The sequence below is a fragment of the Sparus aurata genome, chromosome 18 (genome assembly GCF_900880675.1).
Source record: "Sparus aurata chromosome 18, fSpaAur1.1, whole genome shotgun sequence".
NCBI classification, from domain to species: Eukaryota; Metazoa; Chordata; class Actinopteri; order Spariformes; family Sparidae; genus Sparus; species Sparus aurata.
In genome coordinates this window covers 8,344,027-8,632,384 of record NC_044204.1, presented here as the reverse complement: position 1 = coordinate 8,632,384, position 288,358 = coordinate 8,344,027, and the positions used below count along the sequence as shown (strand labels likewise).

Sequence of the window (288,358 nt, the reverse complement as noted above, 5' to 3'; positions counted from 1 at the left end):
GCAGAAACAGGCTTCAATCGCTCTGAAAACCTCAAATTGACAAGCAAAGACTTCTGACTGAAACTAATGACAGAACAACTGAAATCATGATGTAGAGGCAGTTTATTCTGAATCTGAGTCGGAAAATTCTGATGAATATTTGCCACAGGGTCACGCTGGAGTTGTGGGTGTGTCTGGGGATCCAGCTCTCCTGCATGATAAAGATGACTCGTCTGATAAGTCAGACTCAGTCTGATAACTCAGACTCAGTCCAGTAGACTGAGTTAAAATGGGTCTTACTAGAATGAGAATGCCCCCACTCATGGCAGAACAAGAAGCCATAATATCCTGAGGAGCTGCCCAGGCCCAGGTGGCAATTCTCGTTCTAGTTATGTGTTAAGTTCTATTTTATTTTGTTAGGTCACATTTCACCAGTTCACCACAATTTTGTAGTAGTTGTTCTCTTGTGTTCAGTTTCATGTTTACTTCCTGTCTTTGTCTTTGCTCACACCTGTCCTTTTGTGCCACACCTGTGTCTTGTTGTATCGTTTGTTGATCCCTGCCTCCTAGTGTCCTACCCACCAATCTGTGTTCTCCTCACTCCCCCTCACACCTGCCCCCCCCCCCCCCTTTTGGATTTTTCCTGTACTCTTTTTTTGTTTGTATAACAGATGCTTTGTTCAAACTTTCTCAGCCTATGGTCTCTGCATTTGGGTCCACCCACTTCACCACCCCCAAAACCTGACAGTATGTGTATGTGTTACAAAATGACAATGTTGCAAATATTATGTACAGTAAGTAAGTAAATAAGTGTTTGGCCCCACTCACTGATAAAGTAAATACTTGAAACAAATTATTATCATTATTATAGTATTAAGTCTTTTAATAATAAATCACACTTGGATGAATGGGTCATTTTTGACCCATGTGTGTAAATTTGATGTAGTAATATAAAAACTATTTTTGTGAATAAAGTATGAAAGGAAAAATGGAAAAAATGATTAGTGGTAATCAAAAACATGATATTTAAAGAATACTTGGAATATTAAATCATAAAAGGAATTCATCTCAAAAGATAGAAGAAAGAAAAACAAAGCCAGCATGAAATAACCTTGGAAATGAATGTGGGTCATTTTTGACCCATGTTGTGCAACAGAAGGGGTGCACATATGTTGCGCATCAAAGGGTTAAGCGGGACAATTTTCTCTTGGGCTAATAACATGTCAAATTATAGGGGCAATTATTCATAAAACATCTGCACCATCATACCATGCAGAAATCCACACAATTCCATAAGGTTCGCTCTTTTTCACTCAACTGTGTAAGGTAATAAGGATGTGGATGTACTGAAAGTATTAAAATCAAGGCTAAGGTTAACCTTAATGTAAAAGTTAATGTTAGCTTACGCCAATTGTTAGCTGCTAGCTGGGTAGCAGCTAAGCTACCTTTGATCAATTCGCGCATACAAATCTCTTACCTGATCAATTTGAGCCAACGATTCCTAGTCTTTGGATCTGAAGGGAACCGAAAGAAGGAGCAGCCATTCCTGCTCGAATGAGTAAATTCTGGAGCAAAACACACCAGCATCTTGCAATACCTGACTTCACCACTTGACAGTTGACAGTGGAGGGAAAGGTTGATGACGTGACGTCACATACGCAACATGTAGTTTTTCTTATCGTTTTTGCTCTACAGGCTTTAACTGAACAGTTGCACAATAAACTGTCAAACTCTTGACGTGAAAACATATCATTCAAATCCACAAACAACATTTGTGTAATCCAAGGCATATAACGCCTGGGACCAGAAAATAATTACTTTCTGTCCATTGAAACCCATGTAAATTCTACGATCCACCGGAAAGGGTGTGACTTCGCCACTCTATTAAACTGTTATGTTCCTGTTTAATAAAAGAACAATAAGAAAGAGGAGTGGGATGAATTCAAATTAGCAAACATGTTAAAAAGAAATAAGCCGTAAAAGAGATGGGTGGAGCAGAAAAATTAAGGGCAAGAAAGAAAAAACGGTTAATACAGGATGCAGCCTGATGCTCCATATTAACAGACTTTTAGTGGTGGAGGGGTGAAGGTCAGCGTGGCTACAGTCCGCCAGGCCAGTGAAGAAACGGGATCCAGCAGCAGACCCAATGCCAGTATGTCGGGCTGCTCCTGGTCGGGTTGTAATTTCAGGCCCGTCGAGAACTCTAGTTTGTGTTTTTGGATGTGTTCAGGGCACACAGAACTAGGCTCAGGGCCGGTTTTTGCTATGGGCAATGTGGGTGACCGCCCAGGGTGCAATCAATGTGAGGGCGCACGAGCACCAAAACAAACAAACAAACAAACAAAAATTGCCAGTTTTCTAGACTACCGCCGCTCATTTCCCTTATAGACTAGCAGGAAGGGCCCTCAGATGTTGAGGTACCCCTACCCGAGGTAGAACAAAACACCACAATGTTTTTTTAAATCTTCAGGGTCTCCCGTTCATGAAATGGATTGTTGTGAACTTTCATTTTGGGGCAAAAAGGACCAAATCCATGAATAAAATGATGCATTTCATAAACTCAAAAAGAGCAGATTGAGATCTCCCCAGAGGGTGCAAAGGCCATGTAATGCTGTCTTACTTTTCAAGGGAAGCTCAGATCCTGCTCAAATTTCGTATGTGAGTAGTCAGGTATCTATTGCATATGTATCGACAAAAGTTATGTTTAGTTGATTTAATTTGTGTGCTGTAAACCATAAAAACAGTGATACAATAGGCGGAAATCATGAAATTTAGTGAAATAACATTTTACTTTTTTATGTATTTAAAAATAAAGGGGTTTCAAGTAAAATTCCTTCTCAGTTAAGATTGTCTAGCCCTGCCTGAAAGAAATGCATTAATTCTTGAGTGTTTGTTGGGGGTATGGAACCACAATAACCTCTGAAGGGCAATGTGGTTATGAGCAAAATAGAGAACCATACTCAATTGCACTAAGAAATGTTCGGTTGTTTTTCCATGTGTCTCCCTCGACAATTTTGATGCTCATAAATGCCGAGCACATCTCTTCTAGAAGGTTGAGATGTGTATATTGCAGTACTTTCAACATCTTAAACCTGATTATTATGAGTGGAAAGTTATGATAAGTTTTATCCAGGGAGAAGAGATTCTTTCTTCCGAATAGGGGAAGGGCAAAATAAAACAATGTCATTTATTAAAGTGAAATTCTCGCCAAAAAGCAACCAAGGCTTTATTTGCGATTGAATATGAGTCAAACCTTCGTGTAAAAGCATAATTACGACACGCTTTTAAGATTTACTGTAGTTGGGTTTTCGTGAACGTTAATCTTGAACAGGAGTGCCAGGGGCACTTTTACGCCAGCATCAAAATCTCTATCTTTAAAACACTAAGAAGGCTCGACACAACATGAAACTTTGCTCATAGTATCACCAGGGTCTCTACACTTGAGCACTGAGAACATTGTTTGTGTACACAGAGTTTATGAAAAAGACGGTTTTTGAACTACTCACGTTAGCTGCTGCATCTCTGGAGCAAAGTTACACGTTGTGTCGAGCCTTCTTAGTGTTCTAAAAATAGCAATTTGGATGCCATCGTATCTCTGTCCCCGTTACTCACGTTCAAAATCAACGTGCCCGAAAACCAAACAACGGTAAATCTTAAAAGTGCCTCTTTCGTCATAATTATGCTTTTACACGAAGGTTTGACTCATATTCGATCACAAATAAAGCCTCAGTTGCTTTTTGGCGAGAGTTTCACTTTAATGGAAATCTATTTTGATAAGATTCACAAATTCAGTATTCAGAACTGTCTCTTCTACACATTCAAAAAGTGTACTAATAAATTGATTTAGTTGGGAATTACAAGCCTCTGAATCCAGAGAAGCGCTGCACATCAGGATGGGAAGCTTGAATGCTGAAATGTTTTCTAGGTCGCAATAACCATTAAACAAAAGCTAATATTAGCAGTCCAAGAAGTTCCTACATGTGGCTGACGTTACTGTTTCATAGTGTTACACTATACGACAATGAAGGCCTGAATTAATTCTAAAACATCAACATACATGTTGACACATTGGAAGTGAAACATACTGAATGTAGTCTAATCAAACATTGACATTAGCTCTGTCAGATCTGCTGTGTTTATATATCATTAACTTATGTTTGCGTTCAACCTCTTCATAGGAAACAGCATGTATTTCACACCCAGGCTTAAAAAAATCTGTCTGAGATGTGTGTGTTGATTAATAGTGTTAGGCAAGTTACTCTAAACATGTAATGCATTATTTGTTACTTGTTACTGTCATTTCAAAGTAATTCGTTATAATATTACTGTCTTTGAATTGTAAGACATCATACTACTATTGCATTACTTTTAAGTTACTTTCACCAAAATTCATAACCACCAACACTGAAAACAACAGTTTTTGAAATGGCTGGCCATGCTGAACATGTATTGCAGTGTTAAAATTGAAACATTTGGGGTGCACTACCTTTTGCAGTCCCATGAGAAGTCAATATGTGTCAAAACGTTTTGTATGTCAACACCTTGGTCTCTATTAATATAAGGGAAAGCTGATTGCACCATACATTTTCTAAAAGCTTATGTCCTCTAGATGTGATTAAACATGCATGATGCATGGACATGTCCCACCTTCCTTTATGTATCAGGAACAGTACATATTCCTATAATGCATCTACATTTTATTGAAAGTTTCTGAAATACACACATTGATTTTTTTCTGATATATAGGAAGATATAATGTTGCCTCTTTTATTTTTCAAAAATGAATGCAGAAGAAAGCACATCCTGCTACTTGGCCCAGTTCTTTAATGGGGATGAAAGCTGCTGAGCCTGTTTTCTCTGCTCTCATGCTCACCGCTCTTGATATTTCATTGAAGTACTTCGGCTATTTCGCGAGGTAGAGAGATCTTTAGGTTTCGCACACAAAGTGCACTTAACAATAATGTTCTTCGCATCCTTGTCTGTGACGAACTGAAAATAATGAGCATATGTCCATCTCAGGAATGTAGAGTCCAACTTGTCTGCTGCTGCAGCCATCTTCTCCTCAATCAATAGTTCTCTAGCACTAACAGGTAGTAAACATTTGTGTAGATTTTTTCTCCTCTGCTAATCTCGTGGTGTTGGTGAATTTGTATTTAAAAAAAACACACCACTTAATTTCAGGTTTAAAATGCATTGTAACGCTCATTACTGAGATTTGTACCAAGTAAAATATTACCATTTTTTTTTTGTAACGCCTTACATTACTGCATAACAGCAAAAAGTAATGCATTACAGTAATTGCATTACTTTTGTAACGCGTTACTCCCAACACTGTGTATTTAACATTAACGTTAGCTAGGAACAATTAAATGCTAACATCAGCAGTTGTCTGACAGAGGCAAATGGTCAGTTAGGTTGTTTGATTTTGAATAAAAGCCTGATGTCCCTCTAGATCTTTACAAAATGTTGTCCTTTCAGTCACTGATCAGTCAGGAAACAGCTTGTCAGATTCCCTAGAGTATATGTTTTGCTTCCTACCCTGTGATTTCAGAGGAAAATGACCGCCATGTGAATACGGTCCGTAGCAGACACGCTTCCTTAATGGTGTAAATGGACCTTCATGTTTGCAGGAAATATCCAGCCCAGTCTCTCACACTGTCCCCTTGAACAGTCACCAAAACCTGTAACTTTAACATTGCAGAGCTGGTCCTGTATATTAACTTGCTCACAAAACTAACTAACAAACTACCCTTTCACACAAGTGCAGTTGTTAATGTGGATAGTTTTACTGTGATTTTAACCTTTTTTAGTGCTTTTTCTGTGCTGAGTGTGCTTGACTTATGTCGAACTTCAACTTTCTTGACTTGGAAAATTATCTTTTGAATTGACATATCATATGAGTAGTTCATGGCACAATTCAAGCAGGATCTAAAAAATATTTCTCTCTCTCCAATGACTACCACACAAAGTTTTTTCCAAATAAGGACCCATGGGGTCCCCCTGGGCAGTTGTGACTTTGGCACTCTCTAGTCTAAGCAAGAACTTACCTGTTGCATTGTTTGATTAAAGTTGAATATTAATTCAATTCATTTAGAATGGCAAACACGTGTACAGTCACTTAAAATGAATCCACACCTGCCAGCCATTCAGAATCAAGAATTGTCTATTTAAGTCAAGTAAGTAGTCAAGTATTAATGTCAAGTATAGTTAATAGCAGGGGACCTTAAATCGATCCTTGTGGAACACCTTAAACAATTAAATGTGGACTTGGTGTGTGTATTTGTGAGCAACTACATCATCACTGCAGCCTCACAGAGAATGCACTCTGATGACTCCATCATCTTGGCAGATGGATTTGAGAAAGGTGAGGAGGTGAAGAGTGTTTGCAAAGCAGGTGTCAGCATTTCGACATCACTGCACAGTGATCAGGAGGAGGCTGACACAAGAATGGTGTTGCATGCCATACATCTTTCAGAATCATATTCTCGCATCATTGTTAGGTGTGATGACACGGATGTGGAAGGACTGCTGATTTACTATGCAAGCAAAGGAATGTTTGGCTCGTCCATAGTGTACATGCATGCAGGCCATGCAATGAGAGAGAGATATGTCCCCATCAACACCATATCTCAAAAACTTGGAAAAGACATGTCAAGGTGTCTTCCAGCATGTCACGCACTCACTGGCTGTGACAAAACAAGCAGTTTATACAGGATAAGGAAGAATACAGCGTTTACCAAGCTCAAGACATATCTCAGTGAGCTCAAAGATCTGGCCCATTTTGGACTCTCTCCATGCTTGGAAGCCTCTTTGCCAGTAGCAAGAGAATATGCACTCCTGCTTTATGGAAAAAAGAAAAAAGAAAATGGACGGATGTGCACTACCTTGGATGAACTGAGGTAAGGAAAATAAAAGTACACACAGGTAAACATCCTCCACATCCATCCATCCCCATCACTCATATAGTATCATGACAGTGTCCCCTTCATCCTTGTTAGTTACTCAGCACTGTATTCATGTATGGCCCCCAAATTTTCCAAAACACATCTTGTTTGTTGTTCACTTTAAAGATCAAGTGTTCATAATTTGCTATCTTTGTCATCTCTGTTAATCATTCACTAAATAGGATAACTTTTTGTTTTCCAGTGCCTTAGTACGGTCCTGCAGCTTGTGGAAAGGGCCAGTCTGCACCATAGAGTCTGTTGAGCTGATAGATCCACCCCCTCTGTTAATATACCTAATATGCAGAGTGCAGGGCTCTGTATTAACTCTGTCCTGAATACATTATTTAGAAATATGATTACATTTTCCCATAAGTTCCATGTCATCTGGCATTCATATAGCATATGTATGAGTGTGCCTCTGCTCCTATCACATCTCCAACATATATCCGAGTCCCGTATTTTCAGTCGGGCCATCTTACAGGGAGTCCAATAACTCCTATATATACGTATATAATAACCTTATAAGTATTCAACCTTATCTGGATTTCCCTGGATGTCTTATACCAGGACCCAATAATTTCCTCCCATGTCGCCCTAGTTATTCCCCCTCCAATATCCTCCTCCCAAGCTCTTTTGAGACCATCCAGTTTTGATGGGTTCGATCGTCCCATAAGACTATAAAATCTTGATGCACCGCCCTTAACCAACTGGCTGCCTTGAAATAGTTCTTCTATCGCTGTTTGAGGTGTAAGTGGAAGTTTCCTCTTTGTAGACATTATACAGTTTCTTAATTGAAGATATTTCCAGAAGTCCTTTTATGGAACTTTGTACTTGGCTGATATTTGTTCAAAGGACATAAAGACTTCGCCCTCAAAGACATCCTCAACAATGACAATTCCTGCCTCCACCCGTGACTTCCAAAAGATAGTTTTTTTGCCCACCTTCAGTAGCTTATTATGCAAAAGACATGTCCTCTTAGTAGAAGAGGGCTTCTGCCCTGCAACCTGGTGTGATACTCTCCAAGTTTCCCTCGCAAACTCTAGCAATGGGTTCTTAAATGGGATTTCTCCCCCTGTTTGTGATATGAAAGCCTGTATTGGGAAAGGTTCAGTAAGTTCCTTCTCAATAGGGACCCAACCTGGAGTTTGATCTCCTAAAAGATTAATTTTAGACAGCTGACTAAGGGAAAAAGCATAGTGGTACTAGTCCACCTACGGCCAGTGGTGGACAGTAACGGAGTAAATTTACTTGAGTACTGTACTTAAGTACATATCCAGAGGATTTGTACTTTACTTGAGTATTAGATTTCTTTGGTACTTATTACTCTTACTTGAATACATTTCCAAGACAAATATTTTTACTTTTACTCGAGTTAATTTTTAGGAAGGCTGAAAAGTACTCGTTACTTTCAGGTCTGTTCTTTTTTTTTTTTTTTTCTAAAATACTATTGGACACAAGCTGTGTTTGTCAAAGAAGGAAACCTATCACAGTGCATGCTCTCCACTGGGATCTACGTAAAAGCGGAAATACGTCATCCCTCCCCATAAGGATACCACCAAAGTAGCCACACTCTCAACTGCGTTTGTCAACACAAAACCGCGACAATGGCTGCATTAGATGTAGTTTTTTGTAAAGCAGTGATTCTCAACCAGTGGTCTGGGGGCAACATTGGTCTTTGAGGGGGTTCCAGTTCCCAACTTAGCTAAATGATAGAGAGTTAGTTGGACGGTGCAGGTTCATTTGGTTACAGTTTTAATGATTGTTAATAAACATCTGCATCTGCAACATCTGCTGTCCTCCTGTGATCCCATTCATTTTATTTGTTTTAATAGGTGTTTCTGCAGGCTTTATATAACATTGTGGTTCTAAAAGCAAGCACATCAGTGCAGGTGGTTTCAGAGAATTCTCAGAAACAAGAGTTAAAAGGTCCTTAAATTCATTTAGAAAAAATTATAGTAATTCATTGATGTGAAAAATAAGAAATGTACTCTTACTCTTACTCTTACTTTTACTTAAAGTAAATTTAAAAGCATGTACTTTTGGATACTTAAGTACCTTTAAAAGCAAGTACTTTTTTACTCTTACTTGAGTAACATGTCGACGGAGCTACTTTTACTTGTAAACGAGTACATTTTGACCAGTAGTATTTGTACTCTTACTCAAGTACTGGGGTCGAGTACTCTGTCCATCTCTGCCTACAGCAGACTCAGACCTCCATCCTCCTTAGTAGCGAATACCTTTGTTCTGTTAAAAAGAGCCCTTTTACCTGCCCATAGAAAGGTATCTACAGCCTTATTGAACCTTTATAGTAATGGTGAAGGGAAACTTAGAGGCAACATGTATGTAATGTAGTTGATCTGTGGGATGGTTATCATTTAGAGGATGTTAATTTTACCCAACAGAGACGTGGGCGTGGACGGGGACGTGACATATGACAGTCGAGGTCACACATTGGGTCCAAATAGAATAAAATAAAATAAAATAAAATAGATCAAATAAATCAGAGCTGAGGAGTCACCTAGGAACGTCCGGAAAGATGGCGGCACACTAGACGAGCTCCTGACAACCATCAGCTAATTACATAAATTTGGAAGCATACACTCTGTTTGGGAACATAATATTAGTGGCCTCTACTTATGTAGTGTTATTGTGAGTAGTTGACCGACAAATTTCAAATTCTCGGCGAAATGGCAAACAATAGCAAAGCAAAATGAAAACAAGAGACCCTGGTACTGGAAGAAGTATTGATGAAAATATGTTCGAGGAAATACGAAAGATGAGCGCTACTCTACAGGTGGTGGCAGGGGATGTGGTCGCCATTAAAGAAACAACAAAAGAGTTAAAAGACTCGGTGGCTAACATTCAAGAGAGACTTGGAGAGGCAGAGCAGAGGGTATCGGACATAGAGGATATGCATGCAGGGATGGAGAAAAACATGGAGAAATGTGACAAGAGACTAGAAATACTGTGGACACGTGTGGAGGACCTCGAAAACAGAAGCAGGAGGAATAATGTCAGGATGGTCGGACTGAAAGAAGGTAAAGAGGAGATGGGCAAAGTGTCTCAGTATGTGGAGAAGATCCTGTATGAGGGGCTTGGTCTCACTGGCAGCGGTTTTGAGATTGAACACGCCCATCGGTCTCTCGCCCCCATGCCCGGCCCTAATGAGCCACCTCGGACCATCATGATATGCTTCCTACGTTCATCAGCCCGAGACAGAGTGCTACAGGTGGCTAAGGTGAAATGTGGAATCGAATGGGATGGCTGTAAGTTGTCTTTCTTTGAGGATCTGACGAGGGAGCTGACAGAGAAAACAAAGGCCTTTATACTGATGAAGAGGCGCCTGCAAGAGCTGGATGTGAGACACAGGCTGGTATATCCTGCAACGCTGATCTTCACATGGAAGGGACAAAAGAAAACATTCCGAGACAGCAAGGAGGCAGAGAAGTTTATGCAAGATTTAAAATAGAGGACCACAGGACTTGATACTGAGAACATGACGAAGTGTGTGTGAACCTGTGGAAGTAAGGTAACTTTTGTTTTGATGGTTTTGTCTGGCCGGATGGTCGTGTCGCCTAGGAAACCACTGACGTGCCTCATGGACCAAGTCAAGTTTGTTTAGTTAAGTCCATGTTCAGTCAGGACGGGAGGAGAGGGCTTAGCAACAGTAAGTTCTGGGTTGCTTCGCTCGGGGGTTTATTGTTTTTGTTCATGTTCGTTTTTTGTGTAAAGACAGTGTATTTGAGTTTGCTTAATTATGCTCTGAACAGATTAGAGAATACTTGTTTTGTTAAAATAACAACCATGACAGATAAATTGCAGCCACAACCTAAGTACTATTACAATGGATGGATGGGATGATTGACAGGAGCAGACCCAGGGGTAGATCTTCACCCAAAGATAGAGCTGCAATTAAGATGCTGGCAGAGGACATGAATCTGGTAGATATATGGAGATTAGTGAACCCACGTGAGAGAGAATACACCTTTTACTCTCATTGCCACAAGTCATATTCAAGGATCGATTTTTTCCTGATATCAAAGACATTAGTAGGTTCAGTTGTGAACTGTGAGATAGGTGTCATTGCCCTCGGCGACCATGGCACAGTGGAGTTACATGTTGACTTGAACTCAGATAAAGTAAAAAGGGGTCGCTGGAGGCTTAATACCATGTTGCTGAAGGGTAAATCTTTTAGTGATGCATTATCAAGGGACCTTAAGTTATTTTTTTAAACTAATATTGGCTCCACAGAAAAAATATCCTCTGTTTGGGAGGCATCTAAGGCATTTATAAGAGGGAAAATCATCGCCCACTCTTCAAAGGTGAAAAAAGAAAACAGAAAGAAAGAGGAAAGGTTAGACCAAGAGATACGTAATCTGGAGAAAGACCTGGCAAGACAGTATTCAGATCACTTATATCAAACCATATGCAATCTGAAATATCAACTACATGATATATATAATAAAAAAGCTGAATATGCTTTATTCAGACTTAAATCTAATTTTTATGAAGGAGGTGAAAAAAATGGCAGACTACTAGCTCGGCAATTGAAGCAACAAGATAATTCTAGTAACATTCCAATGACTAAAAAGGGCAATGGGGTAGTGACTTCATCAAAGGACATCAGCGAGGTTTTTGAAGAGTTTTATAAAGACCTCTACACATCCACTTGTACGCCCGACACAGAAGAAGTAGAGACATTTTTTGCTGGTCTTAACCTACCTACTATCTCTAATGAACAGAAGGAACGGCTGGATGCTCCCATAACAGAGGAAGAAATTAGAGCTACTATTCTCGCCATGAAAACAGGGAAGTCACCAGGAATGGATGGCTTCCCGGATGAATACTACAAGAAATATATTGATATTTTGACCCCAATCCTACTTAAGGTGTATACAGCACTGGAAACAGGCACTCTGCCGGATTCATTTAACAATGCATTAATCACTCTCATTCCAAAAAAGGACAGAGACTCATCAGACCCAGCTAATTTGAGACCTGTAAGCCTTCTTGGTGTAGATTTTAAGATCCTGACAAAGACACTGGCATCACGTATAGAAAAAGTACTACCAGACATCATAAATGGTGATCAAGTAGGATTCATCAAAAACAGGTCCTCAGATGATAATATGCAAAGACTTATACATCTCACATATATGAGCCGCTTTAGCTCGGTTCCAGTTGCAGCCTTCTCGCTTGATGCCGAGAAGGCTTTTGATCGGTTGGAGTGGGGGTTTCTTAGGTTAGCACTCTCCAAATTTGGATTCGGGACTGTTTTCTGTAACTGGGTAAAGATACTTTATTCCAACCCAAGAGCAGCTGTTCTCACAAATGGGCTTATATCAAACTTCTTCTGCCTTTCCAGGGGAACTAGACAAGGCTGCGCCCTCTCCCCACTACTTTTCACGATAGTATTAGAACCACTGGCCTCAGCAATAAGAGGTAATGTGAGAATTAAGGGTGTACTTGCAGGGGGGAGGGAGCACAAGCTGTTCATGTATGCGGATGATATTTTAGCAGTGATAACAGACCCTGCCGATTCTCTGCCGGTGTTATTAGAATGTATTAACACATACTCCAAAATGTCAGGTTACAAGATAAATTGGCACAAATCGGAGGCCATGCCTTTATCAAACACATGCCATTCTAGCTATATTACATCATTTAATTTCAAATGAATGCCTTCAAATATGAAATACCTGGGTTGACACGGAGCTGAGCTGGATCAAAATTGAGCAGGAACTGGTAAGCCCCTACAAACCTCTGGATGTTCTCTCACATGGTTCAACTACTAATGGACATGATTACTCTTCAAACCCAGTATTGGCTCATTCCAAGGCGGTATGGAGAGAAGTACACAGGATGTGTGGTGTGTCACACTTAAGACAACCATATGCCTCTATATGGCACAACCCTGCCATACGGATTGGGAAAAAGACTGTTTACTGGAAACAATGGCTTGTGAAAGGAATATGTGATGTAAATGACCTATATTTTGATGGAGTGTTTATTTCCTTCTCTGAACTGAAGCAAAAATACGATTTGGAAAGTAAAGATAATTTCTGGAAGTTCTTACAAATTAGAGACAGTATAACGAAGGGCCAATTCACTCAAGACAAGAAACCAGTGACGGAATATTTGGAACTACCTGGTATAGCACATAAAGCTGTTTTACAAAATCTTTAATGGGTTACAGAAAAATATATGTAAAAATTTGAGACTTGCTTGGCAGAAAGACCTAGGATGTGAGCTGAATGATGAAATCTGGCTAAGAATATTATCAAATACGGGGAAATATATAAAAGAGGCTAAGGGGAAATTTACTCAGTACAGATTAATACATAGGTTTTATTTTACCCCATCTAAGCTCTACAGAATGGGCTTGTTGGCTAATAACCTATGCTGGAAATGTCAGGAGGAGACAGGAACATTCTTACATGCTATTTGGGAGTGTAAATGTATTAATCCATTTTGGGAAAAAATAATAGAATATATAGGGAAGTGGGTGGGGCTAACGATACCTGTATCACTAAGACTATGCCTATTGGGGGACCAAAGAGAATTGCCCAATATATCAAAGTATGATTTGCCGGTGATAAAGTTAGGGGCTGTTACAGCTGCCCAAATAATTCTCAGGGTGTGGAAAAACCCAGCCCTTCCAGATTTTAAAAAATGGATGGAATTAATGTTGGAGGCTGTATCATATGAACACATGTTAGCTAGAATCAATGATGATGTGGATAACTTCAAGAGGTCATGGGACCGCTTTCTTGCTTGTAATAATGTAATGACACTGTGAGGATGTAACTGACTGCATTGATATCAATATAATTGTGGAATGTTTACAGTGGTTGTTTTAAGTATGAGCATTTACCAGGGACCTAGATAAAAGGAACACTGTCTGTTTATATGTTTAAACAAATGAATAAATAAAAACTTTAATAACAAAAAATAAATCAGAGCTTAAAACGGCTAACCTGTGTCCGTCAGGTGTTGTTGACCTCCTGTGTGTTGTACTGTGGTTTTCATGAGGCTCTCGATGACAGAAAATCTCCCGCCTCTTCTGGTGAAGTAAAAGTGTGTCTATTATTATCAACCACCACTTTCAGTATGGCCGGGTAAAGCATGGCGTAGCGCAGTCCCTTCTCCTGAAGCCGCTTTTTCACTCCATCAAACTTCTTGCGCCTTTGTATAATGTCCTGTGACAAATCCTGTAAAAAAGACAGCCGTTTTCCTCGCCACTCCACTCACTCCATTTCTCTGGCCGCCCGTAGCACTGCCTCCCGGGCTCCGGACCTCAGGAAACGCACCAGAATGTGTCGGTCTCTGCTCCCTCGTTGACCGGTTCTGTGTGCCGAGTCGATCTCAAAACCTGGGCTCACGTCAATGCCCATTGTTTCCGAGAGAAGCCTCTGCACAAAATCTTGAATATCCCAACCTTCGGCCTCCTCATTCACCCCCACAATACGGACGTTGTTGCGGCGGCTAGAATCCTCCAGATATATTATTTTCTCCTGTAGCTGCTTTATGGTTTTTACCGCCCCGTCCACTGTCGCGCCCACGGCCTGGCCTTGGTCTTCTAGCGCCGATATGCATGCCTCGGCTTCAGTCATTCGAGTCCCTAACTTCTCCACCGCCGCTTGTACTGCATCCATGCCAGATTTAAGTCCAGTCATGTCGGATGCAATGCCTTGTATCAGTGTTTAAATGCTGGCTAGTTCTGCTATAGCAGTGGTTCTCAACCTTTTTTCAGTGAGGTACCCCCTGTGAAATATTTTTTCAGCCAAGTACCCCCTAACCAGCGCAAAGCATTTTTAGTCGAAAAAAAAATGACTTAAAACAGAGCGCTGTGCCATCAGTGTCTGATTTATTAAACTTTGGAACTGATAAACATGTGCAAAATTCAAACATTTGAAAAATAAAACAATTTCACACATTTTAAATGCTAATAATCCGTAACTAAATGTATTGCAAATATTTCTCATCACTTAAATGTAGTGATTCAAACTAATGTAGTGAACACAGTGACCATATAAACATTTAAAACTATAAAATGAACCCTTTAAAACTCCATAAATTTGCAAAACACTGCTCATTTGTAGTGGTCTCTCTTGAACTATTTGAAAATGAAAAGATATCACTAAAACATTTTTTTTTAAATGAACTAATTATAAATAAAGATTTGTGCACATAAAAACAATCATCAACATAAAGTGTTCTCTTTTGGGGTCATAGCTAAGATCTGCTCTCAAAAAGAAATCATTAACTTAATTTTAAATAAAAGCAGAAATTGCTCAAAATAAAAAAATAAAAATGTTTATTATCTTAAAATATCTTTTTAAGAATCAAAAAGAAGACATTTCAACATTACCAACTGTCAACAGTGAATATTGCACTGAACTGAGTGTTTTTGCATTTTGTGAGACATTTTAGTGAGACACTTGGGCTTGTGCTTCACTGAGGATCTTGTTCATTCTTGGTGGCAGGGAGGCAACTGCTGTGATCAAGCTTTTCTTCAGGGAAAGTCTGTTTCTCTGCTTTGTTTTGATCACAGTCATTGCAGAGAAGGAGGCCTCACATCAATATGTGGAGGCAAAGGGTAGTAGCTGCTCCAAAGCCTTCTGTCCCAGGTCAGGGTGCTCCTGCTTCACACACACCCAAAACTGAGTTAGTGTGAACATGGCAAACTTCATCTGGAGGCCACGATCAGATGACACTTCCAAGAGTTTCTCCTGATAGGTGACAGGGAGCTTGCTTCGGTTTGCTTCAGACAAGAGAAACGGGTTTCTCACCCAATCCAGCTGTGCAGATTTCTCCTCCATGTCAGGAAAGTAGGAATGAAAATCCTGAATCAACTTGGTCAAATGTCCCACTATGACCAGCTTGACTGGAGCTCTGTCCACATCTTCACTGCATAGAAAATCATCCAGCTGAGGAAAGCAGGTGAAATCCTCCTGTGCACAGGCACTTCTCCACAGCTCTGCTTTCTTCAAGAAGCCACCCACCTTGTCATACAGGTTTAAAATGCTGGTGTCCTTGCCCTGCAGAGCCATATTCAGTTCATTCAGTTTGCTGAATATATCTGCCAGATAGCACAGCTTTGCCACCCAGTCTGTGTCCTGGAACAAGGTGGCATGGGGAGATCTGTGCTCAATCAGAAAGGCGTGGACTTCGGATCTCAATTCCAACAGCCGGTTGAGGATTCTCCCTCGAGAGAGCCAGCGCACTTCTGTGTGCAGCAGTAGTTGTGTGTGTTCAGCTCCCATATTTTCGCAGAGGCGGCGAAACAGGCGTGCATAGTGGCCTTGACTTAATGAAGTTAATCACTTTGATGCTGCTGTTCAAAACATCGTGTAACACAAGGCTCATTTTCTTGGACGCCAATGCCTCCCTGTGTATGACGCAGTGAGTCCACATCACGTCGGGGTTTTCTTTTTTAATGCGCGCTATTAGTCCTTTCGCGCTGCCCGTCATTGATGCTGCTGCGTCTGTACAGATGCTGCTGCAGGATTTCCAGCTCAAACCGTTTTCACAGAAAGCGGCATTGACAACATCAAATATATCCTCTCCTGTTGTTTTCCCCTCCAAACTTTTGCAGAATAGTATGTGCTCATAAATGTCGTCAGTATCAATGTACCTCACAAAGGCAACAAGTTGCGCATTTCCACTGACATCTGTGGATTCATCCAGCTGGAGTGAAAAAGAGTCGCCAAGTTTCCCCACAACTTGTTCGACAATGTCTGTTCCCATTCTATCTACTCTGCGGCAAATAGAGTCATTTGACAAAGGCACAGTCTTTAATTTCTCAGCCGCGTTTTTGTCCAGCATAGTCTCAGCCAGCACTACAGCCGCTGGAAGGAGCAGGTCTTCAGCGATAGTGAATGGCTTCTTGGCTTTAGCTACGAGCAAAGACACTGCATAAGAGGCCTCCAGGGCTTTGGCTGATGTTGTGGAGGCCTTCCGCATCGTGTCTTGATAAGATCTGAATTCAGACAGTTTCCTCTTAAAAAAGTCAGGTGGCTTACCGACGTGACATCCATGTTTTGTATTGAGACGACGCTGCAGACGTGCCGGCTTCATGCTACTGTTAGCTAGTTTCTCCCCACAGAAAAAACACAGTGCCTTGGGTGGGTTGCAACTTGTGGACGTAAATCCAATCAAAACATAATCTTCATGATACAGCCGGAATTTTGCCTGCTCTGGTTTGGCCTTCTTTGCCACTTGTCCCTCCGTGTTCTCAGATGAATTCCTTTTACGCTTCAACCACGACTCCATTGTTTGAGTTTTGACAGTGATTGACAGGTGATGCTAGGTGGCATATGACAGGTTGCGTCGAACCATCCTGGTATGGGGGAGACTCTGGTTTTTAGGATAGTGAAACTGAACTTGTACTTGTATTTTCTTGAAAATTTATTAGATGATACATTTTAAAGGATTTTTGCATGGATGCAACTTTTAAAATATATTTTAAAATCTCAAGTACCCCCTGGAGTGCCTTCACGTACCCCCAGGGATATGCGTACCCCCATTTGAGAACCCCTGTGCTATAGCATCTACCTGTGGCTCTGAAGTCTGAGAGGCTGCCGCCATACTTTCCTCCGTCTTGTCGTGCATCGACCGGTTAACCTGGCTTCTCAAACCGTACTGTGTGAGGGTTTTTTGGACTGACTGCATGCCTTTTGGTATTTTTACTCAATTACTCCCCTGTTTGCAGTGTGTAGATTGTTTCAAACGCTATTTTAGGAGGGAGGGGGGAACAGCTTACAGAATAATGACTCTTTGATATTTTGGTGTATCCTGTCTTCCCAGGACAGTGACCCTTTGATGTAACAGATGGGACAGTAAATGTCATCTTATCTAAGCTTGTGTATTTTCCCATGTGGGGTATGTGCCCCCTCCTGTGGCTCTTGTGACACCTCAAGCAATGTAACAATCTCTCTCCCTCCTCCTGTCACATTTGATAACAAAAAGGAAGACTATGTAATTTTCTCACATTCCTCCCTTTTGACACAAAGAAATTACACTGAAAGTTTCAAAAAATAGCAAAGGAAATTTTTAACAACTACAAAATGTTTACCGCTGAGAGTTTTCTACTGTGAATAACATTAAACAAAGACACAAAAACAAAGACTCAAAAAAATCCATTAAACAATTAATCTTAAAGAACAGAATTATACCAGCTCATCATTTGAATCCAGGCACGTGCACACATAAGACCCAAGGGGTGCTTGAGCCCCTGCCCTTTTTGCCTCGTATTATAAAGTGCCCTTTTTGTGTGTTTTTTAATGAATACATAAAATCCTGTTGTGCAAAGAGATGTCAAAAAACGGCGGTATAAAAATGCCACGGTTATCTACCTTACTTATTTCCTCATAATATGGTGGTGTGTGTGTTTGTGTGTGTGTTCTCTGTCCGCTGCTCCGCTCTGTCCCTCTCTATTAACGGTCGCTACTTTCAAATTAAAAGCCCCCCGGCTAAGAACCAAGTTCTAAACACCAATGGGGTGCAATGTAAAGCTCTTATTTTGAAGACAAAGAGAGAGAGAGAAGCCGCTGCCTCATCGAGAAGTGAGTGACAGTGGAGCGACTTGAACCTCTGTGAGCTATAGACCATTAACATAACTTCCTTGTGGGGGCTAACAAGTCGTCTTCCACTTATTCAACGTGCTTAAATATGAGTCATATTTCAGAAGAATGTCCATTTGTGCTTGATAAGCTAACTACTATAATGAGAGAGAGAGAGATAATAATCTAATCTGACAGCTGTCTGTGTTGCTGTTTATCTGCCACAAATCTTAAACTTCTTCCAGATATTGAGTTCACTGTGACTTTGCTGTTATAAACATTGTTGTTCTACTAACATCCACAGTAGCAGTCACAGTAGTAATTTCTTGGTTTTGTTACATGTTTAGATGTGTAGCCTGTATTTCTAGTTTGCACTTGCCCTCCAATAAATAGCCTGATAATATACCAGTGTTTGATTGCTTTTTAAGAATTGCAGCTGAATTGCATGTCTTCCAAACCTCAGTATTATGATAATGTGAATAAACTCATGTTGACAATAATTTGTTGACACAAAAGAAATGGCAGTTGCACTCACAGCCACACAGGATACACAGCTAAGTAGTTAGCTTTCAGTTAGAACTTTGTTTACTAATTTTAAGTTAATCTACATATTGTGTTATTAAGGCCTGAAAATAATTTTGCCGTGCGCACATACTGCCCTTTTCTGACTTTGAGCCCCTGCCCCTCTATAATCATATGCATGTCCCTGTTCCTAGATATGGAAGCCTGTTTCCGCCACAAAAAAAAAAAAAAAAGAAAATCCCAGTGGTAAGTCATAATTATGAGATAAAAAGATATAATTATGAGATAAAAAGTCATAATAATGAGAAAAAAAGTCATAATGAGATAAAAAGTCATAATTATGAGATAGGGCATGGGCTGCAGGAGCATGCTGTCTTCAGAGGTGCCAGAGATGTACTTTCTCACAACAGATTAAGTAGCAGCTCTTATTCTCTGAATTCTCTTAATCAATTTGACACGGAAATGGATTGTGAGTACATTGAGGACTATTTTAAATGTGGCTTAACCAGAGATGAAATACTTAATTTGCTTGCTGAGTCACATGGGATTGTACTAAGCAAACGCACCCTTGAAAGGATTTTAAGCAAGAAGCAGCCCTGGCGGAGAAAGAATAAAACCGATGTGGCTGAGGTGGCAACCTTCATTGAACAGCAATTAGAAACATCTTGTCAGTGTCATGGTTACCGATGGATGTACCAAAAATGTTGGTTACATGGAATTGTGACTGACAGAGAAACAGCTCGATATTGCTTCAGCTATTGGATGGTGAAGGCGTTGATCTGAGGTCAAGAAACAGACTGCCAATACGTGTTTACCACAGCTGTGGTCCAAACTATGTATGGCACACTGATGGCTACGACAAGCTTAAGCCATTTGGAATTGCAATCAGTGGATGCCTTGATGGTTTTTCCAGAAAGCTGATATGGCTTGAAGTTTATAAAACAAACAGTGACCCAAAGATCATCACTGGCTACTTTATGGATGCTGTGATCAATGCTGATGGATGCCCTGTCAAACTCAGACTAGATTTAGGAACAGAAAATGGCCATATGGCTGAAATGCAGTGGTTTTTGCATTTTCCTGCAAACCAAGCTGAAACAGACAGTGTAATCTTTGGTCCAAGCACTGGAAACTAGCGAATTGAACGATGGTGGCTGATCTTGCGAAGTGAGTGTCTCCATTTTTGGATAGACCTTTTTGACAAACTGAGAGAAGATGGCTACTTCTCAGACAACTTCTTGGACAAATCCTTGATCCAGTTTTGCTTCCTTCAAACAATACAGGTACAGTAGTTCACACATTATGAGATAAAGAATGGCTCAATAATAATTTCAAGAGCCACAAATGATCATGTGTAAAAAAGCAATTGCCTGTGTTTGAGCAGAGAAAGATTAATAAGTTATGGTTTTGGTTTGCAAAAACAATGTGGGTTGTGGTATTCCAAGTAGCTCTGCATCAAATAAGTAGGCATTATTTTAGAATGTACCAGTGTAATAAAAGGCATGACATAATAGTGTAATGGCCCCTTTACATTTAAGGTTCTTCCACTTCATATTGGTAGCTGTGAGAATAAAACATTCATTGCGCTGCTGCAAATTGTGTTTTGCAGTTATTAATATTAGTGTGCTAACCCACCATATCATGATCAGAAGACAAATCTTAACAGTCAGGACTACTTGACTTAGACAGTAGTCACCAATGCCTAATATTGATGTACACTCTATATTATGTGACTCCTAGGAAGAACTGAATGAGGTTGCACTGACTTAGAACAACCAGAGTCCGTCAAGGCCACAGCTCACGATCACCCCATGGACCTCCCTCCATATTGCATGCTGTCCCTCACCTGTATGGAGGCCAAGATTGCTTGCACCATGTGGACCTGGAGAAGGTTCAAGTGTGCCTTGAAGGGTGTGCATTTAAGGACAGAGTATTATCGGACATTAACAAATGATGTGTTTGAAACAGTTAACCTGTATATTGAACTCAGGCAGTTGTTAAACAATGAACTAGATCATTAACTCTTTTTTTGTTTGTTTCCTGTTTCATTCTGGGACAAACTGAAACTCATGTGAAACAAATATGTAAACATACACAGATTACTTTGTTTTTTTTACATTGACAATGTGTAAGAACTGAGTAAAAATGCAAAATCCACACACGTATGTTTTAACTCAAATGCAATTTATTTTGGTACCCTTCAGTGCTAAATTCCACTTGTTATACTGCAGAGTTTACCTGGTGTAAAGTGGTGTTTTCTCAGAAAGAACAGTGAAGCTGGTTGTTATGTGTGTGCTCTGGGGATTAGATGAATAGCAAGTGCTTTCAAGTTTCAACAAACACACGTTGTAACTGTAAAAAAATGGGGGGGGAAAAAAAAGTGTTTAAGGAAAAAGTTCCTCAATTTTTCTTTCATATCCCAAATTGCTCAATACATTCTAACATGTTCTCAAACAACCATAAGTAAGTTACCTGCATTAAAACACACCACTTAAAGAACATGTTCTCAAACAAACAAAAAGTTCAACAAAACAAAAGTGGCAAAAGCAGCAGACAAAGCACAGCACATCAATACTGTGACAGGTTAAACCATTATAACTGTAGTAGTTCCTTCATAAGCCAAAAGTCCAGGCCTGTAGGTCAGAGAGAACTTGAAGCGACCAAAAAACAAAGCCCACCTGGCCTGGTGAGGGTTGAGTCGTCTGGCAGTCTGGATATACTCCAGGTTCTTATGATCTGTCCAAACCAAGAACGGATGTTCAGCCCCCTCCAACCAATGGCGCCACTCCTCCAAGGCCATCTTCACCGCCAGCAACTCCCTGTTACCAACATCATAATTCCTCTCTGAAGGAGACAGACGACGAGAAAAGTAGGCACATGGATGCAATTTACCGTCCTTAGGGGAGCGCTGAGAGAGAACCGCTCCAACCCCAATGTTGGAGGCATCCACCTCAACCACGAACTGAGAGGTGGGATCAGGCTGGGTGAGGATGGGGGCAGAGGTGAACAGGTCCTTAAGCCCCTGGAACGCGCTCTCCGCCTCAGTGGACCAGGTATAGGGTCTGTCAACAGAGGTGAGTGAAGTCAAGGGTTCAGCAATACGACTGTAATTCCGAATGAACCTCCTATAAAAATTAACAAATCCAAGAAACCTCTGTAGCTGCTTCCTGGACTCAGGGCGAGGCCACTCCTGGACGGCTTGGACCTTAGCTGAGTCCATCTTAACCTGTCCGTGTGAGACTACGTACCCGAGGAATGAGACAGTGGAGGCATGAAACTCACACTTCTCGGCCTTGGCGTAAAGGCGATTCTCCAGGAGTCTCTGCAACACTTGCCGGACATGCTGGACATGTTCAGTGGGGTCCTTGGAAAAAATAAGAATATCATCCAGGTACACAAAAACAAAACGACCCAACATATCTCTAAGGACATCATTAACTAGGCACTGAAAAACAGCTGGAGCATTCGTAAGCCCGAAAGGCATGACCAGGTACTCAAAATGTCCCAATGGCGCATTGAAAGCAGTTTTCCACTCATCCCCTTGTCTGATACGCACCAGGTGGTAGGCATTGCGCAGGTCCAATTTAGTGAAGACTGTTGCCCCCTGGAGGGAATCAAAGGCAGCAGACATCAGAGGTAGAGGGTACTTGTTCTTAATAGTTATGTTGTTGAGGCCCCGGAAGTCAATGCAAGGTCTTAGACTCTTATCCTTCTTGCTCACAAAAAAGAAACCCGCCCCTAGTGGCGAGGAGGAAGGCCTGATGATGCCAGCTGCCAAGGAGTCCCTAATGTACGTCTCCATAGCCTCCCTCTCAGGTTTGGAGATGTTATACAGGCGGCCTCCAGGCAACGTGGCGCCAGGTAACAGGTCGATACTGCAGTCATATGGCCGATGGGGGGGTAGGGACAAGGCCTGAAGCTTGCTAAACACCTCTTTGAGATCATGATAAACAAGGGCACATGATTAAGGTCTGGGGCGTCAGGGCTAGAGCTAGGGCTAGTGATGGGCTGGGGCTGAGCTGATCTAAGGCAATTAGCATGGCAGTACACACTCCAGTTAATGATTTTGGCCGCAGACCAGTCTATATAGGGATTGTGTTTGGTTAACTATGTGTAACCGAGGATAACAGGCATGTAAGGTGAGTCCAAAACAAAAAAGCTAATATCCTCAATATGATTAACAGAGAGCTGGAGACGGACTGGGCAGGTCTTGATGTTCACTCTGGCCAGGAGTCTGCCATCCAGGGTGTTAGCCTCCAAGGGAACCTCCAGAGGCACCGTGGAGAGGCCGAGCTGTTTGACAACAAGAGAATCCAGAAAACTTTCATCTGCCCCTGAATCAAAGCCTGCAGTGTAATGGACTGACCTTTATGGGAGAGGGTAATGTGAAGCGGGGCTCGCTGATGGGAAGCTTGAGAAACAGAGGCGCGACTCGCTAGGACGCTTCCTCCTACTAGCAAGCCTGCCCGTTTGACTGCCGCTGGGAGCAGGTGGCGATGTAGTGACCGGGCTGGCCGCAGTAGAGACAGCTGTTAGTTCTTCTGCGTCTCTGACGCTCCTCCTCATCCAACCTGTAACGACCCAGCTGCATGGGCTCGGCAGCCGGGGAACTCTCCCTCCTGGAGACGTCCTGAGGATCTGGAGCAGGGTTAGGGGGTGCGGGGCTTACCGAACTAGTGGAGCGGGGAGCCCGGGAGCGTTCGTAGCCTCCAGCCTGGCGTCTCTCCCTCCGGCGTTCCCGGCAGCGGTTGTCAATGCGGATAGCGAGTGAGATCAAATCGTCCAAACTGGAACTCTCTGGGTAAGAGATGAGCTCATCCTTCAAAAGGTCAGTCAAACCATTAGAAAAAACAGCAGAAAGCGCATCATTCCACCCGCTTTCCACTGCTAAGGTGCGGAACTGAATGGCGTATTCGGCCACACTGCGACCCCCCTGTCGCAGTGCAAACAACCTCTTAGATGCATCTTTACCTCTTATAGGATGGTCAAACAGCTTACGCATCTCCTCCGTGAATGCGGCGTAGGTGGCGGTGACCGGTGACTGCTTCTCCCATGCAGCAGAAGCCCACTCCAGCGCTTCACCTCGGAGGAGCCCAATCAAATAAGCTATCTTTGACCTCTCAGTTGAATAGGTGCGGGGCTGTTGATCAAAAACGAGTCCACATTGCAACAAAAAGGAGCGACAATGGCCGAGATTACCATCATACCTCTCAGGTGCGGGAACCCAGGGCTCCCGATCGGAGGCGGAGACTGAGGAGGAGGCGGCAGCCGCAGAGGGTCCGGGCACAGAGGCGACGCTGGCTTGTGAGCCGAGTTGGGCTCGAATGTCAGTCAAACTGGTGGCAAGAGTCTGTAACCCAGTTGTGATTTCTCTGAGGGCCTTACCATGTTGTCCTAAAACAGATTCTTGATGGGTTATGGCTTGACGTAGTCTGTCCAAATCCGCTGGGTCTGTCATGGCCGGATCGTACTGTCAGGGTTCTGAGGAGGACCCAGAAGCAGATCGGACAAAAGGTTGAGTTTAAACAGTTTATTTGACAAAGAGTGAAATGGTGAAGAACGGAGAAGCTGGCAGGCAAGGGTCGGATCCCAGAGATGTGGAAGGTCCAGAGAGTGGCTGGCTCACAGGCGGCGGGGGCTAAGCGGGCTGGGCTCCAGGGCTGACTTCCTGGAATGATTCCTGAGGCAGAGAGACACGGTTAGTTGCAGACACGAACAGATGGCAAGAGACCGGCTCCGGCAGGCTGAGGCAGATAGGCAATCAACAGTAGCAACGACAAAAAACTGGCTGGAAAATGCGGTAGCATACACAATACTTCACAACGATCCGGCATTCACTGCATGTGTGGCTGCTCCTTAAGTACTGCAGGGGATTGATGAGGAGCAGGTGTGGAGGTGACCTCAGCCAGGTGTGTGAGCATCCAGAGAAGGACACGCCCCCGAGCACTGTCAGAAAAGTGACAAACACCACAAGACACAACAAAAACACCTAAACAGACCTCATGGCCGGGGATTCGTGACACAAAGATGGTCAACCTCTGCCAAAAAGATGTAGAGCTGGGAAGAAACGAAAACGAGATTCAGCTACTGGTTGTTTTTTTGGGGGGGTTTTTTCATCAGTAGTTGCATTCATTATTCACTGAGCAGGTTCTAAATGGATATTCATATTTTTGCAGTTTCTTCAGCAAGCGTAACACCCTCCTGTGCTCCGTCTACCAACACAGCTGAAGACACTGTGACTATCGAAAATGTAGGTGTTTTTTCCCTTAATACTTGTTTCCTCATTTGTTGTGTGGTAATTGCACAGATTTACCAATGCCTTCTTCCCTTTTCATTTTCAGACTCCCTCATTCAAGATGTCCGAGACCTCTTGGGAAGTGGTGCTGAACAACCTCTCCCCTCACACTGGAGGAACAGGCAAACTTCCTCTCTGGAGAATTGGACAGTGATGAGGCCCTTCATGGTGAACAATATGTTGTCATCTGAGAAGCCCAAGGAGGGGGTTTGCCATCATTGTGGACACAAGGCTGCAGTAGTGATGTGTAGGGACTGTTTACCGTGATCACTCTACTGCACAGCCTGGGACCTTTCCACACATGAGGCCCTGGTGCTTCATAACAGAGCATCCATGGTGGAGGGGTTCTTCAGACACCTGCCTCCATCCACTTTTGTTCAGCAGCATGGGGGAGGGAAATTCTCCTATCACGAAAAAGGTAGTTTTTAAGTCTCTGATTATATAGGCTGTTTTACATTTTACACAAAACCTGGTTTACTCCAACAAACATGCTGGATGAAATTTTGATTGATAGAAACAACTCCCTCACTGTTGAGTTTTTGGTTTCATTCACTCTAATATGTAAACTAATTCTGCTTTTTAGATTGCATGTTACCAATCGTTCCTCCCTGCTGCGACTGCTCCACCAGGCAAACAAGCTTTTCCAAGGGAAAGCCAGTTATTTTAATTGGAATAAATGGTAACATTTCTTTTTTTATTTCTTCATATTGTGTTTTTTGTTTCTTGTGAACAAGAGATAATTGTTTTTCTCTGAAATTTCAGGAAGATACAACCTCTTCCTTCCTTGCCAGTGACCATAAGTGATCTGGTTGAAAGTGGTTACTGGCCAGCCACTATCAATTTTGAGACCTTGTACATTGTGGACTTGTTCACCACGTATGAGGATCTAAAAATCACTGCCCCAGGGATGTCGAGACAAGCTTTTGTCAGCATGCTCGAGTGTCGGACAAAACTCTTTGGCAGAGTGAGTGGATTCATCATTCAAGTTATCTTGTTTGGTTCACCTTTTAGATAACTGATTCATTGTTAGGACTTGTTCTTACAATCCCCAAAGTTTCAGCACACATTTCTTGACAGAGCCCTTTTTTCGTCTTGACCATGGTCTGAAGCCAACCTTCGAAACAGTAACTTACTGTTTTGTTTTGTTTTTTCACTTTTGCTCTCAGAATGGTAAGATATGTGGGGACACAATGCAGAAGGCCTTCCTCGAATGGGCCTATGCCAGATTTGAGGTTGACAAGCTGTCTCAGGTCCAGCATTTTCAGTGCCCTGCATGCACACCCTCCATGTTGGCAGCTGCAGTGGATGGGAACCGCAAATTATATCGTTTCAAAAGCCAACCAGGGTGTGTAACATTCATGTACAATGAAGTGCTATTGAGCCACAAATTACTTTTATACAGTAAATGTAACCCACATCTCTGTATTTCTTTCAAGACCTGATGGGTTTTTTGATGGAGTCTTTTTGGCCAGTGATGCTGAGGTGTCCTCCTTTGTTGATCACATCCATGGAACAACTAATAATAATAATAAATAATAATTCATTTAATTTGTATAGCGCTTTTCAAGGACCCAAAGTCGCTGACAGAGATATAGCAGACACTTGTAATACACAGACACACATGTAGTAGACACAGATAATACACCAAGTAGCAAACAAGGATAACAAAAGACAAAGCATGACAGGGAGACAAAAGCAGTGGTGGGCATGGAGTAGATAATGCTGATACAGACAAACAGACAGAAACAGGTACAACAATAGTTAAGAGGTTGGGGGATGGATTGAAGAGCAATGGGGGGGGTGATGAGTAAGGAGAGTGGAAGGAGGGGGGGATCAGGGGGAGAGGTCAGGAATGAATGTAGTTATGGGTAGGGGAGATCTTAGTCTTGTGAGAAGAGGTAGGTTTTTAGGCGGGATTTAAATGTGGTAAGTGATGGAGAGTCACGGATGGGCTGGGGGAGAGTTCCAGAGTCGGGGTGCAGTTCTGGAGAAGGCTCTGTGTCCGAAGGTTTTGAGTTTGGATGGTGGTATAGTCAGAGTTAGAGAGGAGGAGTATCGGAGGGCTCGGGAGGGGCGGTGGGGGATAAGGAGGTCAGACAGGTAGGGTGGGGCCAGGTGGTGGAGAGCTTTGAAGGTTAAGAGGAGTATTTTGAAGTTGATGCGTTGTTTGATAGGGAGCCAGTGAAGGGTGTAAAGAACGGGGGTGATGTGTTCACGGGACCGGGTGTGAGTGAGGAGGCGAGCAGCAGAGTTTTGGACCATTTGAAGTATATGGAGGGAATGAGAGGTGATGCCAATGAGGAGGGAGTTGCAGTAGTCAAGACGTGAGGAGATGAAGGCGTGGATGAGGGATTCAGCAGCAGGGGGGGAGAGGCAGTGTCTGATTTTGGTGATGCGGCGGAGGTGGAAGTAGGAGGTAACTGGACATGTAAGCTAAATTTATATTTCTTCATGTGTAACACCACAATTTCACATTTTTATGAATGCTTGCCTGTTTTTTTCAAAATTGAAAGATTATTTGGTTTATTTAAGTAATAGAGCAGCATTACTTCATCAAATACCATGATTTACAGCTTATTTTGGAAAATGTAACTGTGTAAATGTCTGTATTTGCCTTCATCTGTTTAAGAATCCAAGGAAAGGGAGTTGTGGTGCGGGTCAGTGGACCACAGCACGAGAGTCTGCCAACAAGTCTGCAAGCAAACTAGACGAGGAAGGTGTTGAAGTCGCTGTCTGCCGTCATGGGGTTTTGCTGCTGCTATGTTCCGTGGAGAAATATTTGCATAACCATTATATCTCCAGAAACAGCTAGCTTCACAGACCGTCCAGTTTTTTTGCTCTGATGTGGTCTGCAAATATTGGCCATATCTGCAGAGAGTCGTGGACCACTGTCCAGAGTTGGAGGACTTGCTGAACATGCGCCCATTTCTCTCCATCATGCATGCAAAAGCGCATTCATGGATGTGTGAGGTAATAATGACAGTTGGATATATTTCTTACCATTTGTACCACACATGATGATTGTCTGTCCTCTGCCCCTACTTTTTGTTTTCCAAATGATAATATTCATGTTAATGTTTTACAGTTAAAATGGGGGGGACGCAATCAAGAAGGAGCTGGAACAACAATCGGGGAGGAGGTTGAACAGGTTAACAGCTTCCTCTCCCGAGCAGCAATATGTTCCAAGTGCATGTCAAAAGCCGGTAAGCATTTTTCATGTATAGTTGTGTCCAAATTGAGACCACAAGCCAACATATTTTTTGTTTGTTTTGAGTGTAGCACTAGTTTTTATTATCATGTTTGGTCTTCAAGTGGTTTTGTCAGAGCTTTGAGGTGTGATTAGGGTCGTTCTCATGCTGCAGTATGAATCCTTCTCCACATAGACCAACCCGGAAGGTGTAGCACCTCTCTACAATAGAGTGCTTCCTTGTGATCAGGTGGAGTCAAATCTCTGCAGGTGCCAACTCCGGAGAAGACTAACAGCACCAGACTTAAAGGAGAACTTTGGTCGATTTAAACATGCAGCTTCATTGCTCAAGCTACCCTTGACTTGCCAGTACCGAAGACGCGAACACATTCGGTCCAACCATTACAGAGCTCTGTGAACGGAGACTTAGCATTGACAGCTAACAGCATGGGGTCAGAACTTTGCACTGTGTTTTAAGCGTCTTATGCTCCACATCTCACACCGAATGTTATGCAACATCAACAGACACCTTAGCACACAGCACTGTAGCGTGTATGACTCAAACTGAATAAAAAAGTAGTTAAAACAGTGTGTTTGGAGCTACTTACCTGTTTGTTGACATCCGTGTGTTCTGGTAGCTAGACCAAACTAGTCAATCCGTCGAGCGTGCACTTACTCCCTCACTGGCGGAGACGGAAACGTAATCCAGCATTTTCGTGTTTATGTTCATAATGTACATGTCCATGTTACAGCCTGTCATGAGCCATGAGCCTTACAATAGCCTGTTAAGCCTGTTAAGTGCACACTCGATGGATATACTAGTTTGGTCTAGCTACCGGAACACACGGATGTCAACAAACAGGTAAGTAGCTCCTTGCACAAACACACTGTTTTAACTACTTTTTTATTCATTTTGAGTCATACACGCTACAGTGCTGTGTGCTATGGTGTCTGCTGTTGTTGCATAACATTCGGTGTGAGATGTGGAGCATGTTAAGACGCTTAAAACACAGTGTAAAGTTCTGACCCCATGCTGTTAACTGTCAATGCTAGGTCTCCGTTCACGGAGCTCTGTAATGGTTGGACCAAATGTGTTCGCGTCTTCGGTACTGGCAAGTCAAGGGTAGCTTGAGCAATGAAGCTGCATGTTTAAATCGACCGAAGTTCTCCTTTAAATATTTCCCATATTCCCCCTTCTGAGAAGTGGTTTGAACACTACTGCTCGGCCTTTGCGCTTTAGAGTTACATGTGTAGGTGCTCCCTTTGAGAACAATTGTCTAGTCAGCACTTTTACACTGATCAGGATTCTCTTTATGATAATTTAACTTCTGACACGTTAATTAAGTGTATGATCCTTTCCAGGTTTATGTGACAATATTAGAGAATGATAAATGTAGTATCTGACCTTTGGTCCTCACTGTGAACCTAAATTACTGCACATACATTGTGTGTCAAGTTCACACAGACACGCTGACAATCCAGGAAAGTGGCTAGAACAAGCGAAAGGCAGAAAACCTTGACCGGACACTGGCCAAAAGATACATCAAGGTACTAACTAGGCAAATATATATGATAACATTTTTGTTTTTAAACTGTCTCTCAGCATTTGTTAACACAGATATTTCTTTCAGACAGACTGTACAAAGGATCACAGAGGCAACAAAGGACCTAGAGAAACTCGCCGCTATCTCTACAGCAAGACACAGTCCAGCAGTGGGTGCCTGATGTTCAGCAGTGGACCTCAGGGAATGAAAAAAATTATTTTATTGCATATTTTAAAGAATCATTTGGCTCTGCTCTTGTGCAGGGGATCTGAAAAGAGGCTGATTGTAAACTGAGATGGGCATTAATTAATTTGTTTGTTGTCGTCTAAAGGAGCAACAATCCAAAATGACCTGCAGAGGACCATCAAGGGGCTACATTTGGGCATCAAACAGCGAAAATTTCAACTGTATCGTCAGTCTGGTGAGAGCGGAAAAGGCCGCTAGTAATGCAGATTTGTGAAAAAATAAATCCACTACTGATTTTTACATAGTACAAATAGCAAAGCCATTTATTTACAGTAAAAACATGTTTTGAAGTAGGTTTACCACAAGTCAGGGCAGCATACTGAAAAACTGTCAGAATCCTAATAAAGTTGATTGCAATATCCAAATATTTCCAATATTTCTGCAAAGTGCAGAGATGTCCAGACCTACCAAGTGTGTCCTCTATTTCAAAAACAATATGATTGTTTAAAATAGATTCCGAAAATCTATCCGAAACAATTTTTCAAATCATAACGAAACTTGTGATGCAAAAATGATCACACAGTATCTGTCACAATAATCATAACACATAAATGCATATTGTGAAGCCTTATTTTGTATAGTGCTTTTGTGTAGTCATCGTGTGAGTGCACACTCATTTTGTGTTTCTCATTGTAGGTGGGAATAAGCGAAGGCATCAACTAAGAAGAAAGATTGCTGTTGAGAAGAAAGCCTTGGAAGTTGCCATCAATGACCACAATGCTACTGTGGGGGAAGTTGAAAAACTCCCTCCTCCCAGTGAACTCCTCGCTGTGGACAACTACTTCTGGCCATGGGAATTTAAGTACTTCCTCTGAAATGCAGTGAAGAAGTGGATGTCAGAAAACTTCCTGCTCCTAAATTCGGAAAAAACTGAGATGCTGGTCATCGCCCCCGCCAAACAGAGACACCATGTTGACCAGGTGACCGTAACTCTCGACAACTGTGTTATTTCTCAAAGCTCAACCGTCAAGAATCTAGGTGTTACTTTTGATTCTACACTCTCCTTTGATCAACACATCAAAGAAATTACCAAGATCGCCTTCTACCACCTGCGCAATATAGCTAAAATTAGGTCCTTCGTCTAGGCTTGATTACTGCAATGCCTTATTTTCAGGTCTTCCACGCGAGAGCACCAAAAGTCTTCAAATGGTTCAGAATGCTGCAGCCAGAGTCTTAACACGTACAAGAAAATTTGATCATATTACACCAATCTTAGCATCTCTGCACTGGCTCCCAGTGCATCTAAGATCAGACTTTTAGGTGCTGCTGATGACATACAAAACTGTACACGGCCTTGCCCCGTTGTACATGTCAGATCTCATTAAACCATATATTCCAACTCGGGCAATACGCTCTCAAAATTCAGGGCTCCTGATGGTTCCCAGGATCAAAAAGAAGTCAGCTGGCTGCAGGGCTTTTTCCTATCGGGCTCCTTTCCTCTGGAATAACCTCCCAGCTGACATCAGACAATCTGGCTCTGTTGACGCCTTTAAATCTAAACTCAAAACTCACTTCTTCGATTTAGCCTTTAATTAGCCCTGATATCAACTGTAAGCTTCTTCAGTGGGTCGGTGTCAGTCTCAATGAGTTCCTATACTACTAGAGTTACACTGTGCTGCCGACGAGAAACAATCTGTTTATTCTGATAAATACTGCATTTCTCTAACCTTTGTTTTTGTTTTCTTTTCCCACAAGCTGCAAGCTGTGTCACTCTCTATAGCTTTCTCCTCCCCTCCTCTTCTCTCTCCTACTTCTCTTTCTCCTCCTCCCCTCTTTCTTTCAGGCTCCCTTCTGATGGACCAGGCCCCCTGGGACCATCTACTGTTCCGGGCTCCTGCTGCCTTGAAACACAGACTGATCTGGATCGTCACACCCCGGGCTCTCCTGGATCATTGCTCTCCTCTGCTTCACTATCTCCTCATATCTTTATTTCTGTAAATCTTGATGCCTCTCTCTGTCTATTACTAATTATCTTGTGTGGCCTGCCCTCTTCCAGGTCAACATGGTGGACAGGAGGTCGTCTGGCTCGGGCTCCACTTGGTGATGCCCCGTCCTGCTCAGTCGTCTCCTGGTTCCACTAACATTGCATAACTTGTATCAGATCTTCTGTCGATGTACCTGTAAACTGTGAATTGTTGCTCTTTTCTGTACACGCAACATCTATTGCATGTCTGTCCGTCCTGGAAGAGGGATCCCTCCTCTGTGGCTCTTCCTGAGGTTTCTTCCATTGTTTTTTTTACCCTGTTAAAAGGTTTTTTTTTCCATCAACATGTGAAGTTTTTCCTCACTCGAATCGAGGGTCTAAGGACAGAGGATGTTGTTCACTGTACAGATTGTAAAGCCCATTGAGGCAATGTGATTGTGATTTTGGGCTATATAAATAAAATTGATTTGAATTTGATTTGAATGGAGCACAAAAAAAATGTATTTGACAAGGTCATGCTGCTGGCTAGACTGACAGAAGAAGAGGTTATTGTGGTTCGCGAAGTCAAGCAGCACATGGAGTACCTGAGGAGTGTTGCTGGAATCATTGAAGAGTTTACCTTTCAGCTCACTGAAGACACCAATGGGAAATGTAAGTACAATAAATAGCTAGTCTTTTTCTTCCATTTGCTTCTCTGGTAATCACTTGGCTCATTTCTTTTTATTCTAATGTCACATTCTCAGGCAGTACAGAGGGATTAATGGAGAAAGGACGTGAGGGACTGCTCTGTGTGCTGAAGAGAAGATTGTGTGAAGTTGAAGCAAAACTGGCCGAAGCACGCACAACATACAGAAATATTCTTGGACAGCAAACCTTGTCCTTAGATGACTTCTCTGAAGAGGAAGACTTAGAGAATACTTCCTCAACTGATGAGGAACTGGGAGAGTAGTTATTAGGGTGTTATTAGATGTGTATGACTCTAAGAAGATGTCTTCACATTGTGCTATTTTACTGCTGTTGTAAGATTTCTGTGTGTTTAGAGCATGTACTGCAAATTCCTCTGAAACTGTAAAAAACAAGAATGTTAGCCCATTAGTCCCCACCCTCTGCCCCAACCCAATAACGGGTGATTCACAACTGTCAAACATGACAAATTACCTTGGTCTTTTTTTTGTAGCATTACATTTTTCAGGTCAAAATGTATTTTGACCTACATAGCTTCAGTGTAGTTGTTTTTGTCGTTTGTATATACTAGAGATGCACCGATCGATCGGCAACCGATCGCAATCGGCCGATAATGCCCCTATCGGTTTTGATCGGAGTTCTCAAAATAGATCAAATCAGGCCGATCAGATGACGTTTCAATATGACAGTGCATTAACTGCATGCAGGGTGGGAATTTCACAGCGGCCATGGCTGCTGTTACCCCGCACTTTGGCCTTGATGCAGCATGAAAAAAAACTAATTGTACGGCCACAGTGGCCTCTGTGCCCCTGGCCCGGTCAGTGAAGCGGGCTTGCCTTTAATTAAGCCACCCGAGTGCACAGTAGTCACTCACAGTAACTTCAGTGAGTCCGCGGTTCGCACAGGTGGAGTCTCATCATCACGATGATCTCACGTTAAAGCCTCTCAGACAGCAGCAGCGTCTCAAAACAGAAGAACAAAACTTACAGCACAGTGAGCGAGCGCAGCCGGTTTTGACATGATACGTAACTGACTTATGTGGTAGGCTTTAGTTTGGTAAAGTTGGAAATATATTCACAGATTCGAACTTCCCGGATCAATAACTCATAAGTGAAACCTTGTTAAAACACAAACGACGGCTCTTTCCTACCGTAGTGAGGTAGACAACGAGCTACAACCTTATTTTCATCTAAACGAGCGGCTGGACATTAAAGTCCGTGTAAAGCGGCAAAAAAATTGTGTTATGAGTTTGTCACACCAAAGAAACATGTATCATTGACCACTGAGCCAAATTTGAAAGATCAAAAAAATTGTTAAGTATATAAAATTAGGTCTCAAAATCATGGAAAAACAAGCACTTCTTTCTGCTGTGAAACGCTGGGGGCGTGTCAGTTAGAGGCGCTGGAACCACGCCCATACGGCGGGGGCTACACGTCATGTTAATGATGTCGGTGTCTCCCCAGGTGTTCCCCAGGTGTTCCCCTTGTCTATCTAAACCCGCGGACAGTTTATAATCATATAGATGCTGTTATAACGTGTAGTGATTGAGATCCTGACCCACTAAACATCCTGGAAAGTGACGGAGTGAAGTTTTTCGCGCTAAATTACATAATTATACATAATCACCATCAGTAAACAGGAAGCTGTCTGACTCTGTCACTCGCGGGGACGGAGGCTGTTTTCTGGGGGACAGTTTCCTGTAGTCTCGGTCAGGAGGGCTGGTGGTCGCGGTGATTTATTTTCGTCAAACACTCGGTGAGTTAAAGTCTTGTGACAAGCGTGACAGACGCTGTTTTGTGAGCAGAAATGTGAGGAAGAGTCGGGAGGACAGGTAGGGGACGGACAGGAGGACAGACGCTTCTCCACATACAGCTGTGGTATTTGTTTTCCTCATATGAGTTGCTAAAGACAGTTACAGTTACTACGTTACTTTTGTTCGGTCCTGTAACGTTGCTTTGTGGGACATTTCTCTGTATTTAGTTGAGTGAAGGACCTGTGCAGTTATCAGACTGTCAGACCGACACGCCCTCGCTCCGCGCCTCCAGATTATCCGTTCACACTGGGACGGCTCACCAATAATGCGGCCTGATACTACCGCCACATACCGCCGGTGGGACCCACCGTCAGCGGGACGGAGTGGGTCGGCTGCAGCTGCAGTGGTGGCGGCGGCGGCGGCCACATTATGCCGGTGGGACCCGCCGTCAGTGGGACGGAGAGTGTCAGCGGCGGTCAGCAGCGGCCACATCTCCTCGTTGGCGGGAGGAGAGGATGCAAGCCGGGGACAGAGTTGACCAGCGTCAACGGACTCCCCCGTTTCCTTACGTTGTCATCCGAAGGAAACTTAAATAAGATAACAGCGCCGTCACCCTGCACACTGTGGCATCCAGGAAAGATGCAGAGGATGTGGAGGAGTCATGACTGGTTGACTGGTTAGCTAGCTGCAAACTATTGTAAGCAATGCTATCCGAGACTGGAGAGCGAGTGGGAGAACCGCTGAAGCTGACGCTCTGAATGTATTTATAGCACTTCCGCAGCAGGGCCGGGTTTATGCAAATCATATGGCTGCGTTACGTAACGCGGCCATGATTTGCATGATTTCTGACCCGCCCATTAAATCCTGAACACAGAAATGTTGAAAAACTGTTTGTGAGCCTAGCTCCAAAATTAAATTCTACATGGCCGAATGGCTTTTACATGTTTTAAGTAAACACATTTATGACCTGTTTGATGTGTTTAGAAGAAAATGGCTGATTTTGGTTTACACTGACTTTAACTCTGGTCTGTATGATCAGCGTTTTAGCTTTGTTGTGTTAATCTACTTCAAATCTGTTGTCACTATAATTAGCATTACATCTGCTAACGTTAGCTTTTGAACACAACCAACTTTGTTTACAACGCTTGAGCCGTGGGCTGTTACCCAACCATCGTTGGCAACAGGAGCCTCCAGTGTTAACGAGCAGGAGGGCCATTGTGGTGAGCTGGGAAGTGGGTGTTAGCAGCGGATGTTAACCGCTACCGCTCGTCAAAGTTAGCATAACGCTACCTCATCACAACGGCCATCATACTTGTTAAGTGACCAGTCAAGGCTCTTTTGTCGGTGACGGCTGTGTATGGGTCCGTGGCTCCAGCGCTTCACTCGGACTATAGTTATTTTTCTTTGCGGTGCTGCTGCTGACAGAGACGTGCCTGCACTTGCTAACATCTGGGACAGCTAATGGGGCTAGCAGCACAACCAAACAAAACAAAGCAAAATACCAATATACAGGCGGGAGGAGGGGGAGCTTCAGACACAGCCACGTGGGGGTTCGCAGCCAAATGCATAACAATTTAGTGCAATGGAGTTCTGAGTTCAGTATTGTAAAGCTTTAGTTGGGTGTTTCTAAATCAGTCTTATCCTTTTGTCAGGTCGTGTTTGGTCCTCTTTTGAAAGTGGAGTGGGGTTTCCAGCCCTTTGGAAGCCACCTAAACAAGGTACAGATTGTGACCTCATGCTCCTTTGCACACACCCAGTCAAATAAATTGTAAGACTAAACTGACTTATACTGCATCTGTGTCTACAGATGGCTATGAAAATGAGAGAATGGCGAAAACACCTAAGAGACATGGATGAACTTCTACGTTATAACAGCGAAGATGGACATCAGAGCATTGACATTAAAATCGATGTTGTGGCTGGGAGTTGTAGCAGTGTAGTTGTAGCAGTGTGCCTGGGACCCCACACAGTTTAACAAGTGACAGCGTTCCTGAGACATCACATGGTTTTGATTTTGACACTGATGTGGACTGTTTGTCCACTGACTCTGAATATGAACCAAATGATGATGAAGCCGAAGTGATCAGCAGCCTTGAAGATGACCTGAGACAGTGGGCTACAGACAAAGGGAATGTGTGTTTGAAAATTAACCATTTATGTGTGGGAAAAAAAAGCCAGATTTTTGTTTATTTTTACAAGATGAATCTGGTAAGCCCTTTAATTTTTCTGTGTTCAGTTTGATTTTTACCCCAGTGTTCACACTTAAAAAATAAATAAATAAATAAATAAAAATATAAATATGTATATGTGTTTAATTGTTTTATATTTTAATTGTCCTTATGTTTGTACATAGTCACTCAGGACAAACCCTATTTTTGTAGTACAGACCAAAGAGGTGTAATTTTATTTATTGTATTTTACCACTTTGTTTTTTTCAAACTTAATTGAGGGTTATGCAGCCTGCTTTTAAGAAGTAGTAGCCTAGTAACAGTGGCGGTTCTAGACCAGTTTTAATAGGGGGGCCAGGTTGGGGCCGGCTTTTTTGTTAGGGGGCACATACAACCCAAAAAAAAGGATAAATCCCTCATTCAGGCAAAGCAGTGTTTACAATTTCAGCAATTTTGATTGGGTAGTAAACTGCTGAGACACTTTATTTCTGCCTTTCCCTTCAGAACAAAATTATTGCAAGAAATCTGTCATTGTATTATTAATGCAGACTCCCTGTCAGGGGGGCCACAGGGGGGTCCAGACTCAGAGTTACGGGGGCACTGGCCCCTGTTGCCCCCCCCCCCCCCCCCCTAGAACCGCCCCTGCCTAGTAACTAGTATTTCTCAACTGAATCCTGGAGATTGGATTGTGATTTATTATTTTTAACAGCATGCCACCTTCTGAAATGGGACTACATTTATGCATAGAAACTAGAAGCAGTACAGTGTAAAAACAATGTCTAATATGAGTTCTAATTTGACGTTGAAATGATGTCCACGAAGACCATATTTGGACTAGAAATAGCTCCTGTACGGAGGTACTGTGGATGTCATAAATGGACATTAAGTGTACGTCGAAAAAAAGACGTCGTCTGGAGTAACAGTCTGCACCTTGAGGTGACCAAAATTAGACATGCAAAAATGACTTGGAAAAGACGTAGTTTGGACGTCTCTCTGCGCAGGTGGAGTGGACGTCATAAATGGGACGTAAAGTATACGTTGAAAAAAAGACGTCGTCTGGAGTAACAGTCTGCACCTTGAGGTGACCAAAATTAGACGTGCAAAAATGACTTGGAAAATACATCGTTTGGACGTCTCTCTGCGCAGTGGGACCAGTATCTTGTATACGCATTTAAAAGCAGCACACCCACAAGTTAATGCTGAGCTGCAAAGCAAGCGGAGGGAGGAGGAGGAGGGAGCTCACCAAACCTGAACCAGATCCCTGGCACAGAGACAGACGTCACTGTCAGAGGCCTTTCAACAAAAACCTCAACAATATCCAGGTAGTAATTTCTAGAAGTGAAAGTTATTTCCAGCATTAATTAATGTTGTTAGTGTAACTGCTAGTCAACGATGTAATATTAGCAGAGTGCTTAAACTATTCATCATATATTCAGACAGTTGAAATAAATCTTAATTGTTTTACTGGAACTCAAAAATATATGCTTATATTTAGATATATAGCCTACCTCATACCTGAAGTATGAATATGGCAGAGTATAATTACCCTTTTGTAGCTGTTGAAGGAACATTAGTATTCCTATTTAGGCTTCATGCAGATAATTTAATTATGTTAGATATTATTATCTTATTGGCTAAAATCTTTGTCCTGTGTTTTATTATCATCATAATCATGATCAAGTCAATAAAGGCAAAAGTACAAAATCATTCAATGATCAGTAATTTTCAAAGAAAAAGTATCAGTATCGGTATCGGCAATACTGTCACTGTAAGTACTTGGCATCTGATCGATACTAGAATTTGCAGTATCGCCCACCCCTAACCCACACCTACCGCTGAACCAGCCCCAGTAGGCCTACCCACAACTGAGGAAGGAGGTGAGCAGCTCTGTGTTGAATCAATCTATTATTATGGAGAAAAAAAAAAGATAAATTGAAATTAATGAATGAAGATCATTCTGAAATAAAAACACATAGTCTGTATGTATTTCAGAATGATCTAAATGGTTTAAAAAGGATATAGCCTATAACTTTATTTTGTTTTGTTTAAATTTAGCTATCACTGAAACTGAACTATAAACTCACTGAAATACTATGTTTGGTCAGTAGTTTGGGACTCTCACCCCTTGCTTTGCAGTAGGAAAAGGGGAGAAATTTTCTGGTGCTTGCAGACTAAGTGACTGCTCTCAATCCAATCAGAGAAACGTTAACAATATTAAATCGCAACGACCATAGAGCCTCATTTATGTATTTTTTTCCACCCCAACTCTAATTCCACCATGTACAATTTTGGAGATAAATTGTTATTATTATTATTTTTAATAGATTTTTTTAAACAAAATATAAACGTATATAACAAACTTAATAAAAACAACAACAAAAACATAATGTAAGACAGCATACAGTTTTTACATTGAGTGCAGTGGCTGGTCTAAGTGTGTGTGGGGGGGGGGGGGGTGATGTGCATGTTTGAAAGAGAAATTGTGTGGTATTGCTATAATAGTAATTTTGGAGATAAATTAGACCTAAATGCAGGGCTACAAGAGGGAGACAGTGAGCAGTGGGGTACTGGTTGTGAAAATCACATTTTCTTTTGTTATTTTTGATCAAATCACTGACAGTAAAACATAATGGTGGGAGGAAACCTGAATCTTGTGATGGTGATGCTATTTCAAACGGTATTACAGGAAATTCTATATAATTCATGTATGTCATGCATTTGTAATTTTCAGGTAATTTAATTTAAGAGAATTTTATATTTTAACCATTAAAGTTGCAGACTTGCAGACAATGAATCTAAATTCCATTGTATTCTGAGTGTTCAGTGCTTCCCCTACCAAGTAACTGTCATGTTGTTCTTTTCACACATATAGAAAAATTATAGTCAAAAATATCATTAAAATGCACAGTTTATGTAAACAGCATGACAAATTTTCGTCGGCCTCACGCCCTACTATATTGGAACCCACTAGTATTTCTTTTCATGGGGCCCAAAATCCCTGGCAGCGTCCCTGTTCATGCTGGAGGCATAAACCAGTTGATCGTGCCCGACCACCTCTACCACAGCCAGCAGCACCGACTCCATCAGCACACCGGGCCCAGGGACCAGCCTCACGCCATGTTGGAGGGACAGAGACGGCGTCTCGGCGGAAGCCATCTCGCCTACCTGGGCGCCGACTTTCGGCTCTTTTTCAAACTTCAGCCACTAATAACAAAAGTAAACCTTACCTGTACATGCACAATAAAGAAGAAGGAAAAGAAAAATAAAGTTAAAGCCAACAGAACAAAAGAGAAAGAAAAGCGTCCACACCGCAGGCAGCCTCACTCCCAGAGAGAGAGAGAGACCTTATTTTTAGAATGGCTGTGTGCTCACAGTTGAAAGCCGCACAGAAGGTGAGCTGGAAGTATCAATTATGTGTCATTACATGAAGTAGCCTACATAACTGACTTGCTCTTGATAACAGCTCTGCATTGTCGTTAATGGCTCCATGGAACAACCCTAAACAATTTCACCTCCGGCCAGGTACTGTGAAGCATTGTGAGACACAGTTGGCAGCGACCGATGCTGATTGAATAGAGTCCTGATTGTATCAGTGTAGAATGCACACAGTGCACATGAGGGGCTCAAAATCAGAAAAGGGCAGTAGGTGCGCTCGCCAAAATTATTTTCAGGCCTTAATAACACAATCTAAAAATATGACAAAACCAAGAAATGACTTCTGTGACTGCTACTGTGGATGTTAGTAGAACAACAATGTTTACAACAGCAAAGTCACAGTGAACTCAATATCTGGAAGAAGTTTAAGATTTGTGGCAGATAAACAGCAACACAGACAGCTGTCAGATTAGATTATTATCTCTCATAGTCTCAAGTAGTTAGCTTAACAAGGACAAATGGACACTCTTCTGAAATATGACTCATTTCAGCACGTTGAATAAGTGAAAGGCGACTTGTTAGCCCCCACAAGGAAGTTATGTTACTGGTTTATAACTCACAAAGGTTCAAGTCGCTCCACTGTCACTCACTTCAGCAGCGGCTTCTCTCTCTCTCTTTGATTTCAAAATAAGAGCTTTACATTGCATCCCATTGGTGTTTAGAACTGGGTTCTTAGCGGGGGGCTTTTAATTTGAAAGTAGCGACCGTAAATAGAGAGGGACAGAGCGGAGCAGCGGACAGAGAACACACACACACACAAACACACACACCACCATATTATGAGGAAATACGTACGGTAGATAACCGTGGCATTTTTATACCGCCGTTTTTTTGACATCTCTTTGCACAACAGGATTTTATGTATTCATTAAAAAACACACAAAAGGGCACTTTATAATACGAGGCAAAAAGGGCAGGGGCTCAAGCACCCCTTAGGTCTTATGTGTGCACGTGCCTGTGTGTGATAGTACCAGCACTTTCACACCGAGTGTGCCCAAGTTGAGGGTCCTCTTGCAGAGCACACACTGCGCTTCAAATTCATTAATAAGTATGGCTTTTAACCAACTGAATTCTTGTCGTTCAAGCCAACATTGGTTAAATTTACACTTTCCCACTGTTGTTGCAGATTCTGCAGTCGAAAGTCTTTCCGGAACTGGTGTAGTGTCCGGGGATAAATTCCAACCATTAGCAAAATTCCACTTACGTTCCTGGGTACTTCAGAAAGATGAACAACACATGGAGCTGACTGTGAATCTCACCAACAGATTTCACCAAAAGAAAAAAAAAGGCGACAATGCATGCGGTAAATTAACATACATATTTAGGACCCACCTAAATGTATTTTAAGACCTATAATGTAATGGATGACAGTCAATTATTCTCAGGGACTGAAAGATGCTTGGAGTCTAACCATTTCACATCCATCCAATAACCCTTTACTTCCAGGCCTATATTTTAGCCATCAGCTGAATCTCATAAAACTTTTTATTTCACCTCCCATGTACAATAGACAAAGGCCTCAAAAGCATGTCAAGGGTTGCACAGGAGTGGTGATTATTCCAAGTATTAAGCCTACTATGACATCCTATCAGAGCAACTGACTTCAATGTATTTATCTTAAATCACAGGATCAGTCAAATGCTGCTCCATAGCATTAAAGTAAAGGGAATTTTGAATTGAGTCACATGGTCAGTTGCTCCCGTGATGCTGTTGCCTGAGGGCCTCACATCAAGCTTTAAAAAAAGGTGGTGTCTTCACTGAAATAACTGAGCCACCGGCTGATTGTTTTATTGTATCCTGCAGCATCTCTGACTGAAAGTAGACCAAAGAGCCAGAATGGAGCACCACCATGTTTCAGCAAAGAATGGAGTAGCTGATGAGAATCAGAATGCAGACAAGCTGTCTCACTTTGAGAAAGCCTATACCACCGTACCGAGTGAGCTAGGAGTAGACGTCGAGGAGGAGGGCCTTCTGCGTACACCACTACGTGCTGCCAAAGCCATGCAGTTCCTCACTAAAGGCTACGAAGAAACAATTCAAGGTAAGGACACCTTTTCTTTTTGAAACCGAATACTACTTAAAACTTTCAGTAGTGCTTAAACTTACCATATGAATTTTGAAAATAAAAAGGACAAAGTTCATTTTGCTGACCATTATACATTTTGTGACTACCCTACAGTAGCGCCATATGTTTAAAGCCCATCTGGGGTCTCATTTCTGATTTGCAAAACAAAAGAGTCCGTCATTCTGTCACTTTTGATTTCATCCTTTGCTCCAGTATGACAGAGAATGAATATCTAATTCACAGATATCTTAAACGATGCTATATTTGATGAAAACCACGAAGAGATGTGATCGTCAAGGATATCGACCTGTTTTCTCTCTGTGAACATCACCTGCTGCCCTTCTTTGGCAAGGTAATTATTCAGGGTCATTGAATTTCAGTCAAGTGACTGCAAATATTGATATTTGATTAAAAAAAAATATGCTGGATAATATTAAATTGCCAAGATAAAGATATACAGATGCCCTAAATGTGTTTGTTTTTTTACATAAAAACACGTTTGTCAGTGATCTCTTTCATATCAAAGTTTTGGTGGCACTTTGCCTTCAAACATACCATTCCGATGTTTGTTTCTGTAAATCATCAGCTGACCTTCAAACAATACCAATTTATCTTTCATTGGCTTGAATAAATTGATGATATTCATGTCTAATTACTACTTACAGATACTTTTGTTCTGATCTATCATGTATTATAGACTGTATAGAAATATATATTAGTTAACAAATATATTGATAATATTTTGTTTGAATGTTCCAGGCTCACATAGCGTACTTCCCAAAACACACGTTTCTCTTTCTCTTTGTTTTTTTCAGAATTGTTGAGATCTACAGCAGAAGGCTTCAAGGTAAAAATGATTTTAATGCTTTGATACTTAATACTATTATGTATTCCTTTGTAATCAAATATTCAATTTAATTTTGTGACCATTTTTGTGTGACTTGCTACAGTTCAAGAGCGTCTAACCAAACAGATTGCCTCAGCCATCGCTGAGGCATTTGAGCCTGCTGGAGTGGCAGTGGTTATTGAGGCTGTGTGAGTATTTTGTTTTTTATGTTTTTTTTTTCCTAATCTCTAAAAGAACATGAAACAGGGTTCATAAGGCACCTTCATTTATCCGGCATCTTATTTCTTATTTCTGATATCTAATAGGTTCAGTGCAAATCATTGACGTGCTCTTCGAAAATTTACGGCAATTTACATTTTCGCTTCTGTGTCTTTCAGCCTGATGTGCATGGTGATGAGAGGAGAGCAGGAGATGAACACCAGTACTGTTACTAGTGTCATGTTGGGATCATTTAATGATAATGCCGAAACAAGGAAGGAATTCCTTGCCCTCACAATGCAGAAGTGAAGCATTTTTTTTACATCAGCAGACAGGTCATCTGTGATGATGATAAGCGACAAAGATAAGCAACTTTTCAGACCCTCTTAGCGACTTTATTTCAAAAAGCGACTAGCGACAAATTAAGCGACTTATTTAGATCATCAGGGGAAAGGCGACAAATATATATTATATTGTAATTCACATGCTGCTCAGAGTCATTGCAGTCCACGGCTCCTCTGCAGCAGCGCCGGGATCTCTCCCCTCTCACGCGGCTGCGTGAAAACTCTGTTTTCATCTGTTAATTCTTTGACTTCTTAATCTTTCGCAGTTCCACTGGTACTTTACCAGTGATAAGATGCTGAGTCTAGATTTTCTCTCTCACTCTTTCTCTCCAAATTAGGATGTTCCTCTATCTTGTAAAAATGCACATAGTTCATTTGATCTTACATCAAATATGCTTGTCTCTGTAGTAAGTTTAAGATAATTTGGTGAAGATTTCTCTATAACCTTTTGTATATATGGCTTAAAATAATCTCCCCCTCACTGCATGAGACTCCAGTAAACTGTATGCAAATTGGTACGTGATTACGTGATTAATATGTAAATGACGTATGACGTCACCTGATGACTTTTGGAGCTAGTGTTAGCTACTTTCATTGGAAAAGAGTTGGCAACACTGCACAGCAGCCTCGCACACACAAACTAGCAGCGGTGAGCTGCAGCAATGGCGAGTCCGGAGGGAAAGTTGGCGTTTTCAAAGTGGAAGTACAGACACTACTTTAATCTATTTTGTCTACGTACGTTGTAAGCAACTCTAATCTAATGAATCATCTCTCAACGGCACACGCTTCTACAAAACTAGTGGCCAAAAACACCTTTGTTGACACTGTTGATGATGACAGCAGGCCAGGTGTGGCTAACGTGAGCTCCGCTAACAAAGAAGGACTCGGAGCTGTCCAAGTAGCTAAAGCTGCATTTTTCTGCTCCAGCTTCACAAAATCTTGACACCGACTGAACTGAATGATAGGCAGGTATGTTGTTGAGAACATGCTCCTGTTATCAACAGCTGACTCAGACTCCTTTCAGAGCTGTCACTGGCGTAAAAAATATCGGGAGAACAGGAGCTGGTCCGCCAGAAAGACATTTTCTTAATACATGGATGCCGAGTACGTTAAAATGAATTCCCTGGTAACTACTTACTTTTATAGTGGTGTAATTCCGTTACTAAGTCAGTTACTTTTTGGAAGAAGTAACTAGTGACAATAACTAATTACTTTTTAAGTTAAGTAATGTGCCCAGCGTGTGTGTGTGTGTCGCTCAATAGTATAAAACGACTCAGGATCTGTCCAATCTCCTGAAGGGGCGGGCCAATGATGGAACCCACGTGACACGGATACAGGAAATGAGCGCTGCCCGCCCGCCGTCTCTTTCCTCAGCGTCTCTTGTTTGGTTCCGCGCGTCTTTCAGTTGGCGGGTATCTGTTGCTGTGGAGCATAGACCAGAGAGGGACTACTACTTTATCGCTCATTATCGAGAAAATGTCGGACTGGACCAGAAGCAGACAGCGCGAAGCTCACAACAGCGAACACAAAAAGAGGTGAGTGTTTAATTTTAATGTTGCACTTTCACCTCCTTTAAACAGCGTTATTACGAGCTTCCATTGTGTGTAGGTCCTGGTGTTGGTTTAGCTGAAGTCCGTGTTTCGACTGATATCTCTGTGAGGTAACTGGACGTGTTGCTTACGACTAAACATATCTACCCTTCTGGTTTTAACGTTGTAAGTTAAGCGAACGCTGTAGCTGTATGTCCATGTTCCATTAGGCTTAAATGTTTGCTTCTCCTGCGAGTGCCTGTTAAACTACTACTGTAAGTTACTGTTTCTATCTAGTAACGAGTTGCTCCTGTTTGGGGTGTTGTCGTCACATTGGGGCACACAGCCTGTTCAACTGATCGTGGCATGAGAAGAAAGGCTGAGAAAGAGGCGCTAAACACAAAACGCTGTTCGCCGGGTCCCAGTGTCCGGATAACTGAAGGATTATTTAGTTAATCACCTTGACAGGATATCATGGACAGGGCAGGTGTTTAAGTGACTAACGTTGTTAGTTAACGTTACTCGGGATACTACCGAAGTTAAATGCCCACCTCTCGACACTTAACAGTACACAACAGGACCGGCTAGATAATGAATGGATGAACAGACGGCAGGAACAAACAAACGGAAGTAAGAAGTAAGTGGCGGGAGAAGCTTTTAAATAGGGCTGCACGACACGATCGCGATCAATGGGAACGATCACGTTTACAGCACAGTGTATGATTCCACTGAAAAATCTATTAAAAGTCTGCTGATGTGACGTTTGTTGGGGTCTGTAGCAAACAAACGAGTTTTTTACACCAAGAGGAAAACATTAGTTGAGCAGTTGGACAGTACTTCATTATGGCCTGTCTGCCCCCTCACTCAAACAGTGGCATCTTCTTGTGATATAATCCAGGTATAATAAAATGCAAGTAATTTCTGCATTGAATGCTATAGGTAACTAATGCACTGATTGGGTATATATTACTTATTTTGTGCTGTATTCTTTGGGTGGTTTGGCTTATGTTAAAATGTTCCCTTACTTGATCTGTTTGTAATAATGATCTCTTAAAATGAGGACACATGTTAAAGCCCAAATCTTTATTGTGTCTTCCCTGTGTTGCAGCCATGGTATGTCCCGGTGGTCCCAATGCAGGAAGAGAGGGGTCGATGGAAGCCTGCGGGCCGACAAAGAGGCTGATGGTAGTGATGGGGGAAACGGTGTCCACAGTGACGGCCACTCCGACAACAGACATGCCAGGTAAGAGTATATACCGAAATATAAATACCAACAGTGGAGTGCCTGAGGACACTCTTAGGCCAACGTGGAAGAGAACCGGGCCGATGCCATGGTTCTTTACCATGTTGGCCATTGATTTTTGCAGAAATAATCTTTGTGACAAACAAAAGTTTCCGTTACTTCCGCTAAATTCAACAAGAACATTTTTACAAATGAACATGTCTTTTTGAAGCACAAATGCCATTGCCAAGAATAAAAAGCTCAGTTTAGGCTATAAACCACACTTTTTGTTTTCTTAATAGTTTCACCACTCCTGAAAGCACAGGCCCGGTGTCTCGCTGTGGCAGACGGGATGACTGGGGCAGCCAGGTGGACGATGACGAGATGAGGAGAGATGTACAAAGAGACATGCACCGGTACGCATAAAGGCTTGTATTTTAGATTAGACTTCGATTTTATCTTTAAGCCATTCGAAACTATATGTATTTAGATTGACTCCCAATCTTCACTGAGTGTATGTGTTCAGTTACAGGAGGAGGATACTGGGTACAGAAGGCACCCAGAGAGAGAGAAAGGCCTCCTCTGGCTCTTCTGGAAGGTATGTCACCTCTCATTCTGTCTTTTATGATGAATATTAATTTTCTGGGTAATCATTGTTCTCGGAATGCAGGTCAACATGCTGTGTGTGTGTGTGTGTGTGTGTGTGTGTGTGTGTGTGTGTGTGTGTGTGTGTGTGTGTGTGTGTGTGTGTGTGTGTGTGTGTGTGTGTGTGTGTGTGTGTGTGTGTGTGTGTCAACGTTTGGTAACCCTGTCCATCTCATGCAGCTGTGACTCCAGAGATGGAGAAAACATGGAGACAGACGAGTCTGTGCTGCTACGACGACAGAAACAGATCAATTATGGCAAGAACACACTGGCCTACGACCGATACGTCAAAGAAGTCCCAAAGTAGGTCCACACAATACACAAGCACACCATACAGTTTTGAAACTATATAATGAGCACTAGACATTAAAGTTAAGTAAAGTGCAAAGAGTAACAGTTTCTCCAGCTGCTTCCTCAAAGTTATTTTTTACAACTGAAAGGACATTTTTGTTGATACAGAGAGAGTTACCATTGGGTACCACTACCAAATTCCAGGTACCGATACAGATGGTTTTCCATATAGCAAGTCCCCGGGACCAGCAGGTGGTCATTTGCATTTTACATTTAGGGAATTTAGCAGACGCTTTTGTCCAAAGCGACTAACGGTATCATACATACATGCATACGCTGATAGCCATGCAAGGTGCCGACCAGCACATCAGGCGCAGTTTAGGGTTCAGTGTCTTGCCCAAGGTTATCGAACCAGTGATATTCCGATAACAAGACGCTGGCTCTACCCCTGAGCCACAGCTGCCCCATTTACCCCAATTGACTGGGAGAAATTCTGTGGGTCTCCAATAAAATTTGCCCTTTCTGACTTATTGTAGTGTTAAACTCGTGTTTGATGTTATATGGTTATAACATAGCTTTATTATTCTATGTTGAAAATATATCTGAAAATTAAAAAACAAAATCACAATTCTGACACTGGCCCATATATGGCTGCCCCCTTAAAGTTGAGCCAGTCTTCAGTGTGGCAAATAATGCATATTCTAATAATTCCTTGTTGATAGTATGCAGTTCATATCCATTGGTTTCATACGAAAAGAAAATGCTGGTATGGAATTCCAGACGCAGGCTAAGTTTTGGGCAGTCGACTCACACTGTCTCTCTATAGTGTTACTGTAAAGATGTACACTCGGATACCAAAATTTGGCACCGGTTGATTTAACTCGAAACGCTACTTGGTAGTACCGATGTACTGCGATCAGTTTATTCAAGTGGCAAGTCCTTCCAACAATCAGACTACAGCAGTCTACAAAATAAAAGCTGCATGTTTAAAAAACATAAACACTACAAAAACAAAACAATGATCCATCTGCAGTGCCTTACAAGTTTGTTGTAATTTACAATAAAATTGTTTTCACATGGCAGCTTTAAGAAAAGGCATTTACTGACTCTGCTGCACGCACCTCTCTGAGTTGGACAGAAAAAGTTTACAGCGCCTCCTCAGATCTTGGCTGATTAGCTGGGCTTGTTGTTATTATTTATGTATGCAAACATTAGATTTAGGTGAAACACATTTAATCATCAATGATGATGTCATCATGTTTTGGGAACTGGTGTGTCCAGAATTGTAAGGGCTCTGTGTAGCAATGTTTCTCCCAGATTGGGGAACTCTAATGAATTTTTAACTTGTAGTGGGCCCCAGTCTAGACTCCTATAGTTAAAAGAAACTATTGTGAGCGGTAGAGATGGCTATTGTAGGAGTAAGAAATAAAGGCCTTGCTGCTGGTGCTGTCACATGTTGTTCTAAAGAGTAATTTACAAATTATTAATTTCACTTTTTCTTTCCAGACACATGCGTCAACCAGGTGTTCACCCAAAGACTCCTAATAAGTTCAGGAAGTACAGCCGTCGCTCATGGGACCAGCAGATCAAACTTTGGAAGGTCAAACTGCATGCCTGGGACCCCCCAACAGCGGACAGCCAAGACAAAGGCCTCGATAACATGTAAGTAGATATTTGGTTTTCAACAAGAAACAGGTCACCTGAGGCCTAATATAGAACTGACAATACACATTCTGTACAGTCCCAAACAGCTGTCAGTCATGTTCATGTGTGTGTCGCTCCTTCCTCCAGTGACGAGCTGGGTCTTGACGATGTAATGGACATTGAGCTGGACTTCCCAACCCTTTCAGACTCCGAGAGTGCCCCAGCCTCTCTCACAACACGCAATCATTCTTTGGAGGTGAGTTTGTTTTATTTGAGTAATTGTAGCACATCTGAAGCTGAAACATCAACAAACACATGTTTGTAACTGCAGAGAAAACGGTCAACAAACGGTTGAGTTTTAATCGCCTTAAAACCCTGAAGAAATCTATTGAGTTTTCTGCCAGAAACTACAAATAAAAATGTTACATGTGTGTATTTGAGGAGTCCATGATTTCTTGACAGTTCCCTAACAATCACCATTGTTCAGGTGATCCCAGTAAAATAATTCAATAATATAATAATGCTAACCCTTACCTATTATGTATCTCTGTGGTGTGGAAAATGCTTTATAAACAGGGTTTATTTTATTGACCATATTTGCTTGTTCTCTCTTGCTCAGGATGAAGACTGTATGGGTACTCCAGTTAAAGTACAGAAGACAGACACCACAACAGAACCTGAAATTGCGTAGCTCCCCCCATCTTCACACACATATCTCAAATGGTTTTGGTTTATTCCTCACAGCCATCTACGTTACCCAGAGTGACTCTGTTCCAGGTACCAGCTACTTGATTTGCTTGACGCAACGCTGCATCTGCACAGCATCACAATTCGTCTCAGCTGTCAGTTATTAGTTCAGCACTGGAACATATTTACTATTCTTTCTCCATTTATATGGGTCCTTTTTAATTTGTAGGTTGGGACGTTTTACAAATGACCAATCTACTCAGGGAGGTTTCTATTATGGCAAGATTTTACATTGCGTTGCATGTTCCAAGTTTCATTCAGTTTACAGGGTTTAGGATTTGGTGTAGCACTGATCTGTGGTCTGCTATTTTGGACATCAGTAGTGCAAATGTGAAAGCCTGCTCATACCTGCTTAATAGACTGCAAAAATACTGACTCAACTAGCTTAACGGAGACAGGCAAACCAAAGGCAAATGTTTTTCCCTTTATGATTCATTTTGACAACATTGGGTGTATTATTTTAAGTTCTAAGGAGAATTACTTGAGTTTGGTGGGGCTGTGATTTGTTTTTACATAGGCTGTTTTTTAATTCAAATGTTACTGTTTCCTATTGCTGTTTCCTCTGTGAAAATTTTCAAATAAAAAAGAAACAAACTTTGAATGTCTCATTGTGTTTTATGACCGTGGATTATTATTGTGTCTGCTTTATAATAGAAATACTCAACGCACCATTGCTTCCGGAAAACACTTGTGTTTATGATGACCAGCCCTGTAAATTTACCTGAGAACCAAAACTAATTTCACGTCTGTTGCTCCTGCTCTGTAAGGTTTCCTTAAAGCACTGATATGAAATGTTATACCTCGATTCTTTAAAAGGTTAAAAACACGATTCATGCCTCATGATGGAAAGTGACCTTACATCATTAAGCAGAATAACTCCTATATGAATATATGAGGATATATGAAGATCTCTACAGAAGTTTATTGAAGCAATTGAAACATTAAGGTTAGTTTCATCTGATAATGTGTCATGTGGGGGTTTCTACTAAGCAGTTCAGTTTGTTGCACATCAGACGTAATAAGATTTGGGTACGACACAGTTTTCCAGGGGTAATAGTCTCCCACTGAGCCCCCCAAAAGAGCTGTAAAGAGATGTGTATTTCTGCTTCTGTCGGAGGGGGGCAGTATTGCGCACACAAGTGTTCAAATTCCCTGAGTTACAAGGTAGAAGTAGAAGGGAACCGAGAACGGAAAGAGGGAAAGAAGAGAATTGCACTTTACTGTTACTGTAAAGGTTACATTGATTCGGATTTGAGAAGGAAACTGACTGGGGACCATGCTGAGGGCTTGTCTGAGAGGGGCTAATGCCACAGCTCGGGTAAGACTCGTGTCTGCGCGAGTGACCGCTCCTTTCCTACAGTGAGCTAACGTTTCATGTCGGCGTTATCGTGTTGTCATTCAGTGACCCTGGCTCAAGGTGCCATAGCGGATTTTTATTGTGAACAATATTGAATCATTTAACTTCAAATGTTTCCTAACTGCCCCGACATCCTACCAGGCTACGGCTCTTTATTCAAGGAGTCATCAGAGAGCCGATGAGAAGAAAGCATAACGTCGGCGCTAGGTGGTTAGCTTCCAATGACAGATAGCCATTGACATTTGAACCAGAGGCGAGCTAAAGCTAAGTTAGTGAACGTGAGCTAGCTAGTTGGGAGGTAAAGCCACACTTTATATACGAGCTCACAAACACACACTACTGTCGACCTTACTTCTTTTTTCTTCTTTTTTTTATTCAGTAAATGTATCTTGAAGCTTATACGTTTAAAGCTAACGTTTCTATTTTATAAATATAGCTAATATATCAACATTTACGTTGGTTTCAGTTTTAAAAACAGCAACATTTTATTCGTATCTGGTTAATGTCAGCTGCAAGATGACTGATCTGACCACGTTTTCTGTTGAACCCAGCGTCTATCCGCAGCTCACTGCAGACCTGTCAGAGTCATGTTTCCTCAGTGAGCCCTGCAGACCGGTCATATCACATGGCTCACTCACGTTTAACCGACAGGCACAAGCACACACAGTAAATAGGGGCGGCTGGAAAAACTGATGCTTTGCATTCACTGCTGTCTCTGGATGGACAGAAATATACAGCAGGCCTGTATAACGCAATAATACGGCCTGTAGACACACATCACAGTATGATCTTTGTATGTTGTGATAAGTAAGCTTTGCACTTTACACTTACAGTTGTTCAATGTACAGTTGATCTTGGGACCTGTAACTGCATTGAAATGGCTCCAAGTGACTTTCCTGACTTGTTCCAATCAACAGCGTTCCCTCTCAGATCCACGCTGAGCTCCTTAGACTTTCCCATTGTAGTGATTATGGCTGAGACTAATGGCTGTTTCAAACAAGCCCTATTAAAATGTCATCAGCTGTCATTACGTTACACTGTGATTGTGGGGACTCGTGTATTCATGGAAACCAGATACTGCATTTTAGACTGTGACGCAGAGATGTACGGGTATTTGTGTCGTCACAACCCCGATCTACACAGTAACATTTTCAGTGCAACAACACTGCGCGAACGAGCTGTCTGTCTGATGCTGACTTTACTTCTCACTCCCTGTGTCCGTATCCTGCCTGCTTTTTAGAAGAACTTCGGGAGAACCCGTTTGACCAATGTGCAACACTCCCGGCACTACACTTCAGGAGAGACTGGGTAACACACACACACACACACACACACACACACACACACACACACACACACACACATTATTCAAAGATGAATTAAGGAATGTTTCAATTGAGTCATATGGACAGCTCACTCATTAAATGTACCCTTCATAATGAGGGCGAAGCATTGGGTACATTCTGTATTCCATTATTTTATATTTCCTCGCCCACTGTCCTTGCTTGAACTGGGAGTCGCTCTGGTCCACCACCTGGCGGGTTGTCCCAGAGCTCTCATCGGTGCTCAGAGCAGCGATGGAGAGGATACACAAGAGCAGCCTTCACTGAAGTCTTTTATCAGCCAACACTCACCCTTTATTGGATATCAGTCATTGATTGTGTGCAGTGCAGCTGATCGGTCTGATCTGATGCATCACATCATCACTGGAGTTTCAGTTGTAAAATTTTAGAAATAAATGCCAGTGTGCCTCTGAGCAGGACACAGTGCACAGTATAGATACAGAACGCCTCTCATTCTTCATGCGCAGGTGCTTGTTGAACGGGGAACAGGTGACAGAGAGAAGAGCTGTTCTTATCTGTTACCTGTGTGCCTGTTTTTACCACAGTGCTCATCTATGCAGACACAAACAGACTGTAAAGCTGACTGACAGTTGATCCAGCTGTGGTCACCTGTCGCTGTCATCGGAAAGAAAACATAGTTTCATGTGATGATTTTCTTCCCTCCATGCGTCCTCATATTGACTGCAGATTCATGTCTGTTGTTTGCTGTCCTCTTCCACCACAGTGGCGCTGCTAAGGTGGTTGCTGCCGGCTTGGTGACAGTAGGCGGTGGCATTGGAGGTACGGTACTCTACGCCAAATGGGACCCCAAATTCCGATCAGCTGTGGAGAAAAATGTTCCATATTCAGACAAGCTGTTTGGTTTGGCTTTGGGACCTGCTTCTCAAGATGCCGGCCTCCCCATCAGGAAACAGGTCAGGATTGGTTCACAGCATATTTTGACCAATGCGCTAAGGTCAGCCGGATGTTTTAACAATACAACAGGGTGTGAAAGAGAAAATTCCACTCCTTAACAGAGCTGGTAAATAAATCAAATTACTTTAATTTACAGAAGTCTATCTGTTCTCTGGGCTCATCCTTGCATATTTTAACAGAGTGTACCTGCTACAACAAAAGAGGTCAAAATTCAGTCCTTTCTTCACTAATCTCTACAGTGCAGCATTTCTCTACAAATGGAAGTAGAAAGTATTTGATTGCACCTTTAAATAACTGGTTATATTCAGTCCACGAAACATTCAGCCAGCAGCGATGAATATCAACACTTTCCCCAAAACAGATTATTTTAATTTCCTTGAAGCTTTACTATTTGAAAGTAAATGGATAAAAAAAGTGTCGTTTCAGCTCTGAAACTATATTTAGCAAGATTTGTGTCACTCGGTTTTTTAATGCAAGACCAAATAACTACATTAAAACTACAGAGAACATGTGTAACATTTGGTTACAAGGAAGTGAAAACTAGTGGAGATATGAATTTTTGAAAATGACTTCCTTTTATTAATTTGATTACTGTAACCATTCAGCAACAACTATTTAAATTATCAGTTTTGCAAAAGTTATTTAGGTTCTCTTGGATATTGAAAAAAAAATATATAGGACTATTAAGCTTGAACTTAAACAGTATTTGGATTACAGCAATAGGATTTCACAATGTGCCATACATTTTATAGAAGTTTGCAAATTCATTCTTCTTAAAAAAAAATCAATGCAGGAACTAGGAGGCCCCAGTTGAGCCCTGTAGTGACAGCTTGGGAATTGCTCTGTTGTAATCAGTGCTCAAGCAGCCTCGAGCACTGCTATGCTATGGATTCATCTGATCAGCTCTTCTGACGGGACTTTATAGAGACCACCACTCAAAATATCGGCCAATCACTCAGAGCACCCATACTTGCTTTTGTTCTATACCTAAAACATCTATGTCACAGACTTTGTGCAGAACTGATTGTCATATGTGACTATTTACAAAAACATCTTAAGACCCCAGTTAACATGGCTGCTGTTGTTGCTGTTAAGATGGAGCTGGCGCAGCCTCCCTCAATGATGGACAAACAGATGAAGGCCAAAACCAAGTCAGAGAAAAAGTCAGAGAGTCCAGCCAAAGAGACAAGTCCTGCCACAGCACAGCCCACACAGAGCATAGAGGGTAAGTATGGAAACGAGGGAGAAAGACTGAGCCATAAGATCTTATTGTATGGTGTTATTGTAATGATGAATTTGAGTTTTGCTGAAAATGTCAATGTTTTACGTGCACTCTGTTGTCTGTATGCACCCTCAGAGGTTTCTCCGGGTAAGCTGTCTTCTATCACATAAGCTTTCCTGTAGAATGCTGTGCTCCTGTCCCTCGCTCTAGAGTAGAGAGCTGAAGAAATTAAGGGCAACACACACAGAGAGTCCGTCTCTCTCTGACAGTCTCACTTGTGCTTAAGACACTCTCCTCAGTGATGAAGTCGTTTAGAATACTGCCAAATAATTTCCCCAAGTTACTACCTACTGATGCCTCTTGTAGTTGTTGGGATCAAATCTGTCTCCATTCTCGAAGAAGGGTTTGATTTCAAGACCTTTCAGTTTTTCTGAGATCCTCTGCTGGAGTTCAAGTTCTTTATCTGTCGCTTTGTAATACACACTTGGCATCCATAGCAAAACATTGTTCTCCTAAACAACAACATTCAGCAGACAAGACCCATAAAAACAAGGTCACTAAAAGAAAGAATACATACAAAGTCGATAAGTGTATATAAAAGAACAGATATGTGAAAAGCATTCATGTGTGTTTTTGGTTAACCCGAGAGGCCGCTGTGATCGTGTGCTCCTGCCCAGCAGCTGTTGGACATCCTCCAGTGTGAAGTTTGAATGGACAGGTGTATGACAGGGGGAGGGCTCTCAGCAGCTCATAGAAAATAACGGGTGTGGATGTTGTGACGACTGTCATCCATCACTGATGTGTGTTGCCCTTGAGTCCTTTAAGCGATCAGTAAAATAATTGGCGACTCTTCTGGCATTTGACTAGTTTTCCTTTTCAACAAAGAGAAATATGTTTGTCTTAGTCTGTTTTGGCCTTCTTTAACTTTACGATTGGCGTTCTTTAAGTCGTGTTCAATCACAACTAATCAATCTGATAATGTAAAAAAAAATAAATGAACACAATTACTCTTTAGAACTTGTGCAACAAAATCAGGAATCTCAAAGCCAAATTATTTCACTATAATTTCAGAAATGTAGTGTTTGCAGTGATCTCATCACTTTCTTTAGGTTGTGCAAAGCAACCGGCATTGTGTTTCATTGGTTTGTTCAAGGGGCCCATCAAAGGTCAACAGGTTAAGTTTTGTTACACAGGCTCACATACAAACTACACGTGTCTTTCTGTATGTGTGTCCCATCCAGAGGCTTCAGCAGAGGCGAGTCATATTATCTCAGCCATAAGTGAGGTCCCATCAGTCCCTGCTCCATGTGACACTGAAGCAGCAGTCAAAGGTAATATCATTAAGCTGCACCTGTCCAAACTCTGATATGTAAAAGTAAAAGCTCTTTGGATATTATATTTAATATCTACATGGACACATGTTTTTATCTGTTAGGTAGAAAAAGCTATTTATTTGATTATTACAGTTGACAATGGGTTGATACTGACATAGTGACGGTCTCTGGAGCTATAGATATTGCTATCAGTAGAGCCTTTGATTGTAGACCTTCTAGAGGTAAATCACAAAATGCACCTGTAATCCACATAAAATCTAGCAAGGTGTCCGTGGGTCTACAGTGTGTACGTGGCACATTACTATGGCAGAGGACATAAGTGTGTTTATGTTGTTTCCAGAGTGCAAAGAATGCCATGACCACGAGGATACCCCAGTGACAGCAGCAGTTCTTCCTGACACAGAGTCTCCTGCAGCAACTGAACCACTGAAAGAACGTCCAGTAGAAGAAGTGACGGCTAGACTGGCTCAACAGGACCAGGAGGAACAGGAAATCCTAACATGTAGGCTGACGACAACAACAACAACAACTACAGCACACACACACACTGTATAGGATAATCGGTTATATGGTTAATGGGAAATACTCTATCAGCTTATTCTTTTATATACAAAACTGTTGATATTATAAAACATTGATAGAGGTGATGCAAAACATATTTTTCTCTCTGTGCAGACATATTTGCTTTCTTCTAGCCTTTTTTTCATAATTTCTTCCTGCATGTTTTCTTCATAACTTACTGTCACTACCACAGGTGGTTGTCACACACACCCCTCCATAAGACACTTGTAAACCAATCCCGTCATTCACCTTTTGTAAAATGTTGATGTCATCCAAAATGACACAGTGCTGTGAGGAAGTGGTGAGACTGGCCTGTCTGAGCTGGCAGCGTGGCGTCCATATTCTTTCTTTTGCCATGTTTAGTCTGTGTTGGTCGTATTTGCGTATGTTTCTACATATTCCTGGCAATAAAGTCCTGGTAGACTTTGGTAATTTGAGTTCTTGGGACTGTTTAGTAGCTGTGATAAATCCCAACCGGTCACCCCAATACACTACACTTCAAATCATTGAAAGCAAACAAACAAACCTAACGTTGCTTTTTAAGTTACTAGTAAAATTAAAGCTCAAACAGACAGCTTTTTAAAATCCCCCCTCCTAGTGGTGTTGCTGTTGGCACTGCTGTTGCAAAGACGATGTTGGCAACATGGCTACTGCTTGCAGCCTCGCTATTGACCAAAGCAAAACACACCCATCAGAATCTCAGATTACATCCTGATGTCAGTGCTGTGAAAAGAAAGACTTAAACACTTTGCAATCTATTCACGGATGTAATAATATATTATTTTTCTCCAGCCATTACACTGTGCAGTTATTATTTACTTTAGGATGATAAGTTGAAGCAAGAAAAATTCTATTGTCAGTTTGATTGATTGTACTGATTTAGCATTATGAAGCTACACCTCTTAGATATGAACATTCCTTTGCATCAACTCTGAATTCTCTTCTTCTACTCCTCTGATCGTTCTTGTCCGACTGTTTTGCAGCTGTATCAGCCACTCTTGAAGACTCACTGTCCAACACAGCTAAAGCTACACTGCAGGCTATTGGAGCGCAGGAAGCAGCCCTGCAGGCCATCACACGGCACACACACAAACTGAAGGAGGCTATGGAAGCAGAGGTACGGTACGCAGTAGAAATAGATTATAATTTTGTGCTCAAAGTTACTAAATTTAGGCAGCTGCTATAATGGAATAGTTATGATTAAGGGCTGCAGGATATTCACAAAACATTTATTTTTACTTTCCTTAAATGGAAAATTCAATTGTGTGTTCACAATAAATCATTCACTGTTAAGTAACATTGTCTGCACCAGGTTACAGGACCTTCTCTCACTCTTACTCAAACAAATCTCAGAATGAAGTGCTCCATTACTGGACAGAATCCAATTTAAAATGAAGTGTTGTTAAACTCTCTCACTTTATCTAACATGTTGTGAACTAATGTATCAAGGGTCCTGTTGGGGAAACGGTCTAAAGTGAACTAAAGTCGCCTTGATAGGCATTTACATAGTGTATAGCGGAAGGAATCAGTAATAGAGAATAAAAAGTAGGCCGCTCTGGTAGAGACATTTGAGCATCCATATTGTTATTTTAATATATTGTCAAAGAGCAGGCGCACGTTATGAACCTTGGCTACAATGTTTTATTTCCCAAAATAAAAGGTGCAACAGATCTTAAACAGCAGCCCTTGTTGTCAGCTCGTTTAACATCCCTGTCAATGCTGTTCTCACAGTGACAGACAGGCAGCACAGGAAGGTAGAGAAAGTTCTCAGGGCAGCCATAAATGTCAGCAGAAACCCAGCAAAGACCCTCGCACTGAGCTGAAATCAAACGATACCACATAAATTAGGTAAATAACAAAATATGTTGTATCCTCCATCAGTACCAACTGTCAGACTCATTGGGGGGCAAGGGGAGTGTGTCTAAGTTTGACTGGCACTGAATTGGATATATCTCTAGTTGTTGGCAACCAGTGGCATTCAGTACATGTTGTAGTGTCTTACTAACTGGTCAGCCATAAGAGCTGGTGGTTATTAAAACATCTAGACCCAACTACAAAACTTTTCACCAGTACTTCCTGTGCTGCATTTTGCAGTTGAATGATGACACTTATTATGAATCCAGGTTCCAGCGCAGGAGAAGTCGGCCCAGTGGAAAGAACTAGAAGCTGCTCTTGCTGATAGAACTTGTGCTGTGACTGATGCTGAAACCGCTCTGCTGAAAGCTAAGTAAGACTTACGTCTAACAGCATTCACACATGTACACACACAATGTTTGTTTGTTTTGTTCCATCTAAATTTTCATAATAAGAATTTGATCTTTTGAGGTTAGGGAAGATGCTTCTAATTTCAGGACAAGAGCATCCCTGAACTTCCACCGTAAGAATAATTTGAAAGATGTGACGATCACATTAAGGCTTTGAAGATGTCACAATATGTTACTTATATTAGTGATATGGCATTTTATCCATAGAGCCCACTATTTGGCCAGACACGCACCAGAGTACAGTTTATTAATTGAATCTAATGTCTACTCATTCATATGTCATGTGAGCACACACACGTCCAGGGGAGGGTTGCTAAGCCTGCCTCTAAGTGCTGTATCGTAGACAACTGGACTATTTTCTAACTAACTAACTGGAGGGGAGTTGCAGGCTTTTAAACTCTGTGTGGGAGTGTCCTTACAGAGTCCTTAAGGACGCTTGTGGGTCATTGACCCAACTGACCTTCATGTGGGTTGCTGGGGCTAGCAACCCACATGGAACTGGAGAAGCCTGTTGGATGTGAGGTGAAACGTCTTTGGGAAACTGAATCACGTCCAGTTGCCTACAATACAATACAGCACTAAGAATAAGCCTGTGTTCCCATCCTAAACAGGACCCTGACTCACTTCAAAACGCTGCAACTGTTTTCTTTTCAGACTGTCTTTTTCCTCCCCTTAACTGTCCTGTGTCTCTCTCCCTGTAGTGAAGCTTTGGACAGTCTCAAGTCAGAGATTGATAAGTCTAAAGGGTTGAAGGTTGCTTCTGTTCGTCCGCTGGTTTTAGCGGCGGAGGAGAATCTCCATAACATGGTGGTGGACTTGGACAAAGTGGTCACTAAGGTAAGGACAATGGGCCTCATTCACCAATATCTTCTTAAGAATCTTCTTAGATTCTCTCTTAAGTTGTTCTTAAGAGGTTCCTTAAGAAAACCCTACGTCAGATTCACCAACTTGTTCATAAGCCTCAGAATTGTTCGCAGCTGTGTTCTTACATTGACGAAAGCCGCAGGAGCAATATATATGCCATTGTTTTGCCGGCCTTGGATGGAGAAATGCCACGTATAAATATGGTGGGGGGGTTACTAATTGATGGCATGTTTCCAATTTACTTGATTTATCTTAAATCATTGGCACATTTAATTTATTTTAGAATTTAAAATCTTTGTAAATTACCAAATATATGAAATAAATAAATAAATGAATAAATATGAATTATCACTGTAATATTGCATTTTATTGAACTACACAAGAGAAGAAAACACAACCATGCCAACATTTCGGCATTGAAATGTGCGTAAGAGTACTCCTGACTGTTCGTAGGATTTGTTCTTGCCTAAGAAAAAATCTTAGATAAGAAAAAATTCATGAATGTCACAATCTTCGTAAAATCTTCGTACGTGGGACTTCAGAACAAATTTGTTCGTAAGAACGGTTCATGAATGAGGCCCAATGTTTGTACATCATGTGCAGAGATCAGATGAAAAGACTTGAAAGTATAATAAAAGATTAATTTGCTGCTGTCTTGCTAAGAGATTGATGTTCAGACTGATACCACTCTCAATCTCTACGTTAGATATGAGGCTACAGCCAGCAGCTTCGTTTCATATCAAGACTGGACACATAGGTGAACAGCTAGCCTGCCTCTGTCCAAGAGTAGGGTTAGGCGATATAGCCTTAAAGTAATATCACAATATTTGGGACCAAATACCTCAATATCGATATTGCAACCATGTTGTCGGGTTGACTATCGGTACTGTCATAAAACATTAACAACAGCAGAGACTTGGGGACGATGCAGTCTGTTTGTGTACTGATTACAACACTGCAACTCAACCAGATGTTCAGCCTGCATGATGTAGCTGTTGCGCTCTCTGGAGCCACTGTTGATTTATTCATAGTAGAAACAGACTGTTTGTATGAAGCTTTTTGATTGCTCTACAAAAATAATGTCCATGTTCTTTTATTGTTTTTAAGGACACTGGGAGTTCTGCTGGCCGCTATGTAAAACTGCTAAACTCTGTCTGTGTCTGTCTGTCTGTCTGTCTGTCTGTCTGTGTGAGTAGGTGCACTCTGCACAGTCAGAAGCTAAGATTGTCTCCCAGTACAGTGAACTGGTGAATGAAGCTAAACAACAGTTCCAGAGGGAAGTAAGCAGCCTCACTCCAGAGATCCAGGCCAACTGGAAGGGGCTCAGTAAGACCTTACACACACTCACACACCCTTGGCTTACCATTAGTGTTGTGAAAATACTGTACTGTCAATATCAGTACATAGTGTATCCTCTATACTGTTAGTACATGAGATAGAATTAGGACATAATTGTGCACTCCCTGATCAAGATAAACTCCTGAAGTTGTAGACGTAATTCATTTTGTTCCTATTTTTTGTTAGCTGGTAAACTGTCAACAGATGACCTGAATGCCCTGATTGCCCATGCACACCGTCGTCTTGACCAGCTGAATCGAGAGCTTGCCGAGCAGAGAGTCAGAGAACAGATACACATTGATGCAGCACTGGAGCAGCAGAAGCTGGAGGACCAGAAAGCCCTGGAGAAAGCTGTCAGCACTGCCCTGCAGCATGTCAAGGAGGAAGCCCGGCTGGAGCAGGAGAGGAAGGTATGTGGGGGAGAGAAGGTGCTTTGTGGTTTGCTGACACTGATCAGCCAACATACAGATAATGTCTTGACTAATGATGCCAGGAGATGAATGGAAGTTACCAAGTTGTCATAGCTCAATAACTAAGTGTGTGTGTGTGTGTGTGTGTGTGTGTGTGTGTGTGTGTGCGTGTGTGTGTGTGTGTGTGTGTGTGTGTGTATGCGTGTAGCTGTCTGAGTTAAGGGAAGTGATGGAAGCAGAGATGAGGACTCAGCTCCGGCGTCAGGCGGCCGCTCACACAGACCACGTCCAAGATGTCCTCAAAGTCCAGGAGCAGGAGCTGAAGGCTGATGCTGAGCAGGTGTCCAGACATTCCATTCAATTCTACAAAACACTGACCACAAACAAGTTGCATCAATTTTTTATTTTTATTTTTTTTTGTAAACATATGTCCTGTAGTTGTTTTATATTGACTGAATTCTGTAGTATTAACAGACAAGTTGGCTGGCAAAAAAAACAGTCTGGTGTGAACTCTTATGTGAGTCATGAGGGTCACATGAGTCGAGGCGTGGCTGGGTGTTGTAGCTGCCTGTGGAGGGACTGCAGTGGTTGCTGGAGAAACACACTCTGCCTCCCCCTCATTTTGTTATTATCAAAGGGCAGATGGCTTTTGAATTTATTTACAAAATTCGCCCAGTTTTAAAACAAAACTGCAAGTACAGTTTGATGATATCGAATAACCCTAACCCTATTAAATCAGGAGATAAGCATGATATTCCAGACCCATAGTTATTAAACTACAGTCACAGTGGGACAGCTCAGTCGGAAAGAGCCCACAGGTGACATCTGATGGTTAAGCCTGCACCAGCCCTCCATCAAACAAAGCACTCGGTGGCCAGCATCAAATTCACAATAAGTAAATACTTACAATAATCAGTTGATGAGATTAGACAGTGAATACATTGTCTTTGTACCATTGTCAATTGAAGACGTGTGTCTTGCTGCAAACATTCCTTTAAAGCTCTGCTATGGTCTGTGTTGTTCAGGTCCTTGGCAGTAAGTTGCTGGAACAGGAGACCCACTTCCGTCAGCTGAGCCAGGAACAACTTGATAACTTCACTTTGGATATGAACACCGCATACGCAAGACTGAAGGGGATGGAGGAGGCTATTGACAGTAAGATAAACATGTATACACCAAAATAATAACTACATTACCCGCAGTGATTCGTCTTATTTCATATTATTGTGATCTTATAATAACATTTACACCATGTCAAGATATTTTTACATTATTCTAACAACAAACTTTTGTTCTCACCTCCTGATAACCTGTTGTTTTGTTGTTATTAGAAAAAAAAATCAGATTATAACGAGATGTTTCCATGTTATAACAAGATATACTTACTTCATCATATCTTTTCATCTTATAGCAGTAAAAATGATCACGTTAAGACATGAAACGTGATCGAGCTATCATTTTTTTTGTATGATGTAATAAAACTGGTGCGGTCAGAGATTAAACAGACTTAAACCTTTTGACCAGCAGAGGTCAGAGCACAACAAAGTTGCAGATGGCTTGTACACAGCATTCAGTGGTGGCTTTGAAAAGTAAAATGTGGTCTCTTGATGTCACATCTCGTTCTCTGTTAAACCCCGTCATGTAAACACCTTCCTGTCTCTTGAATTCAGGCCATGTGGTAGCAGAGGAGGAGGCCCGCAAGGCTCACAAGCTCTGGCTCTCTGTGGAGGCTCTCAACTACACATTAAAGACTGCTGATGCTGATGCCCCCACCATGCCTCTAGAGGGCGCTGTTCAGGCTGTGCGAGACAGCTGCCAAGATAACGACTTCGCCTTGGCGCTGTCATCAGCTCTCCCAGAAGAGTCCCTGCAGCGCGGCGTGTACAGTGAGGCCTCTCTCCGTGCCCGCTTCAACTCTCTACGATCGCTGGCACGCCGGGTCGCCCTCATCGACGAATCCCACAACTCCTTGTACCAGTATTTCTTGTCCTACCTTCAGGCTGCACTACTGTTTGAGGATAAACAGAAGGCCCCGCCTGCTCAGCTGAGCAGTGAGGATTTAGACCCGTTCAAGCTTCTGGCATATGCAACCTACTGCTTAGAGCACGGGGATCTGGAGTTGGCAGCTAAACTGGTGAACCAGTTGAGAGGAGAGGCCAGGAGAGTGGCGGAGGACTGGCTGACTGAGGCCAGACTCACACTGGAAACCAGGCAGGTAGTCAGCTTGCTGTCTGCTTACGCAAATGCTGTGGGGTTAGGAACCACCCAAGCTCCATAGGCTGCCCCTCTCATTTAGCCTTGTAATCCTTAAAGGAAGGTCTCTTTCGAGTGTCAGGTATTTGCCCACCGTAGGCTTGAAAGGTAGCTTGGTAGTGGTTGTAGCTTACTTCTGTGTGGAGGTCGGTGGCTGTACTCACCTTTGATTCACAACAGGAAGATTGCTTGATACTCACATACCCCATTTTCACTGTTGTAGCCCTTTATGTTACCTGAAGTTCACCAAGTGATGGATGTTAAGATGCAACATAAGTTTATTTGTAATGAAGCACTAATTCACTGTTGGCAGAAATTTGTAAAGAAATATGATTTAATGCACCCTCTCAATCTAGTCTTGTTAATTCAGGCCTACAGGTTTAGCGCAGCTATTTATTTCTGGCATGGAAAATGAAGCGTATCATTGATTAAAGAATTCATCATGCTGCATCTTATTTTTGTCAGTACTGCACATTACAATAAATCATCAACAAGAATGCTGGTGTTAAACTTCTTCATTCCTCCCTCACTACTGGTGAAAGGACTGCATTTCAAGTGAAGACTATATAAAGATCGTCAGCTGCAGTTAACAGCAGAGTGTGCTGCAGTCGTGGTCAAAAGTTTACATCCACTTTTAAAGAACACATATGTCATGACAGACTTCCGTTCCAGTGATTTCTACAGCTCTCATTTTTCTGTGATGGAATGGGAGGAACACATACCACATACAGTAATTCTAATATTTGGTTCAATGTCTTAGCCATTTTCACCTCAATTTGCTGTTTTTGATTTCCAAATTGAGCAGGGGTGGACCATAGTCCTTGATGAATTTATTTACAAAGGCCCAACATTTCTAACAAACAAGTATGGCTGTATTGTTGTCCAGGTCAATCCCCTCACGTCTCCCTCCTTTACTGTGGCCACAAAAAACTTCCCACAAAAGGACCTCCAGACCACCACAGTTGGTGGAAGAGGACCTGCTCCCTCTGTAGACTGGGGGCATTTTAAGATATGACTACCCAACAATTCTTGGTTAGATTAGTGATTTAGTTCCTACAAGATTTTTCTCAATGGACCTTTAAGATAAATTCAAAGTATGCACAACACAAATTAACACAAAATATATGGGCACAAAATTCAGAAAACAAGCAAGATAACGTAACTATAATATGCTGGACAGAGGAGCAAAAAACAAAAAACATTTTGAAAAACAAGAAATGAGAAACTGCAATCCCAATGAAAAAAGGATGAATCCCCACAAACCGGTCATGTGTACGTGTGAAATGTGCGTCATTGTGTAAAATAAATCGACACATAGCCTGAAATACATTATATACTGTATGAACACTTTATTTGCAAAATCGGTTCAAAGACATCCTCCAGACGAATAAACAAACACCTGTGTGATACTCTGCGCGCTCACACACACACACACACACACACACACACACACATAAGCATGATTCTTCTGAGTGACATAAATAAACACTGATCCAAACATACTCAGTTTGTATAGATTCATATGTATGTGCGTGGACAGCTTGCGGATGGAAACGTTGCAAAACAGCCAACAAAAACACGTCGTTTATTCAACCTCAACCCATCTTCTCTTCATATCAGTGCAGACTGTTCATCTGTTGGCTTCTCTGGATGGCTGTTGTGAGTGTAATTAAGGCAGCATGACACGCCGTGAGATTATTCGGTAGTGCTCCGAGAAAATCCTACTCACAGATCTATTTGTCCCTTGCAGCCTAAGGTGTGATCAGTGTTATTTACTGTCTGTTTGGACAAAATGAGCACAATATGGGAACAGGGATTGTATTTGTTGCTGAGCGAGAGTGAGTCACACCTGTTTTACCAAATGCACTTAATGTAGAATGGCACTATATTCAACGCAACCTTCAGCACAACCCAACCAAGGAACAGTGGATGAGCTCTTGTGTCCAGAGACTGTTCTCTCTGATCGAGGTCACCTTGTCTACACTGGCTGATTATGAAGCATTAAGCAGCACTTCAGCTTCGAGGCCCGGTCACTCTAGCGTTTAACACTGTGGCCAGTGGAGCAACATGTGGAATGTGAAGAAAATCTGCAAATTTCTCAGGCGCAAACTTTGGTCAACCTTGACCGGCAAATTTGTGCCAATAACCAGTGGCAAACGGCTCGGGCTGTTTCGACAAATAGTCCACAAAAGACGGAGCTGTCACAGCTGAGAAGCAGTGTCGCAGAGTTTATATAACTGCTCCACAGCAGGCTCGTACACAGCTGTGAGACAGGAGTCAGTGTGTTAACACGTCATTGTACCTCAAAATGTATTGACAATGACTAAACATGATTTAATAAGAATATTACCCAATGAACGTTTAATAAACTGCTGGTAGTTAGAAGGTAACTCTCCCCAGGTCAGTAAACTGAATTTATATCACTTCAGCTGATCACTCCAACTTTGGAACAATTTTCCTAAATGTTGATTTCTTTATTAAAGTTAGCCACCATAAATGCTCGATTCCAACAAATAGAACTTGTTGATCAAGAATCAATTTCCTATTTTTAAAGATTCCTTCTCTTTGCCACATAGAAACCAATAGATTAGTAGATAAATTAATAACAGGAAAACATTTGACATTGACAATCATTGAAGTACCTTTTGTGTAATAAGTGTGTGTGTGTGTGTGTGTGTGTGTGTGTGTGTGTGTGTGTGTGTGTGTGTGCGTGCGTGCGTGCGTGCGTGCGTGTGTGCGTGCGTGTGTGTGTGTGAGAGAGAGAGAGAGAGAGAGCCTGATTGCTGACTGTTAATTGGTGAGAACATAATTGGTTGAAAAATGTCCTTCAGTTTACTGACCTGCGAGGTTGGGCAGAAACTAAAATGAAAATGAAAATGTCACGATCAGCGGAAGTCAAGCAGGAACTAGATGGGAGGATCCTGGAAATGTATTAATGATATCACCAGCTATTATGTGAGATATGTGACCACCGTTGAAAGTGAAAGATCGAGCATTGCGTGCGTGATGCATTTGATGACACAATAACACCGTGTCCACTGGTTTGTTTCCTTCGAGCACCTGTTGCAGTTATCCGTGTGTTCAGGGACCCTCCCACACTCCCTGCGCAAAAATAATACCACAGACAGAATCAGGGATTTCGGAGGAAGACAAACATTTACTGATGATGTATTTCTCTCGCCCCTTGATATTTGTAAGGAGCCCTGTTGTACTGGTAGCGATTCTAACACTGACACTGTTTGGTGTTTTGCAAGTTTGTCCATCTTGGTCTTCATCCACAGCCATGTTAATGCCACACATCAGCTCATGCAAACGCAGCCTACAGGTTTCCGCTCTGGTCCATTGTGTTATAGAAGGAGAACATGAGTAGTCCAACAATACATTTCCTAACGCTAAGCCCGACCCAACAGGGGCCTTGACTTGGTTCTGTACTGTTTAGAGGTTTGATATTAAACGTCATATCCTGGGAAGAAAGTGTGTCATGGTCATAGTGGGCGTGACCCGGTTGCCTCTCTTGGTTTTGCCAGTTTTGCTGAGGCCGATGTACATGCCGGGGTAGACGGCTGACTCATAAGCATTGTAGTTGTTGGCCAGGAGATTCTCCTTGAACTTGGACTCATCATTGTAGTGGCCCTGAGGAAAAGGAGGATAAACAAAGAGGGACAAGTCATTATCATAATCATCAGGAAGTCATTTCTTATGATTTTTATGATTGTTTTAGTCTCTGGAATGTGAGACTTTACAGTTTCTCACTGTTCGGCTTTTGTGACTATTTGTAAGATGTGTCATGCTAGGGTAGAAGCTCTGCTAATGACAGACAGGAGTCATAATTCCTCCTTCACACAGACGTCTACATCAGACTTTAACACTGATCTCCGAGGCATGTGAAGAATGATCGGATGCTGTTTGTAATTTAGTTAGGATGATTTTGTGTGTTTATGTACTGATCATGTCACATGCTCTACAGCATATTTAGTGTTGTCTCTCATCTCTTACAGGCCACAAATTCTTCATAAGTGATAACATGGTAAAAATGATAATAATAATAATAATGATTTATTATTTTTATTATTATATATACACAATAAATAAATAAAAATAAAATAATAAAAACATGGCAAATATATAAATAGAAGACTATAATTCCAAAGTGATTCACATGATTACATAATTACAACAATCTAACATAATTAAGTTGTCACCACTGTGATTTGATAGGTACCAAGTCCATGTCAGGAAGCCAACTCATATAGTGTCACCGATTCTGTCAAGAATTAACAGCAAGTGTCACATAATTTTTTATTAACCATACGTTTGCATTTTTTTTTGTCATATCTATAACTGTTTATTTTATTGATATGACAGATATTATAAAGTGTTATCAGATATATATGAAGATATCAAAGACACCCAAAAAGTACAGAGGACATGACCTCAGCGTGCTCAGTGGTAGCTCCGGCCCTCATATGAAGAGTGTCATAATTTGAAGCCTGAGGCCGCTGACCAAGCTGCTTGACATTTGACGCAAACAGCAGTTTACAGTACAGTATGAATATATCAGTGAATAAGTGACCCTCAACAGGCACATTCCAGCATTAAGATGATGCAGTTTGACACCAGAACCAATACACTTGTTGTGGAAAACATCTGCACAAAAAGCCCTGATCAGTTCTTACCGAGCCATAGAGTTTCCCTTTGTCGCTCATGGCAATGAACAGACCGCTCCTCACCCCGTATAGAGTCACCACTCCTCTCTCCACTGGGGAAATTTCGAGAAGGCCTGGGATGAAACATGAAAACATGAAAATGATCAGCAGCAGATAAAATACGTCAAAAAAGGAAAAGCTGAACAAAAGGGAACAGTGATGATGCTTAATCAGAGCTTTTCACAGGTCACGTGATGGAGTTTTCTCAGAGTGGGACCTTGCAGGATCTGATGACAGAAGTTGCGGTTTCATCATTTTTGTGATTCTTTGCATGTGTATTCTGAGCCTCACCAAATGCTTTTTTTCACTGGATGGATTTTTTCAATAAATTCCGTGACATGAACGGAGGACATTTGCTCCATGTCACCCTCCAATTTCCTGTCTATCCACTGTCAAATAAAGGTGTCTTGCCTGATGCCTGGTCCTCCGGGTCAACCTGGTTTAATCAGTTGTAACACATATACACGGGGACGCGTGTAAATGTTGTTGACTGCTCATCGTCAGAGCATCTGCCTAGAATATTTCCCTGCTCAGTCTCTCGTGCTTCCGTACGGCCCGTTCACGCTGATGCTGGACACAGATTCAGCATCCTGCAGCTTTCTTTCTATGGTGGGATCTTTGAGGACAGACTTTAGCTTACTCTTCTCAGCTTGCCTGCATAGTATTTTCAACTCTTTCATTCACATTGAGGATATGTTCAAATGCATGGTATTAATATTAGTGCAAAAACAGTCATCATCACAGAGCAGTCTGTAGCCTGCTACCCAGGCGCAGTGTGTGCTGCTCGTGTGAACAAGCAATTGTTGACAGTACCCTGATCTGATTCTCCAGATATATTTCAGAGTTCAAATGTAAAAAGGGGCTTTTGTATGTGCATAAAGGCAGGTGTATGAGACTGGTCTCAGCTCAGTTTGGGAAGAGTGAACTTTTTTAAACCTAAACTGAGCACATCTGGCAGCATTGTCCGCAGTAAGTTGTTAAGCTGTCCGACTGCAGAGGGAGGAGTTATCGTCAGGATGAGCTCTGTGGGCAGTTCTTACATTTTGTGCATCCTGATGAGTTAGCATTAAGGTCTCATTGCAATAAAGGTAAATTGTGTGTTTTTGTACTTTGAGCTAACATGTTCATGCAAAACATGTTTGCAATCTTAAGTAAATGCTGTTGTTGTAATGAGCTGTTAAGCTACCCGTCTCTGTTGGCTTTATTTTTGTATTAGTTCGCAGACATGCAGGGCTGCTGGTCTAGTTCTGGTAAAGTTTACAAGGAAATGTGTGTGCATTTGAGTTTTGGTGGAAGTTAATGTGTATGTGCTGTAGAAAACATGTGTGAGAGGATTCTTTTTGTTGACAGCGTAACGCTGCTTTGTTTTCTGGTCGGCTTGTCACTGGACTTTGAATAGCTTCATCTTGTCTGAACACTGACATCTGAATATTTTACTGTTCCAAATCCAAGGAAAGTGAACTGTAGATGATTCCATTATATTTGCACCTTGCCCTGAGATTTCATTGTTGCTGGATCCAAAACTGAGGATAATGTTTAAAGTGGACCATGGTTCAATGATAGAAACCCAAGACTTATTTAAAACTGACAACCTTAAAGGAGGGTAAGAAGTTCAAAGTGGGAAAAACAAAGATAGTTAATAACTTGTATCAATTGTTTCTTATTTTGTTTTTTTATTTCTTATTGATATAAAAAAAGTCTTTGGTTGTGCATTCCTTTACTCTCATACTGACATAGTTTTCAACCAGTCTATAAATTAAATGTATTTATGGCAAGATTTTCAGTGGTCCCACTGGAACATTTCCACTGCTGCTAACTTTCACACATCAACATTGAGACTCAACTAATTTACACATGCTCTCAGGCTACACATGTATTTTCTCACAACAATTTATTATCATTTTTTTTTATTGCAAATGTATTGCTGATAACTGCACAAAAAAATGTACTGACAGCCAAGCATCAGCGTCTCTACCTCTTGTCCAGCTGGTTTGAAGCACAATCTGACATTCTCATTCCTGGGACATCATAATTAATGTTGCTCTTTGGATCATCGGAATTGACCAATCACATTTTTGTAATGTCATAGGCATAGCTTAGCAACTCGGGGAAGAACACCAGAAAATTACCACTTTTTTAGTGCTGTGAAAGCGTCTATGTGAACCCAAACCATGTTATCCTGAACCTAGCCAAGTATTGCTGTTGCAAGTTTTTCATTTCCCCAAACCTATCCAAAATGCGACCGAAAACTGAAGAAGAAGAAAAAAATAATAAGAAGAAATGAATAAGTGAAATTAGTGTAAAACAAATAAGCTAACAGTATGAAAATATATTACAAGTGGTATGTGACCTCTGTTCTTCAAAGTTTGACTGCTAATCACGACCCACTCAGTTACAACAGCTCGTTCCGAATGCCGTCGTCGTTTGTCTCGTGAGTCGAAATGATTTATCCAAATTCTCTCTCAAGTTACGGAAGTCTTGGTGTTCTCATCTTTCTTCACATGAAATTGTTTAAATTTAAAATTCACATTTGGACACAAGCTGGCTATTACCAGCTGTTTTCCTGATTTACATGGATATAAACATTGAATGACAACAAAAAAACTTACTGTATCTGTTTTCATTATGCACGCCTGTGATCTTCCCATTTGGTAAAACCTGAATGTGGAAGCCGATGCCAACATTACAGTATAGCCTTCTTAGTCTCTTTATCCCCAGCAGGTATTCGCCATCTCTCGCCGTCACCTCCCTCTTGTCCCAAGAGCTGCTGCTGGCCCAAAGCAACGAGCCGGCATTACGCAGGGTTTGTCTCTTACTGCTGATGACTGGGAGAGGAGCAAAGAAGCTACATAGAAGGATCCCGTACATGAGCAGAGGTAGTTTGGACCTTGATGATGACATCCTCTGTGAGCCAGTCGCAGGAATGGTAGAGGCACACAACAAATGTGTATTTACAATCCCAATTAAATGTTGACTTAGTATGTACAGAAAGAGTCATAGAATCTTTACAGCCTCGGTCTCGCAGAGATGCACCAAGAAGACAATGTCTCAACTTCTGCGCTCTGTAAAGCCCAGAGGAAAGTTTCAGTGTGCATATTGAGACATCTCTAAGAACGGAAACAAAGGGGTCCCACTTGCAAGTTATTCGTCTCCGGTTGTCCAGTTTTGCTTTCTCCCCAGGTTCAGCAGACAGACAACACACTTATATGCGCCCCATATGACATCACACGCCACCTGCTGTCTTGTTTGTCTGTGAGTCACAGATGCTGTAGAGGCACACAAACTGAGAAGCACATTAAACACATAGTGACAGAAAACATAGAGTGACACGCAAGAAAACAGAAACGTAAACTATTTGATTATTATTTCTCTGTAATAAATTAACAGATTTAATATAGATTTGATTACGTCAGAGCACAATGGACATTGTTCACCATGTCACCAGCATGTAGGTGCATATACAGTAGTATGTATAGGTGTATATTACAGAGGCTTGCGAAGACGAGCTGTGTTATCCTGAAAGACACAAGACACATTAACCCGATATCATGAGAAAACCAAATGTTGCGTGCCAGTTAATTGAAGTTAAAAATGCAAGATGAAGGATCTAAGAGGATTGATCTGACAGGGCACATTATGGATTTGATCAAGTGAGGAAAGACACTTGGATCCATTTCAAAGCAGTTACAGGTCCCAAGATCAACTGTACAAACAACTGTTTGTCGGTATAAAGTGCATGGCACAGTTGTGTCACTGCCACCACCAGGAAGAAAACAAACCATCACTTGCTGCTGAGAGAAAACTGGTCAGGATGGTCAAGAGTCACCACCAAAAAGCAAGTCTGCAATGAATAAGAAGCTGCTGGAAGACAGGTGACGGTGTCCACAGTCAAGTGTGTTTTGCATCAACATGGACAAAGAGGCTGCTGTAGGTTTTTGAATGGTCCTCCCAAATACTGACTTGAAGCCCAGTGAGAACAGCTGGACAGTGTCTAAGTCTGAAGTCTGTGCCAGGAAGCTAACACATTTAGTTGAACTTGACCGATTCAGCCAGAGGACTACCAAAAGCTTGTTGATGACTGTCAGATTTGGCCACATTTTCAGAAGACCTATAATAAATTGATTACTGAACCAAACATCATCAATGTTTTTTGTGACAAAGCAGTGTGTGTTCCGCTAGTTCATTCCCAGAAAAATAAGAGCTGTAGAAATCATCGGAACTGAAGTCTGCCATGTTACATACATGTTCTTTGCAAGTGGATATAAACTTTTGACCACGACTATAGCACACATGTATTCTGGCGATTGGATTGAGAATGACAAATCAGAAAGAGATAAATTAAGCTTTAACCTTGATACAGTTGCTCCATTCAAGAAGAGAATGGTAACAGCTGAGACAAACACAGGAGTATTTGCACATACATATTATATAGTATATATAGTATTTGCAACTACAGTATATAACAACAATGTGCTGTATAGATGTGGAAGGGCAGGAAACAGGAAGCCTAGCACCAGTAGCCAGGGAACAGGCAGAGTCTGCAACAAGGGGTGGAAAGGTAGGGTGCAGGTAGATCAAGTGAGGTTATCTGACAACCCATCGCTGTGACAGCCTTGTCTAATGCATCCATACGCTGCTCTGCTTCATGGAGCTCTTTCTGTAGGGTAGGTGAACATGATTAAGGGGGATCAAATCGTACCTCCAAAGTCATAACAGCAGCCATTATCATGTTGTTGCCAGTCGCAGTCAGGCTAACACCCGTTGACAGTTTCTGAGGCTGTTCGTCCTTTTAGGTTTATGATCAGATAATAAGATAACCATACACTGATGGGTTTACTCGAAGTTCAAAGACAAATAAAACATACTGGTGCAGAAGTTTCAATTGTGTTTTTGGGAAAAAAAACAGCAGCGCTCACACAAAAAATGGAATACTCAATACCCCAATGTAGTATGTTTATTAACTGTTGTACAAGTTTTATCAAAATCTAAGATGGCCATTGACAGCAGGAGAAGGAACTGGTGAACAAATTACAGACCTAAACTTTAGTCTGGCTAAGAGAGAGAAGCAAAAGTATATGATTTCTAAATCAGTCTTAACTTTGTTTAACATACATTTTAAAAAAAAAGGGTTTAAATAAATGTTCTTCCTTATCTCTACATGTGGGCTCTTGCTCAAGCAGTGGTGAGCCATAGGATCCCACCTGACAAATGCAATTATGGCTGCCGAGTTGCAGCCTTGTTTGGAGATAAAAAACCCAGGAGGTGAATGAGAAAACCCACAAAACAATACCAAGAATAAACATCTGTGAGCCAAGATTCTCTGGAGTTTCTAGGCAGTGTCACAATTTCCCCCACATGGCTCGGAGGAGAGTCTGTTGACAAGGTTTGATGTCAGAGAAGTTGTTGATACTAGGTTACCCACGTCATAACTTCGATGGGGTTTTCTCCCAGTGATGAGACTAGTCCTTCACATGTGTACACACATGAGCTATCATTGTCTCTGTCTCTCTTTCTGAGCCCCACATGAGCAGCGCTCTGACGCACCACATGTCACATGATATCAATCCTCCACCGCTGCTGTATTATATGCAGACTACATAGGCCAGCATTTGTTGGTATGAATCACTATGTTGTGTGCGATGTGTCTTTACGCTTGAGCAATCTGTATGCGTCCGAGCAGAAGGAGAAGGAGGGAAAGCATCCTCATTTAGCCTACATCCTCACTGGAAGAGACTGTAAGGAAGACTGTTAGCATTGATAATAATATCAGCCATACTGTATCCCATTGAAATGAGTACATCTAAACTTATCCAGATTCCACAGTGCCCTATAATTTAAAAAAAAACTTCATAAATTGGTGTGTTCTGTCTGTAAAAGCAGACCCATAAGCGGTGTAACAGTAAACAAAACTTGGTATGTACCTCAGATTAGGACATTAACGGTACTTAATGTCCACAATCTGCTGGCTCAATTCATCGGGATCCCCCCTCCTCCTCCTCCTGGGGTTGTGTCTAGATTCCCCTGTAGACACGCTCGTTCATTCAATTGCAGGGTGTCACAATGAGATGGCACTTCCCTCACAAAAAACCATATACACGACAGATACTCTTTAAACCTATACACATATTGCTCTCACCTTTTCTTTTTACTCTTCTCATTACATCCCAGTGTCAAATATTACACTTTTATTTCATTACATTTATCTTAAAGCTTTAATTATCCTTGTTAGCGTTTACATACTTTATTTATTATCATATTGTCATAGGTTAAGCCAATCAGCAGTATATGCAGTCATTAAAATTAGTTCATCCTTGCTGTTATGAACACATTAATGAATCAATAGTTCTAATGTGAGAATATACTTAACGTATATTGTCCTGATATGGACCATGTGTTTATTAAGTGTGTTTAAGCCCATGGAATGAGTCAATGAAGATCTTTATCTTCTGATTAAAACATCTTCCTCTGATGCACCCCAGTGGCTCAGCTGGTGGAGCGTGTGACTCATACACTGACAACCTGTAGAGGCCCACCGTTAGAGCCCGACCCGTGGTCTCTTGTTGTGTGTCATCACCGCTCTGCCCGTCATCTCCCAAGCTGCTGTGCCTAGAGCAGCGAAACATTTCTCCCATAACCAACTTGTTGTACAGTTTCATCTGGGTTTTTTGGCCTCAGATTTTATACACTGCAGGGTCGCCCTCTGAGTCCTTTGCTTTTCATTTCATCAGCAGAATCTCTGTCAGTAAAGTTGAGAGCCTCACAGTTCATCAGTGGTATTATCACGTTGGAGTATAAGGTTTCTTTTTTGCAGATGATCTTTGGATATCTGTATGATTAAGATTAAAGATTCACTGTCCTGTGCACCTCCAGTTTTCAGGATATTTGATGACTTTGATAGGTTTTCAGGCTATAGACTTAACTGCTATTAGTAAGAAGGCTGCCCAGATCTCAGATTCAGACTTGCCATTGTGTGTCTCGAATTCGGGATCTAAATACCTAGGAATCAGTATCAACCTTTCCTATACTGACGTGTTTAAAGCCAATTTTTATACCCCAACTTGTGCTACTAACTTGAAATTAGACCTCCAACGTGCCCTTTATCTATCCCTTTGGCTGGCACGATTCATTGTATTGAGATGAACGTAAAGCCTAGATTGCTGTATCTGTTCCGATGTCTTCCAGTTTTCTTTCCAAAGTCCTTCCTCCGCTCAACAAATAAAGTTCTTTCAAATTTCGTATAGGGAGGTAAGACCCCCAGACTGTGTGAGGAATTCCTTGAAAGGCAAAGAAAGGGTGAGCCCTCCCAAAATTACTATTGCACAAAATTGTCTTCTGGTTTCAGGCTCCAGAGACAGATTGGTGTGTTGCTGAGGCTATATTTCATATGACAGTATCACTGTATGCACTGATTACAGCACAGCTTTCTTACTCCCTGTTGCAGTTCACCTCCAGCCTGGTAGTAAGATATACTCTTAAGCCTGATTTATGCTTCTGCGTCGCGGCTACGGCGTAGCTACGTCGTCGACGCAGACCCCTACGCCGTAGCCTGACGTGCGCCTCCAAAAAATCCTGACTACGCGCCACATCGACACGTCGACACGCGAACAGCAAGGACTGTGATTGGTCCGCTCAGAACGTCATTTCAGGCAGTTGCTTCTTCTTCTGCGTCGCCTGCGCTTCAACATTTGTAATAACAGCATTTGTTGTTCAATATCCATGAGCTCCATCTCCAAAAACACCCGCTCCATCTCAGTTGCCATTGTTTACTGTCTGACCAGAAGAATACCAAGGAATCCGATATGAACCCCCCGAAACCAAACAAAGACACAGCCACACCACCTTAGCAACTTGGCGGTGAATTGCAGAACAACGCGTTCCCTCAACGCAGAACTTTGAATGCTCAATGACGGCGTAGGGTCAACGACGTAGCTACGCCGCGACGCAGAAGCATAAACCAGGCTTTAGGATTTGGATACAGTTCAGACAGCCATTCCATTTTGAGTTTTCATTGTTAAGCCCCATAAGTAACAACCACCTATTTCCAGCTGCTGAATTAGATTGCACCTTTAAACAATGGGAGTGCAACTGTAGAGACTTTCACATTAATAATATTAATAATATCTTTCCAAGCTTCAGGGATTTACTGTTTAAGTAAATCCGCTATCTTCAGGTTTCGTCTCTTCATTCAGACATTCATGGTTCCTCATCCCCTGAACTTCCTGAGACATCAAGATTAGTTGTTATACTTGAGATCCCTCTTTCATTTAAAGGGCAACATTTCTATCATATATGATTAAATCATGTCATTCAAAAATGTTTCACTGGAAAACATCAAAGCAGAATGGGAGGAAGAACTAGCGACTGACATATCTGACAATACCTGGGGCAACGCTCTGAGTATGTTGAATGGAACTTCTTCTTGTGCATGTCTTAATCTGATTCAGTTTAAAGTTCTCCAACATACTCACTAACCAGATTGGCTAAAATATACCCAAACACGGATGAAAGATGTGATCGGTGTAAGATTGCCAAAGCAGATTCGGCACACGTGTTTTGGTCAAGGTTAAGAATTGGGGGGAATGTTGTAGTGCTTCATGCAGCATTACCATAATAGGGAATGGATTTTGGGTTCAATTTGGCTATCAATAATAATTAATGATTGCATGTTTTTGTTGTTCAGATCTAAAAACTTTATAATCTGGACTAGAATTTGAAATAAAGTTTCCAAACATTGAAATCTCATTTTCATGACACTCATGAAATGTTTGTAATGAAATAAATATATTAAACGATCCAAAATACTGTAAATGTACCTTTTTTTCCCCTTTTGATGTAATACAGTCACAATAATTCTGATTCTGTCTGTTGTCAGTCTCCATCAGTTGAAGCTCTGTTTAGTGAGAGGAGCAGTCGTTCTATATTTAAAGCGGACGTCTCAGTTTGGGTTCATGTGATGTTGTTGACTGAAGAACTGAATCTCTCTCTGCTGTTTCTTTCAAAAAAGCTCATAAAATGCAAATGTATAAATATGAGAGAATATGTAAAATAACAATAGAAGAAATTAAAATGGAAACATATATTAACTGACAGTGAGCTCCATACATGTTTGATAGCTGCCTGGATGTGATGAGTTCTGCAGGTTTTCTCTCTGGGTTGTGCAGCCTGCAGCAGGCAGCAATCATCAGCTCTGGTTACATTTACAGCAGAATTATCTGTAAGAGAACCTGATGATGGTTGAGGTTGAGAGAAGCATCAAGGATCCAAATCAGAGTCAAACCGAGGACGACTAGATGGTTTCTGATTCAGCCCGATGACAAACAACCTTTTTAAACACATGCAGCTGCTTAGAATTAACTGTTTGGTTTTTTTGGCAATTGTAACTTTGATCTGACTGACCGAAGGCTTGATGTTCTCCTCCACACTGAACATGTAAAATGAGCGATGGCCACTTTTATTGAATTTGAATTGTTTTTATTCAAACTGTGCTCCCGGTCAAAAAACGACCAGACTTCCCCGCACATCCTGTTAAATGATGAATAAATTGCATTATTTATTGAGATATGATGAAAAAATCTAAGAAGATAATTCAGTAGTTGTTAGAATAAAAATGATTTAAGCGTCCAACATTCAGGATGTAACGCTGGTAAGTAAATTAGATAATTAGGTGGTTATGATAAAGTGCTTTCATGTGAGCAGATAATTAAATCTTCCTCAGTTCTCCACCTCCACACTTTTCTCGTGTTTAACAAAAATATAATTTCAATCGGAAGACAAAGATCCTAATTGGCTGATTTTAAACAAACTAAATAAACAGACTCTCTTTGTTTTCACAACTAAATAAACTGTATAAACAAACTGACCTTAAAGGTCAACATAATTTATACTGTTTTACTTTGTTTATATGTGGCGGACCCTGCCACCTTGCTATATTCAGACTTCTGTTGTGTTCTGGGACCCTATTTTCCTCTGAGAACAGCTTGTTTATTCACTGATGGAGAAAAGTTTGTATTATTACCTCACTGATATTGTACATATTAAAATTCTCTCCAAAACTATGTAGCACCTCTTTAATGTTGATTATTGAGCACTTCAGTCAGTCTGACTAAACTGTCTGTCTCTTACTGAGGGTACTCTTTGTAAATATTTGTAGATTTACTAACGGAGTCAAATTAATATTAAGTGAACAAAACAGACTCTGTGTTAAAGAAACACAGCAGAAACACCTGTTACACTGCTTCCTGTCTTTCAGTATAATACACATTGTGATCTAAATATGTAAGTGTGGGCTCAATCTGAATTGAAATCTGAATATAATCTTTCATAAAGATTGTAAATAATTTAAAATTAGTTATGTAAAATAATCGTAATTAGGCTAGTAATATGTGTTTGGATCAAGGCAAAAAACATTCAGAACATGAAAATAATGGTGCCCATAAATGAGCAAACTATGATGATTTTATCAAGTTAATATATTTTGAGGTCAATATTTCCTCTTGGCAAGTTTCAGAAAATTATTAACATTTAAAAAAGTAATAAAGTTAATAGAGAACACTACAGTTCAGGCAGTGCTGGTGCTGGTTCTGATGGGACTATATCCCCTCCAACAACAACAACAACAACAAGTGTATCAGATTACATTTCTGGCAATGTTCTGAAAGAGGAGACAGTTAGGTGGCTAGATGGTGACGGACAATATTGTGTTGCAGCTAAACGGTGAAAAAATATAATATCCATAATGTTGATTCTTTAAAGGTGTTATTGATTACATTCAGCCACTAAATATGGCGTTCAAGCTCATATTCAGGCCACAACACCACTGTTGTTCCAATCGTCTGCCCCCTCAGGTGGTTGCGAGTTTGTGCAGTAGCTAATGTTTATGAAATATTATGGTAAAAGACCTTACGAACAAAGAAACACTGGTGGTGCTCACACTATTAGCTCACTGATATCACACATAAGTGTGATATGGTCCAGGCTGAAGGAGTGTGTGTGAAGCAGAATTCAACTAATGTCAATTTAGGCGGGTAGCAAAGCAAACTACCAACAGCCTGACTACACAGAGATCACAATAACACCCAAACAGTGAGCAAACACATTGAACACATGTGCAGGGCACCAACTAGAGTTGAACAGTCCTGTGCTCAGGGTGTTCAGAATGTTCTACACTGAGACTTTTTAAAACGAGTTTTAAGATCTTCTGGATGCAGTCTGATGAGGTCACTGATCATCTGCTTTGTACTGTTTCCTTTTTGTCAGTCACCTTTGTGATAAAAGGCTAATGGCAATGGAAAAGGAGTCAATCATCCTATTTTAGATTATTTATTGCGCATTGAGTTAATAGACGTTAATTCTGTGTAATAGTGGTATAACACATTCATAATGAAGAGGCACAGCTTCCCCAGACCAACATGGCATCCATGTTGGGTAAACAGCAGCGACTCGTATATTTACTCATGAGCTCTGACAGGGTGGCTCTTTTTGCTTAATGGGGAAAAAACAACATGCATTTACATCATGTCACCACCTCAGTTTGCTGTGTTGTTAGATAATGTTGTGTCCACAGAGTATTCCATCAGTAAAGTTACTCCCACAAAGGAGCATGTTGACCTGACCGACTCACCTTCAAACTGTCCAGTTTTTGTGGTTTTTAACCTGCAACTTACTCGAGGTTGAAGGTTTGATTTTGACATTGGTGGGGACACAGCCAGTCAACCCCCAGTTATATATTTGATTGTGTTTGAATTAAGGTTGGTTTAACAGAGACGATGTGACGTCTTGTTGGCTGGAGACCTTGTAATGTGTTCGTCTTGACAGAAGCTGTGTTCATCCATCTAATGACCAGAGATAACAAACACTGTTTAAAAAGTAGGTTTGTCTGTGGAGTCCTCCCCTCAGAGGTTTATTTAGGCCTAGCAGTGAGGACCCCGACCCATAATCCTCCTGCAGACACGCCTGTAGAGGAGAGTATAAAGAGCCTGGACTGAAGTGAGCCACACATCAAGCTTCACAGAGTCTCTCCACAGCAGCTCTCCTCTGAAGCTCCACAGCCTCCAGACCGACCCTGAAGATGACTCCCTCCGCCAGCCTGCTGCTGCTGCTGCTGCTGCTCGGCCTCTGTCAGGCACATCCTTTCCAGGAGGAAGGAGGCCAAGAAGAAGAAGAAGAAGAAGAAGTCCCAGACACCATGGACATCACCAGCAGGATTCTGACCTCCAACAATGCCACCGATGAGATGCTGCTGGAAGGAGACCTGCTGGCTCCCAAAACCAGAAACGCCATGACGTGCTGGTCCCAGAGCTGCCTGTGGAGGAAAGCTTCCAACGGCTTCGTGATGATCCCTTTCACCATGAGCGGTGCGTTCAGCAGCTGGGAGAGGCAGAAGATCGACAGAGGAATGAAGGCCTTCCACAGCAGCACCTGCATCCGCTTCGTCCCCCGTCAGAACGAGTACGACTACATCAGCGTGGAGAACAGAGGCGGATGTTTCTCCGCTCTGGGCAGAACTGGAGGCAGACAGGTGCTCTCTCTCAACAAGCAGGGCTGCCTCTACCACGGCATCATCCAGCACGAGATCAACCACGCTCTGGGCTTCCAGCACGAACAGACCAGGAGCGACCGCGACTACTACGTCAGGATCAACTGGCAGAACATCGACCCCAACATGGCCTACAACTTCTACAAGAAGAACACCAACAACCTCAACACCCCCTACGACTACTCCTCCATCATGCACTACGGAAGAACAGCCTTCTCCATCCAGCACGGCAGGGACTCCATCACCCCCATCCCCAACGCCAACGTGCAGATCGGCCAGAGGCAGGGCATGTCCTACTGGGACATCGTGAGGATCAACCTGCTCTACGGCTGCTGAGAATGATGCTGATGCTGTTCTAACGCTGCTACAACCTGTGACATCACTGTTAACATGTTGTTTCTCTCACCGTCTTAGTTCAAATGTTCACACAACAGAAGTGATCGCTAATAAAGCTAATGCAAAATGACTGATTGCTATCTTGTTATTTTTCTCTATTGAGAAGATAGATAGATAGATAGATAGATAGATAGATAGACAGACAGACCAATAGATGTCTTACCATTTTACTGTGTTTATATGTGGCGGACCCCGACACCTTTCTAGCCTCAGTGTGATCTTATTTTACTCTGAGAGCAGCTCGTTGTCAGTTAATGTAGTAAATATTAAAAGTCTGAGTTTCAATTTCTTCTACAAATCTACACAATGCCCCTTTAACCCTTCCAACATCTAGTTAGAGGAGGTAAACAATCCTTCACTGTGTTCATTGAAGAATTGTCAGAATGCCATAGTTGATGTGAGTTTGTTGGAGGAAACAGCTCAGTGTGCCACAGAGAGAACTCCACACAAACTGGCTTTAGATTTCTGCAGTAGGATATTTTAGAGACTTTATTTAAAGCGTGAGCATGAAATGATCTCTCAAGTTATAAGGTACCAACACATGACATGGAGACACAGTTAGCCTATTAAACCATTCATGTTCTTCTTAACTTTTCAGTCCGATGTTCTCAAACAGTCCCTCCCTGTTTCACAGAGTGAACCTCATGTTCACAGTACACAGTTTTGATGGGTGACATTTAATTGCTCACAATGTGCAAACAACAATGAACAACTTGAGGAAGTCATAACTGGTTCAGATGTTATTGTGATTCAGCTTTTCAGCTCCACCATGCTTCCTGTCAAAGTATATCACTGTGATTTATTGTGTCTCTTTCCAGTATTAAAGTCCGTGTGAACATCATCCTCACTGTGTCTGCTCTGTAGCTGTCTTCTGCGAATTAGTTGTTATGCTCAATGTATTGTGAGTCCACAATGCAGATGCATTTTTGTCTCGTCGCTAAAAGCCACCTGAGCGTGCTCTCTGATGACGTCACATCAGTCAGAGTGCAGACCGTCTATGACGCAAGATCTGTCGCCGGGTGCGGTGGCGCGCGCCTGTAATCCAAGCTCCCGGGAGGCTGAGGCTGGAGGATCGTTTGAGCTCAGGACCTCTGAGCTGCAGCGGACTATGTCGATCGGGTGTCCGCACTAAGTTCGGTATCGATATGGTGCTCCTGGGGGAGCCCGGGACCACCAGGTCGTCTAAGGAGGGGTGCACCGGCCCAGGTCGGACACGGAGCAGGTCAAAGCCCCCGTGCCGCTCAGTAGTGGGATCGCGCCTGTGAATAGACGCTGTAGTGCAGCCTGAGTAACACAGCGGGACCCAGTCTTTATACTGTTCAACACACACGCTCGACAACAACGTGTTTATATGTTACAGCAGCTTCATCACTGCTGATTTAGCTCCTTGTTTCTTTGAAAAACCTCCACAGAGCAGCTGAGTGTGTTTGTCCTACACCGCCTCCACCTGGAGGAGAGGAGCAGTGAGCATCAGTGGCATATAGACACGAGACAAACCTGCATCTGCAGTGTGGACTCACAATACATTGATCATAACAACTATTTCGCAGAAGACAGCTACAGAGCAGACACAGTTAGGATGATGTTCACACGGACTTTAATACTGGAAAGAGACACAATAAATCACAGTGATATACTTTGACAGGAAGCATGGTGGAGCTGAAAAGCTGAATCACAATAACATCTGAACCAGTTATGACTTCCTCAAGTTGTTCATTGTTGTTTGCACATTGTGAGCAATTAAATGTCACCCATCAATACTGTGTACTGTGAACATGAGGTTCACTCTGTGAAACAGGGAGGGACTGTTTGAGAACATCGGACTGAAAAGTTAAGAAGAACATGAATGGTTTAATAGGCTAACTGTGTCTCCATGTCATGTGTTGGTACCTTATAACTTGAGAGATCATTTCATGCTCACGCTTTAAATAAAGTCTCCTAAAAATATCCTACTGCAGAAATCTAAAGCCAGTTTGTGTGGAGTTCTCTCTGTGGCACACTGAGCTGTTTCCTCCAACAAACTCACATCAACTATGGCATTCTGACAATTCTTCAATGAACACAGTGAAGGATTGTTTACCTCCTCTAACTAGATGTTGGAAGGGTTAAAGGGGCATTGTGTAGATTTGTAGAAGAAATTGAAACTCAGACTTTTAATATTTACTACATTAACTGACAACGAGCTGCTCTCAGAGTAAAATAAGATCACACTGAGGCTAGAAAGGTGTCGGGGTCCGCCACATATAAACACAGTAAAATGGTAAGACATCTATTGGTCTGTCTGTCTGTCTATCTATCTATCTATCTATCTATCTTCTCAATAGAGAAAAATAACAAGATAGCAATCAGTCATTTTGCATTAGCTTTATTAGCGATCCCTTCTGTTGTGTGAACATTTGAACTAAGACGATGAGAGAAACAACATGTTAACAGTGATGTCACAGGTTGTAGCAGCGTTAGAACAGCATCAGCATCATTCTCAGCAGCCGTAGAGCAGGTTGATCCTCACGATGTCCCAGTAGGACATGCCCTGCCTCTGGCCGATCTGCACGTTGGCGTTGGGGATGGGGGTGATGGAGTCCCTGCCGTGCTGGATGGAGAAGGCTGTTCTTCCGTAGTGCATGATGGAGGAGTAGTCGTAGGGGGTGTTGAGGTTGTTGGTGTTCTTCTTGTAGAAGTTGTAGGCCATGTTGGGGTCGATGTTCTGCCAGTTGATCCTGACGTAGTAGTCGCGGTCGCTCCTGGTCTGTTCGTGCTGGAAGCCCAGAGCGTGGTTGATCTCGTGCTGGATGATGCCGTGGTAGAGGCAGCCCTGCTTGTTGAGAGAGAGCACCTGTCTGCCTCCAGTTCTGCCCAGAGCGGAGAAACATCCGCCTCTGTTCTCCACGCTGATGTAGTCGTACTCGTTCTGACGGGGGACGAAGCGGATGCAGGTGCTGCTGTGGAAGGCCTTCATTCCTCTGTCGATCTTCTGCCTCTCCCAGCTGCTGAACTCAGCGCTCATGGTGAAGGGGATCATCACGAAGCCGTTGGAAGCTTTCCTCCACAGGCAGCTCTGGGACCAGCACGTCATGGCGTTTCTGGTTTTGGGAGCCAGCAGGTCTCCTTCCAGCAGCATCTCATCGGTGGCATTGTTGGAGGTCAGAATCCTGCTGGTGATGTCCATGGTGTCTGGGACTTCTTCTTCTTCTTCTTCTCCTTGGCCTCCTTCCTCCTGCAGAGGATGTGCCTGACAGAGGCCGAGCAGCAGCAGCAGCAGCAGCAGGCTGGCGGAGGGAGTCATCTTCAGGGTCGGTCTGGAGGCTGTGGAGCTTCAGAGGAGAGCTGCTGTGGAGAGACTCTGTGAAGCTTGATGTGTGGCTCACTTCAGTCCAGGCTCTTTATACTCTCCTCTACAGGCGTGTCTGCAGGAGGATTATGGGTCGGGGTCCTCACTGCTAGGCCTAAATAAACCTCTGAGGGGAGGACTCCACAGACAAACCTACTTTTTAAACAGTGTTTGTTATCTCTGGTCATTAGATGGATGAACACAGCTTCTGTCAAGACGAACACATTACAAGGTCTCCAGCCAACAAGACGTCACATCGTCTCTGTTAAACCAACCTTAATTCAAACACAATCAAATATATCATTGTCTCTTTAAAAATATCATCCTGTAGTGTTTCCATGTCATTTATTTGTGCATATAATTAAATAGTTGGGATGCAAACAAATACATGAACAGATAAAAATGTTGTGAACAGACACAAACACCATCTGAATACTCACAGTAATATTCTCTTTTCTTCCACACTGATCTGTTACTGGATCGATGAAGTTTGCTATAAACTTAGGTTGGAATGTGTGGAGTGAAAAAGGTAATTTATCTGGTTGGACTGTATTGATTTTGATCATTTATTTTCAGAGTGTCCATAATGAGCACAACATTGTTGTAGGAGTGCAGTGCAGATCAGTGGTGTGCCATTCAAACCTGCTGTCTACATTACTCACAATGCAACTGAGCCACTCAGAGACATCAATGGAGGACATTCATCAGGTCACATGCAGCTTCCTCTGCAGCCAAACCAAACTGTGGAAAGACTGGAAATACAGCATGAATTTTAATCATTTTGTCAGAAGAACCATTGGATGACTTCATAGCATTTTTGTATACCAACCTGATGGATTCATGTAAAGTCAGACACGTGACTTTTTTTATTGACCTACTTGCAAACACCTTCTAAGACATTTTCACAGCAGTCAGTGAACGTCAGGTCTCATCATGTTGTACTGCAGCTGTCAGGTCAAAGTGCAGATGGATGTGAAAAGGATCCACTGCATTATTATGACTTAACCTAACTCAGACATTAATAACAGAAGCAGCTCACCAGCATACACACATTAAACACCATTCAAAACTTATTTTCTGGGTATAAAACCACAGAACTCTCAAATTTCACATTTGAACCTTTTGCCCACGTATGTGTTTGTCTTTGTATGTATTGCTTTTTAAATGATCTCTTGAACCAAACTGAATATTTCATCTTCTGCAAAGCACTTCTGACTCTGTGAAGAACGTTGTGTTTAAACATGAAATATGACAGTTTTATACAATGCTAAAATAAACATTTTTACGATCAAAAATCCCTAATTCTTCTTAATATTCTATAATAGGTATTCTTCTTTTAACGTCCTCAATCTTGTGGGACTTTTTCAATCCATTTCAACATTTGACACCTAAAAGTTTTAACCGTGTAATAACGAAGTTGGTGAATGTGTAATGCATCTCTTCAGATAATCAGTTCTCAGTTTTTGTTGTACTTGAACAATTTTAGGACTTGTTGTGTTAAAAGAAACTTAAACAAAACGCTGTCTGCAAAAGATCCTTAAATACCTGCGCCTAATGTGTAATGGTAAATACTGTGTAAAGCATTAATGAGCAGGATAATAAAGACAAAGGAGTATTGTAAAGACTAAAGACAGACTGTAGATGTTTGTTTTGGTGCATGTGAGGACTGAACTGTGCTCACATGACTCTTCACCTCTGTCTCCTCTCACAGGGAGAAGATGATCTGCAGGATCCTGCTGCTCATCGGCCTCAGATGTGTCTGTGGTCAGTTTACGTTTCACTTTATTACTCTGTGATTCAATTAATAACTTAAAGTGGCCCACATGTGAGCAAACAGTTGATCAAACAGCTCTGAGACGTCACTAAACTGTCCACAGAAACATGTGTAGATGGTGTTTAAAGACTGCCATGATAAAGCTGTCAGTGTGTCTGCTCCTCACTTTCCCTCTCTGTCTCCTCAACAGCAACATTTGTAGTGAATGTGACACAGAGCTCCTATCAGGCAAGGGAGAACCACAACATCACACTGGAATGGCAGTCCCGACCACAGCTGGCACCTCCCCCGACTCCCTTTTTATCTTCTGTGAGCTGATAACTGATCACAAAGCCCCAGTCCTGCTTCATCTACGTGAAGGTGATGAGGTCCCAGAGTCTCAGGATCAACAGTTTGTAGGACGAGTCCAGTGGGACAAAGATGTCTTCGGAGATGGACGACTCAGACTAAATTTGTCCAGACTCAGGACTGAGGACTCTGGTCAGTACCGGTGTGAAGTGGAGACAAATGATGGCGTGAACTCCGGTGATTGTCGGCTCAATGTCTGTGGTAAGTTGGTTGAGTAGAAGTCAGTAGAACTTTATTAACAAGTTACATTCAGCAGCTATTTTGGATTAATTAGAGCCTGAAGAAAAGTATTGTGGATGACCACAATCCACAATCCTTCACTTCGTTCTCACAGTATGGTCTCTTTACAGCAGCGAGGCATTGGCCTGAACTGCAGAGACTGAACACAGACACACCTGAGAGACCGAGCACAGCAAGTGGAAGTTGGATCGGTCTCTACTGTGGACCAGGAGGAGTGACAGCAGCAGTTGTAGTAGTAATGATTGTTTGTTGAATTGGATTTATTCACTGTCAGTCCAGTGGGTGATGTGCATTAGGTTACAGCTCGGCAGGATCAGAGGAAACAGTTAGATCAACGACTTAATCGGGCCGCTTAGAGCCATAAGACTTATAGCGAACAACTGATGAATAAAATTAATGGAGCTGATGGAGGAAACGTTGTCCTTCACCTTTATGCTGTCCATTATTTTGACAAGACGTCTCATCAAACTCTGTCACTTATTAGGCAGATTAGAAATCTGCTGTGTGTTCACTAACATGTTTATGTGACATGTAACTGTATATATTTACATTTATATTTTTGCATTTCTATATATGATGTAATTATTCATAATGAAATATGACATGATTCATATCTCATCTCTCCTGTGTTTTATCCTAATGCCTTCACCTGATGTTCTGTTCATAATGTGAACATACTGAATAAATCCATTAATATGAGAGAAGCTGTTTTTGTGTATGTGGTTATCTTTTAAATACATCAAATGAATTCATATAGTTACATTTAAACATAACGAAAACTTCAGGTCAAACTTCGTCCCATCGGGGGGGGAAAGTCGAAAAGTTTTTCCCATCACGCACTGTGTTCTGTGGAGAGAAGAGGAACATCTGCAGCTGTCTTTATGGTTTAATTCTGATGCTTCAAACACATACTGATATATGTGAGAGAAAGCTGGGAAGCAAGCAACATGAACAACAGTGATTTCACTCTGAAGCTGTCATGTTGTACTGCAGCTGTCAGGTCAAAGTGCAGATGAATTTGAAAAGGATCCACTGCATTATGACTCAACTTAACTCAGACATTAATAACAGAAGCAGCTCACCAGCATACACACATTAAACACTGTTCAAAACTTAGGATTCACCCATCCACTGTTATATTTTCTGGGTATAAAACCACAGAACTCTGAAATTTCACATTTGAACCTTTTGTTCACGTATGTGTTTGTCTTTGTATGTATTGTTTTTTAAATTGTCTCTCAAACCAAACTGAATATTTCATCTTATGCAAAGCACTTCTGACTCTGTGAAGAACGTTGTGTTTAAACATGAAATATGACAGTTTTATACAATGCTAAAATAAACACTTGTTCAATCAAACTCCCTTTTTTGAATGTGTTTTGTAAAAATCCATCTGTATTCTTTTAACATTCTCAATCTCGAGGGATCCAACCCATTTTTTAACATCTGAAAATGTTAGCCGTGTAATAATGAAGTTGGTGAATGTGTAATGCATCTCTTAAGATAATCAGTTCTCAGTTTTTGTTGTACTTGAACAATTTTAAGACTTGTCGCGTTAGAAGAAACTTTAAACACTTTTTGAAATGCTGTCGGCAAAACATTCTTAAATACCTGTGCCTTGTGGTTAACTCGGCTAATGTTATAATGGTAAATACTGTGTAAATCATTATTTTGGGCTGTGTCTCCAAACATTACTGATGTAAACGTCCCACAGCTCACACGCTGCAGCTGCTGCAGAGTCCAGTATTAACACGGTAATCGTTTAATAGGTGAAATAAAATCATCTAGTTACATTAAGACATACATAAAACCTCAGACTTCCTGTCATCTTTATATGTCCGTACCGTAAATACTCTAAAGAAGTGTTCCACAAAAAAAAGATGTCTTCATACTCCGGTACAGTTGGTGGCGGTAAAGCTACTGATTGAAATCCGCCGGCGGAAAAAGACGAAGAAGATGAAGAGAAACTACATCGACGTGTGTACGGAAGTAACTTTAGTGAACGTCAACCGAGAATGGAAAGCCCGGAGTTAACTTTTACTTTTGCCTACATTGTGTTCGCTTTCTGCTTCGTGTTCACGCCAAACGAGTTCCGTTCGGCCGGTTTGACCGTTCAGAACCTGTTCTCGTCCTCGCTGGGCAGTGAGGATGTGGGATTCACCCAGTACCACATCAAGAGGACCAGCATTACAGTACTGGTTCACTCTGCGCTGCCTTTAGGTAAAACTGACAGCCCAACCGATATAACGACGTGGATAGAACCGAGCCAGAACTGTCACACTACCGATACCGCAGCGAAAGATACCGAACAAGCTAGTGAACGTCACAGTACACAGTTCACCAGCAGCAGCACGTCAGCAGTGTTGGATAAGCTATCGTTAAATAACTTGGGAAGGGAGGGGAGGTGTAGCGGGAGTTACATTGACCTGTTAACTTCAGTCCCATGTTCACATGCTGTTTTGACGGTTATTACCAAACTTTGTTTACAAAACGTACCTATAACTTAAATGTAAGAGGGGGGACAGTGTTGGGGGTTTGGGGACGTGTAGGAGGACATTCACATGGTTAGAATGGATGTAAACACCCCAAACTAGAGCTCAGAGTCAGCACTTCATCCCCACAGACTCTGTCCTCACAGGTTGCTTTGTACCTTTTTTTTTTTGTTTACGGTGTGTGTGCATGAGGCAGGGTGGTGTATAACCATGTGCTTTGCTTATGTCCTGTATTGTTTTTTCATCTCTCTAGGTTACTACATAGGGATGTGTATCGCTGCTCCAGAAAAGAACCTGGGATACATCCTTCAGGTTGGCCTGTCTCTATGTGACCGTCTGCACATTGATGAACACACTGGATGTCAGGCTGCGCACATGCCGTGACATTTCATTTACCATAACTTCCGATTCAGTAGATTGTGTCACGATGGATTCGATTTATTCTAGAAGATTGCTTTGTGTACATTCTAGCCTAGATTTAGGCTGTCGCAGAATATCGCATTCGGCAAAGGAGCGTGCCCACACACAAGATTCAAGGCAGAGTAGTAAGGGTAGTAATAGAATTATAGTGATTGTAGGCCAGGGCTTCACCAAGGTGAAGGCCCTCAAAAAATCTTACATTATCAGCTTTATAGGAAAAGCGTCTCCCTACATGCACATCACTTGAGCACCACTGACTTATTGTTTTTTTCACAGAAGGAAGGGAGAGGAGGAGAAAAGAGCAGAGAATGAGCCATCTTATCTCTAAACTAACGTATTATTTGGCGCTATGCTTAACAGTCAGGAGTGGTCTCCATCTAATAACATTAGAAACTATTGCTATATTACTTCACACATTCAAGAGTTAGGCATTAAAACCAAGAGGCCTCCTTTTTAGTTTAGAAACTAAAGTTGTTGTTTGTTTTTTTTCTATAACATATTTTGATGGCTGAATAAAGAGTTTTGAATACTTCTTGTCCTCAAAGCAATATTGAAACCTCTCAGCTCCTCACTCCCCTTGGAAGGGTGCTCTAGGTTTAGTCCATTCCTAGTAGTAGTTTGTCTCCAAATGCAGTCGTTGCAGCTGACACTACTGATGAGACATTCAGGGGCCGGTGTCCAAAGAGCAGGTTTAACAGTTTTCAGCTCCAGAACATGTGTTTAGAATGTGTTGAGCCAGAGCTAAGCGCATGCATCATCAATATCTCCCTGATACTATAGCCCCATTCACACTGCCCTTTCAGTGCAGGAATCACGCAGCAATACTCTGCCTCGCCGTCTGTGTGAAAGTTACAGATGTGGAGAGGGGGGAGAGTTTCACTGTGGCTCTGATTCGCCTCCATAAGTAGTATCAGAGATTCAGCAGAGGCGAGACAGCCTCTGTGTACATACTGTTGATGCACTGAAGTCTTTTGCTGTTTAAATACACAGTAATACTCAACCTACATTACCATCCAAACAAAACTTTGGGACACAAGGCACATTTTTGAATATTTCTGCCTCAGTAATAAAAAATCTTTGACTTCTTGGCATTTATCCTTCTTTCATCAGGTGAGTGACAACTGGAGAGCATTTCTCTGCTTCTCTCTCTGCCTCCAGTTGGCCAGCTGGACGCTCATCATCTACTGGTCCAGCCATCACTGGCACAACCATCCAATCAGCCGGGCCCTGCAGGCCCACGTACGGCCTCCTCACGCTGGTTGGGGCTCTGTGGCAACCAGCGTCAACAATGAGTTCAGACGCATAGATAAGTTTGCTACAGGAGCACCTGGAGCCAGAGTTATTGTTACCGACAGCTGGGTGTTAAAGGTGAGTGAGTGTGCTTATGTGCGTTCATGTTGTGTAGTGACATAAGTTACAGTTATTTGATTTTTACACAACTTAAAATTAAACCTGGCAGGCCATCCATTTTACAATGTAATGTAATTACTTACAGAAGAAATATCTGCATGTATAATATTTGCTGAATTAAAACATTAAGTGTTTTTTTAAGGGAGTCTTGGAACTTTCTCCACAGAGGACAAACAAGCAGCCTATATCATTAGTACTTCTTAGTTGCCACACAAAACAGACAGCAATGCTGTTTACAAGTAGAGAAACGTGTGTGTGTGTGTGTGTGTGTCTATATATACATTCATGTAAAGAATACATACATGTTAAAACAATATGTGGTAGAACTCTCCAGAAAACCTTGCTAAACATTTTTGAGGATCTTGCCCTCATCAGGATTGTCCCATCATGTCTCTTTCTAGGTGACCACCTATCACGTATACATGGCCTTACAGAGTGAATGTCATGTGACTGTGACAGAGTCTAGACAACACCAGCTGAGTCCAGACTTGGCCCATCCCGCACAGATCTTGACCTTGAGAGTGGACAGCATCAACCCTGCTATCAGACCCTTTGATATCAGGTACGAGTGTGCTTGTGTTTTTGTGTGTGTTTTTGTTTCTGTCTGTCTGTCTGTCTATTTGGACAGTTGAGCTGCCAGGACAAAATGGTATATGCCATGACCAACAAAGCCTACACACTTTTCCACTGTTTCCAGGCTCAATTCTACAGAGTATGCAGAGCTCCGAGAGAAACTCCATGCTCCCATCAGAAACTCTGCCAATGTAGTGATCCACCAAACTATCAGTGAACTCTTCCTGGAAACATTTAGAGCTCAGGTGGACCTCAATCAGCCGTACACTCTCCCCAGTGGACAGGTACACTACCATATGTGTGTTTATGTCACTGCTGTGGTAAACCGAAAAACCCTGGCCATCTAATCAAGTGAAAATCAATCTGAAGAATGTTTCCTCTCCAATCACAGGAGATTGAACCCTGTATTGGCTGTATGCAGGTTCTTGCAAACACCAAGCTGGTCAGACTCTGCCAAACAGAAGGTAAGAATGTGTGTGTGTATGGAAGTTACGTCATGTCATTAATCAAGAGCATAGATTTTCAGTTTGAGAGCATGATTTCATTCCTTTTCAGTGACACAGCTCCTTCGCGTGCTCAGATTTTTTCTCCTCATGCTCACATTTTGTGCTCGCACTTAAATGTCTTCTGCTTTCTTTCAAAATGTCTGCTTGAATTCAAAAATCACATGCCTGTGCTCACATTTGTCCTTCTTGCACACAAAAATTTCGCTCGCATTCAAATGTGCCCTCTGCGCGCTCAGGTCTAAGTGCACGCGCTCAGAACACACACCTGCTCACAGGTCAAGTTCTGCTCTCGGATCTCTCCTCTGCTCACGGATTTTCTTGTGTATCAACACTGTCAACCAATAAAAGGCTGGCTACTGTTGACCAATCAGATTATCCCCGCTTCTTTGCGGATGCGTTCGGTGTACTTCAAGGAGCGTCGCATACGGACGGGCACTGTTTCTACCGCGGGTTTATCTACTTCCGTCCTCCAGGCTGTTAAATGTGGTGGTTCCCTTTATTTTATGACGACTTTTGGAATAAAATATCAGTTAGTCAATACACGAGCGCCCGTGCTTTTCATTACAATAGCTACATCAACATAAAGTAGAACAATAGCGGCTCTACTTTCGCCATATTAGCCAATAGCCAGCTACCCAGGCAGCGGGATATGTTATATAGTATAAATACTAAAGGGGGAGTATGTTTGAGACGATAGTACAGCGATTAAGAACATCAATTTATGATGCTTTTTGCATCATGGGACGCTGGTTCGCATCCCGGCCCAGCGTACAGAGTTGGGTGTAAATGTACCGTATATTACCAAATAATAGCCGCATGTCAATTAATCGCAGAGTCCCCTTTAAACGCCGATGCAGGTGTATATTTTGATAAATAACCGCTGGTTCCAAATAAATGCTGGGTCTAATTCATTTATTCTTTTTTAATCAAGGAAGAAGACGTGACCACTGACACTGCACGTTTTTCTTCCTCGCCTTTTTCACGCGTTGTGCTGCTTTCTGTCAGTCAGTATCACACTGATGATCGCCATGGCTCCGGTGCAGCAACAAAATAAAAAGTATGACTTGAAATTCAAACTTTCTGTCTTAAAATATGCAGAGGAAAACTCGGGAAAACCGTGAGTGACAGACAGCAGAGATGAGGAGTTTGCAGCGAGTGCTAGTTGGATGAATCGTTTCCTCCGCCGCAACTTGCAGGAGGATGCCAGAGAATTCACAGAGAAGCTGGCGAAGTTTGTGACATTTTCATTCCGGATTTTGAGAGGAAGGAATTAAACGTCTGTCCCAAATAAACGCCTGGTCTGTTAAGTGATTGAAACAAATAAATGCCGCGGCTATTATTTGGTATTTCACAGTATGATAACTCTCCCGGCCGGGGAGAGAGACATGCATCACAGAGCTCAGCTACAGACACAGCAGAGAGGTGACGAGACGCGACTCATCATGACTGACAGGCATCAAGGCCACTCAGCGTTACCTTACTGACCCGCCCCCAGATATTTCATTCACCAAAACAGGGCCTGTGGCAATTCTGGACAGCTGTTTTTTGTTTTTTTCTTCTTTTTTTCTTCTACTTCCTTCATGGGCCCCCTGACAAACGCTTAACAAGAGATGGTGGGTAAACATACGTGATTAAAAAGGTGTAATGAAAAATACGCTATGATGATAGAGTATTTTTCATTCATTACACGAGCGAGGGTGCCGGCCGAGCCGGGATGCGAACCAGCGTCCCATGATGCAAAAAGTAACATGAACAGGAGTTCTTAACCGCTGTACTATCATCACAATCATGCTCATTCTTCAGTATTTATACTATATAACATATCCCGCTGCCTGGGTAGCTGGCTATTGGCTAATATGGCGAAAGTAGAGTCGCTATTGTTCTACTTTAGGTTGATGTATGTAGCTATTGTAATGAAAAGCACGGGCGCTCGTGTATTGATTAACTGATATTTTATTCCAAAAGTCGTCATAAAATAAAGGGAACCACCACATTTAACAGCCTGGAGGACGGAAGTAGATAAACCCGGTAGAAACAGTGCCCGTCCGTATGCGACGCTCCTTGAAGTACAGCGAACACATCCGCAAAGAAGCGGGGATAATCTGATTGGTCAACAGTAGCCGGCCTTCTATTGGTTGACAGTGTTGATACACAAGAAAAATCCGTGAGCAGAGGAGAGATCCGAGAGCAGAACTTGACCTGTGAGCAGAGGCCTGTACTGCGAAGCCAGTTTAGTGGGTTAGCGAGGTATGTTGAGTCTAAAGCCAGGCTTCCCTGTACTACAAAGGTGGCTCTCTTTTAACCCGGCTAGATCACCATGGTAACTTATGCTTAGCTCATAACCTGGTCAGAGTTTCAGCTTAAAATCGGCTATAAAAGCGCCGCTGTTTCACTGTGTAAATCATTCGGAGATGGCGTCACCATTCATTGAGAACCCGGTGGACCTGGGAGCAAGAATTATTCTGGCAGCACTACGATGTGAGCGGCTTCTTCGAGATCGCGCTGATCCGCTGGCATTTCCTGATGAAATTCTCTATGAGCGATATAGATTTTCAGCCGAGGGAATACGGAACATTTGCTCACTTATTGAGCCGAGTGTCAGGAATGCCACTCGAAGAAGCTGTGCGCTCACTGTAAGGCAAACTGTTTGTGTAGCCCTTCATTTTTTTTTGCCACGGGAACCTTTTTACATTCAGTTGGTGATGCAGCAAATCTGAGCAAGAACACTGCGTGTTGCGTGTTTGTAGTGTTCCCAAGTCATTTGAGCACAATGCTTGTTAAGGAAGGATTCTATAAAATATCTGGTAATGTAGGCTACTTTCATACCCCTCTACATCATCAGTATTACTTGCTTGCATAATGAAATCTTCCCCTTTTCATTCTTCTTCCTGTTGGCTTAAGATAGTGATATATTAAAATAAAATGGGAAACAGTATGTTATCCACACTGACAAAATGATGGGGCAGCTTGGCTACATACCACTTTGAATGATGTGTTTGTATTTGGCTCTAACTTGCTGCCATGTCCGACTGCTGCTTCCACATCTTAATAAAATGCAATATGAAATATTAATTAGGCCAACCTAGTATTTATTTGTCACAGATAATGAGCAAAGTTAATTATTTCTTTGATGTGGCTTGAATAAACTGATGAACTGATCAATGTTTCACCCGTTGTAGGGCAGTGTACACCCAAACACAAATCTTACAGGCTTGAGCGATTTTCACTGTCAGGAAGCTCTTTATTGTCATTGTACAGGGACAGTCGCTACATTTGCTTGTTCATCCCGACACAGTAATAAAAAAAAAAAAAAAACACCGAGCCTACGCACACTCAGCCTCGCTTTCAATAAAACACACACGCGCATTCTATAACTGAGATCAGTAAAATGTGAAAACAATATAGACATCATTCAAAAATGAAAAAAGATAGTTGTTACTTCAGTGTATTTATTTTTTAAATGGATGAGGGTTAATATGTAAAAGTTGCACAATGTTGAGCTTTCAGAAATTAAAACACTAAGGGCTTAATATAATATTTATCTTAATATTAATCATTGTTAACTTACGCATTTACACGGTCAGCTATTTTCTGCCAGCAGCCCTCCCTCGCTCTACTGGCGGCGACAGTGTTACTTTTTGCCGTGATTGTGTCCTTGAATTCTTCATAGTCCTGCATAATAAGAATCTGCTCATCTTGAGTAAAATATGTGGCCCGGGATCGATCCATTTTCGCACGGAAGTAGAATAATATGACGTCAAACGCCCCCTTTTACATGTACGCGCGCAGAGCACAAAGCAGAGAACCGGACTTGACAAAGTAAGTTGATAACCACCGTCGCAGTACCGTTTAACTCTGTTTGGGGACTTGGGGCTTTGTTGAGCTGCATCATGAGCACAAAGCCTGGCTATGTTGAGCCCCCTTCGCAGTACAGGCCTCAGGTGTGTGTTCTGAGTGTGTGCACTTAGACCTGAGCGCGCAGAGGGCACATTTGAATGCGAGTGAAATTTTTGTGTGCAAGAAGGACAAATGTGAACACAGGCATGTGATTTTTGAATTCAAGCAGACATTTTGAAAGAAAGCAGAAGACATTTAAGTGCGAGCACAAAATGTGAGCATGAGGAGAAAAAAATCTGAGCACGCGAAGGAGCTGTGTCACTGAAAAGGAATGAAATCATGCTCGCAAACTGAAAATCTATGCTCTTAATTAATGACATGATTTAACTTCCATATGTGTGCACGTGTGTGTGTGTGTGTGTGTGTGTGTTAAACTCTTAGTTTAACCTCATATCATTTTGATGGTGTCCAGTAGACTCTGTTCAGGGTTCGATAATCTGTTATCATTTATAATATATGAAATATGTTGGACGTTTTCCCAGTTGCACATTTTTTAACCCTGACATGTTGGATTTCAAGTTATTGTTGGATTTCAAGTTATTTTTGGGTATATTAGGGGTTGGAAGAACAGATAGTAAGTAAACAAGGGTGTGAGTGTGTGTGTGCGCGCGTGTGTGTGTGTCTTAATTTTGTGACTTTGCCTTTGACTCTGTGACTCATGTGTGTCATAGGAGCTGATAATGAGTCGGAGTGCCAGCAGTGTCACTGCAGACCCATGTGGTGTCTCTCCTGTCTGGGTCGGTGGTTTGCAAGTCGACAAGACCAGCAAAGACCTGAGACCTGGTTGTCCAGCAGAGTCCCCTGCCCCACCTGTAGAGCTAAATTCTGTATACTGGACATTTGTATGGTCCGTTGACAAAACCCATATGGAGATCCAAACTGACTTTTTCCCCTGGACGTAATGTGGAAGTGTGTGTTTAAGAAAAGACATTTTCTGTCATTGTATAAAAAAGGAAACAACAAAACTGTGTTTGTAGCAATCCGGTTCGGCAGTATTCTAAAATCTCGTCAGCAGCATTCTAAAAATTGTAAAAGAGTACAAATATATCCACTATTAAGTAAATTCTAGCCAGTAGGCAGATCTAAATAATCAGCATCATTCAACAATAAGTCCCTGGAGGAGAAGGAGAGGACAGGACACTGGACTGAACTTGGTTATAACCAGTCTATTCTGTTCTTAATAAGGAGTGATAATATAGGGTATAATATAAGAAACATTTGAAGGAGCAACTTGTTAAAATGAACCAACATTATAAACAGACTGAGGAAACAACAGTGTTGGAGTTATGTAGAAGACCTCTGTGTACTGTGTAACAGAGATATCTATTGAAGTTAGAATGCTATCCTGGACAATCCCTCTCTCATAATCACACTTTGAGCCAGCAACAGTTGATAGTCCCCTGTAGTTTCAGCTGGGAGATATATGTCTGGCCATATTCTACAGGTTACTCCTTTAAACCTCAATGGCATGTCAAATGGCACAATCATTGTGGCACCTTTGGGAGCTTTGCTTGTTTTGGGTTTTACCCAGAGAATCAAAATGAAAAAACGTCACTATCAACCTGTCACTGAAGGTGCTCTGCCGAAATACCTCCAGGGCATGAAGTCGGTGTGTGTCATTGTTCATTATAGAGGTAAGCTTTGAGGGCATTCTCACCTCAGCCACCGGCTGAATTGTGTCCTATTCAGTCCCCAAGATGGAATTTTTAAAACTCTTTTCCTGTCTGCTGTGTAAGAACCTTTCCCCCAGCACACCATGCCAAAGAACAGAGCACTCGCCACTACAGTTTGATAGAAGGTGCACAGGAGAGGCTTGCAGATGTTAAATGATCTCAACCTTCTTAAGATATATATAGTTTGCCTTGTCCCATATTTGTAGGTATCTATAACTGGAGTTTCCCCTCAGTGCCTGAATGGTAACTGGATCTGGTTTGGGCCTCTTCTTTCTAAAGTCCACAAACATTTCCTTAGTCTTTGAAATGTTGATGCCTGTGGTTTTACCAGATCCTGCCATGAAGAAGTGCTTGCAAACACAGATTTTGATACATTTGTGCCAAAATTATGAGAGAAATAATTATTTTCTGTGGAAAGAAGAAGCTGTATATCTTTTACCTATACTTCTGAAAAATCGAAGCCAAAACAAAAATATGTGTGATGATTGCAGTTGAAACAAAACAAGACAGTGAGGATAATGTCAGTGAAGCTCAGTCTGTACAGCACAGCCACACAACCCGGTCAGTCAGAAGAATCAAATCACCTGTATGAGTTTCTGTCATGGAATCTCAGGGAGTTCCTTTTAAAACCAAGTTAAATGAGAAAAAAGATCAGGCAGAGGAAAGATATCCAATGATACAAGACTTTCTACATTCTGACTGCTTCCTCAGTTATGTTCTCTTTTATCTTATTGCAAGCAGTGAAACTCCTCTCCTCCATAAAGGCTGAAGATACTGTGTAGAATCCTCCCATTAACGAATCACCCTTGCTGTGAACAAATGAAAGTGCTACAAAGATAAATAATTCATTTTTGACAACTACGATGCATCTTGATATCAGTTTGTAATGTTGGCAGCAAAAAAAAGGTTGTAATTTGACATAATTGCTGACTACACACCATAGCAAAATGCAGGCAGCAGGAGAGTTGAGCTGCAGATTGAGACTAGGTAAAGTAATAGCTGTTAATTTAACTTTTGCACTACCTTTTATTATATCCGTCTGTTCAGTATTTAATTAAGAAGTTAATAAGTGTTGTACATTAACAAAATACAAAACTGAAATTGTGTTCAGTGATAGTATCATTGATTGAAAGTCTGGTTGGAAAGTTGACATTCAGAAGTGACTGAACACCTGCAGGAGCGGCAATTATGTTTTCTTTGCTATTTAGACAGTGTTTGCCGTTTTGCTATACAGGATCTCGACGGTGGTACGGCAGTTGGAATGTGGATGTATGCTGAGGCATTGCACGTATTAATTTGCTGAGAAAGCTTGCACAAAGTTGCAAGCATATGGCCACAAGGGGGTGTTGGTGATTCCATTGGATGGATTAAGGTACTCTGACCGAGTAGAGCCAGGTGTGGTGGATGAGGTGACAGTCATTTTTTATTGATAAAAGCAATATAAATAAAGCCATTGATACACATAAAGACAAGTTAAGAACAGAGCCGGGGGCAGTTTTCAAATAAATAAATAAAATATGGAGCACAAATGAAGTTTTTGCGGTTTTCTTATTTTTTGAATCAAATGGTTTTAATGTACTGTTTCCTTTTTATAAAAACTACAAAGACAGGTTTATTTAAGTGGCTTAATTAGTCTTTGTGGATATATGAAGAAGAAAGTGCTGAGCAGGATAATATCTATTTGTGATTTTGAAAGGAACTTCCCTTTATTTCTTTTTTTTTTTTTTTTTTTTTTTATTAATACAGGTGCAAATCAACATTACAGACAAAGAATATAGTCAAATAATATATGTATGTATATATACATATATAGATAAATAACAGTAATTATACATATAAGCACGGACACTCTTCAAACCATTTAGATAAAGTGATATCATTACTATATACAATGGGCAGAGACAAATCAAAATCATAACTAATAATTCATAATCATAACTCAAACAATGAAAAAAGGGAAAAAATAATAACAATAATAATAACAATAATAATAATAATAATAATAATAATAATAATAATAATAATAAAAACATAAATAACACACAACACCTGCACATTTTATAGTCCCTTGACCCTCCCCAACCCCCTCGCACAGATCTTTCTCTAATTTTCAGACCATGCTGGATATTTCAGGTAAATACTTAAGAATATTGAATAATAATAATAAAAGGTTAAATCATAGCTCTAGCTACCTCGAGTGCCTCCTTCCTTGCATTGAGCACCCTCTGACCTGCTCCATTCATCTTGGCAACAGAGAGCTCCAGGGATAACAACTCTATTAAAGAGTAAGTCAATTGAAGCATAGAAAGCGAGTGCGGTGGTTGCCACCTAACTGCTAACATCTTTTTAGCCACTATACATGCAGAGAGCCACAGCAGCCTTTGCATATGGTTAAGGTTTTGCCCAGAATCATCATTTAATAGCATACATTTGGGAGAGAGGTCAATCTCTAGGCCGAGTGCATTGTGGAGATGTTTGACTATTTGTTGCCAGAAGTTTTGAACTGATGGACACTCCCACATGATATGCAAGAAGGTGCTTATTTGATTCAAGTCACATAACTTACAATGTGGAGAAGGAGATAACTTAATCATGAAACGCCGTTTTGGTGTTAAGTAAGTGCGATATAGAAAATTGAGATTGGTTAACTCTTTTCTTATTCTTCCCCGATCTGAACCCGAGTGGTGTTTTGTTACTGGACTTCTGTGCTAGTCACAGTTTGTCCATAACGAACACCATGTTCAAGCATAAGGGTGTCCATATGTGCACGTGGCACCAGGACACCCTAGGCCGGAGATCAATGATCGACTTTGTGGTCGTGTCATCTGACCTCCGGCCGTATGTCTTGGACACTCAGGTGAAGAGAGGGGCTGAGCTGTCAACTGATCACCACCTGGTGGTGAGTTGGATCCGCTGGCGGGGGAGGAAGCTGGACAGACCTGGCAGGCCCAAACGTATCGTGAGGGTCTGCTGGGAACGTTTGGCAGAACCCTCTGCCAGGGAGATCTTTAACTCCCACCTCCGGGAGAGCTTTGACCAGATCCCGAGGGAGGCTGGGGACATAGAGTCCGAATGGACCATGTTCTCCACCTCCATTGTTGACGCGGCTGTCCGGAGCTGTGGCCGTAAGGTCTCCGGTGCCTGTCGCGGCGGCAATCCCCGAACCCGGTGGTGGACCCCGGAAGTAAGGGTTGCCGTCAAGCTGAAGAAGGAGTCCTACTGGGCCTGGCTGGCCCGGGGGACTCCTGAGGCAGCTGACGGGTACCGGCAGGCCAAGCGTGCGGCAGCACGGGCAGTCTCGGAAGCAAAAACTCGGGTCTGGGAAGAGTTCGGGGAGGCCATGGAGAAGGACTACCGGTCGGCCTCGAAGAAATTCTGGCAAACCATCCGGCGCCTCAGGAGGGGGAAACAGTCCTCCACCAACACTGTTTACAGTGGAGGTGGGGAGCTGTTGACCTCGACTGGGGACATCGTCGGGCGGTGGAAGGAATACTTCGAGGATCTCCTCAATCCCACTGACACGCCTTCCATTGAGGAAGCAGAGGCTGGGGACTCAGAGGTTGACCCACCCATCACCCAAGCCGAAGTCACTGAGGTAGTCCGTAAGCTCCTCAGTGGCAGAGCACCGGGGGTGGATGAGATCCGCCCTGAGTACCTCAAGTCTCTGGATGTTGTGGGGCTGTCTTGGCTGACATGTCTCTACAGCATCGCGTGGCAGTCGGGGACAGTGCCTCTGGACTGGCAGACCGGGGTGGTGGTCCCCCTATTTAAAAAGGGGGACCGGAGGGTGTGCTCCAACTATCGGGGGATCACACTCCTCAGCCTCCCCGGGAAAGTCTATTCCAGGGTACTGGAGAGGAGAATTCGGCCGATAGTCGAACCTCGGATCCAGGAGGAACAATGCGGTTTTCGTCCTGGCCGTGGAACACTGGACCAGCTCTATACCCTCCGCAGGGTGCTCGAGGGTTCATGGGAGTTTGCCCAACCAGTCCACATGTGTTTTGTGGACTTGGAGAAGGCATTCGACCGTGTCCCTCGTGGCGTACTGTGGGGGGTGCTCCGGGAGTACGGGGTCGGGGGCCCTCTGTTAAGGGCCGTGCGGTCCCTGTACTGCCGGAGCAGGAGCCTGGTTCGCATTGCCGGCAGTAAGTCAGACCTGTTCCCGGTGCATGTTGGACTCCGGCAGGGCTGCCCTTTGTCACCGGTTCTGTTCATTACTTTTATGGACAGAATTTCTAGGCGCAGCCACGGGCCGGAGGGGATCTGGTTCGGGAGCCAATGGATCTCGTCTCTGCTTTTCGCGGATGACGTGGTCTTGTTGGCTCCTTCGAGCCGGGACCTCCAGCATGCCCTGGGGCGGTTTGCAGCCGAGTGTGAAGCGGCTGGGATGAGAATCAGCACCTCCAAATCCGAGGCCATGGTTCTCGACCGGAAAAAGGTGGCCTGCTCCCTCCAGGTGGGAGGAGAGTTCCTGCCTCAAGTGGAGGAGTTTAAGTATCTTGGGGTCTTGTTCACGAGTGAGGGAAGGACGGAGCGTGAGATTGACAGACGGATCGGTGCAGCGGCCGCAGTAATGCGGTCTTTGTATCGGTCTGTCGTGGTGAAGAGAGAGCTGAGCCGAAAGGCGAAGCTCTCGATTTACCAGTCAATCTACGTTCCGACCCTCACCTATGGCCATGAACTCTGGGTCATGACCGAAAGAATAAGATCCCGGATACAAGCGGCTGAAATGAGTTTCCTCCGCAGGGTGGCAGGGCGCTCCCTTAGAGATAGGGTGAAGAGCTCTGTCACCCGGGAGGAGCTCAGAGTAGAGCCGCTGCTCCTCCACATCGAGAGGAGCCAGCTGAGGTGGCTCGGGCATCTGTTTCGGATGCCCCCGGGACGCCTCCCTCGGGAGGTGTTCCTGGCATGTCCCTCCGGGAGGAGACCCCGAGGAAGACCCAGGACACGCTGGTGTGACTATGTCACTCAGCTGGCCTGGGAACGCCTTGGGGTCCTCCCGGAAGAGCTGGAGGCAGTATCCGGGGAGAGGGAAGTCTGGGTGTCCCTGCTCAGGCAGCTGCCCCCGCGACCCGGCCCCGGATAAGCGGAAGAAAATGGATGGATGGATGGATGGAGATTGGTTAACTTATTATTTAGGCTTTGTGAAGAATAAGCATAATTCCTCCAAACTCTATGCCAGTCTATAAGTGATTCAGGGCAGTCCTTATTCCACACATTTGTTATCGTTAAGGGGGTCTTCCCTTTATTTCTAAAGAAAATAATTTTATTGAACAATTCATTCTCCAGTGTTGGACATTTCCTCACTCCTTGATTATTTGGACTGTGAGGAACAAGACTGGATCCTTGGGGAGCGATGAGTGACGACACATCATTGGACACACGAGAGCAGTCTTCACAGAAGTCTTTTATCGGCAGACATGCCCCCTAATAAGCCAGGGTATCCATTATTGACTGGACGCTGCAGCGGATCGGACGTATAGGATACATCACAACATCACTTTTATAACAGAGTAAAGACGGATAGGCTTACGGATTAAACTCACGTGTATCACCATCAAGTTTTATATGTCATTGCTTTTTTCATTCACCACCAAGTAAAATTTCCCTCTTTTCCTCTCTCCTCACATGTGTAGAGTTCTCACCACACTCATCAGAAGGGGCACCACCTCCATTGATTAATTAATCGATTGATTAATTGATTAGGAGGGAAATTAATCACATCAAATGAATCAATCTTATATCTAAAAGTTGTGAATTCTGATTATATTGGCCTCTATATTATCCCCTAAAAGGAACATGGATGATAAGGACCACTAAAACTACACAGCTCAAAAGAACTAAGGGAATACTTACAGCAATCGTGACAGTATAGCACCAAGTCAGTTTGACCTCAGGGATATCAATCTGTACATTTAGGAAGCACAAGTGATTGTGAATCAGTTCCACCTGCTTTTGTGCAAATGTGTGCCAGTGACAAAAGGTGCAATGGAGAGACAAAAGCAAGACAACCCCCAAAAGGGAATGGTTTTACATGTGGTGGCCACAGACAATTGCTCTTTTCTTATTCTTCCTGACTGATTTTTTTTGTGTTCTGTTAGTGTCCTTGTCATTATTGGTATCTGCAGAGCAATTTAGGTCGCACAGGTAGTCCAGCTCCTCCAGGATGGCACGTCCATACGTGCAGTCACAAGAAGGTTTGCTGTGTCTCCCAGCACAGTCTCAAGAGCGTTGAGGAGATACCAGGAGACAGGCCGTTACACAAGGACAGGGCCGTAGAAGGGCATCAACCCAGCTGCAGGTCCAGTATCTGCTCTGTTGTTCGAGGAGCAACAGGAGGAGCACTGCCCTACAAAACGACCTCCAACGGGTTTCTTGTTTGCATATTTCAGATCAAACTGTCAGAAACAGACTCCATGAGGATGGCATGAGGGCCCAACATCCTCTAGTTGGACCTGAGCTCACAGCCCAGCACCGTGCAGCTCGATTGCCATTTGCAGGGGACACCAGAATTGGCAGGTCTGCCATTAGACACATGACAGGCATGAAAGAGTCTGGAGATGTTGTGGTGAAGTAAATACTGCCCTTGACATCATCCAACATTACTGGTTTGGTGGTGGGGCAGTGATGGTCTGAGGAGGCATGTCCTTGGAGGGTTGCATAGACCTCCATGTCATAGCCAAGGGTATCCTGACTGCTGTAAATTCCGGGATGAAATCCGTGGAGCAATTGTCAAACCTTACGCTGCTGCAATAGTCCCTCGATTTTTTCTGGTGCAGGACAGGGCCTAGCCTCATGTGGCCAGAGTGTGAAGGCAGTTCCTGTATTACAAAGGCATTGATGCCATAGACTGGCCCTCTTGTTAAAAGAGAAAGAATAAGACTAAGAAAATACATTATTCATATACTTGTCTGTACAGGTGTGTTTTTAAAACCTTTTTAAATTGTAGAAGTGACTCAGCTGCTATGATTTGTAGTGGAGGTTTGTTGTGGGACCCCACAGGACATCAGAGCAGTTGAGGAAGTGCAGTTGTCCATAGTGCCCCTGAATACTCTGTAGTAGTAGGATGAAAATCAGTTGAGAGCAGTCGCACCTAGGCCAACCCAGTTTCTCAGTGAGTTTATTAGGATTGCTTTCAAAATAAAATAAGGACAATAGTATTTCTAAAGTCTGCGCTCATTAATATAACATTTGTCACTCTAAGTAAGGCTGTTTCGGTACTGTGTTTCTTTCCAAAACCGGATAGTAATTTGTCAAATAAATTGTTTCCTAACATTATTTCTAAGAGTTGCCCAGCAACCACTTTTAAACAATTTTTGAGAGTAAAGGCAGTTTAGATATAGGACGGTAGTTATTGGGGCAAGTTTGGTTTAAACCAGCTATCAGGTTTTTATCGACAGGCTCGATACAGGCATGTTTAAAATAGTCTGGGACCAGAACAGATAAAAGTGATGCATTTACCATGTAGAAGCCAACATTGTAAATGCAATTTATTGCGATCACTCAAAATGTCTTTTTGAATAGGGTTCAAGGAAGAATGTCTTGTTTATAGTCAGCTCCTCCTGTGGGATCTCAAGGCGCTCCCAGGCTAGATGGGTTATATAGTCTCTCCAGTGAGTTCTGGGTCTGCCCTGGGGTCTCCTCCTAGTTGGCCGTTCCCTGTACAACTCCCAAGGGAGGCACCCAAGAGGCATCCTGACAAGGACCAAGGCCCGAACCACCTCAACCGGCTTCTTTCAACGCTAAGGAGTAGCGGCTCTACTCCGAGCTTCCCGCGGATGACTGAACTCCTCACCCTCTCACTAAGGCTGAGCCAGGCCTCCCTACAGAGGAAACTAATTCCGGCTAGTTGTATCTGCGATCTCGCTCTTTCAGTCACTACCCACAGCTTTTGGCCATAGGTTAGCAGAGGGTCAGAGCGTAGATAGACTGGTAAATTGATTCCGTCTCCTTCTGGTTCAGCTTTCTTTCACCATGTTGGTCTGGAGCAGCACTCGAAGTACTGATGATGCCGCACCAAACCTCTTGTCCATCTTCTGCTCCATTTTCCCATCACTCATGAACAAGAACCCAAGACACTTGAACTCCTTCTCTTGGGGACGGAGCTCTCCCCCTAACTGGAGGAGGCAATCCACCATTTTTCGGCAAGGAATCATGGTCTCAGACTTAGAGGTGCTGACCCTCATCCCGATTGCTTCACACTCAACCGCAAACCACCCCAGTGCCTGCTGGGGGTCACGGGCCGAAGAAGCCAACAAAACCACATCATCTGCAAAGAGCAGTCAGGTTCCCGGACCAGACACTTCCTTCCCAAAGGCTGTGCCTCAAGATCCTGTCCATGAAAATCACAAACAGGATCTGAAACAAGGGACAACCCTGGCAAAGTCCAACACCTACTGGGAAGAGGCTTGACTTGAATGTTCACTTGAAGAGGAAAAAACTTCCACAGGACTCCGATGTACAAAAGGATAAAACAAAGTACATTTTTTCCACAGATTTTTTTCATCTTTTTACAGGGGTATTTAAAGTCAAGTGTTCCTAATCAGCAAACTATACTACAGTAAGAAAACCATCTGGGTGGGTTCTTGATAAAGCCCCTACTGTCTGAAGTCACTTCTAGGCACAAAAGAATTCTCTTTTTCTTAAAGTAACGATAACTTACATCAGTGTTACAGCCTAAAGCTTTCATAGTGGTCTCTTTTACAGATTATCATTCTTTCATCAACGTGAATTTAAACAATAAATATTAGCTATCTTAAAAAAGAAATCCTACGACTTAATTTTTTCTATTTAGATCAACTATCAAACAAAAATACCCATTATGCTTTTGTGTTGAAGCTAACACATATGAACTTAACTTGGCTCACATAGTCAAGTTTACTGAATGATGTTCCTCCTGCTAAAGTAGCAAACAAATCTTCATTAGTAGTAGTATGTCTGCTCTTTGATACATTGGTTGACACGGACCCTAAAGTCACCACATATCCTGATTGTTTCATCAACTTAGGTACGGTGACTATAGGAGCTGCCCACGCACTCTTCTCAATCTTTGAAAAGCACTTTCAATTTCTCCTACCTATCCAGCTCTCTCTATAGCTTCCTTGAATGCATAAGGAACTGGGCGAGCTTTGCAGAAGATTGGTGTGGTGTCAGGTTTTGTGCAGATTTAGCTTTGAATCCTTGAACGCACCCCTGGTCCTCAGAGAAAGAGTCCTGGTCCTGTGAAGATCTGTTTCCAGTTCAGCTGTAGCTTATTTAGCCAGTTCTGGCCAATCAGAGCAGCCTGCTTCATTTTATTATGACCGGTAGTAGAGTGTCTCAGCATCATCATAACTTCTGGACGCATTTCCTTCAGTTTCCTCATACTGAGTTTCAGCAGTGACTTTTCCTCTCATGCATGCATGAGCGATGTGCCGAATTTTAGAGCAACCGTGGCACTTTTGCTGAGGGTTCTACGATAGCATGTTTGCTTCCTTCTGATTACATTTTGTGAAAATGAAAATGTTCCGCTTTCGCAACTGGTGCTGGCTTGTGATGCATATGCAGCGCCCACATCAGCCCGGCATAGCCCAAGGTACTCGGTACTGTCAGAGACAGTCTAGATTGCTCAGTAACTTATAAGTCTCCACCCAAATCATAGAAAGAAATATGCATACAGTCCCCTCTTTTCACCTTCAACATCATTTGCCAGCATCCACTGCTCCGGACGCAGTGGCGCCCCCAAGGGGGGGCCGTGGCCACCCCTGGAAAATTGCTGACCACCCCACTGGCCCCCCCAGTGCTCCCACCAATTTCCCTGACTGACTGAGGCGCTGGCTCAATAGGGAGCTGTAATTTAAATCTCCACCTGTGGGGGTGCTAATGTGCTGAAAGGCGTGCAGTCTGATGGGAAGTCAGCGCAAGAGGCAGAAGAAGAAACAACAACATTTTTGTGTTTTTCTGAAATGTTTGTGTGTTTCTCAAACTTGAGGTAAATGTGTTGGATGCATATTGTCTTTTTAATGAAAAAGAGTCCAGGGGAATGCAATACACAGCCACAGACTGGAGCTGAATCTGAGTTGCCACAAGAAGGACCATTTTGGTGTTCCACCCTAAGATTTTCACTGGCCCCATCTGGCCCTACCTATGAAAATGTTCTGGGGGCGCCACTGTCCAGACGCTTTAGAAACGAATTAATAGCCTCCTTCCACTTATTGTATTCCTCCAGACAACCCACTTGCATAACCATGTTAGCTTGTCTAATGCTAAAACTTGACAGCGACACATGCCTGGTTCCTCCACAAAATAATTTTGCCTTAGTACAACAAATATACGGTCTTTTCACACAGTGGACTTCTTTAATATCCTCGTCACCATTTGTAGTATAGTGGGCTGGACTCAGTAAGCAGGCGAGAGAGATGAACTCAGCACACGTCTTTAGTTAAAGACATCAGCATACAGACTACTCAACATGTTGCCGCTACGCTAAGCACACAGACTGTTATTTGCTGGCCAACTATAAGTAACACCGCAACTGCATGTGCATAAGTAAGCAACAAGGTAGCAGTACAACCTCAAACCAGACCACTCGTAAATATATTTCTTGCTTGCTGTTCACCAAAGCTAGCTTCTAGATAAAGATGGCTGACATACTGCTGGGCCTCAAGTCAAACCAATGGCCATCTATTCAAATGAGCAGGTAGGCTTAATTCAGCAGGTCTCCATTTTCTTCAACATTTTCAGTGCCACACTCACAATACAAACATGATGCTGTTATCAGAAGACGTTTTGCTTTTGGCTGTGATTAAAAGGAAGATATTCAAAATTTGGAACTATGAGCATCTGGAGTTTCAACTACAGCCACTGCTGTGGTCAGAGGTCTCGTCCTGGGTTGCTTCAACATGGAGACTCTTTGGGGGAACCTCAGTGAATTATTGTTTGAGCATCAACTTTGCAATATCTGCATGCACAATAGTCACATTGCAGGTTGTGCAATGTCAAGAAAGGCAATAATTGAATATCCTGCAAGAGAAATCTGTCTGATAATAAATAATTTAGTCCAATTTGAGGGTTTTGGGGGCGTTTGCTGCTTGTGAGTGAGAGCACGTTTTGCATCCACAGAAAAGCACTGATTGCAAACATACTTGATCCATTTATCAACCAAAGCAGGGCCTACTTTGGTTATTTGATCACATACCACCCCTACAAAATCGCCCCAGGCATTCTAAAATGATTATTTCTTCATTATTTACAGATAGTTACTCAATTATTTTTCATATCACGCTTTATATTACAGAAAAACAAAATACCATAGTGCCAGGTTTTTTGGTTTTTTTTCTTGCTGAAGACCATGCATGGAAATGAGGCAAGGGATGCCCTGGATTGTAGTTATTACGAGTAAGATTCTGTTAAGTTATCTGTGACAAAAGAAGTTTTTTTTGTTGTTGTGAAGGGTGTGATGTTCCCTACCGTCACTATCAACATTTTCTAACATGTTTATTTTCTCAAGTATTTATATTTCTATTACCCAGCCTTGGAGTCTGTTTTATCAGATTAAAATTATTTTCAAAACTCTGTCCAATGGTCTTTTCATTAACCATTCTGCACTGCTATCACAGCATGACATACAGATGAAGATGAGCAATAGCTAGTTAAAAGCCTGGTGTCACATACATAACTGAGAAATTGGCTTTCTATAGGAACCGTTTTTGATATGTTCATGCACAACGCAGCTCTAGACTAAGCACAAACTTATAAGGTTGGTATACTGTTTATAATGAAGTGGCAGTCACCAGATCTCAACCCTATTGATGCATTGTGGGAGCAGCTGTCAAGAAGTGCCCATCACGCTGTCCTCCCAGTGGGAGGTGCTTCAGGAGGCACAGAGTGAACGTTTCTTCACATTACCTCACAGCCAGGGCGCCAGAAATCTGCTGCAAATGGAGGATTCTTTGATGGAAGCAAAGTTTGAAGGATTTCAAAGACATCACTATTTCTAACCTTGTCACTGCCTTTGTCAGTATTTTCTATTCATTTGGCAACTCATCTGATGAACTAAAGTGAGTTTTCATGGAAAACATGAAGATGTTTTGGTTGACCCCATGTCCTCTGCAACCTCAATATCTCCTAAATAACTATCACAGAGAACGAACCCTGCCCTTTATGCAACATTCGCAGCCCCCCCTCTCTCTGTGTGTGTGTGTGTGTGTGTGTGTGTGTGTGTAAGTGTGTGTGTGTGTGTGTGTGTTTGGGGAGGCTCGGGAGTGCTCCAGCCAGGCAGACGCCAGCAGAGTTAGAGGAGCGGGAGCCCTGTGTGTGCGCTGTGAGCCACTCAGACATCTGCTCTGTATTCCGCCGGCAGGCTGAACGCTGCACGCGCTTTTGTGTTTCCAGATAAGCAGAGAAGCGGAGAGACACCGAGCAGCGCGGCCGGGGAGGTGGCAGCTAAAACTAAACAAAAAAAAAAGGGATACAGTGGACTAATTAACCGTGATTAACATCTGGGTAACAAGAAGCGTACTGTGTCCAGTGAGTCCCGTGGAGCCCGAGTGCCAGACATTCCGCTGTACGGCGCGTTACCTGAGCTTTTCTTCACGAGCGGACTCTCTGTGAGGGATGTCCCGGAGCTGCGTGTACGGGACGTGACCGGCTCGGAGTGTTAGAGGCCAGCGCCAGGACTTCCCTTTAAGCTGTCAGCCGAACCCTGACCTGCTGCTGCTGCTGTGACACTCTTCCACAGCGGTGTGGTGGAGTTTAGAAACTTACAGATGATACTCTGTGGGTGGATGATAATTGTCTGCGTTTGGAATGTGGTAACAGTCATTACTGTTCCCCGTGACAAGTAAGTTTTTTTTTTTGTTTTTTTTTTTTTTGTGCACTTCTGCAAATAGTCCAGTCAGGTTATGCCTGTGAAGACTGACAGCGCTGGTTCATGGCTTTTCTGAGCACCCTGTCACCCTGTCACTGTGACTGCTGAGGAGCTGCCGTCCCGTTCATGTGCTGTTCGCATTACTTCGTCCAGTAGCTGCAGCTCCACTGCAGCATATCTGCACTCAGTGTGTGTATCAGTGTGGGTTATTCTCAGTGCTGCTATGCAGACTGACTGGAGCCACGCTCAGACAGCTCGACTGTAACCCCGATTGTGAGGCACAGGCCTGGACTGCTCACACCAAAAGAAACCTCTACAGTCCAGTGGTCTGCCAGTATGTTGTGTTCCACAGTTGGCATCTGAAAGTTTGTTAGAGAGGCTTTTTTGTTGTTGTTGTTTTTGGCCAGTGTTTGGATTTCGTGTCACTGAACAAAAACTCATACCGATTAAGTTACGTGTACTTTTCTAAGTTTCACTTGAACCAGGACCAAAATTGTTTCAATGTCCCCTTTGACTTCTGCACAGCAATGGAAACCTTTTTTTCCAGCAGGTGAAGTTTAGAAAGATGACATTCAACATCTTTGTGGAATTGAATCATTTTTTCCGACAGTTTTGAAGGCTGAACTGAGTTCAGTTTCATTTACTTTTGTGTAGTTGAAACTAGATTTGCTGTCCAAAGGAATTTCACTTTAGATTTTTACATACATTAATTGCCGGAAAATGAAGAACCTTCATCCACTGAGTAATACCTGGAATAGATCTGCGGCAGCCAATAAAGACCCAGTACAGATCACTGTGCCAAGCACTAATAAGAAGCTCAAGAGAAAGTCCCGGGAGCCTAAAAGGCTTTTCAGTGAACCTGAGCCTGAGAGGATGAAAACCTACCCAGCGGACATGTCTGATGTGGACTCTGTAGATGACATCCAGACTGAGGCAGGTCATGTCAGGTTGGGTCCACTACAGAGGCAGCTGATGATGTCACAGGAGGCGATGGCCAGTACTACAGGGATTCTCTTGGGATTACCAGAAGGCAACATGACTCCAGCTCAGAGTGGTGCCATAGACATGAGAATTGGCATTAACGTGCCTGCCATCACTTCCAAACTGTCCCAGTTACCTGCCTCTCCTTTCTCTAACATGGAGATCTCACACTGGCCCACAGCCATTTCCCAGCCTCTGGCCAACAGACTCAAACTGGGCCTTGGCTCCACTTTCCCTCTGTCGGCATCAATCACCAGCAGCCACGGGCATTCACCGAGCCACCAGGCTTTTTCCCTGGAGCCCTCTCTGTCAAGCCAGACTGCAACTCTGCCTGTCCCCAGGACCTCCCAGCCCGCCCAGTGTCAGGAGCATGTGGAGCCCCAGGTCCAGTCACCGAAGGTGAATGTGTGGAATGTTACCTGTTCCGAGATTTACCTTTGAAATATCTATGTATTGAAATTAGAGCTGAATGAATGATAAGCCTGCTGACAATTTTTTATAATCTAATAATGGATAAAGTATAATTTATTACGTCCTAGTCATTGACTGGTTCAATTCATGAACTGTCATCTCTGGCATCTTGTATTAGTATACTAATTAAAAACTGCATTAAATCAGTACAGTATTAAACAGACAGACATTATGTTAAATATACATTATATTTACCTTCTGCAGATTGTTAACAGAAGTTATAGACATATTAACATTACTTCATTGCCAATATCAACGGTGTGAACCATAGCCTGCCCCGTCTGTTTGTGTCCAGTCAGCCGATGGTATTATCTCTACACTTTCCCTAAAACTGCAAAATAGTACTTCTGTGTCTTTTGTACAGTAAGGTATAGTTCCTAAGGGTAAGAGCTGGTTCTTAGTGCACGTCTCATGTCAATTTTAGTACGGTCTGAATGTCTATATGAAATGCCAGCCAATCAGAGAGCTCCCTAATTTGCATTGCTGACCTCTTTCTTGGCACAAGGCACAAAAATGTCATGGAAAAGCTAAATGGAGAGGCTAGAAGGAAAAGATGAACAAAAAAAATGAAATGGCTGAAAGGATAAGGACAACATTGTGGAAATGGAAAAAGAAATCGCCCTTTCAAATGATGATGATTTAAATCTGTAGTCTTAATTGAATTTGAATTTGAATTTCAAATACACTTTTGAATTACACCATTTATTTCTGAATGCATTAATGTATTATTATATGTAAATCCCTTTTAGTTTGAACAATTCAATATTGATGCATCATTATTTCCTTTGTAAATTATTTTTAAAATGTCCTTGCCCTTTAAAGAATTAATTACTTTATAATTTAATCTGTTAATTTATGGATTAATTGATTAATTGGTGACCAACATTTCTTAATGTCAGTTGTACAATTAGTTATTCATTAATGCAATACATTATTACTATTTCTGTGACTCTTACGGTCCTCCATTTCCATGTCATATTTTCTTGTTTTCAGTTTGTTATCCTGCATCAAACAGTATGACGCCTCTTCTCTTCCTGGTTTCAACTCAACAAGTTATTTCCTCTTCTCCTGAGTCGAAAGGTCTACAGGCATGTTCAAAAGTTTACGTACACCTGCAAGGACATGTATATCATGGCAGTCCTAAAAAACCTTCATGAAGTTTTGTTCAATAAAAATGTGAAAATGTGACCAAATCTTCTGGATTAGCTGCTTTTGATAGCCATCCACAAGCTTCTGGCAGTTCTCTGGCTGAATCTTTAACCACTTGGTGAAGTTCATCTAAATTTGTTTGGTTTCTGGCACAGACTTGTTTCTTCAGCATTGTCCACATGTTCCATGGGTTTCAAGTCCAAAAAAACTACATTCTAGCCTGATTTTGCCACTTCTTTACCACTTTTGATGTGTGTTTGGGATTATTTTCCTGTTGGAACACGCAACTGCACCCAAGACCCAGTCTTCTGCTGATGATTTTAGGTTTTCCTGAAGAATTTGGAGATAATCCTCCTTCTTCATTATTCCATTTACTTCCTTTAAAGCATAGGATCCACTCAGAGAGGAAACCAGCCCCACAGCATTACACTACCACCACCACCATGCTTCACAGTAGGTTTGGTGTTCTTGGGGTTAAAGGCCTCACCTTTTCTCCTCCAAACATATTGCTGCTCATTGTGGCCAAACAACAACATTTTTGTTACATCTGACCACAGAGGTTTTTTCTTTGTCCATGTGATCAGCAGCTTGGCAGCCTCTTTTTCTGGTGGTTTTTGGTTGACTCTTGACCATCCTGACCAGTTTTCTCTCAGCAGCAGCACTTAATAGTTTCAAACAGTTGTTTGTACAGTTAAACTTGAGACATGTAACTGCTTTGAAATGGCTCCAAGTGACTTTCCTGACTTGTTCAAATCAATAATGTTTTCTTTCGGATCAGTGCTGAGCTCCTTAGACTTTCCCACTGTAGTGTTTGTGGCTGAGTCTAATGGCAGCATCAAACAAGCCCTATTAAAATGGGCACAGAAAAGCCAGCTGTTATCAATCAGAATCACTCAGAAGAAGTTCAGAGGCCGTGCTACAAAGAACATTTGATTCACACAACTTTCACCAGAATTGATTTTTCAAGTTACTGTATGTATATTTTTGAGCCGGCACATGGGTCATCAAGACGTTTGATGAATTCAGATTCGAAGTAAACTTCACAAATGTTTTTTGTGACACAGTAGTATGTGTCCCACTTATTCCATTACAGAAAAACGAGAGCTGTAGAAATCACTGGATGTGAAGACTGCCATGATATACATTTTACAAGTGTATGTAAACCTTTGACCGCGACCGTAGCTGTGGTCTTGATATGTAGAAGAGCCGACCACAGCCAACCTGTGCCAGTGACTAGAGGGAAAGCTCTGTATTTACTCTCTCAGTTGAATGTTTAATGGTGTGAAGTTTAGTTGAACTCTTATTTTACTGTTTTCTGAGCACTTATATTGGAGCTGTGTTAAATTCCTGCTGATGCAAACCCAACCTTTCCCATTGTTGCTCTTCACATTTAAAGCTTTTCACTGATAAGCCGACAGGGTGCTTTAATTGCTGGGAAATGCAATGTGTTTGTCACCAAGTTAGCCAGCTTCATTAGCAGTCTGGGGCATGGCTTTTCTGTGCGCAGTTTGCATGTTCTCCCTGTGTCTGCGTGGGTTCTCTCCAGGAACCCCGGCTTCCTCTCACAAATCGAAAGACATGCAAAAAGAAAAAGAAAAGGTTGGGTTAATCGTTACTCCAAATTGTCAGTAGTTGTGACTGTGAGCGTGAATGGTTGTTTGTCCCTATATTTCAGCCCTGTGATGAACTGGTGACTTATCCAGGGTGTACCCCGCTGTCGCCCAGTGTCAGCTGGGATCGTGACCCTGAGAAGAATAAGCAACTTCGGATAATGGATGGATGGAGGAGTTTTATTACAGGGTTGTCGTTTTTTCAGTTCTATAATCTGAGCCTCCCTCATCTACTGTTGTCAGGAGTCCCCTAGAAAGCGGGTTGGCATGAGTGATGATGGACCTGGGCGTCTTCCAGAGCTTAAAGCCATCCAGCAGACCAGGAGGCTGCTAGCCAATGCCCGGGAGAGGACCCGTGTCCATACCATCAGTGCTGCGTTTGAGGCCCTAAGGAAACAGGTAAGACGTAGGTCAAGTCAGTTTTCTTTGTATAGCACAAAGGACCAGCGCAGAATAGAGATTCTGATGAGATCAGAAAAAAGAATGTAATACTCCTGTATTGTTGACTCAATGCACCAGTTTACTGCTGTGAAACAGGAGGCCACTGTATAATAGAGGCCAGTGAACCAAGCTAGGCAGGACTTGATAGATACTAGAGGTGTGAATCTTCACTGGCCTTGCGATGCATCTTATAATCGAGAAATTTCCACACCTCTAATTGATAGATTGAGAAATAAATGTTCTCCAGTGTTTTGGATCAGGCTGGATTTTGTGTATTTCTGCAGTTAGAACTCTTGTATAAGAGCACAAACTTAAATTTAACCACCATCCATCTATATCTACTATAAAACAAGGAATCTGTCTGTATGTTAGTCACATGTCTCACGAACCTTTTATTCGATCTACTTTACACTTAGTAGGTTTCTTGCCAAGGACTCAAGAAAGTGCACTGTCTCTGGCTTGAATGTGGCAGCAGACGTAAACCAAATGGAGATTAGCATGGTGCAAGAACTTGCCATAATAAAGTGTTGCAGTGACAAAAAGGCAAAAATAGTCAGTCAAAAGAGTCTGGATGAGTGGGAAGACACAGTCAACACAGGATTTCTCTTCTTCTGCCAAAACTCGGATCAGATTTTAAAATTCTGTCAACGCTAGTGTGCTACCTAACGTTAGTCTGGGAGTCTGGTCCCCAGCAAAACGTACGAATGCGGGAAGTAGATTGGATGAACAGTTTTTCGAGAAACGTGAATCACATACAGACAGACAGAGATTCCTTACTTTATAGTCAGATAGCAGAGGGTCAGCTGTGCTTTGGTTCTGTGGCCACACCTGGTAAAGATAATCTATTTAATCTGGGCCTGATTTATGATTCTGATCATCATCTTGAAGCCACGTTCATGTGAGCTTTGAAACCTAAACGATGCACACACTCAAGAACTGCTAGGGGATGCAACTGTGTCATGACTGGTGTACCCAAGGAAGCACAGTGTCAGGTGTTATTTTGTTTTGATTGAGCTTTTCTCAGATTACTTAATCATTCATTAATCATTACCATAGTCCAACCAACTTTTAAACAGCTCATAGTTAAAAAAAAACCCTCTGTCATCAAAAACTGACAGAAAACATGAAGGAGCTGTGCTGATACATTAGGTGACATCCTTTCTGTTCCTTAATTTAAATGGGTTAATGTTTTAGCTCTACAAACTTTGAAAGGACAAGTTACATGCAGTGGTACTGCATATATGTATTTATGCAACGGTGTGCCAGTACTCACAGGTTTCTCTGGTTTCTACAGGCCTTCATCCTTCTCCTTGTTTCAATTCCAGCTAAATGCCAGTTTGCCAGTCCAATGTAAAAGAACATCCTCTGTCCATTTCCTTCTTCAGGTCCCATGTTACTCCTATGGGCAGAAGCTCTCCAAGCTGGCAATACTACGTATAGCCTGCAACTACATCCTGTCTCTGGCTCAGTTGGCAGACGTGGACTACAGTTCAGAGCACAGTCTGAGCTTCTCTCAGTGCGTGGAGCAGTGTACCAGGACCCTGCAGGCTGAGGGAAGGAGCAAGAAGAGGAAGGTGAGGCTAATTTCTATATAATAAAATGCATTCTCAAAAAGTGTCTTGGGCCCACGCTATAAAAAGAAACTAATGAACGAGGCCTTTTCTTTGCTTTAATAACTTTGTTGTTTGATCATATTTTAGTAAAGCTCCTTTCACACATGCACTGTAACTCTGGTTTTATCCCAAGTCTACCCGGAGAAGCTGTATGTGTGAACACAAAGGTCTTTTTGCCCCGGACCTTACTTATCATCGTCAAAGTTCTGCAAAACATCTGTATTTCCCCACTCGGTCTCTCGCGCTTCCATCTGGCCCGTTCACGCTGCTGCTGGACATAGATCCAACATTCTGCAGCTTTCTTTCTACAGTGGGATCTTTGTGCACAGAGCGAAGCTGCTTAGTACTCTTCTCTGCTTGCCTGTATATTACTTTCCACTCTTTCGTTGATATTGGGAATATGTCCAAACAGGGACGGCGCTACACTGGGGCGAGGGTGTGCTATAACCATGTCATAAATCTGTATAGCCCAAGATAAGATCCCTCAAGCATTTTACCATTTTTTTAAAGCATAAATTAAAAATATCTGAAAATAATTGACCATCACTCTGTCCCCAGTCTTATTCCTGACTGCATATATGTACAGTTGACAGGGTCATAGGCAGAGGCTGATGACAGGGAAGCTAATCTTACTTGTTTTAAAGATCATGGAGGACTTAGGTATTATGTTCATAACTGAACTGTCATCAGACACCAGAAAATATAATAAGTCAGACGAGCTAATCTGACAGGCACAACACTCTCAGGTGTCATTGAGTGACCTGACAGGGCCTTTTTTTCTCTCTCTTTTTTTAAAATCAGTTTTTAAATGCACCCAAAGTAGGAAGAGGCGAGACTAAAAAAATGCTCAAAAGTGTACGGGTGGATGCCATTAAAGTTTCTGCGTCTAGTGGATGCTCCAGGTAATGCAGGCTTATTAATATTTATTACTTACCATTACAGACGTAGAATTTCACCCACTTCTAGTTGTGGCTGCACCATGGATTGTTGCTTATTTTGTTTCTGGCGTTGTGATATCCGACATGCAAAATATTATTACGAATGCCCAAACATCCAGTTGCATATGCATATGGATCAATTTGACATTTTGTTGTGGCATTTGTTCTTATTAATCATGGCCATACAAGCGCTGTCCAGTGCTGAATGTTGTTCACCTCAACACCTGAAACACTTTGTTGTCATTGCTTTGTGGTGACTTATAGATATTCTGTTATATATTCTTTTGCCAAAATTCAGTTAGAAACCACATTTCTATCAAATGTGCTGTGCCATATCTACGGTTATACGAATGCGAATAATTCCTAATAAAATAACACTGAATTCAGGAAAATCAACTATTCTCTTCCCCACGTATTGGTCAATCCCCACCGGCAGAGAAAAAATCCTGGCTGGCGCATCCAAATACATGCAATATTAATATCCACGCAAAAACTGTCATCATTACAGAACAGTCTGTAGCTTACTACCCAGAGTATTTCCAACATGTGCAAACACATCTGACACAGGTGATCTCCTGTTGTGTGCTGCATTTGTGAACAAGCCAATGTGGACAGTATCCTGATCTGATTCTCTGGATATTGTCAGGAGTGTAGATGTGAAAGGGACTCAAGTGACCTGCTCATGTATTTATTTGCTGTTGATAAAAACTAATACATTCTCCGTCTTTACAGTGGTCTCTAAATTTGGTGTATTGTAAGTCCACAGCACCAATTCCATCAGTGCAACGTGTCATGTCATACTCACAGTGCACAGAACACTTTCTTTTTTTAATGCAATTAATATCTTAACCAGTTGTGAAAATGGTCACATTTTGCTGGGGGAACCTTACTTCTTCAAGTGTTTTACTGGCACTTTTATATGCAGTATTGCAATGATGCTGCTGAAAATGTGCAATGTTATTGGAAATATGAGTCATTTTGTGCAGCATGGAGAGGGCCATAAAGGCATTTCATCCAGCAACACTGCTTTGCATAGTGACAAAAATAAAACCTTTAACCATGAACACGTGCTACAGATGCTGATTTGCCGCCTTTCCTCTGCTCCTTCCTCACACAGTTTATGACTTTATCACGTGACTTTTATTTTGATTCTGTCGAGGATGAGACTTGAAATGTAGATATTTTTTTAAAGTACTCCAAAAAGGTTCATGAAACATGTCTGTTGGAGTAAAGAAGGTAAATGTAATCCGTTAGTTCCTTCCCTGGTCCTCATTCTTCAATTCCACATACACATTGTCTGCACATGACATGGAGGCTACAGCACAAATATGTTAACTTTGTCCCTAAGGTTCCCTGTTCCCTACAGTTTAACACCTACTCTCTGGCAGTCTGCCAGTCAATGAAACAAAGACACTGACACACCCCTCAAGTTGGCAAGGACGAGTATTCCTAATATTTCCCCAAAGACCTTTTTTCTTCCTTTCCATCATAAAAAAACATTAAAGAGTAATTTCTTAAAAAACATGTTGACATTACTTTTGTTTCCAAAAAGGGATGATAGAATTTGACTACAATTTGGCTTTAATGTATTTGTCAAGACCATACAAGAGCCTGACCCAAAGAGCTCACTGAAAACATTCAACACACCCTTGTGGTTAAAATAAAATATTTTAAAGTGAGTCAGTTCAGTTGAAGAGGGTTCCATTTCCGTGACAGTCCCAGTGTACAGCTCTCACATACAGCTTCACACTGGTGCAGTCATGTTGCTCTTTCACATGTAAACTAGATGAGGGCTTTTTTTCCCCGGTTTGCTCTCTGTTTCTCTCTGTATGCATGCCGGCGTGCGTGTGTGTGTGTGTGTGTTCTCAAAGTCCCAGACACCAGATGTTTAGAGTGGAGGGGAAGTGGAGCTGGCGCCATGAAGGGCAGAGGGCAGAGAGAAGGCACGCGAACTGAAACCACACACACACACACACACACGCACTTGGCACATTCCCCAGCAGACTCTCCAACACATTCCCCCACTGCCTCTCCAGGCCATCTGCTCCAACATACTTTGAAACAAGGAAGGGAAAAAACACAGTCATCATCAGCCTGTCAGACAGCAGCTGGTGGAAAGAGACTGAGAGAGGCTTGTTTGGGGGTGGAGCGTGTGTATCTGGGGTGGAGGGTAGAATGCTTTTTTTTTCATTTTCTTAGAGTCACTGAGTCTTTGTGTGCACATTTTTTGTTTATGATTTTGCACTAGCATTGGCCTGAGGTCACTAAAAAATACATATTTTTGACACTGTCTTTTTAAATCAAATTCAAAATTCAATTCCGACAGACAAAATGAGTTATCTAACATGATCTGTAACCTGAGTATTATTTTGTGACGTGTGAAGTTATACATACACTGAATAGACCGATGAGCTGCTTGGCAGTAATCACTCTTGTCACATCAGATTGTGCAAGCAAGTGCTAATCACAACTCTTCCGAAACTTTGAGAAAGCCGATCCAACCGGGAGCTGTGAGAACTGAGATCGAAGTAGCCTGTTTTAATGATCTCATTCCTCTTTGTGTTTCAGGAGTGAAGCTGATTGCAGTAGATCCTCTGGCAAAACTAAAGGCACTGGGAGCGCAGATGACAACGATGAGGATCCTTGAAATGTTGCGGAAATGGATGAAATGAATGGAAGAGTGGACAGGATGGTTTATACTTTTTTTAAATGAATTGCTCTCACCACCCATTGGCTGATGAACAAACATAAACACTTATTCGACATGGAATTGTGAAATTTCTGTTTGTCAAAGTGTATGAACAACAACTAACTAAACGGCTCATCACTGGCAATCCCTCAGCAATGATCCTACTCAATTATGCATAAAGCTACACACAGTACTTTGACGCATCCCATTCATTGTCTGTGTAGAAAGCCGTGCAGTGCATACTGGTTACGGCACATTGTGTTTTGAGAGATGGTGTCTGCATAATGTTGAATTCTGGCTACTTAATGTAAATCAGTGGTGTCTGGCACGCTACGCTGCTCCTGGAAACTATGGAACAACAGTCTAAACTAAAAGGCATCATATTAGTGTAGAACAAGAAGAAGAGGCCAACAACAGGCTAAAAGTGATACTCGTGGATAGAGATGAAGTAAGATGTCCTCCGGCTGCTCGGCATCCACGTGATATAATTTGACAATTTGATATAAATGTAATCGCTACCTGTTACAAACTCGAGCAGCTGTATGATGGTTAGCTGAGATAGACATGGGAGGAAGAGGTTTAATTAAGCTAATAAAGCTTTATTCAAGCTTTAATGCTAGTTGGACCATTAGCAGCAGTTTGTGGTTCCCTTAGCAACAAGTAAAATCTGTCCATCAGGAAACTCTGTTCATCACCAAGAGTTGAGGCAGAGCATCCGGAGGGAAAACAAGAGCATCTGCATAGAATATCATCCAGTTTCACCCATATCTTTGAATAAACTTATAAAGCTGTGTTTTTGTATAGTAATCATTGATGCCCATCCCTCAGAAACACTAGTGTAATTTTCCAACCTATTTCTTGTTTTAGTTGGTATTTGATAACCAATACATTTATGAAATTCTGGTTAATATAACAATGCATTTAGTGTTTGCAACCTGAAGTAATCTAAGTGTTTATTGCATATTAATCACTGATGTGAGATGCGATCACATGGCATCACTCGTATGCAGACACATTCTCAAATGTGTGTGTGTGTGCGTGTGCGTGTGCAACTGGTGACTGGATCACCCAAGACGCATGTTAAACCCAAGTGTAAACGGGGCATAAAAAGCTCTGGCGGTCAGTTTAATGAGGATAAAACATTTGAAGTCAAACTGCAGATATTCAGAACAGTCCCCGTACTTCAAGCAGCTCATTCATTCAGCAGTTTTAAAATTAGAAGTTTGTTTTAGTTTATTGTATATGCCTGTTGTATTTTGGAATATTAATATTCAGTACAAATAAAACATTTAAAAAGTGATTACCCCAAGTGATTTTTTTTCACAAACAATATGTTGATACAATACACATATACACTGTATTTGTGCATTAGCATTAAAACCACAGTGAGCAGTCATGAATGGGTCCTGCTGTGATTCAGTTTGCCCCTCTATCTATCTATAATACACGGAACCTCTGTCTGTCTGTCTGTGTGTGTGTGTATGTGTGTGTGCCTCAAATATCTCTGCGGATCAGGATCAGACTGACCTGAGAGTTTCAACATGGCTGCTGCGTGGTTCAATGGTGTGATATTTCGCATTTGTTTCGACTGCAGTGATACCGTTAATAAATTATTTCATAAATGCTTTACAAATTCCACGAGCATTGTCCACCGGAGCCACTACAGTCACGTGCGCACCAGAGCCAATCACTGCACACCATGGCCACGCGCGCACCAGAGCCAATCACTGCAGAGCCCACCGCGACCCCCCACTAAGGTTCTCGTTTACAAGTCACAACACAAGCGCCACCCGCTTATTATTGCATCTCGCGCAAGCGCAGAACGTACACGCTACTGTGGCGTAGGCAGCACGTCGAAGCGGTGTGTTCAATGCAACTTTTCTGCCGAACGGGTCAGACAAGAGGCAACGGAGTGGTCGGAGAGTGGTCGGATAAGGCAGTTGGACGTCTGGGCAGTGTGTGGGGGCCTTTAGAAACAAGCAGATTTATACCTGCAGCGGCGCGAGCTGGACCGGGATTTTGCGGGCGGTTCTGTCCCGTTCTGTTCTGTTCTGTGCATCTAAACTGACTGTTGTGGATTAATGAGATTAAACGAGTCCGGACCGAGTCTTTTTCGGGTCTGAGGAGATCCGGAGACGCGCGGACAACAAAGTGGAATCAGATCTGTGGATGTTCGTGTGTAGCTAGCAGCTAGCCGCTAGCTACACGGCCCACCTCCCGAGGCGACGGACCGGAAGCATCGGCACGTCCAAAACCGGATCTAGGGTAAATAATGTCCGCCACGCTTTTTCGCGAACATCGCCGTCACGTTTGCTTTGTTTCTGGTGCAGGAAGAAACGGTAAAAACGGGCTTTTGTCACGAAAGTGTCCAAGCAGCAAGTTTGGTTGTTGAGGAACAGGAAGTTGTGGGAGGGACCTAGGCGGATGATTGACATGCAACGACGGTCGGTGTGTGTGAGAGTTGAGAGATTTGTGACATTTAGCGTGTTTGGAGTGTGTAGTTAGTGTGTTGTGTAGTGTGTTTAGTGAGTAGTGGAGTCGTTTTTTTGTTTAATGAGGAGAAGCTGAATGTGGAGCAGGCAGTGCAGCTCTTCATTCAGCTGGAAGGAGCACAGGCAGACCTGCGCATTGCCTGCATTTAAATGTAAATAGTTTCATATAACTTTGTAAATTTTTTAAATGTATGCACACATTTAGATAAAGAACAGTTTTCTACTCGGATTTCATGGTTTTTTTTGTGATTTTAGGTCCATTGTGTTAATACAGTATGTCAAAATAAAAAAAATAACTGTACAGTCACACATGTGAGGTTGTGCTGAAAATAATGACACCAAGTAAATAGCTTTTAAGATGAAATATAATGGCAAAATCAAAAATAGTCAAAAACAGCCAATTATACCCTGGAATATCAGATTTCACAACAAACCTATATATCCCTGACGTCCCACCTTCAAACACAGCCTCATTTGGCCATCCATGAAAAAGCTCCTTAACCTAAAAAAAAAAAAAAAGTACACTTTTCTTACGGGCACTGCACTAGTAAAATGAATGACATAAAGTAATTTTTTTTTAAAATAACATTATTGGCATGCCAAGATGAGTATTCCTGACCAAAGACAGGTGAACTGATATTTATATTGGGCTAAAATTGTTATCCCATTTGATAGTTTTGTAAATAATAACATCTGGTTATTTGTTTGTGCAAGAGCATCATACTTGTGTAGTGTATAGTGGTTTTATAATGATAGAAAAACATATGAATCCACAGGACACAATGTGATTGTGGCTCAGTAAGGATTGGATTTACTACCATTGTTGCATGAACCTGGCAAAGAGACTTCACAGCATATACAGTCTCACTTGCTGTGTGAAACATAAATTCAACAGAATGTAAATATTTCATGTTTTATCACATTAATTGATTTTTGGAAATTTGTTTATTTTGAATTTGATGGCAGCAACACGTTTCAAACAAGCTGGGACAAGGACAACAAAAGACTGAACATTCTAAAAGGCTCCACAAACGCCTGTGTGAAATGTTCCACCAGTAAATAGCTTAATTGGTAACAAGTGATAGTGTCATGATTTGACATGAAAGAGGCATTCTTGAAAAGCTCCATTGTTCATAAACAAGGCTGGGGCAAGGTTCACCGCTTTGTGAAACACATGATTGTATAAAGGATAAAAATGCATGGTCTCAGGAACCCTTTACAAACCTGTTGTTGTTAATACAGTTAATTTGTAAATGAAAAGATCTTTTTTTATTTACATTTTACAACTTTTTGGAAACTGTGTTTCTTATACATGCAATATTACCAAAAAAGCATTGAAGGTACAGGAGATCCAAAGTTGTTCATCTAAAACATGAAAGGTGGCACCTGTGTCTTGAGTTACAGTTCTTACCAGATTATATTGTTTCACAAGCATCAACAATTGTGCCCCTTTTTGGATGTTTAATAAGAAAACATTTTTTAATTAAAATACAAATTTGGGGCTTTGTTGTCCTGAAACTAGTCACACATGCAAACACAGTGACAAGGGAAGAAAGAGGCTTAGGTTTCTGAGAAAGGGAGACAAAAAGTTCAAAAGTTCACCTCCATGATATGGTTTAAGGTTAAACTGCGTATATAGCATGAAAAAAGTAAAGGTATTAAAGTATTAAACAGCATTACACAAGAGGTTGCTCTTTAAGGTCTTTTGTGGCGCAATGCAGATCAGTCCAGCAGCAATCTGACAGCACCATAATATTGTTTCATCACAGCAAGTTGATTTTAATAAAACTAAAGTATAACTCAATTCATCTGATGAATCACTAACATGAGAATGTTGGACAGCTTTGCAAATGCAGTGGTTAAGTTCAAGGTCTGAAACTTGAATTTAACAGAGATTACAATCTCTTCAACAGAGCTCACCCAACCAGAGAAGGAAGTCCTTGCCAAAGGACTGAACTTTGCATTAGCTCCAGAACACATACCGGTAGTAGATCTGATCACAGCAACAGAGTCAGCCATCAGAAACAACAAGTTGGCAGACACAGAGGCAGAACAGTTACAGATGATGGTATCAGCTGCTCTTGCAAATGCAAAAGCACCCCCCTCAAACCTCACTACTAAGGAAAGGAGGACCCTGGCATCACTCAAAAGAGACCGGAACATCACCATCTTGCCGGCAGATAAAGGGAAATGCACCGCGATTCTAAACACAATGGATTATTTAAGTCACTGATCTGCTTATTGATACTAACACTTACCAGACACCAAGGCTGGATCCTACTAGTAGCTAAAAAAAATATGGTTATAGAATAGCTGCAAAAACTGGAAAAGGACAAAGTCATTGACAGACCCTTTGTATTGCCGACTGTACCCTGAGGAAGACAACCCATGCATCTATGGACGCCCCAAGATACATAAGGATGGAGTACCACTCAGTCCCATAAGCAGCAGCATCCACTCAGTTACCTATAACATATCCAAGAACTTAGTCAGTAACCTAGCTCCTTTACACCACATCAAAAACTCACAGGATTTCACCAAGAAGGCAAGAGAAATAACACTGGATGATTGTTTCCTATGATGTCACTTCTCTTTTTACATGCATTCCCACCCAAGAAGCGGTTAGGATTGTAAAGGAACGTCTGTAACAGGAAAGCACTCGGTCCAGCAGTTCCAACTTTACCCCAGACCATATCCGTGCCTTACCTGACCTCTGCCTGGTGACCACCTACTTCAAGTATAGTGAAGGTTTCTACGGCCTCAAGCATGACTGTGCCAAAGGCTCTCCGGTGTCCCCAATAGTGGCCAACCTCTACACAGAAGAAGTTGAGAGCAGAGTCTTGATAACCTTCACAGGAACTGCTCCTAGCCACTGATTCAGGTATGTGGCCAACACCTGGGTCAAAATCAGAACAAGAGAAATGGAAGCCTTCACAGAAAATATAAATGCTGTGGAGAGTGACATCAAGTTCACACGGAAAGATGTCAGAGGAGACAGTCTGCTCTTCTTGGACTGTGTAGTACACACTGAAGAAGATAGAAGCCTCAACATCAGGGTTTACAGAAAACCCACACACACAGATTAATATTTGCTGTTCAACTCTCGAAGCCACTGGAACACAAGCTGGAGAAAAAACATTCCTTTGAGGACAGCAATGAACATCTTAGGAAGGGAAGACAGATGATTTGAAGGAGCAAAAACATCTTTAAACAGACGCAGTGGCCAACGACACAACTTATCACCCACCTACAATGCTGTACTAACATCCTCCTAGAAGTTCACACATGACTTCAACGACCCTGTAAGGACACACCCTCACAGGGTTTAAAGCCTGCAACTCCTTTCCAGTTAGTTGGAACTGAGGAAGCTTGTCAGATGAGTGGTGAAACAGCCTCAGGTAACTGAAACAAGTCCAGTTGCCTACGATATAAGACTAAGAAGTAACATTAGATACATAGGATAAGGGGAGGGGATGGTTGAGGGAGGGGAACGGGAGGGGAACAGGAGGGGGGAAAGAATACACAGTTGGAAATGGAGGATTTTGCCAGATTAGATCAGCTTGTGGGATCGTTATGGCTAGTACCAAGATGGGAGGAGGCGATGAGGCCAAAGAAGTTTGAATAGGAAAGGTAGAAGCAAGAGGAAAGGATGCTGGGGGGGTTGGATGCATGTGCTTAGGTTGTTTGTGACTGAGGGAAAATAGTGGAAGAATGAAACAGACAGTTTCGACACAACTGGGAGCCTAGACCCAGGAGGCTCAGAGAGGGAGAGTGGCGTCTTGCTGTCAGTCGGTGAAAAGTTTGAAAAGCTTGGCATTATTTGTCAGAGCAGTATGGTTTGATAAAGAACGGAAGAGAATGAAACGCGATGGCAGCTGGAAAAACTCCAGTCGCTGCTGAATGTGGACGAGTGCTACTAGCCAGCTAATTAGCCTGAGGAGTCAACTGGCCGATGACGACAGGTGAGTGGAGAAAGTGAGGGACGTAATGATAGAAGGACCTACATTTCTGCCAATACTGAGTTTGGACTCAAGCAACGTAGCAAAGATATGGAGGAGTTGGAAGAAGGAGTTCACACTATACATAGACCTTACCTACCTCAAGAGAGAATGGCAGAGAGCTGTTGAACATGCTGATGAGTGACGGAGCATCAGCCAGGAGAATAGTGAGTACAATGATGGTACTGTTTGATGAACACTGTTATCCAAAAGTGAATGACAACGCTTACACAGAGTTTTTGTGAAAAACCAAGGATTAGATTAAAACATTGACAAATATGTCTAAAGAGAGACTTAAGAGTCTTGGCCATGTAACTTTGGAGACAGAGTCCATGCACTGAAACAACCTGCAAGACAAAGACTGATGATATCTGCTGTAGCTTTTGTGGCAAACACACGAGAGTAACAAGAACAAGTATCCAGCTTTTGGCAAGAAACGTAAAAAGTGCAGGAAGGAAAATCATTTTGCTGCCAAGTGCAAAAATGAAAAAAAAAAAAAAACCCAAGAAATACAAGCCAGTGCATGCAGTCTCAGAGCAGGACAGTGATGCATATCAGGACATCATGACCACAACAGAAGCAAATGGGGACATTAAGACAGTAAACCAAATGAAAGAAAAACACAGCCAAAGTCAGCAACTCAAAATGATGAAAAAACTGGTTAACTTCCAGATAGAGTGTGGAGCTACCTGCAATGTTATCCCCATACAACTCCTAAACCCAGAAACACAGCTGGAGCACACAGAGAAGGTTCTTGTGATGTACATCAAGACCTGGTTACACCCACTTAATTGTGATGTTAAAATCAGAAGCTCCGGAAAAAATAATTCCATTCCTTTGGAGGGCATTGAGGGGTTCAGCCAGCTGGAAGAATTTAGGAACAAATGTGTGGTAACAACCAGCCATGCCCAAGAATCTCTGGAGGGTCTTGAGGTTAACTGGCACCGGATACTGTGCTACAGCTTTGGTTTTCTTCTAATCCACTTCGACTACATTTCCTTTGCAAATTGTTTCTGTGCACGTTTATCCTCTCTTACACTTTGAACAATTGCCTGCAATGATTGAATTGAGAGTTTTAAACTTTCCAGAGTGTAACTGTCCACCCCCAGGAGGTGCCAACATTGGGGTAGGAAGAACAGATTCAGGGCAGAGATGATTGAAGTTTCCCTTATGTAGTTCTTTGTCCTTTACATCTGGGGTGCCATTTTCCTATAGCGGTTTGACTTGAAGTTGCTAGGGTACCAGTCAGCTCAGACCCTTTACTGTCTGAGTCTGGTCAAACCCTGCAATGGATGCATGTATAGAATACACAGTATTATTGTCTTTTACCCTTTTAAAACATTGCAAGGTGTCACTATTAAACAAGGTTGATTCAAGTACTTTCAGACATCATACAAACCACTTCTTCTCTTGCAAAATAAACTGGATATCGAATAGTCAGTGAATCAGTAGTGAGTCACTGAGTGCATGAGTGAAAAACCACTCCACAATAACTAAAGTTAGTGTAAATAAGGAAATAAAGAACAACATTTAATGAGTTCTTGACCATGCTACTGAGTGGTGAGGAGAAAGCCACTGTTGAGGAAAGCTCATTAAATCTCATCTAGAGTTCACCCAATGGCCTGTGGGAGACTCCAAGGTCAACTTTATTTATTGTTGTTGGATGGAACTACATCTCTTGCCTCTTTGTATCACAAACCTATGTGCCTTTTGAACTATCAGTCTTGGTCTGAGGTAACTAATTAGTTAATTAGTTACTTCAGATTATTCTCTGGGTGAAATTCCCATGCTGGCGTCGTCAGCTCCTCCTTAATTATACCAGCTCACTGGTTGTCATCCTAACCGCCTTAATCTCAGTGAGTAATTTTCCTGGTTACAGAACACATTAAAATCCAGTGCAAACTAAGGAATATGTGGTATGTAACAATAGTATCAGCTGGATGAAGCTCTAAAACTAGATTTGGACACAGAAAGCTTCAAAACAGGGTCTCGAGTAATATGGCAGACTCAGTTGATATTGTGCTTTAATGCTGCATATTTCCATATTTTACATAAAATTACAATAGATTATATTACCACAAACGTAGAGAAAAGTTGTAGCTTTTATCTATTTATTTTTCTTGACCTAATATTCAAATTGAACAACTCTCAAAACACTAGAGTCAGCCTAAGAAATAGCCACCATGTGTTACTTTGTTTGATTCTGGTATTGCTGCCAAAACCTCCAAAATCCACAGACGTGAGCTCTTTAGTGACAGCTACAGCCCTGCCCCTGCCCTCCTCCATTTGTGGCCTACCTCTGATGCATAATCTTGAGTTCCAATGATTTCTACAGCTTGCATTTTTCTGCGATGGAATGAGTGGAACAAAAACCACTATGCCACAAAAGCTTTATAGTATATAGTATATTATAGTTCTTCTGATAATGCTAATACACCAAATCTGCTGGATCAAAAATATATATACAGTAATTCTAATATTCGGTTAAATGTCTCTTGGCCATTTTCACCACAATTAGGTGTCGTTGATGGCCATCCACAAGCTTCTGGTAGTCCTCTGGCTGAATGTTTAACCACTCCTCTTGACAGAATCAGTGAAGTTCAACTATATTTGTTGGCTTCCTGACACAGACTTGGAGATGATCCTCCTTCTTTATTATTCCATTTGCTTTCTTTAGAGCACCAGACCCACTGGTATCAAACATTCCCACAGCACACCACCACCACCACCATGCTTGACAGTGGGTTTGGTGTTCTTGGATTTAAAGGCCTCACCTTCTCTCCTCCAAACATGTTGCTGCTCACTGTGGCCAAATAACTCGATCTTTGTTTCCTCCAGAAGGTTTTTTCTTTGTCCACGTGATCAGCAGCAAACTTCTGTACTTCTGAGCTTTAAGTTGCCGCATCTGGAGCAAGGGCTTCTTTCTTGCCCGGCAGCCTCTTAGTTCATGTTGATGCAAAACACACTTGACTGTGGACACTGTCACCTGTCTTCCAGCTGCTTCTAATTCATTGCAGACTAGCTTTTTGGTGGTTTTTGGTTGACTCCAGATTTCTCTCAGGAGCAGGTGATGGTTTGTGTTTTCTTCTCTTGAGGGTGGCAGTGACACAACTGAGCCATGCACTTTATACTTACACTTTGTACAGTTGATCTTGGGACCTTTAACTGATTTGAAATGGCTCCAAGTGACTTTCCTGACTTGTTAAAATCAATAATGTACTTTTTCAGATCAATGCTGAGCTCCTTTGACGTTCCCACTGTAGTGTTTGTGGCTGAGTCTAATGGCTGCATAAAACAAGCCCTATTAAAATGGGCACAGAAAAGTCATCAGCTCATCAAAGCCATGCTACAAATTACATTTCATTGAGACAGCTTTCCGTAATCACCACAATTTGTTTGTTCAAATTACTAAAAGTATATATTTGACCCAGCTGACTTGGTCACATTTTCAGAAGACCTATAATAAACTGGTTATTGAACCAAATTCATGAATGTTTTTTCATGAGAAAGTAGTATGACATTCCATCACAGAAAACATAAAATGTAGAAATCACTGCAACTCAAGACTGCCATGATATACTGGACATGCTCTTTACAACTGTTCATCACGATATCTATTACACCCTGTCTGTACACCTACCAGAACCTTACCAACCAGAATTATAACAAAATAACTCCCCAAACGAAAGTTCTGGAACATGTCATTTATTAAGTGTTACTACTCTCTATGTTTTTCTCTTTTCTTGCCCTTCACACACAGAAAGAGGACAGGAAGATGCTGAACAATTACATTTCATCACCATAAAAGTTGATAAAAATTATAGTTAGTTCTGGACATTTCAAATCATGATTATCTTTTAAATAACGCAGGATAAAGAAACAACCTGCTAGCAGCTAATTTTCAACTAAATGTAATCATTAGAATGGCATGTATACATTTCAAAGGTAAACTGTAACCTAAACATCGGGCGATACAATACAGAGGATATACTTCCTTAGCTTGCTGGAGTTTTCTGCATTTGCCACAGGACGCTAGCAGCAGCAGAACTACCCAACCACATGGGAGCTTTATGTAAAAAAATGATTAATTGAGTCAAAAGTAAACTGGGTTTCTCTATACTCTGTTCTGTATTGCTGAGCATCAGGGCCCTTGAGGAGGATGAAACATGATGACAGCTGACAAGTGAAAGAGGCTCTTTGCTTACTAAACCTCAGGTTTTATGGGTAATTAAAGGGCTAATGTAAAGACAGACTTGGGATTCTCTTGTGCCTTTGTACACTAAACCCATCATGTGAAATTCACATCAGGTTGTCTCACTCACTCCATTTTCAGTAAAGGCAGGGGTCAGCCAAAAAATGCCACCATGACATTGCACTGTGACCGTGTACTGTAACCTCAGAGAGACATTTGAAAGAAATACACAAACAAATTAATTTGCACGGATTACAGACAGTACAGCGAGGTTGGAGCGGTCAAAACTGTAGAAACCTTTGGCCAATTTAATTCTATAATAATAACGTGATCATTGGAATTGTGTTTGTGTCCACCAAATGAATATATTAATTTGACAATAATAGTAATAATAATAATAATCATAATAATCATAATAATCATAATCATAATAAATTAATAAATAAATTATGCCCAATATTCACTCTCCTCCAGGATCTGTTTTGGTCTTCAATTCCTGAGGGAAATATCTGACTCTCTCTCACTCTATCTGTTGTGAAGCTGAAAACACAAAGACTAAAATGCTCTGTGGAGCTGAGGGCAGCTGCAAAGTCCATGATAATTCTCTGTGGATTCGTCACTACGAGCAGCACCTTTGACGTGACACAATCATTTGACCCCCTGTTAAGTATAAAGTTTTCCTAAGTGTAGCTTTAACTTTTTCAGATGCTGTACAGACCTGTGCGCTGGCTGTGATCGCGGTCACATGCACAGGAACGACATGGGTGCTGCCTCGGATTGGTGGTGGTGGTTGCTTATATCTAAAATCTATTATAGTACAACTCTAAAAGTACATGATGTCAAAAACGTTTCTGTGTGCCCTTGCTGATGAAATTTCGTTTGACTCCTCAAACATATGGCCCCCAGTTTTGTGACAACACATTGCTGTTGACATGCTCCAGTATTTGGGTGGATCTTTGGAGACTTTAGCTTGACAGAGAAAGAACAAAGGTGCATCTAACTGGTGGCTCATCTTGACTGAGCCGAGGCTCACCAACACAGATTTCCACAACCTTTTTATTTTATTGATAGCTGAATAGCTTAACACATAGCTGTTGGGATTTTATTAATCCAAAAAGACGTAGCAATACTGCAGCACAGCAAACAGTCAGCACCAGTTACCTCACTGCAATCATCTGCCTTCATGTTTCAGTAATGTGAGGAACGTTCTGCCTGGTTTAAAGTGTTGCACCATTGTGAACATATCAGCATCATGTTAATGCCAGTACCCTGGCAGATGTATGTGTACTCTCTCCGGATGTCTAAATAAATACTTGAATTGTGCAAAAATGAACATTCTGAGGAGCTGTTGGTTTGGTAATATATATTTTACACCTTTTCATTAATTTGAATTGTGACCAATACATCTCTCCTGTGCTCACCAGTGAGAAGGTTCAATAGAGATGATTATGCAGTTCCCTTATTTCTTAGCACAGTTCTAATCACAATAGAAACAATTACATGGAGGTTAGTGCATTTGCTGTCAGATGGGATGGGATGGAGCAGAGTGTTTACATGTTAGTATACAAATGTGTTTTGATACTGTTGGTTTGATATAGTAAGTAGCTTCCTGTCTTGCCTGTAATGACACCATTGGGTAAAGAAAATCTCCTTCAGATGGTTCTTTATGTGGCAAACTGACTCTACGTTGTCCACAGTCCTGGAAAGAGCATGACTCTGGTTGATGATAAAAGCACAACTAAAAAAAGTTTTATTGCACTACAAAGTTTACTGTGACTACACCTACGATCACTGTGTGACTCAATATCCTCTCTGTACAGAAACCATGGTGACAGGGCTTTCATAGGTTCATCTGTCTGCCACGACGGCCCGCACGTTGCCTTCAACAGAAATGGAAATAAGCTATTTGAGTGCTCATGGCAACATCACACCGACTGACAATGTTTTCTACTTCATCCCTCCCTTTATCTCATCTTGAGAGGGGAAATGGTGATAAGACGGGCCCAGGTAGATGTACTCATCAGTCGTGCAGTGTGTTTTCAGGAGAGCTGCTCTGTGCTACTCTCTGTTGTTTCTTTTTATAGCTGGGCCAGCGACACACTGGGCAGCAGTGTCTGCCTCCTGCCAACCACACCACAATGCACTGCTGATGAAAGGCATGGCCACAGGGCAGACCCATCAGCAGCTCCTCGCTCACAAAGTTCTCCAAACACACCACGCACTCTGAGCACTGCAGCACGTCACGGGGCCAAACTGACCAGTCGCAGTGCTGATGGTTAGAGACACCATCGGGTGTCGGACAGCCGTCCTCCTGTTCCGTTTCAGCTGATGATGAGTTCCCGTTACCATGATGGCAGCAGAAGGACGACGCAGCGGCAGCAGAGTCCATGTTGTTGTACGCAGGGAGCTGTGTGTCGCTGTCCTGGTAGCACAATGATCTCTTGGGCCTCTTGTAGCTGTGTGGAGGTCTGCCGGGATCTGCAGCAGGGGAATCTGTCTGCTCGCTGCTCTCAGCGTCTGAATGTGAACTATCTGTCTCGTCGTCCAGCTTTCCGTCAGAATCCTCTCTCCTGTGCTGACCATCAGCTCTGAACCTCCAGGTTGGCAGGGCTTTAATGTAATCCATGTTTACTAATGGGCGAAGCCAGAGGTCAGGAAAAGCCAAACGCTCAAATAAGAAGTTGGGATCATCCTCCCAGTCTGAGTGGTCAGATGGAACCTGTTGCAGTGATGTAATTGGGTGGAGCAGATAAGAAGTGTACCAGTCCCACAGACTAGCCAGCCACTCCAGGTTGGTAGTGCTGTCCTCTTGGCTTCGGATGCCACAGCGGCGTCTCTTCTCAAAGTAGTCAACCAGCAGGCCATGGGCCAGATAGGTGGACAAGAAGAGAGCTGGGTGGGACGAATAGAAGGTCCAGTCAGCTCTAACCAGGCTGGCCAGTGTAGTGGTGTCAGCGTAACGGAGCAGCTTCAAACTGTAACCATGCAGATTGTCCAAATAGGGCAGCTGGAGGAGAGCCTGGGGGGAGTGATCAATCAGTGATTAGTGATCAAGTATTACAGATTCAACTCTCCACTCAGTTAAAATAGTAAAGGTGAGGTTAGTGTATGGGTGCATTACAGTTTTTTTCGATTGCTAAGACACACTGGTCGAAACTGAAGCGACTTGTTCAAAACTCTTAGCACAGTCTGCAAAACAGAAATGCATGTGGGCTAAACTGTGTCTCACTTTTCATTGCTTTCAGACGAAGTGCATTCAGTGACCACAGTCACCGAAATGGATGAAGTCTTTTCTCATTCACTAGTTCACACCTGCAAAACGCTATGCTTTAACAGCACATTTTTCAAATGCTAACACACTTTGTTCAAAAAAGTTAAAAACACACTCTGGGAATTTCTGCTGCAGCCACATTGAAATCGATTGAAAATTATATCAAAATATTGACAATAAAAATAAATAAAACGAAGATGCAATTCCAAACAGCTGATGGTAGTTTTCAGCTGAAAACTGATTCAGGTGATCTGTGTTTGGCCTCATTAGAAAGCATATACAAAAGGAGTGGCTTCTGATTCTTTTTCCTGTGCAAGTATGGAACAAAGAGCAGCGGGTGAAGTTGGTAGAGAGAGAAGAGCAGCCAGGAGAGGAAGGCTCTCCACACAACCAGCTCTCCTTGCTGGATGCAAGGAATGCTGGTTGTGGCGATATTTCTCCCGAAGCCTGCCAGGGATGGATCAGACATTCAAGAAGATTCTACCCTAGGTGCCTTGCCAGAGAAGATATAAGATGTGACGTCAAGGAAAATGACAGGGTCTGAATAGTATACATGTGTTGTTTTTTAGTTTTATCTCTTACTGTAATTTGTATTCTACCCCTGGAATTCTGAGATTCTGCATTATTCTGTTTACGTAATCTTTATTTTTTGTATGGTCCTGAAGTACTTATGCAAAAGCACAAATGTTCTTGAATAAATCTCTGCATTCCTGATTCAGTGTTGTTTCAATATATTACAGCATATACAATAATTTAGAACCATTAAAGTGCAAAAGATCCTATATAAAATACTGATTTACCTGACAAAAATCATTCTAACTTGAAATATAAGATGTATTTGATGTAATGTTCTCTGTCGTTCCGTTTGTTAAGAGTGATTGTGTGCGTTTTCAAAGTGAGACAATGTGCTAGTGTTTTGTTGAATGAGCTTCTTTTGAGACAAGTATGAAGTGTTTTGTTGGTGAGACACACTTTTGGGCATGAGATTAACTGTTGAGCTGAGCTGCATGATGGAAATGCAGACTGTGTTAAGAGTTTTGAACATGTTGCTTCAGTTTCGACCAATGCGTCTTAGCAATCGAAAAAAACTGTAAGTGGCTACTTTATTGGGTACACCCTTCTTGTAATGCTCCTTTATTCCATTAGAAACCGCCTGCATTCTCTGTGACATGGATCCAACAAGATTCTGGAAACATTCCTCACAGATTCTTTGTGAACGTGACAGCATCTAGTGGATTGAGATGTGGTGACTGTAGCTGCCACTGAAGTACACTTTAGTCATTTTCATGCTGGTAAAACCAGCATGAGATGACATGCCACCAGGGTCAGAAATTAACACCTGCCAATCAAACTGGCAACTAAATAACTAAATGTCTGTACTGAAATGGCAAACTATGCTTTCATTGTTTCATTTACGACGTGCTGCTTCTCTTCTCCACTGTCTGTGTCCGAGTTTCACACACACACACACACACACACACACACACACACACACACACACACACAGTTCCCCCACTGCATTCAATTTGTTGATGAAGTCAATTGTAACAACTGAGTGGTTCTTACCAGCACAGGAAGCCAGGACACCAGCAATATGGAGTTGTAGGTTCCAAGTGTTCTGATCAAGACTACAAACCGCTTCACTGTCGCCCCCTGTCCATATGAAATAATACATGTTAAAAACAAAAGCATGAAAGAAAATGCAGATAATTTCCTTAAAAACAACAGTAGCAAAACTACAGAATAGAAAAACCGATACAAAAAGTTGCATTCAAAGTTTGACTTACAGTAGTAAGTACATTGCCGAATGGCCCCTTTGAAATTCTGTTACTATATTGTTGTTTTTTTATTTCATTAATGTGTCAAGCTGCATTTTAATGTTCTAGCTGGTCATTGTGAGCTAAATTGCAATACTTTATGTGCTGTTAAGTTATATAAAAAACGCACCCCATTTTGTAAGCCCATTGTATGTTTTCTATGTAAAACAGTCATATCCAGAGTATGGAACCTGCACCCGAACACATCTGTGGTCGTGTGTGCACTGTCTAATTCAAGAGTATCCGGAGTATAAGTATAAAGTCGCATTAAATGGCAACACCCAAGTATAAGTTTACTTATAACAAAACTGCACTCGTGTACAGGAGTGAATGCATTTGTACAATACACAGTTCCCCATTTTGTCTTATGGAGTAACAGGATGTGACCTGTGTGATGAAGAGATCCATCCAGGCCAGCAGGTTGATCAGGACCAAACTGAGGACAAACAGATCATTAACCTCTGGCTGGACCGAACGCAGGAAAGTATCCATGGCAGCCAAGGACAGGAACTCCCCGGTACTAAAGAGAAAAGAGGAGGAGCAGAGGGGAGAAGGAGAACAGAAGTGGAAGACAGGTGAGATGGAAGAAAGGAGAGAAGGAGAAAAGAAACAGATCAAACAGATCAAAAAGTGAGATCAAGATAAGATGTAAAAATAATAAAAGTATGATAAGTATTAACAATTAGGGCTGGGTATCACCAGGTACCTCGCGATACGATACTATCACGATATTTTGCCCACGATAATGATAATATCACGATACAGCGATTCTGCGATAATCGATATATTGCAAGAAATTTCATCCACAATACATCACGATATCTGTGTCACTGAAGAAATTCAGAATGTATTGACTGCACTGAATCCATTTCACAGGAATTACAAAACATTGTCAATCAATTTCACATGAATGACAGCCAAGTAAACAAAGAGTATATTGCACAGTGTCTCTTCTTAACACACATACTGACTACAACTATCATTAAATATCTATATGTGTGGGTTTCAGAGCTACTTAAACCATTTTTTTAATTTTATTTGGTTGTATACCTATGTTTGAATAAAGATAAAGCTGTCCTCTAAAGAGGGGTGGAGGTGGTGGGCCAAAAAAAATAAAAATAAATATTTTTTTAAACATTTTTAAATATCGATATTTGGCACCAGTGTATCGATAACGTACCTCAAGACGAAATATTGCGATATATCGTAGTATCAATATTTTGGCACACCCCTATTAACAATAAGCCATTATCATTTCACTGTTCTATAATCACCTGTTGCCATAGCGGTAAATGCCCTCAGGCATCTTAAGGATGTAGGCGGGGCTCTGTGTCACACCAATCTCTGACAGGCTGCTGTGGTTGTCCCAGTTACGAATGTCCACGTAGATGAACTCAATTCGGCCGGTGAACTTGATGGACAGCGAGGAGAAGAAGGCGGGCGGCTGGGACAGACGGGCGAACAGAAACATCTTCACTGGGTGGGCCGGGTCAGGGCGCCACTCCTCCACCAGTTGCTCCGACTGACGCAGTGTTTTGATTCGATGAGCCACATGTGAGGTCATCCAGCGGAAGATTTGCTCAGTTTCTATGCGACGGCCGTTGTACTCTTTCAGCATGACTTTGCCCTTTGATGCTGAAGTCTGAGGAACGGACATGATGAGAGTGGAACGCAGCCAGCCCCGCTTGATACATGACCTGGTCGGCAGAACAGAGAACCACCGTGTCAGAGTTACAGACAGACTTTGTCCTGGAGCACTGCTCTGTTTACAGATAGGAGGACATGTGTAACCTGACAATTACTGGACAGTCTTTCTTTCTTAGTCCCACACCAGCACACCACCCACACTCAAACTGACATGTACTGTGTTCTGATGAGATTCCCCATATCACTAGTTCTGTTCTTCATAAAATTACAGTCATCCAGATGCAGATCCAGTTGCTGAAATTCACTGAGCTGTATATACGCAATGTTGTTACCTATTGTGGGCTAAAACAATTGGAACAACACTGTGAAAGTATAACCAATACATCCCTGTCACTGACTGATGTCTAAAATAGGTGCCAAAGTGAAAACAGCTTCTCGCACAAATTGGCCATTTTATTTTTCTATCGATAAAACTCCAACAGAAGTACAGAAGCATGAAAACCGGAACTAAAGAAATCTCTTATCCTGACTTGGACAAATCAGTGCTTCTGAGGGAGAACCTGTTTATCACCTGTAGTCATCAGAGCAATTGAAGGTTCCAGTTCTGATCCCAAACTGAGACACTTTCTGCACCATCTTCCCCCAGTTGGACTGACTGAGCAGAGCCTCCCGGTCCTGGGCAATGACCTGCAGACACACATAGGGACATGACAGGGTCAGACAGGCATCTCCAAACAAATGTGTTAAGGGACATGAAGACCCTTCTGACAGAGTAAGAACAAGTCTTCACTTCTCCTTCTTCTTCTTAGTATTTTTTACACGTCTCAATTTACGACAAAAAGTGATTCAATGACATCTGATCTTTTCGGTAATAATCACGTCAGCTTGATATATCCCTTTCAGAGAAGAAATTACAAACAGGCTTATTTATTGGGCATATGTTTATGCGCCTTGGTACCATGTAGTTTAAAATCTGATCACAAGAGACTGCTGAAACTATTAACTTTCCTTTTCAGTGGTTTTCACACAGTAATAAGCAAATATTTGATATGTCATCCTTGCAAACCGCAAAACAAATCCAGCTCATGTAGACGCTCACATAAGCTCATCAAATTACAGAGAGATGAAATAAAATAATAAAGTGACTGCAGAAGAAAGTTAAATATTTAGAAAAGTAAAGCATCGTTTGTTTGGCATAACCATAAACTTGTTGCCAACGAATTCTGCATGTCTCACAGTTATGACTTCTGCCAAGCCGTATCCAGGGTGTTCATTTTCATGACTAACTTTGACCCGATCTCCACCTAGTATTAACTGTGATGCAATGAAATGTTAGTTGCATCTGTTGACATTATCTAGACAATGACATCTATTCATGGGCCTTTGCATTTACACCTGGTAATAATACCAAGTATTAACATCTGGTGTAAATGCAAAGCATACAATTCAACTGCCAGACCCCTCTGTTCACCAGCTTCATTGCCAGAGCTTCAAAATAATCTTAGACTGATAAAGTTTCTCATAGAATTAGATCATAATCAGGCCTTTTTTAAATTCAGTGAAGCAGAACACAAGGAGTGGGAGGCATTGAAACAAATAACACTATGTCGGAAAATAGACATTAAGTGCAAACAATGGCAACAGCATAACAAAACAAAACAACAGACAACAACCAAAAGCATAAAGGGGCATACTGGCACACTGTATGTTTGCAGACTGTGTGCGTGTGTGTGTGTAGTGGTTTGGTAATAACCAAAACAACCATAAGTATAATGGGAAGGAGAAACAGAATAAAATAATAGATTGAATTAAATAGAATAACATTTTAGAACTGCAACTGGCAAGGAAACAAAGGTCTGTATATCATCCGTTCATTCAATTTTGCAATTCGATTTGGCAAACGGAAAGAAAAAACAAGTTCAAATGTGTTCATTTGTTTATTTCTGTATCCACCAACGACTGGAAAAAAAGTTTTTCATATTCCGCCTGCAACAGAAAATCGAATAACTCACCGAATACAAACAAAATAACAAATTAGTTTATGTTGTTTATTTACTGACTCTAAGCAGAGATGATGCCATCACCTACGCAAGTTGCCTACACTGTATTGAGCATTTATACATGTGTGCTGTTGTGTCTGTGTTGTGGCAGTGATGAGTGGATCGCCAGCTGTACTTTCCCCTTTAAAACACACCAGCTCCTTCGGCTCACAGCTGTGTCTCTGGGCTAGAGAGAGCAGACAGGCAAAGTGTCTGTAAGGATGGTCGCCCGTCCAGACAAACCTGCCTTGAACAACTTGGTTTCGGCAAGCTGTTGTTTGCCACCAGGCTGCGCGTTGAGGGGCAGCCTACCCTTCAGACATACAGCCTGTCCACTCTCTCTTATCCAGAGACAACCTGGCAGTGAAGAGAGGCTCTGGAGGAGTACAATCCAAGAAGAGCAGCAGCCAGCCAGTCAGGAGGGACTGCAACGGTAGATGAGTGTAGTGTGTTAACTGGGTGAACTATAGGTCGTAATCCCTGTTATAAGCACCGCCGCTAAGCACCAGAGGAGAAGCCGGATAATGTGATGCTTTCAAGCAGACCAATCACAGTGATTGTGGTCCGGGTTGCTGCATCGTGCAGTTAGATATGTGTGGACGTACACTCGGGCTGTGTCGTAGGGCATTAACTAAGCTTTGCTCGATTTATGCGGTGGAAGCATGGCATTCTGGCTTCCACACTTGTGCTTAGTGTCGGTGCTTATAACAAGGAGTGTGACCTGTATAAATGTTTAAATATCGCAGGTTTTTCATCATAGCTATATGTACATTTAAAAAACTAAGTATTCATTAAAATCTGAGTGCCCTCTGATCAATTGATTTCCTGTTTGAATCAATAAAAGGAAAAAACATGTTTTTCTTGTTTTTTTATGTTCAGAATCCAAAAATGAAAAACCAGAAAACCAAATTCAAACAAGGGGTCCAAATTTTGGTTTTGGTCTGGGTATCATTGAAAAATCCATTATTTAATCAAGAATCAACATTCAGAAAATGAAAAATTATTTTTTATTTCATTATTTGTTTATGAACGTGACACAACTTTGTTTTTTGTACTTTTGATTTTATGCTCAGATCACAAATAGGCAATTCAAAAAATGGGCCACAGACCCGGGCAGAATTTGATTTCGATATTTAATTCGTCCCATTTGTGTCCCCCTGAAGTTATTTATTATGGCTTTATTGACTCACACATTGGGTCTGGCTCACAAACTGCTCTGTTTATGGCAGTTTATGATAAAAGTTAAATAACAGTAACAACTAGCGCTGTCAATCCAATTAATTACAAGCTTTGTGATTAATTAATTGAAATGAATACTAGAAGGCTAAGGTGGACAAAACAGAGTACAGTCAGGAAAGTACCAGTCTCTCCAAAGTTCATTTTTAGGATCAACTCTGGAAAGTTATATCAACTACTCAATTTCTTGTTTAAATAAATAAAAGTTGTGATCTGTGTGTGAAAGCAGTACTCAAAGCTCACTTTGTAAAACTTGCTCAATGTAAACCAGACCTCAGGATTCAGAGGCGGTTTTGCTATATTGCCCTACAAAGACTAACCGCAGTAACTACACCAACTATGAAACTGAGAAAAATGGCTTTAAAGACTGTCCAGTGGTTACATTCTTCTTGAATATGTATCCTTTAAGTTATTTTCGTGTCTTAAAATGCATGACAATCTAAAAATGCAGATGGTGCATCTCAAACAGACATACGGTCTTGGTCAAAAGTTGACATACACTTGTAAAGAACATGTATATCATGGCAGTTTTCACTTCTAATGACTTCTACAACTCTTACTGTTCTATGATGGAATGAGTGGAACAAGAAGTACTGTGTCAACATTTTGGTTCAGTAATGAATTAATCAGGGTTCTTCTGAAAATGTGACAAAATCTGCATACAACAAATCGAATAACCAACTGAGGTGATTATAGAAAGTTGTGTGCATTAAATGTTCTGTGTAGCACCGCCTCTGAACTTCTTCTGAGTGATTCTGATTGATAACAGCTGGCTTTTCTGTGCCCATTTTAATAGGGCTTGTTTGATGCTGCCATTAGACTCAGCCACAAACACTACAGTGGGAAAGTCTAAGGAGCTCAGCATTGATCCGAAAGAGAACATTATTGATTTGAACAAGTCAGGAAAGTCACTTGGAGCTGTTTCAAACAAACAACTGTTTGTAAGTATAAAGTGCACGGCACAGTTGTGTCACTGCCACGATCAGGAAGAAAACAACAAAAAAATTCTGTCAAGAGGAGTGGTTAAAAATTAAAACAGAGGATGACCAGAAGCTTCAAAAGCACCTAATTGAGGTGAAAATGGCCAAGAGACATTTAACCAAATATTAGAATACGGTATGATTATTTTTGATCCAGCAGATTTGGTCATATTTTCAGGAGACCTATAATAAATCAATTACTGAACCAAATGTCATGAATGTTTTTTGACCACGACAGTATAGGTAGTTCAACGGTAAAGTGCAGTTACTACAATCTTCTTGTCTTCTTCCTGAGAAAATCTAGATCTTATTTTTTATCTTCTAACTTTAAATCTGTATTTAAATGTTTTGATATCTGCATGTTTAAAACGTTTAAATACATTTAATTTTAATAGTAATTAAGAAGCAAATAAGGCAATCCTCCAGAAATATTTTGTGAGGTTTAACCTTTTAAGATGTATTTAGTGTCACTGTAATATGTATTTAAACCTGTTATTAGAATGATATGTGCTCATACAATATAATCTAGTGCCTGTCTTAAAAGACGGCAGGCAAACTGCAGTAACTGCACTTACTGCAGTTTTGCCTTGGTTTTTGGTTATATTTTGTAGTGTACTGTGTTGTACTCTGCTTTGGCTTTATGGGGCAGTATTGCATTCAGATTGTGATGCGTTTGTACATTTAAACCTACGTAAAGAGGTATTCCTTCCCTAAATATTGGGAACTTGCGCAAGAAAGATCTTCTTTAACAAAAAGAATAGTCAAAATCAAAACAGCATAGTGAAATGCTTGGACAAAAAAGTTGAATGATGCCAAATTAAGATAGAGATGATGAATTTTTTCTGTTATTGTCATGTCCCCCTAACTCCTTCGCCCCAACAGTTCTGCTCATTGCACCATAATGGAGTGCTTTTACCTGAACCAGCCAGATCCCATCTTTAGTGTCCTCTACCAATTCATAGAAATGCATCTCGCCACTGAAGTGTGTGGTGCTGGCATCTCCTGCCTCTGTCTGCTCCTTCTCTTTCTTGATGGCTGAGTAGAGTTCCCCCTGTGTCAATTCTCCTGTGGGGGAATAAAAAAAATAATAAAGTCATGAAAAGATAGATGTCACATGTTGGCCATTGCTCTTACAGACTGGACACACTAATACACACTATGTGCTGCGTGGCGGCTGCATCGCTGAGCAGCCGCTGCTCATTCACATGTGTTTACATCGGGTCTGATAGACTTTTGATAATTATCTATAAATATGATTTTCCTTCATCCCGCTGAAAGAGCGAGACAGCTGGAGGGGGAAAGAGAGGGAGCAAGGGAGATGAATTGAAAGTGAAAGAAAGAGTACACAGGAAAGAAACTGTCCTTCACCTATTGTGTGTTCCCCTCATGTCTGTGATATATTCGACCAATACAGAGATTAAAACTGTAGTGAAAAAGTAGTGTGCGTCCATTGAGCCCAGCCTGTTATCAGTGTTGAATATTTTCCATAGTGACATTTACAATTAAGTCCCTAAAGTACCACAGGTAAGGGTGAAAACCAATAAGATTGTTCACATTTGATGTAAACACGCCTCCTGAGACTGATCATAACTAGAGAGCTTTAAGCACAGGTGTGAACACCCCATTTGACACACATTTGACATTCAATCACATTAAAGGACTGCCTACTCAGCTGGCGTCCTCCACAAGAACAAGAAAAAGCTGCAACAAAAGGCAGAATGGAATACACACTGTTTCAATATATAATATTTTCAACAACCATTTTCACTGCGACAGCCACACAACTTTCTGGTGGACTCCTAATCCTACATATTGTGATGTACTGATCTTCATTTATACCCCCCTTAACAGCTCAACGCTCAATTTATGTGGCCTGCACTCCTCCCACCCACTGCGGAGAAAGGACCCTCAACTTATTAATGAACCCACATTTACAGAATATCTGCACTTTTAGCAAAACCTGTGAGACTCCTGACGAGGACCAGGACCAATGCAGGACCATACAACCTCAAAACGTAACAGAACAATATTAATACCACCCAGAATCAAAATTTGGTTGTTAGAACTCGTGGAGAATAAAAAAATATTTGGTCTGGTAAAATAGAAAACTTGCAGTTATTAATTTGATTACTGTAAACATAGCAATTTAAATGAATACATCATGAATACAACATCTTAGAATTAGAAAGGAATTCTAAGATGTTGAGAATATTATATATAGTTTCGACCCAATCCAGTGAAGAATAAGTGACTGGTGTGGTTTAGAATACATACAAAGAATTAGGAAAATGCTGACATTTAGCTCCTCAGAAATAAATAACTAATAAAGTGTGTGTTGGTCAGCTGTAGGATTTTGAAAGATCCCATTAATATGGTGTTGATGAGTTGGTGGAATGACCCAATAGTAGTTTCAGGATGTAACTCCAGTTCTATGTAAATGCTGCGTTACTCACAAAATAATACAGCAAGAACACCCTGACTCTCTTTTGCAATCAGTCAAATACGGACATATGGAGATATGGTAACCCACCGCTATCAGTGGCTTCAGCACTGATGTGCAACTCTCAACAGAGATGAAATAAGAAACGAGGTATCTGATGATTAAGACTTTTTCATGAACGTTTTCTGTCAAAGGAGTCAAACGTCTATTTTTGTGGGTTTACGCATGTGAAAAAACAACTCATAAAGACAGCTATATTGGTGTAGAAGTGGTAATACAGGGAGAGAAAGAGAGAGGCAAGGGGTGGCTTATGGATAAAATCTGTTAACATTGTGATAGAATTTAATATTATAATAGTAGTATACATACAAAATATTCAGGAAATGCAACTGAGAAATTTTACTGGGTGGACTTATATCTGAGGTACTTATTTTAAAAATCATGAATCTTGATCAGAGCATTAGTTGACACTAGTACTCAGACAGACTTGGATCAAAAACAAGAAAATGTACCTAAATCACATTCTGTGCATATGATACTCCTTATTTTAAAAGTCATTTGTTTTAAAGTGGCACTGTGCAATTTCAGAGAAGAAATTCACACCCATAACACAAACTCAAAACACAACATAATATTGAATGTTCAGGGAACATTCCATGAAGGTTGCCTGAAGGGTACGGGAATGTGATCTAAATTTATTGAAATTATGTGATATAGTTATTATAAAATAACAATGTAATCTAATATCATGATTCACAACAATCAAACAAAACCAGATCTCAATGAACAGTTTGTTGCCTTGAAGAGTTGAAACGATACTTTATTTTAAAGTTAATGAATAACCTACATTTAGTTTGTCTACAAGTGCCACGTCTTCTTGAAATATAAAAAAAATCTTAATTATCAAAAAAAATAAAATATCAGAGCATATTTCATACTTCCATGTTCATTTTCTTGGTATCATATTCCCATAAAAGTCATATCTGGATGTGTAACTGCACAGCTAATTTGCATCTTTACATTCTTATATCAACTGCTGGATGATATATCTGTTTTGGCTCTTGTTTCCATCACTTACCATAACTGTCGAATGAATGAAGGAGGTGATAGCTAATTTATGCTTAATTAAACTTAAATATCTCACACATCGGGCAACCACTAAAATACAGTTTTTTCCCACAACCATCAGATTAATTATTTTTACATCTCCTAGTGGTCACTTCTCATGGATTTAAGCAAGAGCTGAAGTAGTCGGAGTTGGCCAAAAGATGGCTCCTCCAAAATAGTGATGTCACAGTTACCCTAACAGTTAACATCAGTTATCATATTAACAACAAATAACACATGTCCAAATGGAGTTTCAGGGCCAATCAGCACCATCTGCAACAAAAGACAGAAAAAGACATGATGGTTAGAATGTTAGATGGTTGTTCATCATATACAAGCAAAGCTTGATGGTTAGACAACTCTCTGTTTTGCTCTTGTCTCTTGTTGAAGATATATTTGCTGGTTTGATGCAACAGACAACACAACCTCTATTTACCCACAGTCATTACATTTCAGCAGCCCCAAAGCTTTCACTGAATACATCCACAAATTGATATTTGACTGTTTGCCTCTGTGGAAGTCTGCTCCAGTTCTATAAAACATATTAACAATCAAAAGTACTCTCTGCACAACTTCAATAGTTCGTAAACAAGAAATCAATCTTAGAAAATATTAAACTTTGGAGGAGCTGTAGAACAAAGAAGACTGTAGTGAACATGAAGTCAGTATCAACATAGAAATTCATTTTATGAATGAGAGCTGTTGTGTGCCTCATCTTCCCGCCTCACTGATCTCCAGTTCATACATAGTCTCCCACAGGCATCAGCACCTCTACAACAAGAGAGAAAACTCTTACTGTCTGCTGGACAACCAACAGTCTTCACTGCAACTGAATTAAACCAAAACCAAGCCTATACTACAAGACATTTTATTAGGGGAGAAAACATCAGATTTGTGCATCCCAATAAACACATGTTAACTTGGGCACAGTTTCTCATGTAGAATATTTGAACTGTGTAAAATACAGCTCTCACATACAGAGCCGAGCTGTTAGGAGCCACTCTGTGTCCATATGTCCGCTATAAGTTCATGTTCGGCATTCAATGTTTAAAAAAAAAACAATTCTGTTCAGTTACATGATTATTATATTTGTTCAAGGTATCATAAAGTGCACATACCATAAATGACTTAAAATCTTTAGAAAATGTTAATATAAGCAGCATTAGGGAAATCCACTTCAGGCATTCTTGACAATTCCACTTTCACGGTAAATACAACTGTTAAACGCATTCATTTCAAGTCACATGCACGAAGTGTAAGTGCAGTGCTGCTGTTTCCTCTAACCTTTTCCAAATTCTATGCAGGTCACTTAAATAGAACTATCAAAAAATATTCTGATGAAAGTCTGACACTTATTCATGTCAGCAGTTGTTGTCATCAGGACTCATTAGGCTATCTGGTGCAAGCTCTTGCAGTTTGTAATCTCTTTAACAGTCCATGTCAAATGCTGGAGTTACTACACATTGTGGGCTGAGGCAGACTGACTGATGAACTGACACAGTCTGTCTAACATTGTGAGCACAAATAAAACCATTGTTGCCAAATATGAGACACATGGTGCAGACAGGCTGACATCAAAGGAAAAAAAAGGTTAGGTCTAAGGTTCAAACTGGCCAAAATGAAAAGTATTTTACTACTACGGTAAGTGTGGTTTAGATTTGGAGGTATAGTGCAGTGGCCACACTACTAATAAACTAAGTATAAAACTTCAGTGCTATGCCTGCCAAGAAAGCTTTCTGATGGTCACGTGCCGTGTATGTTTCGAGGTAACAGACATTTACCTTTAGCTGACATTAGGTTTGATGTCTGAAGTGGTGTCGTGGTAGGTGTTGACGAGATGTGAACTGGAGCTTTCTCAGGGCATCTGAAAAATAAAAAATTTGACCTATTAGCTAAAGGATGACTTGTTTAAATAACACCAACACCTTCTTAATTAACCTCTGTAGCTCTGATACAGTTACCCAGTGATGCAATTACAACTTTAACTATTGTATAATCAATACCAACTGATGGTGGTTATTTTGTGTAGCTGCTAGCAAATCTCCACAACATGTCAACACACTACAGTAACGTTAAATTAAATAAATGTTAGCTAATATTGCTTTGAGTTACTGTTACAAAACCCAAGACATAACACCAGCTTTACTGTTTGTGATATTAGACATACATCGAACATTTTTAAACACAACAGACACTACGTTAACTTATGTTGAAGTTAAACAAGTTAAAATTTAGCTTAGCTATTGCCCGACTATTAGCTTTCAATAACAAACACTGACTAGCTCTTTTCTGACGAACGACAGAAAAAAAAGACATCAATTAAAACCACAATATTAAGAATGGTAAACATTCCTTAAAGAAAATGTGTTTTAAGGATACCACAATTTAAGTATTTTACCTATTTATTGATTGAATCCAGCCACATCAACAGACAGGTGTTACCGGTGTTCAATGAGCTGGAAGCAGTACTGACCCGTTTTCCACAGCCGTTGATAACTCGCTCCACTCTTGCGAACGTCTGATAATCTCACTTGTGCAATGAATGTGCAGTTCATGAATTGGATTAAATGACCAGTTAATGACTTTTTTTCAAATGTGTGTAATGAAACGTTTTTGAGCTTATTGCAAATCAGATGGTAATAGAAAGAGAGACAGAGGGTTAGAGATGGATAAGAACTCTTTTATAAGTATATTATAACAATAACACTTCACTATATGGACTGAAATTAAATTTCAACTTTAACCCCTAACCCACACATTTCAACTTTACAAAATTAACCCTCAGAGAACCTTTAGAGAACATTCTCTAAAAGGTACTGTAAAGGTTTTTCAGCAATAACCTTTAGACGACACTCAGAAATATCCTTAGGGGAATGTTCTCTAGGTTTCACAAATTAACCTTCTGAAAACCCCCCCGGGAACATCCCCTTAAGGTTCTCTGAAGATTACAGAAAAATATCCTTTAGAGAACTCTCATGGAATGTTCTCTAAAGGTTTTCTCAAGGTTACATAAATTTAGCCTCTGAGAGTACGCAGGGAACACTCCATAAAGGTTCTCTGAAGGTTACACAACAGATAACCTCACAGAACCTTTAGGGTACATTCCTTAATGGTTTTTTAAAGCTTTTTATAAAAAATAATCTTTTAAGAACATTCCTAGAATGTTCTTAAAAGGTTAAAGAGCTATCCTTAAGGGAACATTAACTGAGGGTTATCTGTTTGCTGGGAAATACATCTTTTTCCATAAGTGAATGAACAACCTGTTCTCAGAGGAAAATAAAATCCCAGAACACTGTCATCGCAATCAGACTGCCCTTCTAGCGAGACCAACAACATTAGCATGGATTAATGATAGCATCGATATAAGAATGGACATGTAGCGTGAATATTAGCAGAGATAGTGCTAACTGTCACTCAGACAGAAGATCTTCTTGTGTATTGGGGCGCCACTCTGCTTTTATAAGCCCAATAGGAGGATGAAATAGCATTCCCAGATATTACAGGTGGGCTGTCTGCAGGGCTGTCCTGGTGGCTTTACCCAACAAGCCCAGAGACACTGCCGCTGAGATAGCCAGTCGTGGTAGTGTGTTTACCAGGGCAACTACGGCTCACAATCTGCTACATCAGCTCTGCCACTGGCTGTTTGTTTTAAACAACAGTGAGAAAAACACCAGCACAACCCATTAACACCAGACAGCCACTGAACACGATAGGGAGGGAGGCCGAAGGGGTTGGTTTGTTTTTACCTGCAAAACTAGTAGAGCAGGTCTTGTAAGAATATTTGTGGGATCCATTATTACACTTCCCTGAGAAACTAAAAATAATGTTATTTAAACAATACACTTAAATCAGATCTGTTATTTGGCATGCTTTTATAATATGAATACTATATTAGCTGGTGTACACAGTGGAGCCAACTTCACATCCCGCACAACCTTTCACCAGTAAACAAGCTACAAAATAAAAGTCTTGAAAGTATAATGTTACATCTGGTATAATATATATGTATACGTATACATACACATACATACATACATACATACATATATATATATATACATATATATATATATATATATACATATATATATACATATATATATATATACATATATATATATATATATATATATATATATATATATATATATATATATATATATATATATACATACATATACATACATACATACATACATACATATATATATATATATATATATACATACATACATACATACATACATACATATATATATATATATACATACATACATACATACATACATACATACATATATATATATACATATATATACATATATATATATATATATATATATATACATACATACATACATACATACATACATACATATATATATATATATATATATACATACATACATACATACATACATATATATATATACATATATATATATATATATATATATATATATATATATACATACACATATATATATATATATATATATATGTGTATGTATATATATATATATATATATATATATATATATATATATATATATATATATACATACATATATATATATTTAGTTAATAAAATGTGATAAATAATATAAATAGTAGCATGAGTACCTTTCATAATAATAACCAAAATTACAAACAGATTATTGATCAGCATTCAGATTTAAAGGGGTGGATAATGGTTAGGGGGGTGCTGGCCCGAAAAAGGCTGAGAATCACTGTTTTTGAGACTAGACTATGACTCATCATTATGTGATGATGAATCAACTTGTTTCCATGTGAACTTCAAACAGGGTCGCAAGCACAATACAACACGTCAGTGATGACAGAGACACCCCTGGCCCGACCTTTACCTGATTTCTCAACGAGCTCGCTGACATCCTTCTTCTCGGCCAGTCCAGAGTATCCCAGCCCTCGACACTCCAGGATGGTCTTCAACTTCTTGTAACTGAGAGTGACCGGGTCCACGAGCTGAGTAGCGAACATACCAGTCTCGTACCAAACTACCGCCTCAAAAATCCTCGCTAGCGCAAACAACATTATGAAATACAAGAGCAAGAAGAACAGTTTCAACCACATCTTGTAGCCGGACGAGAGCGCTGCTGGGACAAGACGATATCGGTCAGTGGCAGTCCGTGACAACTGCACAGGCTACAAGTTTAAAATCACTTTCTACCCATTCACAACAGATATTAGCTCACATGAGATATATGTAAAGACGTCAGACCTTCATGGTTGAATGACGTATGCCTGGGAAGTTATTCCCTGGCCGTTTACTTCTTAAACCAGCGGTTTATATTCATGAATTCTGCTAACTAATTAGCTTAGCATTGCAGGTAGGCCTTGGTGATGTATCAACCAAAACAAAGATGTGTCGTCAGCTCAGGTGTCGGCAGCGCTGCCGCAGGTTGACGCTGAATGTCAGCAGCGGGTTGGGCCGGACTGTCGCGATCCCAGATGTTGTCAACGTTACAAAACGACGAGAATTACGGATAGTTTTGCTCCGATCAGCTGGTGTACACAGTGGAGCCAACGTCACATCCGGCACCACCTTGCACAAGTAAACAAGCTACAAAATAAAAGTCTGCTAAAGGAAAAAAATAATGTTAAATTGTCAAAATATAACTGCTATAATTGACAAAATGAAAAAAGAAACTGTAATGTATAATTAGGAGTGAGGAGGATTTTCCTTCACAATTTAAAGGTTCAAGATTCAAAGTGTTTATTGTCAGAGTAAGGAAACATGTTTCTCTGTACAATGAAATTCTTCCTTTGGTGTCCACAGAATGCCGACAATGTAAAAAGAAATATATACGACAAAATATACAAAATAAAGCAATTTTACAAGGCACATGTGATAAATAAAGTAAAAACAACAACAACAACAACAACAACAACAATAATGATAATAAAACAGTGCAAATCTCAGACGTTCAATTATGTATTTGCAAAATGTCATCAGTTGGGACAGTTATGAGGTACAATAATTTTACGTGATTGTAAACTCCTATCTGTTGTTTAGGAGTCTGATGGCCGGGAAAAAAAGAGTTCTTAGTTTGGTGGTCTTGGATTTAACACTTCTGTACCTCTGGCCTGAGGGTAGAAGTGTTGATTCTTGCTAGATACAAAGAAAGAAAGAAAGAAAGAAAGTTGTCTCTCATCATTTGACCTGGCTGCATTTGGGGTGTCGTGTCACGTGAGCACTGACTGGGCTGAAAGTGGTTCATCAACAGGCAGTTTGTAGCTTTCTATATTTACATTTCAGTGTCCGAGCCTTCAGGTGTGCAATTCAGTAAAACGGAGAGAAGAGGAGGAGGAGAAGGAATCCCACCATAGAGGTATGACGTATTTTATATCATTAAAAACAATACCGTTTTGTATAAAGACATTTGTACTAGCTAGCTTAAAATAAATTAAAGCAAAACTAGCTAATAATGCTAGATAATGAAGCTATGTTTGTGAATCACCTGAATGTTAAGCCTGCTTACTGCTGCTGCTGTTCAGTGTTCCTCCTCCTGCCAAGAGTGTTTGACATTGTGCTGAAATTCTCTGACCAATACAGATAAATAATTACCCATATTGTTGGGCATGTGTAACTATTTAGGCTAATCGTAGCGCAACCTCTTTTATTTTACTTATGTATAATCACAAGCAGTTATTTTTTTAATGTTGAACTACGGGTGCAAGTAGAAGCGTGCGGGCTGCTGCAGCAGTTGTTTGTTTTTCTCTCTCTGCTGCAGCTAGCCTATATGTTTTTGCTAGTACGGCAATGTTACAGTTAAACCTAAATAAATGCTGGTCTTAGTCAGATTAAATAAAGTTTATTTGTACAGTGCCTACTTTATATGAAATAGAATGACTCAACAGACTTCATGCAGTGGTGTAACAGCATGGATAATCATATCCTCGTCTCGCCTAGGGCACCAAAATGGCAAGAGCTGGCTCTGCTGTCCAGACTGCTGCAGAGGTTCGGTGATGTTTTCAGCCTGTCTGGCAGAAAACCTGGCAGGTACACCTTCATTAAACACCACATAAGAACTGTTGACCACCATCAACAGTGCACCTATTCAGTCTTGCCAGAGGAAGGAGCGGTTATGAAACGTCAGGTGAATAGTCTATTGGCTGATGGGATGGTGGAGGAGAGCTCCTGAGCTTCACAAGTGGTGCTCCTTAAAAAGAAAGAGGGACTGGAGAATCTGCACCAACAGATGTAATCTGTACTCTGTGACTATAAATGCCTGACGCAGAATCAACATTGGTTGCCACAGATCTTGTCCACATGATATAGGTCTCAGGAGAGGAAACAGGCCCAACGCTTGCAATGGGCTCTAAGAAATACCAGAATTTCACAGTGGCAGACTGGAAAACATTTCTATTTACTGATAAGTCCAAGCTAGAGTTGTCGGGACTTACAGATAAAGTCGTTCATTTTGGATTTCAAAATGGTCTCTAAACTGAACTCAGTTCCCCAGATTTCCCCAGTCTTCACACCTCAGTCTACCTCAAATACTGCCAAGAGACCCAGCTATGAGCTACTATTGGTCAGGGTAACGGACCCCCAGAGCAGGCCCAGAACTTTTCCTCACAGCAGCGATGCGAGGTCCTGCTAGTTTTCCAGCTCAGTTAGCTCCAGCAGCTGCAATGCAAAACTTGCAAGCAAACTCAACAATCCGAGGAACAAGAAGTTGCCAACCTCTACTCTGTCAAGGACTCCAAAATCCACTTTCCTAATCCTAGTAACACATTACTAGCTGTGATGGTAATTTAGGTTGTAGTTAGTGAGTTGATTACTAATCAGTTACAAACTGACAGTTTAGAATCTTTTTATGAGACTGAATTATTAAATTGACTATCTTTTGCCTTCTTTAAGGGTGGTGCTCCCAAAGCAATCTATTTATCATAAATATTAATTATCCCTGATAATCATTAATCATTATTGATAGCCAAATTTAACCCTAACTCCCTATTAATGTTGCATGAAGCACTACAGAGTTTTATGGCACTAACAGAAGGGTGTATGTAGGAACAATATAGAGGATGCTACCACAGTGTTTCAAAGCTACAGTGAATCGTGGTGGGAAGATTAAAGTCGGGGGCTGATTTGTTTCCTCTGGACTTTGACACCTGCACAGAATTGATTCCACCCTGACCGAGGAGAAGCACTTATCCATTATTCATGTGCTACGCCCTCTGGTTTGTTCTTTGAGGAGAAAGATCCTGCAGCAGGACAGTGAGCCCAAACACACCTCATCGGGCACTTGAAGACCGCGAAAGCCAAGCATTATGTGACATCACAAGAACCTTTGTGGAACACTGTCAAGTCATGCAGGGATAACATGAGTCAGCAGGTATTACACAAACTTGGGAAGTCCATGCCAGTTTAAGCGCACACTGTAATTAAAGTGATAAAAGTTATTCTGAAATAATTTTTTCCAAGATTCAACTTTTCACTCAAACTGCTAAACTGAAATGATCATTTGTAATGAAAAAAATAGCATTCAATGTAAAATACAAGTATATTCATTCATGGTCTATGACCTTTGGACCACACTATCCACACAGTCTCAATAATCAACAATATGTTCAGAGTTGTTGTGAGAAAACAACGCAAGTCAGTTTATTTCCCTATTACTGGGTTGGTATGCAAAGGTTCTTTCAGCTGAATTTACAATCATCGAACAAAGTGCAAGTCCGTTTAATTTTTTGAATGCTCCAGCAATATCCTAAAACAACTGGAGCCGTTTGCACCTACTGATCTTTACTAAGCCGGGTCGTAACTGTTGGGTCAGTCCAAGTTAAGACCAGTCTTGAGAACGGATTCTAAGTGGGTTGTTCCAGAACTTAAGCCTAGTCTTAACTATGCCTTGTCCTGGCAATGCGGGTTTACATGAATTCTATGCTATAGCTATTGACTTACAGCAGTGTGTGTTACTAGGATACATTTGTTCTCAGGGTGACATAGTACCTTTAAGGAACAGGGCAGTATTCTGTGTGTGTGAAAGAAAGGTGAGCAGTAACTGTACAGTGTAGGTTATAGTTCCTCAGAGAACAAAGGCTGCAGCTTTTCAAGACCAAACTTAATCTCTCATGCGATGTTTCACAACTGCTGGAAAATTGACATCACATTGTTTACACTCTCCCCCTGTCCTGCTAATTTGTAGCTAATCATGTTTTACTTGCTGCAGTGTTATGGAGGGTCAAAGAAAAGAAAAGGCAATTTCACAGACATTGAGATAAGAAAGTTAATAGAGCAGTGGGTAGCCACCACAAGACTGCTGACTGCCAAACCACCCAATGTAATGACAGACTATCTCACAAAATCACAGTTTTGTGGGTTGTTGTGCCAGGGGAAAGTTGATCGGAACCGCTCTCTATAACAAACTGATTATTTGTGTGCTCTTGCAAACTCAGCAAATGTAATACATCGGGTAATTCATTTCTCTCTGTAAAAAAACATTGTGTCAGTTTGTCCCAGTGTGTTGCAGTGCTGGTCTGTAGGCTACTCTGTGACTAGAGAAAGTATATGCCTTGTTAGTAACAGATTAGCTGCACAGATGGGTGCTACGCATGGCCTCAATTTTGACTTCACCCCTGCTCTTGACTAGGTAGAAGATTTACATTACATTTAGTGAGAAAAAAACACTCCTGCCCAGGTGGTGTGATCAGCTTAACTGTCAGGTCGGGCTGAGGATGCCAAGTTACGTCTGACAGTAAACCACTGTTGGTGCGACCAGCCCCTGGTCTCTGTAGTCTTAAATGTTCCAAATTGGTGCTATAGTAGGTATTTGCGGCTGCAGGTGTATGGGTTACCATTTGTGTGTTCGTGGTAATGACAGAACATGTCACCGCGTACAATGGTACGGCTCATTGTTGTGTTTTAATAGTTTTGGACAACAACAGAGTTCTATGGCACGGAGGAATAAGATAAATCAGGCTTTGGATACATACACAGTGCTTGTTTGTAGGAGCAATACAGTGGTGGTTTGGCTTTGCACATAGGACTTGTTGAGAAGAAAAAAATACAGACTTTTACTAGAGTTACCTTTAAATTGTAGTTTTCCAAATGACACATTTTGCACAGCAGTGTGTTCTGGATCTGTAGCATCACTTTATTGGTGTGCTTAAGGCTATTCAAAACCCATAGAAATGCAGGCACCACATAACATTAAAACACTTGTTTAGGTCATACAAACAAAAGGTCTTAAAATCAAACAGGAATATAATCATTCAATGCCTAGTTCCAAAAACTGTATAAATGTTTGGAGTTTAAAAACAGCATGAATTTGCTGGAGGACTACAAACAGCATGGTCAGAACAGAGACGGTTTGCTGTGTCAGTGACAACATTACCTAAACAACATTATATACAGTATATCAAACAACAACATGGCACAGTTAAATGGGGGATGATTGTAGGTGAAAGAGAAACACACACACGCACAAAAATTAAAGAAAAACACTGATTAAAGCCCAGCCGGCATAGGAGTTTTGTCTCAAGGCAAGGTGGGGTAAATTTAACATATCCTGCTGATCACTGATGGTAACCCTATCCAGAGCAAATACTGCATGTACAGTACAGTAATTACAGCCACAATTAGCTCATGTTGCCTGGACTCAAGGCCAGGCAGGAAGACACATTACCTGCTATCACTTGCATAGAGCCCTGAATAAAAACTAGAACCCTTACACACCTCAGATCTCTCGCGAGACATTAGAAAAATGCTGCCTTTAACATTTTTGATATTTTGAGACCAGAATGTTGTTAAAAGAAGAAATAAAAGAAAAAACACAGTGTTGAGTCCTTGGCTGCTAAAGACCACAGGTATGCATTTAAGGGTTAAAGCTGCAGAAAAGTGCTCTACCTGCTCACTGCCCATCAGCACAGAAAAAAACAAAGCTACTAACCAAGACTAGCTGCTGAAAACAATGGAACATCTAGCTGCTCGAGGAAAAGATATTATTTTTTATCAGTAGTTGGTAGAAAGACAGCTTTTAATGTGGAGTCTGGAAATATTGGGGTACCATTAGCAGCGACTTAACAGACCTCTGTAAAAATTACAGTCATAACAGTGGGGCTGATATAAATGACATCAAATGACATGCATTGTTTCCTGTGAATCCACCATGTGAATGCAGGTCATTTCTTTGTCACTTATACCACGTACTTCCTTGATGTCATTTATCATATACTATCGTTATCTGTATTTTGTTGTTGGTATATGACACTGAGCTGACATTTTTCTGATATGGTATCAATATAGTATGACAGGGAAAGGTTTGTGTGTCCCAACATAACACAGCCACACTAGGATGGTCAGTGAATACAAGAGAACACACACTGCTCCACAATTTAGTCTGTACCAGTTTACAATGTTTTCCTTTGACAACAAAAACTAAACATCTCACAACATTCAGTCATTTATATTTCTTGAGTGCAACAGGGCTCCCTTTGTAGAAGTAGGAAAAATAAAGAATTAGAAAGTGACTGTCCTCAGCTGTAAAACTCAGACTCCTCATGTCCCAGTAGAAGAGATCGCTGAGGCTTCTGGTCTGTGGACAGGCATCGCTTTTTCAAATGTGCCGCCACAGATCCTGGTGCTGTTACAGAGAGCAGAGGGCTTCAGTCTGCCACGTGCTAGTGCAAGTTTGGGTACTTCAAGCAAAATCTGTTGAATCCATCATATATGGCCTGTCTGGAAAATAAAAAGATATTATATTAAGATATGCTATCATTTAATGCTATCAAAAAGATCATGTACAAAAAAATGACCATAGTTTATGAGTCTGGGATTTGACCACCTGAAATTTTAATTTGCACTTTTTCACATGCAAAAAAACCTCACATTCATGGGATGAAGATTTCCACATACCGTATTTTCCAGACTATAAGTCACTCTGGAGTATAAGTCACATATATAAGTCGCACCTGAATATAAGTCGCATTTATTTAGAAATTTATTTCACAAAATCCAAGACCAAGAACAGACATTTAATCTGGAAAGGCAAGTTATTCAACTACACAATAGCACACAGAACAACAGGCTTAATAGGTGTCCGGTATGTTAATGTAACTCATTAACAGTTAGTCAGCTACACGATAGTATACAGAACATACCTGGGAGGCTGAATAGGCTAAATTAACATAACAAGCCAGCGAGTCCAACAGGCAAGTTACCAGTAAGTTGTCACAAGCCTAGAGCGCCCTCTCGCGGCTGTAGACGGTAATATTTACTCCTTGGTTCATGTCAGTCAGTATGAATTAACATTTAAAAACATGTTAAATCATATATATTTTGATATATAAGTCGTACCTGACTATGAGTCGCAGGACCAGCCAAACTATGAAAAAAAGTATGACTAGTTGGAAAAATATGGTATACTTTAAGATTTTTTGGACTTAAAGGGCAATTTCACCCAAAAATGAAATCATCATCTACTCATCTCAACAGTGATGGAAAGTTGGCCTATGTTTTGTGGTCCACAGAGACCGTCATCGCTAGCTAACTTCAAAATATATCTCAGATTTGCTTAAACAACACAGAGCTGTGTTAGCTGCCGACTGACTTCAGGTCATCATTTACACACCTGGACACCAAGTTGGATGACATCCAGGCCATAGTACAAAGTCTGATGTGGAGGAGGTCAGTCAAGGTCCTGAGCAACTCGGGGCTACACACTCTTTGCCGCAGGAAGACAAGTGTCAGAAATCTAAACTTTCTGGTTTAGAGGGAAGGAGCCTGTGACTAAATATTCGCATTGTGGGCCTACTTGTTCTTCCCACCTCTTGTTTTTGGTGGTCAAGTAATCCCTTCTCCCCTGGACCTGGATTGAGACCACCATAGTTGGATAACCTAGCATTTTTTTTCTTCTCTTCCTTCTAGTGAGCATGTGTAGCTCAGGGAGATTGATTTTCACCCTGTATCTTTTTCTCAACTGACTGAAACCTTTGGTATTGCCAACACACACCTTTTAGATTTTCATTCAGGCATTATGTAAAGCATTTAATGTCCCAATTTCCTCATAAACCTCCAGTCAATCCTGTTGATATGTTTCTCTCTCTGAATGTCCAACCTTCACAACCGTACTTCAAAACTGTATTGGCCATCATTGGCAGCGATAAGAACCACTTGGGAACAGGACCTTGATTCTAATTTTGGGGACTTTATCCCCGACTGGATACACTCCTCCTTCATGTGTGCTCGGCATGCACTGCTGCAATTTAGTTGTACATCATATCCATATATGTAAAACCAAATTAGGAACTTACTCCTCAAGTCCAAGTCAAGGCTAATTTGGGTCCTGAACAAGCTCTTTTGAAAATGTATTTTGACTAGTTAAATTAAAGTTAAACTAGCTAAAAAAGCAAATGGTCAGGTATGCCTTAGTTTGTTATTTATGTGCTCTGCGGTTTGAAAGACATATCAATTCCCTCCCAAAAAACTTTAAACATTTGCAACTAAAGTTAAAAAGTTAAGTTTTTGTTGGCCGTGGACAGTTCATTAGATAGTTTTGAATGTCAAATCTAGACAATACGCAGCTGGAATCTATACGATACGATCTATACGATATACATACGATATACATACGATAAGCAACGGAAGAAATGAAATGTTCATTAAAAGTGTATCAGACACATGAATTAACAGTTGTAGCATTCTTAATATGCTGCAGTTTTCACAAGCTACCTGTGCTTAATACTGGATGTACCATTATTTTACTATATTAACTTGAACAGCTTTATAATGATGTGGTCTAAAAGAGGACTCTGACTCCTGCAGTTAATGTAGGTATAGATCTAGAAAAGACTCATCACTCTGTTGGTCATGTTGACCTACAAACTACAGTCCTCTTGATGTCACAAGGTGGTGTGAGCACAGACATCAACTTGCAAGGAGCACATTAACCAGACAACAGCTAAAGGTTTCATTTGGAATTGGAAACATTAACATTAATTATCTAGAGCTAATACCTGTTATTTAAACCAACAACAATGGTACATAGGCCCTGGTGCCTGTGTGTTTAAGTGTTTGAATGTGATAATCTGATATATATATTCGGTTGTATGTTGCTCTACAATTAAATTAAATGTTTATGTCCCTCCCTGGCTCATAGTTGATCTGAGAATCTTCCTGAACTACTCACAAATTACTTGTTGCTATTCAGATGAGAAAGGAAGGATGACAGGGATGGAGTTTCAAAGTCCAAACTAATCACTGTACTGACCATTTACTCCTTAAATACAGTATAGTACTTTAACAGTCCAAGCTATACCAAAAAGGAGCTAATTATAGTGTGTTTCTACAGTGTGTCTGTATGTTTTGTAGGCACTGTTAAAGTAGGCATATCTAACACACCTAACACCTGACCATACACATCTTTGGATTGTTTCTAGGTCAGCAGTTTACCTGAAGATGTTCTGTTTAAACAGGTATGCACTGATGTGTCCTCCATTCAAATATCTGACTTCACATCCCGGCCATATCTCCTGCAGACTGAGGACTCCTGTACGAGGGATGTAGGCATCCTCCTTGGCCTGGACCACAATGATAAGACTGGTGTCTACAGGAACTAGGACAGATGGAAGGAAAGATACAATCTTAATACATGCTGCCACTGGGGCCTGTCAGATTTTAGACAATTTTCAATACCATAGTTGTCCCAAGACTAAAGATTATAACCCTCAGTTATAGAACCCTCTGCAAGCTGACCGCTAAAGATCGAATATATGCAGATCCAGTGATATCATTTAATCACTCCTCATAACTTTTAATAATTACTGCAAGCCCACCATTTTATTATTATTATTATCACTGCTGTTTAATCTTATCTATATTTTTTCCATTTAATTTTTAATGGGTTTTTCAAACTTTTCCAAGAGGCCAATGGTACACCACAGATGACTTGAATAGCTTAAGTTGGCCCTTTAGTATGTGTTTTCACGTATCTAGCAGCTCCGTGTGCTGATGCTTGTTAAAATTTAAAAAGTGGCAAATTTGGTTTAGTGAACCTTTGTAATTCACTTGAATGTCACTCGAGTACACTCCTTGCTCCTGCCAGACAAAAACAGGGACTATATTTATCTCCGCTAGAATTGTGTCTAACCTTTGTGGATAATATCACTTAAAGATGATACCATAACTTTCTACCGATGGATTTCAGTTTTTGAGCCATGACAACGGCCAAAATATGGCCTGCAACTGACAAGGAGAGCTTTGTTTTTAGCCTAGCAGGTTGCTCAAAATGCCTTTACTATGGTGCAACACATATTATATGACAGCCAAGATTTGACATTGCACTTCCTGTGATGTGATTATTGCCAAGAAAACTGATAATCAAAGAACAACAGAAGCATTGTACAATGGAAACACACTGGTCACCACTTCACTGTTTTTTTATTACAAACCTGATCGTATTAGTCACATTTATTGTTTGTTTTTGCCTGTCAACCAATCATAATTTACACACACACACACACACACACACACACACACTGAAAGCAAACATACATACCAAACATACACACAAGTATACAACATACATGGAATCAAAAGAAGGAAAAAACATTTTTACAATGACATCGTGTCTTGTCCATGTTTTATTTATAACAATGTTATATTATTATTATAAACATTGTTGTAGTTGTTATTGTTATATTAAATTATTTTATTACTTTAGTCATACTAATACATAAACAGATTTGCTCATTTATATACCTCTTAATCATAATGGTTAAGACAAATAATTATTGTCTGTTATTTATATATTTGCTTTGTTTTTAGTAAATGTTATCTTTCTTTTTCCATTTTGTTGTAATTGTTATTGTCATCATCATATTATACTGTTACTTTAGTTTTTAATAGTTATCTTTATTAATTTTAAATATATCATGATGATATAAAAAGGGTGATGATGTCGAAGATAGCGATGTAATGCAATAATAATAATGATATGGCAGTTAATGGTATTGCTAAAATTATTAAAATGAACTATTAAAAAACACCAGCATGGCTGACTGAAGACACAGTTAGTGGTGCTGGCTCAGGCCTTATGGGGGACTGGGCTAGAATTGAGTGTTTCAGGGTGAACACTGTACACTATGAGAAAAAGGATATGTTATTTAAACATTAAAACATGAAAACATGAAAACATTTTCTAGAAGACACCAAAAATAAAAGCATGAACATGAAAATGGGTACAATATGAATATGGTCTTTTCAAACTATCTACTCTGTGTTAGTGTATTTATACACCACCTGTTACATCATTATGATATTTCCTTTTCTCTGTCCTATTTATGTTAAAGCAGTCAACAGAAATACTTGTTAATGTGACTGTCTGCACCATAAAACTTACCAGAGAAGTTGGCCATGTGTGTGCATTCATCCATCACTCCTTTCATAAAGCTTATAGACTCTCTATGCAATGATGGCCGACAGCATTTGGCTGAATCCATAGTGTTGTTTGCATGAGGTCTTCTAGGAAAAGGAAAAGAAAAAAAAAAGATTTTAGGTGAAACCTATATGATGAATTGTTGTAACTGGAGTGACAAGTAACAGTATTCTGATGATTCAAACTAACAGTTAAAACAACACAAAACAACTAAAACTAAAACTTGTTGTGGGATTTTGTCCTGCACAGTATGGTAGATAGATTGTCTGTAATACTTTTTGATTGATTCTTATGCTTTAGGAGTAAGACATCATCTCCACAACACAACATTTTGTGAAATAAGTATTTTTAACAACCCTGATTTTTAAAACTATGATTTGACTGTGTGAAGGAGATCAAAGCTTGGATGGCCTTCAACATTTTAAATTCTAATGAGATTTAAACTTATTTCTGATACTTGGAACCAGTGGTGCCTGTTGTGCGCATCAAATTGACCCGTGTACCCTGGAACCACATGTAAAACATACTGTAAAAAATCTGGGTGTGATAATGACCAGTGACTTGACATCTGACAAACAGATAAGCTCAGTGATTACATCTAGCTTTATCCAGCTGAGGCTTTTATCTAAGGCCAAGTACTTTTTATCATTTAGTGATTTCTATACATGCTTATATCACCACCCGACCTGACTTCTGTAATGACCTTTATATTGGTGCTAGCCAGGCCTCCATCTCATGCAAGCAGTTGGTCCAGAATGCAGCAGCTCGTCTTTTCACAGGAAAACAAAAGTGAGAGGACATTTGCCCCTCTTGATTATTGTATATTTTAATTTGTAATCATTTTACATTTTTAAAAATCAACACTGCTACACAATGGAGAAAGAAAGAAAGAAAGAAAGAACTAACATTTTTTTTTTCAATATTATGGAAGGCTTTCTTTCATATTTGATATGTTTTTGAAAACACAGTATCTTGAAATTGTATGGTGCAGGACCCTTTAAAAAATGTATTTGTTGTTTCATTATACCAATATCTATTTTGCTGTGGTCTATTATTATTATTAATTTTTTCGCCACCTTTTTCGGACCTTACCTCCTACCACATTTTAAAAGGTACAAACATCAAAACATTCAGCCCAGTTAGAACATTCCAGCTAGACCTTTCTCATTCATATCATTCATTCTTTCAGAAATACTCAACATTTTCCGGGAATTTTTCCCCATTCAAGTTAACGGTCCGAATGTTTGAAAAAATCCACATTTACAAACATTTTCATGTTGGTTTTCAGCTAGAAACAAAAACGAAAACCTGAAATGATCCACATCTTGTCTACATTTCAGGAATGACCCAGTTTTCAAATCCCATCCAAACCTCTCAAAAAATTACACCTTTTTTTTTTTTTTAGCTTAGTTTTGATGGAAATCAATTAGAAATTCCCTTTTGGGGTTCAAGTGCAACCAAACACAAGCTTGTAAACAAACTGGTGGGCCCCACCACTGTAAAAAACAGTGAAAGTGTAACTTTTCGGCTAGCTTTCTACTAGCTTCAAACAATCTTTCGCACAAATGTTCCCTTCTCTGACAGTAACACAGTACACCTCCAAATTCATGTAGGGCTACGTGCTTCGGCTGGACCATAGGTCTGTTGTAGTGGAGTAAACAACCCCGCCTCCAACTGGGTACAGTTGTACAGGTGAGGCAAGGCAACTGCGGTTTGGTAGCACATACCTGGGGTTTAAAGGTTTTATACAGTATATGCGTACCGTATACCGTATCTATTGCAGCTTTCCAGCGGGCCCCTCTCTTGTCATTGGGGATACAATGGGAAAATGATTCCCCTCACTAATGCTGGCTGCTTTTTAGTGTGAATTTGTGAGCAACATGTCTCCCACCAACCTTTCTGTGGTTTGTTCGAGGTCTGACGTTACAAAACCAAATCAGTTTCAAACAACTGATGAGGCTGAGTGCCTTTTTTTGGGAATGGACTCTTCTCTGCTTGATGCCACGTTGTTGTGTTTGTATCTCTGTGGGAAGTAATGTGGGAACTAAGGCAGCCCAAGGGGAGTGGCAGCAGAGGAAGTTAAAGACAAAATCAGTTTTCAATTTAAAAAAAATCACCCTAAACCACAAACTCGAATTAATCAATAAAATGGAATAATCGCACAGCTTTAGCAGGGACTTGACTTGACTTGCTTGATTCTCCCCTCAGTAAATTAAGACTTGAAGTGACTTGCACATGTGTGGCTTAGTTCCAGCTCTGCTTATTAAATCATGCTCCTTACTAATGTATTATTAGAATTGTTACGTCATAACAAAATAATACATTTTGAGCATATGTGGAGTAACAAATACAACATGATATTTGAAGCCTCGTCTTTGTAAACTGTAAAGAACACATTCAGTAGCTTGTATTTACAATAAGCTCAATTCATTACCTCGGTAGAGTGTCCAAGCTTGTCCCTCTGCTGTTCACTGCAGATAAGAACTGGTGTACTCCGTCTCCAGCCTCTATTTCCCCTCCTGTTCTGAACTTTGGGCCCACTGACTCCCTGTCATCTCCAGACAGGCCAAACAGATGCTCTAAAGAGTCTGCATTCCTCACTAGTTCTGGACCCATCTTAAAGGAATCGGCCTGACAGAGGTGAACACACAGACCAAAAGACAGGTGCACTTTTACTTATTGATGCTAATGTCTGTTCGTGAAAGCGTTTGGTAAGGGGAGGGTTTCGTTTATCATTTTTATCTCAGGAAACCTAGTATGGAAGTCATTTTCTGCTTTCTCAAAAACAAACGAAGTGTCATTTAATATTGAAATGAAACGAAGAAAAGTATGCTTGTGTGAACATCTGTGAAGCTACAAGCAAATGTGTATATTTACTTGATAAGTAACTTAACTGATTTAATTGTCTTGTGATTGATCAAGTTGTCACTCAGTTTAATTCAGTACTTATATTTTCCACATTTATACCAACATATTGGCATTTTCATAGCCAACCTTGCTGCCTCTGTTCTCATGAGAACGCTGACACCATATTAAAGTTCAAGTGATGTTTAATCACTGTGGGATGGTGTACGTGATTGTCAAGAAAAGCTGAGGGACAACATACCCCGCAGTACCCCAAGAGCTTCATGATTTCCTCTTCATACACTGAGTTAATGGCATACTGCTTCTCCAGCTCTGTCCAGTTCACTGCTTTACTCAGCACTCCCTGTTCTCACACACACACACACACACACACACACACACACAGGGCTCCAGTTTTAGTCATAAATGGAAAAAACATGAAAGGCCATCTCAAATCAACACTCACACACCTGTTAGTACATTGAATCTTTTAAATTGCTCTTCCAGTCCCTTTCTGAAGTGATTTAAAGTGTGTGAAAAGTTGATTAAGGCACTTCAGCATCTTGTGTATTATTGGCCTGTTAGTAGCTGGTACAACCAAACAGCTTTACGGTAGATAAATCCCCTCGACCAAATTCAATATAAAAACTTGATTTTACAGGTACCACCTGTGCCATAACATTACAGCAGCCATGGACACCTTCAACTGACATATGGAGTTGAGAGTACAGTGTATCTAACAGTGTGATAGCATCCTGCTGAACACCTTTCGTCTCATCCTCTCTGACTGTTTAACATTCTCCTGATAGCTGTAATAAATCTTTACATTCTGATATTTTGTGCTAAACATATTGTGTAGCCAATCCTCTTCCAGGTCATCACGTTGGAGAGGGGGTTGTGTAGTGTCCAGGAATGTCGTGTCCAGGAACCCCTGGATGAAGAGTTTTTACACTCTGTGACTTTGTTCTGTTCTGCACATGCGACATCTTCTGCTAATCTGTCCATCCTTGGAGAGGGGTCCCTCCTCCTGAAGTTTCTTCCATTTTTTCCCCCATGCTACAAGGGTTTTGTTTCAGGGGGGGTCGAAGGAGGATGACATTTCACTGTACAGATTGTATAACCCACTGAGGCAATGTGATTGTCATATGGGGCTTTCCAAATAAATTGTTTTGACTTGACTGCTAAAAGTACAAAAAACTTAAAATGGGCCTCTCTTTAGATGCAGCGTTTGGTTCATTTGTTCTGGGCTACTGCAGAAACCTGGCGATGCATACTAATGATCACTAATGAAAACATAATTAAGAGTATTAAATTCTCCACACTGGACCTTTGAGGGCTTTTGTTAAAGGTGCACTCTTTAGTGTCAGAGAAAAACTTATTCAGAGGAGAAAGAATCGTTATTGACTGATGTTTTTCTGCCTTAACAAGCTAAATAATCAAACTCTCTTTGTTTCATGACTGAATGAACTGAATACACAAATTGACCTTAAAGGACAACACAATTTATTAGGTTTTACTTTGTTTATATGTAGCGGACCCTGCCACCAGTCTAGCTTCAAATAGTGTTCTGGGATGTTATTTTCCTCTGAGAACAGCTTGTTTATTCACTTACGGAAAAAATACATTTGTATTATTACCTCATAACTACTGTAAATATTCTAAACTAAACTGAACCTACATAGTGAGATGACTGAGAATGGCTCATTCTGCTAAGTTTATGAACTTTCCTTCATGAAGAAAAAACGTCCTTTTTTCAAAATAAAAAACAGAAAAAAAATTAAACAAAATTAGAACTCTCTCAATGTATCCCAGAATTACAAAAATTACAAAAACTAAACCAACACACAAAAAAGACACAATATATTTAGTTTAGTGTTTTAAGATTTTATATTTGACTTTGTTACTCTGTTCTTACCTGGGAACAAATGACCCAATACTTTCTATTTAAAAATCACATCTTTGTATTTATGGTTCTTGGTATGTAATCTTCTTAAGCCAGCAATTTGTTCATCGTATTCAATGAAGCTGAAATGTATATGCACCCTGTCATATTACATTCATCAGTAGGGAGAGAAAAAACACATGTAGAACCCCTGACTATAGTGTTTATGAAGTCAACTCGTATTCTGCTGTAATAAGTAAATATTTTCTTATTGATCCACAGTGTGTCAGGCAGAATGTGTGCGTTACCGTGGTGAAGACACTGGAGGCAGTGGACCAGGACAGACAGGGAATCAGAGGGATCGGCTTCGGCCAGTTAGTTACTGCCAGGGATGCCATCTGCACATAAAGACACAACATTAACTTGAGTAGGATTAAGTATCACATTAGACCTACTTGTATTTGTATGCTGGTATGCATGTATATATGACTATAGGTATATATATGGGTTTGATAACAGGAAATCATAGTGAAAACTGCTCCAGTAAACAAAATGTGTGCTGTGTTGCTGACTCACATATCCTCCCATGGAGATGCCAGTCATTCCTAGTGGCCAGTAACCTTCTCTCTCCAGCCAACGAAGAAGGACCGTCGACTCCAGAATCAAAGCCCCTCCCATCACAAACAGGTCTGACACATTCTTTAGACTGGAGCGCCTAGAAAACCCACAAATGATGTCCCCGTTTACTTACATTGAATTAATCCTAGCCTTAAAACAAACATCCACTGAAAATCTACAACCTTGATTTCAAAACAGTTGGGACCTTATGTAGATAGAAAAACAAAAAGACTGAGTGCAATGATATGATTACATATCCTTTGTTGGATTATATTCAGCTGACCTCAGTACAAAAACAAGACATTTCATGTTCAAATGAATATCTTCATACAGTCATTCTGATTTTGATAGAAGTCATCTGGATGGCAGCAAGTGTTCCAGAATGGACCTTTCAGCATTAATGGTGCTTTCGCATATGTGGTGGTTACCCATGACATGAACACTAACACACCCTTGGACCATCACAAACACTGACTTTTGAACTTTGTGCTGGCAAGTCTGGATGGTCCTTTTCCTCTTCAGGCTGAAGGGACATGCAGTCCATTATTTCCAAAAACAGTCAGCAATTTGGACTTGTCAGACCACAGCACAAGTCCATTTTGTGTCAGATGGTCTCAAATGAGCTCAGGCCTTGAGAATTCAGCAGAGTTTTAGGCATTTGGTTTTTGCTTTGCATTTAGTCCTACGATTGTTTGGTTTTTACTGACCAGTTTAATCAGTAATATCCTTTATGCCATCGTGTATGTATTTTTTTAGGATTTTATTCATGACAGGAAACTGGGTGAGAGCACAAGAGGATGAAATCATCCAAGAGCTACAGGCTGTTATGGACAAAGCGGTGAATCTCGCCTCATAAATCAAACCACCGAGCCTTCAGGATGCCCCTTCCATACCCAATCCTGGTTCTATCACCTGTTACCAATGAACCTGTGCAACGTTCCAAACAGGTGGTTTGGAGCGATACATAACATTCCCAGTCTTTGTTGCACCATTCCAGATCTTCAATAAATTATGAAGATTATCAGTTAAAACATTACGCATCTTGTCTTTGTACATTCTTCAGTTGAATAAAACTTTTAAAAATATCCAAATCATTGCATTGTTTCTGTTTAACATCATAACTTATTTGGAATCAGAGTTGTATCTTAGTATTTAACAATCACTCCCTGTTGTGTTGTCAGGCATCTCTGAGCAGCTTGTAGCTTGATCCTTTATAGATGACGGCAGCAACAATTAATTTCATTTCAGACAGAATGGGTTCACGATGTGAAAGAAGGGACATAAAAGAATCCAAAATCACTCTTGAAGAATAATCACTTATGTGCACACAACATCTTTTTCATTTCTGTTTGTCCTGGAAGAGGAATCACTCCTCTGTTGTTCTTCCAGAGGCTTCCTCCTCCTCCGCCCCCACCCATCCTCACAGCATGCCACCTGCTTGTAGCACACTGCCAAAAGGGCAGGGTATTGAATCTCAATATGTCTGTGGTACCGACTGACGTATCTGTAGAGTATTGAAAACTGTCAAGTACCGAAGGCGGGCATCAGATTTACTTTACCGTTTGAATTCATTCACTTGGCTTTTGTTTGGAGTGACATGCAAAAGCATGATTTTCAATGTAAAATATTGAGATAGAATCAATGCATTTTTTAACTTTATAAACTGTTAAAAAGCTGCAAAAAATGCATTCAGAGTCTGATTTATCTCCAAACCTTTGGATATTCAAGTTATTGTCAAATATAATAAAGAAAAACTGTTTATCAGCTTTGCTTCAAAAAGTATGAAATAAGATAGTTGCAGACTAAATTTTTTTCATTCAAAAACTCAAATTGTTGCAACCCCCGGGCCAACCTGCCACCCTCAGTAGTATCAAGCCTACAGCAATCATAGACTGAATTGAATACATGCTTGAAAAACACAATAAAGTGGTGAAATCTCATGTGTATGTGTAACATATAAAGTTTAAGCAAGTTAAAGACAAAACAACTTCTTTAAATATCTAAAAACCTATATAAAAAAGGGTTTGGCAATTTGTATCTGAAATCAAGTGACCTTAAGAGATTACTGACCTAACCACTGCATGTTTCCAGTATTTACCTCACATCTCTGCAACATCATTATCATCTCTGTCTTTACCAAAATTGCATTTTTGTTCTTATAGACATGCTTATTTGCTGCCAGCTGCCTCAACAACAGCCCTGCTGCAAATGTCTGCTTAGAACACCAATTTAACTCTGACACTATCAAGTAATGTGTTTATGCCTTGGTGTAAAGGTAGATTATTACAAACTCTGACAACTTCTGCTGTATGTTACAGGGAATACTTTGACCACATCATCAAGAATCCCTGAGATTGGCCGAGGCATGTCCTGTGCACCAGAGGCAGAGAGGTTTGACCAAATCTCCTGGATGTTTGGAGAACCTGACGGTATCAGAGGGCCTTACCAAACTAAGTCAATGGGAGAGGAAGTCACTGGGCAGAGTAGACTTTTCATAAAGTTTCTCATCAAAATAAGGATGGCCTCAAAAGGAAAGTGCAGAATCAAAACACCTTGTCGACCAATGCTCACTTATAGTGCTGAGTTAGCATGGTGTCTTGTATCTAAGCAGTCAAATATAAGCTGAGGATGTGTGTCTGGCTTCTCTGTTTTTTCCCTAATATGAAAAGCTCACTTTCATCTACTTCTATCTGAGTGTAAAATCCCAAACAAATGCCAGACTGGTTATCAATTAGTCAATCAAGTCACACGTGTTTGAAGATGAGTGAACTTACAGTTGGTCTTTGGGTTTACGATAGCCATGTAAAAGATGTGTTAAGGAATAAAAGAAAAGGTGACAGACAACACAACAGATGAAGAGAACGAGACACAAACATGAGCAGAGGATGATATTCAGATGCTGGTGAAAACACTTTCATATGTGGGCTTGCTGTAAGCAACAGCACATTCTTTTTTTATGCTTATTGATTAATGTACTGACCCTGAAATTGGCGTTGGACTTTGTGTGCTATAGTAGTTTCTAACTCAAAGTTCACTGGAGTGAGGACAGGCGCTTACAGGTGGGAGGTTCATTCAAATGAGGCAGCACAGTGACGCCATATTGATGCCAGTCTGGTGACGCCAGTTCCATTCTACCTTTCTCTGAAGCAAAAGCATTCATGTTTTATTCTCGAAATTAAGCAAACGCTACAAACATTAAGCATAACCCATGTTGTGACCATATTGGATATGAGATGCAGTAGAACTATTCCTTTCTGAAGATACATCTTTCATCTGTTGAGCTCTTGTTGGCACGTTTCCCTGTGATTGGCCTTAGCGGTTTTAGAGCGATGAGACCAGTGATGTGATTGGCTGATCTATACTCACCTTCAACCAATGCTCATTGGGCATTTGACCATCAAACTAATTATTTGAATGATCAAACTGAAAAATTGCTAGCATTTTTTATTCAAGTTTTATCTTTTTAAACTGCAAATGTTTTCAGGAATAATTGAATCTTTTGTAGTTTGGATATATTTTATTTCAAATCCAAATCAAAACTATACACCAAAGTAAAAATCCTATTGTATAAATAGAGGCACAGTAGTATGAAAAATATATAGTTTCTCGGCAACTGTCTTAGAAGAATAACTTTAGTAAAAAATATATAAAAAACAAGGAAGCAGATGTGAAAAAACAATAGAAGGATATAATACGGGTTCTCCAGAAGTAGAGAGGCCATTCCTGCTTCTTTAATCATGGGCCTGGCCATCAGGGTCCGACGGCGCCAGAAAAACTAAAAACACACAAACACACATATTAATAAGTGAGTATAGTTATTGAGGATGGAGTTAACATCACAATAATCTGTACAGGGTTCTACTGCTGGGAGGTGTTAGGGTCCAGATCATAGTTCACAGCTATGGTTCCCACAGTGTCTGCTCATTCTTTTATAAATTAATATTAAGATTTTCTTTTTAGTTCTTCTGCCTTTGCTGTCTGAGGTCTGTTTTTCTTGTGGGTTTTAACAAACGACTAAGATTGTCACTTCCAAAATAGCCCAAACCCAAGCTCGGAACACTTCACTGGTTCCTCAGTTTGGTTATGAATAACTAATATAGTTATAAATATATATATATATTTTTTTTAAAACACATGCTAAAGGAGTCCTAGACAGGGCCAGTATCTTCATGGCAACTGCAATACTATCAGCTTTATATTATCCAGCATATGTTTTGTTAGGTGGTGATTAAGTTATGTTGAGCTTCATGGTTCAGATTCTTACATGGTCTCCAGTCCCAGCCAGGTGGATACATACTGGTCTGTTCTTCTTCCATCTCTTAGGAACTATAAACTGGAACCTGAAACAACACACACTATGAGGACTCCAAACATGTCACTTGTAACTTAACAGTGAGTGTGAAACTCAATAGACACGCAAGTTCAACATGGTTCAAGCTCAGATACTATGGCAACGTATGCTGGAAAAATAAGCTTATCACTGGCAGGCCAACTGTCAGGCTAACTGTCAGGCTAGTTGGTGTAACGCTGACCTGACTGATCATTTCACCACCGACTCATTGGTGGGCTGCCATAATATTTGACTTTATTAACCACTATGAATTGGACAATTTCAGTTTATTAAAAAACTATTTAAATAAATAATAAACAATACCTTAAATTAATTATACACTTATATATTCTAAGACATAGACTAACATGGGCTTATGCATTTAATCATATGATGTGTGAGATAACGTTTAGGCTTATGTTACACACATTTAAACTGCTCCAACTGAATGACAATAGCTACAGAAAGTGTTGACAGTACAGTAGTAAAAAAATATATATTGACCAGAAATCAGTATATCTAAATCCATATACTTCTATGCTCCATAACCCAGTTGGAAACCATGTTTAAGAATGTGTTAGTTGATACATTTAACATATGTCAGAAGTAAAAGGTAGGATAGGAAGGCCTGGATGTGTAAATGCACAGTAAATCCACAACTTAAAATCCTCGGCTACAAAGTTTTACGCTCCCAAAAGAAACAGGTGCAGCAGATCACAATACATCCTCTCATCAATTCGAGTAACATCCCTGTCTGTGCTCGCCTACACATCTGTCTGGACTCTCACAGTGAAACACACAAACAGCAGAGAGGAGAGGAGAACAGTGGTAGAAAGTGCGACTGTAATGACGGCAAAACACAATACAGATCCTCACACTGACCTGGGAATGAAACAAGTGCACGTAACTTGGGTAAATTACATAATATTTAGTTGTTGTTTTTTTGTTCAGACTGATGCTCGCATGGCAAGCAGGCAGCATATGTGTGAATGGGACCAGCACAGAAACAGGTCTCACAATCAAGAAGCATTGAATTGTGAAACACCAAACAACCTACTAGAATTAGGGTAATGTATTCTTTCAAATATTTTCAAAAATAATTTTCGGAGGATAAATAATATAACTATACATGTACTCCTGTATCCTTTGGGCCTATTTATGTTTCTCAGTCATATCTTCATATTTCCGTGCTGCCACACAATCTCTTCTCCCCAATCAACGGAGGACCACAGGTTGGATTCGAGCCCAGGTCCCTCCTGAGCTCTCAGTCTCAGTACTCGGTGCATATGCTCTACCTATTGAGCTGCGGTTTCTTGACAGTCTTTCTCTCTGATTTTTAATTATAGCAGCTTTGTTCCTTTTTCTCAGATTAGCTGATTAAAGTCTTCATCTTTTTATTGCGTTTGAACTCACAGGCTGCATAGAATTTGTTGCGCAGGCAATTATCTGGATTACTTGGAAATGTGATAAAAAGTCTGAGTGCTTAGACTCGGATGTCAGGCTCCTTTAAGACAGATGTTGAATTTAAACCTGTGGAGAAGGTGTAGGATTAAATAAGTGTATACTTCTTCCTACTCCTTTGTGTGCATGTCAATGCGTGTTAATCGAATATACTTTGGACCATGCATTTTATTTTATTATGCTTATCTGATGACCTTATTGAACTGTTTGTTAACAGGGATCATATCTGCTGCTGTGACATCATCACATCAGCAGAAGTAGGCGACAACATTGTGTTTTCTACCTGGCTTTGACGGCCTCTGGTGGCAGGATTCCCGGAACCAAGTGCTCCAGGGGAGAGATGAAGAACCCATCGTGGATATGACAGTCGGCATGCTCCTCTGTCTGGACACAAAATTACAACTGTAAGACTACAAGACAACAGTGATACTGGAGAGCAGTGATGCGAGAACAGATGGAGTACCTTGTTTATGTAGACGGGATAGTCCTCAGGCACCAGATACTTGCACTTCTCTCTGTCTCCAATAATCTTACGGAACTCAAAGATTCTATAAACACAAACGAGAAAGCACATATCAGCTCAACAGTTGTTTAAACACATTTCCTGAGACTACAGCTCAGTTTCTCAAAACTCTAAACACAAAACATAAAACACTTAAAGGTCCCATATTATACTGTTTTTCATCAATTTCACACAGCTGTCAGAGGTCCAACAACTCTGTATTCGATATGTATTGCCCCAAACACATCCGTGGTCCTGAAATCCAGCTGTCTAAAAGTCGCTCTGCTGTGCTCTATTCAGAGCAGTCTGTTTCTGTGCCTGCACCTTTAAATGCTAATGAGCTCCGTCTGTCAACGCCTACTTGGGGAGCCTTGCCTGCTACGTCACTCTCAGGGAGAGGAAGCCCCTTATGCTAACGGTAGCATGCGCTAATGTTTACGGTGGATGTAACACTATGGCTCGCGGAGATTTTTTTGTTCAACCGAACCAGTTTGACCCAGAATCAGACCCAGAAGGAGAGGCTCCGGAAGAAGTACAGACTCTGCGGCTGCAGCAGGACGTTTCAGAATGGTTAGTGTGGCTAAATAATGTCAGTTTGTTTGTATGTGTTGTTACAGTTACTATCGTGTAGCTAATGGCTAACAGCTAGCGAAAGCTGTGTTTGTCTCCAACACAGTCTCCAAACTCTTGGATACTGTTCGCATCGTCTCTGTCTCCGTCTGCACATGTTTCCAGACTTTTTACTGTGACAACCAAGCTCCATCGTAATATTATCAACATCAAACTCGCTTCAAACGCCATTGCATAGCGGACCGAAGTGGAGCTAACTAGTTAGCCAATTTCCAGCTGACTTCACCATACTCGACGGCAACTGTAAATACTATCAAACCGTGGCGACACTTATCGGTGGCTAGGGTGCAGTTTCTGGGTCCGATATGGTTGAGACTGATCCTTTTACGAGGGTCAGTGTCGAGGCAAAGCCAGCTTTGTACTGACCCTCGTTACTGAAGCAGTCCGATGTGAAGTGGTTAGCACACACATACAAGCTAACACGAACCGTAGCCGGCACGTTGTCCTTAAAAATGAAACACAACCACAGTCTCTTCTGTAGCTGGGACAGAATATAGGCACTTATGTTGATTTATACAACCAACAACAGCGCAATTGCGTGTCTAGCTCTGAGCGACAACGTTGTGATACACTGCTGTCTCTCTGCTGGACACACCGAACTTCACCTCGGGGATGAACGCCGCCCCCCTCTCTGATATCTCCTATCACCGCGCAGAGGAGGCCGGCCTATGATAATGACTCCTTTCGTTACGTAACGAAAGGAGCAGAATCTGAACAGCCTGTAGGAGTGCCGTGTTACCAGTGGGTGGGCTGCAGAGACCATGCAGGACTCGCTTGTTTTCCTCATTCTGGGAGTTGGCAGGCTCAGGGAGGACCAGCTTATATATGTAGAGAGCAGAGAAAACCTGTTTTTTATGATATGTGACCTTTAACCACAGGGCAACCAAAGTTGCAGATTTCATCAGAAATATTGTTTGCTTCCTCTGTACTCAGCGCACTGCAGCCTACCCTTTAGCTCTTGCTGCTGGCCAGCAGGTTCGTATGTTCAACACACTCTCTTAACCATATAGATTAATTGTAACTAGGGCTGTCAAACGATTAATTTTTTAAATCGCGATTAATGGCATTTTGTCCATAGTTAATTCACGATTAATCGCAAATTAATCTCAATTGTTTTGTCACATTTCTTTCTGTTCTAAATGTACCTTAATGTACTTTTTTCATGTTCTTAATACTTTTAACAACATAAGAAAGGGCAAATACGCTTGCTTTATGAAAATGTTTATTCAACACTTCAAATCGTGCAGGATAATAAAAGGGTCAAAAAATATCCCCTTATCCTAAATGGGATCAAAACATAGTGATGTCTGCTTTTGGCGGGGGGGCCCTCTCTGCATCTGCCATGTGCTTGACTTGCAAATGATATTTGAGACTCAACATACTTCAATGGTAACTCATTTCATGTTGACAGTACGTGCAGATAACTTTTGTCCTATCGTCCGAACCATCTGGCAGTGTTTGGAAAGTGAATTTGCCGTTCATAAGTCCTTTCTCCATTTACTTTCGCTTTTCAGTTCACCGTGTTTTCCCGAACGCCAACCCTGCTTCTTCTTCTTCTGATTCCCTTTCTTATTCTTCTGCCACCCTCTGGATCAAGACTACAGGTGCCACTGACGACCATAAATCATACAATGAGCGTTTTTTTGTTTGTTTTTTTAATACCGAGCGTTAATCGCGCGTTAAAAAAATTAACGCCATTAAGAGGATGTTTTGCGTTAACGAGTTATTAACGCGTTAACTTTGACAGCCCTAATTGTAACATAAACAAACAAGAAAAGTAGCTGTCAGAAACTTGCCTCAGTCCAAAAAGTAGATTTTATTTACTTTAATTGTCAGAGAATTTATTGATTGATTGCTGTCATTATTTTCTACAAATAAAAACAAGAAATGCTTCACGAATAATTTACCAAATCCCATGCTTAATACTGTGCTGGTTCCCCTTGTGTTGCCAAAACAGCCCTGAATCATCAAGACACTTACACAAGACTTCTAGGGGTATTAAATGGTAACACTGGGGTGTTGTCCCTGCAGGTCCCACAGATATTTTATCAGATTTGGATTGGGAAGTGGCAGGCCAGGTCATCACCTCAGGCTCTTTGCCACATTCCTTGGGCCATCCCTGACCAGTTTTTGTGGTGATGCAGGGTGTACCGTTCTACTGGGATACATAAACCGCCTCCTGGCAATGGCACTCCCAGTTGGTTGTGCCCCCTGCCAGGAGGCTGTTTATGTGGTTTACATCAGTGTTTGGATCGCTGGTGCATGTCCAGTGGTTTCCACATAAGTGCCAGGACACAAGGTTTCCCAGGAGAACATTGAATTGTGAAGAGATGATCAATGTTAATAACTTCACCTGTCAGTGGTTTTGATGTTGTCGTTGACCGGTGAAGAGACTATGGAGCCAGAACAGTGACTTTAAAATTTGGTATCCAAAAAAGAAATTGGCATTGAAAACAAAACCACTACTGAAAAAAGAAACATTTGTATTGAAAACAGTTGTATTGGCATTGAAACAAGTATTGGCACTGAAAAAAGAAAGTAATTTAAATAATTCAAATCCGAAAATCTTATCATTTTATTTTATTGGGATTTTTTGTATTTTTCAATGACAATCTTCAGATTTTTTCTTCATGTCACTATTTTTTCAGTGACAGATTTTTTTTACAATGTCAGTTTTTTTTTCAGATCAGGAGAGAGCTTGAAGAAAAGCCCGCAAGGACTCTGTGTTGCCCAGAGACGGCCGGCACATGGGCCCTAAACTGTCCAGCAACGCCTTCCCGCAGGCTGCTGCCATTACCTTCTCAAATGATATGCAAACCACGCTCTACTTGCCCCTCCCCTCAGGCCCCTCCCTCTCGACGCCAAAACAGTGACAGAAAGTTGAAACTGAAAATCAGTGACACTGAAAAAAAACTGACATTGTAAAAAAAATCTGTCACTGAAAAAAAAGTGACATGAAGAAAAAATCTGAAGATTGTTATTGAAAAATACAAAAGAATCCCAATAAAATAAAAAGATTTTCAGATTTGAATTATTTGAATTACTTTCTTTTTTCAGTGCCAATACTTGTTTCAATGCCAACACAACTGTTTTCAATACAAATGTTTCAATGACAATGTTTCTTTTTTCAGTACTGGTTTTGTTTTCAATGCCAATTTTAAAGTCACCGTTCTGGCTCCATACAAATAAAGTTTGATTGATTGTAAAGTCTGAAAACTGGCACCAATAGATTACATTCCTTGTGTGCTAAAGAAAACTATGAAGTGGCTATACATTTGTCTTTTACCAAAAATTGCTTTATTAGGTTTTGTTAAGCATGTGAAGTACTTTCACTGTCCTGCAATTGAATGCCTCACGGAGGTATATAACCTGCAGGTAGTAGTCCCAGTTTAGTGTAATTAACACTTGTTGTTATGGTTATTATTATGTGTTGTTTTGCTTACCTCTTGAGATCTTCAGGCTTCCCCCATCCCCCGATGAAGAGTTTGGTGAGGAGCAGCCTTCTGTAGAATACATCCAGTCGGCTCACACCCATGGACCAACACCTGCATCTGCACGGACACAGACACGCTTCATTCACAATGAGCAGAAAATACTGTCTCTGGCATAATGCAGCATAAAAAGCTAAAAGATGTCAGACCCAGGGGATAGATAGACAGGCGGATAGACAGATAGATAGATAGATAGATAGGTAGTTTAAGGTGCCTAGAACTACGTGAGGTGTACGTGAATCACGTGACGATCATGCATTTTGAACTTCCGTTGACTCTTTGACTTATTCAGGCTTTACTTTCTTGCTCTGTTATTCAAACAACCACCCAAATTAAGCGGATGACAGTAAACTAGGTTATTTTCGCCGATCGCATGTTTGCTGTAATAATGTAAACCGCAGTTGAATGACTGCTCTACGTTGTACAAGCCGGTGTTGCAGAATGGGAATAACCGTTGAATGAACCTTGGACCTTGAAGAACGTGGCCCTGTTGTCCTAAGTTGGATTTAGCTAAGTTAGCTAATTTAGCTTTCATAATTCGTTACAGATTGGGCTCAGGCGAAGTACAGAGAGACAGATACACGGCTGATACAAACTGTTACTTACAATACTCCACAGTACACACGACGTCTGTACTCCTTTCCTCGAAGAGAGCGCTGTCAGCCGCTGTTCTTCGGGTGCGGGTGACTACAGTCTGGACGGTTTGTTCATTTTTTTTTTTTTCCAGGGTGGTGAAGTCACGACCCGCCCCACTCTGCCTCCGATTGGCTAATACTCGTTGCAATCGTTGGCTGTGGTTTAGGTGTGAAGAGTGAGATTGGTCAGGATAAATGTAGCGGTAAGCCAATCACAGGCAGAGTTGGACAGGGTCAACCCTTCGCCATCCTGGGAAAGAAATACGGTGACCTGATGTCAACCCTCTGCTATGCAACCTGTCAAACTACAAAAAAGTGCGTACATCCGGCCACAACAATTCAAAATAAACCTGCACTGATATTTACTCAACAACTGTCAGGCATGGCTCATGTCAACATTAGAAATATTTGTCAAATTATGAACCACAAGCATGCAGATAGAAATGGTAAATAGAAAAGGCTTTGAGGAGCATTTCCAGAAATCTTCTCAAGAATCGGGTATATCTATCCAAAATTTTGGCTTATACAACCCCAATTCTGGAAAAAAAAAACAAGAAAAAAAGCTGAGACACTAGAAAACATTAACAAAAGGGAAAGTGATAATACAAGCACGCACACTGCCTTTACTTTCTACGCTGGAACAATAGCCTGCCTGATGAAGGTTTGATCACCAAAACATGTTAATCAATAAAGATAATCTTAAATGATAAAGACAAGCTGGTCTCAGGTTAGCACTGAGGACGCTGAGGAATTCAATCATTACCATTAATAGAAGTTTTAACAATGAGTTGGATAACTTTAAGTAAAATGCCTACCTTATATCCAGTCCTTTGTGGGCAGTAGTTTTGATCCTGCTTATGAAACCATATGATCTGACTAATAAAGTAGATGAAAGGAGAGACACTAGAAGAGACGTGAGAGTGGGCCAATTAAAGACATCATAAAAACATTCATTCTGACCCATGAGCAGCTGTCCTTTGATGTTCAAAATTAACATTGAAAAGGTGCCCGAAAAATAATGTCATAAAAACTTTTACTTTGGGCCTGTAATGATGTCACTTGGACAGTGGTAAATGATGAAAAGACAGGGTGCGTGATGATGTCACGAGGTAAATCACTAATTCTAACCCAGATGAGATAACGTTTTCTTAGCATGAATTTATGATACATAGGTACATGTATTTTAAATTTTTTTCAATTGATTATACCTACTCTGTTCCTGGCATGCATTTCAAGTGAAGAGCAGAGCCCATACTTGCAAATATATGTAGTTCACCTGCAGTGATGTTGATAGGTTTTCAATGTAGTGATTCCCCGGGACCCACAGGTGGTGAGTTGTCCCGACTCCCCAGTTAAAAAAATTTATTTCTTTCTTATATTATTCTATTTCTTAAATTTTATTGAGTGTTAAACTCCTTTGATGGTGTTATGATATGGTTATAATAAACGGATATATTCATGTATGTTCAAAATTTATCTGAAATATAACAAATAAAATTCCAAATCTGAAAAGTTTATTGCAAAACAGCTGTCACAGTGGCATGACATATGACATTCAAATCAAACAGCATTGTTGTAGCAACATAAATAGCACCAAAATAAATTACTAAAATTCAAATAGTCTGCTGACCTGCAATAGGTTTTATCTTTTTCTTTGGTGGCATTTTTGCGTTCTCCTTTTCCTGCTTATCTATCTATGATACAAGGAATCTCTGTCTGTCTGTGTGTGTGTGTGTGTGTGTGTGTGTGTGTGTGTGTGTGTGTGTGTGTGTGTGTGTGTGTTTTCTTTAAATATAGCTGCGGATCAGGATCAGACTGACCTGAGACTTTCAACATGGCTGCTGCGTGGTTCAGTGGTGTGCAATAAGCATTTGCTTGGACTGCAATGATAGCGTGAATCAATTATTTCATAAATGCTTTACAAATTCTGCAAGCATTGTCCACCGGAGCCACCACAGTCATGTGCGCACCAGAGCCAATCACTGCAGAGCTCAAGCCCACGACATACCTTAAAAAAACAAGCGGATTTATACCTGCAGCAGCGCGAGCTGGACCGGGATTTTGCCGGCGGTTCGGTTCCGTTCTGTGCATCTAAAATGACTGTTGTGGATTAATGAGATTGAACAAGTCCAAGTCTGTTCGGGTCTGAGGAGATCCGGAGACGCACAGACAACAAAGTGGGATCGGAATCTGTGGATGTTTGTGTGTAGCTAGCGCTAGCTGCGCTAGCCGCCAGCTAGCACTAGCTACATGGCCCACCGCCCGAGTCGACGGAGCGGATGCACTGGCACATCCAAAACTGGATTTAGGGTAAATAATGTCCAACACGCCTTTTCGCGAACATTGCCGTTACGTTTGCTTTATGTCTGGTGCAGGAAGAAACAGTAAAAATTTGCTTTTGTCACGAAAATGTCCAAGCAGCAAGTTTGGTTGTTGAGGAACAGGAAGATGTGGGAGGGACATCGTCGGATGATTGACAGCAGCAGTGATGTGTTGGAGACAGCGACAGAGATAGCAAGTTTTGAGAGGTGAGAGATTTGTGACATATAGCGTGTTTGGAGTGTATAGTTAGTGTGTTATGTAGTGTTTGGTGTAGTGTGTAGTTAGTGTGTTATGTAGTATTTGGTGTAGTGTGTTTAGTGAGTAGTGGAGTCGTGCTGTGAGGCAAACCAAGGAGGAGACGGCTGAATGTGGAACAGGCAGGAATGAGCTGAGCCCTGAGCCTGAGGCATTGCCTGCATTTAAATGTAAATAGTTACACATAGCTTTGTAAATTTCACAAACTTATGCACCAATTTAGCAAACAACAATTTATATTTGCATTATAACTAATGCAATTGGTCCACTAAACATATTTGTGGTTTTCACAGTAAAAAAACTAACTTTTTCTACTCTGATTTTATGTTATTTTGTGATTTTAGGTCCATAGTGTTAATATAGTACCTTAAAATGAAAAAATAACTGTACAGTCACACATGTGAGGTTGTGCTAAAAATAATTACAAAAAGTAAGGCAAGGTAAATAGTTTTTAAGGTGACATATAATGGTATAATCAAAAACAGCCAATTATATCCCTGACGTCCCACCTTCAAACACAGCCTCATTTGGCCATCCATGAAAAAGCTACTTAACCTCCCACTTTTCTATAGAAATACATGCTTCCTACGACAATGCACTAGTTCGAGAAAAAACGGGATCTCGTTGGAAGCGCGATGTATGCGCAGACGCCGTTTGGGCATACAAAATGGCGGCTGCCATTCAATGTAGTTTTCATCACCACCATCTGATTATGTTTTATTTATTTCATTACAGCACGTCCCCTAAACGTTAAAACATAATCGACACAAATGAGCACAGCATCGAGCGGTGGAAACGTGGGTTTATTTACTATGAAGTTCGTATTTTTAATTGTTGAAATCAGAGGTGTAGCAAGCTTTTCAAAAGTACGGGGGATGGATGTGGTGGTGGTGTTTTTTTAAAACAATTTTGTGTCGGGGGGTGATGATAAATGACACTTAAATATTAAATCTGTGTCTATAATAACCATACCCTGACATGTAAATGTGACATCTGTCTTGATTCGTTTAATTATAATATAATATAATAGAAGCCTACTGCAACTGTACTTTTTTTTTTTTACCATTAAATGTTATTTTATAACAGGGTACCCGGCCTTCTTGGAGTCCCTGGGAGGGGTACTGGAGAGTGCTCCAACCGGGGACTCCGTCGTTCTCCTGGGGGACTTCAACGCCCACGTGGGCGATGACAGTGTTACCTGGAGGGGTGTGATTGGGAGGAACGGCCTCCCCGATCTGAACCCGAGTGGTGTTTTGTTACTGGACTTCTGTGCTAGTCACAGTTTGTCCATAACAAACACCATGTTCAAGCATAAGGGTGTCCATATGTGCACGTGGCACCAGGACACCCTAGGCCGGAGATCAATGATCGACTTTGTGGTCGTGTCATCTGACCTCCGGCCGTATGTCTTGGACACTCGGGTGAAGAGAGGGGCTGAGCTGTCAACTGATCACCACCTGGTGGTGAGTTGGATCCGCTGGCGGGGGAGGAAGCTGGACAGACCTGGCAGACCCAAACGTATCGTGAGGGTCTGCTGGGAACGTCTGGCAGAACCCTCTGCCAGGGAGATCTTTAACTCCCACCTCCGGGAGAGCTTTGACCAGATCCCGAGGGAGGCTGGGGACATTGAGTCCGAATGGACCATGTTCTCCACCTCCATTGTTGACGCGGCTGTCCGGAGCTGTGGCCGTAAGGTCTCCGGTGCCTGTCGCGGCGGCAATCCCCGAACCCGGTGGTGGACCCCGGAAGTAAGGGTTGCTGTCAAGCTGAAGAAGGAGTCCTACCGGGCCTGGCTGGCCCGGGGGACTCCTGAGGCAGCTGACGGGTACCGGCAGGCCAAGCGTGCGGCAGCACGGGCAGTCTCGGAAGCAAAAACTCGGGTCTGGGAAGAGTTCGGGGAGGCCATGGAGGAGGACTACCGGTCGGCCTCGAAGAAATTCTGGCAAACCATCCGGCGTCCTCAGGAGGGGGAAGCAGTCCTCCACCAACACTGTTTACAGTGGAGGTGGGGAGCTGTTGACCTCAACTGGGGACATCGTCGGGCGGTGGAAGGAATACTTCGAGGATCTCCTCAATCCCGCTGACACGCCTTCCATAGAGGAAGCAGAGGCTGGGGACTCAGAGGTTGACCCATCCATCACCCAAGCCGAAGTCACTGAGGTAGTCCATAAGCTCCTCAGTGGCAAAGCACCGGGGGTGGATGAGATCCGCCCTGAGTACCTCAAGTCTCTGGATGTTGTGGGGCTGTCTTGGCTGACACGTCTCTGCAGCATCGCGTGGCAGTCGGGGACAGTGCCTCTGGACTGGCAGACCGGGGTGGTGGTCCCCCTATTTAAAAAGGGGGACCGGAGGGTGTGTTCCAACTATCGGGGGATCACACTCCTCAGCCTCCCCGGGAAAGTCTATTCCAGGGTACTGGAGAGGAGAATTCGGCCGATAGTCGAACCTCGGATCCAGGAGGAACAATGCGGTTTTCGTCCTGGCCGTGGAACACTGGACCAGCTCTATACCCTCCGCAGGGTGCTCGAGGGTTCATGGGAGTTTGCCCAACCAGTCCACATGTGTTTTGTGGACTTGGAGAAGGCATTCGACCGTGTCCCTCGTGGCATACTGTGGGGGGTGCTCCGGGAGTACGGGGTCGGGGGCCCTCTGTTAAGGGCCGTACGGTCCCTGTACTGCCGGAGCAGGAGCTTGGTTCGCATTGCCGGCAGTAAGTCAGACCTGTTCCCAGTACATGTTGGACTCCGGCAGGGCTGCCCTTTGTCACCGGTTCTGTTCATTACTTTTATGGACAGAATTTCTAGGCGCAGCCACGGGCCGGAGGGGATCTGGTTCGGGAGCCAATGGATCTCATCTCTGCTTTTCGCGGATGATGTGGTCTTGTTGGCTCCTTCGAGCCGGGACCTCCAGCATGTCCTGGGGCGGTTTGCAGCCGAGTGCGAAGCGGCTGGGATGAGAATCAGCACCTCCAAATCCAAGGCCATGGTTCTCGACCGGAAAAAGGTGGCCTGCTCCCTCCAGGTGGGAGGAGAGTTCCTGCCTCAAGTGGAGGAGTTTAAGTATCTTGGGGTCTTGTTCACGAGTGAGGGAAGGATGGAGCGCGAGATTGACAGACGGATCGGTGCAGCGGCCGCAGTAATGCGGTCTTTGTATCGGTCCGTCGTGGTGAAGAGAGAGCTGAGCCGAAAGGCGAAGCTCTCGATTTACCAGTCAATCTACGTTCCGACCCTCACCTATGGCCATGAACTTTGGGTCATGACCGAAAGAATAAGATCCCGGATACAAGCGGCCGAAATGAGTTTCCTCCGCAGGGTGGCAGGGCGCTCCCTTAGAGATAGGGTGAAGAGCTCTGTCACCCGGGAGGAGCTCAGAGTAGAGCCGCTGCTCCTCCACATCGAGAGGAGCCAGCTGAGGTGGCTCGGGCATCTGTTTAGGATGCCCCCGGGACGCCTCCCTCGGGAGGTGTTCCTGGCATGTCCCTCCGGGAGGAGACCCCGAGGAAGACCCAGGACACGCTGGTGTGACTATGTCGCCCAGCTGGCCTGGGAACGCCTTGGGGTCCTCCCGGAAGAGCTGGAGGCGGTATCCGGGGAGAGGGAAGTCTGGGTGTCCCTGCTCAGGCAGCTGCCCCCGCGACCCGGCCCCGGATAAGCGGATGAAAATGGATGGATGGATGGATGTTATTTTATACATTATCGTATTTTATAATGTTCTGTCATGGACTATGTCACTTCACTGCTAACAGAAAAGAGAGCTGCTCACTGCCAGTTGCAGCTTCTTATCTTGATCTGCAGTCTTTGTTAATTTTTTGTCATGATTGTTATTATTAGTACTTAGATTATCAAAAATGTCACATGTCAGGATGTGGTTATTATAGACAGATTAAATATTTAACTGTCATATGTCATCACAGTAACAGCGTTACATACATTAGCAGCTGTAAACACATAAAAACATTATAAAACACATCATGTGGTTTGGTGTCGACCTGTATACTGAACGTATCAGGAGTAATCAACGTTTATAATCGTCAGAGAACGTTACAGACATTGTTTTTGGTTGCTCTCCGTTTCCAGAGAATTCACAGAGAAGCTGGAGAAGTTTGTGACGTTTTCATCCCGGATTTTTGTGAGGAAGGAATTAAACGCCTGTCCCAAATAAACGCCTGGTCTGTTAAGTGGTTGAGACAAATACACGCCCAAGTGTTGTGACGTTCATGAACGAACCGATTCCATCTCCATTTTTTAAGATTGCCCTAAATTTTCTCCAAAGTATTCTCCCAGTTTTTTCTAAAATGGATTCCTTCCCTAAAAACACCCCCAAGTACTTCAGCCCCACTTTCTTCCAAGTGAGCCCTACTGGTAGAGTCAAGGTGTTTAAAGTATTTTTCCGCAATGAGCACAGCTTCACTCTTTTCCCAGTTATTGGTGGCAGTGGATATTTTGTTAAAAAGACCTACATTTTCTTCTCAAATGTGAATATCGCTCTGTTTGTTGAGGATAATCATCCCATCATTTGTGTACACCGCGTACACCCTGGAAAACAAACACTCGAGAGCTCTCTCCTCAGCTTGTTCAGCAGAGGTTCAATGACAAGGGAATATAGCATCCCAGAAAGAGAACCTCCCTGCCATACGTCACTCTGGACCAGAAAAGGTACGGCCAAGCCACCATTAACTTTAAGTATACTCGCAATATCACAATACAATACATGGATCTTAGCAATGAAACCTGGGCTGAACCCAAAAGCTTTCAGTGTCTGCCATAGATACTGATGTTCAACCCGGTCAAATGCATTTTCCTGATCTATGTAAATTAGACCAGCATCTACACCCAACGAGCCAGAGACATACAAAATATGTTGAATAAAAGTGATATTATCACTTATTCATCTGCCGGGCACACAGTAGGTCTGGTCAACATGGATGACCTCACTCATCACCTCTCTTAGTCTGGACACCAGAGTTTTGGAGATGATTGTATGATCTCCACACAGCAGAGAGACCGGCCTCCACTTCTTAAGATCCTGCAGATCTCCTTTTTCGGCAGCAATGTGATCACTGCCCTCATACAGCTCAATGGTAGCTGTCCTTAGCACAGACTGTCCTGGAACACCTCCAGCAGATCTCTACCCACCACTGACCAGAACGATTTATAAAACTCAACAGGCAGTCCATCGATGCCAACATCCACACGAGGTAGTCCAGTGTAAAAAGATTCAGCCACCACCAAATCTTTCACATACTCCGTTTGTTACGACCCAGCTTGATAGGGGAAAAGGAAGCAATAGCTTGAGGAGCACTTTTTGTCTGGTATGACGGGGACGCGCAGGAGATGCAGCAGCTAACGTGAGTAGTTCAAAAACCTTCTTTTTCATAAACTCTGTGTACACAAACAATGTTCTCAACGCTCTTGTTCATGAGTAGAGACCCTAGTGATGCTACGAGCAAAGTTTCATGTTGTGTCGAGCCTAAAAATAGCGATTTTGATGCTAGCGTATCATGCCCCTAGCACTCCCGTTCAAACTTAACGTGCCCAAAACCCAAACCACGGTAAATCTTAAAAGTGCCTCTTTCGTCGTAATTATGCTTTTACACGAAGGTTTGACTCATATTCAATCCCAAATAAAGCCTCGGTTGCTTTTTGGCGAGAGTTTCGCTTTAACACAAGAAAAGTAGGAAGGGCCACCAAAAGGCACCTGTCAGTATGTGCTCTCTAGTGAGTGAGACTGTGTGTGAAGTGTGAGTGAGATTGCAGTTACAAATTTAACAATTACAACATAACAAACAATAGCAATTGCAAAACAATGTATGCACACAATCATACGACAGTAGTATACAAAGTGTGTATGAGAGGAAGGGATTGAGATGGGGATAAAGTGAGGGTTTGCAAAGATGAATTATGTTTTTGTGTGTGTCTGTTTGTGTGTGTGTGTGAGAGAGAGAGTGTCTGTGTGAGAGTGTGTGAGTGAGAGAAAAAGAGAGAGAGTGAATGAGATTGCAATTATGAAATTACAATATTACAGTAACTACAAATGGCTGTGAAATGTATTACAAAAAAATTACAAAACAATGTATGCTCAACTACAGTAGTAGTATGGTGTTTGCAGAGGAAGGGGATGGTGATGGGGAAAGAGTAAGGGTTTGCAAAGATGAATTATTAGTGTGTGTGAGTGTGAGAGAGAGAGCTTAGTTGGACTAGTGGAGAGTGAGTGTATGGAAGTGAGACTGTAATAATTAAATGGTAATTATTAACGGACATTGTGTAAGAGGATAGGTCATCTCATCCTCTTGTGAAGGCGTCCACTCCGGTCATCACCTGACCCTTTTTTCAGTGGTTTCTTATTTTTAGCACCGCTCTGCTCTTTGTCAGCACTGTTTTTTCCTTTTATGAGATTTCTTTTGTGGAGCTTTCTCTTCACACATGTTTTCAGCCATCAGTTCATGTTCAACACTGCTTCTTGTCCTCAGAGTTTTCTCTGGTCTAGACCTTTCTGTCATCACTGACTTCACTTTCACTTTCATGTCGTAGAAGTGTCACAACCTTCTCACTGTCCTGAGTGTCTCCCTCTGAGTTCTGCTCTTTCTCTGAAGACTGTTCAGCACTGAGCTCCTCAGGCTCCACAACAGGCCGTGGTACGTCAGGCGAGACCGACCCACCTGCGGGCCACACTGCAGCCCGTTCAGGTCGGTCGGCCCTAGTGTTGTGACTTTCACGAACGAACCGATTCAATTGAACGACTCGTTAACATGAACGATGGCCACCAGGCTGGCTTCTTAAAACTTAATAAATATGAAAATCAGTCAAATGAGCCAGTTTTTTGAATGGCTCTTTGAAAGGAACGGCTCACCAAGATCCGGATCCCCTGAAAGAGCCATAAATCCCATCTCTAGTCGGCCGCCCGGGACCGCAGGCTGAGCCCGCCGGCTCAGATGTCTGCACCGACCCTGGCCCCAACTGTATCCGTCTGCAGCCTGCAAGAGAGGGGCGTAACCTGTAGTGGGCGTAACCTGTAGTTACGTCACAGCTACAGGTTACGCCCACTATGCACGCTTCTTAAAGGGACATGAGCCTAAATAGGTACTACTACAGTTTGACCACGGTCCAGCGGCACAAACGTCAATGTCTACGCAATCTTTGCCCTATAATAGATGTAGTCTTTCTATTGTTTATTTGTTTTAGTGGTAAACGAGTAAAAAGGCACTTAAGACACTGTCAGAGACCAGAATTCATGAGTAAATGGATTAATTGAATAAATATATCAATGTCATTGCTTGTGTGGGTGTGAGTAAGATAGCGAAACATTTATGTGTTAAAAACAACGTGTGAATTAAAATCGTATGTGTTAAGCATGTGTGTACATTTATTTGAACAGTTCCTTATTGCAGAGGGCGACAGCTGATGGTATGACTGACTTTTTTGCCATTCTTCTTGGCCATTTGTATGGCCAGTCTGCAGCAGCTGTAATGCTGAGTGGAGGGGTTGAGTGGAATCCTGATAAATCAGGAAAGCCCTTTTTTTATTGTCACCTGTATGAGTCCTGGAGTTTAAGTTGTTTTTGTCCAGTGATCTTGTTGGCCAGGGGACTTATTTAGAAGGCATACGCCACTCTCTTCGCACACCGTGGGATTTATAAAAAGAGAAGTTGACGGGAAAATGTGCGGTCCTCCACGCAAACTCTGACCCATGCGTAGGCACATAACTGGGGTAAGGAGAAGCGCCACTGATGGCAGAAGAAAGAAACGGGAGAAACTGTGTGAAACTGATACTGATCGTGTCAAATAAATAGTAATATTACCTCTCATATATGAACAGTTTATTTGCAAGAAATGGTTAAAAAAAAAAAAAATCTCCTCACATTCTGCCATTTCGTTTCATCTCCGTTTTCAATGCATAACACATAAAGCACTTTGTATCTGTGTTTTCTTGCTATGTAAATATAAAGACTATAATTATCTTATATTATTAGTCTGAAGGACTGTTAGTCAATCAGGTTAATTCTCACACGTGCCGTGCGCCAGCGTTTGGATGTGATGCGTCGCTTGTGAAAATACAGATATGGAAACAAATACGAAACAATCATTTAATAAATTCCTTCATGGTGGTGTTTAACTCGGAAAAGACATTTTTTATCTCCCGCAGTTCCCTGGAAACATCATTTATTGCAGTGATGGTGTTTCTCTGCATTTGCAGGACTGCATCTGTAAGGACACAGCCACTGGAGGGCACGAGGGGCATTGGTGTCCCCCTCCACCTCCGTCACCACGTCACTCAGGAGGGATTCCCCAATGATCCCCACCAGTTTTTCATCCAGCGGGGTGAGCTCCGGTGGCCGTTCCCCCGCCCGTGACACAGACGCTCTGCCTGTGTGATGACAGGCGCTTTTTTGCTTCCACTTTTATGTCTGACCACTTTCTTTCACTTCGGCCACACTCCGACTTTCTGATGCAACATTATTTAGATTGTCTGCCACAGTAGCTTAACATCATGGTGATAGGCCCTGGTGCAAATACTTTTTTTGTGCCCCCCATCCTAGACACAAGCGCACACTCGTGATTGCAGGCACGCACACACAGGCTTGGACACACACACAATGCACAAGTGATTTAAATGTTTATAAATCAGCTTTTTATTAGTTCTTTGACTGCCATGACAGAGAGAACATGGTCTGCTGACAAACATCTGCTTGCGAGCATGGTAGTGCCTAGACTTGTGTAAATATAAATGCTTCTCCTGTTAGGAAATACTTGTTAAGTGTTGTGTGATTTGACTTTAACAAAGTGCATCAACAGTTAAATGTCATGTACCTGTACCTGATGAACGGTTGCTTGTACTGGACACTTATAAAGCAGTTAATAACATAGCTGTTCAAATGCAAGGATTAGCTCTTTTTTTCTTTACATCCAACTCAGGCAGTGATGCACACTGTAATGCCTTTCAGCATTTTGTCTCAAGTTTTATGGAGCCAAATGATGCTGATGGAACTATGAAATGAAACAGACCAATTGCATATACATTACAAAACGATTACAATATCCTGTATAAAATTTAAGTTTATACATATGTATGCACACATACTCACATTTGATACATACTCTACAGTTTGTAAGTGTGCACTGCTCTAGTCTAACACACACTGTGTATTACTCCACCGCAGAAAACAGTCCCCAACAAATGCACCATTTACTACAGTTTTGAGTTAAACAGAAGAGAATGGTTAGAGGCCCCCGTAGGGCTGTGACACATTTCCTTGGAGGAGTCAAAAGAAAAAGAAAAGTAAATCTTTGAAGATATTACACCTTATAGCTGGCTAAGAAATGCCTCAGAGGAGAGGGCTCTTCACATTCTATCTTTATAGGCTTGTAGCTTCTCTGTTGCATCCTCTGATAAATGTTTCATCAAGTCAGCTTGCATCATTTCCAATTCACTGTCAAAAAAAGAACAAACATTAAATGAAAGGTTTCAAGTAGATGTTGCAATATTCTTTATGAGAATGGGTATATTTCATTACACATTGAAATATGTCTATCATCAATTCTTTATATATTAATCTTACCATGGTTCATATTGTGGGCCCCTTCTGAACCTGGCCACAGCCTCTGGCACTGTCAATGTGTACTTTTCAACCAGGGTGTAGACTGTCACCTGGACAGGATTATTGACATGTGTTAAATTAGAAAACAGTCACAACTGAATGTAGCCTTTAACTATGTTATGTCTAGTTTGATATCACATCCTTATGACGCTCTTAGAGTGCAATAGGCTATGTAAGATTTGACAAAAGTAAAAAAAAGGAATATTCTACAACACAGGTCTGAATGCTCTGAACAATTTTGAGTTTGTCAAGCACCCCACAAGCATTAAAAAATGAGGAAGGTTTTAATATTACACATCTGTATTGTTCCATTTCAAGGTTCTTTCATCTATCATTTATCTATCTATCAAGTGTGAGGTGTGATATGAAAAACCAGTATGTACAATATGAAGCACAGTGCCAATATTAATAAATGTATGTAAACAAAACAATCATGTCATACTTCTGGCAAAAGGACATCAAAAATTAAAGCAACCCAATCTGTCAGCTGTCTCGCCCTTGGCGTTTCCCTTATGACCAAGAACAGGAAGGAGACAACTTGGTCAAGTTGTTCATCCTCAAAATAAAGGGTGGGCCTCTCCTTCCCGTGCTCCCATGCTGACAGAAGATCCCCGGTTATGATAGCTTGAAACTGTGTAGGTTTGTGTTTTACTGTAAATTTGAACAACAACCTCAAACAAACTAATCACGGCACAACACAAATGCTTGTGGTCAAGCTCTCCATAATACTAATATTGCACATGAATGTCACAGTCGAGCTGGTGATCCTTATCAAAGTTACCGGTTTAATGTCATTACTAATTTTAAATTGCTGCACTAGACCACGCTAAAAGTAATGTTTTTGAATTAACGTTAGCGGGTTAATATTACAGCGGAGTCATAATTTTCAAGTTATTTCTGGTTATATTACAACAGCCACAATTTCTAGCTTAGATTTATCTACTTGGGTCAACCTTTTAGGATCGTTTAGGATAGAAATACATACATTTACGTTGCATGTCATTTACCAAACGGGCAGGTAAATAAGTTCCCAGCCTGGTATCAATGAAGTAATTCTACTTAAGTAACCCCCTCTGAACCCCCTCCATCTTGCTAACGTTACCTTGTTTGGTTCAGTTTCCACAGCAACGGGCTAGCCTCGTTCTGTCTGCCCAATAATATTTAATACTGTGGATAAAATATATAGCTTACTTGCTTAGTTCATCGCCCCGGGTAATAATATAACTATGTGCAGCAATTGTATACGTGTGTTACATTAACTAAATAAAATATAAGGACACTTACAGTCTGGATACGATCGCCATTTTTCGTTTTGGAGACATCTCTTGTGTATTTCCTTGTTCTGTTCTTGCTTTTGGCGGGTCTCATTCTACATCTCGCGTGGTTCAACGTGATTTACACAACTACACGTTACGCCCACACTACACGTTACGCCCACTACAGGTTACGCCCCTCTCTTGCAGGCTGCAGACAGACCCCTCTCCAACCTGGCCGCTCTTTAGCCAGAGGGCAGGAGCGGACCACGTGTCCCTCGTCCTTTTAGATGTTGCGAACACAATGTAGCTGAAGTTGTCAACTTTGAAACTGAAAGTCAGGTTTAGATCCGCCGTGTTGTCTTTCGGGATCACGAAGACCTGCAGTGGTGGACAGTAACGGAGTAAATTTACTTGAGTACTGTACTTAAGTACATATCCAGAGGATTTGTACTTTACTTGAGTATTAGATTTCTTTGGTACTTATTACTCTTACTTGAATACGTTTTCAAGACAAATATTTTTACTTTTACTCGAGTTAATTTCTAGGAAGGCTGAAAAGTACTCGTTACTTTCAGGTCTGCTCTTTTTTTTTTTTCTAAAATACTATTGGACACAAGCTGTGTTTGTCAAAGAAGGAAACCTATCACAGTGCACGCTCTCCACTGGGATCTACGTAAAAGCGGAAATACGTCATCCCTCCCCATAAGGATACCACCAAAGTAGCCACGCTCTCGACTGTGTGTGTCAACACAAAACTGCGACAATGGCTGCATCAGATGTAGTTTTTTGTAAAGCAGTGATTCTCAACCAGTGGTCTGGGGACAACATTGGTCTTCGAGGGGGTTCCAGTTCCCAACTTAGCTAAATGATAGAGAGTTAGTTGGACGGTGCAGGTTCATTTGGTTAATAATTGTTAATAAACATCTGCATCTGCAACATCTGCTGTCCTCCTGTGATCCCATTCATTGTATTTGTTTTTATAGGTGTTTCTGCAGGCTTTATATAAAATTGTGGTTCTAAAAGCAAGCACATCAGTGCAGGTGGTTTCAAAGAGTTAATTCTCAGAAACAAGAGTTAAAAGGTCCTTACATTCATTTAGAAAAAAATATAGTAATTCATTGATGTGAAAAATCAGAAATTTACTCTTACTCTTACTTTTATTTAAAGTAAATTTAAAAGCATGTACTTTTGGATACTTAAGTACCTTTAAAAGCAAGTACTTTTTTACTCTTACTCGAGTAACATGTCGACTGAGCTACTTTTAAATTTTGACCAGTAGTATTTGTACTCTTACTCAAGTACTGGGGTCGAGTACTCTGTCCATCTCTGAAGACCTGTCTTCTGTGACACACCACATGTTTTAGTTCTGGTGATTTACATCCCAGAAGCACCATTTTAATGGGAGACGACAGCCGCCCATAGTGAAAGAGCTCTTTGGCCAACTCCTCGTCTTTTAATGCATGAAGGTGTGTTAGAAATCATGATTTTCTCTGCTGGATTCACCAGCGGGAGAACAGGTGTAAACAAATCATTCACCACGACACCATTCTCCACTTTACTAAGGTCATCCAAAAAGATGACAATAGCTCTGTTCATCCGAGGGGCAGATTTGATACTGTCAGACCCCACAACCTCTCCCCGCATGTCGGCGTGTCAGCTTCTCCAGCTCCACCTGACTGCTGACAGCGAGCATGATGCCGACTGTCAACAGCAACCGAACCAAACAAACTACAACAAAGTCAACACAAACAAAAGACACTTAACACATAGAATATAGCAAAGTTTGAAACTCTCTCAAGCTCATGCATGCGCACAGAGAGAGAGAGAGAGAGAGAGAGAGAGAGAGAGAGAGAGAGAGAGAGAGAGAGAGAGAGAGAGAGAGAGAGAGAGAGAGAGAGAGAGAGAGAGAGAGAGAGACTTAGAACTGCGTTACGAGTGCGCGATCCGTGCAGGTCAGTAGTCCCGTTACACAAAGTGCAGTAGGAACAGCTTCAAGGTTTCAGGGTTGGGTTTTGTTGTCATGACTGTAGATTCTTGTTCGTTGTGTTCTTGTGTCTGGTTTTGTCTTGTCTTCTTTCTTGTATTGATTTCCGTGTCTTTGTATCTTGTCTTGTGTCTTGTTTTTCTCATGCCCTCATGTGTCCTTCATGTTCTCATGTGCTCCTCCCCTTCGTTATCTCACCTGTCGGTCCACCTCACCTGTTCCTCGTCTTGTCATCAGTGTCTGTGTATTTAGTCTCTGTGTTCCCCTCACCCCTTGTCTGGTCATTGTTCTTGTCAGCTTCTGTCTTCGTCCATGCTCCCATTCATGTGCCTGCTCCTGTCTGTTCCCTGTTCTTTGTTCCCCCACGGTATGTGTTTTTGGATTTGAGTCTTGCATTTTGCCTTTTAATTTGAACTTTGCTTTTTGATTTGTACTTTGTCTTCCTGTTTTTTGTTGCTACTTTGCCTTGCTTTCATTTGCAACTTTGCCTCTTGCCTCCGTTTTGTCTGCTTCTGTTTTTCGTGTTCAGCTTTACAATAAAGCTCGCTTTTTGTTTCCCCTCGCCTTGCCTCTCGTGTATAACTGCATTTGGGTCCACCTTCCCCTTCCTTAGTCTTCCCTTTAACCCCCCGCCTGACATTTGTATAGAAAATATTATCAAATGTTATATGATATTATCAAATCTACAGAAAAAGCAATGCCATGCAGGTCAAACTTAAACACTTTATGGTCTGTTAACCTTTGACCCCCTCACGGTTGGAAGCCAACCCCTGGACCTTCACTCACACAATGATAATCAATTAGTCATGATTGAATCTAAACTAAGTAGATAAGAATGTCTTGCCCTCCAGATACCTCAATACTAACCATTGTAGATACATTCTCCAACTGACATCTGGGTATTTTTTTTGGTTTTTGTAATCTGATTCATTTAATTTAACATATTCACCACGTTTTCTTCAGAACAGTCAAAAACACCTGTCGATGGAGGGAAGAGACCACAAAAGAAACAAAGAAGAAAACAATGCATTGATGGGAAGTCTCATAGAAAATAAAATAAATACTACTTTACCCCTGAGACTTTTTATCTTTCACCTTAAGCGAGCAGTTGTTTAGGTAATAGCAGCTATAATTATGTAATAGCTAATAATTAGGGATAATAGTCAGTAGTTCTTGGGAATGTAACTTGTGTTTTGAGTGATGGTGGCTGTGAGTACTTTTAAATGGCAGGCAAGTGTTACAGTATGACGACACAAAGAGCAAAAGTTGTCATTCTCAAGTGTGACGAGCTGAAGGTGTGCTCGTGGTTTTGGAGTTTATCGATAACTTAACATTTTACATGACGGGAACGAGGCGCAGCGGCACCTGCAGACGCAGGAGGAGGCTTAGTCGATGAAACAATGCGCGCTGCTTCTCTTGGTGCTTACGTTATGAACACAGCTCAGAGGCAGAGACTCCGCTTCCAGCTTCTACAGTGCTTCTGTCGCTGGCTCTCTAAAGTCTAATGTTCGCCACACCAATTCAAAAGGCACTTTAAGCCTTCGCCAGACTGAAACCAGTCCGAGGAATTTAGATCCTGCAAAAAAATTGGTGTGGTAGTTATGCAAGCTCCAAGCACTGGATTGAACCTGAGGAGCAATTCGGAGCAAATAACGTACCTTCACAAGTTACTTTTTAATATTAAGAGGTTGTTACACAGAGAAGATATGACCATATTTTATCAGTGCAATGAAACGTATACCAATCTGGCATTGGGATTTACTAGAAGGCTAACTTGAAGTCAGTTTGACATACAGTATATAAGGCTTGAGATAAGAATGCACCTGGAGGATGATAACAGTATGGCTGTTGCTGTGGAAACACAAACTGCTCATTATGATAACAATGAGAGGGCTCAAAAAATTAAAAAAGAAAAGAAAAAAGCTCTAAACAAGACCTCTCACAGTCACAGAACAAGTCTGAATTCAATGTGAGGAGACAAATTACCCTCTGGCAAACTGAGACACAGTCAAAGCTAGCAAACACATTTAAGACACTCTGTATTTACAAAAATAGAGCCAAGTGATACAGTGCTCTGTGAGCATGCAGGTCAATTAGCATCACTTGCGCAAATCGTGGACAGATGTAGCACCTTATTCACCCGCGACACTGATGACCGTATGAATTGCCAGGCATCATGTCGTCTTCAAGCAGTTTCTGCCCAGACCTCATGCTTACTGGTGAGGACCAGAAATGCTATCCAAAGACAAGGTGAACAGCTGGTGTGATGATAATTACCTGAACCTTAAAGGGCATTTTCACAGTGTTGTGCGGATGTCAGTCAGTGTTAATAAATATAGTCATTTTACAATTTGAATGGATCTAAATGCAAATAAATGTAAACTGCTAGGTGTAGTCAATTGTAGCAGTTAATTCCACAGTGCGTGCTACACTAACCAATAAAGCTGACTCCTCTGGCTGGCTGAGCTGGGCCTGCAGTGCCTAAATGTAACAGGATGCATTGTGTGCGACTGGGTCAACATGAGTGGCAACTTATAAGCGTTACATAGCCATGTATTGATAGATTGTCATATTTGAACAGGCACAGTGAAAGAAATCGGAAATCAAACTGAACAAAATATTGTCCAATGAGTTTTGAACAACACATTTTTGAGGCGGAGACCTTAGATTTCTTGGTCAAGGAATTGACTGCTTCAGTTGACTTCACTTACCGTCAACACAACTAGACATGCACACAATGTGTTACGAAATGTTGCATATAAATGACCAAAGGGCTACAAATATTTATGGATTTCTCAAAAAGGCACAGTTTATGTTGTATTTCTTATGTGATTATTGATCTTTCAGGTGAGTAAGAAGCAAAAAAGAATGTTTTTGTTTTTTAATCAGGGTGCAGTGGTTTTGTTTTTTTTTTTTGCTGCTGTACAGTGTGCTGGTTTAACAGCATTACTGCCAATGCAAGGGTGAGGATTCACAAGTTTATCAAAAAGATTGCTCCATAATTGGTTGGACTCTCATGAGAGAAGGACTATAAACCTCCCTTCAGTTAGAAGGTCATCCTCTGCTTGTGGTTATAGGGAGTCTGAGATGTGTGTTGAGTGACTTGTTCAAACAGAGTCCTTTGTACTTCATGTAGGTGGATATAAATTGTTTTCAACATAATTACAAAGTCTCATTTTAGGCATATTCTGTTTGCCTTTGTTTGCCTCAATGGTTTTATTTGATCTTTTTTTGCCCATATTATTGGAAACCCATTATATGACTACCTTGAAGTCATAAAATTCACTTTTTATATCAACCCATTGTAGACAGACAGAAAGTCATCAGCAGTACAGAAACAGAACAGTGGTAATGACAGTCTCAAGGTTTGAGACACTTTCACGCATCGACATGTGCAAATAGTGATTTTGAAACTAAATGTGGGTGCAAAAAAAAAAAAATGTTTGTAGCCACCTTAATTACCTCAAATGTGAATATAAAGAATCTAGCATGAACAAGAAATTTGGTTAAATGTTGTGCTTTATCCAAATCTGACTAGATTGAGCCTAACAATACAGAAATACAGTCACGGCCATGACTTGAGTCCTTTCAGAATAATTGGGATGTTTGTGAATTTACCAACAAACAGTTTTTACGGTTCTCTTCAATCCCCTGTACATTTAGTAGAGGTGGTTGAAGAAAAACAAGATGTTTTTGTTGTTGTTTTTTGGAGAGGTGCTCTTCAATTGTGAGAATGTACAAACCTGCCAAAGAGGTGGTGAGGGAAAAAGCGAAGGAGTTGAAGAAAGGTGATAAGAAGAGAACACTGGTTCATATGAAACAGGCTGACGGACAGGTGGCTTCTGTTGTTTTGACAATGTGACGTCGAGTTCAGTAATATGACCCCCTGTAGCCACAACTCTCTGATCCCCCATCTGTCTTAGCTCATCCTTAAAAATGCCTTACTAAGGCAAAATGACATTTGAGCACATGCCTCTTTATTGAAAAAAAATATCCTTGCTTTTACTGAACAATGATACATGATTATATTCAACTTGATGTGCGAGAGGCAGAAATGTCCCTGAACCATCTGGCTTCTGGGTTGACCTACTCTCACACACCCATGGAAAATGGAATATGGATGTCAAAGTAAAAAAAAAAAAAATTACAAGAAGAAGATTTGAGGGGTTTTGTGAGATTCCAGTGATTTCCGGGTCTCATTCTTACCGTCCCTTTTTGTTGCGTCTATTACAGTTCTATGGTGTCTTTTCTCACAGCCCTCTCTCTGCCATGCGTGTTTAAATCTACATTACGTGCTTACCTCAGCTGAAAGGAGGGATTTTTCAGCTCGTTCTTTTATTTTGAAGCTTTTGTTTGTTAAATCTAATCAATCTCAGTCTTAGTTCTTAGATTGTTGGCCAATGGAATGGATTGAGGACGCAGGGTGGAATAAAAATCCAACAACATTTTTGGGGGTTTATTTTAAATCAAGTAGGTTGAGACAGATTTCGTACAGTGAACTTTAAATCTGGAACACCAAGATATTTACACAGAGCATGCACGCCTAGTTACCATAATTGTACTATGCATGTGTAAAGAAATACGTTGTTTCTGAATGACCAGTACCTTTTAACCGCAACCTGCGCAAGGTGACCTTTTCCTTAAAACATGGCCTGTTGGAGGCTTTATAAAAGAGGTCAGCGTGACAGAAAGGCTACGAAGATTTGAAGACTCAACCGACAGAATGCGCATGATAAGAGGTAATGTGTCACGCATCACGACAGAAACAGCACTGACGGATATAAAGTTATCAAGCTGAGCACTGATTTTGGTTCATGTCGCTCTGAAGAAGGTAGATTAAGAAAATTAAGATCTAGGATATTCACGTTTTGATCATGTTTGCTTGCACATTGTGACATTTGTTGTGTGTGTGTGTGTGCGTGTGTGTTGGGTTGTCCTCAGCAATAAAGCAGGGTCAATGGGCTGTACTGCTCTGGCCCTATCTGCTCACTGCGAGCATCCCACTGGACTGCAGGGACGAGCAGGGCGGCCTCTCCCACTGTCCCTCTATCTCCCAGGAGAAACTTCTAGACCGAGTCATCCAGCATGCTGAGCTCATCTACCGTGTCTCTGAAGAATCGTGCTCTTTGTTTGTGAGTAACACCGACCATTACCCCTATGTGAATCTTTGCACTTGTGCACCGTGTGGGAAAGCAAATGTGACTCAGCCATTCAGCAGACCCGTCCTATCCACGGGCTCCTGCAGAATAACACGAAGAAGAACCTGAATCGCTCGTCACGCTGAGTAGCGGATGACAGTGGGTAGGTTTTCATTGGGGAGAACTGGGAAGAAGATCTGTTACCTACATGGGACATGTTCCTTACAGTATCTGCTCAAGTCGGGCATGATTTATAAAATTGTTTCTATGAAACGTGAAATCAGCATTTTGAGCAGCGGTGCTGTGGAAGTGCTGCCTAATGCGAAGGCTGCAGTGACAGCAAAGTGGAGTTTTTGCATTCGAGAAGTTGTATTATATGACTTTTTATAAAGAACTAAAAAGAAAAAACTCATGTAAGGAAATGGAGTCATACATAAAAATGTCTATTGTTTTCTTACAAGTAGGTGCTAAAGACTCAGTGTTGGGAAGATTACTTTGGAAATGTAATTGGTTACAATTACAAGTTACCCTGTTGAAAATGTAATAGTAGTGTAACTATTTCAATTACTTTCTCAAAGTAATGTAACTAATTACATTTGATTACATTTTGATTACTTTTCTTAATTTAGAATTTTCACATTTTAAGACCTATAGTGTGATAAACCTTTCAGTTCAAAGGTTGAACCATATATTATGAGTCTGACCTTTGGCCTGTACTGTGAAGGAGGATCACTTCCTCACTAAATGGAGCGACAACGGGCTGATTTCAGCCAAGAGGAGCAGGTTGTTTTAATGGAGAGAGTATGAGCGATATAAAAAGCCTGATCACAGCCTGAAACAACAGTGTTGCTGCAAATATGACAAGAGGAGGCTGATTTTAATTTCTGACAGCTCTACATTGAGCTGCTTTTAAATATGAAGCTTTAGAGCAACAACAACTGTTGTTTTAAACTGTGTTTTATATTGTTTTCATATATTTCACTGATCGCAATTATAAAATGCCAGTGTGTGTTTTATTGAAAGCGAGGCTGGGTGTGCATATGAAAATAGGTTACAGTGGGTTTTTTAGGTGCTGTAGCTACAAGCAAATCTCATGTTGTCTCTGCGCAAAGACCTTTTTAAATGTGAGAAAACAGAGTAGACCTACTCAAGATTTACTGCGTTTGGGCAACACATAGCAGGCGAAACTATTCATTTATTCATGGCCACATTAAGTTAAATTATCTGTCCTGCTGCGAGTGCACAACTTCTTTCAGTGGTGACTGACTGTATATAAAGTAAATAGGCTACAGCCTAATAAATGACCTCCTGACGCGAGTCGGATCATCAGCTGAGCAGCGTATCCCCTCAGCTGAACATCTGTAGGCGGAGACGCTCAGAGAGAAAGTAAACAGCAGCGGGTCAGCGCGATCTCTCCCTCCGTACAAATGTTCTGATCCAGCTCCACTGGACTTTCAAAGGAAAGGTGACGCCAGCTGTAAATGAGTTAAATAGTGAAACAGCGGCGCTTTTAGAGCCGATTTTATGATTAAACTCTGAACAGAACCTGGTCGGGACCAGGTTATGAGCTAAGCATAAGTTACCATGGTGATCTAGCCGGGTTAACAGAGAGCCACCTTTGTATACAGGGAAGCCTGGCTTCTGTCTGTATGAAGTGTTTTCTGTGTTTCCAGCACAGGAACATCTTGTGCGCCGCCGACACTGTTGCTGCTGAGTCTGACTGCCGCCGTGCGGTTTGTCGGTTGAGTCGAATGGCACATGACCAGAGAGAGCCAATCACAAGCGTCAGTTTTGGAAGGAGGATATTGATATGAAAAAAACTAAAAACAAACATGAATCCAGGAGGGGCGAAAAACTATTTCATAAATCCGAGCTTTTGCTGTGATTTTTCAAATGTAACTTAAGTTGTAATCATTGAAATTTCCAAAAGCAACTGTAATTTAATTACATATTTTCTCCCAGTAATGTAACGGATTATTATTACGTACATTTTGTAATTAAATTACGTAACGTCGTTACATGTAATTCGTTACTCCCCAACACTGTAAAGACTACATAAAATACATGTCTAACACTAAGAGTCAAAGTCAGGGGGGAGGCACAAATATCTGGAACCAACATGTACTCACTCCCCTTTCCACCCAGGTTCCATGGTCCTGGTCTTACTGAGCGCTACATTTCCCAAGCTATATTATGTTTTATCATTGAATCCAGCATGCAGTCTTGGAATGAGATCTAAAATGAGGGCAAACATGACTTTTTTTCTTATCCTTTCTGACAATATGCTGGACCAAAAGCACTGACACTTTCTCTTAGAAACTCTGCGTTATTTGGTTTGATTCTGACATGATCATCGCCAAACTGCCAGGCTCGAAGTAATCTTCTATCTCTCCTCCGAGTCAGAGATGTTTTATTGAAGAAGCAGGCCTACAGTGGAGTAATACGAATGTGATAATGATACACTGCAGCAGTGAGAGGACAGGTTTTGCTGCCTGTTGAATCCCCATCACTCCAGATCCAAAATGGGATGAGCATATCACTGAGAAGACGCTGCATGGGGTCCACAGATGAGAACATGATGGAGAACAAAATGTGTCTCTGCCGTGTCTCCAGTGGCCGAGATCGGTGAAGCCTTTGTCATTGTTTCCCTGACATGTCTTTTTTGTGTGTCTGCCACTGTGTTTTCTTGTGATTCTATACCTGGGAGGACCAAAGGTTTTTCAGATCAGTTAGAAAAAAGTAATTTCTTTTGAAAACCATTTAAAAAAAAAAAAGAAGAAGAAAGAAACCCCACAACATTTTAATAGATCAGATGGAAAGTAAACTAAAACAAAAACTTTGTTGATTCACAATCTAAGAGACTTTGGGATAAATGTGCCAGAACTTTATATTCTTGTTCATGTGTGTATTTTCTTTATTGTTTTGTTTGTGTGGATTGTAGGAGGAGATGTTCATCCCATTCCCACTGCAGCTTCAGAGGAACCAAGCTGGCTATCCCTGCATCACCAAAGCCTTACCCATCCCCAGCTCCAAAAGTGAAATCCAACAGATATCTGTGAGTACATGACCACTAATCACCACAGATTATTATTATTATTATTATTATTTTTTTGGATGATTTATTTCGTCAGGGCTTTGATTCTAATTCTGTAAGCATGGCAACGTGTGCGCATGTCAGTATTCACGTGTACACCTCTGCTTTTATGTGTCAGTGCATAGAGGCAGATTCCTTGTGTGTTTGCATCTCAGGGATAGATAGTTGTTCGTGTCTATTTGAGTCCATGTTGTCTTTTCATCTTGTGCATGTGGAAGTGTGTGTGTGTGTGTGTGTGTGTGTGTGTGTGTGCGCGCAGGCTTAATGCATGACTGTTTGCATGACTGTTTGCATGCACATGTCCGCTCACAAATGACTCTGAAGCTGCTAAGAGCCTGAGCTTTCTTTTTCAATAACGATCACTAAGTGTGCGAGTGAGCCTCCCTCTCTGTATAATGCTCGCCCTTGTCAGCCGCTGAATGATGGGCTGTTTGTGCTAATTACAATGAAAGGTCCTCAAATATCATAAATATCCTCGCCTGTAGAGCATTTTGAAACATTACCCTGTGCCTGCCGATGGTTTGAATGCCATCCAACAGGGCACAGCCTTTTAGGCTAGCGGTCAGCTTGATCAGCAGGGTGGAAACCAGATCGAGCCACTTAGGGAAAGGCCAATGAAGGGTGATTTGGCTGGCGTGAACTGTAATCTGGTTTATGGGAAGTTCTACAATAATCCTTCCTCAACTAACAGGGGCCAATATGGCATATGTTGATAATTTATCTCTTGCCCTTTCTGTTGAAGTGTTGCCGGCACTGCGATTTAATGGCCATTTGTATGGGGGTCATTTTGTACTTGCTTTAGAGTCACTTCTGCTTAGGGGAATTAAAGCAGGCTAAACTGCTTCACCCATGACATTTCAACCTATTTTATTTGTTGAATGCTTTGCAGCTGACGAGCCCTTGATCTTATGCTATATTCTTCAGTTCTTCAATCTTCACTGACTGTTTCTTTTCAATAGTATTGAAAGAATTCTTCTGAAGGAGGCAAATGGTTACTTTTCTTTACACATATAAACCGATTAGCCTTAACATTTATTTATTTATTTATATTATGTTCTGCTGGGAAACCGTTGACTCCCGGTATTCATGTGGTTGCAACTGGACATGCACAACCAACCCAAACTAAATTGCAGGCCAAGTACAGTGCACCCCATCGTCCCAGTCGGACAATGAGCCCAGCCACACCACGAAAACTGCCCAAGAAGGGCCCAAAGAATGCAATGATGACCTGAAGGCATCAAAATGGCCTCCAATTTCCCAAGCTTCCATCTGATCGAGCAACCACGAGATATGCCGAACAAGTCACATCCATTGAGGCCCAGCTGTGGATCACAGGACCTCCGGGGGTGTCCTGTGGTTTCCGGCACCAAGACGGTGGCAGCAAATCCTATAAGTCCTGCGGGATGCAGAGTGGGGCCTTCATGGATCAGACTTGTTCTGGCACATTCCACGGATGCTCTGGGTCTCTGGCAAACTGGAGGCCAGGTTGACACCTTTAGCTCCTTGTAACGTTCCTTGGGCAATTCTGGTTAGTTTCTGCAATGTCGCAGTGTGCATTGTCGTGATGGGGGGCTGGGAGGATCCAGTGGCATCCACATGAATACCAGGAGCCAAGGTTTCCCAGTTGTACATTGCTTTGTAATGACGATCATTAGTATTAACTTTTACCTGTAAGTCCTCTTCATGTTGTGGCTGATAAATGTAAACATTCCGCAGAAGACAAGAACGGAGTAAAGTCAGTAGTCATGTCATGTTTTCTAGAGTATTTTCTAAATCGCCCCTGTTTAAGAACACGTTTTTGATCAGATTTATTTCTTTATTATTCATTTCAATACTCAATTTGTTTGCACTGCAGGACAAATGGCTGCTTCATTCTGTGCTGATGCTGGTCCAGTCTTGGATCGAGCCTTTGGTCTACCTGCAGACCACACTGAACCGCTACGATGGAGTTCCTGACATGCTGCTCAACAAGACCAAGTGGGTGTCTGAGAAACTGATGAGTCTGGAGCAAGGTGTGGTGGTCCTCATCAAGAAGGTGGGTCCTGTAAATAAATGTGCTTAAGTATCAAAAGTAAATGTAGAATTACACATATATTTACACAAATGTCTAAGATGTATGTGATCTTTTTCTGTTTTTTGGTGATTCTGGGGTTTTTATTTGTTTTTAGATTAAATCAGTTTCAAATAAACTATATACTTTACTGGGGGGCTGATGCAGCAGCCAAACTGCAAAGTAACTACTAACTAAAGTTATCAATGTTATACATGTAATGGAGTAAAAGTATAGTATTTGCTTCCAAAATGTACTGGAGTGGAAGTATAAGGTAGTGCACAAATGGAAATAATCAAGTACTCAGTTCTAAATGTACTTGTTACGTTGTCGCTACAAATCTATTGATAGACAATACACAACTTACTGCTTCCTAATATTTCCATCATCTGTCCAAATATTGCTGTGCAGATGCTGGACGAGGAAATGATGACCACAACGTACAGCGAACAAGGCCTCTTCCAAGACGACGGGCAGCCCGAGATGCTGGAATACGTTATGAGAGACTACACCTTGCTCAGCTGCTTCAAGAAAGATGCCCACAAGATGGAGATTTTGCTCAAGCTTCTCAAGTGTCGACAAAATGACATGCACAGCTGTGCATAAAACATCGAGTGCGGCTTTTGAATACGTGTTGTTTGGCTTTAAATAAATTCCTGGTAGCCGTCCACTTACAGATATGACCATGCCTCAGGCGGTTCAGCCTCGCTCGCAAAGCAGTACATTCTTTATTGATTGTTTTGGAACACCTTCACACAGAAATAACTTTATATTTCCCTGCACAGTTGTTATTTTAACCTGGCAAAGGCAACAGAGGGCAAACTCCCAAAAGATTATTTGTGTGTCGAGCTGTCAAAAAAATCTACATATCCTGCCATTGATTTCCATTTCCTTTGTTCTTAACTGGAGTTTGTATTCCTCGCTGGCTCTTGCAGTGTTTTGATTATTCCCGCGACCCCAGTGAGACCCCTCTTTCAAATGGAGCCGGTTTCACTTCTGCATTATTGAAATGAAACACTTTCACTGGAGACGGGAGTCAAACAGAGACTCACTACTTAACTTTGATTGGTGAAGATGAGTGTGCGAGAGACGGCGAGCGGAACAAATGGCAGTTAAAATTAATTATGTGGCGTTTTTGGTTCCACCCAGGTTTGGATTTGTTGAGTGCTCATGAAAGAGTCGTGAATTTTGCAGTGGCTTAACTCGCCTAATTAAACCTGAATGTAATAACATGCGTTTATTATTTACTTTAAATGATACACAATTTGGATTTTTATGGCAAGATGATATGAATATGAAATGCATAATGCAAACTTTCCTTTTCTGTACTCTCCTGTGTAAGTAGAATAGGCCCAGTGTGCTGTGAAAATCTTTTTGTCATCAATCACGAATGATTTTAGCCGCTAATAAAGCATGTTGTAGAAAGACAAATGGTTTTGAGATCATCTTTCTTTTATTTAGACTGACTGACAGAGTGTATGCAAATCATACCTTTTTATTTGTCAAACTTCAGTTTCCATAGCTGCGGTAAAAAGACTGCATAGTAAAATATTTATCAAGTGCAATTTCCATCCTCAGTTTTGCCCTTTCCATCCCCAAACACAAGAGGGCAGTAGTGCGCTTTAATGACATATTTAGGCCGCAGCAAGAACTTAAAGGGTTTGTGTGTTTGCTCGGAGGTAGAATAGGGGGGATGAGCTGAGTATAATGACACATTCTGGATTTTCCTAATTCAACAATTTATTTAATGTGTAAGGTATTCTTTACAAATAAGATGGTCTGAACTTCAAAAGTGAAAATAATACGTTTTCCAAGTTCTAAACCTGTGTCACTGTATTGTTCTTGTTTCATATCAAGTATATGTCCAAAAAGACAATTTTTAAGTATTTTCTTTAGCAAAATCTTAGTTCCTTTGCTTTAAATGTAAAGTTTACCTTCTTTACTCTTTTAATTGTATGTCTAGTCAGTGGCTATTTGGCAGGGCAATATCTTAAGAGTGTGTGGATTTCAGCAGGCAAAACTTTTGTTCACATTTCAAGAGTGTGGAGGTTGAGGGTGTTCTCCTCATCCTGATCTAGATGAAATGTACTCTATAAATATGGAGGTGTGGAGAGACAGATGGAGATGCAGAGATTGAGGGCTGCATTCCTTTAATGACCACTACAATCCAACCACATCTGTAGGAGTAAAATCCATCTTGTAACTACACTCCACCAACATAGTGCGATTCACAATGATATACATCACATGACTGAAGGTAAAGATGCTCCAAATTCTAGCCCGTGCTCATCAGATAAACGGCTATGATGCTCAACAGTGCAAGCTGCATTTGTGGTAAGGCGTTGACAACTAATGGCAGTAATATTTTTACAGCTGCAACAGAGAAAGTTAGGTAAAGTACGGAAACAATTCCTGCAGAGCAATCTTCTTTTTTTAAATAATAATGTCCTTGTGTTACCAGAAATAGTCTCGCTCCAGAAATCAGTACTGAAATCATAAAATGTGAGTGGTTGCAGGAAGACAACGGTGGGAATTTGAGTCAGAGATGGAGAGAGGAGTTTGGAGTTTATCTAGATAACGGCCAGCAAGTAGCTCCTTGAAGTCATGGCTATCTATTCAACTGATTTGACAATCTACATGAGGCAACAACTGTGACTGCTCATCTCATTACATTTCAATGCAAGAGTTTTTCTGGTAACAGAACAGATCTTGGTAAACAAAAGGGTCTGTTTCCAAAAGGCACCGTTTCTTTTACATTGTTAGCCACAACATCAAGCCTGTCAGTGGCTAAAACAAGCACTTGTGGTGGACATAACTTTAACAGTTGCCCCACAGGATTATATTGAAGCCACTGCAGTCGTATGATGGCTGCCATTTGAGGTGATCCACTGGACCTTACCTTTAGTTCGTATGAATTCATTTATACACCAAAAGATGTAAAAATAGGGACTTAACCAAGCAGTTTTCTTGCCTGAACACAACACAAAGTGTACAAGGAGGCATCAATAAACCAGTTGCTAATACACTGCAAGGGTCATGCACTTCTGGGAACCAATTTATGTTGTTTTGGAAGTCATTGGCAATCGACTCAATCAATTGTTTAGGCATGAGGATATGACTCCAAACAGAACACACACATTATATTAAGTGTTAATGACTGTACAGATTGTTACCATATTCCTTACAGACTGATTTTCTTGTCTCATAGTCTGATCAGTCTCTTTATTCTTTTAAAGCGACAAAATTACAGACAGTACATTACAGTGGGGGAATACACAAGAACAGAAACATTGGCATCAAGGCTTGGCTCTATTCAGGCCAGCCAGTGTAGATTTTTTATTTGAGACTCACTTATAAAACATGTTTGCGGTCCCAGAGGATTGTTGAGTCCAACCTTGTAATTGTCAAACATAAAATGTAACATCGGTAAATCAGCTGTAGTGTCTACCTGCAGATAAACTCAACTCAATTAACTCAACAGGCTAGTGATGCTGTGGTGATTCTTGGTTTGGTGGCTTTCACATATCAACAGTTTTAAGGGTCAAAATTACAAAGAACACCCTCTTTCAGGACTGATAGGAATAGAAATGAAGACAGTGACAGGTCTGCTGCGACACACACTGTGTTGGGATCAGTTATCCCATGTTATGGCGGTTTCCATAACCTCTAGGATGAGTGTCTTTCCAGTCATCCCAGTTTCGGGCCTTCATCAGAGACTCCTCGTCATCACGTTCAGTCTTTAATTCTTTTTCTTCTTCTTCCCTCTCCTTTGCATCAGTGTCCTCCTCGACAGCAATCCTACTGGGTGTCCCATGGTCAGGCATGGCTCCAAGTGTTCTGCGCTGTTCATACCAGTCATCTACTGTCATGGTGGGAAGGCTGGGGTAGCCAGCCCCAAACACCTGAGCCTGTGGATGAAGCAAACACATTCTGTCACGCATGCTGTGCAACAGTGTTTGCACAGCACATTAAGGAAGCTAGTAGGGTGTGAATCTGTGGCAAATCTCATGATTGAATTTCGATTTTTGGATGTTTGATTGAATTCAGAATTTTCGATTCAAAACAGTTCTCGACTTTATGAAAAGAGAACAGGGCACTATTTTCAGTCTTTTCCTCTGGTATACTGCATGCTAAACCATTCACTGGTGCCCTTATTCATTTGAAATACAAAATAAGCACTATTATAAATTAAGATTAACAAGCTGTGGCCTTTTTATTGTAATAAATCAACAGCATAAATAAATAACTGAATTAATTTAAATGCATCTGTGGTAATGTCATCTTTTACTTCAATAGCTACATCGCTTTCAAGCCTCCTAAGAAGTCATGCCAGCCTGTGCTTTCCCTGTGAACTAGCCACCATCGGCTCTTGTTTTAGAATTTGTATGATCTCAGGGCATCAGTTAGAAGGTGGACGATATTGCTATTATCTTTATTGAACAAGTAGTTCATGTGAAGTTTATGAGCTATGTATCTAATAATTGTGGTTGATGCAAAGTGACACATGCCCTGTGAGGCACCCATTGCTCCTTATCTTGCCATCCTTTTATCAGTTTACACAGGAATGAGATACAGAGATGAAACCTAAAATGTGAGGCATGCAAATGTTTTGTTTTACACTGCCTGTAGCTGGCAGTGTACCTTGGCTTTACTGAGGTTAGGTATATTGTTTAGGGTACAATTTCTTCTGAGCAAGGGAGGAAACATTTCCCTCAATTTTCGAAACGCTATTTTTGTCCCCACCTCATGATTATCTAGCTGCTAGATTCCAAATGACAGATATACAAATGATTTTGAAGAAATCATTTAGCTGTGAATAACAACTGGCAAGAATACTGATGAAGAACCAAACATCCTAATGTATCCTAATGATACACGTCCCCACAAAAACCTTCTTGTCTTCCCTTTTTCCATCAGAAAAATTGTGCAAGGAGAGCGCAATGTGCACAGTAAGACTGTGCATCACAATCTTTGTCTTTTTGTTGCATCTTAACAAATTAAAATCCTACAGAGACTATTTCTGTCAAATGTAGCCACGTGTGCGTCTATATGCATGCAACACACATTCTCTAGCATTTGCCAACTTCGTGTCAAATACCCTGTTTATGCTATATTGCTACTTTTGCAATCACCAGCAGCATGTGTTGCTTGTTCTGTCATTAAATGACTTCATGCGGCTGGTTCAGTGCCACCTGGCCCCTACAATGTCCCCCACACACAGTCTCACCTGTACAGCGTCCTTGGTGAGGATGAAGGGTTTCATGGGAGGCCTTACTGGCTTAACTGGCTGATTGGCAGCACTCTGCTTCAGACCATCCATCCTCTTGAGGATCTCCACCTCCTGGGCAATGCTTTCTATTTCCTCCAGACTAACAGTGACCCATCTCCGGACATTCAGAAGGTAAAACTCTCTGCAGACTTCATCCTCGGCCTGTCCGCTGTCCACAGCTTTCCGTACATCTGACAATCTGGTTTCCAGCTGCTTCTTCTGACGGTACCGTTCGATTTTAGCTTGCCTTTGTGCTGCCATGGAAACCAGGTCCGGCTGAAAGAACAAGCACACATGAGCTTAACAAATCACCTGATTTATTTTTAAATTGTGCTGCGACACATTGTTTTTATCCATTTCTACAACATAAATTCATTGTGCATAATTTGTCAAAAGGCATTATGGGTGCATTGCTTCATTCGCCTCTCTTCTTACCCTGATGAGCCCATCAATCTGGAACAGAGTGAATCTGGACTCATCAGACCACATGACCTTTTTCCATTGCTCCAGAGTCCAATCTTTAAGCTCCCTAGCAAATTGAAGCATTTATTCCGATAAGCCTCTCTGATAAGTGGTTTTCTTAATGCTACACAGCTGTTTAGTCCCAATCCCTTGAGGTCTCTTCACACAATGCATGTGGAAGTGGTCTTACTTTCAAACATAACTGTGAATTCTACAGTTGATTTTAACCAATAAGTGATCTCTGATCACAATCATTCATAATTTTCTTCCGACCACATTTCTCGCTCGAGGATGATGGTTCACCACTATCCTTCCTGGTTTTCATAATGTGTTGGACAGTTAACTCAATTTAATGGTTTAGGCAATCTCCTTAGTTGTTTTCTTTACTTTATGCAGGCCAATAATTTGACCCTTCTGAAACAGAGTAACTTCAGTAAATAGAGGACCCTGTCTGGCCTTCACTGACGGGGAGGTAAGCTGTTTTCTTGGGAAAGTTCACTGAAGTCTTGGTCGAGGGAGCTGAATGTCCAAAATTGGTTGGATTCCACTAGCAACCCAACCCAGAGACATCGGTGAGCATGCCCAAATTGCCCCGCCTGACTCGTCACTTTCTGTGCTCACTCAAGCAACAAGAAATATGCTTTTAAATTTCACTCCACTTGCCACCACTCTGCAGACTGCAGTCCTGCACCATTTTAACCTCCGTCTTTTTGGAGTGATGGTTCCTCACACACTAGCTCCATTCACACAGCCCTTTCAGTGCGTAAATTGTAAGCAGATTCTCTGCTTCGTTGTCCGTGTGAACGTTTCAGATGTGGAAAGGGGGTTCAGTTTCGCTGAAGCTCTGATGCGCCTCCGAAAGGTAGTATCAGAGCCGCAGCAGAGGCAAGCTGGCGTCTGTGTGAATGAAATAGCCGGAGGCGTGGATCAGGGGTGTGTCGGTCTGATGGTGTTCACAGCTAAACAGATTCTTCACTCATTCAATAACAGAGAAATGTCCCACAGAGCAAAATTACAGGAACAAACAACAGTATTACTATTGTGTTGTTGTAGTTAGAGTCCCTGGAAACTTGTATTGAAAAAAAAAACAAAAAAAAACCCTGCGATGGTCCGCCGTCCCGATCGAGACTTCGGTGAACATTCCCCCAGAAAACAGCATCCCTCCTAGCAAGTGAGAACCAGACAGGCTCAGCTGTTTACTGATGGCGATTATGTAACTTTGAGTGAAAAACGGAACCTTGACACTTTCCAGACTTGCCTGCTGAAAAAAAAACACTCAGATCTCAGCGTCATGATGCGTACCGTCACGCCTCGTGCTGTATTAGTTGACACACTGGTGGCTTTACGCTGGAGCTGCTTGGTTCAGTGTGGACAAACAAAGGCGGCCAAATGGCGAGTCTCTGTGTGAAAGGGGCTGTCTCAAAATGGTAATGTTTTTGATCTGGGATGCACGATATGAATTATTTCCCACTGTTCTTGATTTTCGATTATTACCTAACCCTGATGCCGGATAACGATAAAATAACCAATAACAGAAACAATCATTTTTAAGCTTTTTCATGCACAAACATGTAAATATGCTTCACGTTCTATAGCTGTGATAAGATTGTATGTGCATGTGTTCTTCTTGGCCATTTCCCAACACCCAACAAAATCTCCCCCTCTCTCTCGGCCTAATGTTCGCAGGTGTGCGACACGCTTCTCACGTGTCATGCGTGACTGCTGCGTCACTTCATCTAGAGATTCTGAGTCTGCCTACTTCTACGAACACCCTCCTGGCAAAAATCGACCTGAAAACGACCTGTAGACAGTCATATGGACATCATGCCAGTATTTTACTACAGTCTTAATGTCTGTATGGGCAGAATATGTCGCAGACATGATGCAGAACATATAACATGGTATAATATAAAATGTCATGTTAACGTTGTTCACTGATAAAGAAGCGCGATCAAACACACGTGATTTTCCAGCAGGTCCTGGTGATGGAGGCGGGACTGAGCCCCGAGCTGCCTGTCATTTCTACTCGTATAATGTTGAGCTCGACCACTTACCGTGGCTGTGGAGAATCCATTTTCGGAGGCGCCGTCAGGACTTGTGTTTTCACTCGTCGAATTTGGCAGTTCAAACTGTGCTACATTATACTCTTTACATCTTTTCAGGAAATCCGTAAAGTAAGCCTGGGCCGACTGCACTATATCTAGCCTTTTCTCTCGGCTGGTCTGTTTCATGGTCAGAGCTCCTAACAAGGCGGGCAGCAGCAGGTACTTGAGGTCGGCCGTGGCTATCTCCTCCAGCTCCTCATTGCGACTGAACAGGTCGAGCTGAGTAACCATTCTAGACGCTTCCTCCAACATACCAATGCCGCGTTTAACTCTGACCTGGATACTGTTCGAACCAAGCGGTTCGTTTGTACTGTCTACCTCCTCAAATATCTTCCACCCATTATCCAGCAATTCAGATAATTTAGGGGGACCCGCTTCAGAGTCTGTGGGCTGTGTAACATCGTTGTTATTTTCGCATTCCGCCATCTTGACACATTTCCGGATTCTGTCTTCTTCGTCTTTTGTTTATTTTTTGTCCAGCCCGATGTTTCAGGGAAATGACTGCCCACTACAGGCCAAACAGTAAAACAACACTCTCTTTGACCTATACCTTAGGAAAATAAAAGTCAACTGTGTGTTATTGTTAAACGTTTTTGGACTGGTTATGATTGCACTGACTGCATTGATTTTTTTCCATTCTTGTTGCTGCAACATCCACTTAAAAATGTTTTAACCAAATTTTCATGTAGGATTTTAGCTCTGACTTTGCTGTCACAGACAAAAAGCCCTAGATCAGACCCAGATCGGCGAACATTCCTGTGAACAATGGTCAGTATGTGTGAACTGTTCATGGAGGTGATCAGGGGATCGGGGACAGCCTGCCGCCACGTCACCAACATCTACTGGGTATCAGCCCGGCTAATAATCTGACTGTTTCATCAGCAGGTCAGGCTATGCACAGTAATGCTGCTGCATTGCTCCTCAACACTTGGTACCTCGCTAACTAAGTAGCTTCTGAGGTCAGTTACTGTGATCATTTTATAGTCATTATGTTTTTCCAAATCCCAGCTGAGCAAAGCAGGCTGTTGTAAGCCCTGGAAGCCCATTGTTCTCTGGAGTTACTCCAGTCTACGCTAAACAATAACATTCCTTTACAAATGTGCAGCAGCTGTTCAGCAGGTATGTGGGGCCTTGACACGCCCTGCATTATTTTGAGATTTCAGTTTTAGTTTGACATTGACTGTACATAATTCATCTTCCTCGATAGGCCTGATTGTTTCATTTTTATTAATGATTTCAAACTACACCATATCATATGTCTGGTTATGTAGTATTCCATCAAAGAGTGCTGGTTGGTACAGTACACAGAGAGGAGAGCACTTTTTTCTTCCTTTATACTTTTCAGTGCAAATCAGGAAGTTTTGTTACTTGAATAAATTAGTAATAATTAAATAGACCTACCTTGTACCTTATTACATTCATATTGTCATACTTTTTATTTGATTTTTTTTTCTGAACTTCTTGGATGTTACTTTATTGTTTATAATTCTCCTTCATCTTAAACTAAACCAATAATCTAAAAATGCACTGTGACACTGGATGAAGACAGGGTTGTGTTTCTTTTGAACCGTGAAATAACTTGTCAACTGGTCTCGGCCTAAATGTTGTATTGTTTCCTTCATCTTTTTTATACTTTGGAACTAGTTTCAAAAAATAGCCAGATGATACAAAGTATATTGAAGGAGATTATAAAGATCATCTTGGGGTTGGGATAACTTTAAAACTGTGAGCTCCTGACCTCTCTGTCTGATGTCAATATGTTTTATTTGCCATAATCTATATATTCACAGTTACTAATGTTTCAACCATGTTCAGTCTTTCTACTGACATGTGAACGGTAAGAAAAATCTGTTTGAATGGAAAATTGTCAGCACACCCTCCTGAGGACCTTTACCTCTGTAATGAAGCTATTGTAACTTGGTCTGATTAGACAGAATTATTGAACAATAAAAGTATTATTAATACCTACTACTTACCTAACTTATTCGCTTATTGTAGATTAATGGAAATTTCTTGTTCAAAATGGTAGAATTACTTTTTTTCCCTTTTATAGTTTTTCTATTTCCTTGAAATTTAAGGAGACAAAATTTCGAGGAAATTGTTTCAGGAAATAAAATGTTTATGCCCGGCTCAGTCAGGAGCACAACAAAGAAGGGGGGTCCACATAGTAACTGCTTAAGTAAACAAATAATTTATTAACGATAACTCAACAGAAGCAAACTATAAAGTGTAACGTCAGCGGTGAAAGATGGGTGGTGGGTACAATGAAACTGTGGGTGCTAACCTAAACTATGTAACTCGAACCAAAGCTATCTACACATAATCACAACCCAAAGTAAACCTTAATGAGTGCCCACAAATGGTACCTGCACTCCAGGAGGGTGAGAGAGCGCCATCTTGGGATCACCTGGCTTATAAAGGCTCTAGAGGAATATGAGTACCACACTGCTCAAAAAAAATTAAGGGAACACTTAACACGTGACAGTTTAACACCAAGTCAGTTAATCTTCAGGAATGTCAAACTCTCCATTAAGGAAGCACAAGTGATTGTGAATCCGTTTCACCTGCTTTGGTGCAAATGAAAGTGACTAAAGGTGCAATGGAGAGACAGAGAGGGAATGGTTTTGCATGTGGTGGCCACAGACAGTTGCTCTCTCCTGATCTACTCCTGACTGATTCTTATCGAGTTTTGTGTTCTGTTAGTGTCCTTGTCACTACTGGTAACATGAGGTGGTACCTGCAGTCCAATCAGGTTGCACAGGTAGTCCAGCTCCTTCAGGATGGCACATCCATACATACATGCAGTCACAAGAAGGTTTGCTGTGTCTCCCAGCACAGTCTCAAGAGCGTTGAGGAGATACCAGGAGACAGGCGTTACATGAGGAGAGCTGGACGGGGCCGTAGAACGGCATCAACCCAGCAGCAGGTCCAGTATCTGCTCTTTTGTTCGAGGAGGAACAAGAGGAGCACTGCCAGAACACTACAAAATGACCTCCAGCAGGTGTGCATGTTTCTGATGCCTGACGTTCTCTAGTGGGACCTGTGTTCCCAGCCCAGCACACTGCTGCTCCACTGGCATCACAAAAGCGCAGCAGAATTGGCAGCTCTGCCACTGGCTCCTCGTTCTCTTCACAGATGAGAGCAGGCTCACACTTAGCTCATGGGACAAGCATGAAAGAGTCTGGAGACGTTGTGGTGAACGTTATGCTGCCTGTAACATCATCAGCATGACTGGTTTGGTGGTGGGTCAGTGATTGCCTGGGGAGGCATGTCTTTGGAGGGTCGCAAGACCACAATGCCATAGCCGACGGTACCCTGGCTGCTGTTAGGTACTGGGATGAAATCCTCAGAATGATTGTCAGACATTACACTGGTACAGTGGGCCATCGATTTTTCCTGGTGCAGGATAAGGCCTGGCCTCATGTGGCCAAAGTGTGAGAGTATTTCCTGGATAACAAAGGCACTCATGCCACTGACTGGCCCTCTCATTCCCCTGACATAAACCCAATTGAGCACCTATGGGACGCTATGCATCGGTGCATCCAACATCGCCAAGTGGACATTGTCTGGGCACATATCAGACGTGATCCAGGCATACTGGTACGCAGGGGCCATACATACTACTGAGTCACCTTATGAGTTGCCATGATAAAGTTCTTGCAAGTTGGATCAGCCTGTGATTTAAAATTTTTACTTTGATTTTCAGTGTGAAGGGGTTGAAGATTTGAATTGCCCATTGACTGCTGGTGCATCTGTTTGTTCTCAACAAATTATACAACATACTGTACATCAGTAAAGGTTTTCGACTTGAAGATTTCCTGATGTGTGACTGAAGTGTACATATAAGCAGTGACTAAAATACTGCTTTCCCAATTTTCCCTAAATACTGTTGATTCTGTGGAGCTGGTATTTCAAATCTGATGCCTGTAGTGTGCCACAGGAGCTGTAATGACGTGTTTCAAATAAGGTGTGTCAGTTATCACTTAGACTCCCTGTCATGATTTGAACTGTTAGTGTGGGTTATGTTGTTTTGTACTTGTGTTGTGCTGCTGGGGTTTGAGAGGTGCTCTGCAGAGGTTGGCCGTGGTTGATGGTTGGAGCCTACTGCTGTAGTGCATTTGATCATCAGTGCCAGCTGAAATACTGTGGTCTTCCCCCGCACAAGCTGCCAGATTATTATTTTGTCTCCTTGATGTGATACAAGGTCTTTCAGTTTTTAGTAATACCTTTTTATACATTTTTTTCTATTTTTTAAATTTTAGTTATAGTAATAGTAATGGTAATAATTAGTAATTTTTGGTAATAATAAGCTGGCTGGGGCAGATTGCAGTTTGTTTGGTTGTAGTTTACACTAGTACATGAAATGAAGTGACTAATGAATGACGGTGGACGGCAGCACTCCACCTCGCAGCGCACAGCGTGCCGAAGCGGCATTCGAAGAAGAAGAAGAGGAGAAGGAGGAGGAGGAAGAAGAAGTCGTGTGTGTATGTGTGTGTGTGTGTGTGTGTGCTCGGCAGTAGTGTGGCAGAATGTTTGGAAAACTTTCCATTTCGTTGTTTGTCCTCATAATTTTTTACCATGACCTTTCTGACGCACAGAAGAAAAAAGAGGTAACGTGCCTTTATTATCGTAAAGCACAGCAAGTTAATAACGTTTTCGGAGCTGACTGTCGTTGTCAAAATTAGAAGCTAAGCTAACAGCAGCCACACATTAGCTAACGTGTGGTTGTACATGGCAACAGGTAAGTAACGTTAAGTAGTTTTCTCTCCAAATAACATTCATTTGCCCCTCAGTCATGGACACGGATAACGTATGCTAAACCACAGCACTGGATGTTCACGTATTGTTTGACTAGTCTGAACTCTACTTAAGAGGGTTTTTTTTCTCACTGTTTAGTTAAGGTGATCTAAATAGAGCAAACTGTCCCAGAACTTGTTAAATAACCGACACAGTCAGTTATGTCGCAATTTGACGAGCTATGGTGACACTGATGTTATCAGCACTTCCTATTCAGCTCACTCGGGAAGTGCGCTCCCTGAAAGAGTCCTGATAACCTGCGCTGCTCTTCCTCTCATGATGAGAAGCCGTCATTCATATATCAAGACTGTCAACCACCTCCGTATTTATCACGAAGGTCAAGAGAATCAAAAAAGTCAGATTGATTAGATATGTTTCGCCACATTGATTCTTCAGGGGCAGGTGGTGAAATACAGTTGAAACCTAGCCTCTAAAAGTGAGATGATCAGTCAAGTCTGTGTCACGAATACCTTTTAAAGTCCGTGTAAACCAAAATCAGCCATTTTCTTCTAAACACATCAAACAGGTCATAAATGTGTTTACTTAAAACATGTAAAAGCCATTCGGCCATGTAGAATTTAATTTTGGAGTGAGGCTCACAAATAGTTTTTCAACATTTCTGTGTTCAGGATTTAATGGGCGGGTCAGAAATCATGCAAATCATGGCCGCGTTACGTAACGCGGCCATATGATTTGCATAAACCCGGCCCTGCTGCGGAAGTGCTATAAATACGTTCAGCGCGTGGGCTTCAGCGGTTCTCCCACTCGCTCTCCAGTCTCGGATAGCATTGCTTACAATAGTTTGCAGCTAGCTAACCAGTCAACCAGTCAGCTAACCAGTCATGTCTCCTCAACATCCTCTGCATCTTTCCTGGATGCCACAGTGTGCAGGGTGACGGCGCTGTTATCTTATTTAAGTTTCCTTCAGATGACAACGTAAGGAAACGGGGGAGTCCATTGACGCTGGTCAACTCTGTCCCCGGCTTGCATCCTCTCCTCCCGCCAACGAGGAGATGTGGCCGCTGCTGACCGCCGCTGACACTCTCCGTCCCGCTGACGGCGGGTCCCACCGGCATAATGTGGCCGCCGCCGCCACCACCGCAGCTGCAGCCGACCCACTCCGTCCCGCTGACGGCGGGTCCCACCGGCGGTATGTGGCGGTAGTATCAGGGCCGCATTATTGGTGAGCCGTCCCAGTGTGAACGGATAATCCGGAGGGGCGGAGCGAGGGCGTGTCGGTCTGACAGTCTGATAACTGCACAGGTCCTTCACTCAACTAAATACAGAGAAATGTCCCAAAAGTAACGTAGTAACTGTAACTGTCTTTAGCAACTCATAAGAGGAAAACAAATACCACAGCTGTATGTGGAGAAGCGTCTGTCCTCCTGTCCGTCCCCTTCCTGTCCTCCCGACTCTTCCTCACATTTCTGCTCACAAAGCAGTGTCTGTCACGCTTGTCACAACACTTTAACTCACCGGGTGTTTGCCGAAAATAAATCACCGCGACCACCAGCCCTCCTGACCGAGACTACAGGAAACTGTCCCCCAGAAAACAGCCTCCGTCCCGCGAGTGACAGAGTCAGACAGCGTCCTGTTTACTGATGGTGATTATGTATAATTATGTAATTTAGCGCAAAAAACCTCACTCCGTAACTTTCCAGGATGTTTAGTGGGTCAGGATCTCAATCACTACACGTTATAACAGCATCTATATGATTATAAACTGTCCGCGGGTTTAGATAGACAAGGGGAACACCTGGGGAACACCTGGGGAGAAACCGACGTCATTAACATGACGTGTAGCGCCCGCCGCATGGGCGTGGTTCCAGCGCCTCTAACTGACACGCCCCCAGCGTTTCACAGCAGAAAGAAGTGCTTGTTTTTCCATGATTTTGAGACCTAACTTTATATACTTAACAATTTTTTTTAATCTTTCAAATTTGGCTCAGTGGTCAATGATACATGTTTCTTTGGTGTGACAAACTCATAACACAATTTTTTTGCCGCTTTACACGGACTTTAAACATTGTTTCTCATAACAGCAATATTTGCATACTTTCCAAATGTTCAGGATCATCACCTGACTAATCGCTGACACTAAGCTAATGCTCTAAGGAGTACTTTTCAGCCTCTTAAATATAGAACAAATGAATGGACATTTTTTTTTTTTTGTAATGAGCTATCATGGTCAATATACTCTGTAAAGATTGATAAATGCATGTAGTAAGTACACTAATGTGAATATACTAAGAGTATCCGTTCAAGTGTGATATTTTAGTACTTCTTGAGACTGAATTGGCCCAATTTGTATGTGATAAAAGTATACTTCTGTGTATAGATAGAAGATAAGTAAACTTTGACTACACAACTAGTTAACATCTAAGTTATATTTTGCACTATGATTATACTGTAAATTATACTGTAAATGAACTTATAGGTACAGATCATATCCTTCTAGCCCACTTCGGGATTAATGAAAGTCTTATTCTGTCGTGCTACCTGCTGTCTCACTTGCAACTCAACCTTGACTGAGAGACCAGATATTGATGGTCTTGCGTTAAAATGGTGTGCACCTAAAAAGAGCGCCTTCATGCCTGTATATTCTGGACTGGTTCACACAGAGGTTGCTGATAGAAAACAGGTTACATTCTGCTCTGGTGAGCATAAATTATGTTAAAGAAGCTATGGGTGGCTCAAATTCAGAGCGATAAAGGGTTATTGAATTATTGAATTAGGTTTGATTGAATTAAAGGGGACTGTTGTGCCTCGGCTTTGAGGTTTTTATTGTAAAGAAGTTAAATTAAATTAAACATGTTTGTAACTGAATTAGTGGAGCCACTTTGGTAGCCGTGATTCTTCAGTAGTACTGCAGGGAGTTGGACAGACAAATTGCTTTAAGACACGCCTTCAAGCAGGTAGCCCAGTTGGGGCTGACAATCTACAGCTCTACAGGGACTGTAGCTGGCCTGTGTTTTTTCTCTTGGATTTACTTGTTTCTTTTAGCATTTTTAACCTTGGTCTGAGACATTATCAGCTTGTCTGGCCACCGGGAATTGTCCCGACAAGTTCCGTTCTAGTTTTGTTTCTATCTTGGATGTATTGTACAACCTTCTCCAACATATTGTATGAATCCAGTAGTATCAGGATGATTCCTAACTTTTGTCCTCTGTTTTTAATTTTTTGGTTTCTAACTCAAATTGTTGTCTTTGTGTGTGTGTGTGTGTGTGTGTCTTTTATAGACTCTGCTGTCAGAGAAGGTTACTCAGATGATGGAGTGGGCCTCCAAGCGTTCAGTCATCAGGATGAATGGAGATAAGTTTCGTCGCTTTGTCAAGGCTCCTCCCAGAAACTACTCTGTGTTAATAATGTTTACAGCACTGCAGCCACAGAGACAGTGTGGCGTCTGCAGGTAAGAAACAGGATATATTTTTGTACACACACACACACACACACACACACACACACACACACACACACTTGTATATCGTAATCTATGAGGCTAAATGCATCTTTTCATTTCAGACAAGCTGATGAAGAATTCCAGGTGCTGGCTAACTCCTGGCGTTATTCCTCTGCCTTCACTAACAAAGTCTTCTTTGCATCTGTCGATTTTGACGAAGGATCAGACGTCTTTCAGATGGTGAGACAACTTTTTCTTCCTGCTGTCCATACATGAGGGCTTCAGGCTTCGAGTCCAACCAAACAATTTCAGTGATAGACCCTCTGCATTAGAGGTGGAGCTGGTCAGTCAATTGAGCGTTTGGATGGACAGACAGACAGACAGACAGACAGATAGATATGTTTAAATAAGAGAGATGTTCCGATACCATTTTTTTCCTTCTTGATACTGATTCTAGGCTTGGGATACTGGCCGATACCAAGTTCAGATCCGATACCAGTGCGTTTTTAAGAATAATAAGCTCTTTTTTTTTTCTTTTTCTTACTACTGATTCTGTATAGATATGTTTGCTATCATTGTTGTATGGCCTGGCTCAGGTAAAAGCTTGCAGAGAATGATTGCCATACAACATTTGTTTATTATCTAATTTGACAGTCATAATTGAAAACGAGCAAATGGGGAAATCTAGGAATAAATAATTCCTTTAAAAAAATGTTAAGGTGCAGCCCTCTTTTAGGTAGAACAGTTTAAAACAGTAGTGCAACAGCAACTTAAACAAATCTAGGAATAAATAATTCCCTTAAAAACATACTTGCTTAACTTGTTTGCTTGCAGCATGGCATTTTGAAGAGCAATTGTTGACATCGATACTGTGTCGACTTGCTTTATTAGGTGGCTGGTGCTGAAATTGGCAACGCTCCTGCCACCCCTCGAAATTACAGCCATGCACACTGAACTTGTCACCATTTTACTGGTGGAGTTATCCAGGGTAAAATATTGCCAAATAGATAAAATGTTGCTAGCTCCATTTGACTCACATGAAATCGACTTCTTGAGAGGGGCAGCACAGCGCACCATTCAGTGTTGGCTTTTAGCGCACTGATAAAAAATTGTTTTCCGATGTGTAACATTAAGCAGAGCTTACGGAGATAACTGGGAAGCAGCAGGGTCCCCGTTTCTAAATATCGTGTATCGATATGGTGCATGGACTTTATCAGGAGGGAGCCTGAATGAAAAAAGAGGTGGAGGTGAAGGAAGCTATAGAGAATGAACACTGAGAGCAACAAAGCTTGCAGCTTGTGGGAACAGAAAACAAAAACAAAAGTTAGAGATATGTGATGTTTATTATAACAGAAGTTTCTTGTTGGCAGGACAATTTGAATTGTAATACTATAGGCATGAGAATGATTGAGACTGAGACCAACCCACTGAAGAAGCTACCAATCTAAGACGAGGATTAATTAAAGGCGTCAGTAGAGCCAGATTGTCTGAAGTCAGCTGGGAGCTTATTCTAGAGGAAGGGGGCAAGATTGGAAAACGCCGTGCAGCCAGCTGACCTCTTTTTAACCCTCAGAATCGTCAGGAGCCCTGATTTCTGAGAGCTTAATGCACAAGGTGGAATATATGGTATAATGAGATTCGACATGTACAACGGGGCACAGCCATGTACAGCTTTGTATGCCATCAGCAACACCTTAAAGTCTTATCTTATATGATCAGATAATGATATTGAAATCAAATCACTGATATTCACAAAATTGTTAAAGATGTCATATTATGCTAATTTAGTAGTTTCATACTTATATTTGGGGGTCCTAGCAGAGCACATTATTTTCTCAAATGGGGAATTGCAACAGCATCCCTTTTCACAATGCACCTTGAACTCTCTGTTTTAGCTACAAAGTGAGACATCTCCCCTCTGTTCAATCTTTGGCGAGAGTTGCACATATGCTTTACACAATGGGAAGGATGTAGCCAATCAGAGGCAGAGTCTAAATAACAATGCTACAGCAGTAGCAACTGTATGTCTGCTGACTGACTGGAGGGTATATATTTTATAATAAATATACAAAAATATATGTTTATGTAACGCCTGTTACATAGTGACGCACATAAGTTATTTACTTAGTATTTTGGGCTACATACACAAAAATGCTAACAAAATAAAGGAAATGCAAAATAATATGATGTTTCCCTTGACAAAATTTCACAAGTTTCTGAGCATGTGAAAGCCCTCGAAATTACGTTTTATTTTGGGTAAAGAAAGGTTAATTCCTTGCATTCCAAGAGGGTCCCCGCGCTCCTTTAGTGCTCGAGCCCTAATTAGAATATGTTCAGTAAAGTGATGAATTAAAGTTCGAAAGGGCCCTCGCACCTTGCACCTGTTCAAAATGGCAGACTTCCTGTTGGGTTTAGGTCATGGCACCAAGAGGCTTTGGAGGTCTTTGTAGGTGTAGTGTGATACACATGTGTCCACATACATGTGTATATAAAAGTAGTCCCAGGGGCTACATTTTTGGGGGAATTGGTGTGCCATTATGCCCTACCCATAAAATACATACTTTTCTGCCAAGTCTCTCTAAAAATAAGTGTATTTAAGGAGTAGAGAGTTTAATCATTCCTTGCATTTCAAGAGGGTCCTTGCCCTGTTTCTACTACTCAATTAAGTTAGGATTTAGTCAGTGTTGATTGTGTGCATAGCTTTAGCTTTAAAACAATGCAAGCATGACAGAGGAAACTTGTGCCTGTTATGTGCCTGCCATATCTACCTCATTGCAGCTCATGGGAATTTGAACTACAGCACCAGACAAATAATAAAATAGAATAGAATAAATAATTTTGAACTGGCACAAAAACAAGGACTCGAACCCTTGGGCTTGAGCAAACTTAAAAAAAAAAAAAAAAATGTAGAATGATATTCGGAACATCTCAGTCAACTCTTCAGCGTCCACCACTGGTTAAAAAGACTTTTGTTATATGAATATGACTTCATCTCAAACTTTTGCTACTTATGGACTAATAAAAGTCTGTACTGAGCAGATGGTCCACATCTTAAAAGAGAGGTAACAAAGCAGTTAACAACTTATGTTATCCAGTTTATAGCTTTGAATTCCATCTGATATGCAGACACGATCCAGACTTTTAACATGTTTTCCCCCATGTAAAAGAGCTTTCCCTGCAACCCTGGTGATGCATGCACAGTGTGATTGTTATGGTGGCACATATATGAGGATAGCGGTTACTTTGTGTTTCAGTTGTCGTAGCTATTTGAGTTCTGCCAATGTTTGTGCTCTGACTCTCAAACATAGTTTCTGTAAGACTTGTGCAATCATAAGTCTGACGTTGCCACAGCTGACAATATCCTTAAGGATGGCACTCCTCAATGTCAAATCCCTTAGTGATAAAGCTTTCATTGTAAATGACATTATATCTCATAGGCTTGACTGTATTCCCTGAACAGTTACTGGTTGAAGCTGATGAAGCAATACAATCACATTTTTCCATTTAGCACTGTACCAGGACCAATAAGAAGGGTGGTGGTATTACTGCTATTTATTTAGACATTTTATGATGTAAAAGCATCTCACTTTTATCTAAATGACTGGTGACCCATACTTCTGTGAGTTTAACATTTATATTGATAGTAACACAGTTTGTTTTGCCACTCAGTCTACTGACTGATTATGAGTAGACAGTATGCTGTATTAACTCGAACAATAATGGTCATACTCTTGACCTGCTTATTGCTAAAGGTCTTAAAATGTTACCTCAGAACACACTTGATGTTGGTATTTCAGATCGCTTTTGTATTTATTTTTAGTTTACCTTTCAAAATTGTATCTGTTTTTAAATTGGTCAAAAGACACTCCATTAGTGCTGACACATCTGATAGGTGTTTTGGTAGGGACACTGACTCTGTGAATTTCTCTGGATGGATGGTGGTACTGCAGCCATAGCAGTAATAACAGCTTTACTAATTGAGATATGAATATTTCTTCATATTCTGTTGGGAATTTTAGTATTTTTTAAATCATTTTAAACAACGATTTTTACATATTGCACCTTTTGAATTTAAATGTGTTATTTATTAAATCTAGGGGAAATGTGTGAATGAATATACTGAATGTTTTGCCTGTATTTAAACGTTTGTGTTGCAGCTCAATATGAATTCTGCTCCAACCTTCCTCCACTTCCCATCCAAAGGGAAACCTCGCAAGTCTGACACCTATGAGCTGCAGGTCAGAGGCTTTGCCGCTGAGCAGCTGGCGAGATGGGTGGCAGACAGGACTGATGTACAGGTGATTTAATAAGACAACATTAAACCTGTGAGACCTGAGGCATATCAATTATGCTGAATATACCAGAATATATCAATATTTCTGTTATCTTGTTTTATGAACCCAAATGATCACGATGACACAATAAATAGTCGCATGAAGCAGATTATCAACTCAATAAGTCAATCCAGGTTTTCCACTCCTAGTCATGAGTGTGTTCACATCATTGGTGAGGTATTTGCAGTATAGTCTGTCAGCAGCAGAGCACAATATTTTACAAAGAGCAAACTATATAATTAGATAAATAAAAGAAGTTAAACACACAAATACAGGAAGGACAGCTGACAAAAAAAAGAAAAAAAGAACCTTTAAGTATTAGCAATGTTATACATCACCTGCTCTTGTGCACGTTAAACATGCAGCCTAAGTTACCACCCTGGTAAAATTTTGTTAAAAAAAGTTTCCAGGCTAAAGTTAATCTTCAAGTTACCTCCACACTAACCACAAACCCTCTTTCATAGTACAGGCCTCTAGGCCCCTACATGTGATCCATTCACTGTGTTGGCTTCGATTAAGTAAACCACTAAATCTGTACTCTGAACTTCACACAACTATCACGATGGGAGCCACTAATGACACTGATTTTTGTCTGTTTTTCAGATTCGTATCATTCGTCCTCCCAACTACGCAGGGCCTCTCCTGCTAGGCTTCCTCCTGGCAGCGATTGGAGGCCTGGCATATTTACGGAGACACAATCTGGAATTTCTCTTTAACAAGAGTGTCTGGGCCTTCTCTGCACTGGTAACAATATCCAACACACTCACATCCACTCAGCACAATATCAATGTAGGTTACCACCAAGGTTTTAAGAATAGGAAGTAGACTGCTTTGAGCTGACTATGTATCAGCCACTGTTCCTGCAAAAGCAGCGACATGTGAAGATTCTCAGTCATTCATGTCATGGTATGTCTAAGTACTAAATGAAGGCAAACCTTGAAACGCTTGTCATTGAGGTCACATGTGAGTCGTTGGGCTAATCTGAGTCCAATTGTGACTGGGTGTTAAGCTGTCTGGGGAGAGAACATGGGCGGGTTTCAGACCAAATCCGGCAGTGTGTTGAAAAGACAGTTTTTCCCATTTCTTTTCAGTGAGGGTAGTCCATTTTGGCTGCAACCGTGCTGGCCACAGGGAGCTCCGGGAAAAAAAAGGAACCGGCTACGAAAAAGTTGAAACTGACTTGACTTTTGTAGAAATGCAACCCGTTAAGGTGGCCAATCACATAAACAGGTGATCAGACTTGCACCATGAATGACTAGCTTGACAATTGATTGATTGATTGATTGATTGATTGATTGATAGATAGATAGATAGATAGATAGATAGATAGATAGATAGATACATACATACATACATACATACATACATACATACATACATACATACATACATACACACATACACACATACACAGATACACACACATACACACATACCAAGATGTCTCACATACACGGACCATAGAGTGACAGTCCCACACCACCTGACAAGTCTGAGACATTTCACCGCACCACCGGATTTGGTCTGAATGTACACTTAGGACTGCATTGTAAGTGACTGATGAGTACTGTCCTAGGCCACCTCCTCAGTTTAAGAATGGTCAGTCCAGTTTGATGTAGATGCATTCTTTCACATCTCTTTCAAACCATCGGTCTTCTCTGGACAAGATGTGTACATTGCTGTTCTCAAAGGAGTGTTCTATATCCTCCAGATGTAAGTGGACTGCTTAGTCTTTACCTCAGATGCTAGCTCACCTGTTTAGCCATGCATGTGTAGATTACCAGAAATAGAGGCGTTTCAGTCCAAAATCGAAAGCAAACAGAAGTAATTATTTTTTTTATAATGCATTCCTTTTGCTGATTTGTGTTTCTTTTTCTTTGTATATCAGTGCTTTGTCCTAATCATGACTTCAGGCCAGATGTGGAACCACATCAGAGGACCACCTTATGCACACAAGAACCCCAGCACCGGCCAAGTTGTAAGACAGAAATGGTCTTTTTACAATATACAATCCATCTCCAAAAAAGTTGGGATTTGCTAAACCTTTTCCACATCTTCAGTTGAAAATGACAATATATTAAATGTTGCTCCTTGACAGCCTGTAAATCTATGTTTATTGTGAATTCAGTGCCGGCAGCATGTTTCAGTTAAGTTGGGACAGGGGTAACAGAAGACTAGCAATGTTGTGCAATGCTTCACCCTGCCACCTGCTTGGAACATCGGAAACGATAATTGGTAACAGTTGAAAGGATGGATGTGAAAGGGGTGTTGTGCCGGATTATCTATCAGTTACTGGCTTGAGCCTTTGGGGTTGGAAGTAATGAGCATTCGTAGAGCAAAGTGACCCAGTGCAGAGTACTGCACAGCAATGTTCTGAAGTGAAAGAAGTGTACTGGAATATATACAATACTGAAAATTAGTTGGGGATGATGAAATATTGGTGCATATATTTAGCCCAACAGGATAATTGTTGCTTCAAAGGTTTCTTTCATTGTCAAGTGTATCCGAGTTATGAAAACTGAACTGTGTTTTGTTTGTCAAACTGTTGAACCTCAGCTGTGTACTTCCTATGTAAGTCTATGAAGGATATTACTACATGGATTACGGAAGACTTTGAAAAACTGTTGTTGGTAAACACAAAGCGTTTGCAAATGACTGAATTCGGTTTTAGTTTTAAACAGCAACCTAACTTTTTTGGAAAACTGGGTTGTATCCTCTTTTAAAATGAAATGTAATAATATGATAAATATGATTTATAAAATGTGTGAACATTTATGAGAATGTTATTTAACTGTCTGTTTGTGTTCAGAGTTACATCCACGGCAGCAGTCAAGCCCAGTTTGTGGCTGAGACACACATTGTCCTACTCTTCAGTATCCTTCTTGTATGCATGCTAACTCTTTAATAGTCAGCACACACTGAATACTTGTGACTAGACCAAAGCTTCTCATACATATGAACTTTTGTAAAGTCAGCTGTCCTGTTGCAGATTTTCTTAACTCTTCTCATTTCATTCATAGGTTCATTTAGTATATGACATGACTGCAGAAAACCTTGCTTCCCCTATTCAACGTATACCACCACATGCCTGACCTGAATATGTCAACTGGTGGGTTGTTGAGGAATTTTGTAGACTGTCATGCATCACGTGCATCTCTTGTCAAAACCTTGACCCTCACTGTCAGATGCTGCTGTAACTATGGGAATGGTGCTGCTGTGTGAGGCTGCTACCTCTGACATGGACATTGGCAAGAGAAAGAGTATGTTCCACACACCTCAACCATCCATATGATTTTGAAAGTTGTCCGATTGTTCACTGCTCAAAAATTGCCTTTTATCATTACTCTGCTGGCCTGTCTCTACTCCGTTTGAGTCTTCCACACATGTAGCACACAATAAAGTCCATGTCTGGCATGTTTCTCACCTGCTGAAAATACTTTGTCTGGTTTAGGCAATTTATGCGTCCTGCACGCGCTAGCCATCTTTCATCAATAGCATCAGCACACCCACACACAGGGAGGCAGCTGCATCAGATCCAAATGAGCACATTTGTATTAATTTAGTCAATGCCTGATGATTAAATATAAGCTAATAAAGATCACCTGATGCACTGTCAATGAATTGTTGTGCAAGTGTGTGGTGGTGTGCGCCCATCAGAGATCATCTCTCACAGCGAACCCTTCAGGTGGCTTGTGTTCTAGTTACATGCATCAGGATATTGGTTGTAGTTGCAGGCTATGTGCTATATTTCTACAACTTTTACGCTCTACAAGTTTTATTTCCATTATTAACATCCACAAAATGTTTTATACATTTTGATATGGTTAGTTTTTAGCAGTTTATGTAATTGTTCATCTGAGAATAACTGAACAAACTGCAGGTCAGAAAATGTGCTATCCTTTGTAGTGAATTCTTGCCATCGATCACAGATGTTGAAATTTAACATTATTATAGCATACGTATAACAAAACTGTGTGTGTTTGTGTGTCTCAGTTATGTGTGTAGCAGGTATTGGCCTGGTGATGCTTTTCTTCAGTTGGCTGCTGTCTATTTTCAGAGCAAAGTACCATGGATATCCGTACAGGTAAAGATGGAGATTAATTTCTACCTGTTTATCTCACTTTACCTTCTCTGATTGGCTGAGATAATGCCTTACTTCCAACTGGCTGAAGTCGTCTGTCTCTTGCAGCTTCCTGATGAGTTAGAGCTGACCAGCATCCTTCAGCATCACTGCAAGTATGGACTTGATGAGAAGAAGTGCTGTCAACAAGCAGGGTGCTGTCCATGGCAAGGATCCAACATTTCTCTTTTCTAAGCCATGGTTTGTCTTTAGATCTGATGAGCCAAAAGTCTCTGTGTCAGCTCACTTACATACACGCTGTGCCTTTTACAAAGACTCTTTAGGCAGTTGATTCATCATCATTGTGCAGTCAAGACTGTTGTGCCAAAAGGTATTTTCTTGATTCGAATTTTGCAAATCTAAATTTAGAATTTCTTAAATTGTATAGGAACAGTTTTGCCCAGCTCCCACTGGACACAAATCCCAGTATGTATCTTTATTTTTTAAACTGTTGAGACCATAAACAGGCCCTTGTCTCAGTTCTGTTGTTTGTTTGTGTGTGGCTGAACCTGAACCATGATATTATGATTATGGAGTAGCAAAGTGGGAGCAGTTATTCCAGGCATACAGGGTGTCTGGATGTAAGTAATTCTGGTAAAACCTTTTACAGGTCCTGTAATATAATCCATTATGTATCCACTAATTTATTGAACAATGATCCAAGAAATGAAATGGGTCCCTATATATATAAAGCCGAAATGGACAACATTTTGAATCCCCCCTCCTAATGCCCCCATGCAAAAAACATCCTTAATAGTTGTAGTAATGAGTAAGTAGGTTCATTAAGTAGGTAATGTTTCTAAGTGATGTAAGGAGGAATGCTGGTTTTATTCGTCTCAAGTCCTGTTGGTAAGAGTAATCGCTTATTATTGGGAGAACAGACTTTGACACAACATCAGAGCGCTCTCCATCGTGTGAATGCCTGTCCCCTTATTTTTGTTTTACCTCAGTTTCTGTCACTCTCCCCCATCACTTTCTTTGCCTCCTCCATCAAGGGAGTTCATTTTCTTTGGCATTGTCGAGTTTTCAGTTATTTCCGCGGTACCATGGGATATTGACAATGCCTCTTTTGTTTTGGTTGGGCATTGGCAGATGCACTTCTTTTGTGCTGTAATTCAACCATTAAATTCCAGCCTATTGGCAGACTGAATAGCATAGTGAAACCAAGGTTTAGTGAATCACTCTATGCGCCAATGGTGTAATTCCTCTATAGCCATTACACTGTGCAAACAGTATAATTACTTAATGATATGTTTAAAGCAAAAATGTTGTCAGTTTAGGTAAGTAGAAGAGATAGAATTGGTCGGGGGTTCTACCTTATTCTGCTAGACAATATATATCGTCATATCACACAACCCTAAACCCCACATAAACTTTCCTGCAAAAGTCTCCTTCTTATCTGAATAACAGAAGAACACCTGTCTAATCCTGCAACTTAGCTAGTAGAAGAAGCAACAAAACAAACATCCACTGGGTAAAGGTGCACCACTAATGTCAGGTGCAGAATAGATAGCAGGTCAGCTGCAGCACAGTCAGTTCAGAGGCTGCCATGGTCTTTACTATTCAGTTTTACTTCTGACAACACGCTGTCTTCCCACAACCTGTAAACTACAGCTGAAGTCTGTTTACATCACCTCTTGTTGCCAAGCTGGCCTCACCTTTCCAGACGCAGGAAAAAAAGAGCATTTCTGATATTTCCCTGAAGTTTTTCCTTTTTTCTTCTTTTATTAATAAAGTTATTAATAATTCATTTTTTCATTTTATCACTTTGACAATATTTTTGAATGCAAAAAAGGGTGACTAAATGTGGTCTCAGTTGGTCTTTGAAATTAGATTATTGCACCTTATACAACACAAGGCATAAATAGACCGGGTATTTAAATCTTTTATGCACAGCATTTACTGCCACTTGTTATCACACTAGTGAATCGGCATCTCAGATGGAAAAAATGCACTCTTGGTTTACTCAGTAAAGTTAGAAAAATAAAAGCAGCATCTGAACACACACTACCCACTAAACTCAGATGAAAATGTTTAACTATGCATTGCTGATCAATATGATCAAGACTGCCTGGTGCATTGCCTTTTCTCCCTTTTGAATGTTTTAAGAGACACATTTTCGTGTACCGCTTAGCTGTACAACAACAATTATGGCTGCATTTGTGGGAAGTCTGCGGGTCTGAGGGCCAAAACTTCCACTTCATCTAGTCCATAAGGCCGTAAAGCGGACTTTCTGCAGGCTTCAAGAGAGTCCACTGGGGGGCGCAGTCTTTACCACTTCATCAGACTTCACTGATTCATTTACCCACATTTGAAATTTGGATTTAATGTTAAGACTAGACCTCACATAAGTGAAGCTCATCTGTGAGCTTGTTGCGAAAATGCACATGTATTTGGGGGTTGACTTTGCAGAGAAAACCTACCGTGATTATCACGCTACCAGGTGAGTGGTTTTGCAGTGGAGTTGCTGGGGTCCTCCTGGAGGTAGCGTGTGAGTTCGGTATCAGCTCGAGCTGTCTTCGGTATGGTTGTCTGTGACTTCAGCAGGTCTCCAAGTGTTTTCTTTTTCGCTGCTGGTGGCAATGCACTTGTGCCTAGGACTATCTCTCCTCAACAGCTGATGACTAGTTTCTTTCCATCCATCCATTCTTAATAAAAAAAGTTTTTAAACCATCCCAGCAAGCCAGCAACTGATAGGCATATAACTCACTGACTGCAACGTCGTATTAGATGTTTCCATAGACCTGTATACATTTTGAGGCTGCATTTTAAATGATTGTTTCAGTATATTTTTAGTAAGCAAAAAAATACATTTAAATAATCCCAGCAAGCCAACAGAAAATGTGTGACAGAATGATCGTACATTGGCTACAAAGCTGTTTTAACTCTCATTAAGTGTTTGTATAGTCTACCTGCATTCAGGAATCTGAATGAAGCCTGAATGACAATTGTTTTATTAAGTACGAACTTTATACAATTAGATCATAACATTTGTAGTTGACCATTGTGAGCATGTGCTGCAGGATTTGGACCTGTGCGAACTCACCCACTAAGGTGTGGCACAGGCCCATTGCTCGGGCTGTGCGTTCCTTAACGCTTGCCATTGGCTTTGTCACTGCCAAGTAAAAATTGTGTCCAAAGCAGTTCAGCCATGGCCAGCTCAATTTCTTCACTGCTGCAACAATGTTTGCCCTGCTGTCTGTCGTGACGCAGGCCAGCTTCTTCTCATCAAAGGACCCCTCCTCAGATGCCACATTAATTGACCCTTGACCACATGTCAGTGGTGGCAGAGAAGTAGTCCACATGTTTTAGCTTTAGAAGTCATGCCACAGTATTAAAGAGAAATTTGGGATTGTGTTTGTTAATGTTTATTAGGCCAGAGAAATGTTCTGTTTTAGTAGCGTTAAGAGCATGCTTTTAAATAATTACACTGTCATGCCATGCATGATAGAAAACTTCCAATTTAAATCTTCACAATGCAAGATTACATTTTCCTGCAGGCATGCTTGAGATCTCTGTAAACCAGGGTTTAATAGTGTATTGAAATGAGTCTGGCTGAGTGCGGAGTCATGGTGAACACACCTGTTCTATTCTTCAGTCAGAACTGGATGTGAGAAAGTTCTTTTCAACAATGTTATGCAAACATTAAGCTCAATGGCAAGAATGCTATTTGTTGCGTGGCTTCACTTTCAGCTGCTATGCGATGCCTCTCCCATCCGTTGTTGTGGTCCAGCTCACAAAGTAATGATGTACTCATCCAGATTGTAGAGGATTGATATTATCAGAGTGCTGCTGCTGAACAGCATGTCGGTTACTGCAGTATAAATGATGTATAAATGGTTTTAAGCAACGGTTATATCATCCCGCTACAGGGGTTTAATATTGAAGCAGTCTGTGAACAATGAAGTTAACACTGAAAGAGAAGGATTTAAATGATTTACTTGGTGAAAGCTTACAGGACCTGCAGCTCCACCCACTCTGCTTCCCCATAAACAATGTGCCTTACACTGCTGAACCACTGTCTGATGTATGCCTATGAACTGACTGTGATATTGATTAATTGCCATGTGATTTTATTCAAGCTGGAGGCAGCTTGAACTGAAGCTAGTTAAATTATTCATCACGACTCCCACTGTAGTAGATTACATGTTACAGCATTCATATGAATGGCTCCTATATGCTGGATACACTAGTGATGGAGTCACTTCTTCAGACTTTTTTTTTCTAAACATCAAATTGGAGTGCACCCTCACACTCAGGATGTTCTACGAACAAGCTAGAATATAAATATATATTGCCATACAGAAATGGCAATTTGTCATAAAAAATAGAGAAAGATAAATAAATTAAATTCGCTATCTTTATATCAAATCACCTGTACTATAATTACAATACATCAGTTATGTCACCTGACAGTGAATTATTTTTCACAAGGGTATTGTGGAATATACCTTTCCACTTCTGGTCTGGTCTTAAATGAGAAAGAAGAATGCAGGGAGCTCGGGGCTCTGAGTCCTTAGCAGCAGTCTAGGTTTCATTCCTACTCTCGGTCCTTTGCTGCGTGGCATCCCTTTTCTTTCTGTCCGTCCTTTACTGTAATATCTTCAGCTGTGCCATCTTATAAAAACAGATAGAAAAACCCCTCAAAACTATAAAACCAAAAGAGAGAATAGGTATGAATGACCCTAACCCCAGAGCAAGATGCAGTTTGGCAGTTTATATACCTCTTATGATGTACACTAACTCATTCAACACAATACTTCATCAGAAGTATAAATTTTTTTTCTTTTGATTAAAACAAAGTGCTTTAAATGTTTGTGGTGTTCTCATCAATTTGTACCAGCAGTGTTTGATCTGAAGTGATCATTTCTTACATTAAAATGCCTTAACTGCTGTCCAGTGTCTGTCTTGTCCTTTTTCTTTTTTTCCCCAGAATCTAACAAGACCATGTCAAAACCTAGTTCATAAACTTCTATCTTAGCTCCCATTTGTTATAATAATGCATTTAGATCACAATTTTCCGGGTATTTTAAAATAAGGAACTATGTAAGAGGAAATATTCCACACTTTGTAACTTATATCTCTCCTTAATGAAAACTTAGACCAAAAAACTAATGTCTATGTAGATGTGTTTGCAGCCCAGTCTGCTCTATGAATTTCAGAGAGATAAATGGTGTAAATGTGTTGGCAGCATACACTCACAGTCAGTTTAAAGGTCAATAGATCGATCGGTTTGATTGAATACTTAAATGTACTTTCAGGGAAAACAATACTATTTTGTCAAACTTTCTTTTTTGTCATTGACAGTTCGCAGTGAAATATCCAAAAATATTGTCAGTTACATGTGTGGATTGATCAGTTTGACTTATTAATTGGCGACGATAGGACGTTTTACAAACTATTTTTAATGGCTGAACTTGGCGCTGATAGTTGCCAGTGGCTGCGCAGACCCCACCAACCACACGGGGGAGTACGTGACCATTTTACATGGAGGATATGTTGAGTCAGTCGTCATCATTTAAGGTCCACTTCTGCTGAAAATATCTAAATCTTCTTAATCTATAGTAAACAGTCTGACACATACAGGTAGCTGCTGTATGTGTGTTGGTTTTGCACTAAACTTCACACGTTCTGGTCAGAAGTTTTTCATTGCTTCTCGTGTTTAAGGACACGACCTTTCCCCTAACCCTGAAACAGCCATTCTTGGCTGGTCTCCTCAGTTGGAAGCTCTAAGTCACTGAATTCAACATGAGATGTCAGGGAAAGCAAACAAATTCAAACAGATATGACAGCCCTTCCTCGATTATATCACAGTATTGATGGCACCCTCGTGACACCGCAATGTCATTTACCTACAGTTAAACATCTAGTCCTTTGCACTTTTCCGAGCACATTGTAATGTTATTTGCAGATGACCATGAGAGACACATTTTAACTGAACGGGAACAGACTATTCTAAAATACTTCGGTGTGCTGATATCTAAGGAAAGCCAAACATTAGCAAATATTAATTATGACTCCCTTCATACCAAAGTAAAATCAGTCCTACAGAGATGGAGATCCTCTCCTTTCATGAGCTTCGCCCAAAGAATTGAATCTGTAAAAAAATAACATTGTCACAATTCTCCTTTTTTTTGGTATCAAACTCTTCCTGTTGAAATTTCCACAAAACAATTCTATGAATTAGATACAATTATTTCCAGTAAAAAAAAAACCTAGAGTTAGGTTTACAACTGCCTAAAACAGGCAACAAAAAAAAAAAGAAAGCACACTTCACAGGTAGAGAAGTGCTGCAGACTTTGTGGGACCCAGAATGCTAATCAATAGTAGATCTTTTTTGGAATGTCCCTAACAAGTCATTTCTGGTCAGAGATAATGTACATAAAATATTAGAAAGCATATTTAATGCAAAAGTTCCACTCCAGTTTACCACTGTCATCTTAAGAAAAGTTGACTTTCATTCAGGACAATTAAATCAATGTTTCTTTGGAGTTCTGACCTCTGCTTGGAAAAGAAAATCCAGATTATGGGTTATGAGTTTGAGTTTGCTTGTTTATTTGTTTTTTGTGCGAAAAATAAGAAATCATTTAATTTACTGGATTGTCCCCCAACACAATAATATGCATCTTTATTACTATACGTCCCCTTCTTCTTTCTTTTCCTTTTTTCAATTTTCTTCATTATTTTCAACTTAATTGATTAATTGATTATAGGATACATATTATCTAAAAGGAGGTTAATGACTTGGCATACACATTAGATTATGGTAGACTGCCTCACATACTACGGTCTACCCATCTTGTAGTCATTGACCCATGTGACGAGGGGAGAATCCACCTGCATGTTCTCCCATTTCACCTTCAGCAGCCTGGGCTGGATGGTGTTGAAGGTGCTGGAGAAGTCGAAGAACATGACGCGGACTGAGGTGTTGGGTCTATCCAGGGAGGAGTAGGCTGCCTGTAGCAGGTAGATTACTGCATCATTAACCCCAACATGGGGCTGATATGCAAACTGTATGGGGTCCTGTGATAGGTACAATGGAGGTCTGAGGTGTGCTAGAACCAGCCTCTCCATGACCTTCATGATGTGAGAGGTCTGTGCCATCAGCCTGTAGTCATCCAGTGCCACAGGACGTCCTTTTTTGGGCACTGGAACGAGGCAGGATGTTTTCCAAAGCTGGATGTATCCTGGCGTGGTTGCTCAGAGGAGCAGCAGGGGGGCAGCTGGACTCCAGCTGACTCATTTGCTCATTGTTCATTAACCTCAGCTGTTCCTCCACCTCCACCAGCCGGTAATCTCTCTCATCCCACTCCATACATCCCTGGTGTTATTGTTCTCCAGTTTGTGTTCCAGTTTCCTTCTATAGTTGTCCTTACCCTCCCTGATGCTGTGTTTTAGTTCTCTCTGAACACGCCTAAAAGCCCGCTTTTTCTCATCGCTGGTAACCTGGTAACCCATGACTAAGGATAATTGCACACTAGATTATCTAAACATTTGTAATGATCTGGATAAATGCTAATCTTATCTAAATTCATGGATTGGAGGATTTTTTTTCTTACAAAAATACAATGCAGTTCAAGATTTATTTACCCAGGGTACTTATTGTCACTTCCCAAAAATGCAAAAGACAAAATACCAACATTGTTTTTTAAACCAGGCTACCTTTAATTATATCTGGAAAAGCAAACACGCTGCATTAGGAAAGGAAATATAGTTGAAGAAATTAGACTTTAAGCCATTGATATTGAGTGAATTAATGGCACTATTAAAAACAAACGGGTTAAGATCCTTTTTGAAATATGAGAACAGTTTTTGGTTTCAAATTCCAAGTTAAAGTTTTTATGAGATTAGGAGAAATCTTCTTAGATATGACAAGAAAGACACATATAACGATGCCATCAAAGCAAGTCTTCAAAGTCTTCAAAGCTCAAAGTAACGTGTAAATCTGCATCTTATTGAATGTTCTCACTAGTTTAAAATGATGCAACATCACAATCCAGAAAGCCATCATCCAGGAATTATATCCATTCTAAACAAACAGTTTTACTTTGTCTTTTGCAAAGACAAGCCTGAATTAAAAATGAAAAAAAAAAATCCTAATTGCATCAAGATCTAAGGAAGTCCACTTTAAAGTTATGAATGATACACGTCCTTCTGGAGAATTTTACGCCGCCGTTTTGATCAGGATCATAACAACTGCTCATTTGTTTTATGACTGTATGTTTACCAGCACCTTTTGTGAATACTTGCAATTTACTTGGTTAATTCATTCAATTACTTGGTAATTGTGTGCTTTTAAGAATTATCAGCTAGTGATGCGATATGACTTTGTTTAAAGTTGTCTCTTAGCTAATAATGTGTAGTATAAATGTCCAGTAATGTAAAATGTGTTCCCTCATATTGTGCATACAGGATATGGATGTGGGTAGATGAAATCGTTTTCTAAACAGCATAATATCTTTCCTGTAACTGTTTACTATTTATACTAATTTACTGAGGGATAATCCTCTATCATGCATTAATACACATATTAATTTGATTCAGATGTGATTATAAAATACAACTTGTTCTAGGTGCTATGTGGTAGACAACTGGACTTGTTTCAGTTCCTTGAAGACGTTTCACCTCTCATCTAAGAGGCTTCTTCAGTTCTAACTAACTGGAGGATAGTTGCAGGCTTTTAAAATCTGTGTGGGAGTGTCCTTACAGAGTAGTTAAGAATACATGTGAGCTCTGAGTCTCAGAGTCTAGGGCCACTTGTGGGTCGTTGACTTAACCAGCCTTCATGTGGGTTGCTAGGGCTAGGTGAGCCCAGGTGTGAGTGGTTGTTAAGCTGTCTAGGGAGGGAACTCAGTACTGCATTGTAGGTGGGTAATAGGTAATATCGTAGGCCACCTCCTCTTTTCAAAGACAGTTGTTCCAGTTTGATATAGATGGATTCTTTCACTCCTCTTTCAAACCATCTGTCTTCTCTGGCCAAGATATTTACATTGTTGTCCTTGGAAGAATGATTGTTCTCCTTCAGATGTTAGTGGACAGCAGAGTCTTGAACTGAGGAGTTGGCCCTCCTGTGTTGTGCCGGTCTACAGATCTGGTTCAGCAAGGATCGACATATTTCATCATCAGGTTTTCAGATCAGATGCCAGCATAAGTGCCTGCTGTCATTAAAACAAAAGGGGAACATACCACTTCCTAACCCGTGTCCACACTAGCTGCTTGTGTGGTGATTGAAAGTTGCTCAGCTGCTGTGGCTCACTCACAGACAGCGCGTCCAGCCTTTATTCTGAAATCCAAGATTTACATTTTCTCGACACGTGTTTTTTGTCCGAGTGGTGTTGCCCTACCCAGCTGTCCAAGATGGCGGATGTGTTCGCGCATGCGCCACTTACATCGGTCAGCCACTCACATCGGGTACTGGCAGAGATGATAACACAGAATGGCTGAAGAACAACATCACAGCGGCTTTGTTAGAAAGATGCCGGTAGGCTTGCCCTCTTTGTTAAGGCCTTGTCAAAGTTGATACTGCGTTAGTCAGAGTGCGGGCTGTATTGTTTGCTTGTGTGGTTTTGTCTTTCAGTACAATGTTAGCTGCAACAATGCTAACTACTAAGCTAGCTTTGAGGAAAAAACCCCGGTTGAACTTTACATCAAGAAACGTCAAACGAGTTTGACATGTGTGTTATAATGGGGCTTCTTCACTTTTAACTTTAGTTCTCACACCGTAATCAAACCTAACAGCCGCCTGTTTATGAAGAGGTGTAATATTACTGTGTGTGTCACATAAATAAGGCTCATTATGTTTGTGTGGTTTTGCTCAGAAGCTTCCCAGCGATGTGTCTTAACTCTGTATATTGACACCAGTGACTTGGGTTCCTATTGAACTTCACGTCGCAGTAACGTGACTGTGGTGTCAACTAAAGGTTCACAACTTCCACTGAGAAGTAAACGGTGATTTGTTTATAAAAGTCTTTGGCTTTAGCTACGTTCACGCTACGATGATGGATGTCCTCATCGTTCACTTGCCGATGGTTCTTGGAGATTGGCTACAAAAGGCCCAAGAGCTCTTCGACGCCGGCTGGATATCTAGCAGGTTAGATTACTAGTTATATCGCGGAATGTCGGGGAGCAGGAACGAGATCCAGACATTAAGAGCAGACATGCCTCTCCCATCGCCCTCTCTCTGCTGTCACTCTGAACCCAGTGTTGTCATGTGTGGAGCGAGCAGCGGGTAGTTTCTATCAGAATACATACACACGTGGACGATGTGGCTGAAAAGTCTGTCAGAGGTTTCATAATGGTCGATATCAACAATTATTGGTAGTTTTTTTAATTTGCTGACCGATTTTTTAAAAACATAATTGAAGACCAGTCAAAAAAGCTTTATGTTTTGTCTCTTTTGAATTGGACCACTTCATCAAGGCACACGGCAATTGTTTATGTTGACACAACAATGAAACGATAACATGTTTTTTTATGGATCCCACTCTTCTCTCAAGACCTGCCCTCTGATTGGTTGGCCTCGTTGACCTCACAATTCAAACTGTTCCAGCTGTTAGCTCACACAGTAGCTCCTGTGCTGTCTGTTTTCTGCAGTTTTTGAGCTGTAATTTTGCTGATGGCACGCCAGCCACTCGTCCTCCAGAGCCGCTCTTCACTGTCAGAGTGTCTCTTGGCTCCTTAGATGGAGCGGACAGCTAGCCTGTCAGCTGCACCAAACAAGCCCAGAGGCACTGCAGTTGTGCCAGCAAGTCATAGAAGTGTGTTCACTGGGGCAACCTGGACACATCTGCTGCATCAGCCCTGCCACTGGCTGTTTGAAACAACCGCGAGAAAAACAAAAGCATAACCCATTAACACCAGGCAGCCACTGAAAATGGTTAGGAAATATAAAGCCAGATAGCTTATTCTTGTCTCTTTTTGAGTCTGATTTAACAGTAAATTCATCCCCCCCACACCCCCTCTCTGGTTGTACAGTGGACTACCAAGTGACCCAGGGTGGTGTGGACTAGGGGTGTACCAAAATATCGATACTACAATATATATCGCATTATTTTGTCTTGTCTTGAGGTACGTTATTGATACACTGGCGCCAAATATCGATATTTAATAATATTTAAGTTGCGGTAAGTGTGTGTATTAAGAAGAGCCACTGTGCAGTATACACTTTGTTTTACTTGGCTGTCATTCATATGAAGTTGATTGACAATGTTTTGTAATCCCTGTGAAATGGATTCAGTGCAGTCAATAAATTCTGAATTTCTTCAGTGACACAGATATCGTGATGTATCGTGGATGAAATTTCTTGCAATATATCGATTATCGCAGAATCGCTGTATCGTGATATTATCGTTATCCTGGGCAAAATATCGTGATAGTATCACATCGCGAGGTACCTGCTGATTACAACCAATCAGAGGTGGAGTAGGGCGGGTCTTGAAGTTGAGTGGGATCCTCCTAAAAGAATCATCTCAAGCAGCTAATGGCTTGAACACATCACACGACTTTCAGAGTCTTCTGATTGCTGCATTGGGGGTGTAGAGGGTGTTGTGGTTTCCACACTACATGACAGGGGGTCACACACTGCAAGATCACACAAGTGAAACTCGACATGGGAATGATGCAGTCCAAACAGTCCGAGTGGTTTGTGCGATGATTTGCATCTTTTTCCATGGCAAACAGTATTTTTTCTACTTTCAATCCACAAGGGACAAGTCTTTCATGAGGCTGTCATCTGTTCGGGAGGCAGACCTGCTCTCTCCACATTCACACACACAGACCTGCTCTGATGACAATGAGCACTAAAGTGTGGTTAAATGCAAGAGGCTCTTCACATTTTGGTGAAGGGTGCTCCCATCAGGACTTTTGTGGCCGATCACTGATCACTGATCACTGGAAGCAGGATTGGCTTATACAGATCACAGATTGAAAGGATGTTACTTCACTTTATTGTCATCTATAGTTATTAGATATTAGTGGCTTAGTTTCCCCACCAATGAAATGCTCAGGAAATAGATAATTTATCTATGTTCTATTTGTTCAGAGGGGTAAGTTCAAACCAAACGAAAAGTTTGCTCTAAATTTTAATTAAAAAAAAAGAGAAAAATGTAGAAAAAGGAAATGGAACAGACAATATAGGAAAAAATGTTTGTCTCAGCCTAGTTATCTCAGTCTTTGTACAGAGATCTTTGTGTCCTGAAGCCACTACTTGGCCACCTGGTCACTGCTTGTTACTGGTTACTACAGACACATGAAATGTACACTAATTCAAAGTGTCTATAACTCGAAACACAGTATATTTTCACTTACAGACTGTACTCAGCTAAAGTACGTCTGTTCCGTGTGAACTTGTTGTGTTGCTACATTTAACACTTCATGTTCCTTCAGTCTTGCTTTTAATGTTTAGCTTGGGTCATTAGCTCAATCAGTTGTTAGCTGCGTTAGTTGTTGCAGGGCTGAAAAACAAATGCCGCTGCTTCGTCCTCCCACGTGGGGATGAAAGAAAATGTACTTATTACTAACACACAATCCCAAATGATAAACCGAACGCACTACTTCTGAGTACACTGATTACAGCGGAGCAGGTCTTCTCCGCCTGTTACCATAATGATCTCTCTGTCCAAAGTTTTGTGTAAGTACTAGCTACAGTCACTGGCTGGCTTTCTGGCAGGACCTTGCAAATGTGTTGCACTGGTTAAACCAAGAGGGCACTGAAAATCTGTACTGATATTGGCAGGTGGATAGCTAGTAAACTGTTAGCAGCTGGTGAACTGCAGGGTCCTGTGCTGTGTGTGGCATTTTAACAGCACACAGAAAATGTGTCTTATGTGTTTAGCTGATCAGCATTTCTAATTTGGCTCTATAGATGCCACCGATCAAACTTTTTATCCCCCATATCGACAGATAACAATGGGTGCCTGATCAGTTGGAGCACCCTTAGTATGAACTTGTGTTCTGACTGATCCGATCACAAGTGGACAGCTTTATGTCCATCAATTCACACCTGGCATTGATATGTGTCTCAACATGCGGCTTCAGGTACTACGTTCCCACTCTATATTGGAGGCCCCAGTGCAACATCTACAGACTATTGGTATTGGTTGAACTTGGCTCTGATAGTTGCCGATGGTTGCGCAGCCTCCACCGACCACACAGGGTAGTACTTCACCAATTTAAAATGAGGATATGTTGAGTCAATCATCATCATTTGAGGGCCACTTCAGCTGAAAATAATCTAAAGTAAGCAATCTGACAGAGACAGGTAACTGCTGTTTGCAAATGTTAGATATGCAGCAGCATACATGTGCAATATACTTTTAATTAATATCATGTTTTTCAGTGTAGACTAGGAGGGACTAGCGTTACATCAGAGATACTTCTTCATAAAGTAATTCTCCACTCCACATGAAATATCTTCCAGTTTTTTTACTTGTTTTTGATAACATGAATTAATGAATTAAGTTAATTCATTCATTCATTCATTTCATCTGCAAAAACTCAATTTAACATTGATTCATGCCTTATCATTCATCCATTATAGTTGTGTCTGTGTGCATATGGAAATATGTTAAGTGGTTCCTCATCTCTGTCCCTTAGTAGTTAAATAAATATTATGAATGAAGTTTCTGTGTTTTCCTTTATGACAGAGATGGAGGTAAATATAATCATAATGAACACCTTTCAGATGTAAGACTGATTCATTTGATGCAATTCATTTTCCTCCTAATTAATCAATTGATTAATAAATCAAGGAGGAGTTGGGTTCCAGAGCCCAGGCTGTGCGTGGAGGTGAGACCGACTATTTCTAGTCGGTACCGCTCAACCTCCCGCACCAGCTCAGTGCGGGAGGTTGACCTTTAAAAAGGGGGACCGGAGGGTGTGCTCCAACTATCGGGGGATCACACTCCTCAGCCTCCCCGGGAAAGTCTATTCCAGGGTACTGGAGAGGAGAATTCGGCCGATAGTCGAACCTCGGATCCAGGAGGAACAATGCGGTTTTCGTCCTGGCTGTGGAACACTGGACCAGCTCTATACCCTCCGCAGGGTGCTCGAGGGTTCATGGGAGTTTGCCCAACCAGTCCATATGTGTTTTGTGGACTTGGAGAAGGCATTCGACCGTGTCCCTCGTGGCGTACTGTGGGGGGTGCTCCGGGAGTACGGGGTCGGGGGCCCTCTGTTAAGGGCCGTGCGGTACCTGTACTGCCGGAGCAGGAGCCTGGTTCGCATTGCCGGCAGTAAGTCAGACCTATTCCCAGTGCATGTTGGACTCCGGCAGGGCTGCCCTTTGTCACCGGTTCTGTTCATTACTTTTATGGACAGAATTTCTAGGCGCAGCCACGGGCCGGAGGGGATCTGGTTCGGGAGCCAATGGATCTCGTCTCTGCTTTTCGCGGATGACGTGGTCTTGTTGGCTCCTTCGAGCCGGGACCTTCAGCATGCCCTGGGGCGGTTTGCAGCCGAGTGTGAAGCGGCTGGGATGAGAATCAGCACCTCCAAATCCGAGGCCATGGTTCTCGACCGGAAAAAGGTGGCCTGCTCCCTCCAGGTGGGAGGAGAGTTCCTGCCTCAAGTGGAGGAGTTTAAGTATCTTGGGGTCTTGTTCACGAGTGAGGGAAGGACGGAGCGTGAGATTGACAGACGGATCGGTGCAGCGGCCGCAGTAATGCGGTCTTTGTATCGGTCTGTCGTGGTGAAGAGAGAGCTGAGCCGAAAGGCGAAGCTCTCGATTTACCAGTCAATCTACGTTCCGACCCTCACCTATGGCCATGAACTCTGGGTCATGACCGAAAGAATAAGATCCCGGATACAAGCGGCCGAAATGAGTTTCCTCCGCAGGGTGGCAGGGCGCTCCCTTAGAGATAGGGTGAAGAGCTCTGTCACCCGGGAGGAGCTCAGAGTAGAGCCGCTGCTCCTCCACATCGAGAGGAGCCAGCTGAGGTGGCTCGGGCATCTGTTTCGGATGCCCCCGGGACGCCTCCCTCGGGAGGTGTTCCTGGCATGTCCCTCCGGGAGGAGACCCCGAGGAAGACCCAGGACACGCTGGTGTGACTATGTCACTCAGCTGGCCTGGGAACGCCTTGGGGTCCTCCCGGAAGAGCTGGAGGCAGTGTCCGGGGAGAGGGAAGTCTGGGGGTCCCTGCTCAGGCAGCTGCCCCCGCGACCCGGCCCCGGATAAGCGGAAGAAAATGGATGGATGGATGGATGGATGGATTAATAAATCAATGGAGCTGGTGCCTCTTTAAACGGGTGCTTAAGAATAATTCACATGTTTTGTGAACACTACATGTGTCATTTGTCCTGCTATAAAACTGCATGTGTTGGTGATATGGTTTCAAATTGGCCTCATTAGTTGCAGCTTGCAGTTTGTTAACATATAATAAAGGCGGGTGTTGTCTGATGAAAACTTAGGTGGGGGATGGTGTTGCTCATACCTCCTCCTGGTAGGCTCATTATTCCTCTGAAGAGAAATAATTGAATAGAGACAGGATCAATTTCGATGAGTAAGGAAGGACACAGCATGAGAAGCAGCCTCTGTCTCTGTCATTTTCCGACACTCCCATTAACCATTAACTCCTATTTTCCTCTTTGTGATGTGTTGTCCAGAACTGACGTTCATGGAAATTGTCTCCAGATTGCAGGAGGAAGGAAGTGTGTGTGTGTATAACCCTGAGCAGTGACACCACAGAGATGGGGCCTCGGAGGAAGCCCTCTGAACTCCAGCCTGTAGGAGGTAGTGGTGAAGGTCAACTTGTCCTGAGACCCAGTGAGTCCAAGGACTACATCAACGAGCTGTCCCATGAAGTCCTCTGTCATATATTCAGGTACACTGCCCTACAGCGTCACATTTCTATATTTTCTTTGGCTGGGTGGGATTCTCCAATATGTGTTCTCACCTCTGCCAAGGTGGTTATGCTTCCACTCCAGTCTGTGTGTTGGTTGATTTGTCAGCAGCATCACACAAAAACTACTCATTGGATTGGAATGATTGCTTATCATTGCGAGATTTCTGTTAATTCTTTGGTTTTGTAGGTACCTTCCCATGAAGGACATCATGTGTATGGAGTGTCTGTCCAGAAAACTTCGAGAAGCTGTAACTCTATACCTTCGAGTGGTCAAGGTAGTGGATCTATGTGCTGGTCGCTGGTGGGAGTATATGCCTTCAGGTAAGAACTCACAGCAAAACCAGTTAATACCAAGAAACGAATAACAAAGTGCAAGATCAGTGCTACAGTACAACTCATTAGATTTTTTTATAAGATGCATTAGAAAGTTCTATCATGTGATTTGGATCACCATCTGTGTAGATGGTTTTCAGACTGTTGTGAAAAATGGTAATGACTGCTATCTGACTGTCAGTTAGGTAATTGTACCACTCTGGGACCAGAAAAGAGAACAGCTTTGGTGGCGATGAAGTCACACAGTCTACTGAATATCAGAGTGACCTGGGGTCAAGAGGCAGAAGAGCACAGTGGTGGTACCAGAGTGTAGCTTCAAGAACAAAAAAGCGAAGTAGTTTGGGAACGATTCAGTAGGCTAACAGCAGCGTTCTGGACTAGCGGCAGGGGTCTGATGGTATGGTGAGGAGGGAACTGCACTGGTATCTAATATGAGAAACACCTGCAGGTCAGGACATTTAGATATATTTGTGCTCTTTTTGAATAGTACCATAAATGGAAACATGTTTATGGCAAATATATTTTATTGAGACAAAGATGAAATAAACAGAATCCCTATATTATTCTGTCGATGCTCCACATTTAGTAGGAACCTTTGTTTTTTTCCATGACACAAGTAGTCGCTTTCTTGCTGTGATTTACGCAGTAAGAAAGGAATTGTTGTAAACCTTTGGTGAGTGTTCTTGAAACTTCAGATACTCCCAAGAATATTTGGTAAAGGTTCTGGGTCTAGTATAGTATTAATAATTTCTGAAATGTTATTTGAACTATCAGACGAAAAAGATGCAACAATGCATGCAGAGTATGCAACAAAGCTATGAAAAAAACAGTGCCATCTGAGAAATTACATTTATCAAATGTTGAGGATATGTTCATGCTGTGTATTTTGTTGAAGTGGTTTATGTTTTTTTATTTTCATCCTCAGAAACATGTTGCATTGAGAAACCCTCAAATGATTTAGTAGTTAATAATGCTTCTTTTTTCACATACAGAGAAAAGGTTTTAACTGTGTTGTGTTTCTTGGTTAAGGCTTTACAGACAACAGCTTTCTGCTCCTTTTGAAGAAAATGCCAGATCTGGAGCAGCTGTATGGTCTCCACCCACGATACCTGGAGAGGAGACGAGTCAGAGGCTACGAGGCTTTCAGTATACCTGGAGTCCTGGAGGCGCTACAAGCCTGTCCCAGTCTGCTGGTCAGTATGTAGAGGGAGAATGATATCCTGGTGCAGAGATGCGCAATATCTGCAATGACAAAGGGTCTAACATTTAATGAAATAAGGCCACATCTCTCAAAGTACACTTCTTTGAGTATTTAATTATTTGAAAATATCAGGAAGTTGATAAAAGAGTACATTTGCCTGCATAGAAATGAATGAGATATAGTTATTAATTTAAAGAAGATTGAGAACCCTAGCCCTAACCCTAACTACAACTTTCCCACTTCAATCAACCTTCTTGGCAATTTGAGTAGATATTTCTGAGTTTATGAGGTGCACTTGAATGCAACATGACGTCCGAGTACCTGCCCATGCACTTTTTGTACAAAGTGGTGTAGATGTCCTACACTGACAGCAAACGACTGAAGTACAGTTATATCTGTTTCACAAACATGTCAGAGTCTCTCAGCATAGTTCTTTTGTTACATAACAATTTTGGTACAAACATGTACCTGCCAGCATGGCGGAGAGCCTTACTTTACTTTACTAAATTTAAAAAATATGTTCATATATGGCGCTTGGTGGACATTTGATTTTTCTTGGCTCCCACGTATTCAAAAACTACATATGCACAAGTAGTAGAAATTGTGTAAGAGAGACAACAAGGCACATTTCTATCTGCTAGAAGCTGACACTCCAAACTCCAACTCAACTCCAGACCTTGAGAAGCTCTGACATAGAGCCAATAACAAGCATGTTGTCCGTCTAACTAACAACTGTTTGAGGTGCTGCTTCTTCTTCCTACTTAAGCCCTTCTTATACAAAGGGGTAAACCATCAGTTAGGGTCTATTTTGAGTACACAGACTGGCAAATGATCATTCATAACAATGTCAAACTTGAAGAATATAACATCTTCAGTGACATCATATATCAGCAAGTGTGTTGAAAACAGTGGTGATCACAAAGACAGTCAGATCGTTCCCAAACCAGAAGGCCTGGATGAATGGAGAGATGAAGGCTGGCCCAAAAAAAGCTGCATTACAGGCACTAAAGATACGTGACAAGTGATTCAAAATGTCACAGGGTACAAAAGCAGTATGTACACATAAACATCCCCCAATTCTGTCTTTTTTTCTTTCTCTTTCATTGTTTCTTTTTGTATTGTTGAGTGTCTTGTAATAGATTTCCCCAAAGCTTTCCACTACATAATGTGGTCGTCCTTAATAGATGGAGATAATTACTTGCTTACTGTCATTACAACTAAGGAAACTTCAGCATGGTTTGAATGAAAAGTGGACCTTGACTTGAGAATTCTAATCTTATTTGACCTCATTCAGGGTGTCGAGACATCCCATCTAGAGCTGGTGGAAGCCATATGGAACTACATGCCTCAGGTTCATATACTGGGAAAGTTCCGCAACCGCAATGGGGCTTTTCCCATTCCTGCTGAGAACAAACTGACCATCCCCATAACTGCGAAGATCCAGACCCTACATCTAGTAGGTATGTTGGAACATCACTACAACACTGACTCTTTCTGCTACTGGCTCCACATTAAAACTGAAATACAATTGAATAAACGAATCAGGAACACTGGATTAAAGGCAGCTTCTTCCTTGTTAGTGCATTGGTTTGTGATGAATTTGCAGGCCTGAAGAGTGTTCCTGTCTGCTCAGAAGTCCTTTGAGGTCATACTGTGCTCTAGTTTCAGAAATACCATATGTCTGTCTTTGCACTTCACATAGTGTTTGTTTGTTTGTTGTAGGTGTGAATGTCCCAGAGATCCCCTGTGTGTCCATGCTGCGCCACCTTTATCTGAAGTGGGTCCGTCTCACCAAACCACAGCCGTTTAAGGACTTTCTGTGTGTGAGCCTGAGAACCTTTGTCATGCGGAACTGCGCAGGGCCAACAAACTCCCTCAAGTATGTTCCCCTGGTTACCGGTTTAGCATCGGCGCGAAACTTGGAGCAGCTGGAATTAGTGAGAGTTCCTTTCCTGGGAGGGCTGATCCAACATGTAGTGGAGGACAGCTGGAGGTCAGGTGAGGAGAGCATGTATTAAATAACTTGTTATTGAGCTGTAGATAGACTGAAAATACTAGTTTGTAGGAATAATTTATTGATTTGTTTAATGCTTTTTTGTGTGTACTTTTAGGAGGATTTCGAAACCTCCACACCATTGTGTTTGGAGCCTGCAAAAATGCACTAGAAGTGGACTTGGGCTACCTCATCATCACTGCTGCTCGCAGGTACTCAGCCAGCCATCAATTCCTGAAGTTGACTTGGAAAAAAAAGACTTGTTCATATACAACTTATGTTAAAAACACAAGTTGTATGTCAAAAAGTCCTTTAACATTACATAATGTTATAAAAGGGCTGTCAGTCGATTAGAATATTTTATTGTGATTACCGCTTTATTGTCTGTTGGTTAACTTGCATATTTCTTATCTGTTCTAAATGTACCTTAAAGGGACAAAGTGACTAATTATCTTATAAACATGGGAGTGGACAAATATGCTTGCTTCATGCAAATATATGTTAATTGTTATTGCCACAATCCAAAATATTGACAAATACTGTCAAGAATATTCTCCAGAATAACCTCAAAGGTACTTCATTTCCCAAAAATATTCTGAAAGCATTACATTGCAAGTTTGTCTCATGAAGAGTTGTCGAGGTGTCTCCGTTTCGTGTGTTACTTGCACGTCAAAAAATGTAAGTGCTAAGAGGAGTTTGCGTTAACGTGGTATTATCGCGTCAACTTTGACAGCCCTAGTTATAATAGTTAAATGTACACAAATGTATGAATGCAACACTTTGCCCCAATTTTTTCATTTCTGTGTGTTAAACAGGCTACATGAACTCCGTATCCAGCCTTCACTGACTAAAGATGGGGTCTTCTCAGCTCTCAAAATGGCTGAACTAGAGTTTCCTCAGTTTGAGACGCTTCATTTGGGATACGTGGATGAGTTCCTGCTGCAATGTTAGTCTGTTCTCTTAAATATCATGTGTGAGCACTCTCCCTTCTTTGACAAAAATCAGCGATTCTCTCGGGTTTTCCTGTACTTTTCTCTTTTTCTCTTTTTTTTTTCCTCCAAATTTTGCACAAATGGACTGATTATATTTTTGTAGTCGAAGGTCAATTACAGTGGTGTAAAAAAGTTTTCGGACACCCTTAAAATTTTACACAATCTCAAATATTATCATGAAATATTTGTGGAAAAATCTTTTTAGTGTTTCAAAAGGTGCAGCTGCATTAGTCAGACACAAACAAATACAAATTATATATTTACTGTTTATTATTTACAAGAAAAACTAACAAAAATACATTCTTGACAGTTTTAATATGTCAGTTCCTCAACATTGTCGGTATCAAAGTCAACAAATAACAGAGAATGTGTTCAAAACTGAACAAAAAATAAATAAACCATCACATTATCAAATTAATATTTAGTAGCCCATTAGCACGCAGTAGAGCTCTAATCCTGGCTGGCATGTTCCCCACGAGCCTTTCACACTGTTGAGGGGTAATCTTGTCCCATTCTTCTTGAATTAGTGCTTTTAATTCATCTAAACTCTTCGGTTTACGCTTTGAAACGGACCTTTTGATAATCCACCACAGATTTTCAATGGGGCTCATGTCCGGGGATTGAGCTGGCCAGTCTAAGACCTGGATGCTGTGCTCCTGCAGCCAAGTTCTACTGGTCTTGGATGCGTGGCAAGGGGCATTATCTTGTTGAAATATCCAGTTTTGACCTTGACGGAACAGTTCACGTGCAGATGGGAGCATGTGGGTTTTGAGAATGGTACAATACTTGGCAGAGTTCAGTGTGCCATCACAGACAGTGAGATGACCAACACCAGCAGCACTCATACATCTCCAAACCGTGATACTGCCCCCACCATGCTTGACAGTAGTTACTGTACATGCTTGAGATAATGCTTCGCCTGGCCTTTTGCGTACCCTCACATTAGCAGGAGGAAGATAAAGCTGGAAACTGGACTCATATGACCACAGAATCTTCTTCCAATTCCTGGCTGTCCAGTTCTTGTATGCTTGGGCCCAACGATGCCGGGCTAACCTTTGTCTCTCATTGATCAGGGCCTCTTGACAGCCTTGTAGGACCTTAAGCCATTATCTAAAAGTCGGCCACGTACAGTGCGGGTGGAACACTGGACGCTGGTTTGGTTTGACCACTGCTGCAGCTCCTCTGATGTCATTTGGCGGTTTTCTCTGCACATGCGATTCAGGATGAGGTCATTTCTTGCTGAAGAAACCCTTGGATGCCCAGATCTTGGTCTGTCTTCCAAGCTGTTGGTTTGTCTGTATTTCTGCAGAGTGTATCCAACTGCTGAAGGACTGCATCTGCACTTCCTGGCTATCTGGCGGCAGCTGTACCCTTCCTGGCTGAGAATCTGAATCTTCAGGCGTGTTTCCTGCGTTAGGTTCCTTGTCTTAGCCATTTTTGTCTCTGGAGAACTTTCAAATGTGCTGGCTTTATATAGACACTATGCACGGCAAAAAAATTGTGTCTTTTAATAAAAAGCATGACTTTCATTAGTGGATCACTAGTACCAAAATTACCCAATACTCAAAATGTCTTGTGTATTTTTATGGAACCAATCAATTTTAAGTTTCCAATGGCTTTTTTAGGATTTGTTTAGTATTTTAGTTGTGAGTATACTGAAAGAAATTGCACCTGAAGACCTAAAAGTGATTCTTAATCTAATATTTCACAAATGCGTTCGGTGTCTGAAAACTTTTTTCCTCCACTGTATGACTTCACAAAATATGGCTTTGGCTATAATTTTACACAAACATTGCTAATATTTATCAATCAATCAAAGTTTGTATATATACCACCTGTCAAACAAATCAAAATGCAATTAAACATGATTGAAGAACAGAAAAAACACAATATAAAAACAGGTTTCGAGACTAATGTACACTGCAATGAACAAGTTAAATAATAAGAGATAAAGAATGAAAGATAAAAACAAGCAATAAAATAATGATAGAAATTACATTAGATATTGCATGTAAAGTTGTATTTAAAAAGTTTATAAAACAAAAGAATAATAAGAACAACAGTAAAATGTAAATTACATATATATCTAAGATATAATAAAAGAACATAGGGCTATGATAAAGAACAAAATAAAATACGGACAAACATTAAAGCAATACAAAATTATAAGAAATTATAACAAGTATTAGACACTCCATGAAAGCCAGACTGAACAGAAAGGTTTTTAGTTCACGTTCAAAAGTATCCATACTTCCTGCTCCTCTCAGATCCTCTGGCAGGCTGTTCAAATGAGAGAGAGTAACAGCTGAAGGCAGCATCACCAGATGTTTTAGTTCTGCTTTGTGGAACAGCTTAAAGAGAAGAGTCGGAGGATCTGAGAGGCCTTCCTGGCTCATAAATTAAGAGCATGTATGTGATGTAGTCTAGTAGAAGGCCCCATAGTGCCATATAAAGAAATGCAATGATTTTTAAATCAATAGGCAACCAGTGTCAAGACTTTCACTTAATAATGTGTGCTCTCCTTCTGGTCTTAGTCAGCACTTTTGCTGCAGATTTATTGTGTTCTTTGGTAGACCAGAAAGCGAAGCGTTACAGTAGTCTAGTCTTCTAGTTATAAAAGTGTGCATTAGTCTCTCTGTGTTGCTCAAACAGAGTAAAGGCGTCACTTTTGAAATGTTTTTAAATGATAAAATGCTGTTTTTGTGACACAGTGGACATGTGAATAATGTGGGTTGATGCCTAGTTCAGTTAGTTTGGAGGCCAAATTTTCTCTCTAATAGAAATGATGATGTGATGACATTTTATATCCAAAAGGTCAAGTTCAGTTCATTTTAGCAGAGATGATGATGAGGGGGAGACGGCTTCCCAGTTGGATTAACTCAACATTTCAAACACACCTGCAGAATGATCCAGCTCGCAGATTTATCATTAGACTTATTGAGTTTGAGACACTGTAAATGACTTGACCCACCTCTCAACACTGCAACCAAAAATGCAATGTGTCTTTGTGTGTGTGTGTGTGTGTGTGTGTGTGTGTGTGTGCGTGTGTGTGTGTGTGTGTGTTTGAATACAGGTAAGATGAGCCATTCGGAGCTGGTGAAGTATGGTCTGGCTGATGTAATAGAGAACCCAGGCATCATCACTGATATTGGCATAAAGGTGGTGAACGAGGTCTTCTCTAACATTAAATACCTCCTCATCTACAACTGTCCTCACCTGCATAACCCTCACCACTGGATCACAGGTAATACACTCTTGTCTGTTCCCCCTTGAGTCCTCACCACTGCTTAAAGCTGCTGTAATTTATATATATATTTTTTTTACTGAAATAAGTGTTAAATAGTTCACTTTTATAAAGCGTTTGGGCAGTAACCCGTCTCCCCTCCCCCTGCTCATGCAGTAACATGAGCTGCTTTTTCTTTGCTATGCCTGTCGATTAATGCACAGCATTCATGTGGTGACATAGAGAGGAGGAGATTGCTAACTGTAAAACTGACAGGAAGTTGGCTAAAACTACAACAACACTTACAGCTGCTTTAACTACAATAGCATATCGCCCAAATATAAATGTCAATGTGTTTTCTGGTGAGTTCAGTCTCTTTATATAATGAATAAGGGGCTTCAAACTGGTGCTGTCTTTCATCTGTCACTGTTTGAGAACTGAAGTGATTTACAGTAGTATACCACGTAGCTGTTATGTTCTGCCTGTTTCCGTCCTCAGATCAATCCAGATGGAGCCGTCTTGTTGATCTCACACTGGTTCGCTGTCATGCTATCAAACTGGAATCCTTTTCCCAGTTCATAGAGTCACTGCCCAGTCTGGAGTTTATCTGTCTGGACCAGATGTTCAGAGAGCCACCCAAGGTATACAGTGTATATGTATATATATTGTGATACACCATTAGTCTGGGTTCGTGTTGTTTTAAGTTTTTGTTTTCTGGTGACATGGTGGGATAGTCTACAAAAATTATCGTTGGCAACACTAATCCTGACACTTGTAATGCACCCTGTGACTCAGACCATGATTTTATGGGATAACTTGGAGGCAGTTGAGCAGGATTCCGCCAAAGTTTTTTCCTGCGATCGAAGGCAGGGATATGCCACAATAACTACGATAATAGTTAACACAGATATTGCAATCTCCTTTTTTAAAGATGTTGTGGGTGATTTTCTTTTCCTCATTCTGTTGATGACTTTGCTGAATTCCTGAGCTGATAGTAGGGCTGACATCCAAGGTTGTGGAAGATGTAGGGGCACAAATCTTTTGCAACGGAGGAATTCCTGTAAGTGTGTTTTTCTAGTGCTACGCGGTGTTCTGGCTGTCTGTGAGGATCCGGACATTCTCAGCAGTGCTTACTGTTCCTGTTGAAGAGCATTTTGGGCATACAAGTTCCTGCATAGACATTTCATAGGTCTTACATTTTCCCGTTAGAGGCTGTTTTTCCCAAATCTGGCATTGAAGTCAACAAGTAAAAGAAGCTGGTCTCTTATTAGTACCATGTGGAGTGTGGTGTGCAGTTGATTGTAGAATTTGTCCTTAACAGCTTCATTGGCATCTAATGTAGTTGTGTTGGATGAAATAAGACTGATAAAGCTCTCTTCAGAGAGTGGAATACAGAGAGTCATCACACTGACTCCTTGGATGCAGGGTTTCCCTACTTCTTTGCTTTTCCCCCTTCCTCTTACAAAAGATGGTGTAATTTGAGCCCAATTCTTCATTTTCCCCCCTCTTGAGATAGTCTAGTTCACTGGAAGTGGAAACATCAATGTTCAGCCTTTCCAGTTTGTGAGCGCCCCCCCACCACCATGTCCAGTTGTGAAAAATATGTTGTGAATCAGGTGCTTTGTCTGTCCTCAATTTGTATTCCCTATGTTCTTTCTTTTTGTGGCCTATGAAATGTCTCTGCAATCTTTCAAAACTTTCTGACACAAAGGGCAGAACGAGTCTCATTCTGGTTTTAGAAAATCAACACAGGTGTACCATTACCATCAAAATGGATTTATTGTGAACACATGCATGATCTTTAATGATAATGTTTTTATCAGCAGTTCTAGAGCTGGCTTAGTATCAGAAGTACTAATATGCTGAGTCACTAGCCCACTGTGACTGATCAAAGCAATTGATATTGACAACATAAAATATCATCACTAACAACAACTGAATTGATGTGTGGCTGTTAACTGTTTTGCCTAATAAAGTGCTGATGCATATTATACATTATGTGTCTGTGTCAGGGCTGTGCCAGAGTGGGCCTGAGCGCAGGAACTGGTATTGGTGTGTCCTCCGCACTGGTCAGCAACCAGAACTCCAACAATGACAACGACAACAACAACAACCACCACCACCACAATAATGAGGCCAATCTGCCTCCTGCTCCTCCACCTGTCAACAACAACAACAACCAAAGACGGCAGCATCCGCAGCAGCACAATGGCAAGTCCCACCTCGGGATTGTGAAACGTATTTCATAGAAAAAGCAACAGTATGGAATTTTTTTCGAAATGACGCACACCCACATTTTGTTGGGAATGAATATCCTTGTGCACAAAGATGAAGTTAGCAAATTGAGAAGTGAGCACAACTCAAGAACACTGAGGTATGACAATGTAAATTTGTCAATTTACTGTTATGCCACCTCAGACTTGAACAAAGAAGACACTGCAAACTGCTCTTGCTCACAATGTATTAAATCTACTGATGTTTTGTTCGCTCTGGACCTTCAGTCATTATGCACAGGTGAAGGTCAGTTCTCCTGTGGCAGTCTCTTGCAATAATTATCCATGACATGTGTTCAGGTGAAAAAAAGGTGGAATTTTTTTTTTTTAGATCTATCAACAGTTTTTATTAGCTACTGTTGGGCAATCAAATAAATGAAACTGGACACATAACCTCCTGTGTGAATGTAAGTAGTTGTGTTTGTTTCCACAGCACAAGCAGAAGTAAATGGGATGGACGAGGAAGAGGAAGAGGAGGAGGAGGAAATGATGTTGGAGGAGGAGAACATGGAGGCCGAGTCTCAGGTAGAGGTGAAAGGGGAAGAAGCCAATGCATCTCCAGGACCAAGTCATCCAGCTGTAACAACCCAACCTCCTGATGAGGAGCAAGCAGGTTAGGAGCAGCTCTTTTTAATGATTAACAAAGGTTAAGGCAAGAGTTTTCCCAACTGTTTCAGAGCGCCTATCCTCCCTTTCTTTCTTATTAAGTTTTGTTGTCTACTGATAAATCCCTTCCACCTGCAGGTCCCAGTGGTTTAGTCCAGCAGTGTAGACCAGCTGGTGTCCCTGTTCCTAAGCCCCCATTGGTCATCTCAGACTCTGACAGTGAGGAAGAGGAAGGCCTTGTTTCAAGGCTGATGCCAGCTTCCTGTTTGCAGCAGCCAGCGTCCTGTCCAGAAGGTCTCAACATGACACAGAACACACACACACACACACACACACACACACACACACACACACACACACACACACACACACACACTCTGCAACTGTACATTCATCCATCTCATGGATCATTTCTCACACAATTACCATGCTGGAATGAATGAAAACGAACATAGTGTTCTAACTAACTTTGTGTATGTGTGTGCTGTTTCCAGGTAAAGGAAAGACTCCTCTGCGGCGGAACAACAATGTGGCTGTATCTGTGGTGGCCCCCGCACATCAGACAAAGGCTCAGGTGTTGGAGAGCAGCTGTGAGAAGAGCTGTCAGGTGACCAGTGAACAGATCAAGGCAGACATGAAGGCAGCTACTGAAAACAGCAAGAGGACTAGCAGTAATGGTATTGCTCCTGAGGCTGGGGCGACCAATGCAAGGCCTCCGGCCGACAGAGGGACATTTCGAGGCACTGGGAGTGCTGGGGTAGCAGCAAGAAGTGGAGTGCAGCCAGTGACTGGATCTGTGAGCAGGGTTGGACCTGGGGTAGCTACATCCAGACAAGGTGGTGGATGTGGGAGGGTGCTTGCAGGGACCACCCATAGAGGAACCACAACCACTGACAGAGCCACAGGAACTGGCAGGACTATTGATGGCACAGAGGCCCCATCTGGGGTACACGCTGGGGACAGTTGCTCAAGGGACGCTGGGGTGAGGCAGTGCACAAGTGCTGCTGGTGTGTACAGTCTGAACCCTACAGATGCTTCTGTAAACCATGCCTCCAGGAGGCCAACACTACTGACTGGACAGGGGCAGAGACAGCAAGTCCCTGCTGGATCTGCTGCTGCTGGTTCAGGTTCACAGCAGGGTCAGGCTAGAGACAAGGACTTTGTTCCAAGACGACCTTTGACTCGATCTTGTACCCGCATGTCTTCTGCATCCCTGGTACCTGAGACAGGTAAGACTGAAGTTACAAACAGAGCACATTTTAAATGTATCCACTAACCTTCACTTCATGGAAGTGTAACTCTAATGTTGTGTTTTTGTCTGGTTGCTTGGACCCCTGGTTTTCAAAAGTGAAGCAATAATTATGTATCAGTACCTGTTTATGCAGTTTATTTTGTAGGTGGCTATACAGATCTGACATGGTATCAACTACACCAACTCACACCACATCTGAGTGACTCAGGACGGACATGTTAGAATTATCACTCTAGCTGTTGATTATTATTTTTTGCACTGTATTTTTATTGAAAGAAACTGAGGAACATTTATTTCTTGTTATTTATGATAACATCAACGATATAATACAAAAAATCCTGTTGCAAGTTTGTTTTACAAACATTTTATTTGCGATATGGTTCACGCTAGAGGTTGACCGATAAAGGATTTTTAAAGGCCAATATAAGGACAGTTAGGAAAGGCAAAAGCCGATAACTGATTAATAATTACAGTGCCTATTGTTTTTTGTTGGTGATAGCTGGACAGTTACAACATAGTCATCTATATTCATATTTTAAATGTTTCTATTCCTTTTTTTTAAAGTAACACTGTCAACGCTGTCAAAATGTAACAGTCTTTGGTATTAACTTTACTAGAACTTCTGAACTGAACATTAGGGCCCTCTCTGTCTCTCTCCCCTAGTCCCTCCCAACCACTCAATGACTGGGAGTTACAGTGAAACTCTGGCTTTGTAACATTAGTAAAATAGAGTACTTTTAGAGATGTTCAGGATACATTCTTTAATCTAAGTTGAAAAGCTAGCAGTAGCTGGATGTTTTGGAAGAGAGAACGCTGCATTGGTAAGTACAGTATAAAGTAACGTGAACAGAATGGTTTCTTTTCCTGCCTGCCTTGCTGCCTTCAGTGCCCTGTCCCTATCATGGAAAATCTAATGGTGTTACATTATATTCAAGACTAGATAACTTTTGGGGGTAAAAAATGAACTGCTCCAACACCAACAACGTTACCCCAAGACCGCAAAAGCTTAAATGTTAGCCTGCATTTTCTAACCCTATCGCAATAGTAATGTGTGGAAGGTATTTCATGGAGTGGAGAATTACTTTATGAAAGAAATGCCTCTGATGTAACATTAGCTGTGCATCCATCGGCAACTATCGGAGCCAAGTTCAGCCAAACCGATTAATTGGTCAACCTCAGTTGATTAGTCAACCTCTAGTTCATGATAAGTGGGAATGACTAGTTTTTATTTTAATCACATTTTTTAAAACTGTTAAAATCATGGTGATGTGAAAGAGATGCTAAAAGACAACACCCCCTACAGCCACACTATCCATTGCCACAAGACCAGATTACGGAGTAGCTTCTTTCCTTAATTCACCATCTGCACTACTATAAAATGGTTTGTTAGAATTTCAGTAAATAAATTAACTTCATGCTTCAGAAAAACAAATCAAACAAACAAATAAACAGAATAGGTCTTAAAAGCCTTAGCTTATTACACCGACCCGTTTAACATTAATTGTGTTTTGTCAGCTGCCCTTAAATTTTACAGGGCAATAAAGAAAAAATAACAGCAACTAAAGACATACACATTGTTACAGATAAAACCCCCAAACTTTATACTCACTACTTTTGTATTTATTAATCATCTTGATTAAAAACAATATCTTTGTTTCTGCTGCAGCGGTTGTAATAATTTTAAAACTGCTTTAAATTGTCCATATTGAGTCTTGACAGTATTATAGAATTAGCATTCTAAATCCATAGAGTATGCTTCCTCTAGAATTGGGGCCAAATGTTCTATTCACAGCCATGAAAAGCAGCAAGCTAAGAAACCAAACTAAATGACACGTTCTGTCTGTCTATCTGTCTATTGATGTCTTTCACTCTATTTCAGTACTATGGACAACTTCGCACCTGCTCACACTTTAATTCAGCCACACTCGTTGCACCATTTCGCAGCACAAACGTCCCCTTGCTGGTGCCAGTCACTGGTCCATAAAGCTGTGTACACCCTAAAACTTTCTATCTATGAGGCAGAAAGCTGCAGTGGAGGTCAAATGTTTGAGGTTGTTAGCATGTGAATGCATGTCTGTGCGTAAGTCAGCTGGTTGCAGCTATTGTGAATTTACACTTGTTACTGTTGATCTTTCGTAGATCTTTCAAGACCCAGACCTCGAGTATCAGTGAGGAGGAAACGAATGGCTGACAAATCAACAAGTACCTCAGACCCGGTCACTGAGGACGACCACGTACAGGTATGGGAACACAAACCCAATTGTAGACACATGATAAAAACTTGTGCGCATGAATCTCACATTATAATTAAATATCAGGAAGGGATGGACACCTAACAATTACAGATTTCGATGGTACTTGAAGTGTGCAAAATCCACTTTTCAGCAATGCATAGAGATGCACTATTGAATGTTCTATCACCTCTGTTTCAAACGTCATTTAACTTCAGACTAGCAGATCTATGGCGCATGAGTATAACAGTTAAGAAATGTGGCCAACTATATTGCCGTCCTTATTGGATGAATTATATCGTGTGGCTCTTTAGGGGTGTGCATCTTTGGCAATCTTACATTTCAGTTCAAATTTTTCAGTCTGATTGATTTTTTTCGATCCATAATGATTCTTGATTCTAAAGCAGCGCTTGATTGGATGACGAAAAAAGAGGGCACTATTTTCAGTCTTATCTTGGAAATGAAGTTGAACGATCTGCAGCCTTTTTATTATAAAAAGATAAAAGCATCAATTAATGACAGAATTGATTTGGAAGCATGATTTTGAATCTTGGGAAATAGGAATGGCTGCTGTTACATGAATTGTTTTTTTTTTTACCCATCCGAATATCTCTTTCTTGGGTGACGTATTATGGAAGGATACAGTTCTGGGCCCGTTTTCACAAAGAATCTTAAGGCTAAAAGTAGCTCCCAACAGGTGAATTTAGGAGCAACTCCTAAAAATAATGGGTGTGTCAGTCGTAACTTTAGGACTCCTAATTTTTGAAAATAAGAGTTATTCACAAAACATTTTAAGCCTAAAAGTAGCACCTAAGTCTGGGAGACCTTAGAAGTAGTCCAGAGGACTCCTAACTCACTAAGACCTGGTCACAGCCGAATGTTTTGGAGACGCTAAATGACAGGGAATTATTAAAACGATATCAGATGGACCGCGAAGGGATTGAAGTTGTGGATGAGTTGGTGAGGGACGCAATAACGTTGCCAACCAACCGAAACAATCCAACGCCGGAGTTAAAATGTTTGGCAACACTCCGGTATTTGACTACGGGGAAAATGCAGCTCTGTGCACAGGACTAGTATTACCTGGGAACCTCAAGTGATTTAGAAATTATCCCACCACGTCAGTGTTTCGTGCGGCGCATTCACACAGGATAAGTGAAGTCTGTGTTTTAACTCGGATTTACTGACTTTATCCCCCGGGGTCGATCGCACCGGAGCCCATACTGGAGCAGCACAACGGTTAGATATGGATATTTTTAATATAATAACTAGTGAGCCTGTTGAAAGATGGAAAAATGCACTTAATTCACCTCATAAATACATTTCTTTATCCAATATCTTTTCATAGGCTTTGTAGCCTAAATGACTTTTCAATGGGCTGCCCTGTCACTCAACAACCAATCATCATTGTCATCGCTTCTAAGTGCGTCCTTATAAAATGACATCATCCATAGCAACAGAGAGTTACTTCTAGTTTAGGAGTTCACTGTTTTCATAACTAAAAGTAGGTCTCAGCGGCTTTGTGAATTACTTTTAAGAAACGACTCCTACATAAAAACTTTTAGTCCGATTTAGGAGTACTCCTAACGTTAAGGTAAAAGTCTTTGTGAATACAGGCCCTGGTCTACAAGGCATTTCAAAATTAAGAAAACATTTCAATCAAGAATCATAAATGACAATTATGCAGATCATGATGTTGTTTTTTGACCAGAATACTCATCCCTGTATTAGGGTTTTCCTCTCCTGGGGTGACGCGGAGTGTTGCTGGTGGAACGACGGGGGGGGGAAATTTTTATGTCCAAACAATTGAGGGGAAAAAACCTATATAAATAGATATTATGTTTGCCTGTTGCTTTTTTGTTGTAAATGCTTTTAGTGGGCATTTCTGCAAAACTACTTTGATGTGACTTTCAATGAACTGAGATTGAAATGCTTTTACTCGTGCAGATTTTGTCTCTGAAGAGTAAAAACCTGGTTGGCATCACACTGACCAACTGTGGAATCACTGACCTGGTCCTCAAAGACTGCCCCAAGATGATGTTCATTCATGGTAACTAACAAATAGGACACTGATGTTTCATTACCTATATAAATGTGTTTATGACTTTTATTGTTGCATTGCTTTGACTAAATACTGTATATACTCGTAATCTTCACTTAATCCTCATACTGAAGAAATATGTAGGCTTTGTGATGAAGATATAGACATAGCTCTCACTTTGGTTATGTAGGGACTGGATTGCTCATAGCAACAGCCCTGGTACATACTCTGCATTAACTCCATAGGATCCCAGGTCGACACAACTGTAAGCCTTCTCCAAGTCCACATAACAAATGTAGACTGGATGAGAAAATTCCCATGACTTATGGTACACACCATCCAAAGACTTGAAGAAGGCCAGGTATTTTGAGTTGCTGTTCGGTGCATAAGTACTCACGACAGTCAGAGCATGCCTCTCAGCAATTGGCAGTAGCACAGAGTCAACCCTCTTGTCTTTTGGGAAGACTTCTAACACAGCTGTGCTCAGCCGGGGGCTTGTCGTTATCACCACACCTTCCCGGCTCCTCTGGTCAAGTCCTAATATGGAGAAAGTCGAGCCTTTCTGCAGGACTTTGCTTCTAGAACCAGTGTTATGCAATAAGGTGAGTCCAACTTTATGTAGTTGGTACAGCTCAACCTCATTTGATGTTCCTGTCTGCAATCCCAGGGGTTTGCACGTGTAGGTCACTATAATAAAGTAGTCAACATGACATGTAAACAGACTTGTTTTGGTTCATGTGTCCCTAACTGTACATCACATATTCAGAGGCTTTATATCCAACAGTCCTTACGTAGAGTTGTTTTAAATGATGTGGGTGAGACTGATACCCACCTGTACACATTTTTTCACTATTTGGTAAAATATAAGCGACACATTTTTGTAAACGGAACTAATAATTACACAGATTTTCTGCTCACTCTTTGATTGTATAGTGTCATTTTAGGAGAAGCACCTGATTAAACACCATTAGAGATTCCAGATTTCTATATTATATCTTTTTAATTAAAGGATTTAATCTCCATTGCCATTGTTCAAGTTGCATTGTGTGCTTAGGTCTTAATATTGTGTTTTAATGGTATTAATGAGTCAAAAAACTTAATGTATTTTTTTAAAAACACAGTTCCAAGCCATTTATGTGCCATCTCTGTGTTGAGTCAGAGAACATTCATTTACAAACTGTTCTGCCTCTTCTTGTCATCCCTCTTTATAGCCACCAGATGTCGAGTGTTGAAACAACTGCGTGTAGAAAGTGCCCCCATAGTGAACAGGTTCGATTATGCTCAGTGCAAGAAGCTGGACATGGAACAGGTTCTGGATCAGATACTGAGGATGCCTCCGGAGAGAAACCGCATCATCTACATGCGCCCTATGCACCAGGTTGGTAATCTGTGGGTACATACCAAGCCTCTTAAATTGCGTCCATGTTTCTTTTCATTGGGTCTCCATCCCTCCATCCCTGAGAGCACATGAAAAGACTCAAAGTCTGCATAGATGAACACTGTGGTAATACAGGCACACAGTTAACAGATTAGAACAGCTGTTTTCTCTGTCACCTGTTCCCCCTGTTTCACCTGAATGAATGAATAATGAGATGCATTCTGTATCTATACTATGCACTGAGTCCTGCTCAGAGGCACGCTGGCGTTTGTATTATTTTGAATTTACAATTGTACTGATACATTTTCTGATTGCAAATATATTATGAACTCATTATGAATATGATGATGGTGTCTTCTGAATAGTGGAAATGAATTATAAGGCTAAATATTTCAAGGCAGATTGAGCACTGTGCTAATACAATCCCTGCTTACCTGAGATCCCTCATCACTGTGTGCTCCTCACCACTTGCAGAATTGAGATGTTTCCCATGATCATCTGTTTCCTTAGAAACCGATCTTAATCATGAATGCATTAAGAGAGCTGGATATTGCAGCACCACTCAGCCATGCTGCCAATTTGCAGTATCGCAACATAAAAATCCGGTTTCATCTGCAGCTCAAACAACATTTCCCCATAGACCTCCATTATAAAAGAGACTTTTTCTGTTATCAAATTGAAAACAAGAACAAACAAACAAATGAACAAAAGAGTAGTGCATGTGTAAAACAGGTCATTTTAACGATGTGTTCCAAAAAGAGTGGGAAGAAGTGTAAATGTATCTACTCCCACCCCCTCTCCATTAATCTTTAGCTAATGATTCAGCATAGGCTTCCTTATTCAATCATTATTTATAAATACATTTACACTAAATATTTATGTGTGTGTTTACTCAGCACACACAAATATGAAAACATACAAATATATATAATTTAATTTATTAACCATTAACATAAGGTTTGTATTTGTCAAACTTTCGCAGAGCCTTGAGAGGTACTTTTAAAGTGCATAATTATATTTAAATGTGAAGTCCATGGTACGAGCGGGCCGGGAAAACAATTCTTAATGAGCATGTGCAATGGGAAGCACAGCGCAGAAGAAATCCTGGAGCACTAGTGAACTTTGGCTTAGGTGACTTTTGACTAGTTTAAATTAAGTTTAAGTTTAGATTCGGATGTTCTATTTGCATCATAGAAAAAAAAAGAAATTCATGCTTTATATAAAACAAAAATGTCAACATAAAAGTTTAGTTAATTTCTACACCATTGTGTTGAAGAAAATGATTTTTTATGTGACCAAAACTAAACATTTGGACTTTTTTGTTAGATTGCTCTTAGGTCATTCTAAGAGTGAGAATGAGGTTTTATTGAAGCAATCAAAGTATGATATAATTACTTTTTGTAGGGTTTGTCTTTTGTGTTTCATGCAAACACCTACATATGTAGTTAAGGTAGGCAAGCATTTCCCATGCCTTCAATAGTGTTACAATTGCATCTGATTGTCATCCTCTTTGCAGTCGCTGGAATCCCTCATCTTCTACTTGTCTCTTTCCTCTCTCCAGATTGACTCAGTAGCATTGGAGCGTCAGCTCTTCCAGGGGCCCTATCCCTACCACATTGCTATAGTGCACGAGTTCAGCAACCCAGCAAATATACGCAATAAGGTCCGCATTCGCAGCTGGATGGACACGATAGCCAACATCAGCCAGTGAGTAGTATCTATTCAACCAACTACGATTTCTAGATCTTTTTATGGGGCAGGCTTGGAGTCTTGACCAGCATGTACATTTGAAAATTGTTTGGCTCGCTTCTGTTTGTACCTGCTGACAAATATATTAAACTCAGGCCCATTGTTCAAAGAGCTCAGTGGGAGATGATTATTCATGCTTTTATTTTCTCTTGTCTCAATTTTTATAACTCTCTTTTAACATGTGTTAGCAAGACCTCCATAAACTGCTTACAAATGGTTCTTCTGCCCAACTCTGCCAAAAGATCCCATGTTATACCAAAGTCCTTCTAGGCAAGTCATGCCACTCGGCGGCCATCTTGGCGACGCCTCGAAAAGCCCAAAGAGACCAGACCCCTATCTAAATGAATGGAGGCATGGTCAAATCCACCCTTTAACGTGATAACAGGACGGAAAAAACATACAGACATGCTCGCCAGTGAAATAAGATACAAATAAAAACCAAAAAACATCGACTTTACCGTAGAAATGATGTTTAAAACGCTCTTTTCCTACAGGGAGAACTCCATTGCGCATGCGCGCGGATTTACGACACCGACGTCCATCGTACGGCTGAATCTGTGCCGGCTGCTGCTCTGGCTCTACTCTACCTGACCATTGATGTATGGACCAAATAATGTCTAATACATCATTTCTTATCATTCACGCTATAAATTAGATAAAGACAGAGACGTGAAGGACTTTGATGGTCTCTGACGTAAAAACTACTTGTGCGCATGCGCTGGTGAAACAACATGATTGGGCTATAATTTTCCCGGTTCGGCTGTGACAACGCAGGTGATTGGCTGTTGGTGAAAGGGGCGGGATATGCGCCATCTTTGGCGTCGCAGTTTTCCCCATTCAAAATGATCAGAGTGATCTGTCTCTACAATAGTAGAACATCTCTGGTTATACCAACCCTTATGTCTTTACAGTGGTTGTAAAATTGAAATATCACACCATTGAATTGAACATTTAGAGCTGTGCATTGTCAGACACCTGCCTAATTTAATGAGCTTCTGCTGCCATATATAACAAGCCTGACCTATTAGGGTTTATCTGTGCCTCGCTCAAGGCTAAACATAAAAAGAGAGTTGGCTTTCAGTGTTTCCCCCTGAATGAAGTTGTGACAGCGGAGGTGTCACACAAGTACAAAAGACATTTTTTGTACGTTTGCAAAGTGCGCCTATGTGTCTGCTGGCAGTGCTGGATGTGGAGGTGTGATGAGCCAGTCTGTTTAACTCATCTGAAAATGTCAAAATCAGCACAGGCGAAAAATCTAACGTCACCTGTGGAGGGGATGACTAAATGAAATTTTCTCAAGAGCTCACCAAAGATAGTGGTGTAACTGAAACACTCCAACACCCTGCCAGATAAGAAAAACAACATTAATACTACAAACACTGGCAGGTGTGTTTACAGTGATATACTGCGCTGTCTCACCATCTCATTCCCACCATCGGAGCGCAGCGGAGAAGGCCAGACTGTTTGATTATGAAATTATCGTTATCGGTTTTAGAAATCCAAGATTACACAAGATGGCATCAAAGAATGAATACTGTACATGTATAACATAAGTACGATTTTACTTTTCATTGTCTATTTGTAGTTGTGAGTAAAAGCACTGCTGTGAACACCATCAACTGTCTTATGTATTTTACATATTTTTTGCTGCACACCATTTTCAACTTTTGGGAACAAATACACTTTTGATATGGATCCTAGGCAATGTTATAGAAATGAGACCCAAGGTCTGCATTATATATTGTTATCAACTAACTAATGTACATGTCTTCGCTGCAATCTGTGCCTGTGTGGATTCCCATGGTGAAACGTACAGAGAGGCAGCACAGGAGAGTACACAAATTTTACAGAGCGACTGAAATTAAACCGCAAAAATGGGTCCTTGATTTGAATCCCAGCAGAGCCTTTTGAATCTCCCTGTGCTTAGGTGTGTTTCTTCCAGATGGCCTGGTTTCCCCCACCATCAAAACATGCACATGAGGTCTATTCCTCCGGTCAGTGCCCCTGGCCAAGGTATTTACTTTGACCTGGAGTTGTTCTCTGGGCTCTGCATGCTTGCAGCCAACTGCTCAAATGCAGAGATGTAGTTTAACTGTTAAGATGTTGTGCACTGGATTCTATGTGATAAAGTAAAGAATCTTCTTTTGGATAAAAAAAATCTGTCTCCATCTTTCAGGGGTATGTGTGTAGTGTAAATTTCACCCCCACTGAGTCAGATATATCTGATTCTGGTCTGCTGGTGGCTGATTGTGCTAAAACACAGCTGATTCTGGTATCTGGGCAATTCATTAATGCGTCACTCTGATCATCTGGCATTGAAATCCAGTGAGCTGTTTTATGTATGTTGCTGTCCAGTTGTAGAAAATAGTATTTGACACAAACACTACACTGGCCCTTTGAGCTTGATCTCTTTTATTAATAAACCAACAAAATCTAATCAGGGTTCTTGAACAGCATACACTCGTTGTGGCACTGACCCCAAAACCTGATGACTCATGTCATCCCAGTGTGATTTGACAGTGTTCCACAAAGCTTCTTGTGATGTCAGAGAATGCTTGGCTTTGTCAGTCTTCAAGTACCCCCATAAGTGATTAATGGCGTTGAAGTGGGGTGACTGTGGATGACAGTCAGGACCCCTTGGTCATCTGAGGTCTTTCAGGAGTTCTTGCACAGCTTTGAGGTGTGTCTGGGCTCATTATCCTGTTGTAGTATGAATTCTTGTCCACAAAGATACAAACCAGAAGGTGTAACACATCTCTGCAACTGCTACTAAGCCTATGGAGCTCAGCATTGATCTGTAAAAGCACGTTATTTATCTGAACAAGTCAGGAAAGTCACTGTCAAAGATAGAAGATAGGAAAGTTCTGTGGTCAGATGAGATGAGTTGTTTGGCCACAATGAGCAGCAACATGTTCAGAGGAGAGAAGGTGAGGCCTTTAACCCCAAGAACACCAAACCTACTGTCAATAACTTACTGGTGTAAGTTAACTTAATTAATGTAATGAAATACAAAATTTTAATTTTACATTTTAAATGAGCCAGTTTAATGTAAAAAGTCTTACTTTGAATATGATCCATCACTGGTGTGCTATAAACTGATATCTGTATTCCTTTGTCTCTTTCACAGAGAATTAATTAAGTATGAGTTCTTCCCAGAGGCCACCAGGACAGAAGAGGATGTGAAGAATTATCCCAAGTACCCCTGGGGCCGGGATATCTATACACTGGAAGGTGATACACTCACACCGACATAAACCCTGCATTGTAGCCAGTAAGGCATTCAGTTAATTAACAGCGCACGGAACTATTGCTGCAATTAACCAAAATATTGACTTTTAAAGTGCTGTTTGATTTGATGCTGCATTATGCAACAGTCATGGTCAAAAGTTGAATTAACACATACTACTCTGTCACAAAAAAACATTTATGATTCAAATATAAATTTATTATAGGTTTTATGTGAGTGACCAAATGTGCTGGGTTAAAACTATGCATACAGTAAGTTGATTGACCATGTTTTGTAGCATGGCCTCTTAACTTCTTCTGAGTGATTCTCATTGACAACAGATGGAGACTTTTCTGTGCCCATTTTAAAAGGACTTGTTTGATACTGCCGTTAGACCCGGCAACAAACACTACAGTGGGAGAGTTGAAGGAGCTCAGCCTTGATCTGAGAAAGCACATTACTGATTTGAACAAGTCAGGAAAGTCAGTTGGAGCTGTTTCAAAGCAGTTACGGGTCCCAAGAATAATTGTGTAAAAAAAAGAAAAAATGTCTAAGTATGAAATGCATGGCACAGTTGTGCCACTGCCACAATCATGAGGGAAAAAACAAAAGCACGTTATTTAAACTGGTTTTCATGTGAGATGAAAGTGAGACCCTTAACAAAGAAAGGCGAAAAAACCCTGCTTACTTTCCAGTAACATAAAAATTAGACCCAGAGCGATTTTATCAGCCAGTGTAACACTAGAATGGGCCTATCACGGACATATTGGTATTAGCATATTTGTTTTCTGATGTGAAACCCCTTTATTTAAAAACTATATAATAAAGAAAACAGTGGGGTAATTATCAAGGGTGTCATCACATTCTTCGTCCAGCAGAGCGCCCTCTGACTCCATAATAAACAACACACTCAGGTTCAGCAGTGACAGCACCTCATGTAGCAGAGTGGGTCACTGCTGATTAGGCAGTGGCACGGGTTGAAGCTGTGTCCTCACAGGAAGTTGCTAACAAAACAGGAATTGTGATATATTGCCAAAGATGACATGTATTGATAAGCAAGAAAAAGTTGGATTCATTGAAATAGTGGCTCGGACGTAGAATAAAAATGCAGTTTGTCGTAAAATATGAGATTCTGAGTTTCTGGTTTAAAAATGAAAAAAAATTAGGCCATAATTGGCTGCAGTGTTTTTGTTTTGTAATGCAAAAAACACAACTTACCAAGGCAACATGTCTAATGTGAGGAAACACCCGGTCAAAAACCAAATATAAAAGCTGAAGCTTGTACAGTAATTTGACAGCCTGAATGCAAAGTTCTTCATAGCGCACACCGCTGATGTAAACACGTCTGCAGACAGCATTACTACACCCCCTTTATGAACTGAAAAACCTTAAATGAGGCATCAAAAACTTCATTGACATCTTGAGGTACTTAATAATCTAGTTTTTTAAGTTGTTGCTCAATATAACTGGGGTTTTTCACAGTCTTTATAGACTCAATCTTAGCACTTTTATCAGCATTAGCCAAAACTCAATTACTGGCTGCTTCTGAAATTCCTTTCCTTTCCTTTTGCATGCAGTTTAGAAAACAAAAATGGTATGTGAGAATTTTTTAAGTATGTCTGAAACCTTGGTATGAAACCAATACTACGTGAATTACACAATATTTACTGGCAAATATGATAGTATGCAAGCACTGCAGTAGTAACAACAACAATATGACAATGCTGCTTTTGCTGCTTCTACTTTGGATAAGGTTTATAAGATACTGTGACGGTGTATTGCTGCCCTGTATTGTTATACTAATCTTCCTTTTAACACTTTTTATTTTTTCATATTTTACTACCCTTTGCCCTCAAACTAGCATTAGGGATTTTGTAGGATTATATTCAGGTGTATGATCAACCAGTTATAACAAGCAAGTGCTTATAATCATCAATTTCACATGTAGGTTGAAACACAGTTATTAACTGAAACAGAAACAGCTGTGTAGGAGGCTTAAGAATGGGTGAGGAACAGACAAACTCTGCTATCAAGGGGAGGTTGTGGAAGACGGTTTCATGTCACAGGTCATATACCATGGCAAGACTGAGCACAGCAACAAGACACTAGGTAGTTATACTGCATCAGTGAGGTCTCTCACAGACGGAGATCTCAAAGCAGGCTGGGGTTTCAAGATGTGCTGTTCAAGCTCTTTTTAGGAAAGCACAAGGAAACGGGCAACGTTGAGGATCGTAGACACAGTGGTTGGCAAAGGACACTTTGAAAAACACATCAGGCTTATTTCCCTTCGAAATCAGAAGATTACCATCAGTGCCATCAGCTCAGAACTGGCAGAAAGTGTGGGACCAAGGTAAACCCATCTACTGACTGGAGAAGACTGGCCAGAAGTGGTCTTCATGGAATAGTTGCTCCCAAAAAGCCATACCTCCGACATAGAAACAAGGCCAAGCAACTTAAGTATGCATGACAGCATGGGAACTGGGGTGCAGAAAAATGGCAGCAGGTGCTCTGGAAGGATGAGTCAAAATTTAAAATATTTGGCCGTAGTAGAAGGCAGTTTGTTCACTGAAGGGCCGGAAAACTGCACAATAATGAGTGTCTGCAGGCAACAGTGAACCATGGAGGAGGTTCCTTGCAAGTTTGGGGCTGCATTTCTGCAAATGGAGTTTGAGATTTTGTCAGGATTAACGGTAAAAATTCAGGTAGATACTTATCCATCTTGCAGTACCATCAGGGAGGCTGGCCCGCAGCAGGCCAACGACCCCAAACATACAGCCATCTCAACATTATTGAGTCTGTCAGAGAGACAGAAAGATTTGAGGAAGCCTTCATCCACAGGATGCAGTGGTTAGTTCTCGAAGATGTTTGGAACATCCTACAGGCCGAGTTCCTTCAAAAACTGTGTGCAAGTGTGACTAGAAGAATTGATGCTGTTTTGAAGGCAATGGGTGGTTTCACCAAATATTGATTAGATTTACATTTCTCTTGTGTTCATTCACTGCATTGTTAATTGATGAAAATAAATTCCCTTCCCCCTGAAACTTGAGAGGGCCAGCAAGTTGAGAAATCTTACTGTAATAACAACTGTTTGATGTTCTGTCTTGTGAAATGGTGCATATATTTGATAATATCTAATATCAGCCAAAGCATAAAGATAAAAAATAGGAAAATATACCAAAACTTTGGTAAAATTAAAGGAGCTACTGGTCGTCATAGCAAAAACAAACAAAAAAACGCACATAATGGTGCACACACCTGTTAACTGTTCCAGTTTTAAAGACAATAAAAGGTAAGAAAGAGCCCAGTTCCAAAGTGTTGTGACTCAAAAGATTCATTTCGATTCCCAGCATTTTCCAGGAGGAGGCCATTGACAGAGCTGTCATTTTAACAAGCTGGGAGTGAGAATGTGCTGGAGAAGGCGAAGACCAATCACAGTTCCCTACCTCATCATTTTGTCCTGTTTTCAGAAAAAAAACATTTTTGTTTTAAAGCCCTGGTTCCAAAACACCTGTGTACATGTTGACTAGGCCTCAGACTCTGGTTGACTATGTCCGATGTATTCCGTTGTAATTATGATATATTGGTAAAGTAACTTATTTTAAAAGCAAATTGGTTATTTTGCCAAAATAGTTGTAAAGGAAATCAGACTTTTCTCCCCGCTACACCATAGCTTCAGGAAGATTCAGGTGTGTTATTCACGATGCTAGATTCAAAGGTTTAATTATGACATGCAATTATACAGCAGCAGTGAAATGAAACTGCAACCACTCCGATGACGGTGCAAAAAGAAAAGAAAAAAAGTGCAACCAGAAAATAAAATTTAAATAAGAAAATAAAACTGAAAAAGAGAATACAATAACAGACAAATTTAGATATGAAATATATATATATATATATGTTATAAACAAGAAATAGATATAGATAATAAAGACAAAAGTGTTTACAGAAATTATAATGATAATTTATAAAATGAACATGTCTTGATGTTATTATTCAGGAGTGGTGGATGGTGCTCCCTACAGCATGATAACCGACTTCCCCTGGTTGAAGGCTCTAAAAGCAGCTGATCCCAACAGCTATGCTCGCTATGACTTTGAGGACGATGAAAGCAGTAAGTGCATCCATCTGTCCTATCAGCAGTTTCTCCAGATGGTTTTTCCCAAAATGTGCACATTTGTTAGTATTTACCAGTTAGTACAGTTGTTCCTGTGACAGAAGGGATATATGTGAATAAGCACCTAAAATGTTTTGCTCTGTTTTGTTGTGTGTTAGCCACCATCTATGCCCCACGGCGTAAAGGGCAGCTGTCAGCCGACATCTGCATGGAAACCATTGGCGAGGAGATCTCAGAGCGTCGACAGAGCAAACGAGGAGTGTTTGAGAGAGTGGTGGTCCTTTTCCTGCATCACTGTGATACACCAGGAGAACCTGTGGACGATGACTACATCTAGATACCACAAAAAAACTGCTGTCTCCGTCACATACAGAGGGATCCCAGCAGACAACCGTCCTGCTGGATCCCCAGTGCCTTAGTTCCTGACTGTGAAATACTTGGATGAATCAGACACTTACATTGACATCAGACAGTGGAAGTGGTTCAAACTAAATATGTTGAAGACACTTTGCGAAAAACTCTTCCAAGGATGGTAAACTTAGATTGGGTTTTTTTTTTTTTCTTTTTGAAGGCATAGACAGTTTTCACCCTTGAAGTTACAATGGGAAAATAAATGGCTAATCTTAAGTGTGTTTGGAACATTTGGATTAGGTTTATATCACATAGCAGATGCTGATTGTCTTTTTTTCTGAGAACAATCTTAAGGAATGACTAAAAGAAGAAAGCGTTGAGTTAAATATGTAGCTTCCACCACAAACTAAAGCTAAAATGGTTAATTCAGTATAATGTACCATTTAATTTTGGGAATGAAAATATTGGAGGTAGTTGGGAATAAAGGCCCGTCTTTGATATAGTCCTGTCAAATAAGGGCCTTGGCCTCCCCAGATGTCTGCATTGCTTGTGTTCTCAGCTGCTTCACATGTCCATCTTGTTGGCCTCAGGAACACATGGAGATAGGACTGTGCTCTAGTGTGGGTCTGATCTTTCATCTGTCCACTGCCACTGTCTGCCCATCTCTGTTCCACTCATGACCAGTCACTGAAAGAAACAGTCTTAGAAAGAAATATCAAAGTAAATATAGAGTTTGATTTAGTTCCCCTTCTGATTAATATTTTACAACTGAACTGGTGCAAAAGTCTTCATCGACTTCGTTGCGGTTGATCAGTTCTGACGTTTCTCAGTGGTCAAACAATGTGTTCACTTGGATAGTTCAGCAGCTTTATTCTTTTCTTGTCAGTGTTTGTCATATTTGTTATTAACCACTGCAAGTTTTAAAAAAAAGTTGAGGACCATGAGTACAATTAGAATTAAGTTCAGCGATATGCCTTTTGAGGAAATAAGACTGTAACATTTAGAATAAATGCAGAATTCTGACTTTGTCAGTATTAAGATTTTTTTGTCACTCAGACCTTTGACTCTGCCCTCAGACATCTGAAATTATTCTAAAAACATTTTTCCATGAGGCTCGACTCTTACACTCCTACGGGGATTATAAAAGGAAGGACAGGTCAGAGTTGTCATACATAAACTCATACAGTGTGTGTCAGCTGGGTACAACAGAGGATTGGACAGAGAAATAATTCAAAATAGAGAAATTAGAACAGTACAGCAAACAAAGACGTAACACTATCAACAATGTTTTTCTGTAATGCCAAAGATGGGAACTGTGACAAAAGTGTATAAATGTAGTTGAAGGGTAACTTTCAGTAAAGAACTTGCCTTTGTTTAAAACAGCTGATGCTTCAGCTTGTCTCAGGTTGTTTCACTGATTCTTGAAATAATCTCCTTATTCAAGTCTGTGTGATTGTAACATGAATTAAATTTTAAAGCGTTCAGGAATTTTAAACTTCTTTTCATTGCTAAGTAACCGCTAGCCATAAGCCGCTATCTTTTTAATTGTGGCTTATAAAAGGTTTTTCTTGTCATGTACAGCAGTCGTTCACTGGCCTGAAGACATGAACATGCACATATTCTGTTACAGTCATAGCGCTAACCTAGTGGCAAGAGGAAATGACATCTCTCTATACTCCTGTGTAGTCCTTCTAGGTTGACCAAATTTGCCAAACATGTTCAACAGTGTAAGTTCTTATTGGATGCCATAATTGTGACAATGTCTTAGTCACCATGAATCAGGAAGTTGTTCTAACTTAGGTGTACTTTCTCCCATCTTTCCCAAATTTGAAGTTTTTTAGCACATTCTTGGACATAGCATTTCTTCAAGCTAATCAGCAAGTTTAGTCATTGCGCCACCTACTCAGTGGCGGTTCTAGACCAGATTTAATAGGGGGGCCAGGTTGGGGCTGGCTTTTTTGTAAGGGGGCACATACAACCCGGAAAAAAGATAAATCCCTCATTCAGACAAAACAGTGTTTACAATTTCAGCGATTTTGATTGGGTAGTAAACTGCTGAGACACTTTATTTCTGCCTTTCCCTTCAAAACAAAATCATTGCTAGAAATCTGTCATTGTATTATTGATGCAGACTCCCTGTCGGGGGGGCCACAGGGGGGTCCAGACTCGGAGTTACGGGGGCAATGGCCCCTGTTGGCTCCCCGCTAGAACCGCCCCTGCACCTACTGGCAACAGGAGGGAGGCCTTTTGTGATTATCATTTGATTAACATAAAATGTACACATTGTGGCATACCCTTGACATACTTAACATGTAATGAGTAAGAGCAGTGGGCACAGGCGCAGCACTGCCAAACAGCTGGAGTCAAGGAGTTCCAGTGATAATTATATAATCACAGGTGACCACAGTTATAGGAATATGTTATTAACACAACAACATGAAGTGTTCCTGACTGAAGGATTAGAGGAAGAGCTTGTATTTGTCTCTTAACCACTGCTGTGACGGAGCAGAGCTCGACTGGACGCGTATCTGGTGGAATGGAGGGGTTGGTGCCAGTGGACACAGGAAGTCACGTTGAACTCCTTTGCGCAGACTGCTGGAGTAGATAGCCAACACAGCAGAGCCAGTGGAATTCAACACACAGACTACAGTGCAACTATCAACTCCACTGCCGGGACGGAGAGGAGTTGATAGTTAGATTTATTTGTCAGGAATTTTCAACAACATTTTAAAAAATCTAAAAGGTTCAGTCATTCCTGCTACATCTATTTGGAGTGTTGAGAATGAGTTGAGTCTCACAGCCTGAGAAATGAAGCTGCCCTGTAGTCTGCTGGTATGTACTTGCATACTTCTGCTGACATACAGACATCTGCAGATGGTACCAGTGCTGTTGTAGGTGGTGGTGTTAACTTGCTGTAGAGCCTTCCTGTTCTTTCTTTTTTTAAAACTTTTTTTTTGTGATAAGCCATTTATATTATTTGGAATTCCAAAGATCCTATAACTGATGACCTGCTCCACCTCGGTTTGACGAGACTGAGCAGCAGATTATTATCTGGGCTCCACTCCACCAGACTGTTGATTTCTTCCTGACATAAACTGTCATCATCGTACAGCTGGTGATGGTGGTGTCGTCCTCATACTTTTCAACAGAGATCTCCTGATGTCTTGGAGTGCAGTCATGGCTGTACAGTGTGAAGAGGAGGGGTCAGAGTACACAGCTCTAAGGAACCCACGTGTGGAGCAACAACATAGAGGAGGTTTGACGTCACCCATTTGCTTAGTTAAATCCAGGTAGTCACTTTTTTGGGGGGCCAGGCAGACCATTTTGCAGCCACTGATGCATCTGGTAGTAAGAGACAGCCAGGTGAGGAATGAGTTGGTGCAACCTGAAAGAGCAAACCATCCTCAGCCTACAGGAGCAGCTCAAGAGTCTCAGCGCCCCCTCCTCAAAGCTCTGTCACCACAAACAGCCAGACCTCCATCGACACCAGACCATCAAAGCCCCTCTACCACTGACTCACAGAGAGGCCACTACCAGCATGCCTAGCAAGACATCTGGAGATCAAATGGGAAATTTGTTAATGAGGAAAGGCATCCCTTGGAGACAAGTTAGTAAAATCCGGCGCCCCCAGCGAGGTCAACACACTCCGGCTGCTCATGTCAGATCAGCTTGGTCACATACACACACACACACATGTTGACCTGTGACTGCAGCAGGAGAGAGATGTTAGAGTCTGTGGACCAGCACACAGAGCTGCACAGACCTTCCCCTCCACCACCAGCAATGCTGAGGCACCGATGACACCGACCGCTGCTCAAAGCACTGTAGATCTGGGAGAGATCAAGAACTTCTCAGTCTTATAATGTAGTATGTGCCAGGCGGCTGTGAGTTTCAAATTCTATAAAAACCGCTAATGATTACAAAAAGTTCATTATTTACGCTGTGTCTAAAATACAACTTAGTTAACCTCATAACTGCTATTCATTTTCAATAATTTTGGTCTATTATAACTACTATATTTTATGTTCTTTCCTTCTCCTCTTTCCCATGCAGAATGTCTTAGCCTGTTTGTACATCCCTGGTCAGCAGAGATATTAAATATTCAAAAATATTAATATGATCATCCATTTCCTCTCAGGAATATGACAATAGTAATGGGTAATGTTACTTTGAAACCAGAAGAGGCCGACACCAACCCTGACGGAGACCAGCCCAGGACGTTTGTTGAATCTCGATATGTATTGAAAAGCTTTGCACTGTGTTATCATTGTGATTGACTTGCGTTGAAGCTGGTTTGCTGCGTGTCATCAGTTAAAAACTTATAGTAGTATAGCATAACAATTAACATGAACCGAGACTTTATATTAAAATTAGAATTGTACAGTCTCTGGCTTTGGAACAGGTGAAACAGAATAAATGTTCTGAAATAGTCACCTTGGGCTCTGGGAATCTGCAATGGACATTTTTCATAGTTTTTTGATGACGTACTTTTCACTCCCCTCAAATTTTTTTGGGCAGATACTAGTTATTTTATGAAAAACAAGATTTTGCCCACAAATCATATATACAACTAGGGAACAAAACATGTATTAGGCTCCCTGCGTGAAGGTGTGTCTTAAACAGATGATGCGCTCGTCTGGATCTGCACAGTGCTATCAGAGAATCACAGCTGATGAAGTGGCTCCGCTAGTTCAGTTACAAACAAGTTTCATTTCCTACAATTTTTTTTTTTTTTTTTTTCCAAAAAGAGCCCTCACGTTATTTTTCCATTTTAAAGTTCTTCCTATAAAGCAGCATTACAAGAAAAGGCTGCATTTCCGGTCACTCAGCACAACTCCTAAACAGCTGAGAGCGAACACGACGAAACAGTGAAACACAAGAGATGTTTGAAAGAACAAACAGGATGAGAGAAATGAAAGAGATTCAGTTAGAAGCTACAAAAGTATGCAGTAAATGCAAAAAAGAATGACAGCAAAATTAACAAGGCAACCGCAGAGCATGGTAGGCCACCGTCATGAACACATTAAGTCACTTCACCTGCCTCAAAAAAACAACATAAAAAAAAGAATTAACGTCATGCTCAGACAGAAACAAAGGCAGGTGCACTGGCACCTAAACCAAATGTTACTTAGCTCCTTTGGGAGCAATTCAACCAAATGAATAAGGAGAACCAGCTAATTTAGATGAGGCAATTTGTAAAATCTGCGTCAGAAAGACTGCTGTTGACCACCCATTTTGTCTCTGTGTGTGTGTGTGTGTGTGTGTCCACAGGCAGAAATAATCAATTCAGTTATCTATTTTTCTCTTCAACGTTCCACAAATTGAAAACAAGTTACTTCAAAATCCTATTTATACATTTATTTGACAAATGAAAACAGAATTTCAGAAAAACGTATTCAATTTTCCAATGTTTCTGTTTCAAAGAGTCCGAGGAGAGCTGACACGAAGCAGATACGAGCATCAGGACTGTAGAAACAGAGCAGAACTGACTGTACACTCTGTTCTAATTCTGGTTTCACTAGTCTCTGTTCTTCCTGCTTTGACAACAGCCAGATGGAGTAACAGTCTCAGGCTCCGTGTCACACACACACACACACACACACACACACAAAATATGTTCCAGTGCTCCAGTTCAAATCAGCGCTGCTGTCAGTGAATATGTAAACAGAATTAAACTGCCCACTGCCTTCTGTCAACCTGCACAGCATCCACTGGACTTCAGGTCCTCATACTGTGTCTTCACAGCATGGGCTCTGATCTGAGGATTAGACTGTAGTCATAGAAACATGTCAGTGGTCAATATCTTAATGTCATGTGTTGATTACAGTAAAGGAAGAGCACCGTTAGAGGTCAGAGGTCTCTGTAGGAGAAAAGTCTGTTGTTAGAATAAGGTCTCAATAATCGTCAGGCACATAACATACGGCATGTTGCACCTGAGCTTTGGAAAGATGTTTTCAGAGGACAGTGTAGACTGAGTCAAGTCAATGTAGAGCACCCATGGGAGCACACATCATTATTTGAAGGAGGTTTCTACCTGTTCTTGTTCTACTTGCAACTCATGTTTTGAAAATCTAATAACTGATCATGTGTACAAGCTCAGCTCTGTTGTTCCCGAAAATATTGGTGTTAATTTGCTTCAATTTTACTTCCATTCAAAACAGGCAGACAGAGAGACCAAAGCAAAACCCCTTCTGCATGAGTTCCTTCTGCATTAGTTGACCCCAAGATCTTATTGTACCATGATGACACACACACTCACACACACAGACTCACACACACAGACTCACAAGGTGAAGACATTACCATTAAATGGGAAAGTAAATAAATAGGTGATTACAAATTTAAATGAGAACAGAGATTTAGGTGCAATTGATAATATATTATGTTCCATATAATTTGGATTTTTGGGAGTTTCAGTCGTCCATGGAGATTTGGTGTATTTGACAAAATACTTCCAACTAAGTTTAAATGAAGTGTGCGACAACATGACACAGTTTAATTCACCAAACATTTAGAAACTGACACCGCTGTGTTTGCTGATGCAGACAGAGATATAGATGCAGGTGTCTTAATGTTTTCTACTATTTCGAGGAATGTCCTGTCTTGGTGGATACGTTGGCTCCCGAGAGGTTTCTATACTTGAGTACACTCCGCTGCTGGAGGTGGCTGGGACCAGCAAAGAGCCACAAAGGAAACTCTGCCTGGAAGACCTAGTTCAGTGCCAGAAAGTCCCTTCAAATGTTGCTGTCTGCTTTTAACATCACTCAGACATCTTTAGTCTTGTACTTTGCATGTAGTGCGACAGCCAGATGGAGTGAAGTCTCAGTCTCTGCTTTAGTCCTGATGTGGAGTAATTTCGCTGTCCGTTTAATAAAGGTAATGTAAGTAAAAAAGAGTGAATGTGTAGGCCTGTGTCAATGCTCGGTTGCCATCCCTCTAATAGCCCAGTCTTGTCAGCTGCTGTAAACACTGAACCATCTCCAAACATTACCTTATTAAGACATAGGAGACTGAACAGAGAGGAGAGTTTGAAGCTGGTTCATACCTGCCCCCCCTTCTCTCTCACACACATATCTTAGTAATGCATGTACTTTAGTGAGGGAAAAGAAACTGTATTATTAATACAGACATTCAGGAACATTGCTCGTTCACAGTATTCTGTTTGACCGCTGAGTACTATTGTTACACGTTAGTCTTTAAAATGTGGCTGGTGACATAAATCTGTAGCAATATCAAACACCCTTGATTTTACCCACAAAATAAAACATTTAAATAATCTCTGTTATGGGGGTGTCCTGGGCAAGACTCCCATTTTGACCTATGGACTTCCAGCCCATACTTGAATCAGGTGGACTATGGCAGCCACTTGGTTAAGGCACACTGATGTACCCCCTGCCTGCCTGCATCTTACAACCTGCTGTTGTGCTCTGGATTGTTTCAGGGTCATCTTTGCACAGCCTGCATCAGGGGTCCTGCCTGGTGTGGTAGGACCCCGGTCTCAATCCATCTTGTGCTGAGCGCCTGTTCCTGTGCTGCCACGATCAGTGCTGTCTTTTAGTGCAGCTTTTTATCCAGCTACTGGTAGGATTTCTCCATATCAGTCACTTCTGTCAATAGTATATACCATGCAGGGGTTTGTCTTTCCATTACGCTTCCTGCTGCTCTTCCTTCTCCTCCTCACAGAGTTTCTGCTGTCTGGGATATTCACTTAGCAGTTCATCACTTAGAGCCGTCTTCCCGATGTACTCATGGATTTCTGTTGTTTCATCCTGGATAGTGTTTCTGACACTCATCAGTCCAAGGCCTCCTTTCTTCTGCTTAGTGTACAACCCCTGCACACTGGACTTTGTTCTAACCAATCAGCTGACTTTTCAGGACTTGCCTTACTCTATGTAGGTATTTGACAGTGGTTGTTTTCCAAGTGACCTCCTCATGGTTTCCATGACGAGGAGCCACACCACCAGCCACAGCAACACTGTAGTTCATGTTAAATTTTGAACATGGTTGGCCTTTGTGAAACATGGCTGAAACCAAATATTTTCCCACCATTGATGCTGGGGTTGGTAGTTTGGTTCAGAAGCATTGTTTATGATATTTGTATAAAATCTCGCTAAATCCAGACAGCAATCAAAATGTCAAATGATTTGGGGAAAACAAAATCCATGGTCTCTGACAGCGACAGTGTTGTAATAACTTCATCCAATCATGACTATTCACATATGTTCCACAAATTTGGATAAACAAGAGTCTTACTTAATTCACTTGTTATTATCAGTGCATCACGTAAAGTGTAAGAACTGTAAAGGGTTGGTTGTTTATGCTGGAAGTGTAAAGAAAAAGGCACTTATCATTTTAGAGATAATGCAAAACAAGGAGGAAATACAGAACGACAAAGAAAATAGGAAAGAAAAGAATAAAACAATAGATGAGCAACATGATTAGATATTTTTTATGGAAAAGGGCATGACTGTCCTCAGCATACTGTAAATATATACACTTTTAATGGTTAATACGTTAGACATACTGGACAAAACTGTACAGATCTCCCAGCTTATATGACTATATGACTTATAAGTTTGAACAAGTGACAGTTAGTCTTGACAAATGTGTTATTTCTCAAAGTTTATTACCCTTCTTTTGATCAGCATATAAAATGTAATTACATTTTTTCAAGATTGTATTTTACTACCTGATGCAACATAGCTAACATCAGGTCCTCCTCGTCCATGGCTGATGCAGAAATCCTAAATCATGCCTTTGTTTCATCCAGACTTGTTTGCTGTGAAGATGCTTTTCGGTTCTGCCACGAAAAATCTTCAAGTGGTTCAGAATGCTGCAGTTGGAGTCTTACCTCGAGCGAAAACATTTGATCATATTTCACCAATCCTAACGGCACATTCTTGACTTCCTATTCAAGTCAGATCAGACTTTAAGATGCTGCTGATGACTCACATAATTGTAAACGAGATTGCCACTCATACTCGTCCAGCCTCATTAAATCTTATATATACAAGTCAAGTCTCCGGATAAGTTCAGCGTCCTAACTGATGAGAGAACAACGACATCCAACAAAGCCTGCTTCGTTTTCATCCGCATGCCATTCCAGAAAGAGCTGGAACCAGGGCGGCAGTCTGCAACAGAGAATTAATTAGGCTACTTTGCAGGCTCTGCTGCTATTCATTGCTGCGGATTGGGCCTCTGTTATGATGGGTAGATACAGGGGGGTACACTGATGCGGGAGAGAACAAGACTGACCGGGTGACTGCAGGAACCACAAGCTGGAACTTGCCATCCATGACACAATCAAACAATTCACTCAAGCAAGTCACTTCCAGATTTTCATTGACTCACTGTACGTATTCTTTTCTGGATGGTGTGAACACATGCTGTCTAAAAGAGGAACATGCCAGGTGCTATTCCTTCAAGGGGGTGAAAATCTGTGTATAGTTTCTGTGAATATTAAGGTGTAGAAATTTGTGTAGACACGAAACAGGAAACATGTACAAACAATCATTTTATCAGATTTATAAAGCCCCATGTACGCCTGTTCAGCGCTGCAAGCTGATGCGGTGGCCAGTAGCTCCATAAATCCTCACCACTTTCTCAACATATTTTTTCTTTCTTTTCCCCTTCTGCTGAAGCATGATTTACTGCCAATAGGGATGCACTTATCAACATCGGAAAACGAAATGTGGGATTTTGAAGTGCAGCAGACAGCAAGAGGATCTGCAACAAATCGGCATCTTCAGAGCAGCTCGCAAGACCAGTGGGACAAGACGTCACCAAAAGCGCTGTGACCTCCCCAGGAAGAGAGCTAAGTTGAACTGACTTGGACCAAGAGCTGCTCCTCCACCAAACCTTCCTGTGGCTACTGTCCATTCGCAGGAGAGTAAAGTGGATAAGGGGCGACTGAGGCTCACTCAGCAATGGCAAATCAGAGACTGCTATACATCTTAACAGAGACGTGGTTAATACCTGACATCCCAGATCAACATATTGCAGTGGATTGGCAGCCCTTGATCAGAACCGACAGGACACCAGACTCCAGTGAGAGGAGAGGAGTCCATGTATATAATAATATAATACTTGGTGCTCAAATGCAGTTAAAGTAGATGAACAGTGTTAACCAGATGTCGAATGTCTGATTCCAAGACAAGGCATATAGAATTCATCAGTGTTGTAATTGTTGCTGTGTACATTTCCCCAGATGCAAACTCCAAAAATGCACTGCAGGAATTGTATGATGTCATCAGCCCCAACTTGGGCTGTACTGCTACATCGTTCTTGGACTTGCTGATATTTGTGGAAAGATGCGAGGTAACATAGGGCACAACTAAAAACAACATTTATTTATAACATTTATACATTATATTATATTTACATTATATTTTTTTAAAATAAGAATCAAATATCAACGACGCAAAAAATAAATTATGGCAGAAAGCACCATTTCATTGATACACTGTACTATGAATTTTAATGACACTGCTTTGCAAATGGCATGTAGGAGAACACCTTTTCTACGTCACAAACCTGATGGTGCAGTACTTGATCCACATGGATCCACTTGATGTTCCTCTCTCTGTCCCTATACGTTTTCTTCCTCCTCACCCTCTGGAATGTCCCTCTCTGTGTCAGTGCCCTCACTTTCATCCCCTGCCTTCTCTCCAACCTCCACCAGCTCCTCTGGCTCTCCCTCTTCCTGCTCCTCAGCTCTCTAAATACCTTGACATGTTTCTCTCACTTTTTTATTTACTGGGGCAAAGAAGGCTGCAATGAAAAAACAACGTAGAGACACACATCTTATTTCACAAGTAACCATCCACTCCTATGTAACATGGGCAGATACGGTCTATTACTTTACTCGATAAATGTATTATTTATGGAATGCAACAGCCAAGGCTGATAAAGTTACCTGGTTAGCGTCACAACATTGTGTAGAACTAGCTAGGATACTGACATTCGGATATTTGCTTCTGCTTCGATGAGTTTGCTTAGATATTTAAACATTGCGAGACCAGACATTTACAAACTTGAGGGGGGGCCAGGGAAGTTTTTATAGGGGCGCTGGCCCTTGTAGGCCCCTGTGTAGAACCGCCACTGGCTGTAGGCAATGCAGGTAACATCAAAACCTGACTCTCACCTGAGCCTGGCTGTTTTGCAGAGAAAGAAATATTGTATACAAATCGATAGAAAAACAGCCATTTCTTAAGGGTCATGTATGAAATTGAAAAGTGGCTTTAGCATAGCAGATGTCATATTAATCCATAACTATTCATAATTAGTTGTTTTCAATTCGAGGAGCATCTTAGCCTGTCCCTCCTCCCCTCTGCTTGGTGTGTATGAGGAGTCCCACCCGACAGTCCCTGCTGGATAAATGACAGCCAAACACAGTTAAGACTCATATGAAGCTGAGACCAAACAAGTATGAATAAGTTAAATATAAATAACACAATAAGACATTTTGTTATAGGTTTATAGGCTGCCTGATGCTGAGGCGCACTCCAAAACATTACTTTTCTTAGCATGTAGCGCAATAACATAACAAGTTACTTTTCAATGGCAGTAATCTTGTAATGTAATGAGTAAAAACGGGCCCCCTCCCCACACACACTCCTCTTTGTTTCCCTTTCTGTTCAATATCTAGTCTCTTCTCACTTTATCCTCTTCTCTTCCTGTCTTTCGTCCTCTTTCTCTGCACCCTCCCTTCCTCTCTTCACATCCCCTTTGTTTCTCAGCTTCTGGTCTCCTTTTACTTCTGCTCCTCCTCCTCCACTCCTAACTTGACTCCCCTCTCTCACTCCCTCCTCTTCTCTGTTTACCCCTCTGTCTCTCCTGTCCATTCATCTTTCCCAGACAGACTCAACAGGTCACTGGTTGAGACTTCTTGGTTCCTCTGACATCACTCCTGTTTAGAGGGGGCATTCCCTGGCGGAGAGCCCGCCCCCAGTAACCATAAAAGGTAACAGTGGAACGCATGGCTTGGCAGTTCATCTGCCTTATAAGAGAAACACACACAGAGAGCAGACGGTGTCCCACACTGATGAAGCATCAATTTTTAGTCTGATTCGTACCTTAGCGAACTGTGAAAATAGTGAAGGTGTTAAAGAAAGTTTAGATTTTTCTTTTTAGCTTTTTAAAAGATGCCGATGGGTGAACCTGCTCTCAACAAGGAGATGACCGGCGGCGGAGACCTCACAATCCAGCAGTGAAGCCTACCAGCTGCTGCAGATGACAGCTCCAAGCAGTACCTCAGCTGACCTGAAGCAGAACACTCAATAAGGTATGCTCACGTTACTAGTTCTTTTGGACATTTTAATCATTCTACCTAAAGTCATGTACACATTCATTATCCTATAATGTATAAGGCTTGGAGTAAGTGAGGGCTTTAACAGTCCTTAAAAAAAGAGAAAGAGAAAAAGAGAAAAGAGAAAAGTCTGCACAGCATTTCAACACCCAGAAATCCCATCTGGATGTTCACTGGAGGCTCTCTACATCGTGTGGTTTTGACTTGTCCTTGATGAAAGTTAACAATGATGACCAGTGAAATCTTGTGGTGTCAATCAAAAACACTGTTCCCATAACTGATTTGTCCTCTGATGGCTAAATTTCAAATTCAACATTGTCAGTAAATTAGGACAAACTCTCACAATTTGACCTCTGTAAAAGACAGCCACTTGCATCATCGCATGAAATGAAGAAGTGATGTTTTGGCCAATTCCAACATTGTAAGTGTCTATCGACATATACGTGCTATTACAACACCAAAGTATATATGTCTATGCTATATGCCATTTTCAAATAGATGAAGTAAGGTAATGACTTGTCTCACCTTGTTTATTTTATCATTCATTACATAATTTGACACGCCTCAAAACTTATATCTCATAGTCTGACAAATATAACCGGTATTTTTACTAAACCCACCTGACACAGTGTATCACGCAGTGCACATGTAAGAGTGTTGTTTTCACACCATGTGCATGGGGCCTAGAGATAAATGACTTAACTCAAGCAACTTTTAAGTCAGTGCAATCTTCAAAAGAAATGTGGAGGGTCAGAAAAAATGTACGACGTTATGGTATACTTAGATCAAATGTTCAGTGGTCGTGCAGAGTGTTACTGACTCAAATACGCTGCCACAGTGCTTGTTCAGAACGCACTACCCTGAATCCAAAAAAGTTGGAATTCTGCGTAAAATGCAAATAAACCAGAATGTGATCAAACACTAACACCTGACGTATACACAATCTGATACAAAATTGTGAAGCTTGTGCAGCTTCAAGTTTAAAAAAATGTGTGGCCAGAGGTGACTTCAAACTGTTGTAGGATGCTCCAAAAACACCTGTTTGGAACATTCCCAGGTAAACCGATTCACTGGTGACAGGTGATAGTATTAATGTTGGGTACGAAAGAGGCATCCTTTAAAGGCTCAGTCGTTGACTAACAAGGATGGGGCAAGGTTCACCTCTTTGAGAACTACACGATCTTAGAATATGAAAAAATAAGATAAAATAAAAAATCCACATAAGGTCAGGAAGACTTTATAAACCTGTTTGTTTGCAAATGACTGTGTTCTGTTTTAATTTACATTTCACACCTCGTCCCAACTCTGTGGAACCTGGGTTGCAACAGGACTGTAACTGTGCAGCAAACTGGTTCACTCTTTTAAGAGTTACATCAAAATGCAGTTTTCATTTATCCTTACTGAACCAGCCTGGAATGGACTTGTTTTCTGGCCACCGATTTAGAGTTTCCAAATTCACCTCGCTTGGAGGGAGGAGGATCCTTGGGGAGAGTGGGGTGCAGTATTCTCCTTAAATGGTCAAAAACAGAGGAACAATCTGATGGGAAACCCTACTGAAGTATGGCTGACATCACTTTCACACAGCATCTTATCTCACACAGTAGACCAGCATCAATGACTGAGACAGCATGTACAATGAGCAGCGGAAGTTAACCCAAGAAGAGAATCTAAAGGTGTGGAAGAAACAGACAAGGTAGGACGACCACACACACACACACACACACACACACACACACACACACACACACACACACACATTTATCTTTCTTTACTTCTGAGGACCCTTGCGACACAGTGCATTCCCTAACTGCTAACCCTAAGCTTAACCATCCCAACTTAATGCCTAACCCCAAACCTTACCATAATCATAATAACATTGAACCTGAACCTTTTCACCAAGTCTTAACCTTCAAACTGTGTGAATTGTGAATTGGTCCCCACAAACATAGAAATATCCCAAATATTTTTGTTATTCAATGAGAACTATACAATGGTTAGAGCAAGAATGCTTTTTTTTTTGTTTTTGTGTGCTGACTTGTAGTGGAAACTTTTGGACATGAGAAAGTGTATGGAGGGAGGAGAGGAGGAAATGCTGTATTTATTTGTTGAGCTGTCAAACGTCTTAAGGGCACTGGGTTAGGGGGACTTTCACATAACCCCTTACAGACGCACACACACACGCACGCACACACATAGTTCCCCTCTGGGACCAAAAGACCATGATTCCCAGGGTCAATTTCACAGAGGGAGGAGGGAGCGGGGGGGAGATAGAGGGGGAGCGGCATATGGAAGGTAAGAGAAGTGGAAAGGAGAAGAATGTAGGAAAAGAGAAAAAAGACTGAGAGGGCTGACCTCCTCCAAAAAAGAATCCACACAAAAAGTATTTTGGGTATTCATCATTGGGCTGTCTTCCATAATTTTTCATTGCAGTGCCCTTTCAAAACATGCAGTTCAACAACAAGATCCACTGTTATTCATTAAACTGTTCTTCTTTATATAAGAATGAAATCTCCACCTTGAACAGACATCCTATCTGGAATGAATGATTAAGGTGCCCAGTGTCACTATGAGCTTTCTGATTTCACTCTAGGCAGAAGTGACACTTAATCTATATTTCAGCTTAATCTGAAATTCAGTTGAGAAATCATCTACGGTCATCTACACCTGCTCTCAGCCTGCAATCCTCTGCTATTTTCTGATACATTTACATTTCCAGGAAACTTCCAATTGTATTCTGCCGAATGTCTGCTGGACATGCCATTTTCATTTTCAACTAGTTTTGTGTGTAACTTCCCTTCAGCAGGCCACAAAACTATGCAACAAACTGACCATACAATTTGTTGCAATACATTCATTTTCACCGCTTTGAGAAAATCAGCGCACAGAAGGTTTACACTTTTGTGAGTTAGGTAGTCCATCACAGTGAAGATCACAAATGTTCTTGTGGCTTTATGTTGTAAGCCACATAATGCAAAGGTGTACTACCTTTCTGACCTATGTGATCTGTCTGCCAATGAAGGACCTAATGCAAAAAGCTCTTCAAGAGCAATAAGGCCACTTTTTCCTTTTTTTTAGATATTTATTGCCATAAGACCCTGCAGGTTGTGGACCTTTGCCCGAGACTGATTATAGTACTCTAAGGTTTCTTTTGCATACAGCACCAAATTCTTTCAATACCCTCTAAAACCTCTATAACAACCCTTAAGGTCTTTACTTCACCACCAACAAGCTCCTGTTGCTCTGATCAGGCTGTGACTCAGTGCTCAGTTAAGCATTACCATCTTTGGTAATTGATTTGAAGACCTACTTTTACAGTGACTTTTATGTGTTGTGCTTGGCCAGTTTGTGTTCAGATCTACTTGCTATACTCTGACATTGTGTTTAGCTCTTCAATCACCATAGTGGTAATCCATCTCTGTTTAACTTAAAATGAAAAAAATACAAATTTCATATTACACAGGTGTCTCTCTCTCTCTCTCTCTCTCGTTCTCTCTGTCTCTCTCTCTGTGTCTGTGTGTAAGACGTAGAGAGACATTTAGTGTGACAGACAGTAAAATAGACTCAAGGCTTCCTGTGTGTGATTTACAGAGCCAAGGGGAAGGAGAAAGAAATCCATATTAGGCAATGTTCGGCTCAACAGGAGAGAGATGGCTCGGACTGTTAACAATCCTGTCTAAACACACTCGCATGTGTAACCATACAGACACATTTCCCCTCAGAGCTGGTAGCCTGCAGTAAAACTGGGACTGCGAAGTGCTGAAATGTTTGGTTTAAGGAGGAATTATTATTTTGTCAATTTAATTCACTAGGCTTTATTGGAATGGAATTGTATATGCATTCTCAAAGGACAGTTAGAGTTATGAAAAGATCAGGATGGAAATTAACACAAAGTAGTCAGTCATCAGTCAGTGTGTGGCTCCTCTGACTCCCCTTTTCATCATATGCTGTAGATTTTGTCTGTATCCTGTGTCTACCTTTAACTGTAAATGAAACACGTTTGAAGCTGGAGCTGGACTGAAGGAAAGCTGCAGATAGCAGAACTTGTTTACGGTTTAATAGCAGGCAGGATGAGCAGGATTCAGTTCAGTTTTCACAATTTCAAAGAATCCCTACTCAACAGACCACCTTGGGATCTGTCTAATAACATGAAGGGCATTTCATTTATGGTGACATGCATCCAGAACTTTGAACCATAGCTGTTTGTCTTCTTGAACTGTACCGTTGTTGTACTTTTCAAGATGTCTCTCAGGTAATGTACTGTGCGGATCAAAAAATATGGAATGTCTTTCAATCTAGAGCAATGCAGCAGTAACAACTCGGTTTGATATATAATGTCAAAATGGAACAAAAAAGACAGCGCTATGACTATAACAGATCACGGA

General features: G+C 41.3%; 13 protein-coding genes, 5 long non-coding RNA genes and 1 pseudogene across 25 annotated transcripts in view; 12 read left to right on the top strand and 7 right to left on the bottom strand.

Annotated features, from left to right (window-relative positions):
* Positions 1–24,524: 24,524 nt before the first annotated feature.
* Positions 24,525–25,021, bottom strand: LOC115569122 (uncharacterized). The gene is made up of 2 exons (XR_003981494.1): positions 24,819–25,021; positions 24,525–24,689 (listed from the first exon to the last, which is right to left on the bottom strand). It is a non-coding gene; the product is annotated as an uncharacterized LOC115569122 (long non-coding RNA).
* A 10,559-nt stretch (positions 25,022–35,580) lies between these two features.
* Positions 35,581–36,567, top strand: LOC115569106 (uncharacterized). Its single transcript, XR_003981485.1, has 2 exons — positions 35,581–36,360; positions 36,450–36,567. It is a non-coding gene; the product is annotated as an uncharacterized LOC115569106 (long non-coding RNA).
* A 5,514-nt stretch (positions 36,568–42,081) lies between these two features.
* Positions 42,082–43,664, top strand: LOC115569307 (GTP cyclohydrolase 1-like; annotated as a pseudogene).
* Positions 43,665–44,998: 1,334 nt separating this feature from the next.
* slbp (stem-loop histone mRNA binding protein) lies at positions 44,999–50,378 on the top strand. The gene is made up of 8 exons (XM_030395301.1): positions 44,999–45,234; positions 46,337–46,471; positions 46,753–46,866; positions 46,977–47,048; positions 47,276–47,398; positions 48,893–49,048; positions 49,178–49,286; positions 49,650–50,378. The coding sequence occupies exons 1-8, from the start codon at positions 45,176–45,178 to the stop codon at positions 49,719–49,721; spliced, it is 840 nt and encodes a 279-aa protein (XP_030251161.1). The 5' UTR covers positions 44,999–45,175; the 3' UTR covers positions 49,722–50,378.
* A 533-nt stretch (positions 50,379–50,911) lies between these two features.
* immt (inner membrane protein, mitochondrial (mitofilin)) lies at positions 50,912–64,135 on the top strand. 2 transcript variants are annotated; one of them, XM_030396940.1, is made up of 15 exons: positions 50,912–51,095; positions 52,375–52,442; positions 53,202–53,391; positions 54,488–54,617; positions 54,750–54,761; positions 55,856–55,945; positions 56,289–56,450; positions 57,493–57,626; positions 58,633–58,736; positions 59,475–59,610; positions 60,834–60,963; positions 61,162–61,385; positions 61,594–61,725; positions 62,411–62,540; positions 63,056–64,135. In XM_030396940.1, the coding sequence occupies exons 1-15, from the start codon at positions 51,054–51,056 to the stop codon at positions 63,661–63,663; spliced, it is 2,292 nt and encodes a 763-aa protein (XP_030252800.1). In that variant the 5' UTR covers positions 50,912–51,053; the 3' UTR covers positions 63,664–64,135. The 2 variants fall into 2 exon arrangements, with proteins under 2 accessions (XP_030252800.1, XP_030252801.1); XM_030396941.1 differs by lacking the exon at positions 54,750–54,761 and having other exon boundaries at positions 63,056–63,663.
* Positions 64,136–67,094: 2,959 nt separating this feature from the next.
* LOC115569173 (fibroblast growth factor 4-like) lies at positions 67,095–71,245 on the bottom strand. Its single transcript, XM_030397116.1, has 3 exons — positions 70,954–71,245; positions 68,315–68,418; positions 67,095–67,271 (listed from the first exon to the last, which is right to left on the bottom strand). The coding sequence occupies exons 1-3, from the start codon at positions 71,243–71,245 to the stop codon at positions 67,095–67,097; spliced, it is 573 nt and encodes a 190-aa protein (XP_030252976.1).
* Positions 71,246–80,357: 9,112 nt separating this feature from the next.
* LOC115569046 (high choriolytic enzyme 1-like) lies at positions 80,358–81,281 on the top strand. Its single transcript, XM_030396925.1, has one exon. It carries the CDS (start codon positions 80,412–80,414, stop codon positions 81,213–81,215), a length of 804 nt encoding a protein of 267 aa, XP_030252785.1. The 5' UTR covers positions 80,358–80,411; the 3' UTR covers positions 81,216–81,281.
* A 2,372-nt stretch (positions 81,282–83,653) lies between these two features.
* Positions 83,654–84,612, bottom strand: LOC115569040 (high choriolytic enzyme 2-like). The gene has a single exon (XM_030396904.1). It carries the CDS (start codon positions 84,556–84,558, stop codon positions 83,755–83,757), a length of 804 nt encoding a protein of 267 aa, XP_030252764.1. The 5' UTR covers positions 84,559–84,612; the 3' UTR covers positions 83,654–83,754.
* A 4,282-nt stretch (positions 84,613–88,894) lies between these two features.
* On the top strand, positions 88,895–99,465 carry tmem129 (transmembrane protein 129, E3 ubiquitin protein ligase). Its single transcript, XM_030397394.1, has 7 exons — positions 88,895–89,185; positions 89,711–89,769; positions 90,988–91,245; positions 91,689–91,849; positions 91,985–92,144; positions 92,252–92,324; positions 96,935–99,465. The coding sequence occupies exons 1-7, from the start codon at positions 88,981–88,983 to the stop codon at positions 97,117–97,119; spliced, it is 1,101 nt and encodes a 366-aa protein (XP_030253254.1). The 5' UTR covers positions 88,895–88,980; the 3' UTR covers positions 97,120–99,465.
* Positions 99,466–110,188: 10,723 nt separating this feature from the next.
* On the top strand, positions 110,189–121,975 carry atoh8 (atonal bHLH transcription factor 8). 2 transcript variants are annotated; one of them, XM_030397419.1, is made up of 4 exons: positions 110,190–112,163; positions 115,238–115,393; positions 116,821–117,009; positions 120,555–121,975. In XM_030397419.1, the coding sequence occupies exons 1-4, from the start codon at positions 111,504–111,506 to the stop codon at positions 120,558–120,560; spliced, it is 1,011 nt and encodes a 336-aa protein (XP_030253279.1). In that variant the 5' UTR covers positions 110,190–111,503; the 3' UTR covers positions 120,561–121,975. The 2 variants fall into 2 exon arrangements, with proteins under 2 accessions (XP_030253277.1, XP_030253279.1); XM_030397417.1 differs by lacking the exon at positions 120,555–121,975 and having other exon boundaries at positions 110,189–112,163; positions 116,821–117,030.
* An 8,879-nt stretch (positions 121,976–130,854) lies between these two features.
* Positions 130,855–151,469, bottom strand: rnf103 (ring finger protein 103). Its single transcript, XM_030396730.1, has 7 exons — positions 150,760–151,469; positions 143,264–143,412; positions 138,664–138,779; positions 137,720–138,142; positions 136,833–136,965; positions 136,195–136,281; positions 130,855–134,376 (listed from the first exon to the last, which is right to left on the bottom strand). The coding sequence occupies exons 1-7, from the start codon at positions 150,983–150,985 to the stop codon at positions 133,378–133,380; spliced, it is 2,133 nt and encodes a 710-aa protein (XP_030252590.1). The 5' UTR covers positions 150,986–151,469; the 3' UTR covers positions 130,855–133,377.
* Positions 143,465–149,851, bottom strand: LOC115568953 (uncharacterized). The gene is made up of 3 exons (XR_003981469.1): positions 148,293–149,851; positions 147,676–147,758; positions 143,465–146,167 (listed from the first exon to the last, which is right to left on the bottom strand). It is a non-coding gene; the product is annotated as an uncharacterized LOC115568953 (long non-coding RNA).
* A 520-nt stretch (positions 151,470–151,989) lies between the features above and the next one.
* Positions 151,990–170,964, top strand: LOC115568882 (uncharacterized). The gene is made up of 3 exons (XR_003981464.1): positions 151,990–152,244; positions 152,826–152,915; positions 169,957–170,964. It is a non-coding gene; the product is annotated as an uncharacterized LOC115568882 (long non-coding RNA).
* abhd18 (abhydrolase domain containing 18) lies at positions 155,765–178,915 on the bottom strand. 4 transcript variants are annotated; one of them, XM_030396584.1, is made up of 14 exons: positions 178,659–178,913; positions 178,005–178,112; positions 173,893–173,977; positions 173,713–173,813; positions 171,903–171,978; positions 171,329–171,413; positions 170,413–170,440; positions 167,597–167,735; positions 167,329–167,418; positions 165,401–165,502; positions 164,729–164,925; positions 162,259–162,377; positions 160,311–160,473; positions 155,765–157,598 (listed from the first exon to the last, which is right to left on the bottom strand). In XM_030396584.1, the coding sequence occupies exons 2-14, from the start codon at positions 178,094–178,096 to the stop codon at positions 157,541–157,543; spliced, it is 1,335 nt and encodes a 444-aa protein (XP_030252444.1). In that variant the 5' UTR covers positions 178,097–178,112; positions 178,659–178,913; the 3' UTR covers positions 155,765–157,540. The 4 variants fall into 4 exon arrangements, 3 of the variants coding, with proteins under 3 accessions (XP_030252444.1, XP_030252443.1, XP_030252442.1); XM_030396583.1 differs by having other exon boundaries at positions 162,259–162,380; positions 178,005–178,131; positions 178,659–178,911; XM_030396582.1 differs by having other exon boundaries at positions 162,259–162,380; positions 178,659–178,908.
* A 19,820-nt stretch (positions 178,916–198,735) lies between these two features.
* LOC115569039 (somatolactin-1-like) lies at positions 198,736–205,811 on the top strand. Its single transcript, XM_030396903.1, has 5 exons — positions 198,736–198,837; positions 199,040–199,230; positions 202,178–202,291; positions 204,186–204,365; positions 204,792–205,811. Exons 1-5 carry the CDS (start codon positions 198,822–198,824, stop codon positions 204,984–204,986), a joined length of 696 nt encoding a protein of 231 aa, XP_030252763.1. The 5' UTR covers positions 198,736–198,821; the 3' UTR covers positions 204,987–205,811.
* Positions 205,812–206,513: 702 nt separating this feature from the next.
* igbp1 (immunoglobulin (CD79A) binding protein 1) lies at positions 206,514–212,683 on the bottom strand. Its single transcript, XM_030396902.1, has 3 exons — positions 212,166–212,683; positions 209,608–209,925; positions 206,514–208,288 (listed from the first exon to the last, which is right to left on the bottom strand). Exons 1-3 carry the CDS (start codon positions 212,640–212,642, stop codon positions 208,016–208,018), a joined length of 1,068 nt encoding a protein of 355 aa, XP_030252762.1. The 5' UTR covers positions 212,643–212,683; the 3' UTR covers positions 206,514–208,015.
* Positions 212,684–216,622: 3,939 nt separating this feature from the next.
* Positions 216,623–233,759, top strand: magt1 (magnesium transporter 1). Its single transcript, XM_030396674.1, has 10 exons — positions 216,623–216,826; positions 220,253–220,422; positions 220,536–220,653; positions 224,571–224,711; positions 225,351–225,491; positions 226,636–226,725; positions 227,557–227,620; positions 227,933–228,007; positions 228,741–228,831; positions 228,937–233,759. Exons 1-10 carry the CDS (start codon positions 216,746–216,748, stop codon positions 228,950–228,952), a joined length of 987 nt encoding a protein of 328 aa, XP_030252534.1. The 5' UTR covers positions 216,623–216,745; the 3' UTR covers positions 228,953–233,759.
* A 4,431-nt stretch (positions 233,760–238,190) lies between these two features.
* On the top strand, positions 238,191–273,151 carry fbxo38 (F-box protein 38). 3 transcript variants are annotated; one of them, XM_030396807.1, is made up of 21 exons: positions 238,193–238,348; positions 244,496–244,685; positions 244,894–245,027; positions 246,069–246,232; positions 247,535–247,700; positions 247,963–248,238; positions 248,352–248,445; positions 249,049–249,179; positions 252,299–252,469; positions 252,947–253,089; positions 254,461–254,659; positions 255,155–255,334; positions 255,466–255,621; positions 255,822–256,556; positions 258,719–258,819; positions 260,758–260,860; positions 262,063–262,229; positions 263,791–263,936; positions 267,106–267,209; positions 271,202–271,315; positions 271,477–273,151. In XM_030396807.1, the coding sequence occupies exons 2-21, from the start codon at positions 244,552–244,554 to the stop codon at positions 271,653–271,655; spliced, it is 3,597 nt and encodes a 1,198-aa protein (XP_030252667.1). In that variant the 5' UTR covers positions 238,193–238,348; positions 244,496–244,551; the 3' UTR covers positions 271,656–273,151. The 3 variants fall into 3 exon arrangements, with proteins under 3 accessions (XP_030252668.1, XP_030252667.1, XP_030252666.1); XM_030396806.1 differs by having other exon boundaries at positions 244,468–244,685; XM_030396808.1 differs by lacking the exons at positions 267,106–267,209; positions 271,202–271,315; positions 271,477–273,151 and adding an exon at positions 264,473–267,070 and having other exon boundaries at positions 238,191–238,348; positions 244,468–244,685.
* A 10,518-nt stretch (positions 273,152–283,669) lies between these two features.
* The window catches only part of LOC115568273 (uncharacterized), a 10,870-nt gene continuing 6,181 nt past the window's right edge, over positions 283,670–288,358 (top strand). Inside the window, exons 1-2 of the long non-coding RNA XR_003981359.1 lie at positions 283,670–283,952; positions 285,578–285,669. This is a non-coding gene — a long non-coding RNA (uncharacterized LOC115568273). The remainder of the gene's footprint in view (positions 283,953–285,577; positions 285,670–288,358) is intronic.

Coding starts and splice junctions, on each gene's coding strand:
- immt (XM_030396940.1), top strand. CDS start 51,054: ATGCTGAGGGCTTGTCTGAGAGGGGCTAATGCCACAGCTCGG. Junction 57,627..58,632: donor AGGAGGCTATGGAAGCAGAG/GTACGGTACGCA, acceptor TTATGAATCCAG/GTTCCAGCGCAGGAGAAGTC. Junction 60,964..61,161: donor GGCCAACTGGAAGGGGCTCA/GTAAGACCTTAC, acceptor ATTTTTTGTTAG/CTGGTAAACTGTCAACAGAT.
- rnf103 (XM_030396730.1), bottom strand. CDS start 150,985: ATGTGGTTGAAACTGTTCTTCTTGCTCTTGTATTTCATAATGTTGTTT. Junction 136,966..137,719: donor ATTTACCGCTATGGCAACAG/GTGATTATAGAA, acceptor TTTTCTCTTTAG/TACCGGGGAGTTCCTGTCCT. Junction 134,377..136,194: donor TGTCCTGGCTTCCTGTGCTG/GTAAGAACCACT, acceptor CACTCCCCCCAG/GCTCTCCTCCAGCTGCCCTA.
- LOC115569046 (XM_030396925.1), top strand. CDS start 80,412: ATGACTCCCTCCGCCAGCCTGCTGCTGCTGCTGCTGCTGCTCGGCCTC.
- abhd18 (XM_030396583.1), bottom strand. CDS start 178,096: ATGGGTGTGAGCCGACTGGATGTATTCTACAGAAGGCTGCTCCTCACC. Junction 165,503..167,328: donor CCTCCAGTGTCTTCACCACG/GTAACGCACACA, acceptor GTGTGAGAACAG/GGAGTGCTGAGTAAAGCAGT. Junction 162,381..164,728: donor AGCTTGGACACTCTACCGAG/GTAATGAATTGA, acceptor TCCTTTTCCTAG/AAGACCTCATGCAAACAACA.
- atoh8 (XM_030397417.1), top strand. CDS start 111,504: ATGAAGAACCTTCATCCACTGAGTAATACCTGGAATAGATCTGCGGCA. Junction 112,164..115,237: donor CCCAGGTCCAGTCACCGAAG/GTGAATGTGTGG, acceptor TACTGTTGTCAG/GAGTCCCCTAGAAAGCGGGT. Junction 115,394..116,820: donor TTGAGGCCCTAAGGAAACAG/GTAAGACGTAGG, acceptor TTCCTTCTTCAG/GTCCCATGTTACTCCTATGG.
- magt1 (XM_030396674.1), top strand. CDS start 216,746: ATGTTTGGAAAACTTTCCATTTCGTTGTTTGTCCTCATAATTTTTTAC. Junction 216,827..220,252: donor ACGCACAGAAGAAAAAAGAG/GTAACGTGCCTT, acceptor TGTCTTTTATAG/ACTCTGCTGTCAGAGAAGGT. Junction 226,726..227,556: donor ACCCCAGCACCGGCCAAGTT/GTAAGACAGAAA, acceptor GTTTGTGTTCAG/AGTTACATCCACGGCAGCAG.
- fbxo38 (XM_030396807.1), top strand. CDS start 244,552: ATGGGGCCTCGGAGGAAGCCCTCTGAACTCCAGCCTGTAGGAGGTAGT. Junction 245,028..246,068: donor GTGGGAGTATATGCCTTCAG/GTAAGAACTCAC, acceptor TTCTTGGTTAAG/GCTTTACAGACAACAGCTTT. Junction 248,239..248,351: donor GGAGGACAGCTGGAGGTCAG/GTGAGGAGAGCA, acceptor GTGTACTTTTAG/GAGGATTTCGAAACCTCCAC.
- LOC115569040 (XM_030396904.1), bottom strand. CDS start 84,558: ATGACTCCCTCCGCCAGCCTGCTGCTGCTGCTGCTGCTGCTCGGCCTC.
- tmem129 (XM_030397394.1), top strand. CDS start 88,981: ATGGAAAGCCCGGAGTTAACTTTTACTTTTGCCTACATTGTGTTCGCT. Junction 89,770..90,987: donor ACCTGGGATACATCCTTCAG/GTTGGCCTGTCT, acceptor TTCTTTCATCAG/GTGAGTGACAACTGGAGAGC. Junction 91,850..91,984: donor ATCAGACCCTTTGATATCAG/GTACGAGTGTGC, acceptor CACTGTTTCCAG/GCTCAATTCTACAGAGTATG.
- LOC115569173 (XM_030397116.1), bottom strand. CDS start 71,245: ATGTCATCATCAAGGTCCAAACTACCTCTGCTCATGTACGGGATCCTT. Junction 68,419..70,953: donor GCATAATGAAAACAGATACA/GTAAGTTTTTTT, acceptor GTTTCATCCCAG/GCCTTCTCGAAATTTCCCCA. Junction 67,272..68,314: donor AAGGGAAACTCTATGGCTCG/GTAAGAACTGAT, acceptor CCTTTTCCTCAG/GGCCACTACAATGATGAGTC.
- igbp1 (XM_030396902.1), bottom strand. CDS start 212,642: ATGGCGGAATGCGAAAATAACAACGATGTTACACAGCCCACAGACTCT. Junction 209,926..212,165: donor ATGGATTCTCCACAGCCACG/GTAAGTGGTCGA, acceptor TTGTTCTTTCAG/CCGGACCTGGTTTCCATGGC. Junction 208,289..209,607: donor TCACCAAGGACGCTGTACAG/GTGAGACTGTGT, acceptor CTTCATCCACAG/GCTCAGGTGTTTGGGGCTGG.
- slbp (XM_030395301.1), top strand. CDS start 45,176: ATGTCGGACTGGACCAGAAGCAGACAGCGCGAAGCTCACAACAGCGAA. Junction 46,472..46,752: donor TCCGACAACAGACATGCCAG/GTAAGAGTATAT, acceptor TTTTCTTAATAG/TTTCACCACTCCTGAAAGCA. Junction 47,049..47,275: donor TCCTCTGGCTCTTCTGGAAG/GTATGTCACCTC, acceptor CATCTCATGCAG/CTGTGACTCCAGAGATGGAG.
- LOC115569039 (XM_030396903.1), top strand. Junction 202,292..204,185: donor GTGAAATCCAACAGATATCT/GTGAGTACATGA, acceptor TTTGCACTGCAG/GACAAATGGCTGCTTCATTC. Junction 204,366..204,791: donor TGGTGGTCCTCATCAAGAAG/GTGGGTCCTGTA, acceptor ATTGCTGTGCAG/ATGCTGGACGAGGAAATGAT.